General features: G+C 37.9%; 3 protein-coding genes and 1 long non-coding RNA gene across 15 annotated transcripts; 2 read left to right on the top strand and 2 right to left on the bottom strand.

The window, feature by feature from the left end:
- Window positions 1–18,285: 18,285 nt before the first annotated feature.
- DUSP12 (dual specificity phosphatase 12) lies at window positions 18,286–27,231 on the top strand. Its single transcript, XM_514446.6, has 6 exons — window positions 18,286–19,886; window positions 21,414–21,527; window positions 21,612–21,730; window positions 22,114–22,210; window positions 22,832–23,018; window positions 26,855–27,231. Exons 1-6 carry the CDS (start codon window positions 19,504–19,506, stop codon window positions 27,014–27,016), a joined length of 1,062 nt encoding a protein of 353 aa, XP_514446.3. The 5' UTR covers window positions 18,286–19,503; the 3' UTR covers window positions 27,017–27,231.
- A 6,625-nt stretch (window positions 27,232–33,856) lies between these two features.
- LOC129144576 (uncharacterized) lies at window positions 33,857–36,308 on the bottom strand. The gene is made up of 3 exons (XR_008549014.2): window positions 35,915–36,308; window positions 35,513–35,586; window positions 33,857–34,231 (listed from the first exon to the last, which is right to left on the bottom strand). It is a non-coding gene; the product is annotated as an uncharacterized LOC129144576 (long non-coding RNA).
- A 21-nt stretch (window positions 36,309–36,329) lies between these two features.
- Window positions 36,330–234,672, top strand: ATF6 (activating transcription factor 6). Of its 12 annotated transcripts, none has more exons than XM_009436665.5 (16): window positions 36,330–36,523; window positions 48,345–48,421; window positions 52,028–52,115; window positions 54,131–54,237; window positions 62,575–62,704; window positions 63,300–63,503; window positions 73,215–73,435; window positions 90,429–90,614; window positions 91,868–91,959; window positions 119,281–119,412; window positions 124,440–124,553; window positions 125,938–126,037; window positions 132,961–133,031; window positions 135,967–136,078; window positions 184,964–185,048; window positions 234,035–234,672. In XM_009436665.5, the coding sequence occupies exons 1-16, from the start codon at window positions 36,442–36,444 to the stop codon at window positions 234,241–234,243; spliced, it is 2,010 nt and encodes a 669-aa protein (XP_009434940.2). In that variant the 5' UTR covers window positions 36,330–36,441; the 3' UTR covers window positions 234,244–234,672. The 12 variants fall into 12 exon arrangements, with proteins under 12 accessions (XP_009434940.2, XP_001174215.2, XP_016786536.2 ...); XM_001174215.7 differs by having other exon boundaries at window positions 135,964–136,078; XM_016931047.4 differs by having other exon boundaries at window positions 124,383–124,553.
- LOC129144569 (zinc finger CCCH domain-containing protein 15-like) lies at window positions 96,663–101,106 on the bottom strand. Its single transcript, XM_054687588.2, has one exon. It carries the CDS (start codon window positions 98,268–98,270, stop codon window positions 96,990–96,992), a length of 1,281 nt encoding a protein of 426 aa, XP_054543563.1. The 5' UTR covers window positions 98,271–101,106; the 3' UTR covers window positions 96,663–96,989.
- Window positions 234,673–241,658: the final 6,986 nt, after the last annotated feature.

Raw genomic sequence — 241,658 nt, 5'->3', positions numbered from 1 at the left:
GCTTAGTAATCAAAGAATCTCAGGTCATTTAAAAAATCAGTTGATCATTTTTTAAGAGTACAAAAAAGAGAAATAGTTACTCAAAGGAGAGCTAGGGCAGCAGTATCTCTTTCATTCATACCTTTTTGGCAACATCAACATCCTTGTTCTTGTTTTGCCATCTACTTCCATTTAGAACTAGGATGTGGGGGGATGGGGAAGAACAAGGACTTTTTGGTGAGAGTGAAAATCATTCATGACTCAACTTTCCGGTGTAGGGGAGAGGAATTGACTCATATGGCCTGTAGACTCCACTGTCTTCTTCGTGTACCCCAGCTTTTAAGAGGAGGGCAGGATCAAGATGATCTTCTAAGATATCTGTTATTGATCTCCCAGGAAGACCTGCATTAAGGAAATATCAGCTTCATCTTCATCCCTTTTGTTTGAGGTTCCTACATGCATTTAGGGAAACCAGAAGGCTAGCTAGCCCAGGTTGTCCAAGGGGACTCTCAGAGCTCATTCCCAAACAGCAGGGATGGCAGAAAAATGCTGGAGAAACCTTGGGAGGAATCTGCTTCTCTCTGATACTTTGATCAGTTTGGTGTCTCAGACTTAGGCTGCAAACCCTAATCCTGCGGCTGTCCATAGCAGATGCCAGACAAGGAACCCCAATGTCCTCTATCAGAGAGCAGAAAAAATTCTGTCGCATTCCCTTTGGATTTCAGCCTTACTCTTTAAACTCTTCTCCCTGAGTCTCAGTTTTTACTTGACCTTACACTATGAAAGGGGGATCTCTTTGGGTTTGTAAACCAAAATTAAAATTCTAAGCCCCCCCAATAGACTGAATGGACCCCCCTCACAACCAAAAAGATTTCAAAGAACCTGAAAAACCAGTTTAGTCCACGAAGGGAAGTGGGGGATTGGACATGCCTAATTATACCCTCCCCCTTTTGGAGTTTAGCACAACTGACCAGCATAACATTAAAATAGAGATCCTAAGACTGACAGAACTGACTATGTAGCAATAAGATACCAACTCCAACCTGACTCTGAAAATCAAAGTATTTTACCCCAAACTATATTTCTTTGACATATTTTGAAATGGCCCTGCAACGTTGTCTCTTGTGGGGGAAATTTACATTCCGTAGAGAATCCTCTTCCCTCTCCAGGTCTTTTCCTGATCCAGAAGAGATGTAACTAACAGTCTGACATCTTTTAAGGTCAGATAAGAGATATTCACTATCTATTCTCTCTGAAGTCTGAAGGTTTCACCTACATGAGAATAACCTTGGCTTCCAGAACCGCTCCCTTCCCTTAACTCAAGCTGACTTCAATTCTTCAGGCATAGCTTAACTCTTTCAACGAATTGCCAGTCAGAAAATCTTTGAATCCACCTATTACCTAGAAGTCGCCCCCTCAACCCGACTTTGAGATGTCCTGCCTTTCCAGGCCAAGCCAATGTATACCTTACATGTATTGATTTATGTCTTTGTTTGTAACTTCTGTCTCCCTAAAATGTATAACACCAAGCGTAGCCCAACCACGTTAGGCACATGTTCTGAGGAATCCCTGAGGCTGTATCACGGGCTATGGTACTTAACCTTGGCAAAATAAACCTATGAACTGATTGAGACCTGTCTCAGATGTTTTTGGTTTATAGGTTTCACACTCATGGCTTTTTTCCTAAGAGATTGAATTAAATTCTCTAGGTTAAAGTCCAAACTTCCCATCACAGTATATTGAGCCCATTCATCATATATTATGGCCACACTGACCACCTGCTCTTTCCCCAACACACCACCACCTTTCATGACTTTATTTTTGTATATATTTTTGCTTCAACTGTTATAGAAGGGCTGCACAGGCCTTCTGAGCCCAAGATTCCTCATTTGCAAAGTGAGGGAAATAATAGTAACCTCACAGGGAGAGACAAACAAACAGATCTTTTCATCATTAGAGGTTTTAAAACAGTTGATGATAAGAAGCACAGAGGAGAGATACTAAGCCCAGTGTGGGGGTCCAGGAATCAACTTCCTGCCAGTCCCCACTGATAGGCTATTTGTTTCTAAACTTGTGCTGTTTTAAATTATGTTGCAATGAATATCTTTACATCTGTATCTTTACGCACATATCTGAATATGTCTGTAGGATAAACTCCTAGAAGTAGAATTGTTGCATCGAAGGATATGTGTCTTTTTAGAATTTTAATAGATGTTGCAAATTATTTCTCAAAGAGAATGTACCAATTTGTGCTTCTACTAATTATGAAGGTGAAAGCTTGTTTCTCTTACCTTGGTCAAGAGAGCATATCATTGTACTTTTATTTTTTAATTAAACCCACGAAAACCTTTTGACTCTTTATCCAGTGTTGAGTGTCCCTAGTCAGATCCTGATAGATTTACTATCCTGTGCCATACAGCAGTCCAGTGGTACAGTCCCCCAAGGGTCAGTGCACTTATTTGTAATGCTAACCCATCCAACTCCTGAATTCCTTGCTAGCTGTTCTGTAGTTAGCTCAAAGAACTGCACTTCTGACTGTAATTCCTTATTAAATACCTGTTTTCTGTCCATTAGAGCTCTTATTCCAAGCTAGATCATTGTAGTCCTTCGCGAGATTTTCAGCATGTACTATAGTTGGCCCATATTGGTTTAGTTTGTTCCCTAGTCACTCTACCTGCAAAGATAATTGGTTTCAATGTTTGACATTCTACGTATAATGAGAATCCTCATATAAATGTACACGCCTGATAGAGCTGACACTAAAAAATTGGTACAACACACTACTGTCTTTTTCAGTTCAAAGGCGTCAGTCTCACTGCAGTGTGGGAGATGACCATTCTCTCATCTCTTAACAGTAAATATACCCTAGTGCATCATGTTAAGTTGTAATAGCCAAGCTAATTAGCTTTGGACCTAGAGATGGCAGAGTTGTATAAAGTTAAGAGTCTTGGCTCAGGAGTCAATAGACTTGGGTTCGAATGTTGCTTTTACTACTTAACAGCTGTGTAGCTTTGGGCAAGATACATTGTCTCTGAAATTCTGTTTCCTCTTTTGTAAAACGGAATGATAATAGTACATGCCTATAGAATTGCTAGAAGGATTAGATGAGATTTGTAAGTAGTACATCTAATACATAAGAAGCAGTAAACTGTTATTATGACTGTAATTCATTGAATCTAAAATGATATTAATTATAGGATACACCATTAAAGAAAGCATAAGAAAAGGGAAAACATGGCCAAATAACTACACAATGTCTTTTAGACTTAATTAAAGTAGACTTATAAAATCATAAATAATGAATAAACAGGGAAACATATGTGAAATAAATTGGGTAAGATACTTCTAAAATGTTTTTACATTCAGATTCTGACTTTTCTGAATCACTTTCCAACTCATATTTATCAGTGCCCATGTTTCCTCACTCCTGTGACATCTTTTCTATGAAAATCATGGGAAGTGCTGCATTTCTTAAAAGAAGTCATAAAAAAGTAACAGTCATTGTTGCCAGACTTTTAAGCTGGTTTTATAATTATCTGGAGCTAACTTGCTTTTGACTTCTGCTCTAGGAATGTTGCTACACAAGTCTGATTCACCACCCACCCCATTTTTCCCACAACTAACAGTTGCTTCACTGTTGTCTCTAGAAATTTTCTCCAAGCTGCTTACACCATTTTGTAAATTTTGATGCTGGTATTTTAATGTTCATATAAGCAATGAAAACTATAACAAGACAGCAATTATTAGATACATCATGATTTCAGAGATGTTAAAACATTGTTTAAAAAAGTCTTAGAATATATAAAATAAAATAAAAAATCCGGAGCTCTAGGCAAACAAACTTCAAAATGTCTAGGAAAAAAAAGTTACATATAGTCCTACATGTGGCCAGAGACTAAAGGTGGACATCTTTCAGGATGAATTGGAGGTCCTCAAAACATCTGAAGGGGAAAGTAAAGACTGTTTAGTTCAACCAAGAAACCATTTATTGAGATGCTTCAGGCTGGGCATGGTGGCTTATGCCTGTAATCCCAACACTTTGGGAGGCTGAGGTGGGCAGATCACCTGAAGTCAGGAGTTTGAGACCAGCCTGACCAACATGGTGAAAACCAGTCTCTACCAAAAATACAAAATTAGTGGGGCATGGTGGCACGCACCTGTAATCCCAGCTACTTGGGAGGCTGAGGCAGGAGAATTGCTTGAACCTGGGAGGCGGAGGTTGCAGTGAAGCGAGATCTCCCCATTGCACTCCAGCCTGGGCAACAAGAATGAAACTCCGTCTCAAAAAAAAAAAAAAGAAATGCTTCTAAATTTTTCCTGCCATGTGGCCACGCAGCTGTGCTTGACTTTTTGTGAGAATGTGGCCTTCCATTACTTCCCAAGGAAAGCCCACTCTATCTTTGGACAGCTCTAGAAATTAAAAAGTTCTTCCTTACTGTAATGAGCAAAATGATTTTGTTGTAACTTCTACTCACTGTACCCCCTTGTGTTACACAGAACAAATCTAATTTCTGGTCCTCTTGACAGGCCTTCAGATAACTAAAGACACGGCTTAGCTCATGCCTATGTTTTCTTAAAGGTATACTATTTCATTCGAATTTTTTTTTCCTCAGGGTTTTTAACTTTTTCAAATTTGGAATTCCTTCTCCATCCTGGCCTTTTTATTTTTATTTTTGCTGTTAACCTGTTTTTATTTTGTTTTATTTTTATTATATTTTAAGTTCTGGGGTACATGTGCAGAACGTGCAGGTTTGTTACATAGGTATACATGTGCCATGGTGGTTTACTGCACCCATCAACCCGTCATCTGCATTACGTATTTCTCCTAATGCTATCCCTTCCCTACCTCCCTAGCCCCCAACAGGCCCCAGTGTGTGATGTTCCCCTCCCTGTGTCCATGTGTTCTCACTGTTCAACTCCCACTTATGAGTGAGAACATGCGGTGTTTGGTTTTCTGTTCTTGTGTTAGTTTGCTGGGAATGATGGTTTCTAACTTCATCCATGTCCCCCCAAACCACTCGTTTTTTAAATAGCATATCTCCAGTTTTAAAATTTGGGACCCATGACTGACTTACCATGTTCCTCAGATGGATGTGTCCAGGGAGAATAAGGCAGGAAGGCAGGGTTTTATTTTTATTTTGTACAATTAAACAATTGTACTTGTGACAGGATGTCAAAAATGATATTTCAAGATACAGTGGACATGAAATTCTGAAGCTGGATCATCATATGAAGAATTTACAAAGGAAATGGTTGAGGATCTGTTCCTTGACTTTTGGACTCCGTAATCATGTCAAGGGATAAAAAGGGGCCAGGATATGGAGAGGAGAGAGGATCTGTGAAATGATTTATTTGCCATATTTCCCCTTCATAGTGGGGAGGCATGGGAAGCTTACCTCCTCATTCTCAAGCCTAATGAGAAAGATACTCATGGAATCACCCAGGTAGGTCTGAAATGTATTCTCTGCAGTAGGGAGATACAGGGAACTGGGCCTGACTTAGGCTTGAGAAAGTTAAAGTGAGCTATGGTGGTAGGATAGAAGAGGCTATTTTAGGATTAGCCAGCCCTACAAAAGATCCAGGAGCCACATCTATATATATTTCTGTGGCCTATGAAAAACAGAGTGCTTGCTGGGCACAGTGGTGCATGCCAGTAGTCCCAGCTCCTCAGGGGGCTGCAGTAGGAGGATCGCTTGAACCCAGGAGTTCTGGGCTCTAGTGCACTATGCCCATTGGGTATTCATACTAAGTTCGGCATCAATATGGTGATCTCCTGGGAGCAGGGGATCTCTAGGTTGCCTAAGGAGAGGTAAATGGCCCGGGTGAGAAATGGAGCAGGTCAAAACTCTGTGTTAACTAATAGTGAGATAGCACCTGAGAATACCCACTGCACTCCAACCTGGGCAACACAGAAAGATACTGTGTCTTTATAAAAAGAAAGAAACAATAACAATAAAATTAAGAAGAAAGAGACCTAGTATGGGGTTGCCTTGGTTCCTGTACTATAGGGTCACCAGGAGGGGCAGACAAAGGCACCAAAAAGCTGGAGTTGCATCTATATTCCTAGGGGCAGAGGAAAGAGGTGCACTGGAACACCTGGAGGAGAGATGCATCTGCCTTGAGCACAACACCCTAAGGAAACAATTCCCAGAAATAAACATCCAAAAAGTCTACAAAAATGCTCATGGGAGAACAAGTTAGCTTTAGCCACCTGTCAAATTCAGAGAGCAGAAAGCAGCTCAGCCAAATAACTTTCTGTTCCCTTACCTATTCTCCCTTTCTTCCCTCTGCTCTCCTACTTTGGCCTACGTGAGAAGCAAACAGACGCTAATGAGAGGAGGAGGGGATGTGGAGAGAGAGAGACAGAGAGGCAGAGAGAGAGAGAGAGAGAAACACCAATCAAGTCCCTTCCCCAAGTCAACACCTTAAATGGATAAGTAAGAAGACAGACTTACCTTTGGATAAAGACTGGAGGTCTGATTAACATCTAGAATGGGCATCCTGATTTAGAAATTGAAACTATACTTGTAGCCTAAAGTCATTATAGGACTCTCCATTACCTAAAGAAGCAGAAAAATCATGGCTATTTGCAAACTTTAATGTACACATGAATCACCAGGGCGCTGGGTGATTCATGTGTACATTAAAGTTTGCCAATATCCGTGGCAAATGCAGATTGTGATTCAGTGGTCTGGGGTGGGGCCTGAGAGTCTGCATTTCTGAGAAGCTTCTAATTGATGCCAATGTTGAAGGTTCTTGGGCCACACTTTGAGTAGCAGGGTGCTGTGAGCCAGGGAAGATTACCCGCACTGAATACATTTTAAATTGATTTTGAAAGATAAAAGAGCTACATTTTGATCAGGTAATGAATTGTGCTTTTAACATACAAGTTACACTTTATTTAATTTTTCAAACATTATTATGAATATAGTCTATTTGAAAACTTCATACTGTATTAAAAAAATGTTAAGCCTATTTTTCTTGCCATCCTCCCACCCACTCCCTCAGTGGGTTATAGACGTAACCACTATTTAACAATTTGATGTGCACTCTTCCAGGCCTTTTATTTTAAAAAAGAGCTTTTTAAGTATATTATAATATTGATCAGGATTCAATTTCAGAGAACAGAATTAACTCTAGCTGGATTAAGTAGGAAGGAATTTATTACACAGTATTTAATAGCTTACAAAATGGTTGGGAGAGATGAAGAGACAGACTGTAGTTTGTGTTCTCAGCAAAGTTTCCCAATATCAGTTCAACAAGGGAGTTGCTGCTTCTGAGATCAGAAATTTGCCAGCCTTGGGTCACACAGCCATTGCTATGATTGAGAAAACAGTCCCGATAGAAGAGACACTGCTATTGCTACGGTGCCAAGACCATACCTGTCTTCTATGGTCCAAGGAATGGATGCTCAGGGCCCTGCCCCTAGCAACAAAAAGCTAGATCCTGGACACTAGGTAGGTGCTATTGCTGGTAAAGGAAAACCAAAATCTTTCTCAACCAGGTTTCCAGAAGCAACATCAGCTGCAGTAGTACAGCCTCCGCTTCACTTTTACCTTCCATGTGTTGTATAAGGGCTTCTGAGTGGCCAGACTTAAATTACACCAAGCACCTCACTGCAGGGGAGTCACGGTCCCTTTTACATTTCCAGGCTCTGCAGTTCAGAAAGGCACTTGAGATGGTAATGAGTGGATGTTGACACCACCTCTACAGACAACAAAGGGGTTAGTCCTAGAATTTTATTGCTGGAAAAGACTTAGGGATTTAGTCTAACTTGTTAATTTGAGAGAAAGGAAATTGAGACCCAGAGAGCTGAAATGACTTGATAGTGATGGAATAGAAATAGAACTCCAGCCATTTACATGGAGTTGAATGTAGCCTAACGAGATAGCTTCCTCTCCAGGACTCGTGATATTCTCCAGCCCCATTGGGCTTATTGCCTATAAATTTACCAGAGAGATTGTTTTCATCTAAAGCACACCTCTTTGCTCCCCAACTTTTGTTTATGCAGTTCATTTTGGGGACCAAAATGCAAAACCTTATACCTTATATTTATCTCTTTTAAATTATGTCTTTGTTAATGTAATAAGATAATTTTTGATCCCAGTACAGTCCCTCCCAGCTTGTAACACATGCATATTAGGTAAGCATATCTTTATGCTCTAATCAAAATTACTTTTTTAAAAAGTTGAATAAAGCAGTTGAAAGAAATTTGGGTGGAGCTCTATCTCACTAGAAATCTATTTCTTGATCGCTATCTATCTGTGTTGTACTCTTTTGGTATGATTGTTTGACCAATTACCAGCCTAGTTGACTGTTTTCTCTCTATTTTTTTTTGTATTTTTTTTTTTTGAGACAAAGTCTTAATCTGTCACTCAGGCTGGAGTGCAGTGGCACGATCTTGGCTCACTGCAACCTCTGCCTCCTCGGTTCAAGCAATCCTCCTGCCTCAGCCTCCAGAGTAGCTGGGATTACATGTGCTCGCCACCATCCCTGACTAATTTTTGTACTTTTAGTAGAGACAGGGTTTCGCCATATTGGCCAGGCTGAGTAGTTGACTGTTCTCATATTGAGCTCATAATTATCTCCCTTGTCCACAAGGAGGTCTGTCCAGAAGCCTAGGGAAGTACCCAGTATATGAACATTTCCCTAATCTGCCTGTCTACTCATCCTGTCAAAAAAAAACAAAAGAAAACCAAAAAAACAGACTATCAGGGCAAGACCATTCTTCGTAAGCTCATGCTGGCACCTAGTGGACACTGCTTCTTTTTAGGAGCATTTACAAGCCCTTCCTGCAGTCATCTGCCCTGAGAATATCATTTTGGATTGGAGGCAGCCTTAAGGTTTGATAGCCTGAAGGTATAGAAGCAGGTGGGACTTGCCCATGGAGTACCCCTGTAGCCCCAGTAAGGGGATTTGAGATCCTCTGTGAGAGGGCTGTGAACATGAAGCCTGTGAGGGACAAGGACACGAGACTGCAGGAGCCCTGGCCTATGACAGCACTGCGACTCTGTGGCCACCATAAGGGCGGATGTGGCCAGGGTGACTGAACACATGTTCCAGGACAGCTTGCAAAGTCTCAAAACTAATTCTCCTTTTTGCCTAGACATGCCAGGCACATTGAATAAAACAACTTCAAGTGTCTTATCCTTCATGTCTCTGCCACCTTTGCCTCATCGCTCTTTCTACCACCCTTTCCAGGCCCTTATCCCTCATTTCTTTCACCCGTGGGAAAGACCCAGCTTAAAGTCACCTATTCTAAGAATTTTTCCCAGCTTCCTCCAGCTAAAATGAATTATTTCTTTGTCCCAGCCGCCAAAGTATTTTGTTTGTACTGTCAATTGAACGTATGGTTTGAGACATCTGGGAGAAAGAACGGAATATATTTGGTGGTAAGGAGATATGTTTGTTGGCATGACATTTTAAAGGATTTGGAAATAATCTGTGGACTAACCTAAAGTTTATAGGACTTCTGATTTTTCTAGTTCAAAAATCCTTTAGGGAATATTAGAGAAGGCATTATTGGCCTTAACTTTTTTGGATAGGGGCACAGAAGTTCAGAGAGCTTAACCGGCTGGGCCAAAGTTATTTAACTACTACGTGACAGAACCAAAATTTAAATCTAGGGTTTGTGCATGCAAGTCCAGAGCTCTTTCCACTATAACACACTGGCCTAAGTGCAGGCAGCAAAAGCTCTCCAAGGTTGTGACGGGACCCATGGCCATTCTCTGCATTTTGTCTGTCTGGGGAAGAATGGAGGGGGAGGGTTTGTGCAAAGTGTCACTCAGCAAACCCTGATGTGGAATGGGGAACATCTGTGGTCTCCCTTGCCCCACTCATCTGACTCTCTGTTTACCAATTTCTTCTTGAATCAAAAAAGGAACTGAGAGCATGGCCCAAATGTCACGAACCGGTTCCTGCCCCAGCATTTCTCAGAAGGACAGATAAACAATGTGATGGACGTGCTAATGTTGGGTTGGGTGGGGAGGGTCGGAAGTCGGGCAGGAAGAGTTATTTGCTCAGTTGGCCAAGTTATTCCTACGCAGTGAGAGGGCTTCAACTACCAATCCATTATCGCTGGTCCTAGGGTTCTGTAGAGCTGAAGTTATTGCCTCAGAATCTTGATAATAGGTGCTACAGAAGGAGGACACATCTTTACAAAGACGAGCCTCTAAATGAATATGCAGACTTAGGGATGTGGTTGTGGCAGGGTAGATGATTAAGATCTACTTTTCTCTAAGTTCTCATGGCCATTGAATTCCTGGACTGGTTGTGTAGTGATTTATCTCTGCCCAACAGCTTTTCTCACCAGTCACCCATAGCCATTTCTCCAGGCCACTTCTTCACCATAGCTCCAGCCTCTCCTGTTCTGCATCCTCTCTGAACTGCCTCTAGTGCAGTGGTTTAACTTAGAATTTCTTTATCGCACTAATGAGATATGTTGTCCATTCTTACTACGGCTCTGCAATGTGCCTATACTTATTCCTATTTTACATATTAAGGAGCTGAGACTTGGGAAATCAAATAACTTTTTAAGAGTACACGATTACCTATTAGTAAGTAGCAGGCCCAGATGCAGCTTGGGATTCACTTCTAGGTTTTCTCTGGCCTCAGACTATGTGCCTCAAAGACAGTGCTAAATTTGAACTCATCACGTCCTAGGTACCTACCTTCTATAGAATCATGTTATTATTCTTCCATTTATATTTTTGTTCGACATTGTTATTTGGGAGCCTCAAAGTGTATTTTCACATCTGTCCTAGATCTTAAGTTGCATTAAGAACATAATTGTCAAAATTGACAAACAGTTACTGATAACTCACGGATGCAGGAGGGCACTGGTGGCAATGCTGGAAATATTAATAGAAAGAGGAACTTGTATTTGGACCATGATGAGGAGGTGATGAGACAAAAGAAGGGAAATTTCTCTGTGACTGCTCAGCAGAGATCTGCACTTATAGTAAATGTTCTATAGATGATAATTATAAATCACAACTGTGACTATGCTCTAGAAGCCCACAAGTTTTGAGAAACAACTAGAGTAAGAAGACTGGGGTCATGTGTATCCGCATGCGGTCAGCCTTGTTACATAAAATGGGTGCCTTCTCAAAAAAGCAAGCCATCGCACACTTGACGATCTCTTAGCAATTATAAGAAATTTTTGCTTACTCAATATTCATCAAAATTGCAGTTTTAATGGTGATAAAAACAAATTGTGGCTGTGTGTGTGTGTGTGTTTGTGTGTATCTACTAATCCTAAGACAGAGAGCCTCTTCTCCTTTCCTTGATGGGAAAGCAACCCAGCTCCCTCTCTAAAGATAGCATTTCCTTCCTTGGGCCTAACATCCTGATTATGCTCTTACAGGGCTTCCATATTCGTTTTTCCTTTTTTCAAGACAAGTGCAGAGAAAACGTATTTTACCAAAAGGCAAATAATGCCCCCTAGTGGCTAAAATCCTAAATACAGAAGCTGTTAAATTCACTCCCAGTTAGATATATACTGAGCCAGCCTCTGCGGGCATTCAGTAACAATCGAGATGTGTCTCCTGCCCCTATCCTTGAAGGAACTTATGCAGTAATTTTAGGGAATTGAGAAGGGAAATCTCACTTCTAAGGATACCATAATAAAATGTCAGTAAATGAACCCTTACGTTTCACCTCTTTTCCAGAATATAAATATCTATTATTCTTCATGGTGAAGAATTTTAATAATACTAGTTGAAATAGATAAATAAAAACTATATAAGAAGAAGTACATAATGCATTTCATGTAAGTCTCTCTCATAATGCCCACTCCCAGAAATAACTAGTTAATGGTTTTATATACCATCTATCTTTCAACATTTTTCATATATGTGCATACATATATGTATTTTTAAAGTAAATGTGCTCAGACATTTCTACTTGTAAACCAGCTTTTTAAAACTTTATGATATAACCATACAATCCAGCAATCCCACTGCTAGGTATATACCCCAAAGAAAGGAAATCAGTATGTCAAAGAGATATCTGCACTTCTGTGTTTGCTGCAGCACTATTCACAGTAGCCAAGATATGGAAGCGACCTATGTGTCCATCGACAGATGAATGGATAAAGAAAATGTGGTACTCACGTGATAGAGTACTACTCAGCCATAGAAAGAATTAGATTCAGTCACTAGCAACAACATAGATGGAACTGTGGATCATTATGTGAGTGAAATAAGCCAGGTAGAGAAAGACAAACATCGCACGTTCTTACTTATTTATGGGATCTAAAAATCAAAACAATTGAACTTATGGAGATAGAGAGTAGAAGGATGGTTACCAGAGGCTGGGAAGGGTAGCTGGCGGTTAGGGAGGAGGTGAGGATGATTAATTGTTACCAAAAGAAAAAGAAATAGAATAAGGTCTAGTATTTGATAGCACAACAGGATGACTATACTCAATAATAATATAATTTTACATTTAAAAATAAGTAAAAGGGTGTAATTGGATTGTAGCACAAAGGATAAATGCTTGAGGGGATGGATACCCCATTTTCTGTAATGTGATTATTACACATTGCACGCCTATATCAAAACATCTCATGTACCCCATAAATATATACACCTAGTATGTACCCACAAAATAAAAAAATATTATTTTAAAAAACTTTCTGATATAGCTACCACATCCCTCTTTGTTATATTTCTTAGTAGTTGCCTAGTATTTCACTGAATTGATAAAACAACCCATTTAACCAATCTATTACTTGTAGTCATTTAGATGTCTCCAGTTATTCAATATTATAGACAGTGGATGCTGTATCGGCAGTCACCAAGATCATCCTCAGGCTCCCTCAGGCTCCCTCAGGCTCACTGATTTACTAGGAGGATTCACAGAACTCAGAAAAGTTCTGTGATATACAAAGTTATGGTTTATTAGAGTGAAAGGATACAGATTAAAATTCAGCGAAGGGAAAAGGCCCAGGGGTGAAGTTCAAGAGAAACCAGGTGCAAGCTTCCAGGTATGGCCTCCCAGAAGAATTTGTACAGAGATGTGCTTAATTTTCCCAGCAATGATGCATGGCAACATGTGTGAAGTATTGCCGAGCAGGAAGCTCACCCAAGCCTTGGGTTTTTATTGCGGGCCAGTTGCATGGGCGTGGGTCACCTGCAAGACTGGCCTTACCTACTCAATTTCCAGCCTCCCGGAGGTCAAACTGATACCGCATGGCCCAGGGCCTCAGGCATACGTAAACAGGCTTTACCATAGTCACGCTGTTAGCACATCTAGTCAAACTGATATAGTGTGGCATGAGGAGTTGGTCAAGGGCCAGTCCTCCTGAAGACAGACCATTCCTTGAACTTGCAGGGCTTGAGCAATCAGAGCCTGCAGAGTTAACCCTTTACTACACATACGTCTTTTATATTTATGATCTGAACACTGACTAGGCCTTCAGCAGCCCGTTCCCACAGGTCTGCTTCCATGTATGCTCTCCACAGAGAGTATTCACATATTCGCCACTCTCCTCAGGCAATTTTTCCTCAAACTGGCTATTCTTCTCACAGCTCTATCCTCACAGCATATAAACTAGGTTTTTATTTCACCCAGAAAATAGAAACCATCAGAAGAGAATGCCTTTAACTTCTTGCCGCCAAAACTCCTGAGCCTCCCTTCATCCCCACCCATTATTTTCTTCTTTCCTCTGGTTACCATGGAAAAGGTTAATCATCCACTGGGCTTTGGATCCCATTCCACCCCCTAATTAATTCAAGGACTCCTTTTCTCCTGTATCTTTAACTGTTTTCCCTCTTCTGATATGTCTACAACTTTTCCTACAGAAAAAAGAAAAAGAAAAGAAACACCTCCCTCTTTCACACTTCCCTTTGGGTATGGTCTCTTCTTTCTTTCATCTTGAAAGTTGAGTCCACACCTACCACCTCCATTTTCCTGCTTTCCACTTCCTCCTTGCCTCCTGCAATCAGGTTCCATTTCTCCAACCCCACTCCCAACAATCTCACCGAAACTACTCTCACTATGGATACTAAGACCTTGTGATTGTTAAACCTGATGAAAGCTTTTAGTCCTCACTTTATTTGGCCTCTCTAGTATGACTCATCCTTGGTTTCTAAGATACCAAATTTTCTTATTATCTGTTCCACTATGACTCAGTTTCTGTTGTGGGTTCCTTTTGCTTATGTGTCCCTTAAATCTTATTTTTCCTCAGCAATTGCTCAATTCTTTTTGTATTTTATTCTCTCATCCTAGGCAATCTCATCAATCCTAGTTCACTCATAAAATGATGACTGGGGCTGGGCATGGTGGCTCACACCTGTATCCCAGCACTTTGGGAGGCCAAGGCAGGTGGATCACCTGAGGTCAGGAGTTCAAGACCAGCCTGGCCAACATAGTGAAACCCTGTCTCTACTAAAAATACAAAAAAAAAAAAAAAAAAAAAAAAAAAAATTAGCCAGGCAGGGTTGTGCGCACCTGCAATCCCAGCTACTTGGGAGGCTGAGAATATCTTGAACTGAGGAAGAAGAATAGCTGAGGCAGGAAAATAGCTTGAACCCAGGAGGTGGAGGTTGCAGTGAGCTGAGATCGCACCACTGCACTCCAGCCTGGGCGACAGAGCGAGACTCCATCTCAAAAAGAAAAAAAAAATGATGATGATGATTGGATCTCTTTTTTTCTCTTTTCTGAGGGTCATATCCCAGTCTCCAGCCAGCCCAGCCAATGATGACATTTACTTTTCTCCAAACTGTCCCTCCTCCTTTGTTCCCCATCTTGGTGAATGAAATCATCATCCACTCAATCACTCAAACTAGAAATAAAGTTATCTTTTATTCCCCCCTCTTTCCTCTCTCATATCCATTTGGTCTCAAAGCCTCCTCCCTTCTGCCTTTTTAATCGCTCTTAAACACATTCCCTTCCTCTGTGTTTCCTCTACCAGTACCCTTCATTCCTTGACTCAATTATTGCCTTAATTCTTAACCAGACTCTGCCTCTAGAATTGTCCTCCCAGCCTATTCCACACACTGTAGTCAGGGTTGTTTTCTAAAATACAAATCAAGTGGTATTATTCTGCTGCTTAAACTTCTTTAGCATTCTGCACGATCTTTAGGAAAAATTTAAAACTTCTTAGCAAGGCATACGTTGCCCTTATGATCTGGTCATGCCTATCTTTCCAGTGTCCTGAAAGCAACTGTGAACACCATCTGCATCATCCTTCTTTCTCCCTTTTCCAACAACACATTTACACTTCGATGGGGCTTTCTGGCCTTTGTGCCTTTGAAGATGTTGGTCCTTCCGGTTAGAACTTCTTTTCTCATCTCCCTCCTTTTTCCCTGACAAATTCCCACTCATCCTTCAAGATGCAGATCAAGCATCACCTCCTCTGGGAGGCCATCCCTAATTACCCCCCTTCCATTAGGATTGGATGCCTCTATGTGCTCCCTTAGTACACGGCCCTTGCCTCTACTATAACACTAATTAGCTATTTACTTACTTTCACTCCAGCATTTCACCAAGTTCCTTGAGGGCAAAGACTGTCATACATCTTTATATCCTCAGCATCTACAGTCGTGCCTTATTTTACTTAGCATAATGTCCTCAAAGTTTTTATTGTTGTTGAGATGGAGTCTTGCTCTGTCACCCAGGCTGGAGTGCAGTGATGCGATCTCGGCACGCTGCAACCTCCACCTCCGGGGTTCAAGGGATTCTCCTGCCTCAGCCTCCTGAGTAGCTGGATTACAGGCATGCACCACCATGCCCAGCTAAGGTTTTGTTTTCATTTTTGTTTTTTAGGATGGAGTCTCGCTCTGTTGCCCACGCTGGAGTGCAGTGGCATGAGTTCAAGGGGGTTCAAGCGATTCTCCCGCCTCACCCTCCCAAGTAGCTGGGATTACAGGCGCCTGCCACCATGCCTGGCTAATTTTTGTATTTTTAGTAGAGATGGGGTTTCACCATGTTGGCCAGGCTGGTCTTGAACTCCGGACCTCAGGTAATCTGCCTGCCTTGGCCTCCCAAAGTGCTGGGATTACAGGTGTGAGCCACCGGGCCCCGCCTTTTTTTTTTTTTTTTTTGTATTTTTAGTAGAGACAGGTTTTCGCCATGTTGGCAAGGCTGGTCTCAAACTCCTGACCTCAGGTCATCTGCCAGCCTCAGCCCCACAAAGTGCTGGGATTACAGGCATGAGCCACCGTGCCCGACCTCAAAGATAATCTATGTTGTAGCATGTGACAGAATTTCCCTATTTTTATATGGCTGAATAATAGTTCACCATATGCATATACCATCTTTCTTTCTTTCTTTTTCTCTTTCTTTCTCTCTCTCTTTCTTTCCTTCCTTCCTTCCTTCCTTCTCTTTCTTTTTTCCTTCCTTCCTTCCTTCTCTCTCTCTCTCTTTCTTTCTTTCTTTTTTGGAGACAGAGTCTCGCTCCATCCCTTAGGCTGGAGTGCAGTGGCATGATCTTGGCTCACTGCAACCTCCGTCTCCTGGGTTCAAGCGAGTCTCCTGCCTCAGCCTCCCGAGTACCTAGGATTACAGGCCCCCACCACCATGCCCAGCTGATTTTTGTATTTTTAGTGGAGATAGGGTTTTGCCATGTTGGCCAAGCTGGTCTTGAATTCCTGGCCTCAGGTGATCCACCTGCCTCGGCCTCCCAAAGTGCTAGGATTACAGATGTGAGCCACCGCGCCCGGCCCATACCACATTTTCTTTATCCATTAATCCATGGTGGACATTTGGGTTACTTCAACCTTTTTGCTATTGTGAATAATGTTGCCATAAATATGGGTGTGCAAATATCTTTGAGATCCCACTTTCAATTCTTTTGGCTATATAACCTAGAAGTGAGATTGCTGGATCATGTGGTAATTCTATTTTTAATCATTTGAGGAAACTCCGTACTGTTTTCCCTGGTGGGTGCACCATTTTACATTCCCTTCAGCAATGCATAAGCGTTCCAATTTTTCCACATCCTTGCTAACACTTATTTTCTGTGCTTGAAAAAAATACTAGCCATCCTAATGGGTGTAAGATGATATTATTATTGTAGTTTTGATTTGCATTTCTCTAATGATTAGCAATTTGAGCATCTTTTCCTGTGCTTTTTGGCCTCTTGTATATCTTCTTTGGAGGAATGTCTATTCTGGTCGTTTACCCAGTTTTTTGAAAATTGGGTTACTTGTTTTTCTGTTGTCGAGTTGTAGGAGTTTTTTATATGTTCTGCATATTAACGTATCAGATATATGCTTTGCAATTATTTTTTCCCATTCCATACAAATTCCTTTTCTCTCTATTGACTGTTTTGCTTGATATGCAGACACTTTAAAGTTTGATATAGTCCCATTTGTCTATTTTCGCTTTTGTTGCCTGTGCTTTTGGTATTTTATCCAAAAAATTGAGGGAGAAGAAAAGGAAAAATCAGTTAGGTAGACAGCTAAGGCTAGCCCTTGAAGAAGCAGTCTGCCTGAAAAATCACAGCTACAAACAAAATAGAGCAGCTTAGGCAAAACTCAGGCTGCACCTGCACAGATAAGCAGGTAGGGTCCAGCACAGACGCTTTTCATTCTTCGTGTAATTGGCGAGCTCCCAGGAAAAACTTTCCTCCCCTTTTCAGGTATATACACAGTGGACTCCGTGGGAACTTGCACAGGAAGGAGGGGGGCTTACCTAAAACAAACCTACAGTGATACAAACAAGAGAACCCACGCTTTGTGCTTGCCTAGAGACATACCCACATCGGCAGAAGATAAGGGAAGTTGCACAGACAGATTTATTCATAAGAGAAGTTACTCAAACAACTATAGAGATGAGAGGAGTTTCTTATAATAGGTTTTGAATTCAGCTGTAAAAATGGCACCCCACTTGGGCTCCCCTCTCTGCTGTGGAGAGCTTTCTTCTTTTGCTTATTAAACTTTTGCTTCAACCTCACTCTTTGTGCCCATGCTCCTTAATTTTCTCGGTCGTTAGACAAGTTCGGATAACACCTTAGACAATGAGACCATTAACCCTTACCTGTTTCAACATTTTTATCAAATCCAAGGCCATGAAGCTTTCCCCCTATGTTTTCTACTAAGAATGTTATATTTTTAGGTCTTTAATCTATTTGGAGTTATTTTTTGTATATGGTCCAAGGTAAAGGTCCATCTTCATTCTTTTGCATGTGGATATCTAGTTTTTCCCAACACTGTTGAGGAGATTGTCCTTTTTCCATTGTGTGGTCTTGGCACTCTTTTTGAAGATTATTCTAACATATATGCAGTGTTGCAGGTGATTAGCAGCTTTCTGGGCTGGTGACGTGGGTGGTAGGAAGAATTTACCAACACAGTTGTAGGTAAAGAAAGGCAGGTTTATTAGATAAAGTATGAAAATACATTGCAAGGGTGCAACAGGCAGGTCAGCAAGAGAGAAGCTGACAGCTAGGAAACAAAGGCTTGCTGGGGATTTTGTAGAATGGTGCTTATGTTGTGGGTGGAAGAGGGCTTTGTGCAGTACTAATAATGCCAGGGTTGCAGTGAACTAACTTCCATTTTTCTATCAGCTGAGGGTCTGGTGATGGCTGGGCACAGGCAGATTGTGAGTTATTTGCACAGCAGGGCTATGTGTCCTGGACCACGAAGAAAGGCAGACTTATGGCTTGTCTGCTTTCTCCTTTTGCTTCCCTTCGTCCAGCCAGCCTGACTCCTTTTCCCTAATTAGGACTCCACACGCAAGGGTTTGTTCTGTTCCAGAATAGAGACAGGTCGATGTATCTATCTTTATACCAGTACTATAGCTGCTACTTCTTGACCAATTACAGCTTTAGTATCTCTCTCACCTGTCCTCCCTATACAAAAGATATATAAAATATACTCACTGTACTGAGTATCTTCCTGCAGCATTCAGTCTGGAGCAAAGCCTGCTTCCTTCAACCCTTTCCAAAATCCCCAAATAAAAGCCCAAAATCTGTATAGGATCTTCCTAACATCCTCGTGCTGAGATGCCCTGAAATTCTCCATAACTCATGACTGAGTAATAAAACCAACTTGCTTAATTAAAGTTGGTTTCTTGTAGTCCTGGCTGGAGGACATTGACTTACAAAAATATAGGATTAGTATCTTCAAAATAAATAGACAGTAAACATCAACAAGGATTCACACCCCAATAATGAAATTGGGCAGAAAAAGGAAAAATAATCATGAAATGCACAGTAAAGATGGCTCCATAATATTGAAAAAAATTTTACTTCAAATGCATAAAATGATGCTTCTGATTCAGCTGGTGCGACCTTTATTTCACATTTGAGTTCAGCTGCTCCTGATGTCTCTTTCCTGAAAATTTCAATACTAAGAGCTCGAGAAACCCTGTATTTGGGGAAGCTTATCCTTTACCATCAACTTTGGGGGTAGGGGTCAGAGGGAACAAGGGTGGAAAGGCCGCGCTGAATGGGGCCGAAGCTCCGCCCCTCAGCGATAAGTCCAGATTCCTGCGGCCGACGTGGTCCTCCGAGGGAGCAGCAGAGCCGCCGAGGCTGGCGAGTCCCAGGGGAAGGATGTTCTAGCCGGAGTCTACTCGATGGTAGGGCAGGAAGCCGCCTTGTCTCTGGGCGCGGCCATGTTGGAGGCTCCGGGCCCGAGTGATGGCTGCGAGCTCAGCAACCCCAGCGCCAGCAGAGTCAGCTGCGCCGGGCAGATGCTGGAAGTGCAGCCAGGATTGTATTTCGGTGGGGCCGCGGCCGTCGCGGAGCCAGATCACCTGAGGGAAGCGGGCATCACGGCCGTGCTAACAGTGGACTCGGAGGAGCCCAGCTTCAAGGCGGGGCCTGGGGTCGAGGATCTATGGCGCCTCTTCGTGCCAGCGCTGGACAAACCCGAGACGGACCTACTCAGCCATCTGGACCGGTGCGTGGCCTTCATCGGTCAGGCCCGCGCTGAGGGCCGTGCGGTGTTGGTGCACTGGTGAGTGGCCGGGTCAGTGGGTGACGTGCCCCGTCAAGCTTCCAGCCGGCCCCCGTCGCCCTTTACCTTCCGAGGCCGTCGGGAGGACAAGAGCGCGGTCATGCCGCGTGAACCTCCTCCCGCTGCCTCCCGCAGGAGGCGTGTTTCCAAGAGAGGAGGAGGGCGGAGGCGGGCCCCTGGTGTGTGCAGGCTTTCATTCATTCATGCTTTAGTTGGTTCTTCCTGCAGCAGCAGAGGGCGGGAGAGGTGTCATCTGATAAATGACAAATTACCTACACCCTAAGGAGTTTACAGCTCTGTTGGAGAAGCTAGACACCCACCCCGATTATTGTAATGCAGATTAGGTTGCTTGGTGTCTTGTAAATGGGATTTACAAAGATTTAGGGTTAAATGTTTTTGTTTGGGATGGGTGGGGGGTGGTTGATGAAGAGATGAATTGGTTTGGATCTAAAGGATCCCTGGGCTTTGCCTAGGGAGGAGATGGTTGCAGCAAAGACAAAAAGAAAATGGGAATCCCGCAGGGCGCGGTGGCTCACGCCTGTAATCCCAGCACTTTGGGAGGCAGGAGGATCACAAGATGAGGAGTTCGAGATCAGGCTGGCTAATATGGTGAAACCAAAAATACAAAAATTAGCCGGGCGTGGTGGCTCTCGCCTGTAGTCCCAGCTACTCGGGAGGCTGAGGCAGGAGAATCACTTGAACCTGGGAGGTGGAGGTTGCAGTGAGCCGAGGTCATGCCACAGCACTCCAGCCTGGGCAACAGAGCAAGACTCCATCCCCCCCCCCCCAAAAAAAAAGAAAATGGGAATCCCTAAGCAGTTCTTGGTTGGATTGGAGTATAATAATCGTTTAAATTTATTGAGCACATAAAAGAAGATAGTGATGAAATCAAAAGAAGTCTGGGACCAGATTTTGAGGTCCCTGAATGCTAAGATGAAAGGAGATTGGATTTGTTTTTGTTTTGTTTTATTTATTTTTATTTTGATATAGGGTCTTGCTCTGTCACCCAGGCTACAGTGTAGTAGCGTAATTACGGCTCACTGCAGTCTCAACCTCCCAGGCTCAAGTGAACCTCCTGCCTCGGCCTCCAGAGTAGCTGGGACTACAGGCCCCACCACATCCGGCTAATTTTTTGTAGAGGTGGGGGTCTCACTTTGTTGCCCAGGCTGGTCTCCAACTCTTGGACTCAAGCAATCCTCTCACCTCGCCTCCCAAAGTGCTGGGATTTCAGGCGTAGGTAAGCCACTGTGTCTAGCCAGGAGTTTGGATTTGTTCTGAGCCATTATAAAAATTTTAAAAATTACTGTTATTATTTTTGAATAGGTAATAGATTCACATGGTTCAGAATTCAAAAGGAAAAAGGAATAATTATTTTGTACCTTGATAATATTTCAGAGGCAATGGGCTTATTTGAGAAGCAGAAATGAAGTGGGCCTAAACTTTACTATTAATAGGGGTTTGGGTTTTGTGTGTTTTTTTTTTTAATTGTTGCTATTTGCTGTTTTATTTTAAAGGTCTCTTTTTCAGTCATGCAGGAGTCAGTCGAAGTGTGGCCATAATAACTGCTTTTCTCATGAAGACTGACCAACTTCCCTTTGAAAAAGCCTATGAAAAGCTCCAGATTCTCAAACCAGAGGCTAAGTGGGTTCTTTTTTTATAGTAATAATTATGCTTTTGTGATATAATTTTAAGAAAATGAAACTTTATATTTCTTTATCATTACAGGATGAATGAGGGGTTTGAGTGGCAACTGAAATTATACCAGGCAATGGGATACGAAGTGGATACCTCTAGTGCAATTTATAAGCAATATCGTTTACAAAAGGTTACAGAGAAGTATCCAGGTAAGTAATAATTGCTAGTGTGTAATGGGCTTTCTAGATGTCATTTACTTTAGCATTGTATGCTTTACCTTACTTCCAGCAATCCCTGAGAAACTATTGTTTCTTTTTGAAACTGATTTAGCCAGAAATAACCTATTCAAAATCACATGGTTTATAAATGGCAGGGTCAGGATTTGAATTCAGGCAGCCCGTGCCCAGAACCTAAGCACTTAAATCACTGTCCTCTCCTACCTTAGCCTGATTTCTCAACACTGGAATTTGATTTTTTTTTTTTTTTAATTTTTGAGGTTAGCACTTGTTGCCTCAATTTGACATTAACTGAATTTATCTGAAAATGCAGAGTTGATTTTGACAAATAAATACATTTTAATTATGTCATATAGAATTGCAGAATTTACCTCAAGAACTCTTTGCTGTTGACCCAACTACCGTTTCACAAGGATTGAAAGATGAGGTTCTCTACAAGTGTAGAAAGTGCAGGTAAAATATTTTTTACCCTTTGGATATTTTATCTTGTCTCAGTAGCTGAAAAGTACTTAATGTTTTATTTTCTTAAATTTCTGTAGGAAGATTTTGTTTAATTGAAATTTTTAGTTCAGATCTGTTTTCAGAAAGAATATAAATTCTTAAAAAGAGAAATAATCAGATTGTAAGGGTTATTGAAAATTTAAGTAGTGTAATCAATGTTACATTATTTTGTTCTCTAAGCAATATTGCACATTTTACTGGGCGCAGTGGCTCACACCTGTAACCCCAGCACTTTGGGAGGCCGAGGCAGGCAGATCACCTGAGATTGGGAGTTTGAGACCAGCCTGGCCAACATGGTGAAACCCCGTCTCTATTAAAAATACAAAAATTAGTTGGGCATGGTGGCAGGTGCCTGTAATCCCAGCTACTCAGGAGGCTGAGGCAGGAGAATTGGTTGAACCCAGGAGGCGGAGGTTGCAGTGAGCCATGATCACGCCACTGCACTCTAGCATGGGCGACAGAGTGAGACTCTGTCTCAAAAAAAAAAAAAAAAAAAAAGAAATACCGCACATTTCATCCATGTTTTCATCCTTTTGGAAGTCATTAATGTTTTTGTTTGTTTGGGGGTTGCAGGCGATCATTATTTCGAAGTTCTAGTATTCTGGATCACCGTGAAGGAAGTGGACCTATAGCCTTTGCCCACAAGAGAATGACGCCATCTTCCATGCTTACCACAGGGAGGCAAGCTCAATGTACATCTTATTTCATTGAACCTGTACAGTGGATGGAATCTGCTTTGTTGGGAGTGATGGATGGACAGGTGAGAACACATTTTATTTTCTACAATTTTATTTTATGATCTATATTTTATTCCTTCTTGCATTTTAAGCTCTATTTTAACTAGTGTTTTGCTCCATTTCTTAATTTCTTTATTTCTGAAGATTATATCTTTCTAGTGTAGATAAGACTATCAAAAATAAAATATTTTTCAAAAACCAGCTGATCCAACATAGTGAACTACTTCTGGTTGAGAGCCCTGGTCTAAGTTAATAAATTTCTTTTAAGGCTATTTATATTTTTTTCAAATATAAGACTAACATTTATTTTTAAACTAATTAGAATATATTGGCTGGGCACTCATGCCTCATTAGCTCATGCCTGTAATCTGAGCACTTTGGGAGGCTGAGGCGGGAGGATCACTTGAGCCCAGGGTTTCGAGATCAGCTTGGGCAATATAGTGAGACCTCATCTCTATAAAAGAAAGTAAAAAATTTTTAATAAGAAAAAAAAGAAAAGAAAAAATGTATTTAACAAAATTTGAACTTTGTAACAAGATAGGGTAAATCAGGGATTTTAAAATTAGGTTAAAAATTCTGGGCCGGGTGCGGTGGCTCACGCCTGTAATCCCAGCACTTTGGGAGGCCGAGGCGGGCGGATCACGAGGTCAGGAGATCGAGACCATCCTGGCTAACACAGTGAAACCCCGTCTCTACTAAAAATACAAAAAATTAGCCGGGCGTGGTAGCGGGCGCCTGTAGTCCCAGCTACTCGGGAGGCTGAGGCAGGAGAATGGCGTGAACCCGGGAGGCGGAGCTTGCAGTGAGCCGAGATCGCGCCACTGCACTCCAGCCTGGGCGACAGAGCGAGACTCCGTCTCAAAAAAAAAAAAAAAAAAAAAAAAAAAAAAAATTCTGTCTTTCTTTTTCTCTGTTGGCTTCCTGTATGTGTCTTTCTCTTTTTTCTTATCTTTTAGGAGAGTGAAATTTAGTTTGTTTTGCTATGAGATTCTTTTTCATTTCCAGTTAAATAATGCAGCTCATCCTATTGCTCCTGTAACCAGTGGGTAGGGAAATAAAAAAAGAATGCAGTTCATGTGACATTTTACATAAAAAAGTGTTTAACTTGGTTGGAGTGTGCCATGACAGCCACATTTCTCCTTTAGGTTTACTTGATATTAATGTGAAGGTATTCTATAATAATCATCTTAATAATGATTTTGAAAGTTTGTATGGTTTGTATAAAAGTTTGTATAGTGGCTAGTTTATGAAACCCTTTCACTGTATTATACCATTTGAAGAATGCCATAGCTTTATAAAATAGGTAGAGCAGTTATATTCACGTGTTGTGCATGAGGAAACTGTTTAAGAGTAGTGTCTTGCCTAGAAAGTGGTACCATATAATCAAACTCACATTTTCGGATAATGCTGCTTTTTTTAAAAAAAACAGCCTTATTATAGTATAATTCACATAACATGCAATTTACCTATTTAAGGTGTATAGTTCAGTGGCTTTTAAAGTGTATTCACAGTGGTTTTTGCAACCATCGTATATTAGTCCATTTTCACACTGCCATAAAGATAGTACGTGAGACTGGGTAATTTATAAAGGAAAGAGGTTTAATTGACTCATGGTTCTGCATGGTTGGGGAGGCCTCAGGAAACTTATTATCATGGCAGAAGGGAAAGCAGGCCACTTCTTCACAAGGCGGCAGGAGAGAGAAGCATATGTGAAGGAGGAACTGTCAAACACTTATAAAACCATCAGATCTTATGAGTGCTCATTCACTATCACGAGTACAGCATGGGGGTATCTGCCTCCATGATCCAATCACCTCCCTTCTTCCACACTTGGGGATTACAATTTGAGATGAGATTTGGATGGGGACACAGAACCAAACCGTATCACATCACAATTCACATTCCCACTCTTCCCATTCTTTTTTTTTTGAGACGGAGTTTCACTCTTGTTGCCCAGGCTGGAGTACAATGGCACAATCTTGGCTCACCGCAACCTCTGCCTCCCGGATTCAAGTGATTCTCCTGCTTCAGCCTCCTGAGTAGCTGGGATTACAGGGATGCGCCACCACGCCTGGCTAATTTTGTATTTTTAGTAGAGACAGGGTTTTTCCATGTTGGTCAGGCTGGTCTCGAACTCCTGACCTCAGGTAATCCACCTGCCTCAGCCTCCCAAAGTGCTGGGATTACAGGCGTGAGCCACCATGCCCAGCCGCAATTCCCATTCTTGATGGTATTATTTGTAGCAGTTAGAGATTTTAATTTTGATGGTATCTAATTTATCAGTTTTTCTTTTCTGTGGCTTGTGATTCTGGCTTTCTAATTTTACTTAACCTGGGAAACACACACACACACACACACACACACACACTCCAGCCAAGTTAAATACATTTTTATGTAAGATTCTAAATCCTGTGCATACTTATTTGTATACATATTTGATTTTTTTCTGTAGAATATGTACCTAGAAGTGGAATTCCTGACTTGAAGAATGTATTTTAAATATTAGTGATATTCCAGGCCGATATTCAAAATGCCCATACAAATTTGGTTTTCAGTAACTGAATGCATGTACCCGTTACTCCATATCCTTGACATAATAGATACTATAAAACTGGTAACATTTTGTCAGTCTGTGGGGTAAAAAATGTTAATCCTAAAATGTTTAATTGGAATTTTATGAAAATAGTCATCACCATCTTTATATATTTACCAGCCATTTACAGTTTTCTTTTCTATAAATTGCTTTCATATTCCTAGGCCCATTTGCCTATGGGTTTTGTCTCTTTCTTACTCATTTGTAGGACCTCTATATATTCTAGATGTTAATAGTTCATCTAATATATTGCAACTATTTTCTTCAGTCTATTGCTTATCAGATTTTTTATGTTTTGTCATATTAAAATGAAGGATATTTACATAATAAAATTTGTTAGTTTTTTTATTTATGGCTTCTGAATTTCTTTTTTTTGAGACGGAGTCTTGCTCTGTTGCCCAGGCTGGAGTGCAGTGGCGTGATCTTGGCTCACTGCAACCTCCGCCTTCTGGGTTCAAATATTCTCCTGCTTCAGCCTCCCAAGTAGCTGTGATTACAGGCACCCGCCACCATGCCCAACTAATTTTTGTGTTTTTAGTAGAGATGGGGTTTCACCATGTTGACCAGGCTGGTCTCAAACTCCTGACCTCAGGTGATCTGCCCGCCTTGGCCTCCCAAAGTGCTGGGAATTACAGGTATGAGCCACCACACTCAGCCTGCTTCTGAGTTTTATGTCTAGTTTTCTATAGCTCAAGATTAAAAATAAAAACTCTTACCTTATACCATGCACAAATCAAAGAGCTAAACATAAAAATTAATGCTATAACTAACTACATTAGAAGAAAATGCAGTTGCTTTATTAGGCTTTTTTGATTTACCTATTTTCCTGGAATATCAGTTTGTCTTCAAATAGCTAAGAATCTGACTTATATGCTGTCAATACACACAGTTAGTAATACAGCATGAAAATCCTAACATGCTTTTCTATACTTTAGCTGTGATCATTTTCATTTGAAGTCCTAAATTACAAACTGATTTAAAAGCTATATATATATATATATGCCACATCCATGAAACCTTCCTTAATCAAATCTCAAGCTTCACTTTTCTCCCTTCAAGCTCCCTGAATACAACATTCTTCCTATGAGATAATTGTAGTCTACTATCTATTACAGTAAATTTCCAATGCATTTTATCTCACTGATTAGATTATAAACTCAACGTGGGGACCGTGTCTTGTTTTTATATCCTATATTGATTGCCAAAGATAATGATTTGTTTTGTATAAAAGTGAATGAATAAAGTAACACATTTGCTTTATTTCAGCTTCTTTGCCCAAAATGCAGTGCCAAGTTGGGTTCCTTCAACTGGTATGGTGAACAGTGCTCTTGTGGTAGGTGGATAACACCTGCTTTTCAAATACATAAGAATAGAGTGGATGAAATGAAAATATTGCCTGTTTTGGGATCACAAACAGGAAAAATATGAACATGATATTTTATAGCTTGGGAAGAAACTTGCACATGATATGTGCTGCCTTTGCTTCTTATCATTCATGGCAGATTGTTTGTGCTGTCAACATTTCATGTGAAATGGGAGAAGATAAAATCACTTGATGTAACCTGGAAACTATGCTTTACATGGCAATCAAAGCCTTTTGATCATGTACATTTTATTTGATATTAAAATCTTTTATAACCAGATACTGTCTGTGTTTCATATATTTTTAAAAGTTTTGATTGTTGGAATGTTATATGATCTTAAGGTCTGTATAGACACAATTATGTACAAAAATTTGAAACTATTATATTTAAATGGGTATTCTTTTATTTCCAGACACATAAAGCAGATTTGTTTGGACATATTTTGGAATTATTTCACTTTCTTTCTTTTAAGGGACATTAGTAAACCCATACATGTCTGGATTTTTTTTCTTGGAAATGGAAAGGCCATTAGTAAAACGCTGATTAAAAGGCAATTTTCCTATTAGTAATCCCAATTATCTATATTTTTAGAAAAGTGTTTGAGATCCCTTTTGAAGTGATCTACATAAAGAAATACATAAATGTTAGATGTGTTTCTAATGATGAAGAAAACAAATGTAGAGTTACTATATATCAAGTCATTTTGTAGCCCAATATGTGAGTATTGGAAAAGGTAATACGTCCAGATTAGTTTTTTAACCTGATGTATAGAAACTAGAATTATTTTACTCATTATTAATAATTACAATTGGACCTAATTAGATATTTGAACATTTACAAGAATCAGAATTAACTAATAAAGTCCAGGTGCAGTGGCTTATGCCTATGATCCCAGCACTTTGGGAGGCCAAGGCAGGCAGATCATTTAAGGTCAGGAGTTCAAGACCAGCCTGGCCAACATGGTGAAACCCTGTCTCTACTAAAAATAAAAAAATCAGCCAGGCATGGTGGCACACGCCTGTAGTCCCAGCTGCTCGGGAGGCTACTCCAAAAAAGAACAAGAATTAATAAAGAAAAATATTCTTTATTTTTGTTGTAAATTAAGTTGTAAATTCACTAGTCATGCTCCCCACCATTTGCAGGGTTCCAACAATAGTACACATTGAGGCTTATATACATAAACACCGTAGTGGGAGTAATTTTTAAATGCAAAAATATGTTGTGAATAATGATCCTCTTAATAAATGCCTAGCTCAGTTTTTTAAAGGTATAGGAGTGTTATGGAAAATTCTTGAGAAAAATCTTAACATTGGACCTGAAGACTTTGGCAGTTTCCATGTAATAATTTTTCTTTCTTTTTTTTTTTTTTTTTTTTTTGAGATGGAGTTTTGTTGTTGTTGCCCAGGCTGGAGTGCAATGGCATGATCTCGGTTCACTGCAACCTCCACTGCCCAGGTTCAAGCGATTCTCCTGCCTCAGCCTCCCAAGTAGCCACCACATCTCGCTAATTTTGCATTTTTAGTAGAGATGGGGTTTCCATATGTTAGCCAGGCTGGTCTCAAACTCCTGACCTCAAGTGATCCACCCACTTCGGCCTCCCAAAGTGCTGGGACTACAGGCGTGAGCCACCGCTCCCTGCCATAATTTTTTCTTTTGAGAAAAAATTACTCCATTTGTTTTAGCTTTCATAAAATCTACTTTTTTGCTTCATACTATTATTCTCTATTCATATATTATTCTCTAGAAAGTTTTAACAAACAGGTTGAGGAGCTCAGGTGTGGTGGCTCATGCCTGTCCCAGCACTTTGGAAGACAAAGGAGGGTGGATCATTTGAGGCCACGAGTTCAAGACCAGCCTGGCCAATATGTGAAACCCCCGTCTCTATTTAAAAAAATAATAACAGTTTGCGGCACATGAAGTTACCCCTTTTGTAGGTAAAAAGTAGTTACATAGCTGCAGTTTAATATGACTCAATGCCTATCCATCATACACTGTTGATCAGATTATAAAATCAAATAGTATGGATCAAATGCAATTTTAATTAAGTTGTAAATTCACTAGTCATGCTCCCCACCATTTGCAGGGTTCCAACAATAGTACACATCGAGGCCTATATACTATTTGTCTTAACTTTGTTTTTGTTTTTTTGAGATGGAATCTTGCTCTGTCGCCCAGGCTGGAGTGCAGTGGCGCAATCTCGACTCACTGCAAGCTCCGCCTCCCGGGTTCACGCCATTCTCCTGCCTCTGCCTCCTGAGTAGCTGGGACTACAGGCGCCTGCCACCACGCCCAGCTAATTTTTTTGTATTTTTTAGTAGAGACGGGGTTTCACCGTGGTCTCGATCTCCTGACCTCGTGATCCGCCTGCCTCGGCCTCCCAAAGTGCTGGGATTAGAGGCATGAGTGTCTTAACTTTTAAAACATAAATTGGCCGGGTGCAGTGGCTCACGCTTGTAATCCCAGCACTTTGGGAGGCCAAGGGGGGTGGATCACTGCAGGTCAGGAGTTTGAGACCAGCCTGGCCAACATAGGGAAACCCCATCTCTACTAAAAATATAAAATTAGCCAGGCATGGTGGTGGGCCCCTGTAATCCCAGCTACTTGGGAGGCGGGGAGGCAGGAGAATTGCTTGAACCTGGGAGGCGGAGTTTGCAGTGAGCCGAGATCGCGCCACTGCACTCCAGCCTGGGCGACAGAGCAAGACTCTGTCTTAAAAAAATAAAATTATAAATCAAGCTATCTGTTAAATAAAATGTTTTATTCTATTATCTTGACAAATATCCCTTCATAATGACCTGTCAGACCAGGTTTGAATTCAGAATTCTCTGATTTTATCAGATTCCATGACAAAGCATGGCAATGCAGGGAGAGGTGGCCCCCGCCCACTGGGTGCCTCCTTTATTTCCCCACCCCTTGATTTGTTCTGCATCATGAAGAGCCTGGTGCATATATATATATGTGGGTCCCCCACCTATATGTATAAGATCTGGCTACAGCCCTGGTGTATACCATTGGCCCATTTCACTCGTAAGAGGTATGAGGCCAGAGCAAGCCCTGGAAGCAGGCTTGGAGCTATTTGGGCTATTTGGGTGTTAGATGCACTTCTAGAAGGGGGCATCTGTTCTAGCTGGGCACATCACGTTGGCAGTATGGATTCTTATCCTGTGGGGACAGAGCCAGAGGTCAGAGTAAAGTCTTCTAAAGTGTCGGTCCAGGGTAGGGGCTCCTCTTACCTAGACCAAAGAGTGGTATTGTCTCTAGACATAAAGTTCTTTTTCAAATTGTATTTCTATTCCAAGGGTTTAAGTTGAAAATGAATGAGTAGATTCAAGAAAAAGAATTCCATAACATCCAACATTTAATGATTTAAAAAGAAAAGCCTGGTAACTAGAGTGGAAGGAAGCTTCCTTAATCAGAGCAGCTGTGAAAAATATATGGGAAAAAATCTTATTTAGTGGTAAAACTTTTCAAACATTCACATTAAAATTTAGAAATAAGTTAAAAGATGTCTAGCCCCTACCTTCTGTATCGTATTAGAGGGCCTAACCATTGCAGTAAAACAAGGGGCTAAACAGTTTAAGACGTAGGAAAAAAATCTGAACTCACTAATAAATCTTGACATCTCTAAAAGTGGGACAGTATGTATATGCCTTCTGCTATGATGCAAGGAAGTACCTATGAAGTATTCTTGCAAAAGCAAACAAAAACAAAACCAAAAACTAATCAAGCCTCTAGATGTCACTGGCAGTTTCTGGAACAAATTAAGCATCACCATGAAGATGTAATCAGCAGAATCATGAAGTGGGAAATTCTATAGGACCAATGACTTAGATTCTTCAACAAATGGCAGGGGGGAAGAAATGGAGAGGGAATTGTCATGTGAACTACATGCAATGTGACAATCTTGTTTGGATCCTGATTTTAACTAACTGTGGAAGGAAGGGCATTTTTGAGACAGAAAACTGAACATGGAACAGGTATCAGATGATATTAAGGAATTATTAATTTTGTTGGGTATGATAATGGGATTATCAGTATGTTTTTTAAAAATAAGAAAAGGCAGGCTAGGTGCAGTGGCTCATGCCTGTAATCCCAGCATTTTGGGAGGCTGAAACGGATGGATCACAAGGTCAAGAGATCGACACCATCCTGGCCAACATGGTGAAACCCCATCTCTACTAAAAAAATACAAAAAGTAGCTGGGCGTGGTGGCGCACGCCTGTAGTCCCAGCTACTCGGGAGGCTGAGGCAGAAGAATCGCTTGAACCCAGGAGGCAAAGGTTGCAGTGATCACGCCACTGCACTCCAGCCTGGCAACAGAGCAAGACTCCATCTCAAAAAAAAAAAAAAAAAAAAAAAAAAGCCTTGTCTCTTAGAGATATACATTGAAGTATTTATGGGTGAAATAATATATCTAGATATGCTTTAAAATACTCCAGGAAGGCTGGGCAAGGTGGCTCACGCCTGTAATCCCAGCACTTTGGGAGGCCGAGGCAGGTGGATCGCCTTAGGTCAGGAGTTCAAGACTAGCCTGGCCAGCTTGGTGAAACCCTATCTCTACTAAAAATACAAAAATTAGCTGGGCATGGTGGCAGGCACCTGTAATTCCAGCTACTTGGGAGGCTGAGGCAGGAGAATCGCTTGATCGTGGGAGGCAGAAGTTGCAGTGAGCCGAGCTCACGCCATGGCACTCCAGCCTGGGTGACAGAGAGAGACTCCGTCTCAAAAAAAAAAAAAAAATTCTGGGAAAAACACAGAACAAAATGAAAAAAGTTGTGGAGAGGAGAGGTAGGATAGATAAAACAAGAATGGCAAATTGTTTAAGCTGAAGCTGGATGATAGGAACACAGGGATTTATTATATCATCTCTTGTATTTGTTTGAAAATTTTCATACTAAGTTTATTTTACAAATTAAAACATTAAATAAAATAGAATTTAAAAGGTTGGTGTTTGCATAATGTTCTGCTAAATAAAAAATCCTAAAGAACTTTAGACAAATTTTTTTAAAGTCATTTTTATTTTATCACATACTAGTTTCCATCTACCATAATATGATTTTTTTTTTTAGAGACAGAATCTTGCTATATTGCCCAGGCTAGCCTTGAACACCTGGGTTCAAGCAATCCTCCTGCCTCAGCCTCTCAAGAAGCTGGGATTACAGGTGTGTACCACTGTTCCTGGCACAGACAAAATACTAGAATAACAGAATTCAACAAGGTTTTTGGTACAAGATATCTGTACAAAAATCCACAGTGTTGCTATACCCCAATAATAGCCAAATAGAAAAAAAAAGATGTGAAAAACAAAACTATAAAACTATGAAAATAAAAATGAAAATCTTAGTGACCTCAGGAGAGGGAAGGATTTCTTAAGAAAGCTACAAGTCAGCTATCATAACAACAGATTGATAAATTTGACTACATTGAAATTAAAATCTAGAGAACAAATCCCCGTAAACAAAGACGACAAGTGTCAACCTGGGAGAAGGTATTTATAACATATATACCAAGCGTTAACTTAAAAAAGCCCAACAATGGGCTGGGTGCGGTGGCTTATGCCTGTAATCCCAGCACTTCGGGAGGCTGAGGCAGAAGGATAGCTTGAGCCTAGGAGTTTGAGACCAGCCCGGGCAACAAAGCGAGACTCTGTCTCTCTCTCTTTTAAAAATGTATATATTAAAAAGCCCCACAATGAATAAATTTAGAAAAGAAGGGGAGACTTTATGGCCTGCAAGGTGGCCATCCTGCAGGCTGGGAAGCGTGCCTCCAGAAACAGGCGCTTTGAAGGAGGAGGGCTTGGAGTGTAGTTCAGGCTGAACAGGTTGGCTAAACCTACATTTTCACCAGGTTACAGGAAGAGCTATGAATATTCATGAAAGTGGTCCTGACACATGCGTATTGAACAAAAACTCATGTAACATATGACCCATATTCACTTTGGGATGGAGACTTAACTTTTTTGTTGTTGTTGTTCAGACGGAGTCTTGCTCTGTCACCCAGGCTGGACTGCAACGATGTGATCTCAGCTCACTGTAACCTCCACTTCCCGGTTTCAAGCGATACTCCTGCCTCAACCTCCTGAGTAGCTGGGATTACAGGAACCTGCCCCCACGCCTGGCTAATTTTCGTATTTTTAGTAGAGATGGGGTTTCCCCATGTTGGCCAGGCTGGTCTCAAGCTCCTGACCTCATGATCTTCCCACCTGGGCCTCCCAAAGTGCTGGGATTACAGGCGTGAGCCACCACACCCAGCCAAGACTTAACATTTAAATGTATTACGAGCCCTATACGTCAAAAGGTCTTTCAGGACATGAAGCCATGCAAATGTGCGACCTCTGTAGACCAGCGAGAACCAGTCCATGACCAGTGGTCTTCTTATCTGGAGAAAGTTACTGAAATCAACAAAAAGTTGTCCAATGAAAGCTGTAGCTATGGCTGGTGGAACGGGGACTGGGGGTCAGTAAGTCAGCATCTCGTGGAGCTGCACATTATTTTAATATTGTTTATCTTTAGGCCAGTACTTGTTTAGCTGCTAGAGAAGAATCTTGTGGCAGTTAGAACACAGTTTATTCTTTAAGTATAGGGGTGTGGGACTAAAACCTTGCCTGGAATGGCTTTAGGTCTTTTTTATAATTTGGCATCTTATTGCCAGAGTCTGTTCTGTCAGTCTTATCATCTCTGTTTTAACATTAATGCTGGCCAGTTGTTGTGTTAAACTACAAAAGGGAGGGAGTATAACAAGGTGTGTCTAACCTGTCCCATCGTGGTCTAAAACTCAGTTTTAAGGTTTTCTAGGATCCCCTTGGCCACAAGGGGGCCTATTCTGTTGGTGGCGGACTTAGGAGTTTAGTTTTAGTTTATACAGGTGAATGAATAGAGCAGGCTATCTAATGACGTACACATCATTTGTGAAAGAAAACTCCATAGCAAACTTTATAAAAGGTAAGAGTGGACAGTTCACAGAAGAGGAAATAAGGTTTCATAAGTATGGAAGAATGCACCACTTTGTTAGGGAAATGTAAATTGCAATTTTCACAGCGGTGAAAATGGTAAGAGTCTGACCATATCTTGTGTTGGAGAGAATGTGGAACAAAGAGAACTCATCAATGCTAGTGAGGGTGTAAACTGATAAAATAGTACATACATTATTTAAGACATTCTTGAGGCTGGGTGCGGTGGCTCACGCCTGTAATCTCAACAGTTTGGGAGGCAGAGGCGGGCGGACTGCTTGAATTCAGGAGTTTTGAGACCAGCCTGGGCAACATGGTGAAATCCTGTCTCTACAAAAAATACAAAAATTAGTCGAGTGTGGTGGTGGGTTCCCGTAGTCTCAGCTATTGTGGGGAGAAGCATGAGGATCGCTTAAACCTGGGAGGTCAAGCTGCAGTGAGCTGAGATGGCTCCACTGCAATCCAGCCTAGGGGACAAAGTGAGCCCCTGTCTCAAAAAAAAAAAAAAAAAAAAAAAAAAAAAAAAGAGGGAGAGAGAGAGAGAAATTGAGATTCATTCAAGGAAATACCATGGGTAGATCCTTAATACCCAATAAGAAAAATGATTTGGAGAACATTAAAGTTTACATACATTAAAAAAACCCAAATGACACTAAATGCATGTGTCTATAAACATGTTTAAGCACCGTAAAACTAAAAATAAAAGTGGACTAGAATTACACTTTTATTTTTATAAAATAAAATTTTATACCCATAAAATTCATGGTAGAAGTGGCCTACGCCAAGGGAGGAAAATGAAGCAGGGAGGAAAGAGGAATTCAATTCTGTAGTATTTAATTTCTTATGAAAAATCTGGGACAAAAATGAAAAATGTTAAATTTTTAAATTCTTGGTGATAGGTCACAAATGTTTGTTTCATAATTACTTGCACTTTTTGAATAAAAATAAAATCTTTTGGAAATTAAAAAAATTGGCGATTTGTCATGGTGATTTTCTTAAAAGACTAAGGTGTCTAGTGGGATACAGAAGACTCGATGATTTTATTTTATTTTAGGTTTTTTTTTTTTTTTTTTTTTTGAGACGCAGTCTCGCAATGTCGACCAGGCTGGTGTGCAGTGGTGCGATCTCCGCTCGCTGCAACCTCTGCCTCCCGCGTTCATGCGATTCTCCTGCCTCAGCCTCCCGAGTAGCTGGGATTACAGCTACTTGCCCGCCACCACGCCTGGCTAACTTTTTGTATTTTTAGTGGAGACAGGGTTTCACTATGTTGGCCAGGCTGGTCTCGAACTCCTGACCTCGTGATCCGCCCGCCTCGGCCTCCCAAAGTGCTGGGATTACAGGCGTGAGCCACCGCGCCCGGCCTTATTTTAGTTTTTTATGTCAATTTTTGAATTTGTAATTGGGTGAGAATGAAAGTGTTATAAATTTCACCTTAAGTGAAAATTTATTAGTTTTCTGATGACAAAAGTAGTTACATCTGACGTAAGGGGATTTAATTATCTTTTTCTGGGCTTGCGTCCCGGAACGCTGCTGCATTATGTAATCTGTAGTAATATACAGCCACGAGCAGTTTGGAGGGTTCTGGGAAGCACATTTGTTTTGCTTACCTACCATGGGAAAGATTCCACGTGGTCCTAGAGGCATACGTATTCGTCGGTTACAGTATTTTAAATATTCACTGGCCGCTGAAATTTAAAATGGATGAAAAAGAAATTCTCTTAAGTAGCGTTCTTGAAACTGCTTTATCAAACTCAGTTCATATTTTCAGTTGGAGTTCGTGATGTATGTGAATTTCCTTTAAATAAAACCCGAATCTTTAGTAATACAAATATTGGGAACTTCGATTACTGTAGGTCTTAGGGTAGACTCGCTTGGACTTTGACTAAATACTATGCTTTAGAAATTTATCTTTAGGAGATAAATTTGGGGGGTTTATCTTTTTATATTTGCTTTGTTTCAATTTATTTAAATAAAAGTAGTCTTTCTAGAAGTATGTTTTATAGTACCACTTACCTCGGTTACTGTCCCAGTTAAGCAGTTTTCACGAATGTGGAAAAATAGTAGTGTTTTTCTTTCATACACGCGTATATGAAAAATTTTTACATTGATAATTATTCGTAAAAATTAAAGTAAATTTACTGTTAGTCTCTAATTTTGTTCTGAGATAGCCACGCTGTGGCATTAAGAAGGATAATCAAGGAATAAGCCATAATGTTCAGAAAGGGGCTTTACTTTTTATCTTTAATATTATTGATAAATTTTGTTTAGTCGAATTGATGTCTGCGTGTCTTCCCCCGCCTCCCCCATAAAACAGCGGGACAGAAAGTCCTGAAAACTCCAAAAGGGAAATATTTACTCAGAAGTCTATTCAAATTTGCTTAGTCTCTGACGTTCTCCTGTGTCGTACAAATCCCTCGTGCGGCAGAAGTAGTTTGTCTTTACTCGGCCACCGTCTCGTCAGCGTTACGGAGTATTTTGTCCGCCTGCCGCCGCCGTCCCAGATATTAATCACGGAGTTCCAGGGACAAGGAACTTGTGAAATGGGGGAGCCGGCTGGGGTTGCCGGCACCATGGAGTCACCTTTTAGCCCGGGACTCTCTCACAGGCTGGATGAAGATTGGGGTGAGTGGGATCTGAGAATGTACCAGGGTGGCTCGGGTTCGCGTCTAAAGGTTTCTTCCTCCCTACTTCCGCCCACTCGTGGTGACAGGTGTGGACCAACCCTGCCTGGGGAGTGAGGCCCCTCGTCACTCCTGTTCGTGCCCCTGGAAGAGTCTGGGAGTATCGTTCGGCTTCTGTCCTGGCCACAGGGAGAGTAGAATATTGTCTAACTGGAGTTAACTGTCGTTTTTCACTATTCCCGCTGGGGAAGTACCGGGTGATCTTTTTGTGTGGCTAACACTGGACGTCTTTAGGAGGTTTAGAGCAAAATGGCTGGGACCGCCAAAAAGACTACAAGCTATTTCCTGAGTGTGAAATGTGGGCGGTGAGCACAATGGAGTGGGTTTTTGTGTGTTTGGTGTATATGAGAGAATGTGGTTATATACAAGAAATCCTAATCTTACAGCTTTTACTATTGGTTTAAGCCTGATGTCCGTCTTGGCAGAAAAGCAAAACACCCAAGCACCTGACCTCGGGTCCCTGCTTAGCTACACCTAATACTTATGGTGTAATCCTGACTGCTCTCCAGATACAGCTCTTAATTTTCTTGTTAATGGATATTTTGTTTGGTTTTGGTGGTCAGGAAGGGTGGAATGGGATGAAGTGGAAATGAGAATGAAGAAACTTTGTTATCTAAGTATTTAGAGGAGACTTTTATTCTCCTCTTGATTGCAAGATATAATAGTGATATTGTTCTTAGGTTCCAATATGAATTTGGGATTGTGTAGGTTCCCAAATGGGCCCGCTAGTGAGCCTACACCACTCATCAGCCTTGGAACTGGGGGGAACCCAGTTTATCTTTCTCCCTTGGATCAGCATTCTCAATAGCAGGAGTGGAAGGAATCTCAACTTTTTATTGAACAAAGTCATTTAATTTTTTCAAGGACAGATGTTCTCTAAAACTATATTCTATTGGAGATTTATTTTAATCCTTGGGTAGATTTTTTAAGAGTTGCTGGAAAACTTAAGATTTTTTATTCCCATTTTCCCAAGCCAAATGCATTAGTGACAGTAACCATTTATTTAGCTCTTTGTGTCAGGGACCCTGTTAAACTCTTGACATGAAGTATTTTGTTTAATCCTACCAACAGTCCAATGAGGTACTGTTTATTTTAGAGATGAGGAAACTGAGGCTAACAGAATTTGTGCTCAGATTCTTAGAGCTAGTTAGTGGCAGAAGAAGGATCAGACCAGGTTTTTCTACCTCCAAAGTCTGTACCCTTAGCATCTATTCTATAATGCTTTCCTAACTCATGTCTACAGACTTTATTCTTCTTAAGATCCCTGGTTATTAATAAGACTACTTGAATATATTGGGTAGTTATGATTTATTTTGTCAGCTAGTCAGCTATTATATTTTCATGACATTTCTTTTCTTTACCTCTTTTTTCGAGATGGAGTTTCGCTTTTGTTGCCCAGGCTGGAGTGTAATGGCGCAATCTCGGCTCACCGCAACCTCCGCCACTCGGGTTTGAGCGATTCTCCTGCCTCAGCCTCCCGAGTAGCTGGGATTACAGGCATGCACCACCACACCCGGCTAATTTTGTATTTTTAGTAGAGACGAGGTTTCTCCATGTTGGTTAGGCTGGTCTGGAGCTCTGGACCTCAGGTGATCCGCCCACCTCGGCCTCCCAAAGTGCTGGGATTACGGGTGTGAGCCACTGTGCCCGGCCAGTGACATTTCTTAAAGTATAACTGTGGGACACTTCCTGGTAGCATAATTTTATGTCGTCTTCTGATACCCAGGCTGCATTTTCCAGACTTATCTGATCACTTGACTTAATGTTCTCTAACAGAGCATTCAGTTCTTTGTAGTCAGTTCACCGACTCACTTCTATCGGGTATCCTGCCCTGTCCCTCCCTGAATGTGCCCATTTCCATTGTTTTCCAGGTTTTCCTTTACAAACTGTTAACAGTCTTCTCTTCTTTGAAGACTTTAATTTAATTCCTTAGGTGTTCAGTAAATAGGATAGATTTTGTTGGCAATAGAGTGAAACACTACTGTCTGATAGTGTTTCATTCTGTGACAGTTGCTGTTTTGGATGTTCAAGTACTTCACTGATTTACTTGATTTTGTTGTTGTTGTTTCTTTTAGAGACAGGGTCTCGCTCTGTCGCCCAGGCTGGAGTGCGGTGATGCAATCATAGTTCACTGTGACCTGGAACTCCTGGGCTCAAGTGATCCTTCCATCTGAGCCTCCTGAGTCGCTAGGACTACAGGTGCACACCACCACCATGCCTGGTTAATTTTTAATTTTTGAATTTTTTGTAGAGACAGGGGTCTTGCTGTGTTGCCCAGACTGGTCTCCAGCTGGCCTCAGTCATCCTGCCTCAACCTCCCAGGTGATGGGATTACAGGCTCAAGCCACTGTGTCTAGCCTTGATTTTTTTTTTTAATATTAGACACTATCTAGTTAAAATTTAAAAATCAGATTATGTAATTAGTATGTCCTGTGATTTTAACAACTCTAAATAATTTAAATAAAGTGATTAACTCAGAACAGCCTGTGAGGGATGTGCTTTCCTTTTTCTTTTTAACTTAGGTAATGAAATTTAGAGCAAGGGTCTTCAAACATTTTCTGTAAAGGTTCAGATAGTAAATATTTTAGGCTTTGTGATTACATGGTCACTGTTGCAACTACTCAAGTCTGCTGTGAGTGCAGGAGCAGCCAGAGACAGCATAAACAAGTGAGCATGGCTGTGTTTCTATAAAGCTTTATAGACACTGAAATTTGAATTTCACATAATTATTTTAAATAATAAGCCTACTTTTTTAGTATAATTATAGATTTATACAATAATTGAGCAGATAGTACAAAGAGTCCACATACTTCCCCTTCATCCCCAGCTTCCCCTACTGGTAACATCTTGCATTAGTGTGGTACATTGGTTACAATTGATGAGCCAGTATTGATACATTAGTATTAACTAAGCCCATCATTTAAAGTTCACTCTGTTGTACATTCTATGGCAGGGATCCCCAGCCTTTTGGCACCAGGGACTGGTTTCATGAAAGACAATTTTTCCACAGGAGGTGGGGACAGGGAGGCACAGGAAATGTTTTCAGGATGATTCAAGTGCATTACATTTATTGTGCACTTTGTTCGTATTGTTATTACACTGTAATATATAATGAAATAATTATATAACTCAACATAATACAGAATTAGTGGGAGCCCTGAGCTTGTTTTCCTGCAACTAGATGGTCTCATCTGGGGGTGATGGGAGACAGTGATTAGATCATCAGGCATTAGATTCTCATAAGGAGCGTGCACTCTAGATCCCTCACATGTGCAGTTCACAGTAGGGTTCACACTCCTATGAGAATCTAATGCTGCTGCTGATCTGACAGGTCGTGGAGCTCAGGCGGTAATGCAAGTGATGGGGAGTGGCTGTAAATACAGATGAAGCTTCACTCACTCACCCACCTGCTGCTCACCTCCTGCTGTGTGGCCTGGTTCCCAACAGGGTTGGGAACCACTGTTCTATGGGTTTTGACAAAGGTATAATGACATGTATCCATAATTACAATATTATATAGAATAGTTTCACTGCCCTAAAAAAGCCCTATGCTCTACCTATTTTTTCCTCCTTCCTCTTCCCTACCTCTGGTCAGGTAACCACTGATCTTTTCACTGTCTCCATGGTTTTGCCTTTTGCAGAATGTCATATAGTTGGAGTCATACAGTATGTAGCATTTTTGAATTGGCTTCTTTCACTTAGCAATATGCACTTAAGGTCCCTCCATGTCTTTTCATGGCTTGATAGCTCATTTCTTCTTAGCACTAAATAGTATTACAAAAATACTATTTACAGTGTTACAAAAAATAGTATGTATGTTCTATAGCCTATTAGTCTGCCTAGGCTGCCATAAGACAACACCACAGACTGCGTGGTTTGAACAATGGAAATTTATTTTCTCCCAGTTCTGGAGGTTAGAGTTCAAGATCAAGATGGCCGCACCTTCAGGTTCTGGTTAGGGCCCTCTTCCTGGCTTGCATGCACATGGCTGCCTTCTTCTTGTGTCCTTACATGGCACTGAGAGAGAGAATCTTCTTCTTCTTATAAGGCCACAGTCCTATCAGATTAGTGCCCCACTTTAATGACCTCATTTAACTTTAATTACCTCCTAAAGACTGTATCTCTCGATATAGTAATATTTGGGGTTAGGGCTTCAACATACGAATTTTGGAGGACACAGTTTAGTCCATAAATTCACAGTTTGCTTATCCACTTACCTATTGAAGCACATCTTGGTTGCTTCCAACTTTTGGCAATTATATATAAAACTGCTGAAAACATTTGTGTGCAGGTTTTTGTGTGGACATGCATTTTCCAATTGTTTGGGTAAATATCAAGGAGCACAATTGCTAGATTGTGTGGTAAGAACATGTTTTTTGTTTGTTTTGTAAGAAATTGCCAAACTGTCTTCCAAAGTGGCTATACCATTTTGCATTCCTGCTAGCAATGAATGAGCATTTTTGATGCTCCACATCCTTGCTAACATTTGGTGTTGCCAGTACTTTGGATTTTAGTCATTCTAATAGGTGTGTAGTGGTATGTTTTAATTTGCAGTTTCCTGATGACATATGATGTTGAGCATCTTTTCATATGCTTATTTGGCGTCTGTATGTTTTACCCTCCTCTCTCCTTCTCTCTTCTCTTTTACTCTTGAATTTGTGCAAAAGCTGCTTTATTCTGCTTTCTTCTTTCTTCCCTCCTCCTCCTCCTTTCTCCTTTCTCCTTTTTCCTTCTCTTTATTCTTCTGTCAGCTGTACTTAAGATATGTGTATCAAGATCAGAAGCTTTCGTCTGCCACTGTGGTTTCGTTTATGTCTTCAGTCTCTTCTGTGAAGGTTCTCTTGGCTTTCTAGCACTAAATCAAAATCTGGTGCTCCTGGATGACACAACTTCCCGTAATGCCCCGGTGAACGGTTGCTAATTTTATTCTCAAAACCTTTTCACCATAGGGCCTCTGTTGGTGGGATAGGTGTCTCCATTGTCCTTCACTGCTATTCTCCTTTCCTCCTCCCTAATAATATCTAAGTTGAAATCTCATTTTGTCACAATATCCCATCCTCTACCTCTCCTGATTCCTGGATCACTCTCTTTCACTTTTTTTTTTTTTTTCTTTTAGAGATGGGGTCTTGTTCTCTTGCCCAGGTTGGAGCTGGAGTATGCGGTGGAGCAATCACAGCTCACTGCATCCTCAGACCCCTGGGGTCAAAGGATCCTCCTGCCTCAGCCTCCCGAGGTCAAAGGATCCTCCTGCCTCAGCCTCCCGAGTAGCTGGGACTACAGACACATGCCACCATGCCTGGCTTCTTTTTGGCTTTTTGAAAACATTTTGCCACTAGCTTACTGTTACTTTCTTCACCATTACTTCCATCATGATTCTTGGATGATTTCAGTATCCTTAGAGAAGATCCTTCAGATACACTGACCTGTCATTTTCTGGACCTCCTCTTTATCACTGATCTTACCTTTTACCCAGTCTCAGCCATTTGCTTTCCTGATCATAAGCCTAAGTCTTGTCACTACCAATAACATCTCACTTTCAAACATCCTGCTCTGACTGCCTTCACCTGTTTTACCAGCTTACTTCCTTTAGTATTCCAGTTTCAATAGTTGTTCAGTCCTTCTGAGATTTTGCCATGTTTCCAGTGTCTCTCATTCTCTTCAGTTCATCACGTCCCTCTTACCCAGTTTAAATACCATGGACAGTCATTGTCACTATTTCCTTCCTTTCACCTTTCATATTCATGTGTGTCTCTTTTCTGGTAGGTTTCTCTTGGATAAACCTATTAGTTAAATTCAGTTTCGCCCACTTCATGCCTGTCCTAGTATAGCTGAATCAGCTGAAGAAAACACTTCAACTGTCCTGACTGGTCTCAATTTAAGTGTTGCCAGACCAATCATATTTCCCTGGTCTTCTCACTGTCCCATTCTGATGATTGCTTTATAAAGTTTCTTCTATCTTCAAACCTCCAACATCTCTCCCATCCTTTGAATCAGAAGAGAACTTCTACAGTCTCCCACTACCTCATTTACCCACCTATCAACATGTTTGCTTTCTCTTTTGTTGGTGAGAATGAGTGGCTTCTTGCTCCTAGCTAGAGCCAATCCTTCCATATGTGCTTTAGATTCTTCCTGTTTTGTTCAAGAATATTGCTCAAGCTATTCTTCCTCCTGTTTCCTGCGTCAGCATTTCCCCTCTCTACTAGATCATCTCTGTCAGTAAATGAACATGTTGTTGTTTCTCCTAGAAGTACTGTTTCTATATCTAGATAGTACTCTATCTAGAGTTAAAAAAAAACAAAACAAAACCAACAAACTCAAAACTCTCTTCAGATGTTACTTCCCCTCTTGCTGTTACTGCATTTCTCTACTGTATGTTACAGCAGAATTCCTTTTAAAAAATGTCCACGTTCACTGACTCTAGTTTTTTATTTCTCCTTGTCTCTTGAACCCAGTCCAGTCAGGTGCCACCACTCCACTGAAACTCCTGTTTTTTTTTTTTTTTTTTTTTGAGACAGAGTCTTGCTCTGTTGCCCAGGCTAGAGTGCAATGGCACGATCTTGGCTCACTGTAACCTCCACCTCCTGGATTCAAGCGATTCCCGCCTCAGCTTCCTGAGTAGCTGGGATTACAGGCGCCTGCCACCATGCCCGGCTACTTTTTGTTTTTTTTTTTTTTTTTTTTTTTGAGACGGAGTCTCTCTCTGTTACCCAGGCTGGAGTGCAGTGGCTCACTTGGCTCACTGCAAGCTCCACCTCCCAGGTTCACGCCATTCTTCTGCCTCAGCCTTCCGAGTAGCTGGGACTACAGGCACCTGCTACCACACCTGGCTAAATTTTTTTTTGTATTTTTAGTAGAGACGGGGTTTCACCGTGTTAGCCAGGATGGTCTTGATCTCCTGACCTCATGATCCGCCCACCCACCTCGGCCTCCCGAAGTGCTGATTACAGGCGTGAGCCACTAATTTTTGTATTTTTAGTAGAGACGGGGTTTCACCATGCTGGCCAGGCTGGTCTCAAACTCCCGACCTCAGGTGATCCACCCGCCTCGGCCTTCCAAAGTGCTGGGATTACAGGCGTGAGCCATCATGCCTGGCCTGAAACTGCTGTTTTTAAGGGCACTACTGATTTCCACATTGCTAAACCCAGTGACTGTGTCTCATCTTATTAAACTTATAAGGAGTAAATGAATAAATAAATGGGCAAGGTGGAGGTGAGGTGGGAAAGTTTGTTGAGTACACTAAAAATAGTAACTACCATTATTTACTACTGTTGAGGGAAATCTAATAGTGTGGGACTGGTGCAAAGGATATAGAAATAGGCAATAGGTTTTAGAGATACTTTGGGGTAACTGATGCTAACAGTTTCTTATGGATTCTTTTGGAATGTTCTATAAATATACGAGTATATTTATCAACCCATCTTCAGTTATTTTTTTAACCACAGAAAAGTCAAAAGATCAGTACACTGATAAACGTGTGTTTTCCTTATCTAGATTTACCAACTGTTAACATCCTGCCACATTCACTTTATATCTTAATATTACCCACACTTTCCTCCTTTTTCACATCTGAAAGTGGGCTGCAGATAATATGAAACTCCTAAACACTTCACCATGTATTTCCTAAGAATGAGGAAATGTTTATTTTTAAAAAGCATCAATTCATTTTAATATGCTTTATGCTTCAAAGCTAACATCACAGGGTTCTTTTTCACCTTCTTGCACCATATGCTTGTATTTCTCTTCTGCCGCTATGAGAATCCTGATTCCCAATAACATCCTTTGTTTTTATAGGCTCACTTCAGCAGCTCTGTTGGAAATAAACTGAAAGAGGGGCAAGGGCAGAAGCAGGGAGACGTTTTGGAAGCTGTTATAGCAATCCCCATGAGTTACAATAGTAGCAGTGGAGTAATGAGAAGTAGTTGGATTATGGATATGTACACACACACTCACACACACACACACGTATATATACATACATTTTAAAATTTTGAAATAGTTTGAAATCTATAGAAAAGTTTTAAGAACAGTGCAAAGAACTCTTGCATGCCTTTTACACAGACTCCTCAGTTGTTAAATTTTACTGCATTTACTCCATTTCTCTCTTTCTCCCTTTCAAGAGAGAGAGATGTGTTGAGCCATCACCTTTAAATACTGTAGTGTATACTCTCTATCCTCCTGCCTCCCAAAAGAAGGCCACTTTCCTCTATTACTACCCTATATTTCTTCCAGTCAGGAGATAAACATTGATACAACACTGTCATCCAATTCAAAGACACCATTCAAAGTTTGCCATCTGTTTCAATAATGATTTGCTTTTCTAGTCTAGGATTTTACTTGCAAACACTCATTGCTTTTACTTATCATGTCTCATCAGTGTCCTTTAATCTGGAACAGTTCTTTAGTCTTTTCCTGTCTCTAATGTCCTTGACAGTCTTAAAGAGTAGAAGTCTTTTATTCGACAAGATGATCCTAAACCACTAAGGGGTTCCTTGGAGAAATGACCAATTCCAGGGCTGGGAAAATGCAGGGAAAGTGCAAAATAAGCCTGGAAAATCTTGGGCCAGAAATTCTCAGCAAATGAACATGTTAAAAAGAACAAAGGCCCCAATATGAATGAACTCCCCGTGGTCAAATCTGGGAAAATTTGAGCATCAGAATAAAATGAGGGTATACATTATAGTGTAAATACTATGCGATGTTCCTATGCCATCATATCATCCTATGATATAGTCACATGATCACTTGGTCAAGTTGGTATCTTCTAGGTTTCACCACTGTAAAGCCACTGCTTCCCATTTTGTATTTTATTGCTATTTTGGGGGAGATAATCTGACATAACACCAATATCCTTTTCTTATTAAACCTCTAACCATGAGCCCTAGCCTCATTAATAACCCCAATCTATATCAGTTACCACTCTAATGGTTGCCAAATGGTAACTATCTAACTCTATCATTCTGTCTGTCATTCTATCATTGTTGATTGACATTGCACTATAAGAACCAACCTACCTACTTACCTTCCTTCCTTCCTTTGTTCTGTGATGAACTCATTGATTCCTTTTTTATTTGGTGGTTGGTAAACCGCTACTCTCATTTTATTCTGATGCTCAGATTTTCCCAGAGTTGACCACTGAGAATTCATTCATATTGGGGCCTTTGTTCTTTTTGACATATTCCTGTCATTTGCTGAGAATTTCTGGCACAGCAAGATTTCCAGGCTTATTTTGCACTTTCCCTGCTGCAGCCCTGGAATTGGTTATTTCTCCAAGGAACCCCTTAGTGGACTTCTGTTTGGTGGAAGATGGTATTTAGTATCCAAGATCTGGTCACCCAGTATTTTCATTGCTACTGGGATGTCATTGCTTCTAGGACCTCTTAGCAGACAGAACTAGGAAATATATATACGTGTGTATATATATATATATATGTGCATGTGTATATATGTATATATGCATAATACAAACATCTGCATATGTGTGTACATATATATATACTTCTACAGCTATCTGTATGTGTTATATTTTAAATGAGTTTATTTACTAATACTTCTAGTTCTAATCCAACATCTTAGGATTCTTTTAGTCTCCCGACTCTTTCCATGCTCTTAAATCCTTTCTCAGACTGTGAGAAATCTGACTCCAATTATTTTAGTAAAAGGCAAAAGATTCATTCGTTCTGAAGAGAAACCAGAGCATTCTAATTATTTTAGATATATTCAACCATTTGCTCAGTCACCTAACATATTTGTTCAGTATGACCACTCTCCTAACCACTCAGCCTGCGTTTTCCATCTGCTACTCCATTCCCCCTCCCACTGGGCTGGGGCATGCTGGCATCTTTGCTGGGCAATAGTCTCTCCCACACCATCCTATTTCCTTGGATATGAGGCATATTGCTGGAGATGACTGTGCACAAAACCCCATCACCTTTGTTGCCCTGCTTCTTTGGAAGCTGACATCTCTGTGTTGGGAGGGGTAGGGAAGAAAAGGAAGATTGGGAAGGGAAGGAAGAATGGGAGGAAAGGTAGGAAGCCACATTACAGATATATATTTTGAGAACAGAGCTGACAGAATTTTCTGGTAGATTGATTATGGAGAGTGAGGAAGAGAAGTAAATAATTAAGTAATAATGATCCCAAGGTTTTTGGCCTGAGCAACTGGGAAAATCCAATTGTCATTAACTGAGATGAGGACAAAGCAGTAGGAGGTTTGGTGGGGTTGATGAGGAGCTCATTTTGGATATGTTAGGTTTGACATGCCTTTTAAACATCTAAGAGGAGATGTCATACTCACTGCACATGCATCTTGAAGTGTGGGTTGGAGATGTATATTTGGAAATCCTTGGTATATAGATTTTATTTAAAGCCGTGAGCTCAGCTGAGATTACCAAGGAAGTAAGATAGATAGAAACGTTTATGCTGAGCCCAGGGACAAATTTGTGTTAGGGAGATGAGGAAGAACCAGCAAGGTAGGTCAACCACTGAGGTGGGAGGAAAACCGGGTAAGTGTGATATTCTGGAAGTCAAGTGAAGAAAATGCTTCAGTTAAAATGAAAGGATCAACTATGTTAATGCTGTTGATAGGTCAAGTAAGATGAGGACTATGAGTTTACCATTGAATTTAGCAATATGGAAGTCACTGGGGACATTAATAATTATGTGTATGTGGAGCGGGGAGCTTGATTGGAGCAGGTTTAGAACAAATGGGAGGAAAGAAATGAGAGAGCCAGATAGAGAACTCTTTAAAGGAGTTTCAGCCTATATATAAGCCGCAGTCCTCTGCTTACATGTTTCTTGGCTCTGCACCTGAGTAGTCTTTTCTGAGAGTCATGTGAGTAACCTTTTGTTATTACTACGTATACATTTTTTTTGCTAAATACTATTTTGTCTTAGGTGGTGAAATGTTACTGTAATTGGTCAGGTTAATAACAGACTGACAGTGTAGTTCCTACACTTGTGCACTGAGGAAATCATCAGAGCAGTTTCAGCAGCATAAAATAGGTAGAGAGTACAAAGGAAGACCTAGTTTTGAAAAACTCTTCAAAGTGCTTAAAGTTTTGAAAGTGTCAGAGGAAATAGGAACTTCATAGATTCTATGGTAAGGAGGCTTCTTGGGCCTTGGTCAACACCTTGACCTTTCTTTACAAAAAGTTTTCAGTATAGTGTATTGAAGAATGTTTTCTGTATCCACATATTTCTTGATTTGTAATGAAACCTCATTAGGAAATTGGAATATAGTTAGATTTGCTGAAATGAATTTGATGGTTTAGATGAATGAATCCTTTATTGTCTAGATAGAAAATTGGTTGCACCCTTAACTTAAGGCATGGATAACAAATACGCAGTGTGTATATACTTTCCACAGCCCTCTCCTATTGCTTATGAACCATGTCTACTTTCCACAGTTGTCTCCTATTACTTATGAACCACATTAACTTTTCATGCTGAACCCAGATGTAGCATCAGAATTCTTGTTAGTAATGTTCCATAAAGTCACTACCAATTAGTCTTACATGACATATGACATAAAACCTTTTTTGATCCCTGGTGTAAGAATTCAGTTCACAAGATAAAAATTATGCAGAAAACAACACATAAATTGGAAATGAGCATTGAATTGCTTATTCACATTACTGGAGTTTATCAATAATAGTAATGGCTAATGAGAAACCTTAATAGAGGTGACATAGGGACACAGTGCTTGTTTCTTTGTCAAATAATTGAATTGACAGTTCATTTCTATTCTTTTCCTTTGTCCAAAGATTCTGCTCTCTTTGCTGAACTCGGTTATTTCACAGACACTGATGAGCTGCAATTGGAAGCAGCAAATGAGACGTATGTAAGTATTTACTAAGGTTGAATAATGTGATATTTAGTCTTTAACCCTAATTATTGCAAGAAAGTTTCAGGACAACAGGTTCAGGCTAGTAATTTAAGTTACATACTTAATGGTAAATAGCTTCTACCATTAAGTATGAAAGTTAGTAGCCATTTTGTAGTCAGTAAATGTAGGACAGTAGAAATTGCATTGTATTGCAATTCTAGGCCCACCTTTGGCCCTAGGGATGGGTGACTTTGGAAAAGTCACTAATCTGCCTACCTGGTTTTTACAGATACTTTGCTACATAAGGGAATTGGCAGGTGACTTTGGAAAAGTCACTAACCTGCCTACTTCTTGGTTTTTACAGATTCTTTGCTTTTAAAAAGGAAGTTGGTAAGTTCTGCTTGACTAAGTTGGTAAGTCAAGCAGAACTTACCAACTTCCTTTTTAAAAGTTATGTATTCATGTAGAAAGCTCTGAAAAGTAGGTGTATCCTTACCTTTGATTGGTTAGAGGTCTGTGTGAAAACTATTATAACACTGAGTCCCCGAGAATATCTTAGGTTTTCTTTTCTTGATTAGTACATATAAAACTCTTTGCCCTATAGAACTTTGATTTTGTCTTATTCTTTAATGGATGAGGTGCTGTTTCACTTAAGAAGTAATTCAAGTGAGCAGAGTAATTTGTCAATCAGGTTGAATATCACATCATTTTAGGCTCTTATTAACTTGAGTACAAAATATGTAAAGATTGCTTAGTGAGTTTCAGACATTTCTTAAACAATGATTTAGCAGTTGTTTTACCATTAATCGACAGAAGAGAATGAAGGACATGATATATTTTAAAAAATCAGTACTAGGGATTTTAATGGTTTCATTTACTCCATGAGATACTTTAGAATGTGGCCCATTGATTAAACTGCCTTTTAATATTGGCTATTTGAATAAGCAACTGATACTCATATTTCATAACATCTAGAATCCTAAAAGAAAATGTTTCTTTTAAACTATGTCAAGAAACTGTGTGCTCAATTGGAAAGATTAAGGGAAATACATTCCTGATTTTACAACTAACATTCTATTATTTTATGCAAATCACTCAATCTTTCAGTTCCTTAGTTTTTCTAGTATGACATGAAGGGATTGAATCTCTGAGACCCCTCATGTCATTCTTCTTCCAAATGGCAATAGAATTTCCCATGCTAAATCACGGAAGAGTTAGAGTATATAAGTGCCAGTATGTTTCATTTTGCATGAACTGGGCCTGTTAAATTTCTGATGTGATAAAATCTTTATGCTGTAGAAGGTATTTGACTTATTTGGCTGAAGATTGAGTCAGAAGTTTCCTGAAGTAGATCATGCCCTTATTTAAAAGTGTTGCTGGCACTCAGGCAAGCAACATTGGTAACTTTACTTAGATTAAGAAAGTTTAAGGACTTTTTGGTTGCTAAAACAAGGCTGCTTAATTTTTTTTTTTAAGACAGAGTCGCACTCTGTTGCCCAGGCTGGAGTGCAGTGGTTTGACCTCGGCTCACTGCAACCTCTGCCTCCCAGGTTCAAGCGATTCTCATGTCTCAGCCTTCTGAATAGCTGGGACTACAGGTGCATGCTACCACGCCTGGCTAATTTTTGTATTTTTAGTAGAGACGGGGTTTCACTACATTGGCCAGGCTAGTCTCGAACTCCTGAGCTCAAGTGGTCCACCCACCTCGGCCTCCCAAAGTGCTGGGATTACAGGCATGAGCCACCACACCTGGCTAAGGCTGCTTAATTTTTTGATGTGAAGATCCAAATAAGAGAAAAAAGTGAAGGAGATTGATTTTTTAAAAAATGGTTTTTTTATGATTTAAATACTTTTTTTTCATGTGCACTTTCACATGTTCTCTTTATGTACCTTGTACTAATATTTACTCAGTTATGGGCATCATAAGAAAATAGTTTCCCTTCTGTGTTTCTGTTACATTCTCAATAAAAATGAACCATATAGTAGTCACTTTGAAATGATAATATTCTTCTAGAAATTGTTAACAAATGGTCGTTACCAATTACTAGATACATTTTTACTTTTTTTGCCTGAGGTGTATTTTTTTATTTTTATTTTTATTTGAGACGGAGTCTTGCTCTGTCACCCAGGCTGGAGTGCAGTGGCGCAATCTCGGCTCACTGTAAGCTCCACCTCCTGGGTTCACACCATTCTCCTGCCTCAGCCTCCTGAGTAGCTGGGACTCCAGGCACCCGCCACCACGCCCAGCTAATTTTTTGTATTTTTAGTGGAGATGGGGTTTCACCATGTTAGCCAGGATGGTCTTGATCTCCTGACCTCGTGATCCACCTGCCTCGGCTTCCCAAAGTGCTGGGATTACAGGCGTGAGCCACCGCGCCCGGCCGAGGTGTATTTTATTGTTGCTGTTTTTGTTGTTGTTGTTGTTTTGTTTTGTTTCTTTGACAGGGTCTGGCTCTGTCTCCCAGGATGGAGTGCAGTGGCATGATCTTGGCTCATTGCAGCCTCCATCTTTTGGACTCAAGCGATCTTCCCACCCCAGCCTCCAGAATAGCTGGGACCGTAGGTGCACGCCACTGTGCCCAGCTAGTGTTTGTATTTTTTTCTTAGGTAGAGATGGGTTTTGCCATGTTGCCCAGGCTGGTCTTGAACCCCTGGGCTCAAGCAATCCTATTGTTGCTGTTTTATCATTTGTGACATTAAGTTAATATTTACTGCCTTTTGACTTTATTGCATTATTTATGTATTAAGTTTACTTTTCTTTTTGTCTCTGTGACTCCAGACACTTAATTTAAAATAGTACTGTTTGGTACTAACTTGATCTCAGACTTACATGAGGACTCTGAAATTATGTGACACTTCTTCATTCATGTATATAGTATAAGGTGGTTATCTGGATGACCCAGAATATGCTTATATTTTGGTTAGAAAAACCACCTAAATGAAAAGAGCTTAATGCAGCCTTTAAGAAGTTTGCTGGACCCTGTTTTAGAAAATTAGTTTTATTTTATAGGATTAAAAAGTGGTGTTTTTTTTGATTCATAAAAGTTTTAGAAATTTAAGAAGTATAGAACTGTAGAAAAAAAGAAAATTACTCAGTGATTCATAAAAGTTTTAGAAATTTAGGAAGTATAGAACAGTAGGAAAAAAAGAAAATTACTCAGTGGTAACTATCCTCTTTATGATTCTTTCCTGTCTTTTGGATATATCTATATTCTTTCTATTGTATATAGAGATTATATTATGAATAGCATTTACTTTGTCTTGTTTTTCTTAATGGCAATGGGAAAATGTATTTTGCTGGATTTCCCTTAAGATAAAAGACACATTTTTGACTCCTGTAATGGTCATTCTCATAGAAAAGAATGAAGCCAACTAAATGTTTTAAATACTGAATCCCTTACCTCTTTCCTAGTTGTTGCTGCTGTGCTTCAAGTAACTGAATTGATTTTATCTCTAGGCTATCCAAGATGTATTCTCATACAAGACTGACTTAGAGTATTCTTTTTACTAGGTTGGCTAATAGCAGTTAAATTATTTGTGCCAAATTGTGTCTCACAGTTTGATTTTAAGATGTGTATGTTTTATTCTTTTAATATTCTTTTGCTGATTTGAAACCTACAGGAAAACAATTTTGATCATCTTGATTTTGATTTGGATTTGATGCCTTGGGAGTCAGACATTTGGGACATCAACAACCAAATCTGTACAGGTAATTATGTGTTTCACTGGTAAAAGTTTTAAAAAGATCAATTTTATTTTGTAGTTTGGTCATACTCAAAATTAGGTGGGGTTATTGGGCTATTCTGGTAGGTTAAAAGATTCCTGGTGTTATGCATTCTACTTCTGGTATGGCAATTATGTAAACAAATTTCTTGCCAAAAATGGATATGAGGAGTTTCATAGTTATGTTTCAGTAGTGTAATGAATGAACAGTTCATATCAGAAATAGAAATAGTGATTTTGAATTATGAATAATGTCTCTGTATAAGATTAACCTGAGAACCAGACAGGGCTTAGGGAATCAAAGGGAAGAGCCTGGGTTACCAGAACCTAGGAACTTGGTGGAGGAGTCCCATGCATTTAATACATGTACTTCTAAGAAGGGGCAGCACCTGGCTGATACTAATATCTTTAAGGGGGCCTGATGAGGTCGGGGTTGAGTATACTGAAAGAAGCCAGAACCTGGAGCAAATTGCCAGTGCTGGGATACAGCTGATGGTAGAATGAAGAAAAATCCCTTCTCCTCCCTTCTAGCTTCTTCTAGTATCCCCTATTGACAGGACCTAAAAGGATGCCAGCTGGGAATAATTTATATCACCGATTATAGAAAGTGGACTTAGTGCTGAGAGACAGTGAATAAATAACCAGCACATTCTCCTATCTAAATTCCTCTCTACCCCTGCACTACCTATTCCTCTTCATTTTATGTATTTACTTATACTGTTTCATGCCTGTTTGCCTTCATAGAATGTGGGATACACAAAGTCAGTGTTCTGGTTTTATCATTTGACAAACTACTCTAAATCTTAGTTGCTTAAAGCAACAACCATTTTATTAGATTGCTAGAATCTATGGGTCACGAATTTTGACTGGTTGCTTACGAATTTTGACCGGGTGCTCCAAGGATGGCTTGTCTCTGCTCCATGATGTCCAGACCACAACTGGGGAGATTTGAAGATTGTAGTAGCTTGACATTTGGGGGCTAGAATCATCTTGAGGTTTCTTCACTCATATGTGTGGCACCTGGGGTGGAATGACTTGAAGACTAGGACTACTAAATGGAGTGCCTGCATAGGGCCTCTTTGTGTGGCGTGGTGTTCTCAGTCATGGTGGTCTCAGGGTAGTCAGACTTCAAAGGCTCCAAGTATGAGTGTTCCAGCACACAAAGCAGAGGCTGCATTTCCAGCTTCAGAATTCACATAGCATTACTTCTATCTTCTCTTGATTGAAGGAGTCAAGCCCACCTAAATTCTTGGGGAGGGGAAATCGACTCTACTTCTTGGTCGGAAAGTGGCAAGATCACATTGTAGAAGATCATGAGGGAAGATCATGAAGGATGGTAGATATCGTATGGCTAATTTTGGAAAACACAGTCTGCCATCCCCACCCTATTCTATCTTTGACACCAAGGGATACTGCCTGGGCCATAGTTGCTCAGTACATTTTTATAGGATAAATTAATAGTTTAAAAGATATGAACATTTTTTATGAGTTTAAATTGTATTGTCAAAAATGCTTTCCAAAATATTTCCTGTTTCTTATTTTTTTAAATTTTTTGGGAATCTATAATATTTTGCATATGGTAAAATATTCAAAAGGTACAAAAATCTGTATAGTAGAAAAATGTCTCCTGCTTTTATTCCTCAGCCAACAAGTTCTATTTTCCAGAGACAACCACTGTTACCAGTTTCTTCTGTTTACCCTTCCAGAGAATTAGTGCAGATGCAAGTGTACACATATATATATACACACACACACAGACATACATATATATATATATATATATACAGCCCCCCTCCCCACATATATATATAATTTGTAACACAAGTGGAAACATACTAGATATATTGTTTTCTGCATCTTTCATTTTCACTCGTTATATTTTGGTGACCTTAGCTTCCATATCTGATTGAATTTTAAAAGTAGATTTTACCTTCTTTCTTGTTCATTTTATTATAAGTTTTTATTGTCCAGTGGGTAAAACCTTTCCTCCATGTTTTCCAGTTAAAGATATTAAGGCAGAACCTCAGCCACTTTCTCCAGCCTCCTCAAGTTATTCAGTCTCGTCTCCTCGGTCAGTGGACTCTTATTCTTCAACTCAGCATGTTCCTGTGAGTAGCCAGTCTTTTACAATGATTTTGGTTATAATATGCTATCTGGAAAATATGTATATGGGGGAGGCAGTTAACATTTATTGAATACTACTATGAGTTATATTGTCTCATTTAATGAGGGAACTGAGACTCAAGAAAGAGCCTTGTGGGAGCTAGAAAGTTGTTAGTGCCTTTGGTTTTGCTCTCTTTTCCCCTCTGTTCATGCCTCCATAATTTCATTGTTTCATTTGTTTCATTGCATTTTAACAGTATCCAGTATTTGTTTATTGGCTTACTGTCCTTTCTCCCACCCTTTCTTTCTCCTCCCTATTAGGATATACATTCTTTATATATGGACATAGAAGACCCTATTAGGATATACATTCTTTATATATGGACATAGAAGAATGTAAGATGGTCAGTTTTTATATCTCTTTAGTCACAGCATCTAGAATGATTGCCTTAGTTTGGGAATGCCTAGTGCTACCTTTTGAAGGGGCTCACGTTTTTATAGAAGTCTGGTAGCTCTTTTAAGAACACTTCTGCTCTGTGTCCAGACAAAAGCCCTGAGGCCAGGAAAAGGAAGTACCTGATTTAGGTACTTTTTAGAATGGGGAAAGGGAAAGTATAAGAATAAAAAAATCAAATAATATTTTAGTATATTATATGTGCTATAAATTATGGTATCTTTGTTCCTGCAGGCTCTACATTTAGTTACTAAATCCTGGTGGTTGTATGCACATATTAATTCAAGGATTTATCTTTTCTGCCCCTGCCAGGCCATCACTATCTCACCTGGATTAAGTCAATAGGATTTTAACTGGTCAGCCTTACAACTCCTCAAACCTTTCTTAGCAGTGGAATCTTCAAAGAGAAATCTTTCAGTGTCACAAGCTTTACTGTATCAGTCATTTGCTTAAAACTTTTTAGTAACTTCCCAGTCCTTACAAGGATGAAATTTAAATTCCCAGAGTACTAGGCTTTCCATGATCTGGCCCCCATTTACCTTTCCAGTCTCTTTTCTTGCTATCCCCTCCTACTTCCACATTCCCCTTAATTTGAGCCCTGTGAGAGTTCCTCTCTGAGAGCTCCTATGCACTCTACTCATTCAACCGCTGTGCCAGGCACTGTTCCAGATGCTGGCAGTGAACAACAGCAGTGAGATTGCTGCTGTTACAGTTCTAGGTTTTTGCACATCCTCTTTCTTCTGCCTAGAATAGCCCCATTTTTTTCTTGTCTTGGAAAACTCATCCTTCAAGTCCCAGTTCAAAAACTACTTCCTTTATGAAGCTTTTCTCTGATTGCTGCTATTGGTAGCTCTCTGAGGTCCCATAATTTCTCCAAATGATTTACTTTTTAAAAAAATTAATAATTACAAAAGGTAGCATACTGTATACCCTGTCCTGTACCTTGTTTTTTTAGCTTAGCAGGATAACTCTTAATTTCAGAGTATATAATTTTCCCATTATGCTACATAATGTTTCATTGCATGGCCTTATCATGCTTAATTTAGTGATTTCCTTATTGATGAGTATTTGTGTTGTTTTTAGTCTTTTCCAGACCCAATTAACCTGTACATAAGTCTTTTCCAGACTCAAATAACCTATAGTAAATAACCTGGTACATAAGTCACTTTATATTTTTGCCAGGATATTTTTGGGATATATTTCAAGAGGTGGGATTGTTGACACCAAGGTAAATACACTTGAATTTTGCTAGATACTGCCAAATTTCTCTCTATAGGGGTTGTAAAATTTTACATCCTCATCAGCAGTATGTAAGAGGGCCTGTTTTCCCATCATCACTCCACAATAGGTTTTGTTTTATATCTCTTTTATTATAAGTATGGTTAAATAATATCTGTTCATATGTTTTATATGTTTAAGGCCTATTTGCATTTCTTTTTAAAAAATGAACTGTCATTTCAAATTTTTGTTCTTTTTTTTTTTGGAGACGAACTCTCTTTCTTGTCTACCAGGCTGGAGTGCAATGGCATGATCTCGGCTCACTGCAACCTCCGCCTCCTGGCTTCAAGCAATTCTCCTGCCTCCTCAGCCTCCCGAGTACCTGGGATTACAGGCACCTGCCACCACACCCGGCTAATTTTTGTATTTTTAGTAGAGACAGGGTTTCACCATGTTGGCCAGGCTGGTCTCGAACTTCTGACCTCAGGTTATCCACCTGCCTCGGCCCCCCAAAGTGCTTGGGATTACAGGTGTGAGACACTGCGCCCGGCCGTTCATTTTTTAATTGAATTGTATTGGTCTTTTTCTCTTTAATATTTTAGGTGCTTTATTATATATTGGGATTATTAGTCCTTAGTTTGTGAAATAAGCTGCAAATATTTTTTCCCCAATTTTTCTTTTGTCTCTTTGCTTTATTTCTGGTGTTTATTTTTCCCCAGGTGTACTGTTTTCTATAGCCAAATTATTGATCTTTTCTTTAATTGCTTTTTTGGTCACTCAAAGGAAGGTTTTCACCACTGAGAGGTTATAAAATAATTCACTCATATTTTTACTCTTATTTTTTTGCTTATGTTAATTTTTTGTTTGGAACAATCTCAAATTCACAGAAGTGTTGTGAGTACGTTGCAAATAACTTGTTTTTTCCTTATGCATTTCAGAGTAAGTTACCAGTCCGATGCCCCTATCACTCCAATACTTTAGTGTCTACTTCCTACAAGCACAGATATTTCTTAGCCATAATACAAGCACAAAATCGGGAAATAAACATTAATATGTTACTATAATCTAACCTTCAGCTCTCGTTTAAATTGTGCCAGACATCCCAGAGGTGTCCTTTAGACTATCAAAAGGACCCAGTTCAGAATCAAGCATTGCATGTGGTTATCTTGTCTTTTTAATCTTGTTCAGTATGAAACAGTTCTTCATTAATCCTTGACTTTCTTCACCTTGTCACTTTTGGGGATTAGGAGTTAGTTATTTTGAAGAGCATTTCTTAGTCGGGTTTGTCTGATGTTTCTTTAGGATCATATTCAGGTTTTATATCTGTGGCAGGAATGTCACAGAAGTGCTGTCTGTGTCCAACTTTTGATGACCCAATTTTGATTTTCTCTAATACTGATTATTTTCACTTTGATCCCTTCATAGATGTTATCTGCCAACCTATTCCATTGTGAAGTTGCTTTTTCTCTCTATGCCATACATATTTTGTGAGAAAGATAATTTAAGACTATGTAAAAATATCCTGTTCATCATCACACTTTATATTTGTTCACTTACTTGTTAATATCTGTATGGATTCATCGTTTCTTATTTCATTCAACAGATTATAATCCGTTACTATAATTATTTATTCTGATTCTTACATTGTTCTGGATTTGGCCAGTGGGGGTCCCTTCACACCAGCTCTTATGTTCTTTTAACATGTCTCCTTTGGGCTCTGATGTCCTTACACTAGGCTGTCTTCCCATGTGGATGCCCTCGTCACTCTGCTGTGACTCCTCATGCCAGGCCGCCTGCCATATCAGTGCCCTCTCTACCCTTCTTGGACCCTGACATTCCACCAGGCTACTTCTCTGCATGGATGGTGGTCTTGCTTTACCCCATCTAGTGGCTTAGGATAAAATAATTCAGGAAGGAATATTTTCTAAGTGACTATGAATAAGTATTTATCATGAGATATTATTTTTAGTGTTTAGATCTCAGATCCATTTGAAATTACCCTTGTGTATTATATGAGATACAAATCCAATTTTATGTTTTTCCAAATGACTATCAAAATGATTATTCTAGTACCATTTATCAAAAAGTTCATCTGATTTCAATTATATGCATGTATTTTAAATTTATGTAAATGGTATTATAGTAGATATCTTTATATTATTTACTTTTAAAAATCAGCACAGTGTTTTTAAGATAAATTCCTATTGCTCTGTGTACATCAAATCTGTTGCATCTAACGCTGTACAACATTCAAGTATGCATTCACTACATTTTTACGTACACCATAATGAATATTTTAAAAAATGTTCCCTTGCAACCTACAACATGGGAGAAAATTTTCGCAACCTACTCATCTGACAAAGGGCTAATATCCAGAATCTACAATGAACTCAAACAAATTTACAAGAAAAAAACAACCCCATCAAAAAGTGGGCGAAGGACATGAACAGACACTTCTCAAAAGAAGACATTTATGCAGCCAAAAAACACATGAAAAAATGCTCATCATCGCTGGCCATCAGAGAAATGCAAATCAAAACCACTATGAGATATCATCTCACACCAGTTAGAATGGCAATCATTAAAAAGTCAGGAAACAACAGGTGCTGGAGAGGATGTGGAGAAATAGGAACACTTTTACACTGTTGGTGGGACTGTAAACTAGTTCAACCACTGTGGAAGTCAGTGTGGCGATTCCTCAGGGATCTAGAGCTAGAAATACCATTTGACTCAGCCATCCCATTACTGGGTATATACCCAAATGACTATAAATCATGCTGCTATAAAGACACATGCACACGTATGTTTATTGCGGCATTATTCACAATAGCAAAGACTTGGAACCAACCCAAATGTCCAACAATGATAGACTGGATTAAGAAAATGTGGCACATATACACCATGGAATACTATGCAGCCATAAAAAATGATGAGTTCATGTCCTTTGTAGGGACATGGATGAAACTGGAAACCATCATTCTCAGTAAACTATCGCAAGAACAAAAAACCAAACACCCCATATTCTCACTCATAGGTGGGAATTGAACAATGAGATCACATGGACACAGGAAGGGGAATATCACACTCTGGGGACTGTGGTGGGGAGGGGGGAGGGCGGAGGGATAGCATTGGGAGATATACCTAATGCTAGATGACGAGTTAGTGGGTGCAGCGCACCAGCATGGCACACGTATACATATGTAACTAACCTGCACAATGTGCACATGTACCCTAAAACTTAAAGTATAATAAAAAATAAAAATAAAAATTAAAAAAAAAAAAAATGTTCCCTTGCGGACCCATGTGAGAAATCCTTTAGAATATATGCCTAGAATTGCTGGGTAGTAGAATGTGCAGGTATTTAATTTGACAAGTGCTTCCATATTTCTCTCCAGGATCATCATAGTACTCTGTGGGCTGGCAGCAGTGCCTGAGGATCCCTGTGACTTCTCTCCTGATACTTGGCATTGTCTGCCTTTTTAATTTTTACTCCATGGCACAATGTGTTTTTTCGTTGTTTGCTTTTATTTTGTTTTACTTTGTATTTCTTTGGTTATTGTTTTCAACAATTATTTACATTCTTATGAGCTTTTTGGACTTTTTTTCTTTTATACATTGTTTATTCCTGTCCTTTGCCAGTTTTTCTACTCAGTTGTTGTCTTCTTGTTTATCAGCAGGAATTCCTCATATACTTGAAATAGTAAAACTCTTGTTGGATTTAGACATTCAAATTGCCTATATCTTTTCCCTTTCTATTATCTATTAACTTTGTAGTCTTTATTAAGTATAAATAGTTAATTTTCAATTACTCAGGCTTATCTTTTTTTTTCTTTTCCTTTATGGCTTATTTAAGAAGTCCTTCTATGCTTTTAGAGCACAGAGGTATTCTGCATTTTCTTTTATTAACCATATGGTTTACCTTTCACATTTAGGTTTCTTAATACTCTTAGACACCACTTTAATATGTGGTATTATGTAGGGATCTAGCACTAGGTAGGGATCTAATTTTAATTTTCTCTATAAAATGAATCAGTTTTCCTAACTGTATTGTCTTTATAATCACTTGTAATCACTCTTTTCAACAATATTGTATATCTCTCTGTTTACTCAAATCTTTTATGCCTTAGTTCAGTTGTGTAGTTTTCTTCATATGGGTCCTGCACATTCCTTAGAAAATTTCTAGGTATTTTGTAATTGTTATTGCTATTGTGAGTGAAATATTTATTTATTTGTTTTATTTAAATCTTTTTTATTTTTAACTTTTTTGGGGTACATGGTAGGCATATATATTTGTGGGGTACATGAGATGTTTTGACACAGGCATGCAATGTAAAATAATTAGATCATGGAAAATGGGGTATCCATCCCCTCGAGCATTTATCCTTTGTGTTATAAACAATCCAGTTACATATTTTTTGTTATTTTAAAATGTACAACTAAGCTCTTATTGAGTATAGTCACCCTGCTGTGCTATTAAATAATATGTCTTATTCCTTCTCCTTTTTTTTTTTTTTTTTTTTTTTTTCTTTTTTACCCATTAACAGTCCCCATCTCACTACCAGCTTCTCAGTACCCTCCCCAGCCTCTGGTAACCATCCTTCTACCCTATGTTCATGATTTCAATTGTTTTGGTTTTTTGATCCCACAAATAAGTGAGAACATGTGATGTTTGTCTTTCTGTGCCTGGCTTGAAATATTTATTTTTTATTATGTTTTCTAAGTGTGTATTAATACAATATTTTCAAGGTCAAATTTTTTTTTCAGTGGATTGTTACATGTGCTTCAAGTATATAGCATATTACCTTGCTAAAAGGCATGCTGTCTCTTTTGTTTTAATGTTTTTTAAATTTCTTCTTTTAGTGTAATTATACTAGAATTACAGAAAAAGCAGGTATCTGTTTTTTATCCTGACTTTAATTGTAATGCATTCAGCATTGGACTTGGCTGTATAATTACTGATAGCTTTTTAATGTTAAGAAAGTATTCCTCGGATCCTTGTTTTCTAGGATTTTATTGAGGAATACTTGTCGAATATTATCAAATACCTTTTAAGCATCAAAGGCCGTGAAGATAATAGTCTCCTCCCATGTTACCTTGTACTCTTTGGTTTCTTGGAAATGTATTTTAATACACTCTACATATTGCTCAGCTTACATGCTGAGTAGGTGTTAAGGATGAATGAAGATGCAATTGTCACTTGTCACTCTCACCAGTGAGACTGAGAGCATCTCTTTCTCCCATATCCTCTCAAGGTCATTTTAATTTTTTTTTATGATTAAAAAAAGTTTAAATTTGCCTTTGACTACCATTTGCATTTCCTTTTCCGTGAAATGGCTGTTCCTGCCCTTTGTCTATTTTTCGCAAATATTTTCTACCAATATGTATCTTTTAACTTTGTTTATGGTCTAGTTTTTATTGTTAAATAGTTTACTTATTATTTGTTCAAATCTATTTCTTCTTCCTTTGTGGCTTCTGTGTGTTCTGACTTAAGAGGGTCTGCAACACCCTGAGAGTAAACAAGTATTCTCTAAAATTTTATTTTTATATTATAATCTTATAGATTATTTTGAAGATGTTATGAAGTAGAGATTATGTCTATTGCGTGATCATGCATGCCATCTTTTCTGTCTGAATTGAATTGCTACTTCTATGTTGTTTCTTTATTCTAACAAAATGAGACAGATTCACTGAATATTAAAATACTTTGGGAAAATGCGAATGTTATCTTTATGTATCTCAATCATTATGAATTCACCTACTAAATTAAAGAAAATAGCACTGTTGGCTGGGTGGGGTGGTTCACGCCTGTAATCCCAGCACGTTGGGAGGCTGAGGTGGGTGGACCATATGAGGTCAGGAGTTTTAGAGCAGCCCAGCCAACATGGTGAAACCCCCTCTCTACCAAAAATACAAAAACTTAGCAAGGCGTGGTGGCACACATCTGTGGTTGTAGCTACTCGGGAGGCTAAGGCAGGAGAATTGCTTGAACTGGGGAGGCCGAGGTTGCAGTGAGCTGAGATTGCGTCACTGCACTCCAGCTTGGGCAACAGAGTGAGACTCTGTCTCAACAACAACAACAACAACAACAACAACAACAACAACAACAACGCACTGCTCCATTCATGCATCTTTCTTTTACAACATTTGGAACAAAGGCAGTATTACAAAATAGAAAATAGAAAAGAATACAAATAAAATTATTTTGCTTTTGATATTCTTTTAAGACCAAATAAGAGAGATTATGGAGAAAGGATATTGGCATTTTAACTGCAACCTTATACTGATACTGAATGTTTGTATGACTACGAACCAAGTTTTATATGTGTGTGTGTGTGTGTGTGTGTCTCTGTGTGTGTGTGTGTGTCTCTCTGTGTGTGTGTGTGTGTGTGTGTGTGTAGTTTGTAGGAAGAAATGTAGAAACAGATCAATGATTCATATCTTTAACAGGATGGCATAGACTTACTCTGCATTTTGAGTTATTTTTCCTTTGGTATAGATGGATCATGCTGATAGTCACTTATTACTTAATATATAGATACAGTTTCTAATATACCTTTCCTTTGAAGTTACCTTGAAGTGTTTTTCTGTTTATATGTGGGTCTCCTCCTTTTCTATGCAATTTGCTGCTTAAGGATTATACTTATTAATTTTTGTTTTTATTATGCTACAGGAGGAGTTGGATTTGTCTTCTAGTTCTCAGATGTCTCCCCTTTCCTTATATGGTGAAAACTCTAATAGTCCCTCTTCAGCAGAGCCACTGAAGGAAGATAAGCCTGTCACTGGTCCTAGGAACAAGACTGGTATTACTCTATCTCCTAACTTCTGTTATTTCTATTTCAGATTGAGCTTAGGTTCCATTTCTTAAAAGAAAATGCTGGATTAAATTTATGTTTATTAGGCTGGCTTGCTGTTTTTTAATTGGTGGACCTATATTGTTTGTTATGAGTGATTACCGTGGAGAGGAAAGGGGAGAAATAATCTTTGGTTGTCTCTGTCTTTACAGGTGAAAGATACTTTAAAATAGACTCAGACCCCACCATCTTCAGGAGAGATTTCAAAGTTTCAGTTAAAGATAACTGAATGGAGGGCATTCAGCTATGACATTTGTTACCTCATTAATCTCTGGGTGTTATCCCGTGATTTTAGCTATTCTCCTTTACCAGTTAGTGTGTCCCATTCCCAAAACTGCAGCTTGGTTAGAAAAGGAGATAACAGTTTAAGTACTTTTCTTCAGTTCATTCAGGTATATGTACTGTAGCTATGCTTAAACTCCAGTTAAAGATTGTTACTCGAAGTTAAGATAATGTGTAGAGAAAGGTGTGTGATAGAATCTGTTTTTTAGGGCTTGCGTAATTGCTTTCACATTGACTTGTGGTTTGTCTGGTTTTTCTCCAGAAAATGGACTGACTCCAAAGAAAAAAATTCAGGTGAATTCAAAACCTTCAATTCAGCCCAAGCCTTTATTGCTTCCAGCAGCACCCAAGACTGAAACAAACTCCAGTGTTCCAGCAAAAACCATCATTATTCAGACAGTACCAACGCTTATGCCATTGGCAAAGCAGCAACCAATTATCAGTTTACAACCTGCACCCACTAAAGGTACCTGAGCAGAATTTAAGGCTGTGTAAATTTATTTGGAGGGCAGTACGGGTTGTGTCATATGATTTGTTTTAATTCAGGTTATAATTTCTGAGCACGTGCTGTTTGTCAGGAATGTCTTTGGTTATGAGGACGTTGCAGAGATGACTAATGTGTGGTTCCTGTCATAACAAGGGATATAGCTCTCCAGACCAGTTACATCTGATGGTTATTTTGAAAATCTGGGACACTTTCTTGGTGCCATTTTATTCTGGTAGATAAAATACAGGAACACAAATTTTAAGCTAGTTGAAGGCAGAGTTCAGTTCAGCCAGATTTTTGTGGCTGTGAACTTTTTTTGTTTTGAAGGAATATTTAAAATAATAGGGTCCATTTCAGGTGTGTTATAGCAATAGAATCACGCCCTTAATCTCTGAGGAGGCTGCATGGTTTAGTAAACAGTATATTGACCTGGTCATGAGGAGACCTGAACTCTGCTTTCAACTAGCTAAGAATTTGTGTGTTTCGTATTTTATCCACCAGATGGCCTCATACACTTGTGATTCTATGAGAGGTTTATGTCATTATTGAAAGAAGTTCAAGTCTGAGGATTTGGTACTATTCAGATATGGGAGTCATTTCCGTATGGAGATCTCTTAGGTAGATTAGTCATCATTGTACTCATACTGATATCTGTATACATTGGGTACAAGAAAACTTTTGCAGCATTCTTATCTCTGGATTTAGTTTGTTGGCACCAGATATGACTAGGCGATAATGGGGTATGGGTTGTAAATAAACACCAATGTTACATTTGTACTGTATCTCCAATTGTGAATAGGTAGCTCGTTTTTTGGAGCATAGTTTTAATGAGGGTAAATTTGATAAATTTAATTTCCAGATACTCTTTTAGCTTTGTTCTATTACATGGTCATAGACAATATGACATTGATAAAAAGAAGACCTAGATGAGAGAATGGATGAATCAGTGAAAATTCATCCATCAGTCCCACCAAAAATAAACAGACAAACAAACAAACAAAAACCAGTTTGAAATGCCTGCTCTCTCAGTACAAAGTCAGAACTGCTGCCTTTTCCATCTGAAAAGTAGCATTCCTATAGAATAGGTATTCTTGTGATTTATAAATGTGTATTAAGGGTTCATGAACTCCTTGAAACAAAATGCAGGATTTAATGTATGCTCATATGTGGATTATTCTAGGGATAGTCTCCAAAACTTTCATTAGGATCTCATAAGGATCTGTGCCTTCCCAAAGGCTAAGAATTTAAACTAATGATGAACCTCATTGTAGTTCCCATAAGCTATTAAAATACGTCTATACAAAAAGTCTGACATTAATGTGACTAGCGTATAAAGCAGGGGTATTCCTAAGAATTTGCCCTTAGCAGATCATTGACTATGTTTGAGTGATGGAAGATCTTACCTATAATAAGAAGACAAACTGTTCTTTTCTGAGCAGTTTATCAGTTCCAGAAACCTGAATTACACATTATTTGAAACTTCAATACTTTCCTGTCATCTGAAGACTATAGTTATTTTTTTGTGAGCATGTGCTAATATGAGGAACTGCACCTTGTCTGTTTTTTTTCTTTTATTTGAGACAGAGTCTCGCTGTGTTGCCAGGCTGGAGTGCAGTGGTGTGATCTTGGCTCACTGCAACTTCCACCTCCTGGGTTCAAGTGATTCTCCTGCTTCAGCCTCCAGAGTAGCTGGGACTACAGGCGCATGCCACCATGCCCAGCTAATTTTTATATTTTTAGTAGAGACGGGGTTTCACCATGTCGGCTAGGATGGTCTTGATCTCTTGACCTCATGATCGCCTGCCTCGGCCTCCCAAAGTGCTGGGATTACAGGTGTGAGCCACCGCGCCTGGTGCCTTGTCTGTTTTTATAGTACAATCTAAATAGGTGGTATTATTATAATAACATACAGATTTAAAGTATGTTTTTCATTTATTTGAGAATGGGGAGGAAGAAGGGAAGTATGGGCAAGACATTATACAGTTAATCATGTTAATACTAGTAGTAAATATGTTACCATCGAAAAAGAAGAGGTAATTTCCACAGGTTTAAGACTGAGATTCTCTAGCTTGGAATGTAAAACTCTTCACAATTTGGCTCTAGTTTAGTTTTTGTTTTTTTTGTTATTGTTGTTTGTTTGTTTTTAATAGAGACAGGATCTCACTATATTGCTCAGTCTGGTCTCGAATTCTTGGGCTCAAGGGATCTACCCACCTTGATCTCCCAAAGCTCAGGGATTAAGGCGTGAGCCACCATGCCTGGCCTCCTAGTTTAGTTTTCGAACTTTATAATATTACTCTTTTCTATAAATCCCTTCTTCTAGCTCAACTAATCTGTCATTGTCCTTTGAATTCTCTTGTTTTTCCTAGTTTTTTGGCTCACCATTTTCTACCAACCAGCAACAACTTATGCCTACTTCTACTTCTCAGTCCTCCATGTCCTTTAAGACTGTTTTGAGTAGTGTAGATGAGAGATAATGAAAGCCTGGAATATCAGTGAAAGTGGAGAACCAGGATGAAGAGTAGAGATGTTAAAAGTGTAGAATTGTAGAGATTGGTAATTGGATTGTGTAGAAGGAGGCTGAACGATAGAGAGGAAGGTGTCTAGGATGACTTCCGTTTTTCTATCTTGGGGCTTTTTGGGTAGATGATGGCGAAAATTATTGAAATGGGAGACAGAGGTAAAATATGTTGCTCAGATCACTCTGCTAATAAGAAGTGGAGCCAGAACTTGAGCCCAGGTGGTCTGGCTCGGAGTCTATGTGAATAATCACTATACTGTATCGCCTTAAAAAAAAATGACAGATGTATTCCTTGCTCTCAAGAATTCTACACTTTAATTGGGGGATTAAATTCACATAAACAGTTAAATAACAGTCACTGTGATAACTAATAAATTAATAACTCATGCAGTGCCCTTATGGAAGCTATTATTATATAGAAAAGGAGATTAATAATAATAATAATTGCATTTAAGTTCTTACTATGTGCCAGACACTCTTCTAAGTGCTTAAGTGCATTATCTTATTTCAAATAATATTTACACATTATTTGAAACTTCAGTATGTTTCTATGATTTATGGTGATGGGTTGTGATATCTCCATTTTTTAGATGAGAACGCTAAGTACAGATTATTTGCCCTAAGTCACACACCGATGCTGTTTCAGACAAAGTAGGCATTCAATAAATGTTTGATACATAGTTTAAAATCTTTGAAGAAAGTTTAAAAGAAAGAACTATCAAAATCAGTGAGTTACACATAGTCAAAAAAATATATGGCATTGAATCCAGCCGTGTTCCGTTAAGGGGGATTTACATGTAATGCCAGAGAGGATTTTGAGCATGCTAAAATGGATTAACAGCCTTTGGAATGTCCTTTTTAACTGTTTCCACACTAGGAACAGTAGTTACTATGTTCAGCTGCTATTTAAGGCCCCAAACAATTCTTTGCATTGTAGTTTGTGGCCTGGTCAGCATTTACCAAGTCACCATGAGAGTTTTTTGTTCTTTCACTTGAACATATTGTCATAGAAATTTAGTTGTTTCCTCTCATTCTGTGTTGAACCCAAACATGCCTAGAATATTTAGAGTATCCCTGATTTAGCTGCTGGGTAATTTGAGGATAGTTGGGTACTCTGGGATGAAAAGGCTTGATACAATATGGGAAAAAAAGGAAGCAGCAGTGGCTTGGTAGGACTCAAGCCACATTTGGCCTTGCCTTGGTATTCTTCCATCTCCTTCTTTGTGTGATGCAGTCGTCTCAGCAAGGAGACAGTGGTAATTACACAATTGGTAGTACAGATTTGGATTATTTTTCTTAATTAGTTTAAGAAATATTATAAAGCCCTCTGTACATGTTATCTGCTAGGGCTTTAAATCTGTAACTGTAGCTAGAAATAGGATTCTTTCTTATAAGTTGCCTAATTCATTATATTTACACCTCTTCTGTTCTTTAAAGTAGTCCCAAAGTTCCCTGAACAGTGTTTAATTTTGGGGAGGGATCTTTTAATCATAATTTTAAACTCAGAGGATGTAGAACATGGCTTCCTATAATACTCTTCTCAAAGTATTGGTTTAAGTCAGTGGTTCTCAGTCTGTATATTGTGGACCCTGGGATGTGGGTGATGGGGGTAGTAGCTTTATGGCATTTTGCAAAGCATCTGCAAATCCATACTTGAAGCAAGCATTTTCTGTAGACCAAATAATTTATTTCATATATCTTTGTACAGCTCTTCAAATTTTTATAGCTATACTTCTGACTAATAAACTCCAAGTTCATTTTAAATCTTCACTAAATTCTTAGCAGCCTTTTTCCATCATGTATTTTCTCAATACACAGAAGCTGAAAGGACAACCTTGATGGTTTTGGGTGACCAGGATATTATTTTATATTAAAAGAGAGCTCTTATATTCAGGAGCCTTTGGGGAGAGACTATGGGTTTTCTAGGTGTAGAATTATATCATCTGTGTGAGAGATGGTTTGACTTCCTCTCTTCATATTTGGATGCCTTTTATTTCTTTCTTTTGCCTGATTGCTCTGGCTACGACTTGAGCACTTGGGAATTCTTGTTTTTTGGGTTTTTTTTCACATTATGATAAATATATATTTTCATAGTGCCAGATTTACTGTAATTTCTTATTGTTATTAAAACCTAACACTTGGTCATATGCTATTTACTTTATGTGTTTCTAATTTTTATTTGCGTATTTGGCCTAAGCATATTTATATCTGCTTCTGAGTAATTTCTGCATTTATATGTTTTTACTTCATAAAAGAATGGAGGCCACCTCAAAACAAATTAGGCATCAAAGGAACATACCTCAAAATAATAAGAACCATCTATAGCAAGTCCACAGCCAACATTGTAATGAGTGGGCAAGAGCTGGAAGTACATTCCCTTTGAGAACCAGAACAAGACAAGGATGTCCCTCTCACCACTCATATTCAACATAGTGCTGGAAGTTGTAGCCATAGCAGTCAGGCAAGAGAAAGAAATAAAAGGCATCCAAATAGGAAGAGAGGAAGTCAAACTACCTCTCTTCACAGACGATATGATTCTATACCTGGAAAACCCATAGTCTCAGCCCAAGACTCCTAGATCTGATAAACAACTTCAGCAAAGTTTTAGGATACAAAATCAATGTACAAAAGTCAGCAGCATTTCTATACCCCAGTAATGTCAAGCTGAGAGCCAAATCAAGAATGCAGTCTCATTCACGATAGCCAAAAAAAGAATATAAAGTACCTGGGAATACAGCAAGCTGGGGAGGTGAAAGATCTCTACAATGAGTTACAACACTGCTGAAAGAAATCAGAGATCACACAAACAAATGGAAAAACATTCCATGCTCATGGATAGGAAGAATCAATAGTGTTAAAATGGCCATACTGCTCAAAGCAATTTACAGATTTAATGCTATTCCTATCAAACTATCAATGACATTTTTCACACAATTAGAAAAAACTATTCTAAAGTTCACATGGAACTGAAAAAGAGCCTAAATAGCCAAAGCAGTCCTAAGCAAAAAGAACAAAGCCAGAGGCATCAAGCTACCTGATTTCAAACTGTACTACAAGACTACAGTAACCAAAACAGCATGATACTGGTATAAAAACAGACACATAGACCGATGGATTAGATTAGAGAACCCAGAAATAAAGCTGCACCCCTGCAACCATCTGGTCTTTAACAAAAACAAACAGTGGGGAAAGGACTGCCTATTCAATAAATGGTGGTAAGATAACTGGCTAGCCATATGCAGAAGATTGAAACTGGATCCTTTCCTTTCAGTGTATACAAAACCCAACTCAAGATGGATGAAAGACTTAAATGTACAGGCTCAAATTATAAAAACCCTAGAAGAAAACCTAGGGAATATGGTTCTGGACATAGGCCTTGTCAAAGATTTCATGATGAAGACTCCAAAAGCAATCGCAACAAAAACAAAAATTGACAAATGGGATCTAATTAAACTAAAGAGGCTGGGCGTGGTGGTTCACACCTGTAATCCCAGCACTTTGGGAGGCTGAGGGGTGCATCACTTGAGATCAGGAGTTCAAGACCAACCTGGCCAATATGGTGAAACCCCATCTCTACTAAAAATACATAAATTAGCCAGGCATGGTGGTACATGCTTGTAATCCCAGTTACTTGGGAGGCTGAGGCAGGAGAATTGCTTGAACCCAGGAGGCGGCAGGTGCAGTGAGCTGAGATTGTGCCACTGCACTCCAGCCTGGGTGACAGAGCTCAAAAATCAATAAATAAAAATCAACTAAAGAGCTTCTGCACAGCAAAAGAAACTATCAACAGAGGAATAGGACAGCCTACAGAATGGGAGAGAATATTTGCAAACAGTGTATCCAACAAAGATCTAATCTCCAGAATCTACAAGAAACTTAACAGGCAAAAAACAACCCCATTAAGAAGTGGGCAAAGGATATGAACAGACACTTTCAAAAGAAGACATAGACATGGCCAATAAGCATATGAAAAAATGCTCAACATCACTAATCATTAGAGAAATGTAAATCAAAACAACAGTGAGATACCATCTCACATCAGTCAGAATGGCTACTATCAAAAAGTCGAAAAATATCCGATGCTGGCAAGATTGCAGAGAAAAGTGAATGCATATACATTGCTGGTGGGAATGTAAATTGGTTCAGCCACTGAACGTAGTTTGTAGATTTCTCAAATAACTTGAAGTAGAACTACCGTTTGACCCAGCAGTCCCATTACTGGGTATATACCCAAGGGAATATAAAGACACACGCACACATATGTTCATCACAGAACTATTCACAATAGCAAAGACATGGAATCAACCTAGATGCCCATCAGTGGTGAACTGGATAAAGAAAATGTGGTACATATACACCATTCAATACTACACAGCCATAAAAAATAATGAAATCATGTTCTTTGCAGCAACATGGATGGAGCTGAAGGCCATTATCCTAAGATAATTAATGCAGGAACAGAAAACCAAATACTGCATGTTCTGTCTTATAAGTGGGAGTTATACATTGAGTACACATAGACATAAAAAGGGGACAATAGACAACAGGGGCTACTTTTGAGGGTGGAGGATGCAAGGAGGGTGAGAATCTAAAAATTACCTGTTGGGTACTGTGCTCATTACCTGAGTGATGAAATAATGTGTATGCCAAACACCTGTGACATGCAATTTATCCATGTAACAAACCTGCCTGTGTACCCCCTGAACCTAAAATAAAAGTTGGGGGAAAGAAAAACTGAATCCAAGGGAAAACGAGAAGGTAAAAATGTTTAATGATCATTTATGCCGAAGTATTAATACATTGTATCTACTCCAAATCCATGAAATTATTTTTAGATCTTCTTATCTGGGATAAAATGCTGTTTGTTGAAATTCTGCTACTTTCAATGTGTTTTTTGAGGCCATCTGAAACAAGGGCTTTGCTTTTATAAGTTATCTTTTTTAGCCAAGACAGATGTTCTTGACAAACAGGTGTTCTGAAGCTTTATTTTGATTTTTAGTTTTCCCCGATCCTTTGAAATATTGAGCTGAGTTTTACATGGGTCAACCTGTCTGAAAGCATAATGCTTTTTTTTTCTTAAACAAATTATAAATTTACATGAGATTTTAGTTGCCAGTTATTTTAGTACCTTCATTTTGTTAGATAGGCTCAAGCACCTGTGGATGTTAGGCAAGGCTTTCAGCACCTTATAAAAATCTGCCAGATCTGAAAGGAAACACTTAGCAGGCAAGTAAAATTTTTAATAGATTAGTGTTATGAGTTGTATAAGTCTTTAGGTTAATGGTACAGGTTTAGTACCCCTTAAATGAAATGCTTGGAACCGGAAGTGTTTCAGATTTTGGGTACTTTTGGATTTTAGAATATTTGCATATACATAATGAGATATCTTGGGGACAGAACCCAAGTCTAACATGAAATTCATTTATGTTTCATGTATATCTTATACACATAGCCTGAAGGTAATTTTTTATAATATTTTAAATAATTCTCTGCATGAAACCAAGTTTGCATACAATGAACCATCAGAAAGCACAGTTGTCACTATCTCCTGTGGACAATCTGTAGTTGTTTGGCACCACCATCATTCCTGGCTCTGAATTCATATGCTACTGACAAGCAATCATTTTCTTACACTTATTCACAAATTCACACCTAAGAACTTAACAAAAATTATGACATACCATTAATACAGTGAAAAAATAATGTGTGCAGAGTAACAAGGCAGGACAGTAGAATCACCAGAATACCAGTGTCAGCTACTACACAACAGCAACAACAAAAAATGGCAGCTTTCAGTCTCTGCCTTAGATGCTGTTTTCATTAAAAGCCTACTGTACCCTCTATTTTATGTCTTCAGGTGAGAAGAAACATCAGAAACAGTTGAGAGACTGGAAGTGGGTCCTCTAGGGATGAGGAGGCATTCTGCTGGATGACTTCTAAAAATGTTTTCTATGGAGTCATCTGCCTCGTTAACAAGTTTTTGTCTTAGAAGTCTCTTTTTGATTTTGTAAACTGACATGATTTCTTTTTCTGTTATGACTGTATGCTGCTTTAGTCCTTCACTAGGCCCATCACACATTTTTACCATGTCATCTATAGGCACTTTTTCTGCAGCGTTAACAACATCATCTTCATTGTCATTATTATAGATTGAGTATCCCTTATCCAAAATACTTAGGACCAGAAGTGTGGAGTTTTCCACTTGTGAAGTTGTGTCAGCACTCAAAAAGTTTTGGATTTTGGAGCATTTTGGATTTTGGGTTTTTGGATTAAAGATGTTCAACCTCTACTAATTCTCGTCAGATTAGCATAAATTTAAAATAATGATACCTCTGAATACTCAGAAAAGAATTGAAGGCCATTTTTGGGGGAAGAGGGAAAGGGCTGGTATCATCTACAGATTATTTTGAATCACAGATTTATGTTTACCGTGATTGTTAGCTAAGATTTAATCTCAAATGGTTTTAAGTTTTTTGGTATTTGTAGTCTTTTTTTTGTTTGTCCTTTTAAGGGATCTGCCTGCCTCAGCCTCCTGAGTAGCTAAGACTCGAGGCACATACCACCATACCTGGCTAATTTTTAAATTTTTTTTTGTAGAGACAGGCTATCACTATGTTGCCTTGGCTGGTCTCAAACTGCTGGCCTCCCAAAGCACTGGGATTACAGGTGTAAGCCACAGTGCATGGCCTGTAGCTCCTTCTTCTTCTAATATTGAGTTACTAAGTTTATGTTCAGATATTTTTGGTATTGTATGCATTTGTAAATCCTATTAATTTAGAATACATGACTCTCCATATTCAGTGTAAAAGATTTGTTATTTATAATAAGACAAATCCTTTTAGCACTAATAAATTTCAGAGGTTAATTCTTAGAAATTTAGGGATTACAGCAAATTTGATAGCTGTTTAGTTGAGAAAGATAAATAAGAAAGTATATTAAAGTATATTGTTAATGATAACTCAAAGAGATGAATTTAGTTGGTCACATTAAAAACATAACAAAGTCACCATAAGCGTGTGCTGCTATTGATCCAATGTTTTAATTGATGGTGTCCAATCCCTTGGTGTTGATCTTACCCATTATGTCTGCAGAAAAGACCTAATTATAAGCTGCTTCTCCTGCCACAGTAGTTGTGTACCCTTTGATTCCTTTTCTTTTTTCTTACGCAGGCCAGACGGTTTTGCTGTCTCAGCCTACTGTGGTACAACTTCAAGCACCTGGAGTTCTGCCCTCTGCTCAGCCAGTCCTTGCTGTTGCTGGGGGAGTCACACAGCTACCTAATCACGTGGTGAATGTGGTACCAGCCCCTTCGGCGAATAGCCCAGTGAATGGAAAACTTTCCGTGACTAAACCTGTCCTACAAAGTACCATGAGAAATGTCGGTTCAGATGTAAGTTTTGAAACTTAGTGCTTCTCTTAATGCCTGATTTAAAAACCAACAAAAAAACACCTTTTGCTTTTGTTGCCTTGTTTTTGTTTTTTTTAGAGTTTCTTATATTGCATCAAATAAAAGAGTGTGCTGAATTGCACATCTAGTCTTTGGAGGAAAATTAGGGTAAGGCTTACTACGTTAGAATCTAAGTGAAAAGGTTTTTGAAAGTCTGAAGTGGTTTGATGAAAAGCAAAGTATGCATACCTCCCTCTTCTTTACTCCTTCTTTAGAACCAACCCTCTTATTATTCTCTTCAAGCCCTTACACCCTCAACCCAGTCATCCACTAATATTTTACAGATTCAAAGTTTCCTGATTGAAATGTTTTAGCGATCTTCAGATAAGAGTCTATAGATTACTTTTTAGATAGGTTTTATATTTAGCTTTCTTCCTTGCCGTTTTGAAGTGTTTTCACCACTTCATAATGATGACTAGCTACTCTTAGGAATTCTGTCTCTTAGTGATTATTTGGTACTTTCCCATTTTTGCAAACCTTTAAATTTTCTAGCATGTTGTAGGGATTTCTTATAATTTATAAATCACATAGTTTCCTAAGACCTGTCACTCTCTAAAGCCAGTTACTGCACTTGCCAACTAACTCTTGCTTTCTTTCAAAATGATTGGAAATAACTTATGTTATATATTAAATTGAACATCTTGGTCCTAAAATTTAATGAATGTGAAAGCTATATAGTCAAACAGTGGATTCTCTAAAGTTATGATTGGGAAAGCAAAGTGTGTATGTTTTCTTTAAAATAAAAACGGATACTACTAGTTGTTAATATTACTACTTCATCCTTTCTTTAGGTAGAATGCATTTGAAAAGTAATTTTAAAGTCCTGTGGGTTATGCAAGGTTGTTTATCAGACTACTGTCTGATCTGTCTGCCAGAATTTATTAACCAGCATGTCAGTGACCCACTTAATTATAAAATTGCTCCACAGTTGCATAAACAGTAATCTTGGCCAGCAATATTGTAAAAATTCATAACAAAGGAATATTGTCTAGTGAAAGTAGAACACCCAGTTTCTAGAATAAGAGTCCCATCGTTTGTATAGGTATTGAAAACAATGCATGTCAAGACATGGAATAGGAAAGTTAGTGTTGCTATGAGACTAGAGACCATGGACAGTACAGGATTAGGCTTGACTGTTATGTTGGTTTGTTTTGAGGACTAGAAGAGGTAAGCACAATGCTTATGTCATAATAGGCTCTAATACATAGCGTGTGTTTCAGTTGAAGATGAAACAATGTTGCTGGGATGGGAAGGTGGTGAGCACAGGATAGAGGCAACTGGATTGGCAAAATGTTGATAATGATGGAAGCTGGGTGTTTATTTTTCTGTCCTTTTGGTGCATGGAAAAATTTCTACAATATGTTAAAAAAAATGACAATAACAAAAATCCAAAAGCTTTCTGTGATATTTTCAATTAAAAAGTTGTGTGACCAATAAGAAGAGAGTATGGTTTTCATGGGAGACCAACCAGGTTAAGAATGATGAAAAAGGATTTTTAAAAATAATGCTTTGAAATTTCTTTTTTTTTTTTTTATTGTACTTTAAGTTTTAGGATACATGTGCACAATGTGCAGGTTAGTTACATATGTATACATGTGACATGCTGGTGCGCTGCACTCACTAACTTGTCATCTAGCATTAGGTATGTCTCCCAATGCTATCCCTCCCCACTCCCCCCACCCCACAACAGTCCCCAGAGTGTGATGTTCCCCTTCCTGTGTCCATGTGTTCTCATTGTTCAATTCTCACCTATGAGTGAGAATATGCGGTGTTTGGTTTTTTGTTCTTGCGATAGTTTACTGAGAATGATGATTTCCTTTTAATACTCTTTTAAATTATGAACTTGAATGTTTCTTATATAATACCCCCAAATGAAACTTATAATAGAAAATATCCAAAGTTGCCTTTATGTAATATGTTAGGATATTTAAAATATTTTTATGAAATATTTTAGACATGAAAAAAAGATAAAGACTAATTAGAACTTTAAAAATACATAGGTCAACAGTATATCACTGTTGTTAAAAAAATATTAACAATATTAATCTAAGTCATCCCAAACATGGAAAAGTCCAGAAAAGCATAGCTAGGATGGGGAGAGTATCTAGAAACCATGGGGTAGAGGAGTGGGTTAAAGGTTGGAATGATTCAGTAAACTGAAGAAGAGAGGATGGAAAGTAGACCTGGGAGCCATCTTCCAGGAAAGGAAGGTTGTTATGTGGAAAATAGAATTGTTCTGCTTGTTCCAGAAGAGTTATCTGGAACAGGTGCAGGAAAAATATAGAAAGGTTTCTTCTAAACATAAGGTTTTTTGATACAATCATTGTATTTAAAAACCAGAAGAACAACCCCCCTGCCTTTTTTTTTTTTTTCTACTTTTAGGCTTACTATCTGAATAATGAGCATCTTAATGTTGACAATCATCATTGTATGCCATTGACCCATTTTATAATCTCTAAACATATTCCAATTAATTATATGTTGGTCTATTAGCCAGACATCCTTTATTAGTTCTCTGGTGTGAAAGACTGTGTCTGTTCAGCTTTTGTACTCTTAAGGGGGCTCTGTAAATTTAAAGTATTTTTAATGAAATATTTTAGACATGAAAAAAGATAAAGACTAATTAGAACTTAAAAAATATATAGGTCAACAGTATATCACTGTTAAAAATATGAGAAAATGTAGAACCAATAAATACTGCTAGAAACAAAAGCTAATACTTATTGGTTCTATGTTTTCTCATCTCACACATCCCCCAGTTCTTCAATGTTAATTGAGACTTTGTCAGCAAAGTCTCAATGTATGAATGTCTACATTTATGGTATGAATGTATATTTAGATGAGGTTAATTTTTTTAACAGTGATATACCGTTGACCTACATATTTTTAAAGTTCTAATTAGTCTTTCTCTTTTTTCATGTCTAAAATATTTCATTAAAAATACTTTAAATTTACAGAGCCCCCTTAAGAGTACAAAAGCCAAACAGACACAGTCTTTTTGAAGTTTGGAATTGACAGGATTATAAAGAAAGATTCAAACACTTTATGTTTAATGCAAAGAGACCGAAGGACAATTAGAATAATTTTCTAGTCAACCTGCATTGAGGTTTTTGTGCTTATTTTTACTTGGCCAGCACATCGAGACGTGAGCCAAGCCTTTCAATATGAGTTTTTTTGGTAGAAATTTTGACTGAATGTTTATTTCAAGTAAAGAAGCATTAGTCTGTCCTAGCAGCAGGCCAACCCACTCAGGAACCCAAAGTAAATCTGTTCCAGAAGGAGTTGCAGAGAAGAACTTTGATCAGCTTGTATAGCCTTCTGCGTTAGTAACTTGGTTGACCTCAGTATTACATGTGTCTGTTAAAACACAAGTCCTATTAAATTAGGATAAATTAATATAAATTCCTAATTTAAAATGGTCAAAAAGAAAATATTTTTATCATATACCTTTTGTGCCTTTAAACCAAAAGTATGGTGAAAGAATTGTAATCCACCAAAAAAAAAAAATCATATCAGTTTTTTGTGACTTTGTAATGCTGACATGGCTTCTTTTTCTACCTTTTTTAGTTCTTTTGTTTGGCTGGTTTCACTCTCCAGAGGCCTGCTACAGCCATAAGTAGCGTTTTTAGCATACCATATTCTGCAAACTGCATTAAATGCCACATTTTCTGTTATGAAACAGTTTGCCTGGTTCAAATTATATCTTACTCTTCCTGTCTTTTGCTGGTAAATCTGTTTTGTTTAACTCTTGGAGACCTCACCTAAGTTTTCAAGAAATATGGTTTGTTTTTGGCTGTGATCCTGATGGAAAAAATGAACATGATCTCTCATTTCAGTGTAGAAGTTCTCTGTGCAGTTTCTTAGTAAATGGCAATCTTGGAACTACAAAGTTGACTTTATAGGAGAGCATGCTTATCTTTCTTTAAAGGGCTATTTAGTGTTGCCACACATCAAACCAAGGGCTTAAAAACAAGCAGTCTGTTTAAATCTGCATTGTACTCACTACTTCCACCTACCCATCATAATCGCATAAAGTTTATGAAACATTACTGCCCTTGTTTTAAGGTTATAGGAATTACATTGTTTTAGTTATTGGAACAAAAGACCAGAAAAACAAGTGGTAAAATTCTACATCTTCCACAGTGGGCCACATTGGAGCAAATACTCTTAGTGGAAATCAGTAGGTGGGAATAATGGAAAAAAAAGTATCCAGAACTGATATAGAACTATAAATAACCTCAGATGTGAGGTTGATGAAGGGATACAAACTACTGTTAGGAGTCTCCATCCTTCCGACTCAGTCACCCCACTGAATATCTTCCAAACTCTGTATCACCTTTTACCCTGTTTCTAAATCCTATAGTTAGGAAACTTGATCCCTTCCATCCCAAAATGACTTCCCTTTGGGAGTCCCTGTCTTGGGTTCCTAGAGTCATCATGAGAAGGTAGGTGCTGGGGGGAATCCTTTCCTACTGGTTTGCAGGTATTAGAAATGGTGCGAAGGGGATTCTCCTGTCATACCAAATTAGAACTTTGTATTTCCTTTCTCTAGAATTGGTGTACAGTTAATTTAGGGATTTCAGGTATTTTTAGTATTGTTCTATGGGAGTGATGTGACATGGGCCTAGATGGATGCCCTGCACACAGTGTTCCTCTCTTGCAGTGGAGGAACATGAGCTTGGAGAATCTACCATGTGTATAGCAAGCAGAAAGCAAGCCTCCTCATTGTCCAGAGGGAGATTTTATCTCATCCTTCAAGGCTGCTTGTTGGAAACTGAACCTTGAGAATGGCCTGGGAAAAGAGTGGTCCGGGTCTTGCATTCTTTGCATACCCAATAAGACGTGTAGGAGCAAAACTCGTAAGAGACTCCCTGGAGGTGTGTTTCTCAAGAAAAATATGTCTATAATAATCTGTTTGCAATGCATAGCAACTCAGAAAAACAGAGACTGCCTATGTTCTAGTTCAGAAAAAAAGCAAAACTTCAATAGATGTTGAAGTTGCTTATCTGTAACATCCAAGAATAGGACACTGGTTAGGTCAAAATGTGAGCTGAATCTCCTTAAATTATGTGGCTGGCTTAGATCTCAGAAGATAAATAATGAATAGGCACTTCTTAATAACTTCTAACAACAAACAAGTTGAGATCATGATATTTCTTTAGGCTGCAAAGTAGAGGAATCTATCAGAACAAATCCAATAGGAAGGATTCGGAGAGCTGGAGTTATCCAGGGTTTAGTAAAAAAATTACTTCTGTGCTGACTGCATTGTGGCTTTGCTGCTACCAGGGACTCTGCAAATAAAAGAAAATATGCTTTGTTTAAATATTTGCAGTATCTCTTTAAATGTAGGTTTGGAGCTTCTAAAAATTTATCTTGAATAGCAGTTCAGTTTCATTTGAGGTTACAGTAGCTTTGGAAGGGGAAGTGAACAGGTTTTTTTTTTGTTGTTTATTTTTCCTTCCTGATGCATTGCATTAGGATAAATTTATGTTGTGGCAACCTCAGCATTCTTTATTCTGTATTTTTTGTACTTTTTAGTTTGGCATCTTTTTTTTTTTTTTTTTTTTTTTGAGACAAAGTCTCGCTCTGTTGCCCAGGCTGGAGTACAATGGCACGCTCTTGGCTCACTGCAACCTCCACCTTCCAGGTTCAAGTGATTCTCCTGCCTCAGCCTCCTGAGTAGCTGGGACTACAGCTATGCGCCACCACGCCCAGCTAATTTTTGTATTTTTAGTAGAGATGGGGTTTCACCAGGTTGGCCAGGCTGTTCTCAAACTCCTGGCCTCAAGTGATCCACCTGCCTCGGCCTCCCAGAGTGCTGGGATTATAGGCATGAGCCACTGCGCCCAGCAGTTTGGCATCTTTATAAGAATAATAAATAATTATTTTTAAGGATTCTGATTTTTATCTTAATAAACAATGAAATACTTCTCTCTCCTTTCTCTAATTTCCCTTCTCAAAACCTTGTGGGGACTCATTCTAGGGAGACAGTCCTTTTATACCCTAGAGGCTTTCTTGCAAATCAGTTTCCTTGTCTGGTAGTCATTCTTACTAGTTTTGTGTGCATTCTTCTGGAGACAGTTCTTTAATATATAAGTACTTATAGTTTTATTTATTGACCTATTTCATAGAAAAGGTAGCATACTGTACATGTCATCCTGCAACTTGCTTTTCTCACTTATACCTTAGAGATCTGTTCAAATCAGTACATAAAAACTTTTTTTATTCCTTTTTTAAATTTTTATTTATTTATTTATTTTTTTAAAGACAGTCTGTTGCTCTGTTGCCTAGGCTGGTGTGCAGTGGCATGATCATAGCTCACTATTGCCTTAAATATCTGGGCTTAAGCAATCCTCCTGCCTCAGGCTCCTGAGTAGCTAGATGTGTGCCACCTGGCTAAATTTTGATTTTTTTTTTGTTTTGTTTTTGTAGAGATGGGGGTCTTGTTGTATTGCACAGGGTGGTCTTGAACTCCTGGCCTCAAATGATCCTCCTGCAGTGGCCTCCCAAAGTGCTGAGATTACAGGCATAAGCCGCCATGCCTGGTCTTTTTCTTATTCTTTTAATAGCTGCATTTTAATAGCTACATAGTAACCTACTTCATAGGGGTGCCATAATTATTGTAAAATTTTGCAGTCCTTTTCATTATAAACATTTCTTCATTGAATAACTTGGTACTTATTTCATTTTGTTCGTATACAAATATATCTATGGGAGAAATTTTATTATACTTTAAGTTCTAGCGTACATGTGCACAACGTGCGGGTTTGTTACATATGTATACATGTGCCATGTTGGTGTGTTGCACCCATTAACTCGTGATTTACATTAGGTATATCTCCTAATGCTATCCCTCCCACCTCCCCCAACCCCACGACAGGCCCTGGTGTGTGATGTTCCCCTTCCTGTGTCCAAGTGTTCTCATTGTTCAATTCCCACCTATGAGTGAGAACATGTGTGTTCGGTTTTTTGTCCTTGTGGTAGTTTGCTGAGAATGATGGTTTCCAGCTTCATCCATGTCCCTACAAAGGACATGAACTCATCCTTTTTTATGGCTGCGTAGTATTCCATGGTGTATATGTGCCACATTTTTTTAATCCAGTCTGTCATTCATGGACATTTGTGTTGGTTCCAAGTCTTTGCTATTGTGAATAGTGCTGCAATAAACATAAGTGTGCATGTGTCTTTACAGCAGCATGATTTATAATCCTTTGGGTATATACCCAGTAATGGGATGGTTGGGTCAAATGGTATTTCTAGTTCTAGATCCTTGAGGAATTGCCACACTGTCTTCCACAATGGTTGAACTAGTTTACAGTCCTACTAACAGTGTAAAAGTGTTCCTGTTTCTCTACTTTGTAATGATTGCCTGTTTCCTGACTTTGTAATGATTGCCATTCTAACTGGTGTGAGATGGTATCTCATCGTGGTTTTGATTTGCATTTCTCTGATGGCCAGTGATGATGAGCATTTTTTCATGTGTCTGTTGGCTGCATAAATGTCTTCTTTTGAGAAGTGTCTGTTCATATCCTTCGCCCACTTTTTGATGGGGTTGTTTTTTTCTTGTAAATTTGAGTTCTTTGTAGATTCTGGATATTAGCCCTTTGTCAGATGAGTAGATTGCAAAAATTTTGTGGGAGAAATTTTTAGAATTGGATTTGGTGGGCCAGAAGGTATGTACTTGTTCAGTTTTGATAGGTTTTACCAAATGGTCCTCCATTGAGGTAGTTCTAATTGAGAAGTCAGTCACAGGGCTTAATGGAGTCCTTGGGTGGGTTTCAGTGTTTCCATAATCAGCATCCTGTATTAGTCAGTTCTCACACTTCTATAAAGAAATACCTGAAACTGAGTGATTTATAAAGAAAAGAGGTTTAATTGTCTCATGGTTCTGCAGGCTGTACAGGAAACATGGCTGGGGAAGCCTCAGGAAACTTACAATCATGGCTGTGGGTGAGGGGGAAGCTGGCACATCTTACATGGCTAGAGCAGGAGAAAGAGAGAAAAGAGGGAAGTGCTACACACTTTTAAACAACCAGATCTTATGAGAACTTACTATCATGAGAACAGCAAGATGGAAATCTGCCTCCATGATCTAATCACCTTTCACCAGGCCCCTCCCCCAACATTGGGGATTACAATTCGACATGAGATTTGGGTAGAGACACAAATCCAGATCATATCACACCCCTTTACCCCACCTCACCTCATCCCTCATGTAGTTGTTAGCAATGTGCAAGTGCATTTGTCTGGGGAGTCCATAAGCTCTTTTGTTGTCTTTTTTTTTTAACAGCTTCATTGAGATAAAATGCACATTACATAAGGATCACCCTTTTGAACTGTACAATTTAGTGGTACCATCACTGCTGTCTAATTCCAGAATATTTTTGTCACCCTAAAAAGAAAACCCCATAGTCATTAGCCATAGTCTTTCCTCATTCCTCGCTCCCTGCAGCCCCTGGTAGCCATTTAATTTGTTTTCTGTGTGGAGTTGTCCCAGACATTTCATATGAGTGGAATCATACACTACGTGCCCTTTTGTGTATGGCTTCTTTCACTTACCATATTTTTTTCAAGCTTCAGCCATGTTGAAGCATGTATCAGTGTTTATTCTTTTTTATGACTGAATAATATTCTATTATATGGATATACCACATTTTTGATAATCCATTCATCAGTTGGTAGACCTTTGGGTTGTCTCCACTTTTTGTCTGTTATGAGTAATGCCACTTTGAACACTCATGTACATTTTCACAGTCTTTTAAGAACCATTTTTTAATATATAAAGAGTATAAATCAGTGAGAAAAATGCAAATTAATTCAACCATCAATGGACAATATATATGAATAGATAATTCACAAAGAAGAGTGGTAAATTTTAAAAATGAAAGTATCAATGGCTGTGTATTCCTGAAGAGGTATTCCCTCTGAAAGATTACTATTTTATAACTATGTGAAAGAATATTAATTGTTAGCAGGAGAGATCTTGTGGCTGGTTACAGGCAGTTAGAGAATGATATTCAAGAATTTAAAGTGTTATGATTAGACTTTTCTGTGGCTCTTACCTCCCTTGAGTATGAGTTCTAAGGGAAAATGTCTTATGGCTTCTTATAACTTCCCAGTGTGTATACACTGCAGTTGTGTGTGTGTGCTCACACATGTTAAACTTTGGTTATTATATGGGTACACATGTTAAACTTTGTATTTAGTTATAATTTTAAATTTCAAAAAGTACAAAAACAAAAAATAGTACAGAGAACACCCAGGTATTCTTCAGCCAGATTCACCTGTTGTTAACATTTTACCCAATTTGCTTGCTTATTCTTTATCTACCTACCTACCCATCCATCCATCCATCCGCTATCCATCCATCCATCCATCCATCCACTATCCATCCATCCATCCATCCCCCCACCCATCCAGCCACCATCCAACCATCCATCCATCCATTCATCCATCCATATACACACACAGTTTTTTTCCTGAACTATTTTAGGGTAAGTTACATACCTCACAGTGTTTTACCCCTAATTTTTTCAGTGTGCATTTTCTAAGACTAGGTACATTCTTTTATCAACTTCAATAATTTACGTTAATAAAATAGTTCAATCACCTGTCAATATTACAATTCTGTCAGTCGACCAAATATTTACTGGATTTTCACAAAGTCTTTGTGAAGGGGACATTATTTATTCCCATTTTACTACTGAAGGAATCAACTAGCTAAGTGATTCAACAAATGTCATATTGCTAAGATGGCTAATATTAATAAAGTACTATGTGCCAGGCACTTTTCTAAGTGCATAACTTGTAAATACTCTCTTTAAATCTTATAACAGCTCTTTGAAATGAATCAGGGCCCTGAGGAATACAGAGTAAGGAACAGACAGAGTGCTCAGAGGAATGTTAAGTTTTAGGCTCTTTTTCTGCTTCTGTAGTGACTAAATAACATTTCATGCTTTGTGTGTGTGTGTGTGTGTGTGTGTGTTTTAATTTTAAAACTTAAAATCTGAAAATGGGAGCTGGAATGGGAGCAGGTATTTTCAATATTGCTTTAGTTGCATGGTATATCAGAGCAGCTGTGAGGTACATTGTTGATGGAAGTAATAATTTTGCCTCCTCTGTGTGTGTGTGTGTGTGTGTGTGTGTGTCACATAATTTTCCTGAAAGCCATATTTGTATGGTACATTATAGCTTACAGAGAACCTTCATGTCTGTTACACAGTTGATTCTCACCCCAATCATTTGACCACTTATAATTGAGTTAGGATTCAAGCCTAGCTCAATTATAACTGGTCTTCTCCTAATCCAGTGGTGTCATCATTACTCTGTGCTCCATTAATAGAGCCTTTACTTTCAAGGTAGTCCTGATGCAGCTCAGACTTTAAATTACCCAAGTCCTTTGCTTACAACTTCATGGGAAAAGAAAAAAGAAAAAAAAAGAACAAATTACCCAAGTCTCGAAACTTGCTGCTACCTTTTTTCTCCCTTTACAAATGTTTTTTCTTAATTTATAAAAATTAAGATAGTTTTAAGATTTAATTTTTAAAAATTAAGGTAGCAGATAGTTTTAAGTCATGAGGGACAAAGTTTTAGAAAGATTGACCTTATTTGAATAATTTGGTGGTATCAAATGAAACCTGTAGCAAAAATAATCAGAACCATATTTCATTATATAGTAGTCATTATTGTGCTATGTCGTTGTGCCAATTAAATTAAGTGTATCTATTTAGCATCAGCCCTAGAATTATTTTGATTTTGGATTGGATGAGACCTTTAGAGGACTAATGAAGTGGCTTTAAACTTTTTTGTACACAATCCACAGTAAGAAATGTATTTAACCTCTCTTTCTCTCTTATACACAATCTCATGAAACACCTCTTACTAAATATAATGCACCCTTTTTCTTTTATTCTGTCCTGTGCTTTTCTGTCAAATTGTTTTTGAAGGCTGTGGTGATTTACTAAATTGATGAACCTGATATTGGGTTATAATAATGTCAAAAGCACTATTCTGGTCTAACTCTCTCTTTTTACTAATATGTAAATACACCCTACAAGATGACGTGATTTATTTTTATTTTTATTTTTAGATTTTCCAATTAATTCATTGCAATGCTGGGCCAAGAATTAAGGACTCCTAACTTCCAATTTTGTATTTTCATTTAATGACTTAAATTACTATTACTTTTATTTAGTTACATCAAGTATTTCTTTTCTTTCTTTTTTTTTTTTTTTGAGATGGAGTTTCACTTTTGTTGCCCAGGCTGGAGTGCAATGGTGTGATCTCAGCTCACCGCAACCTCTGCCTCCCAGGTTCAAGCAATTCTCCTGCCTCAGCCTCCCGAGTAGCTGGGATTACAGGCATGCACCACCACTCCCAGCTAATTTTTTTGTATTTTTAGTAGAGATGGAGTTTTTCCATGTTGAGGCTGGTCTCGAACTCCTGACCTCAGGTGATCCGCCCGCCTTGGCCTCCCAAAGTGCTGGGATTACAGGCGTGAGCCACCGCGCCCGGCCTCCATCAAGTATTTCTGAAGACACGTGAAGCAGTGGAGTCATTAACTGAAATAACAGGAAACCATTTTGAGGCTCCTTTGAAGATCCCTGTGGACAGGACTTAGGTCCCTCTATTCTTCAAGAAGCTGTGCCCATGGTGTGGCTTTGCTAAGAGCATCTGGTGCATACTTCTGCTTTTACCTCTCTTTTGGTTGTTCTTTGTCTTCATTCAGAAGATGAGATTGGTAGGGTATCCCCATCCTATAACCTAGCAGGGACTTTGTCTATTATCTGTTCTCATTCTGGAAACTATACTACATATCAGAAGGCATTCTTCATTTTAAAAAATAGAAGGAAATAATTTACAGGATGAAGATTATTTCCTTGATAATCTGCCAAATAAATGGTTCAGGTTGCCAGTATGAAGCTTCTTTAATTTTTGGCAAATGGGAACTGGTTATATGCATACATACACACAAAACTTAATAGAAAGAGTAAAATAAAATTTTGACTGTCATGAGATTGAGAAGAGTAGAGATAGTGAAAGTCTAAATTTTCTTTTTTTCTGCTTTAAACAATTTAATGAGAAAAAAGAAGTGTATGTAAGATTCTTAACAAAAATCAAATTAAGTTTTTTAATGTATTTGAATATTTAAAGTAGGATTGCCACAAATTAAATTTGCCAATGATTTTAACTATATGTGTTTTTTAAGAATGTATCTATAAATATGTTTACTGCAATACATATGCAATAATGTATGTTATGTAATTTTTATTTAATTGAAAGATTGTATTTTTATTTTTGGTCAGTTACAGTGAAGAGGTTAATCAGTAACGGCTTCCACTTTATCTATCAGTTTAGAGGGCAAGATTCAGCCAAATGAGAATAAGAACTGTTAGAAAGATGTGCAGCAAGTCAGTGATTACCATGTGATTCATCCGTAGGTTATCAATACTTGATCTGACTTGAGTTTACATGAGATATTCGAATGTATTTCTTAGCATAAAAATTCCATTTTAATTTTTTTTTTTTGTTTTGAGATAGGCTCTTACTCTGTCACCCAGGCTGGAGAACAGTGATGCGATCATGGCTCACTGCAGCCTCAACCTCCTGAGCTCAAGTGATCCTCCTGCCTCAGCCTCTAGGGTAGCTAGGACTACAATTGTGCACCACGATGCCCAGCTAATTTTTTAATTTTAGCAGAGACGAGGTCTTCCTGTGTTTCCCAGGCTGTTCTCAAACTCCTGGCCTCAAGCGTTCCTCCTGCCTCAACCTACCAAAGTGTTGGGATTACAGGTGTGAGCCACCACTACTGGCTCCTATCTAATATTATATCTAATTTAATTTATGGTCATTGAGCTCATTTCTTAGCGACATCACAGAAACAAGGCTTTAGTCAATTTTGTTAATAAAAAGAGACTATAATAACTTACAGTGTTTATCAATCAATAAGGTTTTTAAAACTAAAAACCTTATTGATTGATAATTAAATTAAAACAAGCTGGGCCAGCACTTTGAGAGGCTGAAGCAGGAGGATTGTTTGAGCCCAGGAGTTCAAGACCAACCTGGGCAACATAGAGAGATCCTATCTCTACAAAAAAATAAACTAGCCAGGCACGGTAGGATGCACCTGTAGTCCTAGCTATTGGGGAGCCTGAGGCTGGAGGATCTGTTGAACCTGTGAGGTTGAGGCTGCAGTAAGCTGTAATTGTGCCACTGCACTCCAGCCTGGGTGACAGAGTGAGATTCTGTCTCAAAAAATTAAATTAAATTAAACTAAAAACAAAATGTGGACGTACTTGAAACTTTGACTCTTACACTGATTCAACTTTCAAAGGAACTTGTCCATTTGTGAAAGTTTTCCTTTTATATAAGTCTTTCTTACAGTCAAATAAGTGTTTACTAAGTGAAATACTACATTTTATAGTGCAGTGGCACTCAAAGGAAACTATTTTGTAGCTGTAGAGTTTTTTCTTTTGTCCTTTTTACTTTTTCCAAGGCAAGATGCCTGGTGGGAGAGTTGTCTGGAGGCAGGATGATCAGAAGCAGGACCTGGCCAGCTGTTCGCTTATTTCAGTCTGTATGAAATCATCTGATATGCCCATAAGAGAGATGTGTCAATTGGTTAATGGGCCAGAGTATTGATTTTATGTTTTCAGATTGCTAACAGAGATTAGGCTTCCAGATACAAGCAGTTCCACAAGTCTCTGTTTTCAGACAGGCACATAATTAAAAGTAACCACACAGTTCTCTGAGGTTGGAGTTCCATGCTGTGATGCAAGCCTCTCTATTTGGTATTTAAAAGCAGTTTGAAGCTGTTGTGTAAGTATCACTGGACTTGGAGTCAACTGACCTAAGTTCTAGCCTTGGCCCTTCTACTGTCTTAACAGTGGATTAAATGATGAGGCTTATTTTAAAGAATCTTGAAAACTATAGTAATTTCAACAAGAGGAGATTAATTGAATATATTATGAAACATCAAGATAATTGAAAATCCGTGCTGCCATTATTGCATGTCAAAGGTCATTTTGATACACTGTATGTGCAAAAGCAGTTTACCAAACAGAATTACATACAGTGTAATCCTTTTTTTCTTATATAGGAAAATACCCACTTCCCCCCACTTAAAAAAATACCAAACACCACAATGTGTATATGTTTAGCCTAAAAATCATATGTTTTTTTGCCTAGGAAGTATTGAATAATTTAAATATTTTATATTCAGATAGCTGAAGATGGCTTGCTGAGATGAAACATTGGAGCCCTGTGTTTGGTGATAGCCGTGGGTTTCATTTATTTTTACTGTCTTTACCCTCTGTATTTATTGATAGTATTGAATATTTATTTTCAGAACTATTATAATGTATCTTTTTCTATGGGAAGAAATGAATATTTGACCACAGATGGTTTTCATTTTTTTAGTATGGTGCACGTGGATTGACAGCCTTTGAAACTTGAATGCTGTGTAATATGCAGGTGCTTTTATTGTTTATAGAAATGCCTAATCCTTGTTTGAAATTTATTAAATGGTATGCCATCTGTAAGCCCCTCTAAATTCCACAGATTAATTAGCCTTTAAAGTAAGGTTGCCTTTTGTCTAACTTTTAGTATAAACTCTTCCATCTGGGAACTTTCACTTTTATGTCCCTGTTCAGTGTTCTGTGTACTTCAGCACTCTAGTATTAATTATGGACACTGGCATTCTAAGTAACAATGAAGATCACTAAAAATAAAAGTACACTGAACAAAGTGGCATTGTCCAGAGAATAGTTTGCATTTGGTGAATAATCAATCCATCATGGCTTTGCCATTGCTCTTTGTATGTGCGTGCGTGTGTGTGTGTGTGAGTGTGTGTGCATGTGTGTGTTTAGCATTACTTAAGAGTGAGATAGTTATTCTTCAGGGAAATTTTTACAGATGATGGTTTCACAAAAATCAGCCTTTTTGTAGTTTAAATAAAAAAACACCCTTTTTGACATTTCATGTAACATTTCCTTGTGGGTTCTGATTTAAAGGTTGTTGAAAATATTTGGTGTTGGGAGATCACTTGGTTGGCTTTGGCATACTTCTCTTTCTAGGAAATGTAGTATCAGGGTGGGAATTGTGTTGTTGTTTTAAAAGAAATAGATTACAGGCCGGGCGTGGTGGCTCACACCTGTAATCCCAGCACTTTGGGAGGCCGAGGCAGGCGGATCAGGAGGTCAGGAGATTGAGACCATCCTGGCTAACACGGCGAAACCCCGTCTCTACCGAAAATACACAAACAAAATTAGCCAGGCATGGTGGTGGGCACCTGTAGTCCCAGCTAGTCGGGAGGCTGAGGAGGGAGAATGGCGTGAACCTGGGAGGCGGAGCTTGCAGCGGGCCGAGATCTCCCCACCCACTCCAGCCTGGGCAACAGAGCAAGACTCCATCTCAAAAAAAAAAAAAAAAAAGGAAATAGATTACATTCTTTAACTTTATTTACTGTCTCAGTAAGAGTTATTGAACACTCTAGAGTGTTTACTTTTTAAAGTCCATTGCAAAATATATAGAAATTTCAGCCATCTGTGTACTCATACTAATCAATGTAACATAGGTTGGCGCTTTTTATGCACTTAATTTTGCCACCTCTCTCATTTCCCCAAAGAAATTAGACTAATGTATAACAATAGGCTTCATAACTTAATTTAGAAAACATAAAAATAATTTCGCTTAGTAAGTTTCTGTTGTAGTAGATATTGTTGGTATTAAACAAAAAAGTAGGATCAGATGTGGTTTGGCTTTCAAGGTATAAAATCTAGGTGGGGAAAGAGAGAGAGTTAACATTCTTGAAACAATTGAGAGCATTAGAGTGTTCCAGTATATCCTCCAAATTCTAAGGGTATAAGATGTTCAGAGAAAATAAAAAATCAGGGTGGGTTAGAATAATTGAGTTCGAATGGACCTTGGAATTAGGTTAGTGGAGGAGATAGCATTCCAAATGGAAATAAACAATGTGAATAAGGAAACATGTTAGACATTATGGAGATTATGAAGTAGCTTTAAATGATAAGATTGGAGGAGTGTGGCTTGAATAGCTGTAGATTTAGGGCAGAAGGTCTGGTTAGGCCGTGGGAGGTCACAATATGGAAGACCTTAAAAGAAAAGATGGGTAGCAGGGATACATGACTAGCTTGTTTTTGCAATTGAGTAGTAAGATAAAAATATTTTCTTGGGAGAAGTTATCTTAGAAATGGTGGACAGGATGAGATGGAACACAATTGAAATAGGAGTCTGTTGCGGTAATATAGGGATGAGTTAATGAGTGCCTGTATTAGGAGAGTGGAAGAGGGAATAGAGAGAAAGGAATAACTGAGACACATTTTCACTGGAATAAATTTGGTCATTAGTATATACTTTTTAACATATTCAATGAGTGAATGAGGGATTGAGAAGGACTGAATATAGTGAATAAAGTAAAATAATAGTTACTATTGATAGAAAATGGATAGATTTTTAAACAATCTAGTTAGAGGGAATAGTTCAGTTTGTACATAATGAATTTGAAGTGGTAATAACTGTAAGAAGTGGCCTTATAATTAATTGAATATATGGTTCTGGGGCATAGCCATTTAAGGGCCAGAGATACAGATTTAAGATGTATGTATATATGCATATATATTTAAAGATACTTTCTGAGCGAGTTTCTAAGGGGAAAATTGGAAGATTAATAATAAACGAGCCTTAGAAAACATTAGAAGAAATTATTTAACATTTGGGTTTTAGAAGGCCTTATTTAATCATTTGATTTTAACTTATTTAGTTTGAGCAGTGTGTTTTCAAACCTCTTTTGAAACAACTAGTAACCTATGCTTTGAAAAAATAGTTGGTTAAAATAATTGTAAAAATTAGTATATTCTGATCTATTTTGATCTGATTTTAAAACCAGGGTATTCTGATTCATTATAACTTTTTCTAGATTGCTGTGCTAAGGAGACAGCAACGTATGATAAAAAATCGAGAATCCGCTTGTCAGTCTCGCAAGAAGAAGAAAGAATATATGCTAGGGTTAGAGGCGAGATTAAAGGCTGCCCTTTCAGAAAACGAGCAACTGAAGAAAGAAAATGGAACACTGAAGCGGCAGCTGGATGAAGTTGTGTCAGAGGTAAGTGTTAGTAATAGGGCTGAGTTGAGATGGGCTAAAGTATCCTCTGGATTAATAAATAGAGAAACTTTTACATTTTAAATTAAATTATGTAAAATAATAGTGCTAGGAAAAGGAGGGTATAATAAGTCCTAAAACATTTGCAGTAAGGATAAAGCATTTGAAGGGGACCCTTTGAATTGTACTCCCCAATCTACATAGAAAAGTTGTCTCCTTTTCCTAGGTTTCTCCTCATTCATTGCCTTAGCACCCTCTTTTCTGGCTAAGTGAATCACACTGAGGCTTCTAAAGTGCCCTGCCATATTTTCCCTTTTAAAAAAGAAAACAATATAAAATAAAAGTGTTTTTATTTTTTCTCAGTCCACCTAACAACTAATGTGAGTTTTGCATTCTGTTACTATGCTGACTCCAAGAGGGTTTAATCTCCTCAGTTCTATTCGGGAAATTTGCTGTTTTCAGAATTTCTCACTGCAGTGCTGAACCATATAGATGCCTTCTGAATGGGGCTTCTTACACTCTTTTTCTCTTGGCCCTGAGTACATGGGAATACTCCTATATTTTACTGAAAACAATGATTTAAAAGGTTAGGGAGGCAAACTATAGAAGTGACTCAAAATTCTTTGGGGATCCGTAAAAATATAAAAAATGTTGAATTCTGGCCGGGCGTGGTGGCTCATGCCTGTAATTCCAGCACTTTGGGACGCTGAGGCAGGCGGATCACAAGGTCAGGAGATCAAGACCATCCTGGCCAACATAGTGAAACCCCATCTCTACTAAAAATACAAAAGTTAGCTGGGTGTAGCGCACACCTGTAATCCCAGCTACTCGGGAGGCTGAGGCAGCAGAATCGCTTGAACCTGGGAGGCGGAGATTGCGGTGAGCCGAGATGATGCCACTGCACTCCAGCTTGGCGACAAAGTGACACTCCGTCTCAAAAAAATATATATACATATATATATATTGAATTCTTTCCTCTTGGGTGAAGAGGCAATTGCAATGGAGTGGCTGCTGTGTTTTTTTCTCTTCTGCTTCTCTCCTTTTCTCTGCCTGCTAGAAAAGGGAACCTGGAAGTCTCTGCTCTAGTCTTGAAAAGTGTTATTTCCTCACCTTTGATTTTTTTTTTTTTTTAAATAAGACAAGGTATTTGTAAGACAAGGGATTTACGTAACCGGTAAAGAGGAAAATTCTAATCTTAAGCGTTGCTTTTTCTGAAATCGATGTTAAATTGTATTTAATGTGGTCATTTCCTTTAGAACGAGAGGCTTAAAGTCCCTAGTCCAAAGCGAAGAGTTGTCTGTGTGATGATAGTATTGGCATTTATAATACTGAACTATGGACCTATGAGGTAAGTGAATAGATATTTATTTTGGACACTAATGCTAAAAACTTAAATTCTCATTATTCTTTAGCTTTCATCATAAACTAGAGAAAAAATGATTTGTTTTTCAAGATGTGTAAAGAGAAATGAGACAGGAGCCATGCCTTCAAAGATCTCATGATCCAGCTGGGAGGAGAGACAAGTAGAAGGATGACTATGGTATAATGTGATGAACGTAATAATAACAGTGTGAATGAGTCCTAACATAATATAGAGTACGAGTTCCTTGAGGTGAAGGTTCTTGTCGTATTGATAGGTACTCAATACATTTTTTGTTGAGTGACTGAGTTATAAGGGAGATACCTACGAAGGAAGCTGAACATTGAATTGTAATATCAGTTTGCCATGTGCAAAGTATGAGAAAGTCATGCCAGGCAAAGGGAACAGCATGTTTAAAGGCACAGTTATGAAATGGCATGACATGTTCATAAAAAAGTGAAAAGTTCAGTGTATCTTGTATATGTGGGGAGTGTGCCTGAGGCTAGATATATGGTTAGAAGTATAGGTGCTGCTGTGTACAATGAGGCATCCCTAGATTTTAGGTGGAGGGTAACATAATCAGCTTTGCATATTAGGAAGAGGACTTTGTGGGTTGTATTGAGTATAGACTGCAGTGAGGAGAAACTATTGGCAGAGAAAGCATTAGAAGACTATTGAGGTGTTTCAGGTAATAAATGAGAGTCTGAACTTACACTATGGTTATAAAAAGGATGAGCAATCTTAGGGTACCTCTCTGATGTAGATTTTGTGGGATTTGTTAACTGGTATAATGTGGGACATGAGGAAGAAAAGAGGGAAGTTAAGGATAATTCAAAATTTTCTATCTTGAGGGACCGAATGGTGGTGCTGTCATCGGAGGAAGCAAACATAGACAGATGGATAGTTTTATGAAGAAAGACAATAGTTTTTATTTTAAGTATAGGAAGTTTGTGGCACTGACTAGATATTGAGAATTAACATTATAGATAGGTAGGTAGACTGACAGACAGATAATGTTAGTGGTGTAGATGAGATTATCCAAGGAGAACAAGTAGAGGAAGGAAAGTAAGAAGAATCTGGGGGACACCAGTATGAATAGTAGATAGCCTTGGGAAAAGAAACTCACAGCATATTAGGGGCAGAACTGAAAGAAAGTAGCTTTTTGAAGCCAAAGTAAAAAGAGCTTCAAGCAGGTCTTGGGCAGTGGTATCACATGCTGCTGAGAGCTTGGGAGACGCAGAAAGCTGAATTTGGCAATTATCAGGTCAGTTGTAATCTTGGAAAGCAGATTTAGTAGGGGTAGGCATGAAGTCTGTATTAAAATTGGTTGAGAAATTGAAAGGAGTTAAAATTGAATAATCTCTTTTTTAAAAAAAAACATTTTTTTATGAAGATTTTCAAACATATAGGAAATTTGAGAAAATAATATAATCAACCCCCTGTATAATCAACCCCCTGCTCTCATGAAATTTATAATCTAATATAGGTGACATATACTAATCAAAGTGATCACACAAATAAATGCAAAATTGTAACAATGTTAGGTGCCATGAAGAAAAGGTACATGATATCATGAGGCCACATAATAGGGTCACTTGACCTAGTTAGGGAAGTAAGGCAAGGTTTCTCTGAGAAAGAGGTGATTGTGTTAAGATCTAAAAGAAGATTAGGAATTATTTAGGTAAGATACAGGAAGAACATTTCATATGAATATATAAACATCTATTCCCACATTTGTGTTGTATCTTTGTGTTTATATGTATTTAGTTTAAAAATTTTGGTTTTACATGAAACAATTATATACAAATTGTGCTTTCTTTAAAATATGTGAATACGTTATTCTCTTTTAATACTACATAGTTGTTTGTAGTGTAAATGTGCCATAATTTAGCAATTCTCTTTAGGTCTTGGGAACCCCTTTGTACCCTTAAAAGTTACCAAGGATCCCAAATAATTTTTGATTTTGTGGTTTATATATACTGATACTTATTATATGAGAAATTAAAACTTTAAAAATAAAAAATTTTTAATTCATTTAAAAATAATAAACCATAAACCATTACTTTACATGTTAACATAAATAACATGTTAATGAAGAATAATTATATCTCCCAAACCTCCAAAAATTTAGTGAGATACAGAAGAGTGGTACTACTTTATAGTTTTGTAAAAATATTTTTTTTGGGGGGAAGCTCAAATACATCAGTTTTAGTTTTTCTCTATATACACATTTATTTGCTACTAAAAATTGAAATAGCATATTGAAATTTCCTTTTGTTGCAATCCAAAATTTTGAAAACCAGAAAACCAAATTAATTATTATTATGCTGTGGCCAGACTACTCAGTATTTTCTTTACATTCTTTCCTCCAAGTTACTTTCCTTCAAATTCTTAATGTTGGGTTTTATCTCACTGACTTCAGGCTTCTAAAACACATGGGGATACTTGAGACCTATTGTTGCTTCTTTAGGTCAAATCAATAGTTTCATAAAAATCTTTGATGTCCGACTTAACAGGATCTGGCAGGATTATCTGTTTTTTCATGTAATCTGTTATGATATATTGTTTGGTTTGAAATAAATGAAGAAAATTTAGACTCACGTAGGTATGCGGTTGGAAAAGGGAGAACCTTGCAGACTTTGAAAGACTTTTAGGATCCCCAGAGTTCCTTGGACTGCTTTAAACCCCAGTGCACACTTGCCCAACTGCTGCCGTAATTTATTTAACCATCTTTTGATAGGCAGCTAGGGTATTTCCAGTTACTTGTTGATATGTGTACATAAAATGTATTTCCATATATTTATGTGTCTGTATGTGTATGATAGAATCTAGACTAGAGCTAGAGGTTACGATTATCTGAAATTGTGATAGAGTTTGCCAAATTGCCTTCCAAAAAGACTGTATCCGTTTACATTCCCACTAGCAGGAGAGAGGAGTATCCATTTTCTCGCATTTCCTAACACTGGATATTGTATTTTTAAAATTCTTGCCTATCTTGTGGATCAAAAATGTTATTGTTAGCCTGTCACATTGGCCTGTGTGCTCTTCCTCAAACACTCTAAGCCTGCTAGCACTTCATGGTTTTCACTTTCATTCCCACTGCCGGCAGTGCCCTTCCCTCAGAGATTCTTTCTGTCAGGTGTTAAGCTCAAATACCATGTACCCCTGAGCTTCAAATAAAAGTTTTTAAAAAGTGATTAAAAAACATCAAGTTTTTTTGGTCAAAAAAAAAAAAAAAAAAAAAAGCTCAAATGCCACCCCTGTGAGGCTTTCCTAGACTACCTTTTCTAAATGTCTATCCCAGCTCCTGCCATTGCATTCCCTATCGTCTTTCTTTCTTCATTTTTCTACATAGCACCTCTCCCCTTCAAGTATGCTATGTAACTTATTTATTTTATTTTCTTTCTCTCCCTGCAGGTATTTTTATCTCTTTTGTTTTCCAGTGCTTAGAACAGTGGCTGGCACATAGTAGTTACTCAATAAATACTTGTAGTATGAATGAATGTCTCCCTCACCCAATTAGTAGGAATTATATATGTTCATAAACTATTTCTCAAAAAACTATGTGTTCTTTTAGTTCCTCATTTCTTATCTGGTATACGTGGTACTTATTTATTTAGTCAGACATACAGCAAATATTTATAGAGCACTTAATGTTTGCCAGGTACTGAGCAAGGAATCAAGGATGCAAATATGAATAAAAGTACAGTCTAGTAAGAGAATCAGATATGTAAACAACTGTTGTATGAGAAAGAATTATATGGATGTCATATAAACATATAGGCATTAAAAAAATGAAAACCTTTTTGTTTACACACTTCTGACACCAAATATGTGGATTTTCTACACTGAGCAATTCTCCAATTCTGTGGACACCAACTGGATGTCCTACAATTTGACTCAATTCTTTTTTAAATTTTAATTGTAAAATATTTTTTATTGAGACAGGGTCTTGCTCTGTTGCCCAGGCTGGAGTGCAGTGGTGTGATCGTAGCTCACTGCAGCCTCCATCTTCCAGGCTTAAGCAATCCCCCGATCCTCAGTCTCCTAAGTAGCTGGGACTACAGGTGCACCTCACCACACCTGGCAAAGTTGCTCAGGCTGGTCTTGAACTCCTAAGTTCAAATGATTCTCCTTCGTTGGCCTTCCGAAGTGCTGGGATTACAGGTGTGAGCCATTATATCTGGCCAATTTAAGTCATTTCTGACACTACCTGGAGCTGGCACAGTCTCCCACAGGTTAAGGGCTGAGTACCCAAAGACTGCCCCTGACTTCAGTCACCAGTTGCAAGTCCCAGGTTGTGACCTGTAACTTCTGACTAAGTGGCTATAAGTTGATGGTTCCCACAATTCCCTCTTGAGGTTTGATAATTTTCTTTTTTTTTTTTTTTTTTGGATTTTAATGTATGATGGTCTTTATTTACAACTTTATTGGCAAAAAAGAAAAGGGAAAACTTTTAAACAATTTAACACAGGGCATTGTAGCTGATCCTGTCAGATAAAAGAAGTTCCATTTTAAATGTCCATCTAATTGTCCAAAGATACACAATACTGAATCTGCATACGCAGTTTCCTTTATGAAGTACAGTGCTCATGTTTTAGGCAGTCTTCTAAACATACAAATACAGAGGAAATTAAATCACTCATTAAAAACTGTGTCAAATGAAGGGTATTTTAAATATAAGTTTGTTGTTTCTGGTAATAGCACATGCCCAAATGAAAACCAAAAGATGGAAAGGCAGATACACTTCTTACTTGGGTGGACAGTTACAACATCAATCATTTTCTGCAATGACCATTATATTGTCAATTTATCATGAACTACTCTGAACTTACTATGAGATGTAGTCAAAGTCAGAAGAGAAGACGTAGGGACAAGATGCCTTTTTTGCAGGAGGTTAACTCCTCCAGAATCAGCATAGGAAATAAACATCCTGTTGATTCTATGGAAAGAAATTAATGTAGTCAATTTCAACTCGTGCTGAGCTGACTTAATTTTTTTTAGCGATGTGTTTGGTGTCATTCTTCTAAATCAAGTGTATTTAATTCCTCTTCTAGTTCATCCAAATCCTCTCCAGTGAAAAGATTTTCATCAACAGGAACAGCATCAATGGCTCCATTTTCCGGTCCCTCCCTCTCGTTGTCCTCTTCCAAGTCACTTCTTTCACCATTTTCAGCCCTACCTCCAGAAGCTTCACTTAATTTGTTTTCATCTTTATCTGAAGTATATGTGCTGAATCTTTCAAGACTGGCTATGGTAATACCTGTTTCATCTACATCTCTTGGGATGTACAGGCTTAAATCTATGTCATTTACACTCACTGAATCATCCACCTCATCACCACCTGTTCCCTGGGTGTAGCGGGTATCATCTGCTTCCTCATCATCATCATTGACCAGTTCAGGACGAAATTCAAACACTTCACGACCACTGATCACTAGTGCTTTCCCTGCTTTGAAGTCAGCTTTCCTTCTTTCCATATCTTGTTCAAGTTTATCAATCTTTTCTTGTCTTTTCCTTTTCTTCCAGGCAAGAAAAGATTCTAGAGTGATTTTGGTAACATTTGGACCTAGGGCAGAATGCTCTCTCTCAATTAGATCTTCTAATGAAATTTCATCTTCTTTCTCTTCTTTCTTTTTATCTTTTTTCAACACAAATCCAGGAGGAAGTGCGTGACGATACATGCAAATATCACCCCCTCCAGGGCATACCCAAAACCAGCCATACTTGTTGTTTTCAATAGCTTCCAGGAAATGCTTGCACACTATTTGAGTTTTTGGTTTTTTCTTTTCCGCCTCACCGTGCTTCTTGTTCACTACTTCTTCCAGCTTTTTCTCATCCCAATTATCCATAGTATCTTTTTCAAGTTCTTCATCTCTTGCATCAATGTAAACACTTCGCTTTTCACATTTTCTCTCCAGAGTCAAGTCATGGGAGAACTTACACTTATCTCCTTTAGTACACTGTCGTTGCTTGAAGAATGCACATACTACAGACTTGGGATCTGCACCTTTACTTATTTTTTGAGCAGCAACTACAGGTTTGAACAGCTCATTTAGCTCCTGCAATTCTTTCTTCTTGTCATCCTTCTTCAATTTCTTTTCAGCTTCACTCTGTGCTACCTGACGTGGATTTTGTTGACCAAATTTAACTTGATGTGTGACAGCCTTGATAAACTTCTGTTGCTTTGCTCCTTTCTTATTCTTCAAACCGAAAGTTTTGTCTTCGATAATCTTCTCCTTCTTTTTTTGCCCCGCCTTTTTGCTGCCCCTGGCCTGAGCCTGTTTCTTGGGGGGCATTGCGGAGACAGATGACACCGGCCAGACTTATGCGCAGCTGAATACCGTCAGGGGTTCTGGCCCTGCGGCAGGACGAGGAGGAGGTTTGATAATTTTCTAGAATGGCTCACAGAACTCAGGAAAACACTCTACTTACTATTACTGGTTTTATTATAAAGGATATGTGGGGCAAGCTAAATGGGAGAGACGCATAGGGTAAGGTATAGGGGAGGAGTGCAGAGCTTTCATGCCCTCTCCAGGTGCACCACCCTCCTAGTACCTCCTTGTGTTTGCTAACCTGGAAGCTCTCCAAATTCCATTGTTAGGGGTTTTTATGGAGCTTCATTAGGTAGGTGTGATTGATTAAACCATTGGCCATTGGTGATTGCACTTAAACTCCAGCCCCCTCTCCCCTACTTGGAGGTTGAGGGATGGGACTGAAAATCCCAACCCACTAATTATGTGGTTGGTTTCTCTGGCAATCAGCCTCCATCATCCAAGAGTCACTTCATTAGCATAAACTCAGGTCCAGCTGGAAGGGGCTTATTATGGATAACAAAAGATGCTCTTCTTACCCCCTATCACTCAGGAAATTCCAAGGGTTTTAGGAGCTCTGTGACAGAAACCAGAATAAAAACCAAATATATTATTTCTTATTATATCGCAAATTCACAGGCATATTCTTGAGGGAACATAGAAGTAACCAGTAACGCTGCTAGTGGCAATCATGGGAGGCTTTATGCAGTAGTACTCGATGAAGGAATAAAGAGGATTAGATTATGCTACAGGAAGTGACGGTGGGGTTAGGGGGGACATCTCATTGTGGAAGCCCTCATGAATCAATAGAATTTTAGGAAAGAAAAGACTGGAACAAAAAAAATTTTTTGAGTGCCCCCGCCCACCAGACAAAAATTTTTTAAAAATGAATTAATGATCTTCACAGCTGCTGAAGTAAAGGTGGGGATGGATCTCATTTCCATGGTAGATTGATTGATTATGAAAGGAAGAGATGATGGTCCCTATTTTATCAAGAAGTGGTTTGTGTTCAAAAAGGAGTTAGTAGAAAGGGGATTAAAAATCGGAGAAAGCTTAAATATTTGAAAATCTTGAGGATCAATCAGTTAAGATTTGTATCTTTCTCTGTGTGATGCTTTAGGAACAGCCAGCCAAGAAGTAGTGGGAATATTAGGAACTATTCAAGTTAAAAAAACATGTTAAAAGGCTTAACTTGAAGAAAAGCATCAAGGAGAAAAGCTGGAAGGAATGAGGAAGTGTAGAAAAGTATCTTAACAAGTCAGAATATCTTTGACACCAACAAGGAAATATGGAGGAAACTGGCTGTGAAATTCATAAAAACCAAGAACTATTTCTTGTAGACAAAATTTCGCATGAACAGTGAAATATTAAAGCCCAGAGAACAACAGTGATTTGAAAGACTGAAATTTGTCCCTGAATCAAATGTTGGGAATTGAGATGTTTCATCATTTGTGTTATTCAAAAGAATTTTTTGATTGGCCCCATTGTTTTTTTTTTTTTTTGAGATGGAGTCTCAGTCTGTTCCCCAGGCTGGAGTGCAGTGGTGTGATCTTGGCTCACTGCAACCTCTGCCTCCCGGGTTCAAGCGATTCTTCTGCCTCAGCCTCCCGAGTAGCTGGGATTACAGGCACCTGCCACTATGCCCAGCTAATTTTTTGTATTTTTAGTAGAGACAGGGTTTCACCATGTTGGTCAGGCTGGTCTCGAACTCCTGACCTTGTGATCTGCCCACCTCAGCCTCCCAAAATGCTGGGATTACAGATGTGAGCCACTGCGCCCGGCCTGTTTTCAGTCTTTTTACTGCAAGGCTATGATCTTCTCTGGTCCGGGAGTCTGCCAGAGAAGCAGGAACTTCCCAGTTGAACCTTATTAGTAACCACCTGGAAGATATTTATTGAACAAGTGTCACATCTGTAGTCTTGTGTATCTAGAAACCTTAAGCATGCATTATTATGTTTTAATTGGAAAATGCATAGGCTTTAAAAAAAAAGATTGTGAGCTCTATCTGAACTTTTGTTAAGTACCACAAAATTAAGTTTGTCAGACAAATAGACATTTGAATCAGAGATTTCCAAAGTATTTTAAATTTAGGAACCTAAACTCTTTTAGAACAGATCACATTACCGAGTAAAGTGATTAATGTGGTTTCAGATGTTCAGCGTAGAACTGAATGTGTGTGCCTTATTGGTATGGGCCAAATGAAAAAAAATATAAAACACACAAGTTTGCCAAATATTGGTATGCCTTAAACATTTCCTGAAGGCATTTGGTGATGAAATATAAATATATCTAATATATAAAGTAAGAGAGTTTTGTCAAAGGTAATGTGCAGCAAAGCTGACTAGTTTGAAGAGGTTTGGGTTACTGAATAGACGTCACACAGGAAAAAAAATAAACTAAATGGACTTATGAGGGTTAATTTTTCTGACCTTATCGATATTTTGTGGACAGTAAAGAAGGCATCTGGCTATTTTCGGCATAGGATTCAAGGAGCTGGCCCCACTCTGGGTGGTCTATAAATAGTAACTCTAGGTAGCAGGGACTGGCTAAACAGGACAAATGTGAATTGGTTAAAAAGAAAATCCTCTTCTTATTACTCATTGGGGTTAATTCTATGATTATTAGTCATATTTTATTGTTGAGAACCTGAAATTTAACCCAGTTTTTTTTTTTTTTTAATTATCACTACAGACTCTGCCTTTTCTACTATGCTGTAAAGTGTTACTTTATTTTATTTTTTCTACCTTAAGGTTAAGGAACCTTAACCTTTTGTTTTTGGCAATATGGTAGGCTAAAGGTACAGGAAACTCATTGCAGTTTAGCACACTAAAAAATGATGGATTGAAAAAATAAATCAAAACTCTTATTTCCTGGCTCCACTGGAGACAAAGTAAGGGCTTCTCAGAGGCCAGAAATAATAAAAGATAAGATGAATCTATAATGATAAGCTAGCATTGGAAGTGGTGCTTGTTCTGGATATAGTTCCTGATCCTTTTGGCATAGTGTCTGGGGATGGGAAAGAAAGCTGTGGACCCAAGTGAGGTGGGAAGTCACAACTGAGGCCTCCCTTTTCCTCTACCCAAATAAAGCCAGAACTTCCAAAGAATGACACTCTTGGTTGCCAAAAGAGGGGAACAAAAGTTGCCCTACCACTCAGGGAGACTGTTATTAAGTACCTATCTTGGTTTTGGCTTTAGTTAGAGTGGAAACAAATGAAAAGTCTTTCCTGATAATTCTTTACTCAAAGCCCCTACCTAATCAGGTTAGAGCCTAAATTTATACTACTAGTGTGATCCCCCCAAAATCAAGACAAAAATGCAGTTTAGGTGGGCTTATGTTGGTGGTGCCTGTAGGCACCTGAAGGAATCGAATGCAAATTCTTCTCAGAAGAGACACTTTATAAAAGAAAGTGTTCATCCTAGAAAAATTGGAGACCCATCTCATATGCAGAGACACACATAGGCTCAAAATAAAGGGATGGAGGAAGATCTGCCAAGCAAATGGTAAACAAAAGGCCGGGGTTGCAATCCTAGTCTCTGATAAAACAGACTTTAAACCAACAGAGATCAAAAGAGACAAAGAAGGCCATTACATAATGGTAAGGGGATCAGTTCAACAAGAAGAGCTAACTATCGTAAATATATATGCACCCAATGCGGGAGCACCCAGATTCATAAAACAAGTCCTTAGAGACCTACAAAGAGACTTAGACTCCCACACAATCATAATGGAAGACTTTTTTTTTTTTTTTTTTTTTTTCTTTGGTGAGACAGAGTCTCGCTTTGTTGCTCAGGCTGGAGTGCAGTGGCGCGATCTCAGCTCACTGCAAGCTCTGCCTCCCAGGTTCATGCATAATGGGAGACTTTAACACCCCACCGTCAACATTAGACAAATCAACGAGACAGAAAGTTAACAGGGATATCCAGGAATTGAACTCAGCTCTGCACCAAGTGGACCTAATATACATCTACAGAACTCTCCACCCCAAATCAACAGAATATACATTCTTCTCAGCACCACATCGCACTTATTCCAAAATTGACCACATAGTTGGAAGTAAAGTAGACCAATATCCCTGATGAACGTTGATGAAAAAATCCTCAATAAAATACTGGCAAACTGAATCCAGCAACATATCAAAAAGCTTATCCACCATGATCAAGTGGGCTTCATCCCTGGGATGCAAGGCTGGTTCAACATACACAAATCAATAAATGTAATCCAGCATATAAACAGAACCAAAGACAAAAACCACATGGTTATCTCAATAGATGCAGAAAAGGCCTGTGACAAAATTCAACAGCCCTTCACGCTAAAAACTCTCAATAAACTAGGTATTGATGGAACATATCTCAAAATAATAAGAGCTGTTTATGACAAACCCACAGCCAATATCATACTGAATGGGCAAAAACTGGAAGCATTCCCTTTGAAAACTGGCACAAGACAGGGATGCCCTCTCTCACCACTCCTATTCAACATAGTGTTGGAAGTTCTGGCCAGGGCAATCAGGCAGGAGAAAGAAATAAAGGGTATTCAATTAGGAAAAGAGGAAGTCAAATTCTCTGTTTGCAGATGACATGATTGTATATTTAGAAAACCCCATTATCTTAGCCCAAAATCTCCTTGAGCTGATAAGCAACTTCAGCAAAGTCTCAGGATACAAAATCAATGTGCAAAAATCACAAGCATTCTTATACACCAATAGCAGACAAACAGAGAGCCAAATCATGAGTGAACTCCCATTCACAATTGCTTCAAAGAGAATAAAATACTTAGGAATCCAACTTAAAGGGATGTGAAGGACCTCTTCAAGGAGAACTACAAACCACTGCTCAGTGAAATAAAAGAGGACACAAACAAATGGAAGAACATTCCATGCTCATGGATAGGAAGAATCAATATCTTGAAAATGGCCATACTGCCCAAGGTAATTTATAGATTCAATGCCATCCCCATCAAGCTACCAATGACTTTCTTCACAGAATTGGAAAAAACTACTTTGAAGTTCATATGGAACCAGAAAAGAGCCTGCATTGCCAAGTCAATCCTAAGCCAAAAGAACAAAGCTGGAGGCATCATGCTACCTGACTTCAAAGGAGGCATCATGCTACCTGACTTCAAACTATACTACAAGGCTACAGTAACCAAAACAGCATGGTACTGGTACCAAAACAGAGATATAGACCAATGGAACAGAACAGAGCCCTCAGAAATAATACCACACATCTACAACCATCTGATCTTTGACAAACCTGACAAAAGCAAGCAATGGGGAAAGGATTCCCTAAGTAATAAATGGTGCTGGGAAAACTGGCTAGCCATATGTAGAAAGCTGAAACTGGATCTGTTCCTTACACCTTATACAAAAATTAATTCAAGATGGATCAAAGACTTAAATGTTAGACCTAAAACCATAAAAACCCTAGAAGAAAACCTAGGCAATACCATTCAGGACATAGGCATGGGCAAGGACTTCATGTCTAAAACACTAAAAGCAATGGCAACAGAAGCCAAAATTGACAAATAGAATCTAATTAAACTAAAGAGCTTCTGCACAGCAAAAGAAACTACCGTCAGAGTGAACAGGCAACCTACAGGATGGGAGAAAATTTTTGCAATCTACTCATCTGACAAAGGGCTGATATCCAGAATCTACAAAGAACTCAAACAAATTTACAAGAAAAAAACAACCCCATCAAAAAGTGGGCGAAGGATATGAACAGACACTTCTCAAAAGAGACATTTATGCAGCCAACAGACACATGAAAAAATGCTCATCATCACTGGCCATCAGAGAAATGCAAATCAAAACCACAATGAGATGCCATCTCACACCAGTTAGAATGGCAGTCATTACAAAGTCAGGAAACAGGCAATCATTACAAAGTAGAGAAACAGGAACACTTTTACACTGTTAGTAGGACTGTAAACTAGTTCAACCATTGTGGAAGACAGTGTGGCAATTCCTCAAGGATCTAGAACTAGAAATGCCATTTGACCCAGCCATCCCATTACTGGGTATATACCCAAAGGATTATAAATCATGCTGCTATAAAGACACATGCACATATATGTTTATTGTGGCACTATTCACAATAGCAAAGACTTGGAACCAACCCAAATGTCCAACAATGATAGACTAGATTAAAAAAATGTGTCACATATACACCATGGAATACTATGCAGCCATAAAAAATGATGAGTTCATGTCCTTTGTAGGGACATGGATGAATCTGGAAACCATCATTCTCAGCAAACTATCGCAAGGACAAAAAACCAAACACCGCATGTTCTCACTCATAGGTGGGAACTGAACAGTGAGAGCAGTTGGACACAGGAGGGGGAACATCACACACTGGGGCCTGTGGTGGGGTCGGGGGAGGGGGGAGGGATAGCATTCAGAGATACACCTAATGTAAATGGTGAGTTAATGGGTGCAGCACACCAATGTGGCACATATATATATATGTAACAAACCTGCATGTTGTGCACATGTACCCTAGAACTTAAAGTATAATTAAAAAAAAAGAAAAAAAAAGAAAAATTGCCAGAGATACAGAGCCAGTTGAACATGAGCACATGTCTGCTTCTTTCCCTCAAAAGTCATTAAACACACCAGGAAACCATACCACCATGAATAAGAGTTAGAAAAAATAAACTACAGAATCACACTCTGAAAGACTATAGATATTTGAATTATCAGATAGGGAATATAAAATATATTAAAAGACAGAATTAAAGTCTGGTAAAGGAACAAAAGACTACCAGAATTGGCCAGAACATTTTGAAAAAAAAATCTGGAAATAATTTAAGTTAAAATTATAAAAACAATGACCAGGTTAAGACAGCAAAATAGGTATACTTGGAATAGGAACAGCTCCAGTCTACAGCTCCCAGCGTGAGCAACGCAGAAGATGGGTGATTTCTGCATTTCCAACTGAGGTACAGGGTTCATCTCACTGGGGAGTGCCAGACAGTGGGTGCAGGACAGTGGGTGCAGCGCACCGTGCATGAGCCGAAGCAGGGTGAGGCATTGCCTCACCCAGGAAGTGCAAGGGGTCAGGGAGTTCCCTTTCCTAGTCAAAGAAAGGGGTGACAGACGGCACCTGGAAAATCGGGTCACTCCCACCCTAATACTGTGCTCTTCTAATGGGCTTAACAAACAGCACACGAGGAGATTATATCCAGCACCTGACTTGGAGGGTCCTACACCCACAGAGCCTCGCTCATTGCTAGCACAGCAGTCTGAGATCAAACTGCAAGGTGGCAGCGAGGCTGGGGGAGGGGCACCTGCCATTGCCCAGGCTTGAGCAGGTAAACAAAGCAGCTGGGAAGCTTGAACTGGGTGGAGCCCACCACAGCTCAAGGAGGCCTTCCTGCCTCTTTAGGCTCCACCTCTAGGGGCAGGGCACAGACAAACAAAAGACAGCAATAACCTCTGCAGACTTAAATGTCCCTGTCTGACAGCTTTGAAGAGAGTAGTGGTTCTCCCAGCATGCAGCTTGAGATCTGAGAACGGGCAGGCTGCCTCCTCAAGTGGGTCCCTAACCCCCGAGTAGCCTAACTGGGAGGCACCCCCAAGTAGGGGCGGACTGACACCTCACACAGCTGGGTACTCCTCTGAGACAAAACCTCCAGAGGAACGATCAGGCAGCAGCATTTGCGGTTCACCAATATCCGCTGTTCTGCAGCCACTGCTGCTGATACCCAGGCACACAGCGTCTGGAGTGGACCTCCAGTAAACTCCAACAGACCTGCAGCTGAGGGTCCTGACTGTTAGAAGGAAAACTAACAAACAGAAAGGACATCCACACCAAAAACCCATCTGTACGTCACCATCATCAAAGACCAAAGGTAGATAAAAACCACAAAGATGGGGAAAAAACATAGCAGAAAAACCAGAAACTCTAAAAATCAGAGCACCTCTCCTCCTCCAAAGGAACGCAGGTCCTCACCCGCAACAGAACAAAGCTGGACGGAGAATGACTTTGACGAGTTGAGAGAAGAAGGCTTCAGAAGATCAAACTACTCCGAGCTAAAGGAGGAAGTTCGAACCAATGGCAAAGAAGTTGAAAACTTTGAAAAAAAAAATTAGATGAATGGATAACTAGAATAACCAATGCAGAGAAGTCCTTAAAGGACCTGATGTAGCTGAAAACCATGGCACGAGAACTATGTGACGAACGCACAAGCCTCAGTAACCGATGCGATCAACTGGAAGAAAGGGTATCAGTGATGGAAGACGAAGTGAATGAAATGAAGCGTGAAGAGAAGTTTAGAGAAAAAAGAATAAAAAGAAACGAACAAAGCCTCCAAGAAATATGGGACTATGTGAAAAGACCAAATCTACATCTAATTGGTGCGCCTGAAAGTGACGGGGAGAGTGGAACCAAGTTGGAAAACACTCTGCAGGATATTATCCAGGAGAACTTCCCCAATCTAGCAAGGCAGGCCAACATTCAAATTCAGGAAATACAGAGAACGCCACAAAGATACTCCTCGAGAAGAGCAACTCCAAGCCACATAATTGTCAGATTCACCAAAGTTGAAATGAAGGAAAAAGTGTTAAGGGCAGCCAGAGAGAAAGGTCAGGTTACCCACAAAGGGAAGTCCATCAGACTAACAGCTGATCTCTAGGCAGAAGCTCTGCAAGCCAGAAGAGAGTGGGGGCCAATATTCATCATTCCTAAAGAAAAGAATTTTCAACCCAGAATTTCATATCCAGCCAAACTAAGCTTCATAAGTGAAGGAGAAATAAAATACTTCACAGACAAGCAAATGCTGAGAGATTTTGTCACCACCAGGCCTGCCCTACAAGAGCTCCTGAAGGAAGCACTAAACATGGAAAGGATTTATAATCCCAAAGGATTATAAATCATGCTGCTATAAAGACACATGCACACGTATGTTTATTGCGGCACTATTCACAATAGCAAAGATTTGGAACCAACCCAAATGTCCAACAATGATAGACTGGATTAAGAAAATGTGACACATATACACCACGGAATACTATGCAGCCATAAAAAAGGATGAATTCATGTCCTTTGTAGGGACATGGATGAAACTGGAAACTATCATTCTCAGCAAACTATTGCAAGGATAAAAAACCAAACACTGCATGTTCTCACTCATAGGTGGGAATTGAACAATGAGAACACATGGACACAGGAAGGGGAACATCACACACCAGAGACTGTTGTGGGGTGGGGGGAGGGGGGAGGGATAGCATTAGGAGATAGACCTAATGCTAAATGACGAGTTAATGGGTGCAGCACACCAACATGGCACATGTATACATATGTAACAAACCTGCACGTTGTGTACATGTACCCTAAAACTTAAAAGTATAATAATAATAAAAACAAAACAAAACAAAAAAATAGATATACTTGAAGAAAGAAATAGTGAATGGGATGATGGATCTGAAGAAATTATATAGAATGTAACACAGGGAGACAGAGAGGTAGAAAATGTGAGAGATATTGGACAAGAGGTTATGCCACCATAACTAAGTAATAAAGTAACATTCCCAGTCATGAGACATATTGACATCTGCAGCTCCTGATGGGATGCACTGAGAAGGGCACAGTATCACTTCTATGATGTTCTTGTCCCAAAAAATGTATAACGTGAATTGTCTTTAATTTTATTTTTCATTTTTTATTTTTATTTTTAGAGACAGGATCTTGCTTTGTTTTCGAGGCTGGAGTGCAGCAGCATGATCATGATTCACTGCAGTCTTGAACTCCTAGGCTCAAGCCTCCTGAGTAGTTAGTACTCTAGATACACGCCACCGTACCTGGCTCATTTTAAAAAGTTTTTTTTGAAGTGATGACATCTTATTATGTTGCTTAGGCTGGTCTCGAATTTCTGGGCTCAAGTGATGCTCCTGCCTCAGCCTCCTTAAGTGTTGGGATTGCAGATGTCAGCCAGCATGCCCAGCCTTACTCTGGAATCTTAAAAATATTGCTAACTGAGCCCTACCCAAGACCTATGAAGTCTGATAGGGTAGGTCGAAGGCATTTGTTTGTAAACCAAACATTTTTCCCAGGAGATTCTGAAGTATGTCTAGGGTTGAAAACTGTTGTGTGTAGTTTTGTATTTCTTTCTTCCTATACATTGTTGTGTATAGTTTTTTATTTCTTTCTTCCTATACATTAGCCACTATGGAAATTGTAAAAGCACTTATTCATTAGATTATAAGATAATGTACGTAAGGGAAGTTTTTATTAAAATGTCTCTAGACAGACACCTCTGTATAGATAGGTTTGTCTCATATACTTGAGGACATTTATGGACCTCTGTTTTGGACAGAGTAGGGGCCACAGCATAATCTGTGAGGGGAACTTCTTCCTGGCACATAGGATTGCAGATTATAGATTCCTTTGTTATGTTTTCCCCTTTCTATTTTAAAGGTCACTATAGTCATCTTCCTTTGCTGCAAATCATAAATGAACATACTAAGGAGGTTTTAAATATGTTTTAGTTAGGTCTTAAAAAAATTAACAAATGTTTGGAATTGACAGTGCTTTTACCCTGGTTTTGTTCTTGGTTAATGCTGTGCCCTCACTAGGTCTGGAATCTTTATAGTTTGAGACATCAGACTTGGATGAGGAAGGGTAAATCATGCTACTAGTGGGCCAGTTACTCTGTGGTTTTCTTATGAGACTGTGCTTTAAGGAAAAGGTAACCACGGAGCATATGGCATTGAGTTTGAGTCATGTGGAACTGGTTAGAAGTGAGATGTTTCTATTCCAGCATTCTCTGAGTTTGTCAGCTTTTCATTATTTTATAGGAAGAATTCTAGCTTCTTATCCTGAGATGGGCTTGTCTCCAAATCTGGTTCCAATTTTTTGTTGTTGTTGTTGAGCACATTTCGCCATATGATATCACTATTGGCTGTAGGTTAAAAGTTACTGTGTAACTTAAACCTACAGAATTCAAACCACCAAGTATACACGGTTTTGTTCAGCCAGATTTTTAAATGAAATCTAATTTGAGTTTTTGGCTAAAAGTACTTTCCACATTTATCAAAGTGACATATGAACTGAAGAAATACAATGTATCTGAGTACCAGGTGTTATTGAATCTGGAATTGAAGGAGGGTAACAGAGCCAAAGGCAGTCCTTTCCTCAAATAGTCTTAACGTATTCATGTTTGTCAAAAATGTGTCTACACAAAGTAATTGGTTCTCTTTTCTCTGTAGATTTCATCCTCTGTTGAAAAAGATGTCTTAGAACCTATCAAGCGCAGAGCTGGGTTTTGAGGGCATGGAAAATTCTGTTGATGCTTTTCTCTAGTTTTGGCTTTCATGTGAGTTGTACATAGGGAGGCTTATAAGGAGCATCCTAGTGGCTTTACCTTGTATCACTTGGCTACTTTTTCCCCACACTTCATTGTTATAATGAAGGGAAAGGCAGCTGAAACCAGAAACCTACATCCCTTGCCAACTTAAGAGATAAAAGGAAATTTATCTCTTCTGCTTTCTACCTAGTGAGAAGGGGTCGGTGAGAAACTAGGCCAGGTGAGAAAACTACTATCAGAGTTTAAGTTGAGTACTTCGATATGTTCTTCAGACCATACATCTTAGTTAACATAAAACAAGGACTAGTGGATAGTTTGTGTGAAATAGCATTTTCAACCACCATTTTCAGTACTTAGTATAGCTGGGTGGAATCATGCTGTGTTAAGTGCTGCAGAACATAAATAATAAAGGAAATAAACATCTTAATTTTGTAACAAGTGAAGGTCTAGGCTAATATTAAGGGTAGTATAGGATACTTTTGAAGCTTTTGAATGTACAGAAGTACATATGTAATTATTATATATTGCTTAGACTTCTAGGCAGTTTGCCATTCATGTCTTTTTTGTCTCCAGATTGAGCTGTTTTGTCACATTAGTAAGCATTTGAAACATAATTTTAAGGGTCATTCTACAAATGGTTCTTAATTGATTTATGACTAATGTCAGTATGAACTGCAGGCGGGTGCCGTGCCTTTGGACTTTTTGGTGTCTGTGTGTTCTGAACATAAATTGGCCTTAGTATGTTATGCACACTGTCAGTTTATCACAATCCATGGCCTCTGAGGAGCCAGAAGTACGGAATGTACAGATGATCTATGTACCTTATATTATTTTCTATCTCAGCCCTTTCCCAGAATTCCCAATAAAGCAGATTTCTCAATTACTTGCTTTTATTTTTCCTTTCTCCCATTTTTTTTTTTTTTTGTAAATTAACAATGAGAGATAAATGGAAATAAGGCAGTTGGAAGAAAAGAGGATGAAAACAGGTGAAGATTCTTAGTTGTGGAATAAGCTAGGTTGGCTATGGGTTGATACCATGTGTGCTTGGGTAGTAAAGGTAGCTAGTTTTTTCTGCATGTTGTATTAAGCCATTATTTATCAAATACTAATTACGTTTTATGCACTAAATACTAGTCCAAGTATTCTATTTGATATATGGATTAATTCATTTGTTCCTCCTAGTGCCATGAGGCAGGTATTATTATTCCTGATTTACAGATGAGGAAAGAAACTGAAGACACAGCTAATATGTGGCAGAGATCAGAATCACAATCTGCCTCTGGAGCCTTGGCTTAATCACTGACAGAGCAACAGCCACTCAGGCAGAGAAAAAGGAGTTGGCATTTACAGTTAGAGGAGTTAGGACTCTAGTAACTCTGCCCATTTCCCTAAAGCTTAGGATTGGCTGTGATAGGGGAAAGTAGCTTATGAATTGACTGGATTGATGTAAGTATAACAGAAAAGAGAGATTGTACTCAAATTTACAGCCATGTTTTTTGACATTTAGAATAATCAGAGGATACTTTTCTGTAGTGAGAAATATACAAAGAGTTGTTCACACACACACCTTTTATATTAAACACTGACTCAGTGATGCCAGCAATCTAATTACTATAGAGTATCAGTTATCTAATACTGTGGAACAAACCACCCCAAAACCTAAACGCTTAAGACAACAGCAGTTATTATTTTGGTAAAGAAATCTGCAAATTGGGCAGGGTTCAGGACAGACAGTTCTTCTTTGCCTCCGTGGAGTGTTAGCTGGGGTAGCTTAGGTTGGAGGACCCACTTTCAGATTGGCTCATTCACGTGGCCAGTAAGTTGGTGACGGCTTTCAGCTGGGACCTGAGCCTGGGATGTGGGCCAGGGTTCTTGGTTTTTCTTCATTTGGACCTCTCCACAGCTGCATGGGTTTCCTCACAGTTCAGTGGCTGGGTTCCAAGAATAAGCGTCATCTATTAGAATAGTGCTTGCTTTATAATTGCTTATTGAATGAATGAAAGAATCTCAGGTTGTTTTCTTGCTCATGTTGGCCCATTTGGCAAATAGCCACTGTAAAGTGCAGGTTTCTTCCCAGAGCACGGTAATCCCTGGCTCTGAGAACTCCTATTTAGAGGGTTCTTTTGTCTTGACTTGAAGGTCTATTTCTTCATTTAACCACATTTATGTTTCTAATAAATTACCCCCAGTTACTACTAGGCTGCAAAAATCATCTCTGAACCATTCAATAAACAGAGAAAAGAAAACCTTTTTAAAATTTGGAAACTACCTTGAAAACTCCCCATTTTTTCCTCCTTTTAGTCTCAGTTGCATTGAAAGTTAACATAATGTTCTGTTCCTGGATCTGGAAATGGTGTAATAGTGACTTCACCACCTGCCATTCTTGAGTTGTGGGTTAGTTTCCCTAAAATGTAGATCTTGACAAGAGGCAGATGGTGCATGAAGTTTATTTATTTGTTTATTTTTTGAAAAAGGAATACCTCTTATGAACCAGGAACTAGAACACCCCTTAGCTTACATTCTAGCAAGAAGAGAGACAATAAACATAAGTAAAATGAGAAAATTATAAATTCTTTGGACAAAGGGATAAAGTATAGTAGGGTAAATGGTTTTACATGTTGAAGGGTAGTTGTTGGGACTGTAGTTTTATTTACTTATTTTTAATTTTTTTGAGGCAAGGTCTTGCCCTGTTCCCCAGGCTGAAGTACAGCAATGCAATCACGGCTCACTCAGCCCTGACCTCCTGAGCTCAAGCGATTGTTCCACCTCAGCCTCCTGAGGAGCTGGGACCACAGGCACACTCCACCACACCCAGCTAATTATTGTATTATGATTATTATTATCGTAGAGATGAGGTTTCACTGTGTTGCCCAGGCTGGTCTCAAACTGCTGGGCTGAAGCAGTCTGCCCACCTTGGCTTCACAAAATTCTGGGATTACAGGTGTGAGCCACTGTTCCCTGCCAGGACTGTAGTTTGAAATGGTGATCACTGTAAGGCAGGTGTTTGAGCCAAGGCTTAAAGGAGAGGAGAGGGTTAGCCATATGGATATCTGAGGAAGAACAGCATTCTTCCTCAGATGGCAGAGGAAACAGCCATTGCAGGGATCCTGGGGTGGAAATGTGTCTTGCATGTTCAAGGAAAAGCAAGGTGGTCAGCGTGGCTTTGCTAAAGAGAGAGTAGTAGGAGATGATGTCAGAGAGGTGAGATACAGGGAGAGGTCAATTGAGGTAAGACTTCTGTCATTTTAAAGATTTGAGCTTTTACCATGATAGAAATGGGAAGCCATCAGAAGGTTTTGAGCAGAGGTGACATAATAATCTGACCTAGATTTTAAAAGGATCACTTTAGTTACTATGTTGCCACTAGCCTGAACCTGGTAGGCAGGAAGACAAGTGTCCTGCTCTGTGTCATCTTTGGGCTTTATAAACCATGTTCCATCTGTTGTCTCATTTGAATCTCAGGAAAACCTTGTGAAATATTTGTTATTTTTCGTGTTTTACATGTGAGGAATTGGAGGCTTAGAGAAGTTGACCAAGTATCCCAGACATACTCAAGTGAGCAGTCTCAGAGTAACATCTTGAACCCAGATCTCCTGTCTCCAAATTTTGTGCTCATTCCACTATTTCACATTAAAACCTGAAGATCTCCCTGCTCTTTTCATCTTAACGTAATTTCAGCTTTTTGTGTGTGGCTCTCCAAGCCACAGAGCAGCAGCAGCTTTTGAGGATAAGAAGCAGTTTCTTTTAAGGATAAGAAGCAGTATGGTTCTTACCTGGTAAGATGGCTTGAATTCAAAATTGACCTACTTGTACCATAAGAAAGCAGGTTTGCAAGGAGTAGAATAGACTTGGAGATATGCCATTTTTTGTTCAGCTACTTGGTATGAAGACTGAGTATCTGAAACCACACTGTAAGGATTAAGTGGCTTCATAAATAATCTAAAACAGTTGTTGGCTTTTAGAATTTAATAAATGAAAAAGTAAGGTAACAATTCTTATAATACTTTTTCCAGACTTTCGGGGAAATTGAAATCATTTGTGTTTTATTAATCCATGCTTTTCAGGACCAATGGCCCATAATATGAGCAAGGTTTATTGGTGTAATGATTATTTTGTGGCCTAAAACTACTGTGACTCTTTGGACTAGCATGTTTCTGATCATAGAGACATAGAGACTTCTTCTTTTTTCTTAATATTTGTAGCTTGTTTTAAACGTACTGAGTAGAACCTGATTTAAGCAATTATACAAAGTTTGGTTAGATTGCTTTATTAATATTATGAACTAGAAACAGTCACCAAATGCGCATTCATTATACTAATCCTTACTATGATTGAGTCATTTCTTTGAGTTCTTGGAAATTTAATTTTTCTAAAATTAACAAAAGGGGACATTTGAATGATGCAAAAGCACTCATGGCAAGAATCTAAAAGTTCATATAAATAATAATTTTCTCATACTCTTTTATACATTTGACCATTACAAGATCTGTCAAATTCCTTTCAATATTTGTGATGTCACAGTCGTACTAAAAGAATCTTGAATTCTGGCAGCGAAATGAAGTTCTTACCTTTCAGATGTTAATAAAAATAAGGGAAATACAAACCTGTAGTTATTCAGATGGTTAAAATTAGTTTCTGTGGGTCATTTCATAGAGTTCAAGTATTTAAATGTTTTTTTAGCTGAATTGGACAATCAACTTGTCTGTAATTTAGCTTAAGAGAAATTCCATTTTAAGACAAAAAAACTACAGGGAATGGAGGCCAAAAAATAATAACAACCAAAAACAAACAAGTGAAAAACATTAAAAGATTCTTAGCAGAATTCATTAATATATTACCTCTTCAAAATATATTCTAGCCAATGGATAGATAATAAAATTGAGACCCACAGACTATTTGGATCCTAAATTTTGCTTCATCATGACTCCCTTGTTGGAAATACTTTATTGACTCTGTGTGATGTAAATAAGATAATTTTTGTGAAGCTCATTGAATGCGTCTGAGCTCCTTAACTCAAAAAAGGCTAAAAGTTACTGAAATAGCTATGGTTAAGGGTATATTGTCATTACAATGTGATAATCATTACCAAAGTGGGCACTGGGAAAAATAGTGACCACTTATGAGCCAAACCAATCAACATTAAAACTGATTTCCAGTAAGTACAGCTGCCAAGTGATTATTAGAGCAGCCTGGATACAGATGGGATAGACTACAAGGATAGTTAAGCTCAAAGCATTTGCCTGTTAACAGCCATGAATTGTGAGGTGAAATGCCAGTTTACATAGTGTTAGTAAAATCATTAAAAGAACAATGATTAGTAGAAGAATTCTTTACAAACTTTAAAGTATCAATAGTTCTGAATTAATTCAATTTATAAATTATCCATAAGTCATACAAATAGCCACTTTGTACTTTTTCATGTCCCTCCAAACTCCCCCAGTCCCTATTTCCAAACTGTCCACTTCTGTTGAATCTATTGTAAAAATGTGTACCTTTTAGGGAACTGAGATAGGAAAGATGTGAAAAACAGTGTGGAGATTCCTTAAAGAACTAAAAGTAGAACTACCATTTGATCCAGCAATTCCACTACTGGGTTTCTACCCAGAGGAAAAGAGGTCATTAAACAAAAAAGATATTTGCTCATGCATATTTATAGCAGCAAAATTTGCAATTGCAAAAATGTGGAACCAACCCAAATGCCCATCAATCAACAAGTGGATAAAGAAACTGTGGTATATATATATGATGGAATACTACTCAGTCATAAAAAGGAATGAATTAATAGCATTCGCAGCAACCTGGATGGGATTGGAGACTATTCTAAGTGAAGTAACTCAGGAATGGAAAACCAAACAGCGTTACCTCACTCATAAGTGGGAGCTAAGCTTGGGATATAGGTGCACCAAAATATCACAGATCACCACTAAACAACTTACTCATCTCACCAAATGCCACCTGTTCCCCAAAAACCTATGGGAAATAAAAAATTTAAAAAAAAGATAATTATTAATCCAGTTTTTGGTGAATCAGTGAGTGACAGTGGTTATAGTAGTGGTGGTTTAAATCAAGGAATAAATGTTTTCAAAGTGAAAGGAGCACATCCTACCACACAGTTCAAAAACAATCACAAATATGGCAGGCTTGCTGAGAGCTTTCATACATCATTTATTGTCATGCACTTGTATGATTATTGTATACTGTACACATTTTTATTTTACAATGATTTGTATTTTCCAATGCGTTTATTGCAGTTCAGTGTGGTAGATGGCTGGAGCCTATCCTGGTAGCTCGGTGCACAAGTCAAGAATTAACCCTGGACAGGGTGCCATCCCTTTGAAGGGTGCACTCACGCATGTTCCGCACACTCATTCAGACTGGAGCCATTTAGACGTGCCAGTTAACTTAACATGCACATCTTTGAGATGTGGGAGGAAACTGGAGTACCCACAGGAAACTCATGCAGACTTGGGGAGAGTATGCAAACTCCACACAGACAGTGACCTTGGCTGGGAATTGACTTTTTTTTGTCATCAGTGTTATCACAAAATGACATTGCATGAACCAGCATTGTTTGAAGACTTGCTGTATTCTGATTTTTTTTATCTTTCATCTTTGAGTCATTAGCACCAAATATAGTTCTTGGAACATAATAGGTATTTACTACATGAATAAATTAATGGATGAATCATTCATTCTGGGAAATGTGGTCAACATAGTGCAGTGATGGAATTCCAATCCTGAATCCAAATCCTGACTTTCTTAGTTATTTAGAGCATAAACTTGGGCAAACTGTTTAAACTCGTTGAGCTTCAACTTCCTTTGAGCCTTCATTTCCTTAGTACATAGTAGGTACTCAAAAGTGGTAGCTACTGTTAAAATATACTGTATTTGCATCTTAGAAGAGCATTTAACATTCTTGTGATATCTTTATGGTCAAGATGGGAAATTTTGATCTAGGTGGTATTTCAGTTAATTCATAAGTAGATAAACCTACGTTTTTACAGATTTAGAAGGAGCTTTTTATTTTAATAACAACTCAGTACAGGATATTGATGGCACGCTGATACTTTCTTGGAAGAATTTCTTTTGCTAATGAGGAGCCTAAAAGTTCTTGATTGATTAGTAGGTAAGTGTTTTTAAAGGAATTGATATAAATTATTCAGCTGGATCCTAAAACTCAGTTACACAAATTCAGAGTTGAGGTGGGACAGGAAGAGAAGCAAAAGTAATAGTTCAAAATCAATTTGTGTGAAAGGACTTAGGGTTTTAATTACACTGGGCTCAATATAAATAGAGTGTAATATAACTGCCAGGAAAGCCTATGCGATATTAGACTGCATCAGTAGAACAACAGTGTCTAGAACAAATGGAGGAATTATCCTTTTCCATTCTGTAGTGGTCATACTACCTAAGAAGTACTGTGGCCAATTCTGGACATTACCTCTGAGAAGCATGTTGATAGGACAGTGACCACATATGCTAAAGGAACTTCAGACTATGCTGTAAAGAGGAGCATGTGAAAGAATCAAGAAACTATAATCTTGAAAAAGAAAGCCTGGGGTAAGGGGGATGTTAGATGTCTTTGGACATTAGAAGAAGGCTTACTTAGACTTGTTCTGGATAGCCACAGAATCCAGAACTAGTATCAAAAGGTGGAAGTTTTTTTGTTTTTTGTTTTTTAAAAAGGAAGCACCTTTCTAGTTAAAACAAGGGGAAACTCTTAATAATTAGGGTGGTAGAGATACTGGAGGTATCAGGGAGTGAGTACTTCCACCAAACAGGAACATTAGTATATGGATATTTCACTAATAACAATAGCGGGGTCAGTAGGGGTTGAATTAATTGAGATTCTCTAAACTTAGGGGAAAGTTCTTAACTTTGATTTTATTCATAGCTTACTTTCATAATTACAATTTTTGGCACCATGCTTGAAAGAAAAAGTAAACACTTTTTTTTTAAAGTTAGTTTCCTAAAGAAGAAATAAAATTTCTTAGTTATCATCACATTCTTCATTTGACTTCCCTCCCAAATTGCTATTGTTTTCTGCTTCTCTCATGCTTTCTTAAATACTCATCAGGGTGACTTTTCTTAAGTTTAGACAGACATTCCACTAGGTCTCTTACCTCATTTGTGGCAAGGTTTATATTGATGTGTGACTGCTCAGGTAAACCTTTAGTCTGAAAGATACAGCTGTGACAAAATATAGCCTCAGTTGTAGCAAAATTAAATGTTACACAATGGCTTTAATTGGTGGTACACCTTTGAAGAGTTTGCAGTATGCCCAAGTGCTAAAGCATACCATGTGAGAATCACTGGGTAGCAATGATTTCTGGGGGTGAAGAATTGAGGAGAATGGAAAATATATTAAGGGATCAGAAAAATATTCTAGAGAGGTGTGTCTGCTCCCCGTTTTCCCCCAACACTGATTTCCCCAAATTTGGAGACAAACTACTATTATCTCAAAGAACCGCTTTTCCTTTAGAACCACAGGCTCCTTAACTATCCTTTTTCATTAGCCTTACTTTCCTCTTGCATTTTATCCCTCCAAATAGAATCTTTTGTGCTTCTCGAGAGGGAGATTCCCTTTGTGTTGAATTTTATGAGTAGTGTAAATTGTGTGGGTTGCATCATAAAACAAAATGCGAACACACACACACAAAGTCTTATTGATGAGCCAAGTTCCTAAGCACTATTAATGAGTTAAAAGTGTTAGTTAAGGCTGGGCGCAGTGGCTTACATCTGTAATCCCAGCACTTTGGGAGGCCAAGGCGGGAGGATAGCTTTAGCTCAGGAGTTTGAGACTAGCCTGGGCAACATAGTGAGACCTCATTTCTACTAAAATTAAAAAAAATAAAAATTAGCCAGATGTGGTGGCACATGCCTATAGTCTCAGCTACTCAGAGGGGCTGAGGTGGGAGGATTGCTTGAGTCCAGGAGGTCAAGGCTTCAGTGAGCTGTGATTGCACCACTGCACTCCAGCCTGGGTGACAGAGTGAGACCCTGTCTCAAAAAAAAAAAAAAAAAAAAAAAAAGTTAAGTAGGCAGTATTTGCTTATATGTATATATTTTTTTGTTTTCTCCAAATGCTTATGCCTCTGAAGAGGATATACATTGATGAGTGAAGATATTAGGGAGGGTAGGGAGAAAGAATAGAAGTTTTTACATATAAATACAAATAGAAGTATTTAAAAAAATTTTTTTTCTTAGCTTTATCTGATAGCCTGCCTTCTGGAATTGTGAAAGGCTAACAATGAATTTGACTTTTATTCCTACTTCATTTGAAGTATTCTCTCATTGAAAACACCAGTTTGCACCATCCAGGAGGCCTTCTTATTTCAGTTATTATTGGAGTTTAAAATTTGTTTTTAGGTGTGTCGTATTTATTTCTACTTCATATATACATGTAATTATCAAGTTTTTAAAGCATATAGAACACTACTATTGTTTAAACAGTTTATAAATAAGGTACTTTTATACTTAGAAAAATTGTTTTTGATATGTGCAGGTTACCATGCTAAGGATTTGAACACCTTCAGTACCCTATTTGTACTTGCTTCTATGCCTAGCATTTTTGTTACATGCATGGATCTACAAAGGAATTGTGGTTTGTTTCACAGCTGCATGTAGCAGGCATATGTGTGACATATTTTTATTTCAGCTATTATTTCCTGTTTTTTATTTTCAGCATGTTGGAACAGGATTCCAGGAGAATGAACCCTAGTGTGAGCCCTGCAAATCAAAGGAGGCACCTTCTAGGATTTTCTGCTAAAGAGGCACAGGACACATCAGATGGTATCATCCAGAAAAACAGCTACAGGTAAGATGGCATGCATCTATCTTTTGGCCTAAGTGATTTAATGAAGCTGAAACAAGAGAATTATCTGTAGTATAACATTGCATCTAAATTGTTCATGTATATTTTGAGTAGTAGAACACATAAATTACTGAAACCATTAATACATTTTACTTTTAATATTCTAAAATTAAATTTACTTTGAAACCTTTTGTAGTTTTAAAATTCCTATAGAGATGTAATCTTAAAATCTCAGTTTGTGTGCATTAATATACATATTGAAATATATACATATTATATATAATGTCTTTAATAATTATTTTATCTATCATGTGTTTATACATATAATACATCTAATATTTGTTACTGTCTCACCTGTGGATGGATATGATATGGTGGAATAACATGATTGAACCTATTTGCAATCATTAGGTAAAATCATTTATACTCATTTATTGTGATCTTTGTTGAATCCCTCCCTTGTTGCAATTTAATAATAACTTGATAAATTTCCATATTGCTTGTCAATAGCAAAAGGCTTTAATTGTATAAAAATGCAATTTCTATATTATGTTAACTAGAAGAAGGTATAGTGGACATTTTTATAGTTGTATACTTTTTGATAAACATTTCCCTGTGTTATTTAGAATTTGTATTAGAGCCAAATGGAGCCAGGTCCTTGACTAACAAGGCAAAGGGAGGTCACAGTATGGTAACTATTGCACAGTATAATGCTTGAAAATTATTACAGATTTGTTTACTTTTATCTCTTTAAGAATTTGTAGGTTGAGGGCAATCTTTCTTCCTGATTTTTACTGTGTTACATCCACACTGTTGAAAGATGATCACCACAATCCTGCAGGCTTGTCTCCACTTAGCCTTCCTGAAAAAACTGTTATTTTTGTGGAGTACAGTATGCCAAGTCAGTGGAGGACCCAAAGGATTTTATGGCAGTAGCTGCAACGCAACATAGCAGTGATAGATATCATAATGTTGGAAAACATAGCATTTCCTGCTTTTTTACATGCCAAAATTCATCATACTTCTTAAATATTCACCTTGATGATCTCTTAACAGTGCCCCTGAATATTGGTAGAGTTTAATAGTATCTTTAATTTTACTAAGTAATTTGTCCAGGTTTGCCCTACGTGTTCTATAATTTTGAATTCTGTTAGTGTCCACATAAGATCCATCAAAAATTAAATTTAAATCTAATAGCCTTTGGATTAACGAGAGTTGAGATGGCGTCTTGCTAAAGAATAGAACAAGTTATGGATTGAATTCTTGAAATTGCAGTTCAGTTAAGCTTTACAAGAATATTATTTATTCTGCACTAACTGCAGCAAGTAGAAGCCTTCCACATTAGCATAAGATAACATGGTGGCTCCCAGAAAGCATAGTAGTTCAACCTAAAAGTCTGAATGACTTTCTGGCTGAAATTTATCAGCTTTCAGAGTAGTACATGGGATGCAAACTATTTTTTCTCTCCCTCCTCCAAAGTCACCATTGAGTGAATAATCTGGGTTACTGGTCTTGGGGAAAAAAAAAAACAAAAAACAACCCAGGAAAGATTATGGATTCTTGATTACATGCAAGTCCTTTGAAATATTTTTCAGCAACTTGAGAGATTTAAATAAATGTCAGTCCATTAATTTGATGTTCTTGCTTTTATCAGTATAAATACTGAATAAAAGATACCAAAAAAATGTTTGTGAAACATTTGAAAGCACCTAATATTACTTTGTTCTGTGTTCTGAACTGAATTTTAGATGTTTTATCTATTTTCAGCCATGATACCTATACATTTTTTTTAATGCAGCTTACTTTATGTTTCTTTTTCTAAGGAGAGCTATGAGACATGGTTCAAATAAAAAAGGAGTAGATTCTAATCCCATAGTTTATAATATTGTATTAGCCTATCATTTAGTAATTAACTGCATATATTTTTTCAGTCATAGAAATGTGTGGCATATAAATAGTATGACCATATAATGTTCTATCAAACTGGGACACTCTTAAGAAGGAATGGTAGTGCTAGTAATAATTACATCAGAATACCCGTACTGCTGTCTTGGATAAATGAGAAAGGATGGTCACCCTATATAAGATGTCACCCAGAACTGATCTTTACTCCAAGAATTCTCATTAACTCTAGCTCCCTAGCACTGTCCTTTACTTTATTTACTTTAATGATTTATTTGTTGAATTTTTTTCTCTTGGCATAAAATGTTTGCAAGCAGACTCGAACTCTGACTGTTCCTGGGCTAATGTTGGTCTAATTGTCTCCAGATTGTATGTTGGCTGATTTTCTCTCTCCTTTAACTCCACCCAATCCTTGTCCTGGTATTTCTCCTATCAGACTTTTTTTTTTTTTTTTCCAAAGAATATTTTTGGCTGATAGAACAAAGCCAGTTAGCACAGATGTGCAGAAATCATTACTAGAGTTCAGATCACAAATATATTTTCAAAAGCAGTTTTGGACTTTTCTCATCGACTACAGTGTTTGTATTTTTCTAAGTATGCAGGCATGATTTTTAAAATAATGCGTATGTCATAGATTTATAAGAAGAGGTGTTAAGCAGCCTCCTCTTAGAGGCATTCAGATTTATCAAACACAAGACAGATACTTTTTTTCCTTCTCACTCAATGCTTCATTTTAGGCTGATCCTTTTGTGTTTGCATTCATTACCTGTGCACCAACATGTCTGTTATTCCAAACAACTTAAACCTACTTAACCCTTACAGCCACAAGAGAGGACATTGAGAATATTCCTGGTGCAAGTTGCAGGGAAGAATGTTCTGTATATCCTCTGCTATTGTTTCTTTTCTCTCGTGTGTGGCATAAATAGATATCTCTAACTTTTAACTTGAAGTTAGGCTTCCACTCTGCCAAAGTTATTTCTGTTAAGGGGCCAGTGCTTTCTGCCATCTTACTTGCCCTTTCCTCAGCATTTGGCTGTGTGGGTCATTTGCTCCTTGAAAGACTTTCCTTTTGTGTTACTATGGTTTTTTAGTTTCCTTTTTTTATTGGCTGCTGCTTCACAGTAATCTTTGTGGGCTCTTTTTTTACCCAACTCTCAAAGTTTGGAACTGTAAACTTTTTTTATTTTCTTTCTGCCTAGGTGACTCATCCGTAATTTCATGCACAGTTCATATCTATATGTCCTGATGACTCTCAAATTTATGTTTTCAGTCCAGACTTCTCTTCTGAGTCTCCAGAGTCACATATCCAATAGTCTCTTTGACATCTCTGTTTTAACATTTCAAACTTAACATGTGCACTGTGGAACTCAGTTCCTCTCCCTGTTTTACTTCCAACCAATTTTCTACAACTGTGTTTTTTCCTTTCCATTGCTTAAGCCAGAAATCCTGATTCCTGTCTTTCAACAAGTGTTGTTGATACTCTTCCCCAAAATTGTCTTGAATTGGTCCACTCCTCTCCGTCTCTGCTGCCACAAACCTAGTCCATGCCATCATCAGTTCTTGCCAGGATTGCCATAGCTCTTTCCTAATCAGTGTCTCAGCTTCCCCTTTTGCCTCCATTGAGTCCATTTTTGGTACCATGGCAAGGTATGAATGTAAATTGAAATATATCACTTCTTTATTTGAAACACTTTTATGACTTTTTATTACATTTAGTAATTCCTTATTATGACCTGGTCTTTTATTATGACCTTATTATGATTCCTTTCCAGCCTCATCCTGTTCCCTCTCTACCTCCCCACTTGCTTGCAACTCTTCAGCCAGTGGTCTTTTTAAAGTTCTTTGAGCCCACCTTTCCCCCACCTGCCTCTTTTATGCCTAGAACGCTCTTACCCCAGTTTCTATAGAGGCGGCGTCTTCTCATCATTTAGGCCTTGATGTAACTACCATCTCTTCTCGGACCATTTTATCTAAAGTATATACTACCATTGCTTTTCCATTTCAACCATTTGTTTGTTTCTTTCATAGCGCTTACCAGAGTTTGGATTATTTTATGCATTTATTTTCTTCTATTTGGTCCATCTTCCCCATTAAGGTCTTTGGGACAGAAACTTTGATTTTCTCATTCCCTACTGGATTCTCAGCACCTAGCACAATACCTGGTGCACAGTTGGTATGCGGCAAGTATTTGTTGAATGAATAAATGAAAAGTGTGAGTCTCACTATGTTCAGTTTTAGATGTTTACATGTTTTCTTTTGAGATATTAGCATATCTAGTTTTCTAAATCCAGATCATCCTATATAAAGAAATTCAAGAGAGATGCAAGTTTTGTTAGTGAGAGAGATTAAGATTGCAGACTGAAGAGCATAAATAGCAGTAATATCCCCATCTCAAATTCTAACTTTCAACTCCAGTTTTGCTCCCTACGTCACACCTTGGATATGAATTCACATGATCTACATCAGTGCGATGGCTAGGAAAGTATATATTTTTGAAGCAAATGGAGTAACTAGTTAATGTCAGTCACTCTGTTGTTTTATTAATTAGTGATTCACATTCTTCCATGATCCCATAGTTTATATTCGGCTTTTCAACTCTTTCACTTTTCTCCTGCCAAGCATTTTATGTCTCACCCTATCCTTAACACACACACACACACACACACACACACACACACACCTACCTACCTGTTTTACAGATACTATCCAGTTTTATTATCATAGAATTGTGAATGACCCCTAAACTTTAGTCTGGTCACATAATACCAGTTGATTTTCCCCTCAATTACCCCGTTATTGTGTTACTACCTCTGTACCAGCAGCATTGTGCATGTCTTAAGCTCATTGAAGACATGATGAGCCATGTGTTATTGTATTGCTTATTCCAAATTAATTGCTCAATAAATGGTGACTAGACAAATGTGAATTACCATCCTGTCTCTGTAGAAAATCAGAAAATGACATTTCATGTAAAATAAGGTTTTGTATTTTATACTTTATCTTGCAGTATATTCTGTTTACTATATTTTCGTTCCCGTGAAAAGTTAACACTAATGATGATTTTCTTATAGCAAACTTCTTAGGAATTTAAGATACAAGGAAACAAATTTTGTGCATCCATGTTTCAGATATGATCATTCTGTTTCAAATGACAAAGCCCTGATGGTGCTAACTGAAGAACCATTGCTTTACATTCCTCCACCTCCTTGTCAGCCCCTAATTAACACAACAGAGTCTCTCAGGTGAGTGTTGTAGATTATTGCAGAAACATCTGAGTTGGTTCCCATGTTTAGTTTTGGAACCTAGACAAGTAATTGGTCAGGTTCACTAAGTGACTGAGAGAATCTCTGAATTATTTGTGGATAACTGTAGGCATATTAGTTGTCCAGTTTCTCCACCAACCTCATGGAGATAGTGATGGGTCTATTTTATGTGATAGTTGCTTACTTAAATATGTCTTCTTTAAAAACTACAGAATGAAATTAATATTAAAATTTCAGGGTGTTAGGCTTACAGTTGGTAACATTCATAGCAGAAAGTACCTTTTTCTTCCAATTAGAAAGATAATAATTTGTGGGTATGTGATTCTGGAGATACTTTACCATTAGTACACACTTCTTTATCAATTTTTCCCTTGAATTTTTTTTTCCTGTGATTTTGGACCTTATCCTTAAAACCTCAAAAACTACCTCAGGTTTTTTGTGATATGTAGTAATCAACTACAGTTAAACATAGTTTAACATCTTCACAGCTGCTGTAAAAAGTAAGCAAAGTAAGGGAAGTTATATATGAGCTATGCTTTTATTTCGTGTGTTGAAAAATTTGAATTTTTTTTTTACCCCAGGCAATTGAGTTCATTCTTTTTCTTCTCCCAAAAGAACTTGATTTTCAAGAGGTTTTAATGCATCTATTTGTTGTTAGGGGTCCTATGACTTGTTAAGTTCTCTACAATGTGTCTCAAATGTTTGTGTTTATATAGCCCAAGAACAGAAATAGGAAATACTTTTTATTTTGTTTTACTTTATTTTATTTTTAGACAGGGTCTTGCTCTGTTGCTCAGGCTGGTGTGCAGTGGCTGGATCATAGCACACCGCTTCCCCAAACTCCCAGGCTCAACTGATCCTCTTGCCTTCGCCTCCTGAGTAGCTGGGACTACAGGCACATGCCACCATGCCCAGTTAATTTTTAAAAAAAATTTTCTGTAGAGACAGGGTCTCACTGTGTTGCCCAGGCTGATCTCAAACTCCTGGGCTCAAGCAATCTTCCCACCCCAGCCTCCCAAAGTGCTAGGATTACAGGTGTAAGCCACTGTGCCTGGCAAGGAAATACTTTTTTTGGTGGAAAAACCTTAGCATCCAGTGTTTATATTTGGGAGGTATTTAGCTGTAGTTTTCTTTGAATTTTGAATGCATGGTTGACAGGTTTACCATGTAAAAATGCATGTCTTATTAAAAACAACGTTAAGTGTCAACTTTTTCAAATCAAAAAGCAATATTGAGTCATCAGGCACTTGGAATGCTCTTTGGAACCTACAAATGATTAGATTCATTTCTACCCACAGGGTGAAACATTCATTTCTATGTTTAATTAATTTCTATGTTTAATTAATTAAACTATATTTTATAGGTTAAATCATGAACTTCGAGGATGGGTTCATAGACATGAAGTAGAAAGGACCAAGTCAAGAAGAATGACAAATAATCAACAGAAAACCCGTATTCTTCAGGTATGTTTCTGCTTGTCTTTGAACAATAGTTGGCGTATTTGTTGAAAGGCTTCTCCCAGCTGGGTTGCTGTCTTCCCTAGAAGGTTTGGTAAACTTGAGCTTTAGCCTCTTCCCACTGTCTCCTGCTGCTTCTGATGCAGCTATCATTGCCACTGAAGTCCTCCTCCCAGGTTTTATAGCACTAGTTTAGGTTTTATAGTATTAGTAGTTCCCTGATCAGGCATCGTGCTATTTCTTGCTCTCACCTTCAAATTTGCTTTCAAGCCAGGAGTTCCTATGCATGGATAGCTATATCAAATGTCTTTGTCACAATGGTATAATAAATAATACTGCTTATCTCCTCTTTTCTTAGAGCTTTTCAAAAAGAGAATGTTAAGACATGGGGCAGTTTGGAAATGAAGACATATCCATTTCTGAACTTAGACATTTACTACTATGGTTTAATGACAGGTCTTACTTAGAATCTGTTAAGTGGGGGTTCCATCTCAATGTTGTTTGCCACAAAACACCATTAAGTCATTCCATCATTCATCAAATATTTGTTGTTAGAATTTAGACTAGCAACTGGCATCTGCAAGTTCCCAATAATGAGCCAAGGACTGTTCTTGATCCTGAAATAAAGTAATGGGTATGATAAAGTCCCTACCTTAATAGAGCTTACACTCTAGTGCAGAGCTGAACAATAAGCAAATAAATAAATACACAAATACACTCAAAATTAGAGTTAAGTTCTCTAAAGAAACACAAAGCAGCATAGGAGGTTAGAATTTGAATTGAGAAATGAGTGACTAGACTGAGTGGTCAGGGAAGGCTTCTCTGAAGAAGTTCCACTTTAAGACACCATTGTTAAGGTAATTAATGCTAGCTGTTATAACAGCCCCAAAATCTCAGTAGCTTAATGGAATAAAATTTTTTCACTTGCACAAAATTTGACTTCACTTTCTAGGATTGCTTTTCTCCAAGCAGGGAGTAAGAGATCCAGGTTCCTTCTATTGTGTAGCCCCAACAACTTGAAATTCTTTGCTTCTTGCTTGAGATGTTAGGGAAGAAAGAGTTTGGTGGATTGTGCAAAACATTTTAAGAATCAGGCCTGGCTTTTAGCCAATGTTTAGTTGGCTAAAACTCTGTCACTTTGCCCAAACTACTGTTAGAAAGACTGGGATCATGTATCTTCCTGTGTGCTCGAGAAGAAGACAAGGGTTTGGTGAGAACATTGCTTTTGCCATAGGCAGAAAAGTCACTGAAATAACAATGTAAATATTTAGGGGAGGCCGGGCGCGGTGGCTCACGCCTGTAATCCCAGCACTTTGGGAGGCTGAGGCGGGTGGATCACGAGGTCAGGAGATCGAGACCATCCTGGCTAACACAGTGAAACCCCGTCTCTACTAAAAAATACAAAAAGTTAGCCAGGCGTGGTGGCGGGTGCCTGTAGTCCCAGCTACTTGGGAGGCTGAGGCAGGAGAAAGGCATGAACTTGGGAGACGGAGCTTGGAGTGAGCCGAGATCGCGCAGTCCAGCCTGGGTGACGAAGCGAGACTCCGTCTAAAACAGAAAAAAAAAAAGATTTAGGGGAAAATCTGGAGAAAGAGCTTCCAGGCAGAGGGAACAGCAAATGTAAAGACCCTCAGGAAGGAACATGAAGAAGCTGAGTACGACTGGAATGCAGGGGCTGAGGGGAGAGTGGTAGATGAGATTGGAGAGGCAGCAGATGTAGGCTCATAGCAAACTTCATAGGCTTTGGTGAGAACTTTGGGTTTCATCATGGGTTTGAGGGGATGCCATTGAAAGGTTTGAGTAGGGGAGTGACTTGATATGATTTATATTTTAAAAAATTAGTAGTTGCTACATAAAGTGGACCATGGTGGGGCGTATGACTGGAAGTAGGGAGACAAGTTAAGAAGCCATTTTAGTGGGCTAGGTGAGAGAAATTGTTGTGGTCCATACAGGTGTGGTAGTCGTGAAGGTGGCAGAAAGTACCTGGATGCCAAATATATTTTGAAAGTAAAGCTGATGGAAATTGTTGATATAATGATAAATCCTATGCTTAGGTACTGGATGATTGGTGATACCATTTACTGAGACCAGTACTGGGGAAGGAGCAGTTAGAGGTGGAAGTCAAGAATTTTAAGTACGTTAAGTTTGATATGGCTATTAGGCATTCAAGTGGAGAAGTCAAGTGGACAATCAAATATCTGGGTCTGGAGTTTAGGAGAGAGGTTGAAACTGGAAGTTTGTGGTGCTACTAGCTAGAGAGAAATAAAGAGGAAAGAAAACAGAGTGAGGTACCAAGTTCTGGGCCATCTCCAACATTACAGGCTGAAAGAGAAAGAGGAACCAGTACTTGAAAAGGAAGAAGAGTAGCTGGCCAGTAAAATAGGAGAAATTGTAGGGATAGTGGTGTCCCAAAATTCAAGCAAAGAAAGTTTTTAAAGAAGGGGATGTAACAGTTAATTACAGGGGCTAAGAGAGCCAAGAGATGCTGATTCAGATAAAGAGTGAGAAATTACTTTTGGAATTGACCATCAGAACTTGTTAGTGACCTTTGTGAAAGTTCTTTCATTGGAGTGGTGATGGCAAAAGCCAACTGAAGTGGATTCAGGAAAGTAATAATAGAGGAGGAAGTGAAGAAAATTATTTCAGGGTGATCCCTATACATGGGAATAGAGAAATGGAGTAGCTACAGGAGTCAAGAAAGAGTTTTATTTTTGGATGGGAAATATTTCACCAGGTTTACATGTTTACATGCTAATGGAAACATCTTAAACTATTTAATTATTTCCTGACTAATTGGAAGCAGTATGTGTTATGTTCTAAAGTACATTAAAAGGATAACAAGAAACATGGGTTTTTAACCATTATGGAACTGTTTTCATACATAAAATTAGGGCTAGTCTAGGTGAGCTCAAACTCTGACATTCTGAAATTCTGTAATTATCTACTGTGTGCTTCTCTTGGCCTCTCCAACTTTTTTCACCTACTATAGTAGGCAACTTTATTGGCTGTTAATACTAATAGAGGCTGCAGACAGTCATTAACAATGTCACATGTACCCCGAAGTCCCAAAGCTGCTTATTGGCATTGGAATGTGGAGCCTAGTACTTCAAAAATTCATGTCTGCCAAAGCCTACACATCAGCTGCTACCATGGTCAGAGGAAAAATGGACCCTGTCTCCCTTCTGCTTTCCACATCTGAAGCAAGTGCATCTTATTGGCAGAATCTAAATTATATCCAGAGCTCTGGTGGCAAAACAGTTTGAGCGATATAGGTTTCAGGCTTCCATCCTTTGCTACACAGAGGAAGAGCACAGGAGTCAGGAATAGATCATTGCCAGTAGGTAATCCCACACAGCTAGTATAATTAACTTAATGAAAAATTAGATTAAAATTCTTGCCCTAAATGCTTTTTTTTTTTGGCCTTATCATTAGATGGAACTTGTCATGTTTTTCTTTCCTAGTCATTAAATGAATAGAGCATTTACTGTGGAAGGGGTGCTTGGTATTCTTTAATCTTAAAGGAATTCCAATGCAAGAAAAAGAATTTTGTTTTAATTTTACTGTCTTTGTTCATTTGGAGATGTGTAGTTTAAAGTCTTATTTCATTCTGTGCTATTTTGGGTACACTTCTTTCTGTAGGGAGCTTAGATATGCTCAGAAATGTGAGAATCTTAGCTACTATAGAAGGGAATGATGGGGAAGAATCTGTATTTGTCAGTAGTAAAGAAGTTCCTGGTTAGAGGAAGGAGAAGAATTATTCTGCTTTTATGCTATTGTCAATGCCAAAGCATATCAATATTTTTAAAAAATTCTGTTTCTTAGTGTAAAGAGCCTGTAACTGCTCTCCTTTTTCTTTTCTCATTTCAACCTTTTTTTCTTCCAGTTACCTCTTTCAGTTGCTAAGAGTATCCCAAACTCTTATAAAATATTCTGTAATTTTAGTGAACTGACATTTCTTTGAAATATCTGTTGTATTTAAGCATTATGTCTTATAAAATATTCTGTAATTTTAGTGAACTGACATTGTCTTATAAAATATTCCGTAATTTTAATGAACTGATTTCTTTGAAATATCTGTTGTATCTAAGCATTATGTCTTTGATTTGACTTGTCCTGTTTCATAGTTCTACCCTCTTCCTAGGCTTTGAGTTTTTAGAAAAGGTAAAGGGGAAAATTAATGAAATATCTTTCAAAATGAAGGCAAAATAAGGACATTTTCACATAGAGAAAACCAAGGGAATTTGTCTCCAGAAGACCTGTGCTATAAGAAATGCTAAAGATATTTTTTAAAAGACTTGGGTAAATGATACCAGATAGAACCCCAGATTAGCAGGAAGGAAGAGCATCAGAATGGGCAAATATTTGGGTAAAAAGAACAGGACTTTTTAAAAAGAAACTATATTTATCTTGTGTGTGTGTATTTAAATGTCTTTAAAAGACTATTGTCTTTTTAAAGCAATAATAATAGCAATTTATTATGGGGTTTACAGCTTATATAGAAGTAAAATATAAGACAATAAGAACACAAAGTGGGGGAGGGATAAATGGAATTATACTCTTAATAAAATTTTTATGTTGTTCGAATAATATTTCAAGATTGACTGCAGTAACTGATATCAAAGTATAATCTCTAGAGCAACTACTAAAAGCTAACATAAAGAAGTACAGCTAGAGCCAGGCACGGTGGCTTGTGCCTGTAATCTCTGCTACTAGGGAGGCTGTGGCAGGAAGATTGCTTGAGTCCAGGAGTTTGAGAAGCTGCGGTGAGCTATGATCACATCATTGCTCTCCTGCCTGGGCAACAAAGCAAGACCCTGTGTCTTAAAAAGAAAAGAAAAAATATAGCTAAAAAGACAATGTAAGAAATAAAAATGGAATACTAAAAAATATGCAGTTCAATGAAAAGAAGACAGGAAAAGAGAAACACATAAAGAACAAGTAGAATAAATTAAAAATGCATACCAAGATGGTAGACTTAAATCCAACCATATTAGTAGTTAAATTCAGTGGGCTAAACACATCAATTAAAAGGAAGAAATTTTCAAACTAGATTTTTTTAAAAAGGAAAGATCCAACTGTATATTGTTTATAAGAAATAGCACTTTAAATATGAAGACACTGACAGATGGAAAATAAAGGTGAAAAAAGATGTATGCCATGCAAACATGAAGCATTAAAAAGCTGACATGGCTATATTAATCAGGAAAAGTAGACTTCCAAACAAAGGTTATTCTAAGAGACAACAAAAGAAATTTTTTATTGATAAAAGGAGCATACAAGGAAGATAAAACAATTCTAAACGTGTAGGCCCCTAATAACAAAGCTTCAGCGTACACAAAGCAAAAAGTGACAGAACTTGAGAAAAAGATCTACAGCATAACTGGAGATTTTAACATCCTCTCATTTCTGTGTAAATGCCTCTCACATTTTTGTCAATTATGATCTTTTGCTAAACCCATACAGCTGAAAATGCAAAAGCTCATGACTAGTTTTTCAGGGGTTCCTTAGTTAATTGGTATAAATCTTGGATAGGTAAACGGAATATCTGTTTTCTGTTTGCCTGATATCTCTGTAACTTGGCTTTTCCTAAGGCCTACCCATTCCTTTCTGAGACTAGGGAAATAAGTCTGGCTTCTTTCAAACTTCTTTGCTCATTTCATATGGGCCAAAGTAGCACTAATCATTTAAAATTCACCAGCTAATCTGTTCATTTTCAACCTTATATTTATCAACTAGCTATAATTTAGTTTTGGTTTCATTTACTGCTTACTGGATAACTATGCCAGTAAGTATAGTATTTTATTATTTAACTGTGTTCTTATTTTCATTTTATTGGTGATTTTTTTCATTTGTTGTTAAACAGAACATTTATTGAACACCTACAATATGCAAGACCCACATTAGATTTTTATAAAATGAGATCCTTGACTTGTTACAGAGCCAGAAGTGGGAACCCCTATATTCATCTCTGCATATTGGTTCCATCCACCAAACAAAATTGTTTCCTTTTCTTTTCTCCCTTAAACTTCTGTACATGCTTCTGTTTTAGCACTTATCGCATTGAATTGTTTTCCTATATCTGTCTTCCCAGTTAAACTGCGAGCTTCTTAAAGGCAGAAGTCAAATATTTAATTTTGTAGCTTGGGCACATGTAGGTGCTTTGATTACTGAAAGATGGATATATGGACACAGTAATGAACAAATGATTAAAAAATTATTTAAACCATTGTTTGACAGGGTAAGATTACTTTCTAATGTAATAGAACTTGGTAATATGCCCTTGAAGTCTGATACCCTGACAAACCGCTTCTGAAAATCAGCTTACATAACTACCAGGGAGAATAAAAAGGCATAGTGCAAAGCAAATGCTGTGTGAAAGACAGGTTTCCAGTGTAGCATATGTGGGCCACTAATGGGTGTAGATTGAACTGTTCTCTTGCCAAGAGTCATCAATAAGAACTCTTTAATGATGGCTTAGTTCATAGATGTATTTTGGCATGAAGATCTCTGTGTTTAACTCAGTAAACAATAAGATCTAGTTTCATTATGGACTTTTCATACTTCTTAGGAACTTGTCATTGGGAAGATAATTATTTTAGACAAGCATACATTGTTATATGTTCAGTAACACTAATATAGCTTGGTCATAAAATTTGTGGTGCTTGGACTAAGCTTTTGGGCTCTTTCTTTAAACTTAATGGAAAGTGCCTTAAATGCCTTAATCTCCATAAGACACTTCTCCCAGACTAGAATGGACCTAAAGAGTTCTAATATCTGTCAGTGTTTAATTATTTGAACTGAATATGTCAGAAATCTTAGCAATGGAAGTTTAACAAATTTAAGTATAGAATGAACCAGTATAGGAAGATTTCATATAATTTCATGACACAGTATTAAACTTTTTTTTTTTTTTTTTTTTAATATTCCAGGGTGCTCTGGAACAGGGCTCAAATTCTCAGCTGATGGCTGTTCAATACACAGAAACCACTAGCAGTATCAGGTAAGACAGTGCAGAAGCTCTTGGCCAAGGAATTTAAAATAGCTGGTATTTTAAGAAAGTTGAAATTCACACTTCCCTTTCACCTTAAATTTGTTCTCATCTATGAGTTTTATATTAGTCATATACTCTGAGATATATATATATGTATATATATATATAACATACTACTGAGCAGTTGGAATAAAGCCAGATAATTTCAAAAGTTCAACTCTCCCAAATCCCTTAAATACAATTTTAGTCAGAATGCTGTTCCATCATAATTTTGATGAAAATCTTGAATACCCATAGCTTTCTTGCCCTTGATTTGCATCTGTTTCATGAACCTAGGGAAGGGAATGTTATTTTTTGAGTGCTCTGTACCAGGTGTCCTGCTGAGTGTTTTACATGTATTTTATCTTTAAATCCATGTAATAACTAAAAGTTTATTTTATATATAGAAAAACTGGTCAAATCATTTATTTTTTTTTTGTAATTTTCAGAGTCATAAGACCTAGTGGTAGACTCAGAATTCAGATCCTAGCTGTTTTACTTACAATGCATTTTTCACTACACAATAATACTTAAGATTTTGAAAGATTTCAAAGAGAATGCTGTATCTACAGGTTTAAATGTCTTCAAAGGGAAATATAATATGGGAAGCAATATGGTGTCATGGTTAAGATGCTAGCTTTATTTGCCCTGTTGGGCAGAGTTCAAATTATAACGCTACCTCTTACTTTGCGGGCTCAAGCAGATTACATGCAATTGAAGTTTTCTCATCTACAAAATGCTGGCTGCACAGAGTTGATATAATGGTTAAATTAGATAATATATTTAGAGCACTTAGCATGGTACATAAGTGCCCCCCAAAATGGTAAATGATAATGTTGTGATGTCATTGACAACAGTATCACTGAAGTGAAATTTGAGGATCTCAGCTTCTATCTGTAGCTCTACCACACATTTGCAGTTCACTTATACGAATTTAACATTTACTTAGAATATACTGTGTGCCAGTGTTCTAGGCACTGAGAAAAAAATATAGATAGATAGATAGTAAAAATGTAAGTCAAAAGCTATTTTATTCATTATACTAATAACTGAGAATTCCTATTAAATGACAATTCCTATTAAATGACAAATTCAGCAATCATGAATGTTTAAAATCCTGAGATTGTATTATCCTGTTGAAATTGATAATTCAAATATATTTAAATAATAACTAATAATTCTCTGCTAACCAGAATATATCATTCAATTACATTTATTTTAAAAATATATCAATTTTTGGATGCATGGTTATAATGGCATGGTATTTCTTCATTAGTTAAAATGTTTTAGTGAATTACAGCCAATTTTCATTATTTGTGGATTCCATATTTGCTAATTCACCTACTAAAATCTGCTAAAATGTATTTGTAACCCCTAATATTAGCAGTGCTTTTGTCATCATTTGCAAACATACGTAGATGCTCCCTGGTGAGGTTGAACAAGGCAGTGTTCTATCTTTTAGTCTCAGCTATGTAAACAAGGTCCTTTTCACAGTCCACATTTTTCATATTTTTGTGCTTTTTGTTGGTAATTTTGCTGTTTGAAATGGCCCCGAGGCATATTGCTGAATTGCTGTCTAGTGTTGCTAAGCCAAAGCGGGCTGTGATGTGCTGTGTGGAGAAACTACGTATGTTAGATAAGTTTCATTCAGGTATGATTTATAGTGCAGTTGGCTGTGAGTTCAAGTTAGTGAATGAATAATATATGTTAAAGAAGGTGTCTCTAAACAGAAACACATAAATAAGGTTATATATTTATCACTTAACAGAAATATTGTAACCAGAGGCTTGCAGGAACCTAACCCTGTATTTCCCCCAGGAGAATGGTTTAGGATTCACTAATTCATTGCTGGCAGTGACTTTTTAGAACATAACTATCACAAAATAGCAAGAAGCGACTATATATTCAAAATATTGTAATCAGAAATGCCCTAGTGAACAAATGGAATTATTTCAAAGAAAATTCTTATGACTCATTTATTACTTCCATTTAGGTCAGTCTTTTTCTCCTCTTAAGTTAATAATATTTGATTGATACATACAAGTTTTCTCTTTGAGGAAAAATGAGGCATTTTTACAGGATCCCTTTAACTCTTCCAGATATTGGTCCTAAACACTAGAAAATCCTGAACACATTAAGAACTCTATTAGAATCATTTGACTGTATCTTTTGGGGCATGATGTGGTTTGAGGTATTATCATTTTAGTTTTTAATTTTAGTAAGGCACATACATGGTACTTTTAATATCAATGACTAACAATTGTTGAGTGACTCCTATGGGACAGGATCCATGCTTGGCACTTGACATATATAACATCTCCAATAACAGTCCTACAAGGGTTGTGTGGTTATCTTCTTTTTATTGAGGAGGAAACAGTTTGTTCATGGAGGGCAATTTCCCCAGGAGTGCCCACTTGAGAAGTGAAGCAGGAATTCTAAACCAAGTCTGTTTGTTTTCAAATCCTAAGCTTTTTCCACCTTTTTGCACAGCCTCGTAGGCAAGCATACCTTCATATATTCGACAGGGTGGTGAAAAATGACTTTTCCTCAGATTTAATTTGTATTACTAAAAAAATTAAAAATCGTTCAAACCTATGCAGAAATCTCTCTATTTTCTGATACTTTCATTATTTTTACATGCTTTGCAATGTACTTGACCATCTAGTACATTTTAGAGCCTTGATTCAGAAATCAGAATTTTAGCATAAGTGAATGGGTTCTTATAAAATATCCTGATCCTTGGGCTTTACAAAATATTGTTATAAAAATTACTGCCAAAGTGCAACTAATATTTTGGTTGAGAGAGATTCTTAGAATTCAGACATAGCCTTAGAATGGGAAGTATTTTGGGAAAACAGGAAACTTTTTATTTTAGTAGTACCTTATATTTTTCTTACTTTAGCAGGAACTCAGGGAGTGAGCTACAAGTGTATTATGCTTCACCCAGAAGTTATCAAGACTTTTTTGAAGCCATCCGCAGAAGGGGAGACACATTTTATGTTGTGTCATTTCGAAGGGTAAGTTCATCTTCAAAGAATAGAGCAAATATTTTTGAGTGCTTGCTGTACACAAGACATTGGGCTGAATATTGTGGAAAATACAAAGATGTGAGAAATAGGAAGCAATATAAAATAAATTATGTGAGTGGAACAGTCTAAGTACTGTAATATATGCTTTACTTTGAGCTGTTGAGTATTATAAAGATGAACATGGAATTGGTGTCAGACTATGAGTTTGTATTTAGGAAATATAAACTACTTGTTGATTTTTATTGTTTGTAATCCTGATAGCCATGCTGTTTATAACAAAAGGAAAAGTAAAAACATAAAAATATTCTATTTAGGCTTTTCCTATTTAGGCTTTTAAACCAATTCCCATTTGGTTATTGAGAAACAGACTTCTGAAATGTAGGTTTGAGATGGATCATGGGCTGATTATTAGTTGTGGAATGTTTGGATCTATGTTCCTAAGAATCTCTATTCCTCTTTTATCTCTTCTTAATTAAACATTTGGTTGGTGAAGAATGTGTTAGATAATCAGCTAGCTTATGTAAAAGTAAATGTTTATACTAGCACTTTTGAATGTTATGAATGTTAGGCTAAATGGAAAAAATGCATAGCTATTTATATTTCATCTACTTTTTCTATAAAATCAAAATATTTTCTTCATAGAATTGCCATGTGAATATCTCTGTTAGAGTGCTGTAGTTAACCCGGGAGCACATGAATGAATTAGAATTCCTCAGTGGTGGTTTCTATCCCAAGCTGTTTTTTCTTTCTTTCTCTCTGTTTTTAAACAAGAGAAGGGACCTCACTGTGTTGCCCAGGCTGGACTCAAACCCCTGGGCTCAAGTGATACTGAGTAGCTGGCTTTGTTTTTTTTTTTTTAAGAATACACTGGGTATGGTTAGAAGTAAGTACAGTTGACCCTTGAACAACACAAGTTTGAATGAAGCAGGTCCATTTATATGTGGATTTTTCTCAACCTTAGCAGGATGCCAAACCCACTTATATGCAGGGCCAACTTTTCACACATGTAGATTCCACAGAGCTAACTGTGGGACTTGAGTATGTACAGATTTGGAGTTATACAGGCGGCTCTGTAACCAGTCCTCCACATATACAGAGGGACGAGTGTCTATACTAACAATAGAATGAGCAGATTCATTCTCTGATTATTACCACTCACTGTCACTGAAATTCTCAGTTAACTAGTTAATTCTTTTCCTAAGGTATAAATATCTAGCAGCTCAGGTTTTTAGGACCAGAGAACTTTGATACTTGAAAACTAGGGAGATCAAACATCTTATATATTTTCAGTTATTAATCAAACATGCTAAGAGATTTGGAACACTTTAGCCATAGCGTCTCATGATCACTGCCTTTTCACAAAATTCCCTGTGTTCACCTTACTCTGTCAGACATAACTGGTATGTTTCTGTACAGGACCAGCCTCAAAGTTTCTTTTCAGCAGCAAGGGGGCAGCTGAGAACAATGTTTCCTGCAAGGCTCCAACTGTACTGGTCTATGAAAACAAAGTATTTCCCTTACTATTGACACAATTATGTTAAAAGTAGGAGAAAAAAAGTAAACTTTTAAGAAGATTCAGTACTATGAAGAAGAAACCTGCTGGGTGTTAAAATGATTGTGTTGAAGTATATTTTATGGAAGTTACTGGTGGAGAATGTTTTTAACACTCAAATAGACAGTTTTTCTGAGGTTCAGGATAATTACTGTATCATTTGATCAAAACAGTGTAACAGATATTAGAAGTAACACTTTGTCAAGCCATGGATTGAAGTCATGGTTAGTAATGTTTTTCTAAGGGAAGAGAACAAGTATTTTTTATAGAGAAAACAATCCTAGCTTTTTTTTTTTTTTCTTTTGAGATGGATTCTCTCTCTGTTGCCCAGGCTGGAGTGCAGTGGTGCCATCTTGGCTTACTACAACCTCCACCTCCCAGGTTCAAGTGATTCTCTTGCCTCAGCCTCCTGAATAGCTGGGACTATAGCCGCATGCCACCATGCCTGGCTAATTTTTGTGTTTTTAGTAGAGATGGGGTTTCACCATGTTGGCCGGGATGGTCTCGATCTCCTGACCTCGTGATCCACCCGCCTCGGCCTCCCAGAGTGCTGGAATTACAGGCATGAGCCACCGCGCCCAACCAATCCTAGCTTTAAACGGACTGTATTTTTATAAAAGACAGTGAATGGCGGTTTAAAAAATATATATGCATTGCATTTTTTTGCATTTGTAAAAAGTAATTTCTCATTAGTTTGCTATAAAAGTGCTGTTAGAAAATTATTGATTTCCACTCCCCCCTAGTCCCTTGATGTTCATTCAGGAAGACTGTTAGGACTGTCTCACACACAATTACTATTAGGAGTATGTCTAACATTCTGTTTGGATTTTTCATTTTCAAATTACTGATTTATCACATTTTGGTGTTTTATATCAAGGAAGAGTAAAGACAAACCTGAACTGAATTAGATAATAGTAATTAAGATAACATCCTTTTTATTTTTTTTGTTTTGTTTCAATAGTAGGGAAAAGGAAGTTAATTTTATCTTGATGACTGTAAACTATGTTATGGGACAGGAATTTCGTTCTTAAATACCTGGATTGTTCTTTTTGCTCTTGCTGAAATGAAAATGAAATAATAAATTACCTCATGCTTGGTCTTCTCTTTCATCTTTCAATATAAAATATTCTAACAGTTTCATTAAAAAGGTGAGTGGCATCATTTCTTGTGCAGAAGGATGTAGACTTTTTCTCCCACTTAGGTTCTTAATTTTATTGGCAGAAATTATTATAATTGATACTACATTGGAAATTCAGAAGAAGATTCCAGAGCCCCAGGTTTCGGCTTAGCATGAACCAGACATTTATAACGAACCCAATAAGCAAGCTATGTTATTTTATTTTATAAATGGACATGTATTTAACAAAATATTTTAATATCTAAAGATGTAGAAGTAGCCATTGACTGTCTAGTACTGTTATTTAAGCCACTCTCTCCCAAACTTACACTCCCTCACACCCTGCATTCCTGTACCTTTTAATCTCTTTACAGTTGAGCGGTTGAAATTATTTTCTCTAAAGCAGACACACTCTTGGATAACTACTGAGTTCCTGTTATAGCTCAGCAAGAAAAAATGCTTATGATCCCAGTACTCCAGACAAAGGTCCAAAGTGCTTCTGTTCTTTTGACTCTCCTTAAAGAGTTTTTACCACCAACATAGTAATCTATTCAGCTTTCTTTGCTTAGTTCCAGTTATTTGTAGCTTATTTTCCTGTAAATACTTTGCCTTTTTCTCCTCTCTTTGATTTGTTTGTTTTAGTATGATTTGGAGAGGGAGGTTGGGGAATAACTTTTTCTCAAACTTCCAAGTCACTTTGAGTGTAGAATAACTGATACATTAATAAGAAAAAAATCCAATTAAGTTTAATGCTTTTTTTGTTTGTTTGTTTAAGAGACAAGGTCTCTGTTGCCCAGGATGGAGTGCAGTGGTACAATTATAGTTCACTTCAGCCTCCAACTCCTGAGCTCAAACAGTTCTCCTGTGTCAGTCTCCAGAGTATCTGGGACTACAGGAGAGTGCCACCACACCCAGCTAATTTTTATTTATTTTTTGTAGAGATGGGGTCTCACTTTGTTGCCCAGGCTGGTCTTGAACTCCTGGGCTCAATAATGCTTATTTTAAAAATATTTGTAGCCAGGCGCGGTGACTCAACGCCTGTAATCCCAGCACTTTGGGAGGCCGAGGCGGGCGGATCACGAGGTCAGGAGATTGAGACCATCCTGGCTAACACGGTGAAACCCCGTCTCTACTAAAAATACAAAAAAATTAGCCGGGCGTGGTGGTGGGCACCTGTAGTCCCAGCTACTCAGGAGCCTGAGGCAGGAGAATGGCGTGAACCCAGGAGGCGGAGCTTGCAGTGAGCCGAGATCGCGCCACTGCACTCCAGCCTGGGTGACAGAGTGAGACTTCATCTCAAAAAAAAAAAAAATGCTTTTGTATGATAGTCTATTTAGGGAGGGAGGGAGGAGGTTGATTAAATAATATAACAAAATTAATTCAAGAGCTAAGACAGAAACAAATACTCAGGAAAGCTCAAATAAAGTTAAGAAGAAGATGATTTTAAAAGGGCAGAAAAGAAACATTGAGAAGAAAGATTGGGAAATGATATTAATTTATTATTTCAATACACATTTAAATACCATCCTTACATGTAGCTGTCTCATCCACTAATATATAAGGAAAGAATTTCTTCCTGGGGCAGTTTTTCATTAAAAACAGGTTCTCTTTGAATCAGATGGCTATGAATGTCACTTTGCCGTATTATCTCTACTTGTTTAATATTTTTCTTTTGCAAATGAGATGGATGCCTACTTTGGGAACATTTTTTATTTCTATTACATTTTCTGTTTTCAGTACCTGTCTCAAATTGTAAGTAAACACGTAAAGTGTCTTTTCATCAGTTTCAAATACATACACAATATTACAGAAGAATCTGAGCTATAGCCATATGACTGTCTGAGAGATGTCTCTTTCTCCTCTCTTTCCAAGTATTTTATATATTCTAGCAATAGTACCATATTTGGGTATGCACCCCTTACTGGTCCCTTATAAAAATTATTAACACTGTCATATATATGGCATGGATTATAAGGGTAACCTTAAGTAATAGGGACTTATAAGTTATGTGAGATTAAAGAAGCACAGGAAACTGGCTCAGAATCCAAATAATCCCTCTGTGCTTGTGCTTCATCGGGTGGAATGTATACTAGTCTTCATGGAGAATTGGAGTAGTGGTTTATTGTCATTTCTGATTTGACAGTAGTTCCAGTGATTCCACTTTAGTCTTTTTTTTTTACACATTACTGATTCATACTCCTCAAACACAAAGATCTGATTGGGTAGTTCTGGTCACCATCTCTTATGCAGAGAATTACTATGGCAGCTTTGGCTTATGATCCACAGTTATTCATTTGTGACAAGAGAAAAACCTGGGGCCACTCTTCTGAGAAAATGACTTTGGTAGGCACTGGGAGCTTCATAAACTACTATACCACACAACCTGTTTTTTTTTTATTATTATTCTTTTTTCCCCGTTGTTAGTAAGTGTGCATTAAATTCTTTCTTGTATTGGTTCCTAATTGTTTGATCTAAAAGGCCCATCTTCTCATCTATATGATAAGCCTTTTGAAGGCAGGAAATATCGTATGCTTTTGTGACTACCCCTGACACTCAGCAATGCCTACCACTGAGTGCTTACTGAACAGAATGGTTTTAGACATGAGCCATTGAGAGAAGTCACAGTGATGGAAGTTTGTTGTTTTTCATAATCATTTAAAAGGTTTTTTTTACATTGTTTTGCTTAAAGAAATTGGAATCTATTTTACTGATCTAAGAAGTAATATAAGCTGTGCTGAATGCCAGTAGAAAGTTTAGTTAAAGATGATCTCTGTTTTGTCCATTTATGATTTGCACTAGCCAGATATCATCAGCTTATTCTTGTCTCTGAATCTAAGCTGTAGAGCTAAATAATTCACCTGAGTGTAGTGTTTAACAGCTTTCTATGTCAGTAAGTAGAACTTTGAGATACTTGCATCTTCATTTAAAATTATTTGTTGGCAGCATTTTGGAGTAGATTGTTGTTAGACCTCACTGATTTCTTTTTTGGAGAAGGGATGGGTTCTACTATTTGTACAGATTCAAGCAGTAGGAGCCAGAAACTTGAAACTTTGGAAACACTGTAGGAAATACTGTGATTATTCCAAAAAAAAGGTTGACTAGTGATGTTATTTGTTCAAAATGTTTGCCAGAGGTTTAGTACCACGGATGGGCATAAAAACGAATTTCAAAAATAGCAATGATATTTTCTAACTTAATACCTAGATTGATACCTAACACATGAAGAATGGCATATTTTCTTAATGCCTGTTATTTATTTCTTAGAAATTTATGTTTAGTTTATATGCATATATAAAAATTCAACATACAATTGTATGTATATATATAAAATCTCCAGAGGCAGGAGGAATTTCTTTAGTATCAAAGGAAATTCGTTTATAAAGTCTACTTCAAAAGGGTACAGCTCCTTCTTTTGTTTCTGAGACCTCAAAACTTGAGTGTACACATAGATCTTGGAGTTTGGCCATTTTCTTATCTCCACTTTCATGGCCTTTCAGCCAAATTCTAGCTGGAAAAAAATGTGAATAGATGAGTTTGGAAAGATACTTGCATTTTAGAAAAGGGTCTTATCTCAGAAGAGAGATGTTTTAAAAAACCTTCTTTTAGAAGGCTTTTTAAAATTAATTTTTAGCCTTAAAATATATTCTCATTCAGGTCTAAAGCACATTATAAAAAAATAGAGCAGAGTTGACTGAGTACCCTAGGTTAATAAACTTAACCTAGATTTATTTAATCATTATGCCAATAATGTTCTTTTTATATGTCCATTTTCTATTTCACTTTATTATATACAAATATTAACACTTCAATGTATACTACCTTTGTAGTTTACAAACCTCTTTCACATACATAATCTTAGCAATTCCTTACATATAATCACAAGTATTCTTAGTCCTATTTTATGGCTGAAAAGCTGAAGCAAAGAGAGATTAAGTAGCTTATCTAAGGACACAAAAATGGTAAGCATTAGAACTAGGGCAATAATTGATGGATTCTAATTTAATACAGTGATTTTTTTTTTCTTTACATTGTGGTGCTTTTTTTCTTTATATCTGGCACTTTTAGATGTATTACAGCATATTTAAATAAAAAATTAATCTAACCCTCCAAAATCAAGGTATTTCATTGAAAAATCTGCTGGACAGTTTTGGCAGATTCATTACACAACTTCAAAAATTGTTTGTTTGTTAATTACCTGATTATGTTTGTTTGTTAATTACCTGTTAATTATAATTATAGATTAAGTACTTTAATAGACTATGCTTTCATAATGCTGTAGAATAACTTAATGGTTTGAAATACTATAGTATAGCTTCAGATTTCAAGTCAGGGAATAGAATAAATAGGCCTTGAAAGTTTCTGGTTTCTTTTTAAAACAGTGTCTGAAATTTCCAACATGGTGGAAAAGAAATGTCTTTGCTTTGTCTTAAAAAGGAAGTAGTTTAGCAAAAACATAAGCTGTTTTAATTATTGGTATTCTAGAGCTTCTCATTGAAAAGAGTGGGGTTTTTTTGTGTGTAAATACATTTTATTATGGATTCTGTATATGGCATGCTAGATCTTTGAGATCAGAAGCATTTGATCTCAAACTCCTTGTTAAATGTGAGTTACTGTTGTGTGGTTTTAGAGGATTTAACTATTTGTTCTTTCTCTCTATAACATTGCTAGCTAACATAAAAACATAGTTTTTACTTACACTTTTCAATCACAAAGTCTAAAATAACTTGCTTTATGTTTGAGAAACGATTGTTCAGTAGTCTGTAAGTAGACTTGTATATAGCCACAAACAGAGAACTTATAACTCAAGAATAATACGAAGTCTTCAAAATTCTCAGAATGGTGGGCAGATCCATCTGAGTCATGATAATTTTTCAATGGTTCTTATTTGTTTGCTCTATTTGGTAGTCTTATTATTATGAAATGTGTTTTTCATATGCATTTGTTTAATCTCCCCTTTTCAGGTTGTATGCTTTCTCTGGGCAGGGATAAGGTCTATTCATTCTGTTTTGTCTTTTACAAGATCTATTGCAATGCATTGAAGGCTGGGCAGAGTAAGTCCTAAATAAATGTTGACTACTCAGACCACTAGCTGTTTATTTGTGTTGTTTACCCTTATTTTTTATGTCCTGCTCTTCAAAAGATTACTAGAGGTGGGGTTCGCAGAAACAAAGGAGGACATTTTTCTCAGTGAATGTTTAAAATTACTTCGGTGACTTGGATAGCAATGAAAATTTTAAGAATATATAGTCAGCTTTGGTGTGGGTGGACTTTTTGCTGTGGAATAGAATAATTCCTGAAAGACTTCTAAAGTTACGTTGAAAAAAGGCAGGAATTAGGGTGGGAAGTGGGAGAGGAGCAGAAAAAATAACTATTGAGTAACTAGGCTTACTATCTGGGTGACCAAATAATCCGTACAACAAACCCCCGTGACATGAGTTTACCTATAAAACAAACATGCACATGTACCCCTGAACTTAAAATAAAAGTTAAAAAAGAAGAAAGGTAGGATTTAATGATTGATAGCTTAAAGTTCTCATCAAATTTTTTGTAATGAGGGAAGAAAATATTTCCCCAAAGCAGAACTGCGTTCCCAGAAAGAACATTTCTTCACATCATGAATATGTGAGGAAAAAATGTATTTTAAACAACTGATAGGTACAGACCCTAGGGACCTGCATTCTAGCCCCAATGTTGCCACTCAGTGACATCTGCTATGTGACTTTAGACAAATCACTTAGTCCCTCTCTCTTCAGTTTCCTTATATGTTAAGTGATAAAGTTAATGTAGATTTGCTTTTTTCCTTCTGGCTCCAGAAATCTATAGTTTTTATCTGTGTGTTTGTGTGTGCGTGCGCTTTCCTCTTAGAAAGCTGTAGTATTGCTTTAAACTCTTTGAAGTTACTAAGTGATTCAATCTAGTGGAGTCAGTGTATTTTAAGAGTTTTGAAAAACAGCCATAACAAAAACAACAAAATGTGAAGTTACAAGGTGGGGCTATAAATTAATGAGTTTGTTTTTTGAATAGCTGGCAGTTTTGTAATTTATTTAATAACACTTATACAGAACACAATACAATAATCTTTAATCTTTATAATTGAGATAGGTGCAGTTATCATCATTTTACAGATGAAGAACCTGAGGCAGTCGTGTCCATTGTGAACTCCAATGAGAAGGATTAAAAAGAAGGAAGAAAAAGTCAGCTGTAGAAATGAAAAAACAAATTTATCCATTGTGACATCTTTTAGAAATGGCAGAGTCAGAATTTAACCAAGAAAGTCTGGCTCTATGTTCTTGATCATTTCCCTCTATTGCCTGTTTAAGATATCCAAATATCATATCTTTGAAGGTAGTCAACTTGGAGTTTAATTCCGTTGATCTCTCTTTTCAAAACATATTTTGAGTTGTTTCAGGATCATTTTCCAGAGACTAAGACAAAGCCCTGTGGAAAACCAAGCCACATGTTACTCAAAGTAATAGTGTGGGAGGAACAAGAGCCAGCAGGGAAACACAGAGGAAATTATTAGAAATATAGGAGAATTGGAAGAGTACAGATGAAGGAAAATAAATCAACTTGTTTATGTTATTTTAAAACCTAGAGGTCAAGGAAGAGTTCAGAAAAGGAGGCTGTCAGTGGTATCAGATGTTATAGAGCTCCCTAAGAATGAGAAATGAAAGAAACTCATTTGTCTTGTGTAAACATAAAAATTATTGGTAACTTGAGATTACATTTATTGTAGAGTAATCAGAACAGAATCCAGAAAAGAGATAGAAGAGAATGGGAAAGAAAAACAGTGGTTTGGTAAATCTGACACTGGAAGGAAATGGAGATAGCCTAGATACAGATAAAGAGAAGAGAACTAAGAGTGTGTATGTATGTGTTTGTGTTAAGGACAGGAGAGATATAGGGATAGGGTATAAGGTAAATAAGGACTATTGTAGTTAGTTTATATACATATAAGAATAGAGTTTATGTTTTATGCTTGACAGATGTTCTAAAGGAAAATAAGTCATCGTTCCTCCTCTGTATTGTTTTCTGTTTAAAGTAAAAGCATGGAGAAAGTTGAACAGTTTTTGTTTATTTGCAGTAGGACTACAGAAAAGAAAAATAAAAGAGTGTATGGAATTAAAACCAGATTTTTGAAAAATCAAATCATATTTAAAGTACTGCTTGAGATATCAGAAGTCTTTTAAATCTTAAATACAGAGCTGGTTTTTAATAATGGTAAAGAGTTTTCAAATGTTAAAGTTGATAGAACTATTTCACATTAATTATATGTAAATGGTTTTATAATTTTTTCTCATATTAAGTTAGAAAACTAGCAAAGTAACCTACATAAAATTTGGTATAACCTTTCTTATGATGTCACAAAACTTAATTATGGAGGAAGCAATTATTATAATTAGGAAAAATTGATGACTTATGATCTGACTCAGGATCAAGGTCTGAAACACTCATGTCATTTCCTCCCCTCTCCTGTATAGTGTACAGTGATTTGTTCATTTTGGACTCTTAATATTTTAACTTTTGACACCATCAGCAAATCTAAACACTGACAGTTGGTGTTTTCCTGAAAAATGTTAAGGCTAATAATTGTGTGATATTTATTTCAACACATTGCTGCTAGTCTTCTATAAAGATCTCATTATGGGTAGGCTTTGAAGAGATATCCAATTCATAATATGGGCGTCACACTGGAAGCCTGCAAGATGGATGATTGGCTGAGAGTAGGAGTGTAGTTTCTAAAAATAAGTGTTTCCCCTGCTACGAAGTACCCTGAGGGCAAGAACCCTCTATCTTAGTCATGACTTTGTTCCCAATACATGGTATATCAGGCATGTAGCAGGTATTCAATAAACATTGAATGAATAAACGAACAAATTAATTAGATACCAAATCCATCAGTTTGACACTATATTCTAAATTAGTTTATATAGTCACCATAATGTGATAAAGAAATTGTGATAGTCTAGTTTACTGAGCATTGTTATCAGGACCATCTGTGTCTCATGTTTAAGTCTAGAAATCAGTCTTTGAAAATGAGTGAATTCAAATGCATTTTTAAAAGTCTAAGTGCCATTTTGCATGAGGGAAATTATATACCTAGTAAGAATTTCTCTGGGTTTCAAAGTCAGAACACTGATCTTGGTAATACATGGACAGAAAGGATTATTTTTCAGTTAGGGTGCTAAACAGATTGTGCTATCATTTTAACCTCTGGAATGAATAAGCCCCAGACTTAATAAGCTCCTTATGTATAAGATGCCTGTTATAATGTGTCTGTAATGTCCTAGAAAGATGAGACTATCCCCTGCATAGTGCTTATTTCTTGCATGGAATGAATTTAAGATAAGCTTGTCAAATTTTAAATCTGACATAGACTATCTTTTGAATAATTTATTTGGAGTCATCTCTGTCTGATTATAATATGCCCAAAAATAAATCTTGAAAAATTAAAATATATCATACAGAATAAACAGTTTACATGTAACAGTTAACAGTTACATGTAAACTGTTATTCAGATTACATTTTACAACTATTTCTTTTCTGATTCCATTTTTTATTGAATAGAAGTTCAATAACTTTTATTCTGTTAAGAATGAGTCTGTCTTGGAGAGGGTCAGTGTCACATATTTACTTTGAAGTTCCTTAAAGAGGTTAGTTGAATTCTCCCCCCAAAATGTGCTTTGAATTAGCAGCTTTTGAATATCTATTCTAGTAGAGGTAGGAGCAATATGAACTAGAGAGAATGATATGCAATAAAAATAATAATTTTTCTTTGACTTTCGAATGAGGATAATCTAAACCACAGCCATGTAGGCAGACATTTTCTGATGTACGTAGGTATGTTTGCATGTCTGTCTATCTATCCATCCCCTTGTTTTCTATATATTTGACCCTAACCTTTCAGGATCCTATTTTGCCATCAGGTCCAAAACCAAACTGAGCGATAAGAGAGTGGAGATCCTTAAATCAGTGGTTCTCAAACTTTTTGGTTTCCAAATTCCTTTATATTTTCAAAGAAACATTAATGAGAAGAGTAGCATTTTGTTAACATTAAGAAAAACCTCTTTAATAACTGGCTTAATAGAAACCAGCTAGATTCTTATATCTGTTCTTTTTGGTCAAAATATATGAAGAAAATCCAGCCTCACACAGAGATGTAATTGGAAAGGAAGGACTATTTTAAAAGCCTTTCAGATAATTGTGGGTATTCTTTGATGCTACACCAAAATGCAACAAGAGGTAGTTTCTTAAAGGTTAGTTGCAACTTGGAAGCCAAACCTGTGAACTTTTAGTACTCTGAAATTAAAATCCATTGGTTGATCTTGCACTTTGAATGGATCTTTTACCTCTGCAAGGTTTTGTTACATCATACATTGGTCATTTGAAAATACTGGTTCACTGAGTTATGCAGATCTTCCAAATGTTGACACATTTTATTATGTATTAAAATGTCACATTCTTTAATACTATCACAAATCTTACCAGAAAAGTCTTTAAGTATTGTGAGCAGTTCATGGTAGCAGATAGAAGTTTTCCAAAATTCTGGTTTTCACTTGAGGGTTCAAATTTTATCATTGTCAAAAATATGTCAGTTTTCCTTGAAGTGGTAGATTCACTTAATTTATTTTCAAGAACATATCTGTCAGATACCCAAGGCTAAACAACTATAATTTATCAGTCTTTCAAGTAAAAGTGGTGTTCCATGAAGAAAGTAGCTAGTGCAGCTCACAACTCAGTTACACAAGTGGTTTTCCTCTAGACAACAATTGTACTTTGATATGCAGCAGAAATGCTTTATGTGTATTTCCCATTTTGTCATACAGAATATTAAAAAGACTTCTACTCAAGGGTCAAGATTTCATAAAATTAATAACTTTTATTGCTTCATCAAAGACTTCCTTCAATTACATTGACTGTGTGTGGTATGTGCATGTATATGAACATAGGGCAGTAATATGATGAACTATATAATACGGTTTGGTGTTGCTGTCTTAATTCATGCTAGGGCACCATCATTGCTTTTGCATCATCAGTGTAAATATCAACACAGTTGTTTCAAGATAAATGATGAGATTTAGGAAAGTTATTCAACACTGAATATTTCAGTACTGTTAGTGTTTGTTGCCAAGCATTCCTATAAGAGGTCTTTGTTGTTGATTACTTGGGGCTCATACTGAATAAATCTAAGCAAAACATAAAGTTTATAGATTCTTCCACTTGTAAAACAAAAGCACAATTCTGTAGTTGAGATATTAACTCAGCCTTCGTATTTGCAACGAAGTGTAATTTGATGAATTAACATATGGTTGGAAAGAGTCATGATTTCTTATACTGACTTTTCAGCAGGCATTGAGCAAGGTCGATTATCCACAATTTTATTAGTCTCTCAGCTATTATATGCACTTTTTCAGTCATTGCATTATATTAATAACTTACAATGTAGAATACTTCCGTGGTCTTTTCATTTCCAGTATGATAAGCTGTAATAGAATTTTTTTTAGAGGATTCTTCACACCTATGTTTAAAATATCCAGTTCCATTTTCTTTGAACTCTACATGATTGGTTTCAGAATGACATCACAACTTAATTGGCACCATTATAGTATTTGAAAGATTTTGTTGCATAAGGGACAAGAAGATAGATTATTCATACCTCTGAAACAAGAGAAAGATGACTTTCAATGTATGGTCATTTTTTATTAACAATTTTGACTAGTTTCTTTGCTAGATTCCACCTTTCCATGAGTCATAAAATTCTCAAATATATCAGTTTTATCTTTTCTGTATCTTATATGTAGACAGTATAGTTGTGCGTTAAGGAGGCAAGTTTTCTAATCTCCTGTATTTTAAGCCAACAATTCATTCTTAAATATAAGAAAAGTATGTAATAGGTTTTTATATGAAATATTAAAATTTAAGAAGTTTTAGATAGATTTAGAAAACTTTTCCAAAAAGATTTAAAAATAATATTATGAAACAAAACAAAGTATACATTCTTCTTTGTTGTATTTAGATAGAAGTTTCAGTAGTGGAGTCCATATAACTGAGCTCCATAATAATGTGTTTCATAACTTTCTCCATTATTCTACTACTAGATCATAGAAGGCTTGTTTCTCTTAAGGTTTAGTTTTTTCATGCACTCAGAAAATAGTTTTTCAGGAAGTATGTACTGAGTATTCTGAGGATATGCAAGGAGCATGGGTTCCAGTGATAAATAATACATAGTCTCTGTGCTCAGGGAACTTATAGTTTAGTTGGTGCTAACCAGATAAATTAGCAAAATAATTGACAGATATAGTAAGCATGATGAAAACACACAATGGACTCAGAGGATAACAAGGATGCTCTCCTGAGACAGCGACATTTAGCTGATATCTGAAACATGGGGGGAATTCAAGGATTCCAGGCAGAGGAAAGAGCATATGAAGGCAGTTAAGTAAGGCAGGAAAGAGCTTTATTTGAGGCACTGAAAGAAAACCAATGTGACAGGAGACTAGTGAATGGGAAGGGGGATGAGTAACGAAAATGAGGTTTGGGAGATTGGAAGGGGCTAGATCTACAAAGCCTTATTAGCTATAGTAAGTAGTTTGGGTTTTATTCTGAGGGCTAGCAAAGGGATTTAAGCAGCAGAATAACACGAATGATTTAGTTCGTAGAAGATGTTCACTGCTACATGGACAATGCATTAGAGAGAGACCTATTAACAGTAGGAGCAGAGACAGCAGAGATACCAATTAGAAGGCTTTTTCAGTAGCTCCGGCAAAATGATGATGGCAGCAAAGTGATGAATGGATTCTAAATACATTTTGTGGATAGATTTAGTGAGGATTGGAGATATATTAGATGTGTTCAGATTTCTGTCTTGAATTACTAGGTAGAAAGGATTATCATTTTTACCAAGATGAAAATATTTGGGGGGCACGGTAATATGTTTGGTATAAATGTGGAGAGTTATTTTTGGATACATTTAAATTTGAAATGTCTGTGAGACATTCAAGAGAATGTGTGCAATTGGCTCTATGAATCTGGGACTTAAGAGAGGATAGATCTGAGCTAAGAAGAGTAATTAAGAATTGTCAGCTCATACACATTTATTTATTTATTTAGAGACGAGTCTTATTCCATCTCCCAGGCTGGAGTGCAGTGGTGTGATCTCAGCCCCCTGCAACCTCTGCCTCCTGGGTTCAAATGATCCTCCTGCCTCAGCCTCCTGAGAAGCTGGGATTACAAGTGTGTGCCACCACACTTGACTCATTATTGTATGTTTTAGTAGAGATAGGCTTTCACCATGTTGGCCAAGCTGGTCTTGAACTCCCAACCTCAAGTGATCCACCCACCTCAGCCTCCCAAAGTGTTGTGATTATAGGCATGAGCCATCATACCCGGTCAGCTTACACACATTATCTCATGGATTTACATGGGAATAATGGAGTCATCAAGAAGAGAGTATGTAGAGAGAGGAGGGTTCAGGACCAAATTAGATTTTGAATTGGAGAAGGACGAGAGCAGCAAAGGACGGTTCAGGACCAAATTAGATTTTGAATTGGAGAAGGATGAGAGCAGCAAAGGAGGAGGGTTCAGGACCAAATTAGATTTTGAATTGGAGAAGGATGAGAGCAGCAAAGGAGACTAAATAGGAGCGGTCAGCAAATAGGGAGAAAACCAAGAGAAGAGACTTTTGAAGGGGGAAGGAGTGGTTTATTCTTGAATACTGTTGAGACGTTAGATAAGATGAAGGATTGGTTTTCACTGGATATGTCAGCATGAAAGTCACTGATATACTTGACAAGAGCCTTTTAGTGATGACATGAAAAGTAAAAGTTAAAGATGGATTAAGTAGTAAGGAAGTGAGAACAGCATAACTATTTAAAAATGTTTGCCTATAAAAGAAAATAGAGAAAAGGTAGGGTTTTGTCTTATTTTCAAACTCTAGATATCAATTATATATTTTAAAGGAATGAACCTATAGATAGGAAGAAAGCAATGTTAAAAGAGAAGTCAAGTCCTTGAGAAGGGGCAAAAAGGTGGAATTCAGATAACAGGTGGAAGGATGGCCCTTTGCTAGTAAGGCAGGACATTATGGTAGAAGCAAGATGAGTTCATAGATAGGACCTTAGGTTCCGGGAAGATAAAGAGAAGACACTTCTAACAGTTTCTGTTTTCCCAGTGAAGGACATCTCAACTGATGTCATCAGCTGAAAGTAAGGATATTAGAGGAGGTATAGAAGATTTAAGCAGAGAGGCACAAGTATGAAGTAGTTGTCTTGGCCAGTGGGATGGTGAGCCTACTAGAGACATTTGGATTGTGAGGGCTTGGTGGGGTGTCAGTATGCAGTATGCTTTAAAGTCAAATCTCTGCAACAAAATGCCAGGTGTAGAGTTACAGTTGATTAATAAGACACAGCCCCTGTACTCAGGGAGTTTGTAATCTAGAGAATGAAAGACATATAATTACAATATGGTGTGATGGTTGTGATGAACAAGGTAAATGTAGGGTGTCGTAAGAGCACACATTAACCAGTCTTGGAGGGGCTGTCCTATGCAAGGAGGTCTTCATGGAGACCTAACAGCTAAGCTAAGACCTGCCTGTTCTGCAAGTACCTTACTTAAAGCTATTACATAATAGCTGCTGGGGATGAAAATATTCTAGAAGGTATGATAGTCACACTGTATTATTATATCTTTATGCAGTAGCTTTTATTTCTGCTGACATCATCAGGCATCTTTGAAATTTCTTTTTTTTTTTTAACACTTTGAAATGCTGTGAAGCAAAGTATCATCCCTCTCTTTCCTCACCCTCTTCTCTTCCCTAACACCTTTCTTCAGTTCTAGCTGTTGGCAGCTAGATGCAACTTAATAATACCATTTTGTTTTCATTTGGCATGTCATTCATCATTTTCAAAATAAATGAACTTTAATTTTGTGCTGCCACAATCAGGAATATTTGAACATTTAGTGCTTATCTTGGGTATCTGCCCTTACTACTTTCTGAGGAGCTGCCCTTTATAGCAATCAGGGAACTATACCACTTGGAAGACTAATTGTCTTTATACAGAAATAAAATCCTTGTGTTCAGATTTCTGTCTTGAGTGGCTGGTTTGAATCTAATTTTCTGTTATATGAAGCAAAGATTTATTATTTAACATAGTTTCAAAATTAAAATTGATAGTGAAATTTTATGTGCCATGCAATGTCATGTGTGTTCTTTTAAGGTGAAGATTCATTTTTTAATAGCTTTATTGAGGTATAATTGACATAAACTGCACATATTTAACACCACATTTTATGTGTGATATGTATGTGTGTGTGTGTGTGTGTATATGTATATACTTATATAGGTGAAATCATCACCATAGTCAAAATAATCAGCATCCCCATCAGTCCCAAAAGTTTTGTTTCTCATGCCCCTTTGTAATTTTTCCCTGCCCTCTCACCAGTCAACTGATCTTTCTGTTACTACAAATTAGTTTATAGTTTTAAAAATTGTATATAAAGGGATCTTAATTATATATATTTTCCTTCCAGCAGAATTATTTTGAGATTAATCCATGGTGTTGCTTGTATCAGTAGTTCTTCTTTACTGCTAATATTCTGGTGTAGGGATATAGCACAATTTACTAATATATTCACCTTCTACTGTTAGCTACTACAAACAAAGCAACTGTGACTATTTGTGTACAAGTCTTTGTAGGGACATATGCACTCACTTCTCTTGTGTAAATACCTAGGAGTGGGATGGCTGGGTTATATAGTAGGCATATGTTTAGCTTTTTAAGAAACTACCAAACTACTTTGGTACAAGTGGTTGTACCATTTTACATTCCCACCAGTGGGAATAAGAGTTGCAGTGCCTCCACATCCTTGGCAACACTTGATACAGCCTACCTTTTTATTTTTAGCCATTCTAATAGAGGTATGTAGTGGTATCTCATTGTGGTTTTAATTTGCATTTCCCTAATGACTATATTAATTTTGACCATCTTTTTATGTGCTTATTTGCCATCCATAAATCTTCTTTGGTGAAGGGTCTGTTCAAATCTTTCCCGATTTTTTATTGAGTTATTTTCTAATGATTGAGATTTCATTTTGAGGATTTTGTGTGTGTGTTGTTTTGTTTAGCAGCTTAGAACACACACATTTATTATCTCACAGTTACTATGGGTCAGGAGTCCAGGCATAGATTTGCTGGGTCTTCTACTCCAGGGTTTCATCTGAAAGTAACAATCACAGTCTTGGCCAGGTTTGCAGTTGCATCTCAAGGTTTTACTGGGGAAGGTTCCACTCATAAGTTCACATGATTGTTGGTAGAATTCAGCTCCTCGTGGGATGCCGAACTAAGGGTCTCAGTTATTTGCTCAGTTGGAGATTCCCCTCAGTTCCTGCCACATGGGCCTCTTGATATGGCAGCTCACAACATGACAACTTGCTTCATGAAAGCCAGCAAGGAAGTGTTTATGTTTACTGGTTTATTATGATTAACAAAGGATACAGATGAATAGCCCGATGGAAGAGATGCATAGGGCAAGCTATGTGGAAGGGGTATGGAGCTTCCATACCCTCTCCAAATAGGCTACCTTCCAGGCACCTCCTCATGTTCAGCAATCTGGAAGCTTTGCGAGTTCTTTATGTATTCTATATACAAGTCCTTTATCAAATACATGACTTGTAAATATTTTCTCCCAGTTTTTTGCTTGTATTTAAATTTCCTTTTTAGTGTTTTTCAAAGGGCAGAAATTCTTAATTTTGATGAAGTCCGATATGTCAGCTTTTTATTTTATGGACTGTGTTTTTGTGGTTTTAAGAAATATTTGCCTAACTAAAGGTCACAAATATTTTCTCATATTTTTTTTCTTAAAGTCTTACAATTTTAGGTTTTACATTTAGGTGTATGATCCATTTTGAATTAATTTCTGTGTATGTGCAAGGTATATATCAAAGTTCATTTTGTGTGTGTGGATATCCAGTATTGTATGATATTCAATGCTGTGTTTTCACCTAATAGCTTTTAAAGGAAGAATTAAAGCAAAGCCAAGTTAAATAGGTTATACCAGACTGTTAGTTTTCTTTGTGTTATCCTTGACTTTGTTAGGTTGCACATTTTGCTGGAACTTCTTAAAACAGTATGCTATGATTGAACTTCTTCAACCTCAAATTTCCAGTCTTTATACTTAACCAATGAAATGTTATTTATATACTCTTTGGAAACATAACATATACTGTAGATAATTATAGCAAAAGTGTAATGGGTAGCAGAAGATATTGCCAAACCAAAATTCTGGAGAACAGATGAGACAAACACATAATATGTGCCTGTATGGGTCACAGTGCTAGGAAATACACTGAAAAGTGAACGAAGAAATAAAAATAAGCCTCTTATAAGAAAAGCTGCTACTTCTGGGCTAATCTATTAGTAGTTTGTTTTGCTTAATTTGAAAAAGAGCTTCAGAATCAGACTCTAGAGTGAATCTTTTAAAACTATATATATTATGCATGTATACACATATACATACTCTATGCATTGGCTTAAATAATATAAAAACAGCACAGGAATAGTTTATGCTGTAGTATTGTGCAGTCTTATTCAGAAATAAGAAAAATAGTTTTTCCATTTAGCTGTGAGTCATTACTTTTTAGTTTCGTGGAGAAATTAAGTTTTAGTGGGGGTCGATACAGCTTTTTTTTTTGTAGAAAATCAGGTAGCATGGGCTTTGGAGTCAGACAAATCTCGGTTTTAATTTTCAGTGTCCTTATCTCTAATATAGTAATATTAATAGTTACCTCTTCCTGGGTTGTTGAGAGGTTTAAATGAAATAATAAGTTAAGGACTGGCACAGTGCTTAACACATAATAGGTATTCAAGATATGTATACTTCTTTATCATCAGGGGATTGACCTTGGAAGCATATGGGTACATAGAAAGAACCCATAAAAGGATATGACAAGGGGAGAGGAGTTTGTTTTCATTAGATTTAGCAAATTCATTCTTTCCCCCAACTCCCCAGAAAAATTCATTTTAATGCTATTATTTTCCTTATCACCCATAAACAGACAGAAAATTGGCATGTTTTGAAAGAGTGTTAAAACTGCAAGAGTATTACACGGTATCATTACACTACCATCCATTATCTAACTGGGTTTATTTATGAAGGTTAGATTTAGATAATTTAGACTTACCCTTTTTCCATTTTGTGGGGAAAGAGAATCAGAAACTTGAAAGGAAGAGCTCTTCCAAACAGAAAGATAGCTAGAATCTCTCTCAATAGTCTATATAATCTCTTCTAATAATCTTTAGCAAAAGTGACTTTTGAGTTCTTTTAAGTATTTCCTGTATTGATTCTAATTCAGTGCTCATTTCATGTGATGTCTATAGAACTACAGACTTAGATTACAGTCAGAAAACTGAGTAACAGCAGACACCAGGTTTTCAGCTGTTTTTAGGGTTTATTCAGACTGACTACATCACATTCATTTGGATGGATTTAGTGACATCAGTTGATAATTGTAAAGAAACTAGCCTTTAATCTGACATTTTCATATTGATATTAGATAGGAGCCACATGACTATGTCATGGGTTCATTCACAAGAATAATAAACATTATTTTCACTTGTAGCATAAAAGCAGTCTTTAGTGTTATCTTAGAAGCATTAAAACACACACACATATATATAAAATCATATAGATTAAAAAATTCTATCAGCATAGGTTCTGTAATTGTTAATAGATGTAATTGCATAAGGTCGCTATGCATTGTTTCTCATTTTCAGATGAAGCCTGTCACCTTGACATTTTTATATATAATAGGAATCCACAGGTTGTTAAAAACATAAGGAAATTAAGATAATTTGAATTCAGATTATAAAATAGTTCAGGTCTGTTCTGATGAAGCAACTTCACTTAGGTCTGAGGCTTTTGGGTCAGCTTTTAAAAGTTTATCTTATTTTTCATTAAAATATGTATGTATAATACTGTATGATGCAAAGAGAAATGGTCAACAGAATTTCTGTGCATATATGGTTGCTGGTTATTTGAAAGCCATTCTCCTCCTAGGATTATTTGACCAATTTTGTATTCAGCTTAGATTAGGGAGAATATAGTGTCTCCTTAGGTAAAATACTTACTAGAACCAAAAAGTCCAGATTAAATTGTTTTTATTTTTATTTTACTGCAGTTTTGTGCAGTTGACCTGCTTTTAAAATATAAAACTAGGAAGGCATATTTTCCATCTACCAAAATGTGAATCTTACTTTCATTTTGAAACAAACACCTCTGCTTTAAGAAGATGAACGGTAGTGATAAATACAAAAACGTTAAAATTTTTTAAATGAATAGCGTTTGTTGATCTTTAAAGAAAACATAAATGTGAAATAACTTTAGAGCTTAAAAGTTTTCTTCCTCAAACCTTTTAGGAATTGATTTTATTATCCAAAACAACTTTATTCATACTAAGTGTGACTATCTGAATAATTACCTTACTTTTATAGTTTTTTTTTTAAAAAAAGCTCTTCTAACTGTAATTATCCTCAAAGAATTGGATTAAGAAATTTAATAATTTTCTGTCATTAGTCCAGCGAGATATTTACTGAATAGCCATTACGTTCCTGGCTGTTAACACTACAAGGACTCCAGCAATGAGCAAAGCAAACAAGCCCTTGCTTTTCCAGAGCCCACATTCTAGAGTCAGATGCTAAACAAATATACAGATAAATATATAATAAAATATTGGTTTAAGTGTTGAAAAGCAAAATCAGAGTAAGAAGGCAGTTAGTCATTTTAAATTAACATTGAGAAATGTTTCCATTTTAAGCATATAAATTCTTTGGCTTCTCTTTTTAAATTTGCTTTTGACTGTTTGCTGCTGGCGAAAATTATTTAAAGTAATTAGGAACTCATCGTAAATATTTTGTACACTACTCTAAAAATCTAACTCCAACTAGTGAATTTAGCATTTATAAATGGAGGTGTCTATAGAGGAATAAAATCTTTGGTTAACCACTACTTTACTTTTAGCAGTAAAGTCTGCAGCTCATGAAATTTGTAATTCTGGAGTGGTTTCAGTTTGCACCATCCCCTGGGGAGCCTGTTGATACAGCACTGAGCTACAGATTATTATTCAGCTGTAGAAGTTTTATGTTTAGGCATTTTCTTACATCTTCCTCTCTCAGTCAGTTGAAATCTTGTATTTTTGCCAAATAAAACAAATCCTATATTAATAAGAAGCTATAAATAAACAGTAGGAGCATGAGTCAGAGCCAGCATCACCCCATTCCTTGTGTGTACCTCTCTAGTACTCCCCAGTATGTTCCTTTTGCACAAACATGTAGTACTGCGTAACTACTGTTCTACAGATGAACTCCAGTTATTTAAGTGAGGCCTGTTTTTTAGAACTAAGTAATACTGTAACTAGTAGAATTCTGGCATGTTACCACAGTCAAAAGCAGAATGTGAAGCTGTATGCTATTGATGGGAGGAAAAAAGAAATATATTTCCTACCTTTCCTGTATAAAGCCCAGAAGATTCCTGTTAGATTTCCAAAGTGGGTTTTTATATAATATAATATAATTCAACATTTTTTTCAGAGGAAAAAAGAAAAAGATAAGTTGCTTGAAAGTCCCATCTCTTTTGCTAGTCGGCTTCTGTCTGATAAAATTTTATTCTGTTTTGCTTCATTGTTTATTCATTCAGTAGATGTTCATTGAACACTTACTGTTACCAGGCACTGTGCTACCATAGACTGTATAAAGACAAATAAGCTAAAATCCTTGTTCTCAAGGAATTTATTATTGTAGAGAAAAGTGACTTGTAAATCCAAAATTTCATACTGGGATAGGAACTATAAAAGAGACATCCTGCAGAATACTGAGATTATAAATAAAACTACTATGTTTGAAGCATTTAGTGTCCTAGCTGTTTTATAGAAGTCATTTCATTTAATCCTTTCAACAGCTTTATGAGGTAGATATCATTACACTATTTTACTTGTGCCAAGAGCACTACATTCGTCAAGGAAGGAGGAGGTAGTATCAAATTTTTCAGAAAGCAATAGAGTTGGTTATAGAAGGATGAGTAGGGTAGAGAGTGGGAGGAAGATGAGGCAGTGTGGCATTTCAGACAGAGAGGTGAATATGTAAGCACACAGGATGAGTGAGAGAATTGTTGGAATGTAGTCAGTTCTAGGAAATAAAAGATGGCAGGGTCCAGATCATGAAGTTTGGTTCTTAACCTGTAGAAGACAGAAATATGATCAGACTTGCATTTCAGGAAGATAACTCTGTAATTGTTTGCAATTCCTGTTAAACGAAGAAATTTTCTCCAGCATTGACTTATGTTTATTAAATACATATAAAAACTAAATTCTAGAAACATCTTATACAGTTATACGTCACTTAGCAATGGGATACATTCTAGGAAATGCATTGTCAGGCAATTTCTTCATTGTACAAATGTCATAGAGTATACTTGCACAAACCTAGATGTATATCTTTGTTTATATTTATTTTTTCATATGGAAAACCAAATTTCTTAGCCATGTTACTGAATGTCAGTCATTTCCCCTACTTGATCTGCATCACCAACATTAAGTGCCATGTGTCAGATTTCTATATATGTTCCATTATAATCTCATGGGACCACCATAGTACATGCGGTCCATTGTTGACAGACACATCATTATGTGGTGCGTAAGTGTACTTATAGTTTTACAACTACAAAGTGAAGCACAGAGAGGTTACATAACTTAGCCAGTGTCACACAGCTAATAAGTAGCAAAGTCAGGATTCGACGTGTTAAGCCAACTTCATGGACTTAACCACAGTCCTGTATTGCCACTCCTCTTCATTTAAAGGCATGCATGCACATATTAGATTTGGAGACAGTTCTAGAGACACTGAATTGGCAACTACAGTCGACAAAGAGACATTGCAGCAAGTACCTCTACGTTGTTTGTTTCTGTACCCTTAACTTGCAGTGGTCTAGAAGAAAGAATGAAGGAAGGGAAGTGATATATTTGTCAACCTTAACTACATTGTAAAATGAAGCTTTTTTTTTTTTTTTTTTTTTTTGAGAGGGAGTCTCGCTCTGTCACCCATACTGGAGTGCAGTGGTGCAATCTCAGCTCACTGCAACCTCCACCTCCTGGGTTCAATCTGTTCTCCTGCCTAAGCCTCCCGAGTGGCTGGAATTACAGGCATATGCCACCACACCTGGCTAATTTTTGTGCTTTTTTTTAGTAGAGACGGGGTTTCACCATGTTGGCCAGTCTGGTCTCGAGCTCGTGACCTCAACTGATCTGCCTGCCTTGGCCTCCTAAAGTGCTGGGATTACAGGCTTGAGCCACTGCACTCGGCCTGAAGCATTTTATGATGCTCACTACCAAGTGTTCGTAAGAGGTAAATAAAGCCCTTGGGCTAGGTAATGTAAGATCCACTGCAACCTGGAGATGAAGAACTTTGTAAAGGGGATAATTGTTATCACCCATCAGAGTTTTAAGATGATCTAGATTTAGTCCCACTAATTATATTTCTCCTAACTTTTATAGACAGAGAAATCAGTGAAAAATATGTATTTCTAAGGATTAAATCCCAATCCATAGCTCAAGGCTACCTTTATGTCTAATAGTTGTGATATAATATGTTGCTTAGAATAGGTTCTATAAATGGAATTCACACATAGGACCCCAGAATCGCTTCTTCACAGGGTTTCAGAGTTGGAGGACATATAAAAGGATAAATCAATCCATAAATCTCTAAGTATTCCTAAAAGAAGAGTGGTGTGTCAGTTATTGGCACCAGTACATGATGAATCCTGCTGGGCTGTGGAGAAAGGAGAAACTGACCTGAACAAGACTATACTCTACACAGCTGTCCCTGACGTTCTACAACCTGTTAGCATTCAGTATTAATTTCATGGATCAAATCAAGGCATGCAAGTGCATTAAATAACTTTTTAAAAAACAACTGCTGATTGCTGACAGTCTATGAGGGAAGAAAAATTAGGGGCTGTTATTTTCCTATCAACCATTACTCTCATTAACAAGAACAGGAAACATTATGAATAAATAAAACTCTTACATCATACCAGAAAAAAGAACAGCTGAATCCCCTAAAGGATTTCATATTCTATCATCAGACAACTAAAGAAAATAATTCCATATAAATGGCTGCATGAATCATTGAAAGAAACTTCCCTGCTTTTTTAAAAGAGCAACTAGAAGTATTTACTTTTTGAAAATAGAGTAACCATTTGTTAAACCGTATATACCATTGAAGATGTTTTGGGTATAAAAGGGAATTTCCATAATAATTACATAGTAATCTTTTATAGCCAAAGTTATGAAGAAGATCAGGATTTGGGAAAATTGTGGTCAATATTTGATTTTCCTTTTCTGTTTGATAGCCTTATCTAGATTCCCCTAGCTTGAATGTAGTAAATATGAGTGTGTAAAAATGTGTATCTAATTCACCTCTTGGGGGAGGTTTAATGTAACTATAAATAAAAATTCTTTCCCCAGGTTAAAAAAAAAGTTACATAGTGTTTAATTCTACCTTTTCTCATTTCTCTATATCCAAAACTATCACCAAGTACTGTTAATTTTACTTTATAAAGCTCTCTTGATATGTCTCTTCAACCTCATCACCACTGCTTTAAATGAGGCATACTTCCTCATTTGGATTATGGCAGCAGTCTCTCTTCCTTTAGTCTCTCCTTCAAATCCACCTCCATCCTTCATATCATCCATCATGTATTTTTCCCTGCCTAAATTCCTTGGTTGGCTTCTATTAAATCCAAGTTCCTTAAGCATGGCAAACAGGGGCCAGCTTCCACGAGCTGGTCCATACCTCTCCTGCCTTATTTCCTGACACTTTTCCTTATACCTTGAGATCCAGCTTGCCAGTAGTTCCCCAATACCTCCACCGCATATACAACCACATACATATACACCCTTATCCCCTCCCTCATGTACCACCCATATATAATTCTCTTTACTGCATCCTTTATCACACTCCTACAAGCCTTGAAGCAATCTGAACACAGAAACCATCTTTGATTTTCAACTCCTAATTGGGACTGAACATACTTGTCTTGAACATAGATTGCTGCCTTGTTAGTATAGGTATCCTAATATGGCACATGTGTATAGTTGAAGCTATAATGCATTCCCTAAGTTCCCTTTCAGGACTAAAGGGTTATTTCCCAACAGCTGGAAGTCCTGCTGCCAGACAGCCTTCTTCAGGAATTGCCTTGTCCCCAACTCAAGACAACCCTGAAGGACCTTTCCCAGTTTTCCATGGGGTCCGCTGAGGCCTTGAGATTGTACTGAAGTCAACTTCTCCCTCTGCTGTTGCTTCCCTTCCACAGGTGTTTATCACAAGAACAATCCCTAATAAACTTCCTGTAAGCACACTCTCAGAGTCAGCTTGCTGGGGAACCCAAGCTATAACAACATGTTTATCCTGTTGACACTTTCTTCTGAGTTCTAAATCATGGGAAGTTACGGTTATCCAAAATCTTACTAATTGGAAGATCATTTCATCAGACGTGTATTGAGCACCTGCTCCATGTCAGGCATTGTGCCAGATACAATGGAAACAAATCAAGACTTGGCCCCTGTCCTGGAGTTTACAGTCTGAGGTGACAGTTACATATGAACCTAACTGTACTAAAGCATCTTGAGAATCTTTTTGATTCAAATGTCAATAATTTTAGTATAAAATTCAAAAGCATGGATTTTGTGGTGTTACAAAGAACAAAAGGAAAATATTTCAGGGGAAGGAAAATGAATATAAATAAGTAGAATGAAATTTTAGAAGAGCACAGAATTTGTCTTTATAATTCTGAAAGCCTTTAGGGAAAAGGTAATTTTTTCACTTTTTATTTTGAAATAATTTCAAACTTACAGAAAATTCACATGAATACTGAACTCCCATACACCCTTTATGCAGATATATCAGTTTTTAACATTTTCCCTCATTCTGTTTCTTTACACACATACAATTTATTTTTGTGAACTCTCTGAGAACAGGTTAAATACTACATTATATCACTTCATACCTTAAAAATGTAGTATCTCCTAGAAACAAGGGTATTCACCTCCATAACCACAATGCAGTTGTCAAATTCAGGTAATTTGACCTTGATCTTTAATCTACAGTCCAGATTCAGATTTTGTTAATTGTCCCCAAAAAGATGAGTTTAGGAAGAGTCATATAACTTAACATTTGTAATGTAAATTAAAGATCTCGGAAGTTTGCTAACCTGATTTAAATACCACAGTGAAATGAACCACTTCTGATTTTCTACAGAGAAAGCAAGGATTAGGTCCAGGTTACCTGTAAAGGTGTGACTTAGGGCTCCCCAGAAGTGAACCTTGCTCTGGAGACCCCATTTGGTGAGGTTCTTTTCAAAAGAGATTGTATATTTTTGACCCAGGGATTGTCGATTTGTTGAGCTCCCATGTAAGTATGCCGCCTTGCCATTAACAGGTCTTCACAATGCTTACTTAAACGACATTCTTTGGAACTGTCTTTCATAGTCAGGCGACCCGCCAGCCAGGCCGCCAGGTAGGTGGAAGGGCGGCTTCGGGAACTAGATCCGGCTGGTTCTCTGCTAACATGTGGTCCTCGATGCTCTAGCGGATTGGCCCCAAACCTCAGCACACAGAGCCCAGTAGGGCTGGGGATGCAGGTCAGCCTGCTGAAGGCGTCTAGAGGACTTGGGCGGGGGCGTGACTTCCTGCTGCACCACTTCCTTTCCAGCCATGTTGGCTTCTGGGACCCTATGACATAATTTCTGGAGTGGTCTGTTGGGAGTTGTGGCGGCGGCGAGGCCCAAGCACAGATGGCCAAGGCGGGTGTAAAACCCGGGTCGTGTCCACCCCAAAGCTCGACGCCTCTAGAAGCCATGGCTTTTCTGCTGAAGCTAGAGCCGGACATGCAGGGGAAAGTAGATTTGTTTCGAGCCCGTATCGCCCAGGAGGCCGAGGATCTCGTGCCCACCTTCTTTCCTCAGAAGGTCTTGGAGCTGAATAGCCGAGTTCAGGAGCTCCGGCTGCAAGACCTGTCCAGAATCCATTCGGTGCCAACCTCGGAGCCCCTGGCCACCCCAGGCAACGTGGGAGATGGGCCCAACCAAAATCTGCCAGTTCTGCTGACTCAGTTCTCCATCAAGGTCCCAGCACTGCTTGGCAGCGAGGGACAGCTTCTGCGGAGCAACCAGCATCTGGTGGAGCTGACTGAGTGGGTGAAACCTGAGATCAAGCTGCTGAGAGAAAAATGCAACACAGTGCAGATGTAGGTGCACCCGCTTATCCTGAAGGTGGAGGACGGCAACAACTTCAGGGTGTCTATCCAGGAAGACACTGTGGACCAGCCGTGGACCGTGGAGAGCACAGCGGCCTCCTCTCTATGCGGCTTCTCCACCTACTACAACACCTAGGCCAAGTTGGTATCCAAGATAGTGAAGTACCCCCAAGTGGAAGATTATCGCTGCACTGTAGCAGAGGTCGACGAAAACGAGTACCTGAGTGTGCGCCAGATCCTGCTGTACCTACGGAACGAGTATGCCACCTTGCGTGATGTAATCCTTAAAAACATCGAGAAGATCAAGATCCCTCGGAGCACCAACCGTGATAACCTATACTGATAGCCTTTCTCCACCCCACTTGCCTTCAGGAGTTGGCGGAGCTGTTTAGGCACCTAGAAGGCTGGTTATTAATGACTCTACAGGTCATGAAATTACTGGAAATGTGTGTTACCATTTAGAATTTCATACAGCTTATCCTCATACTGAATCATCTTTTGGTGTAATTTTTATATGATTTTCCTTTTGTGAGGAGAATGGGGACAAACCATCAAAAAGAAAAGACTGCCATTTTAAAAAGCAGCTTTGTAGATAAATGTTGGCCAAAGTTTCTTTATTATGGCCTTAGCGACATTGAATGGTTTTAGGGGCTACTTAAAAACTAAATCTTAAAGTTAAATGAAGTTTTTCCTAAAGTTCTGCTATCCATTGAACTTTGTTCAAACTTACAGAAATGCTCCTTTTACACCATCATTTTTCTGTTTTTGCAAGGAACGGAGTTTAAAGGGATATGCTTAGGTCATTGTATGCCTCCAGTTTAACAGATTGAAATAAAACTTGGTTATAAAATTTTGTGATGGCCTGAGTGTGCTTATCTGAGCTTTAATTTTCAGATGTGGACAATTCAGATGATAATTTCCTACATCAAGTGGACTCATACACTTGATATTTTTCAACTCTGATGGGTAAGAAAAGTAAGCAAAGAGTAATATATTTTAATTATTCTAAACAAATGGACATCTACTTCCCTTAGAATGAAAAGAGGAATCTGTGGAAAATGACTTCCTTCCATAACCTTCTATCATCTCAGGATCTTCATTTCTTTTTACACAATTTAGAATTTCTTCTGTATATCCATTTGTCTCTTTAAGTCTCTGCTAAATCCATCAAGCTTTGTATCCCATAATACTTTTTCCCCCAGTTGATTTTCATTGCCCTTTCTTTTTGTCTCTTAGATATTTCTTAAAGTCCCTCATTAGCATTTCCCTCTCAGGTTATACAGGTCATTCTTTTTTTTTTTTTTTTTTTTTTTTTTTGAGATGGAGTCGCGCTCTGTCATCCAGGCTGGAGTGTGGAGTGCAGTGGCGCGATCTCAGCTCACTGCAGCCTCTGCCTCCCAGGTTCAAGAGATTCTCCTGCCTCAGCCTCCCTTAGTACCTGGGACTACAGGCGCATGCCACCACACCCAGCTAATTTTTGTATTTTTAGTAGAGACGGGGTTTTGCCATGTTGGCCAGGCTGGTCTCGAACTCCTGACCTCAGGTGATCCACCCGCCTTGGCCTCCCAAAGTGCTGGGATTACAGGCGTGAGCCACCGCGCCTGGCGGGTCATTCTTTAAAGACTCTAAAATGTGGCTTTGTGTTCTTTTGCTACGTCGTTGAGGGGAAGCCATTGTCTTCTCAACAGTAAGCTACGTGGTTGGTATTTTTAAAGTTCAGCATTTCCAGATTTCATTTGCAGGTAAGATAAATTACTGCACTGTGAGTCTATTCTAACCTATGTAGATTAGAAAAATCATACACTGGTTTAGTGGAAACTTTATTTTCTTTCTTTCTTTCTTTCTTTTTTTTGAGATGGAGTTTCGCTCTTGTTGCCCAGGCTGGAGTGCAGTGGCGCGATCTCGACTCACTGCAGCCTCCACCTCCCAGGTTCAAGGGATTCTCCTGCCTCAGCCTCCCAAGTAGCTGGGATTACAGGCATGTGACACCATGCCCAACTAATTTTGTATTTTTAGTAGAGACGGGGTTTCTCCATGTTGGTCAGGCTGGTCTCAAACTCCTGACCTCAGGTGATCTGCCAGCCTCAGCCTCCTAAAGTGCTGGGATTACAGGCGTGAGCCACTGCGCCCCGCCACGGAAACTTTATTTTCAAAGTAAACTCCTGAAAGATGATAACAAGTGAAACTATTCTTTTGTCGACCTTCTGAAAAGCGTGCGTCTTTCAAATCTGTGCTTAAAAAGCAACAACAGCAAAAGGTATTGCCTAATAGAAAGACGTCTTACTTCCTTCCCCTTCAAGTAAAAAGAGTTCTTTTTATTTTCCCTGTAAGGTGTTCTATCTGAGTCAGAAAAGTGCCGGGAACCCTAAATCAGTTCATACCATTTGACAGGTTTTAATTGCACACAAGTGTATAATGGACAATGTAAGGGAAGAACAAATGTTGCTTAATTTTTCAACTAATGTTAATCATCTAAGACTTAACATATCTGTTCCTCACATAATATAATCATCTTTTGCTTGTTTCTTTTACTCAAACTGTCAAGCTTTATGACAGATTGAAATAAATTTTCTCCAATCCCTGGCATGCCTTTTACTGAGAAAATATGTCCTTTGTAGTTAAAGATTTCTGGTATATGCATTTTTCACCTTTTTCCAACTCTGTATCAAATTAAGTTGGCTCTGGAATACTTTATAAAGTCCCTACTTCTGCAAAAATTAATCTCTTTGTGATTTTCCCCTTTCTTGCAAATGATTGGAAAAACTTTTATAATAATAAACTTAGGAACTGGTGTTACAATATGGTATCCAATGTGAATCATTTGCCTGTTATTAGTACTTGATACTTGAAGCCACGTTTTTGTTCCTTTTAAGATGGCAGCTGAATTGAGCAGGTGTTTTTTTTTTTTTTTTAAGAAATGGTTTTAAAAACTTATTTTGGAATTAATTTTAGTTTTAAATTCTAAAACTAAAACATGAAGGCCACTAAAATTTGATTGGAAGTTGAAATTAGTAGATCTAATTGTTATGATTGAGTGAAATGTCTTTCTTAAACCACATAAATGATGGAGAAGAGTCTTAAAGTTCTTAAACTTCAAACTTCTTAAATGTTTGGGCTTAGTTTTAAAAAATTACTGAATCGTTTATAAATTTTTCTTTGGTTATTAGAGGCAACATTTGTTTTGTAGTCTTTTTTTTTTTTTTTTTTTTGAGACAGAGTTTCACTCTGTCACCCAGGCTGGAGTGTAGTGGCGTGATCTTGGCTCACTGCATCCTCCACCTACCAGGTTTAAGCAATTCTCTGCCTCAGCCTCCCGAGTAGCTGGGATTACAGGCGCCCACCACTAAGCCCAGCTAATTTTTTTTTGTATTTTTAGCAGAGACGGGGTTTCACCATCTCGGCCAGGCTGACCTGGAACTCTTGACCTCGTGAGCCACCCGCCTTGGCCTCCCAAAGTGCTGGGATTACAGGCGTGAGCTGCTGTGCCTGTCCTATTTTGTAGTCTTTATGAGGTTTACATATTTATATAGAATTCTTACCAAGTAGTCTCAACCATTAATAGATAACTGTGTGATCAATTTAAGTGATTTTTAATTTCAGGCCAGATGCAGTGGCTCATGCCTGTAATCCCAGCACTTTGGGCGGCCAAGGTGGGCAGAACACTTGAAGTCAGTTCAAGAACAGCCTGGCCAACATAGTGAAACCCTGTCTCAAGCAAAAATTACCAAAGTTAGCTGGGCATGGTGGTGTGTACCTGTAGTCCCAGCTACTCTGGAGGCTGAGGTGGGAGAATTGCTTGAACCCAGGAGGCAGAAGTTGTAGTAAGCTGAGATCATGCCACTGCACTCCAGCTTGGCTGACAGAGTGAGAACCTGTGTCAAAAAAATAAATAAATAAAAAGCTTTTTAATTTCAAAAGTACCATCTCAATGGTCAGAAATTTGAAAAGTATAAAAGGAGAAATCACCTATGGTTTATTAGCCTAACAAAATCATTACTATTTGTGTGTGTTTTACTTATTTTAAAGGATGCATATATGTTTTTACATCATTGCAATATAGTATATGCCTACTTTTATAGAGGATAAACATCTGCATTTAAATCCAATCTAATATTATAACTTCGTTTGATAGATATCCCCTGATTCAGATAACAGATACATCCATCCCCCCAAATATTTTTAAGGCTCTGTTTCCTAATTGTGAAAATGATGCTTGTCTGAGGCAGGAATTGTGATTAGAGTATGGAACATAGAGATCAAGTAGCTGGGAGGAAATGTGCCTATATGACTGTGAGAATGTCTAGATATTTAGAATAGGATTTTACTCTGCTTTTAGGTTGGGGCTTCATAATAGCTTTAGCAACATATCTGATCATTTTATTACTCAGTGCTTTTTCCCTCCCCCTAGAGCATTTAATTACCTCTAAAAATATGTACAAGAAAGCATTCATGCCTTATACTGATTAGATGAACTGTTTCAGCTTTCATGATTTGGTATGAGTAGGAGGGAATTCTACTTCCTCTGTCAGCACTTAAACATTTCTGGAAAATGCTGTAGTGCATTGACATCAGGCATTTTAAAAAATTACTGATCTTTGAGAAAAAATAAAGGACCCAGTGAGTTACAGAAATAGATGCTGGACCATCCCTGTTCTCTGCATTAGAAAACTATACTGCTAACACATAGAAATAACTGCTCACCTTGAACTGAAATTATCCATGGGAAGCCAAATACATCCCTCTATCTATCGATCAATCGATAGATAGATGTATTTGTCTCATTCTGTCGCCCAGGCTGGAGTGCAGTGGCACGATCTTGGCTCACTGCAACCTCTACCTCCCGGTTTCAAGTGATTCTCCCACCTCAGCCTGCCAAGTAGCTGGGACTACAGGTGTGTGCCACAACTTTTGTAATTTTGATAGAAACAGGGTTTCTTCACATTGGCCAGGCTGGTCTTGAACTCCTGACCTCAAGTGATCTGCCTGCCTCGGCCTCCCAAAGTGCTGAAATTACAGGCATGAGCCACCATGCCCAGCCTCCATATTGGATGATTATACATTTGTATATATTTTTCTTTGCTTGCTTTATTTTGATGAGTCTTCAAGTCAGTAGCAGAATTTTATTAGTGAAGTGTAGTAATCCCAGTTACTCAAATTTAAAATGTTTCACTAATTCGTAAACTGAATTTAACGAATTCTCTTTCATAGAGAATGTTGTGTTATTTTTACTTATTGGTGAAAACCTAGCTGGTGCAGATGAACAGGAGTTGAACCTATTATCAGTAAAGTTAGATTCCTTTTACAATTTGGCCATTTATTTTAGCTTTATTATTTAATCTCATTTTTACAAAGTTATGCAATAGTATATTGGAAAAATAATATTGCTTTGAAAGTGTGAAGTATTTAGAATTTCTTAAATAAATACATAGTTTCCAGTTTAGATGTTTGAGATTTAGAGGTGTACTTTTAGCCCCTTGTTTTATAGATGAAGAAATTTAGAACCAGAGATATATATGGCAGCACACAACTCATCTGTGACAAAACAAGGTCTAGAAGTCAAATCATCTTCCATTTCAGGCTAGTGCACTTTTCACTGCACTTTACTATGTTCTAATCAGTAAATAAAATTACATTAGAAGAGAGTTCTTTCAGAAATACGCAAACCAGTAAAATTTCAACAAATTAACATCCCTTTCAAGTTGTGTGTTATTTTTTTCTGCAAAATGTAAGAGAAGTTGAAATGTTTCCAACTCAGAATGGACTATAATATTTTTACTGAATTAAATATTATGTAAAGAGCTGGGCTCGGTGGCACACGCCTGTAATCCTAGCACTTTGGGAGGCTGAAGCGGGCGGCTTGCCTGAGCTCAGGAGTTTGAGACCAGCCTGGGCAACACGATGAAACTCTGTCTCTACTAAAATACAAAAAATTAGCCGGGCATGGTGGCATGCACCTGTAGTCCCAGCTACTCACAGGCTGAGGCGGGGGTGGGTGGATCACTTGAGCCTGGGGAAACAGCGATTTCAGTGAGTCAAGGTGCCATTGCACTCCAGCCTGGGAAACAGAGCGAGACCCTGTCTCAAAAAATAAAATAAATAAAAATATTCTACTGGCCAACTCCTCCCCCACCTTCTAACCTTCAGCACCAAAGAACTGCTACATAGATTTGTCATGGCTGCTCCTCCTAAAAAACCTACAGAATAAAAGGGGAAAGAAGAGCTGTAGTTTTCTGTTCGGGAGGAAGCCTGAAAGGGTCATTTCCCAAAAGAAGTTTATCTTTTAGAGCTGGACTGGTCAGTACAGTAGTCACTAGTCTTGAAATGTAGCTAGTCCTAACTGAGATGTGCTGTAAGTGTAAAATACACACTAGATTTTGAAGACTTAGGGTGAAGAAAAAGTAAAATATTTTAATAACGCTTATGTTGCTTACATGTTGAGTGATAATATTTTGGATACATTAAATAAAGTAGATTATTAAAATTAAATTTATATGTTTCCTTTTACTTTTTTATTTTGTGTGCCCGAAATTTTAAGGTTATATATGTGGCTTGCTTATATGCCTCACAGTATATTTCTATTAAACAACACTGCTCTGGAACTAAGATTTCTAAGGTAACTGAGATGATCCTTGGAGTTGAGCCTAAACCTGCTATTGTGGTATATTTTGGAGATGTGGGTTTCCATTAAGTATAGATTTTTTTGACTCCTAGTAAATTTTTATTGATTCGTCATCTGGTTCATAATGTACAGTTCAGTAAAAGCCATTCAGAGAGAGGCTAAACATTGTAAGCCAAACCTTCTTACAGTGCAACTTGGTCTTGGAACTTAGAATGCTTACAGGAATGGATGGCTAGCATGTGCTTTATGCAAGCCTTTTAAATATCATATCCAGGCTTTTGGTGAGAGACTAGAGTACTAATATTCTGTATTGCTAATTCAGGGCTGCTCCATATGCTTTATAAACCAAATAGAGGGTAGATTTAGCATGAATATTGAGACGTTTACCCAGTGTTTTTATCTGGATGAAAGAATAACGTACCTCTGGTGCCTCGAGAGTACCTATAGGCAGTTAGGCTTTTTCTCAAGGAGCAATATTTGAACACTCAATTAAATCCCCATGATTTCATTGAATTCCCATAATATAGTTATATAGTACTCATTGTATTCTGTGTGTGTGTGTGTGTGTGTGTTTTTGAGACAGAGTCTCACTCTGTCACCCAGGCTGGAGTGCAGTGGTGTGATCTCAGCTCACTGCAACCTGCACCTCCTGGGTTCAAGCAATTCTCCTGCCTTAGCCTCCCAAGTAGCTGGGACTATAGGCGCACGCCACCACGCCCAGCTAATTTTTGTATTTTTAGTAGAGACAGGGTTTCACCACGTTGGCCAGGCCGGTCTTGAACTCCTGACCTCAGGTGATCCTCCCACCTCGGCCTCCCAAGGTGCTGGGATTACAGGTGTGAGCCACCATGCCAGGCCTGTATTCTGTATTTTTATGTATATCCTCACTAAATAAGTTTCTTGAGAATAGTGTAGGGTTTTTTATTCACCCTTTTTCCATTATGGTGTTTTGCATATGGTAAAATTCTAAAGTATTCTAAATTAAATTGAGCTAAACCAAACCTGGATGAAACTAAAGAAAATCGTTTCTCCCCTTTCTTATTAGAGGAGGCACTTTGTTACAACAGAGGATATATGTGGATAAGTGTACCCAGGAATATCTAAGAATATTGAGACATCTACAAATCTGATTCAGAATTAAACAAAGGCCAATGAAGTTTCTACACTGTTTTCTGGCTTCTAATTAAACATTTTTTTCATATCACAATAATATAAATATTTTAAAGTACTCCAGGCAGTTCTCCTTCAGTATTCCCAGGATGTCATTAAGCCTATTCACCCTGCAACAGCTGCAAGTTATTCCAAACATCTGTACTGAATCTTTACACTCTACAAGCCCATTTGAAATCAACTGTGTCACCCTATTAACAGCTTCAGTAATTCTGTATTACTTTTCTAACCAAGAGTTAGGGAGAAATAAGTCTAGTATATCAGAATGAAGAATCCTGAAAATTGCTTTTCAAAACCGATTCTCTGTGGTCACGAACATAATGTTTTTATTTACCCTTCCAGATTTTGGTACTTAAAAAGTTAGTTTCTTAAATGTGTAAAATTTAGATCATTTGATAAATGATTAAAAAGAATTTCCCTTAAGTTTATTAAGTCTTATTTGGTAGTAAATATAAAAGACAAAACATTCCATGTAAAAATTATTTCATACATTTTAAACAGTTTAAATAAAGTAAGTGTAGTCAACTCAAAACTCCACTGCCTTATTCCTCTGGGTCTTGCATATTTATTGGTGGAAATTTTTCTCTGCTATTTTTTTTACATTTTACGTTGTGGGATAGGCACAGAATTATTGAACCTATGACCTATATATTCCACAGCTTACTTCAATGCTTCTATTAGGCACCCGTCCAGAGTTGAAGAAACGTCTCAGATCACAGCAGGTTCTCAAAAAATGTCATTTTGTTTAGCTTCATTTCAATATAACATTGATGAGAAAAAAAATCCGTTCCCAGCTGGGACCACTGTCTGTGTGGAATTTTCACGTTTTCTCCATGTGTCTGCACAGGTTTTCTCCAGTTTCCTCCCACATCCTTATAACTTTTGCTTCACAAACATTTATTGACTTAACTTACCATCACTACGACCGCCATCACTTACTGATTCACCAAAAATTGCATAAATTATCTTACTTGTTTTTATTAGTTTTTATTAAATGTATAGCTCACATTTATTTCAATATTTAATATTAGAAGTGCTTGGGGTCTTTATTTAGAAGTTTGGTGATGTTTTTATAGCCAGAAATATGCTGTAGGAACGTAACTCTCGTTTATATCAATTAGGCTATCGTAAAACTGGTTTCCTTTATGTCATTTCACTTAAAGAATTTATGGACGACGTGAGGAATAGTACTCAACTTTTGCTTATAAATAATTAACAGATGACATGAAAAGAGACCTCTTAGGAAGCAATTTTTACGAGCCTGCTGAACTGGGAGTTAACATTTTCAATAAGAAGCCATTAAGTCAAATATAATCTTTTGCATTTAAACTCTACATCATTATATTATATTACTAGAAGTCTAAAAACCAAACAGTATGGTAGGAAGAATAAAATGTTACTTATGAATATAATTTCTGATTATACTTTTAGAAAGAGGATTAAAAGTATTGACAACAAATGAAGTCAGAATAGCTTGATTAAAGTAGTTTATTTAAAGTATCTCCTTAATGTTATAGTATATGCTAATTATTTGCTTTGCATATGTACACATCATGACATACATTTATGCATTAGCTGAGACATGTTCATTCTGTAAGTTTTGTACAAAACTAATGATCTTCAGTTACACAAGAACATTTAAAAGTTTTACATTTGAAATAGATAATTAAGCAATGCTGTGTGAAACTGAAAAATGAAAACTTTGATTAAAAAAAGTATTTTCAAATATAGGATAGTACATGTATATGAGAATACTTTTTTGGGTATAATCTTAGTAACATCATTATGGTGTTATGTAAACATATGACATATGACATATAAAATTATAGTAGATAGATCACTGTGTTACCCACTTACACATTCTTCTGTCGTATTAAGCAACAAACATTATTCTTATCTATAATAAAGCAGATATTTCTGTCTGTCATACATATGAAATATTTGTATTTATTGGAAGTAATTTTTAAGGCTAGTCTTTTTTTATAATTTCAACTTTTATTTTAGATTTGGGGTAGATGTGCAGATTTGTTACATTGGCATATTGGGTGATGCTGAGGTTTAGGGTATGAATGATCCCATCACCCAATAATGAGTATAGTACCCAACCAGTTAGTTTTTCAACCCTTGAGTAGACATTGCTCCAAAGGAAGATATACAAATGGCCAATAGCACATAAAAATGTGCTCAATATCATTAGCCATTAGTAGAAATAAAAATTAAGAAATGTTTAAAATATTTAATGTTTTATTTGAAAAAATAAACCAATTAATTTTAAATAACACTTTTAATGGAAAATAATTATATCTCCCAAAGCAAAAAAAAAAAAAAATAGTGAGAAGAGTAGCACTGTTTTACAGTTTTGCAGATTTTTAATATGTGATTTAATGGAAGATAACAAGATTCTTATATATTTCTGTATTCAGTCTGTTGCAATATATTGTTTTTAGTTGAAATATATGAAGAAAATCTACCCTCATGCAGGTAAGTAGTTGCAAAGGGAAGGAGTACTTTAATAGCCTTTTCAAATAATTGTGAATTATTGTTTTGATACTACATAAAAACTCAGCAAGTGGTAATTTCTTTAAAGATTAGTTGCACTATAGAATCTAAAGCCATATCAGTGATACTTTTACCCTCTGTAACATTAAAAATCCATTGATCTATCTTGCAGTTTGAATGGAACTTGTACCCATGCATGATTTTGTAACATCATTCACTGCTCATTTGGAAGATACTGGTTCACTAAGAGTTAGGCAGATCTTCTAAATATGAACATATTTCATTATACAATGTCAAAAAATCACATTCATTAATATCACCACGAATCACATCAAGAAAGTCATACTCATGGTGGTAGATACATGGTTTCCGAAATTCGGATTTTCACTCAAAATCCCAAATTTTATAATTTGCAAATACTGTCAAGTATTTTCTTTGAAATATCAGGCTTACTGCATTTTTTAAAAGTGCTTAATGGGTTACCCATGCCTGAATAACAATAATTCGCCATTATTTCAAGTAAAAGTGGTATTGAAAAAAGTGGGTTGTTCAGCTTGTAAATCATTCACCCAAGTGCTTTTTCTTGAGATAGCCATTACGCTTCAGTAGGCAGCAAAACAGTTTTTTATGTTCTTGCCCTTTCATCACAGAGAATGTTAGTAATTTTTACTGCTTCAACAAGGATATTCTAAACTGAAATTGGCTTTAAAATATTTTATTCATTTATTCATTTGTTGGCTGATTCATTGTTACTGTATGTGGCGGTGAAGAATACAGTGACTACTAGACTAGCTTGGTGCCACTACATAGATTTATACTAAGGCCTAGCAGTTTGGCTTTGCTTTTTCACCAACAGAGTAAATTTCAACAAAGTGCAAAAAGGCTTGAAAATAGTTTGACCTGAAAGGGTCTTAGAGATTCTTGCCTCCTTAGGGAAAAAACTAGTTAAAAAGCTATTATAATAGCCCTCTTTAGCTAGTTTACATTATAAATCGTTTGTGGTTACCTACTATATGAAAGGTTGTAGTAGATCCTGGGGATTCACCAATGAACAAAACAGATGAAAATGTCTGCTGTTATGGAGCTCATGGAGCTCATTTATAAAGGTAACGATATATAATAGGTGTTAGAGAGAAAAGTAAAGCAGAGAAAGGAAAGGAGGTGTGTTTGGTGGTAATGTGTGTGTACAATTTAACTAAGGTGGCTAGGAAAGACCTCACTGAGAAATTGACATTTGAATGAAGATCTGAAGTGGGGGCAGGTAAAGGTGTGTGCCTCTACAAAGGCCACAGCTGAGGCCGCCCTTCTTTATCTACCTCTTTCATCTTTCCAACTTCCAGACCTTTTTTTTCTGCTGATAACTCATACCTTTTAATTAAACTTTAATTTAATTTAATTTAATTTCTTCCAACTCTGCTCTCCACTACTTCCTTGCCCCTAGTACACACACAATTAATCAGCACTTACAAAAACAAAAATTTACCTCTTTACAAAAGGTACAGGGATAGAGTAGAGGCTTTGAATACTTGCGCTTCAATTATTTTTCTCCTGTCATCTTTTATATTAAAGGAAATAAAATATAGGGGTGTCTTCTTTTCCTGGTTGAATTGGTAGAGAATATCTATGGCAGTTAGTGCTAATGTTTATAAAAAGGAATAAACACAAGTGAGATCATGATGGAGAGAGACCAAATCAGTAGGGACCAAATTATAAAGAGATTTCATTTCTAGGCTGAAGAGTTTGGATTGGTCATGTGTGCCTGTCATCCTTTATTTCATTCAGTAGTGGAACAATGGCTCTCAACTATGTGGTTGAGGGAATAAACTTAAACAACAAATCTAAATTTCCTATATCAGTTGCATTTAACTGTTGCATTTCCTCAGGGACTTCACTCTCCTCAAACTTTTTGGTCCCTTTTTTTAAAAAAAAAATTATTGAACACTTATAAGTGTTGAAATACTAACTTGTCTAATCTTTATAAACAATCGGTGCAATAGGTGTTGTTACTGTCCCTATTTTACTAAAGAGAAAATGAGGACACAGATTAAGGAACTTGCTCTATATCCTACAGCTAGAAATTAAGTGATGGAAGCAGAATTCAAACCCAGGCAGTCTAGCTCCAGAGTCCATCCTTTTAATCTCTGTCTGTGCCACTCTGGCCAGTGTTTGTGAATGCAGAGTCCTGGAACTATCTGCATCAGAATCACCAGGGATACTTGTTAATAGTGAAAAATTCTGGCCCACCTCAGACTTACCATGTAAGAAATTGTTTTTCAAGAGTTGAGGAATGTGGGTATTTATATTATAAAATCCTGCAGGTGATTCTGATATGTATCTTTTGTTAAGAACTTCTGTTTTAGAAGGACCTACTATTGGCACTGTTTTTGCTTCTGATCCCAGCTTCCTATGATTAAATGCTTTCTGAAAGATACATAGTTAGTACAGAACTTAATACAATTATACTATTCTATACTATTATACCCCAGTTTGACTTTTAAGCTGTTACCACCTGAAATTTAAATGAAATCCTTTTTAGAACAATACTTGACCAAACAATTTAAAAATTGTATTTCCTACAAATGCATCATACCTTAAAAATGCACTTCAAAACTGAATGGAAGCCAGGCATGGTGACTCACGCCTGTAATCCCAGCACTTTGGGAGGCTGAGGTGGGTGGATCACCTGAGGTCAGGAGTTCGAGACCAGCCTGGCCAACATAGCGAAGCACTGTCTCTACTAAAAATACAAAAATTTGCTGGGCATGGTGGCGGGTGCATGTAATCCTAGCTACTCAGGAGGCTGAGGCAGAAGAATCACTTGAACCCAGGAGGCAGAGGTTGCAGTGAGCTGAGATTGCGCTACTGTACTCCAGCCTGGGTGACAGAATGAGACTGTATAAAACAAAACAAAACAAAAAAACAAAAAACAAAAACACACACACACACACACACAAAACTGAATGGAAACTGAGAACTTACTGTTCTATTTATGATGAAAGAAAACTGGTAGGCTTTAGAAAGTACACCCTATGTGATATGAAAAGTGAATTCTTCTAGATTGTGGAACAGCTTTATATAGTATCGTACCTCCATCTTTAACTAGGATTGCAGCTGGCAATAAAGCTCAGCTTCTAATGCGAGCAAATGTTGAGTTTGGCTATTTTGTTAACCCAAGATCCTGAGAGAAAATTTGTTCACTGATGTACATAAAGCATATTATGGTTAAAATTTCTTATTCCACTTTGTAGTTTGCCTTGTTAAGACTAGTCTTTCCTAAAATGTGCTTTAGGGGCATTTTATAGTCCTCCATATTTCTTTATGTGACGCCAACATCAAAATTGCTTTGAAAAGGATCAAGATCTGGAGTGAAGGCTGGAGGAATAGCTAGACACTGAGGCTCATGCAAGGAGAGATAACTTTAGAAATATAAATTACATGAAACCCCTTTTTTTCTCCCCTTCCAGAAATTTGTAGACTCATTGATATGAAAGAGTTGGCTAGTATATCTCCCTGTGTTCCCTTCCCACCCTGCTGTGCTGTCCACACAGACACAAGTGGCATTTGAGGTAACTTTTGAGATTCTGCTGGGTTAAAAAAATATATATTTTTTGTCTCAACCCAACATGTTCCCTCTTTTTTTCAACAAAAAGTATAATGATTCTCCTATATATCTATGTTTAGCTTTTTGCTAGAAGTGTTTCCTAATAACTTTTCTCAGGAAACTTGTTGACTCAATTTACTGTAGCCATAGAGCCTCCTACCTGACCCCCTGTGGTCTGCTTTGGTAGCACACCTGTAGGAGGCAATGTAATCTTCAGGAAATTCACTTCCTACCAGTAGTCCTGAGTAAAGTGAATTTTCTAAAATGAAACATCTTGTAAACATTATATATGACAAACTCCCAAGTGGTTAAACTCTTTATGCATTTAGTGTTTGATCTTTTTCCTTAAGAAGACTTTTTTTTGGATTGCTGTCCTGTTGGCACTCAACAAATTACAATTGCTAATAAGTTTCAGAGGCCCTAACTTATTTTCCTAAATCATATACTTCCCAGTTTTTGAAAAGGCTCTCTATTATAGCTAACTAAGTTTTGAACTTTGATTAACTCAAGTGTTTTTGTTGTTGTTGTTTTGTTTTTTGTTTTTTGTTTTTTTTTTGAGACGGAGTTTCGCCCTGTCGCCCAGGCTGGAGTGCAGTGGCAGCGATCTCGGCTCACTGCAAGCTCAGCCTCCCAGGTTCACGCCATTCTCCTGCCTCAGCCTCCTGAGTAGCTGGGACCACAGGCGCCTGCCACCACGCCTGGCTAATTTTTTTGTATTTTTATTAGAGACGGAGTTTCACCATGTTAGCCAGGATGGTCTTGATCTCCTGACCTCATGATCCATCTGCCTCGGCCTCCGAAAGTGCTGGGATTATAGGCGTGAGCCACTGCGCCTGGCCAACTCAAGTTATTGAATGAAGTAATATGAAGCACATGGGCAGAGACTTCCTGGTCCTATACCTGTCCAAGGCATGTAACCAACATTTTGTTTAAGAGCTTTCCCTAGGGAGATCAATCCTGACCTGGTTTAGAAACATTTTTTCCTGAAACTCTCATGAAAAGAGAAGAATGATTTTGGATGCTACTGTCTTATCAGAAAGTATTTACAAGAAACCATTTTGACCAAAAAACTCAAAATTAATTCTGGTTTTTAAAAAGAGAGGCATATATCACTCTTAGATTGAACCTTATGAAATTACTGATATTTGACTCACAAAAGTGACAGTTTTTTATGGTCCAACCTAATACTTTTTGGTGTTAATAAAAGGGAGGCAGGGTTAGTTGGGCAGTTTGTGGGGGACATCCTACAGAGTTTGACATGAAAAGTATATCTTAAATCAAAACTTGAATTTGTACTTATTAGGATTTCAAGCTCATTTTTCCTCTGGTGACCTTGCCAGCATTATCAGATTTGTATTAAGTGTCAAAAGTTTCCTCTTGTCAAAGCGTAAACCTTGGCTCATTCTTGGGCCATCTGTTGTACACTAATAGTTTTGATTTATTCTTCTGGCTGACATGCATATTAATGGTACAGATGCAAGCTTTATATTTCCTTTTATGGGTCTGTAGTTTTATTGCATATATTAGTGGCACAAATACAGCATTCATATTAGCTATTTATATGAACTATTTCTAGTTTTGGGGTGACTAATATACTTTGCTTATGTTTTTACTATGCTGAGAAGCCCTGTATCATAGACATTTTAATAGACTTTAAATGATTACATTCTACTTAATTTTACCACCCCTAATTTTGTTTTTTGTAATTTTTATTTTCAGGATATGTCATGATGTATGTCTGTATATTTTTATGATTTCAAATTCCCAAATTGCCATTGCTTTAATGAATGAGCATATTTGGTTTTTGATCAGGAATTACTATAACTACTAGAAAACAACACTAGTGCAAAATGTGAATTTAGATAAATAACTCTGAAAGGCCTACTTCTAGTTGATGCTTTGGCTCTGATTTTTGAGGGTTAACATGTTCTTCAACTTCTTTGACAGCTTGAAAGATATGAAATAGAGTGATAGAAAACAAAAGCTCTCTAGGACAGGGACATAGGTTAGAGAAAATTTAATACAAAGCTGTTTTTGAAATAAGGCTAGGTGCTATTTTTATTTTTGATCTGCTTTTAACAGTTTCCTATATTGGAAAACCAAACCCATCTCTGGAATCCAGTGGATATGGGCCAAATATAAAATGTTAAGAGGCTGGTGTTACTATTGGTCTGCTATGCAAAACTTTTTCCCTAATAGAGGTCTGTGTTGATCTGTGTGAAAGCTGCTCAGTGTCACAAGTGCAGCCTGAGTTTCATTCATTTCTAGGGGAAATTATGATAGAAATAACATTCCTTTCTATTAAAGATAAAGGGCTCCAACCTTGAGCCAGAGTTTTCTAATACAGTAGAAGCCATCTTATCTATATAGTGGGTACTAGTAGATAGTCTGTTAATAAACAATACTGGCTAAAATAATTTTTTAAAAAGATATGTATGTTTATTTCATTTGATTATATTAATGTGCACTCATTGGCTAGTTTTGTATGTAGGGCCAATTTCTTTTCTTTGAGTCCAAATCCACTCTTCAGAGTTCCATGTTGCCATTCTTGCATAAACTATACTCACAATTCAGTAACCGTAATTTCCAGTCTTGGTTACAGTTACTGTAAATTGGAATAAGAACTTAAAGGTACTTGTTAAGCAATCTGAGGGCAGACTATTATGATTTTTATGGTTGCTTTACAAGGAGAGAACATTTTAAAACTTATCTTTATCTTTTTGCTCTCTTTTCACACTATTAGTTTATGTAATATTTTATTACACAATTATACTAATACAATTAATGAAAGTAGTCTTGAAAAAAGACACAATTCAACTAGTCGTGAATGTTCCCTGTGCTATGGGCACCAGTCAGTGAGTTTTATAGGGGGAATGGGAAGGACCATTTAATCAGTCTGTACTCTACATAGATATGTAGAATCAACATTTGATAACTCTCAGTAGGGCCTGAATTTTATTGTGAGTTACCATAATTAATTTCAGTGGAGCAAAATGTGGTCCTTTTCTTTTGATAAGCCAGTCTCCAATGCTTTTGTTTTCTTAAAAAGACAAGAAACGTAACTTTGAAGGCTGTGTTATACACTAATATTCTGTTGGTTTCTAACAAATTGCTTGGAAGAGGGGATTGGGAGAACTATATGAAAGTAGCATATTTTCTCATGCACAATATTGCACAACATTAGAAAACTGATGCTTTGTTTTCATGGTGAAATGTTTTGGTGTTTCTCCCCGCCCCCTCCCCTCCATGTTTCTCTAACTTTTTCTGGGAATAAGAGTAACAATACATTGATTATAATATTTGTCCACATGATTTCATTCCAGAGGAAATCCTATGGTATCTAAGCCCTACGGAAAGCCTGATAAAGACATTTCAGGAGTCCATTCGAAGATGTCTTAAAATTAATGACATTGTTTTGAGTGACAGTGCCGAAATATATTTCTTTCTAAGGCAACATTCTTATTCTACTATCCTTTTTATTTTTAAGTAGTTTCATTTTTGTCACAGTTGGGTTATTTTAAACGATTTAATTGGAGGGAAAGAAATACAAATTCATCAAATTTTACCTCCAGAATTGAATTTCCTTCACTAGTTCCTTAATAAGTATTTAAGTAAAAGGGGGTGCAATATCAAGAAGACTAAATTATAAATATGGTTTCTATGCTGTTAAAAAATAACAGTCCTGTCCTTGATTAACCATTATGGAGATTCCTCTTGACCAAATACCTTTAGAGCTGTTTCACAGATTTATAATTTAACTAGTAATTTGGTTTAGGTTTAGGTTTAAGTGACAGAAAATCCAAAATAATAGTGGCTTAGATAAATTATAAGTTTATTTCTGTCTCATGTATAAGTTTCAGAGATCTAATGATAGCTACTTAATCATCGGGATCCCTGTCTCCTTCTGTCTTCTTGCTCCATAATCCTCAACTTGCAGCTTCTGTCTCATGGAACAAAGACGGCTACTCCAGCTCTAGCAGTCATATCTGCCTTCTAGCTAGCAAGAAGGAGAAAGGGAAGGAGGAGGGAAGCCTTCCACCATTACCACCTTGAAGAAGTTGCCATTTCTTCTTACAGTCCGTTGACCAGACCGTGTAGCCTTATTTGGTTGCAAAGGAGGCTAGGAAATATAGTCTTTATTCTGGGTGGCCTTGTGCCCAACTAAATATCACAAGTCCTGTTGCTATTTTAATGTTATAGAGGAAGGAGAGCATATATTGGGTAAGAAAAAAAAAAAAAAGGCTGTTTCTGCCACAATTCAGTTTCCCCAACAAAATAAAAACTTGGATTTATATTCTTTAAAAGAAAATATCCTCTGTAGCACAGTGCTGAATACATGACAGGACACTGTGCTCAGTAAATTTTTTTTAAATGAACAGTAAGGGCCGGTCGCAGTGGCTCACACCTGTAATCCCAGCACTTTGGGAGGCCGAGGCGGACAGATCACGAGGTCAGGAGATCAAGACCATCCTGGCTAACATGGTGAAACCCCGTCTCTACTAAAAATACAAAAAATTAGCCGGGCGTGGTGGCGGGCGCCTGTAGTCCCAGCTACTCTGCAGGCTGAGGCAGGAGAATGGCATGAACCCGGGAGGCGGAGCTTGCAGTGAATGGAGATCGTGCCACTGCACTCCAGCTTGGGTGACAGAGCAAGACTCCATCTCAAAAAAAAGAAAAGACAGTAAGAGGCCAGTAAATATTTATTGAGTGATTACAGCTCCTTTGTTTCTGAAAATGTGACTCACAGTATTAATGATCTGAAAAAGAGTAAGATGAACACAGAGAGAAAGTAATGATTCAGGATTCATTGTTGTGAGGTTCAAGAAACATTTATTTTGAGGAAGTGGAGGTAAATATTCAATGAAGTTAACTACATTGTCCCAGATATATAGATAAGATAGATAAAATGTATATATTATATATTATATAGACACTTATTTTTATTATAAGATATGTACTGTTAGAGTTGGTAGTATACCAGCTTTGGTTCCCTGCAGTCTGATTTTTGGGCCTCTTGGTAAACAAGTACTTAAAAACTGTTACCCCAGTTTGCAAACCTTTAATAATTAGAGACAAGGCAGGTTAACGTAATAATTTGTATGCATGCAAGATATGATTCTTCTTTTTCATAAATCATACCTAGTTTTTAGCTTTCTGCTGCAAAAGTAACTAGTTTGTTAGAAATTTAGTGAAAAGAAAAAGTAGGAGACATTGTGTTCAGAAGATCATGTTTAAAAACAACAATTAGTATGGCATCTGTATCTTAGCAGGAAACTCAGAATTAAGTCTGAGCCTGACCTTAACCCATGACCAGTGGAATCTAAGTTTGTTTATTTTTACAATAGCCTTAATCTGGGGCTTGCAAGTTTTTTGGTTTGTTTTCACATTCAATTTAGAGACCCTGAAGCAGTATTTTAATGATAGGAATTAAGCTATGTATAACTTTCATGGCTTGAAGATCAGCAAATTCTGTTTTTTCTTGGTTATAATGTTATCTTACTCAGAAATGTGTGATCTTTGTGTCTAACAATGCACTTAAAAAAACAAAACAAAAAATTCCCTTGCTGCAATGCTGGAATTCTAACAGAATTTACTCATCTTCTCTCTCCTCCCCAATTTTTAAAAGCATGTTCTCATGGAAATGTTGCCTTGAATTACACAAAATACAAGCAGTTACTGGAAATGTTTTCTACACAGTTCTGTTCATGTATATCAATTTCAATCTGTTTTTCACTTTTTAGATTTTTTTCTTAGTTTTGCTGATAATCACACTTCATAATCATATCAACTTTGAACTTTGAAGTTGTGTTGAATTTTTATTGCTCTCAGCTGTATCAGATCCTACTTTTTGATGAGTTATTTCATATAGTAAGTTTGTTGAATGAATGGTGAAACAATGAACACAGGAACAAGAAAAGAAAGCAAAATGCGTCAAACTTAGGTTTAGTTTTATCTCCAGTTTAACCATGCTCCCTTAAATGGAAATGCTAATATACTTCTTTTTTTCTTTTTTCTGTAACAGTTCATATGTTTTTGCTAGGAAGAAGAGGAGTTATTGAAAACAGTAGTTAATATCAAAGTCATAAGTCATTTATAATCAGCCTTAGAATGCCTACAGATGTATATACATTTTTCAAAACACTTATACTCTGCCTTTTCTGAAGCCAAGCTTCTCTTGGCTTATTCTTACTTTTAGTACTTGTGTGCTGGAAATTAGAAACCTCAGATGCCCTGCACAGTGTAGGACTATACAATTGTGCTAGGCATGTATTTATAATTCTTTAACTCTTCTACCAAACTGTGTGCTTTTTAAGAGCAAAAACTGTACAACTTCTTTAGCATGCACCTGTCACTTGCAAATAAATGTCTAATTCTGTGGTCCCTTCAAAGGGAGAAGAGGAGGCTAAGCAGGCAAGGCTCTAGGCCTTGGCCCTGCTTCAGTCAGAATCTTTCTTCTACATGTTGATAATTTCTTTCTTCTACAGATAGAAAATTCCTGGGATAAGAATTTTGATGGGAAAAAGAGTTTATTGCCTTTAAAAAAAAAAAGTTTGAGAATGACTGTTTAGGGGATAGATACTCTCAGTATCTTGTGACATTATCTAGTCTAGCCCCCATCATTTTACAGGACTGGAAACTGAAACACAGAAAGGATACGTAGTCTTGTCCAGATTATACAGCTATTTAGTGGCAGAATTAGAATTAAAATCCCTTGTCTTGACTGCTTGACCAGTGTTCTTTATAGTGGTGCTACGGCATATGTGTTGTAAAAACCTAGGAGTTTTCCAAGATCACTGCATAGTGCCTGACAACGGTAGACACTCTGTAAATGTGTATTACATTAATGAATGAATGATTCTAAGCTGGTTTGTAGTTAATTAAGCCAACTTCAAATAAAAACTATAATTTTTCATCATCCCAACGAAATATTGACCTCTTAGAAGCCCTGAATTTGGCCTGTTCTAGGACTAAGCCAATTGTTATATATAACAGATTGTTCTTTGTTAATTTTAGGATCACCTGCTGTTACCAGCTACCACCCATAACAAGACCACAAGACCAAAAATGTCAATTGTGTTACCAGCAATAAACATAAATGGTAAGTTGAAATTCTGATGTATGAACAATATGAGATTTCATTGTTTAACCAAGATTCTCTTCATTAGTTCAAAGACATTTAAAATGTTCAGTTAAATGAGTATATATCCGTACATTATTTCTGAAACATTTTTCCACTGTTTTATTATTTTTAAAATCCATTATTCTTCTTAAAAAAATTACTACATCCCTAAAAGAAAAAGTAGCTTTCTTTTACTTACAAAATTGGAAAAGCTAGCATCTTGACTGCTCTACAGACTTGCATCTGCAACCCTTCTAGTCATAAATGTAGTGTAAGAAGCCCCTGCTGTGTTCTGACAGTGAATTTGTAAATTAGATTTTTGGAACTCAAAGCAGTTTCCTGTGTTACCTAAATGTTGATATCATCCTAGACCATGCCACAGAAGCCTATTTATGTTTAATTGATAATACTGATGAGTTTGACACTGATAGTATTACTATTGCGTTTTGTTATATTACTAGCCCTGGACATTAAGCAAAATACAAATAATAATATAATGCACAGATGTTAAGGCATAATATACCTGCTTATAGTTTAGAAGAAAAAAAAAAGACAAGCACAAAAATCACTGTACTCCAAAGAGAAAGTCACATAAGTAATATGTGAGGTACTAAGAAATCTAGTGAAAAGAGATTACTTTCAGCTTGATTCTTCATGGAGAAGAGAAATAACTCACTCCCATTACCGGTTGTGGATTATAAATGAGCACAGTGTATGTTATTGACTAATTGCTTTCTCTGACACATTATATTGAAAATCGGAGAGTTGGCCATCTTTTTCAAGTTTGTGTATCTCACATAATGTAGGTACTAGTAAATTTTCTGTCTGGTAGCAAAAACCTCAGTATATGAAGAAGATGAAAACGAAAAGCCCTTTGAACTAACCTGCAGTCGAACCAGTTCACATTTTGATTGATAAATATAATTAAACCTTCAAATACAATTATAAAACAAAACACTAGAATTTTGGGGGGATTCCAGATAAGTTTCAATAAAATTTAGTCTTCAGGGGAAAAGTGGTATTCATCATACATTTTAAGACCATAGAGGACCTTAGAATTTCATGATCTGTATATAGACAGCTTATTAGAAATGCTTAGGAAGTAACTTCATAGACATAAATGGGCTTTTTGTTAAAGCATAAAAATTACAATATTTACTTAGCCTTACAAAGACATTCAGAATAAGTTTAAGAAAAACAGTAACATTGAGAAGAACATCTCTTTCTTCAGTAAAGACATACCTTTGAAGTTACTCATGGAATAATCATTTACTACCTGAAGAAGAATATATTGCAAAGTGCATTTTATTACATTCCAAAGAATGTATTTAGGAAGTCTCACTTATACTCAATCTATAGGTACCTAAGTTTCTCTGCCTAAACTAGAATAGACCAAAGGGTCAGCTTATGCTCAGAAAGGCTATTTTCTAAGCTTTATCAAGGCAGAATTCACTTAATTTTGTTCTCTGATACTGGGTTCTTATGCAAGAGAATGCCTGGTCTTATTTTGTAACAGTGAGCTATCTATTTATATTAAGCCAAAACCAACAAGATGCTGTTTGACTATGTTTATCTTGGCCAGGTGACTGATTTTTGAAGAGGAGCCTTTCATGGATTTGGAAAAATCCAGTCATTAGAGGATCATTGTCTTTTTAATCTGTTTCATACTCTTTGTAAATAGTCTTTTTAAGAACTTCCCTTTTTAGGATAAGTCCTATTAAAAAATCAAAATTCAAATTCAAGAAATATTGATTGAATATATACCGTGTTTCAAGTACCATGCTACATCCTCAGCCTTTTCTCTTAACAGTCTTGCTCTGAGGATACTTCTTAAATTAGAGCCTGATTTTTCCCCTTCCTCATGTACCTCAAAGTCTGCAGCAGGGCAGGTGGTATCCTTGCTTCCCACTACAACTTTCAAATTATTTCTCCTTCAGTCCCCTTAACATCTTGCAAATCTGTCACATCACACTTTACTCCTCTAACCCTTATTTGTTGCTGCCGTCTACTCCACCTTCACTGACGACTCCTCTACTGCCTCTGTCATCCTGCTGTCTAACTTCAGCATCCCCATAGAGGAGTCATTAGTACTCTAGCCTTTTTTGATCCAGTCATCTTTTATTCCGCGCCACCTCAGCCTCCCATCCATATGGTCATAATCTAGACCTTATCATCATCAACAGCAGCACTCTCTTTCAGATCTCCTTTTCAGGCATCCCACTCTCTGACTGTTACTTACTGTCTTACTTTAAAACTCACACTCCAACTACTCTCTTAACTTACAAATCTACAGTCCTTTGACCCTGCCACTTCTTTTCTGTGTCCATCACATCCTTAATGGCCATACATTCCTCCTTACCCAGCTTAAATTCCACGGTCCCTGTCACCACTCTCTTGTGAACACCCCTTACTTCCTGGCTCCTTTCTTAGGTCCCACTTTCTTGGAAAAACTGCTCTCTAGGTAAACCCAGCTCTTCTCTCTATGCCTGCTCTCAAGCAGCTGAAAATTGCTAGAAAGTATCGTTCAGTGAGAACAAGTAGATTCACTTCAAATTTATGACCATTAATTTCAAGGGGATATTTAATATGCCAGTCATTACTAGTAAATTCACTTTCCCTCTCTCTGAAAGAAAGAATTTCTCACCTTCTCTTGTCAAAACTCCAACATCCTCTCTCCCCACTCCCTCAGCTGATGAACTCACCAAATACTACACTGAGAAAATAGATGTCATCATGCAAGAGCTACATCATGTTTCCACTACCACCGGCCCAGCTGCATCTACACCCACAAACTCTGCCTTCCCTCTTGTTGCACTGAAAGAAAAGTCTCTTCCATTGGGTTCTAAATCCCAGCTTTGCTACTTGCTGGATATGTATCATTGGACAAGTTAATTAACTTTTCTGTACCTCAGCTTCCTCATCTGTAAAAGAAGATATTAGTAATACCTTCCTCTAAGAGTTGATGTGAGAATGAAATAAGTAAAAAAGCTTTAAATAGTGCCTGACTATTTTGGGGTTAGCTGCTGTTTTACTGCAATAATCATCATTGCCATTGTCCTTGAGACATCATTGCCAACTTCTAAGGTAATTTCTTCCTTTTGGACCCTGACTCCTAGCACTTCTCACAGTGCTCAAAGACTTTACTCTGCATTTATACCATTCCTCTTTTATACAGTTTCTTCTTCTCTACTGGGTCATTCCCATCAGCATATAAATGTCTTTTTTTTTTTTTCCTCGAGGGAGGGACTCATTCTGTTGCCCAGGCTGGGGTACAATGGCGTGACCCATGGCTCACTCCCACCTCCACCTCCTGGGCTCAAGCAGTTCTCCCACTTCAGCCTCCCGAGCAGCTCCTGAACACAGGCACATTCCACTCCCAGCTAATTTTTAAATTATTTGTAGAGACAGAGTCTCCCTATGTTGCCCAGGCTGGTCTTGAACTCCTAGGCTCAAGTGATCCTCCTGCCTCAGCCTCCCAAAGTGCTAGGATTACAGACATGAGCCACTGCACCCAGCCCAAAATGTCTTAATATTACTGTTACCTCTGGTGTAGGGAGACTTCTTTGACTTCACATCCTATTTCTCTGTTACCCTTTAGAGCAGAACTCTCAAAAGACTTACACTCACTGCTTCTACTTCCTTACCTCTGATTCTGTCTTCTTTTCACGCTTACCAAGCTTTTGCCATTTCACTTCATGAAATGCTCTTGCCCTTCCACTCCACTGAAATGCTCTTGCAAAACGGAAGTCAATGACAAATATCTCGCCAAGTCAAAGGTCATGTCTCCATGGTCATCTTACTTGACCTCTCAACAGTATTTGACACAGCTAACTATTTCCTCTTTTTTTTAGTCCACCCAATTCTTACTTTAAAAAATTTCAAATCTATAGAAAAGTTGACAGATGAGTGCAGTAAATATCTAGAGACCCTTAACTAGATACCACCAATTGTTAACATTTTTCTATATTTGTTTTATATCTATCTATGTACACTCACCAGATTTTAAAACCTATTTGAGAGTGAATTGCAGATAACATGGTGCTTTACCCCTAAATATTTGAAAATACATCTGCTATAGAAAGGACTTTCTCTTACATAACCACAATAAAATGATGATACTAAAAAAAGTTTAACATTGATACAGTAGAGTTCAATGTATAGCATATATTCACATCTCTCCATTTTCCCCCAAAATATTCTTTATAACTTTTTGAATATATGTTCCAAAGATTATACATTACACCCACTCATCATACCTCTTTGGTTTCCTTTAATCTAGAAAAGCTCCTATCCTTTTTACTGTCTTTCATGACATTTACGTTTTTAAAAATTAGACTTATTTAGGTATAATGTACATACAATAAAATTCACCAATTTTTTGTATACAATGTAATGAATTTTGACAAAAGTAAACCATTGTGAAGCCACCATTTCAACCAAGATATGAATGTTGTCACTACTTCAAAAAATTCCCTCATGCTCCTTTCCAGTCATTCCCCTCCTGTACATTTTTGACATCCCTTCTTTCTTGAAATATGTTATTTTCTAGGCTTTCATGATACCATGACTTGTCTAGGTTTCCTCCTGTATCTCCTCAGTCAGCTTATCCAGCTTCTCCTCTTCTGTGAGGTTGGAATCTTGTTTGTTATGTTCGCCGCTTACCACCATATCCCCAGCCCCTGGAATAGTACCTGGTGTAGGAAACCTTGAAAGATGAGGCACTTTCATTTACATTAACTCATGTCATGCTGAGCTGCCAGTTACGTGCAGGTTAACTGTTCTTTATTCAAATGCTGGGATCATGTGGTGTGAATCCATTGGTCAAAAAGGAAAGATAAGAAGGACAAAATGCATGGGACCAGAATTATTTCAGATTTTGGATTGTTTCAGATTGTGGAATATTTGCATATACATAAGGAGATATCCTGGGGATGGGACCCAAGTCTAGATATGAAATTTATCATTTATGTTTCAGATACACCTTATATACACAGTCTGAAGGTAATTTTATACACAATTTTTTTTTTTTTTTGAGACAGAGTCGTGCTCTGTCGCCTGGGTTGGAATGCAGTGGTGCGATCTCAGCTCACTGCAAGCTCCATCTCCCGGGTTCACACCATTCTCCTGCCTCAGCCTCCCGAGTAGCTGGGACTACAGGCGCCTGCCACCACGCCCGGCTAATTTTTTGTATTTTTAGTAGAGTTAGAGTTTCACCATGTTAGCCAGGATGGTTTCGATGTCCTGACCTCATGATCCGCCCACCTCGGCCTCCCAAAGTGCTGGGATTACAGGCGTGAGCCACCGCGCCCGGCCTTTATACACAATTTTTCACAATTTTGCTCATGAAACAAAGTTAATATACATTGAACCATCAGAAAATAAAGGGTCAGGTGTGGATTTTCCACTTGTGGCATTATGTCAATACTCAAAAGGTTTTAGATTTTGGAGCAATTTGGATTTCAGATTTTTGGATTAGGGATACTCAACTTTTATTCTCTTTTTTTTAATAGATAATGCCTCAAGAAAGTAATTCATACCATTTGCACAACCACTATATAGCAGAGCCAAGATTTACATACATTGTATAAAATATCTTCTAATTAATTATATTGTGTTAATTCAGTATTAAAGACAGATGTGCAAGGATTGAAAATATTTGGGACTCCAAAATTTAAGATAGATTTTATACCATTTTATTCCTACACTATAAGGTGGGAAAGATTCATTGGGAGCAGTATAACATAATACAGTCATTTGAATTTGGTAGGTATATGTTTGTTGAATAAAAGAATAAGTAAGGTAAATGTTATTTGGTGATTACTTTGTGACCACTTGAAAATATTTTACTAGTTTAATAATATTTTATATAATTAATAATAGTTAGCAAGCACAGATTAGTCTAATCTTTTCAAGTGTAAAGTAATTAAAACATATACTAGGCTACCTTTCTACCACATTGAGATTTGGACTTCAGAGTGAATTGAAATTATTAGCCTCCTTTTCAGCAATTGTTCTATAAATAAAACCATGCAAAAAGTTGTCCTATGGGAAACTATAATTCTATAGGATTCTTCAAGACCCAGAGATAAATTTCTTTGGCTTATTAGACTTATGGATTTGACAAATTATATTATAATTACATAATGTATAATCTGAAGAGTTTAAGTTATGTAGGCACAAAAAGTTTGAGTACCTATTTATTGAAAGAGCAGAGACATTGTGAGGATATCCCTAATATCAGAGTTGTTCATTCTGAGCATATAAGGGTTTGAGAAAGTTGAATAAAATACATTTTCTGTCATTTCTGCGTTTAAAAGTTACATACAACTTGGAAACAAAAATGAGTTGTGGAGATGATCCCTCTCTGTGACTCAAGTGGAGCTTGTAAAATTTTGGAGAGGGTGGCAAAGGATAGAAAGTGAAGACAGAAATTCAGATTTTATTGAGCAACTGGTTTATGTAATATGCTGGATGGGGATATTTGTAAGATGAATTTGATTTTCCAATTTAAGCACAGTAAATTACATTTCCAGGTCAATGTCTGGTCTTAAACTGTAACGTATTATGATTATACTTTGTGGTTTTAAGCCATGGAAGAAAGTTTCAGAAATCGCTAAAGAGAGTAGGATATGGGTGTGAAATTAATGCCATTTAGAAATCACGTCATATCGTCTGTGTTCTCCATGCCAGTTTTATTTTTGTAATTTATTGTTTTTTACTTTGCATTCTGTTTATTATTTAAATTCCTTTGTTTCATAAGAGAGTTGAAAACAGGTTAGTGAAGCTGCAAGAAAGTAAGTCTTTCTTTGTCTGAGGAAGTTGTCACACAAGATCATTGAAATAAAAATAGAATGCTAGGTATGCTTTGAAAAGGCTTTTTTAAAAAAGGATTGCATGGTTGGTGGAACAGTGGATGATGGACTAAAAGCTACTGATTTCTTTTTTTTTAAAGGATTTTGGAAGTTCTACTAGTAGTTACTGTAAGCTAACATTTCCTGCTTTTAAATTATTTCTACTTATGTTGTGGCAAAGCTGTTCATTTCCTTTCTTTCACTCTTGGTAAATAATTGAACAAGATAGAGCATAGAAAAGGGGGTTTTTAATTTGATTTTTTAGTGATATGTTTGTTTTTTTAATGGTAGATAGCTAAACTTTGTAGATATCTTTCATAGGGGAATGAATTCTATGAACAAGCCATCAGCAGATATGTTTCATAATTTGGCCAACATGTTCATTGATTTGTTTTTACTGTTTCCCTTCCCTTCTGTGTGCCATGTACCTGTTTGTGTGGTACATGTGTAATAAAAATAAACAACTGTTTATAACTGTTACTTGAATTAAGGGCCCACGTAGATGAACAAATGACTACCAGGCTAAACTGTAATTATATTTAATCTCAAAGTAATTTCCATCCATATAAAGAAAATCTAGAAGAGCTTAATAGCAATGGTTGCAAATACTAGTGCCAGCACATGCAACACATTTTTAGTTGGAGAGGTCGTAACAGAAGGGTAGGAAGCAAACCAACCAAATAAATGTGTTGGTTTTAAAAATAAAAGAATATTCATATAACTGCTTTTGATGATCACAGTTTTTTGGACTATCCCAAGGCAAATATATTTGGAAACTGTCCTATTCATTCTGCTCAAGCAGCCTGGTTTCCTAAGCAGGTCGAGAGTTTTTCCTTTTATTCTTCTCAATATATTTCTCCTTAAAGGTCTGCAGGTTGTCTATTTTTTTTTAAAAAGTATTATCTACCTTGCATTTTCATTGTAATTCATTTCATTTCAGTTTCATATCATTGTATCCACACAGTTGAATGGAGTCTTCACTTAAAACTATGTTTTAATTTTTAAAAAATACATAATCATAGTTCTCTTTCTCTCTCTCTTTTTTTTTTTTTTTTTTTGAGACAGAGTCTCGCTCTGTCGCCCAGGCTGGAGTGCAGTGGCGTGATCTTGGCTCACTGCAACCTCCACCTCCTGGGTTCACGCCATTCTCCTGCCTCAGCCTCCCAAATAGCTGGGACTACAGGTGCCTGCCACCATGCCCGGCTAATTTTTTATATTTTTAGTAGAGACGGGGTTTCACGATGTTAGCCAGGGTGGTCTCGATCTCCTGACCTCATGATCTGCCCGCCTCGGCCTCCCAAAGTGCTGGGATTACAGGCATGAGCCACCGCACCCAGCCCTTTTTTTTTTTTTTTTCTTTTTTTGGAGACAGGATCTTGTTATATTGCCCAGGCTGAACCTGAGCTCCTGGGCTCAAATGATCCTCCCACGTCAGCCCTCTAATAAGTAGCTGGGAGTATAGGCATGTGCCACTGCACCCAGCTTTAGTTCTCTAACTTTTGACTCATTATTAAAACTAGTAATAAAATTCCCATACTCAGAATTTCTACTGAGGAAAGGAGAAAAATCACACTATTCACCTGAAAAAATAATTTTTTTCTCAAAACATATATACAGATCCACTAATTATGTGCAACTGGCAAGTAAAAGATGAGAGTTCACATTTACTCTACTAACTTCAATAGGTACTACCTTTGTAGAGACCTGAGGCCTGAACTGATTTGGCAGTTTTCTACAGAGAAGGCAATCACCTACAGAGACAGAGTATGTATGAATCAAATTATCTTTAGAATTTGGTGGAATTTGGCTGAATTCCTTAGATCCGTTTTTAGCTCACTGCCCCACATTGATGCTAAGATACCAGTTAGGCCTAGACCAACAATGATGATTTAGATCAATTCTAAACCAGAAACAATATGCTGATTAATTTTTAAGACATCAGTTAGGTACCAGGTAATATAAATTCCCAATGTCTATGGTATAGAATCAAAAATTAGAAGAATATGATATGTAATAGAATATTGATAACTAGTATCAGTTGGTACCTTGGGAGATAAAAATTGAACTAGGCTATCAAGGATATTTAGAATATAAGGATAAAGAGAGTATAAGGTGTTTGTGTACGGCATCTAGCTACAAGTTGCAAAAACCTAAGATTTGGCTTAAATAAGTTGGTTTCATTTCATTTCATTTCATTTCATTTTCTTTTTCCTTTCCTTTTCCTTTTCCTTTCCTTTCCTTGCCTTGCCTTTCCCTTCCCTTCCCTTTCCCTTCCCTTTCCTTTCCTTTCCTTTTTCAGAGTCTCAATCTGTCACCCAGGTTGGAGTGCAGTGGTGTGATCTTGGCTCACTACAACCTCTGCCTCCTGGGTTCAAGTGAGTCTCCTGAGTAGCTGGGACTACAGGAACACATCAGCATGCCCAGCTAATTTTTGTATTTTTAGCAGAGACTGGGTTTTGCCATGTTGGCCAGGCTGCTCTCAAACTCCTGGCCTTAAGAGATCCACCCTCGGCCTCCCAAAGTGCTGGGATTACAGGTGTGAGCCACTGTGCCTGGCCATCAGTTGTTTTTTGTTTGTTTTATTATATTGAGAAGTCCACAGCAAAGAATCACAGTGAATGAGCCAGTTGCTGTGTTGAGTCAACGGCTTAAGAGCGGCTAAGGCCGAGATTGCAGAAATTCTTTTGGCCTTTCCCAGATGATCACAAAGTGACTGTTGCAGTTCAAGCCATCATATCTGTATTACAAGCAGAAAAAAGGAGGTGTCTATCAAGAAAGCAGACATTTTCCAGAAATTTCTAGAAAGCTCTGCTTATGTCTTATTGAACATAAACTGTGTCAACTATTTAGGCCTGGCTTCAAAGGAGGCTCAGAAAGATAATATTTTAACTAGGCACACTATGATTTGAAAAAAAATTTGGAGTCTTTTTAGTAAGGATCCACCCTCGGCCTCCCAAGGTGCTGGGATTACAGGTATGAGCCACCGTGCCTGGCCATCAGTTGTTTTTTGTTTGTTTGTTTTATTATATTGAGAAGTACACAGCAAAAAATCACAGTGATGAACCAGTTGCTGTGTTGAGTCAACAACTTAAGAGCAGCTAAGGCCAAGCAGCAGCTGCTTGCTGCAGCACTCCATCATATGCTAAATTGGAATTGAGCAAAGTGTCTGGGAAGAGACAGTAAAGAGAGGATTTATGTTGAAAAGAGAAATAAATATTTATTTATTGCATGGGATGCAGCCAGAAGATTTAGGTCATTAATGAGTTGAGGAAGTAACTTTAAACTATCAAACATAAGAATAACACAATGAAGACTCTATTAAGATTATTAATCTGGCTAAGAATTGTATATAGAAAAAAATGAAGAGCGAAGATGAGCTAGGATAGATACTTTGGAACAATCTCAAGATGAGGTGATTCAAAGCTTGGAATGGGAAGAAAGGAAAAATTTCCAAAGAAATTCCAAAGGAAAAATCTATAGCATTTGGCAGCTGATGATTTATAAAGGAGAGAGAAGGAAAAGCTGATTCCATGATTTTGAGACCAGACCACTGAGAGACTAGTACTGCCATTCAAAGAAATGGATAAAATGGGAGGGACAGTGTGAGATTTATGCATCTTGAATTAGAGATGTCATTGGTGGGTATTTTTGTGTATCTCTTATAACAGATTGGTGTGTATTTCTGTGTATCTCTTGTAACGGAATACCAAGTAATTCTTGACTGATGAATTTCATTTTCTTTCCTTTTTGTTAGATACTACCAGCCCCCTCACAAGTTAGTGTCCCTTTCCATCTGTTGTATTGTCTTAGACTTCTCCTCATTCACCACCTTGATGCTTTTACAAGATAACAAAGCTTATGGAGATAGGCATGGGGCAGCAAGAAATATAGAGTGGGAATCTGCAGAGAAAAGAAAGATGAGCCCTCTTTCTTTGCTTGTTTTCCGTGTTTGTTTGTTTTTTTTTCTCTGCTTTGCCTTGGGCATGATTGGGATTACTGAGATTATTCCTCTTGTCTATATTGTTGCATTAGTATTTTAACTGGTGTCCCTAATTTATTATTTTTCCATCTTAATTCCTACAATTCACCCTGCATACTGCTGCCAAGATGAGTCATCCTTACATACTGCTTTTGTTATATCATTATCCTTCTTGAGAACCAGCAGTGGATTTTCAGTGTCTATCAGATGAAATCCAAATGCTTTAGCCTGGCATCAAAGGCCCAGGACAGTCTGTCCCCACATTACCTTTTCAACTCAGTTCTAACCAAACTGTTCTACTAACAGTTCCTTGAATCTGTATTCATTAGTTCATTTAAAAATACTCATTCGCTGATTCTCCTTTATGCCTAATGCTGGAGATACCAACATAGAATAAGGTACCCATGATTTGTACTTTACTGTAGGCTCTAAGTGGAAGAGACAGAAGAAAACAAAACAAAAAAATTAACAACCCAAACAAAACAATTGCAGCTTATGACAGTTTGGGAGAAAGAAAGAAATATGGTCCCTTCATGAAATATGGTGGGAGTCAGGGGTAGAGAAGACCTTTTTGATTGGGTAGTGAGGGGATAACAGTTAAACCAAGATCTGAAGGATGAGAAGAATCAACTGTGAAGAGTCAAGGGGCAGAAGATTCCAAGCAGAGGGAGCAACAAGAGAGCAGAGGCCCTGAGGCTGGAAAGAATGTGTTCGTTTTAGGATTTGTCAGACGACCAGTAAGGCTAGAGTAGGACCCAGTAGGGAGAGGTAGGAATGATATGAGATCAGATCGGGAAGGTAAACAGGGGCCACATTAGACAGGGAATTGTAGGCCGCAGTGAAGAGCTGTGATTTATCAATATAGTGGGAAGGTGCTGAGGAGTTTGAGGTGGGAAGTGACTTGATCTGATGTACATGTAAAGAGATCACTCTATTTTTGCACATGTGGTGTCCATGTCTTGGATTACCTGTCCTCTTCCCTCCAGGCTATCTCCTACCCATCCTTCAAAATCCAGCTGAAATCCTACCACCTCTGCAAAACTTTTGCTTTACTTCTGTGGACCACTAGAATACTTCTGTAGGTCCTAGAATAAATAGTCTTTCCTCCACTGAACGTCCTTAATGTAACCACCTCTCATTTATGGCTTTATCTAACACTACTCAAAGATAATTACCTTGAAGGTGTTGTTTTTTTTTTTATTTAACTGTGTCTCTTCCTCCTCTTCATCCCATGCCTAAAGAAATGCTCTGATACTTAATTTTTAATTTATACTTAGAGTTGGGAAATTTTTGCCTTTTTATGATTCACAAAAAATAGCTGTTCTGTAGCTGTATCTTACCTCCCTCACTTCCTCTGGTTGGCCTTACTTCCCTCTTATTTCTTAAAGTCATTAGTGTATCCATTTTTAACTCTTCCCAAACCATTTGATTTTCTCCCACTTAGCAGAGCCTCTTCTGAACTCTCTACTATAAGGTAAACCTGGAAATAAATAGATTTCTTAAGTGGAAAAAATAGGGTTAATGGTAGAGCTGCCTTTATGTACTTGGAATGTTATTACTTTGCCAAGAATGATTATTGTGTTGATGATTTATTGGCAGTTGCATGGGTAATTTTTCCATGAATAGTTTGTATTCATTGTATTTGATTTACTAATTAATTATTTAGTTTATAGGAACCTTCACAAGACCCCAGAGGTTTAGATTCAATCAGCTTGCATTGAACCTTCTAGGATATTAGTTACTTCTTTGACCCAAAGGAGCCAGTTGCTGAGCCCCCTGTACCTAAGTGACCTTCAGAGTCCTGTTAGCTTTCAGTGAGATCACATTCACTCTTTCTGCCTTGTGACAAAAATCTGTTTCTACTCAAACAGATGGTTTAGCTTTCAACAAATAAAAACTAGAGATCAGCATCTACTTAAGCCAACAGAGTTGGTTTGAGCCTCCCACTAACTCTCCAAAGTCTGTGTTATTTTTTATTTTTTAATGTTAAGCTCCTCCTAATGGATTTATCTTTGTACGGGGAAATCAAGAACCTTGCACTTTGTCAGAAGATGAGCCACTTCATATAATCTCAAGTTTCTATGTTTTAGAAGAATTGCTTAGTAAGCACAGGTTCAACTGCTCTGCGTTCTCTCTTTTGCAGTTACACCAACTGGAAACATTGGGGATCATAACTTTCTGTGGAATGTTACATAGGTGTGTCAGCACTTACATGATACTTTCTTTGTTATTTAAGACATCTGCAAGCTGAGGATGGCCAGTGTCATTTCACAGATGTACATGCCAAAGACATGGTAGTTTTCATTGACATTGGGAAATACTCCTTCTCTTGAGCTTTTACAAATAAAAGTTAGAGAGTGCTAAGAAATCCATATTTTTTAAAAAATCTAGAATCTTGACATTGAAAATATAAATGCAGATTGTTAATTATATGTTCCTGTGTTAAGAAAGCATTCTTGCTTTCGGGATCTTGAGTACATCAGACAAAAGTTGCCTTTGAACTCAACCAAGTATCCATAGAGATATTTGCCTCTATATGTATTATTAATTTTACAGAAACAAATGCCTAGCTTAAATATATTTAGATTAAATAGTGAGACAAATGTAACCTGCACAATAGTTTGTTGCTACAAAAGGAATTGTTAGGAAGGCCATATAAGCAGTTTCTTTGAAGATACCTAGGACCTGTCTCTTTCTTTTCACTCTATTATGTAGGACAGAACCTTGTGGGAAATGTGATCTACTTGGCATCATTATGGTATGGATTAGGACAAAGAAAGATGCATTAATATTCCTGTACTCATGCCATAAAATATCATGGTTAAAAAGGCTTTAGTACAAAGTTATCCATGGTAACTCCCTTCAAGGGATTGGATTCCTTTCTGCAACATGTTGCTCTGTGGCCAACCAGTTTAGATATAATCACCGCCATGTATAGAGACTGCCTGCTTTAAATAGCTCTGGCAATTTGTAAATTGTTCCTTTTCTGTCTCTTAAATCCACAGGATTATATATAAATATAATATTTCTTCCACATGACAAACCTTCAGCTGTGTGTATACTATATACCCTCTGAGTCTTCGCATCCCAAGACCTTCCAGTTTTTGGAAGCTATTCTTGTGACCTGGGTTCATGGTGCCTCGATTCTGGTCATTCTCTTCTGATATGGGCTCTGGTTTTTCCACATCTGTTAAAGAGGGCCGATGAATGCTGAGCATAGTGGAGTATCTCCTAATTCTATATAGTGTATTTCTATTGGTGAAACCAAGGTGTTTTTTTCTAGTTACATCATACATTGTACCTTCTGTCAAATATAGTCTTTAGCTTTTTCATATATGTTACTACCAAGCTTTTTAATTTTATTTGCCGATTTGGATTTTTGGCCTGAATTTAGAGCTGTGTTTTTATCCTGATTAGATACAGTTTTTCATTAAGTTCCTTACTCAATAAACATTCAGAGAAGGCTTCCCTAAGTCCATGGAATAGGTTAGGATCCCTTCCCCACTTTATGTACCCAGAATACTCCAAACTTTCTTATTTTTGTAACATTCATCTTACTTGTAATCAGTAGTTATCATCAACTTCCCTGCTAAATTGGAGGCTCCTTAAGGTTAGGACCTTATTTATTCAGTATTCTTTGTTATACCTACTGCCTAACAAGAGTAAGTGCTTAATACATAGTAGCTGCTCAAAAATGTTTGTTGAATTGAATTAAATATATGAAGTATCTATATAAGCCAGGCACTGTCCATTGTATCTAAGAAAAAAATGTAATTAATTAAATGAACACACAGTGAAATTTGAACTGAATCTTCAATACTGGCCAAGTGAATGAGGCATTCTGAGCATAGGGAACAGTATAAGTAGGGATATCAGAGAAAGAAAAGTACTTAGTCCATTTGGGGAATTAAAGTTGGACTAAAGTGCACATGGATCAAGGTACAGATGAAGCTGCAGAGGCAAGCAGAAGCCAGTTCATCATGGCCTTGTGTAGGACATGATACAGAGTTTGACTTAAGCCTCTGAGTAATGGGGAACTATTAAAATATTTTGAGCAGGGAAGAGGCACAGAGTTACATTTCAAAAGATTTCCCTAGCAGCAACATAAAAGATAGATTAGAGGGGATTATGCTTTTATAGGGACAACAGTTAGAAAGTTATCATCTAGGCAATAGATGATGGGTAGTTCATATTTTAAAAAGGATTCTTTCTGTATACTATCTATTGTGTGTAACAAGTTACTCCAAAACCTAGCAGCTGAAAGAAAACAAACATTATCTCAGACAGTTTCTGAGGGTCAGGAGTCTAGGGCCAGCTTAGCAGGGTGATTCTGTTTCCGGATCTCTCTTGAGATTGAAGTCAAGCTGTTGACTGGGGTTGAAGACTTGATTGGGTCTCAGGGATGTGCCTCCACATTCACTCACACAGCAAGTGGCCTCTTTCTGGGGCTGCTCACAACATGGCTTCCCCAAAGCAACTGCTCCATAAGAGTGAGAAAGAAACTGAGTAAGAGCACTCCCAAGATGGAAGCCACTGTCTTTTAAACTTAATCTTGGAAGTCTCATACCATCACTTCTGCTGCGTGCTGTTGGTTACTTAGACCAACCCTGGTACATTGTGGGAGGGGACTGTACAAGGGTATGAATACCAGAAAGTGGGGATCATTTGGGGGCATCCTAGAGGCTGCCTTCCATGCTGCTTGTCAAAGAATGTAAAGAGTAAGTCTACAAGTCCATAATATTTTGATGGCTTATGGAGATAAGAGGGCAGAACACTCCACCTAGAAACTATCCTATTACCTAGAGCAGGTAAATAAAGTCATTTGCTTGACTGAAAGGTAAGAGGGTTAAGACCCACCATTCTGAATGTCAAGTAATAGTTACGTTGCAGTCATTGCTTAGTTTTATACTATAAATTGTGATAATTTGGTTCCATTTTTTTTTTTTTAGTATAAATGTGATTGCTGTTCAGCTTTATATTCAGCGCATAGCACTATGCCAAGTAATGTACAGGTTTCAAAAGAAGACTAAAATGTGATTCATGCCTTCAGAGAGTTAATAATTTTACTGGAAAACAAGGCATACATAGATCATAGAAAATCTTAGACCCCAGAGAAAACTTAGGGGAGTTTAACACAACAGCCTCATGAAACAGCTAAGAAAACAGGTTGAGGGAGGTGAATGGCTGATCCAACTCAGCTACTGACAGAGCTGAGACCAGATCTCAGACCTTTAGGTCTGTAGGCAAGCATTTTATTTAAATATAAAATGTAATTTGTTTACGATACCAAGAACATTCTTTTTTAAATATAATGTAAAAAACATTTATAGAGACAGGGTCTCACTGTGTTGCCCAGGCTGGTCTCAAACTCTTGGGCTCAAGCAATCCTCCTGCCTCAGCCTGTTAAAGTGCTGGGATTACAAGCGTGAGCCACCACACCAGGCCAAGAACATTGTCTGAGGACTTAAATCATTTTTCTATTTGAAATCAGAATGACTTAGTATTTGATGTGGGGAAAGGCAAGACATAAATGTGTTAGAAGACATTTCTGTCTTCTCTTGAAAGACCAACTCATCCTGTCACTGATTACTGTGTGACTTTGAGCTAAATTACAACACATTAGTAAATACAGGAGAAAATAATGAGCAATGCCACATCCCTTGCATTTTTTAAAGCAAGGACCACCCTAATTGACAGTGAGATCTTTATATTAATTTTCCCATTTAAAATAGATAATATTCAGTGTTCGATAAAGAAAGAATTATGGGGTAGATTATGAAATAATAATTGGAGTACTATTACTGTTAATAGTAAAAAATGTCTGAACTATACTGTTGGAATAATAAGAGTAGAAATAAGTAAAATTAAGTATTTACAAGGTTTAAAGTATTTTGGAGTTTTGTTTCCTTTTTTAAAAACAAAATGCTTTTTAACTGTTCATTGCCTATATTACCAAATAGTTTTAAGTTGTACATTCAGGTTCAGCTCCCCTTTTTTGAGTACCCACCATTTATGTTAAGTATATTACTGGGTTCTTTAACAGATATAATTGCATTTGGTCCTCATAAATCCTATGTGAGATAAACATTTTCCCCATTTTACAGCTGAGATGACTGAGAAATTAAGAGAACCACAACTGAACTTTCTGCATGGTCCTTTGAGGTCATTTTTCTGAAAAGCAAGTGCTACCTTTTAATAGTGTCTTTAGCCTTTCCCTCAGGCAACAGCGTATGACTAAGTCAAGACAGCAGAACTAAATACGAGTTTATGTTACCATAATTTCAGAGTAATGGCTACTGTTTTATGTTCTGGTCATCTATTACATAAATATTTAATACTGAGCACATAATTTGGCATGATGGCAGCAAAAAGATGTCTATCCTGGAGTTTCCATGATAAACCAAAAAGGCTTTTTTTCCCCACCAGTATGTTAAAATATGGAGAAATAAATTAGGAGATGGTAAGCTACAGCTTTCTTATCATCTTAAGTTTACCTAATTAAAGCACTTTAAAATAAATTCATTCCATCCAAATTTAGCAGCCATCTATTGCAAAGTTTGCTTACTTTTTCCATGGCATTTAAATATACAAAAGCCTTTTTTTTAAAAAAAAAAAAAAAAAGCATTTTTTAGTAGGTAAATGTCAGTCACTTTCTTGCCTGTCCTAGACCAACAGACCAGTTCTACTTTCAAAACAAAACATAGCATTTAATAGTAAAAATAAACTGTCTTCTCACTAATGAATTTACTGTCTACATTTCCATAGATGTGGCCATGTGTTTTCCCAGGAAAACTGGCTTGAACTCAAACTAAGATAGCTACTAAGATCCATTTAGACAAAGTGGGCTATAAACATGAGAAATCTTCCGCCCCCTATTCTGTGTTTGGTTAATTTTGCTGCTCTCATACATTCTAGCAATGTACCATTCTGTTCTCCCTTTTACTCCAGGGAGCCTCATTTGGCATATAGTTAGTCATATGCATACACCTTTGAAAACAGTCAATGTAACTCCCAGTTATTAAGAACCTGATGGGTGCTAGGCATTGCCTTATGAACTGAGAGGTACAAATATGAAAACTATATAAAAGCTCCTGCCCCAGATAAACTATGATACAGAAGAACATTTGTTAGCTACTTTTTAGGTGCTGTATATCAATCAGTTTTCTTAGTTTCAGGTGACAGAAGCTAACTCTGGATAACTTAAGTAGAATTTCTAGGAGGGCCAAAGAATCTGACTTGGAGGTACGGTAAACAAAAACAAAGTCCTAAATTACACCACAGAGCTGGACATAGACCATAGCTTACATCAGTGATAGTGCTGATCCTGAACTGTACTTCCAGAACCAAAGCCATGGCTGGCCCTTCCAACTAGATACCACTCCTTCTAGGCCTTCTAGGGCCACCCTTCTTTCCAGAAGAGTCTCCTTTGCAGTCTGGAGCTGGTGCATCTGTGTGGCAGAGCCTAGGCCATATGCCTGTACCCTAGTTGCAAGGAAGTCTGGGAAATAAATTATCTGGTACTTTATACACTTAACTAGTAGGAGGTCAGCTCTATCTCACAAGATAGGAGGTTCTGTAAACCTAGGTATGCAGTCAGGCACTAAGTGGCCAAAAACTTCTATCAGCAGCATTTTGAATAATCAGAGAAGATTCAACACAGGAGATGAGAACCAGGAAACAACAACCAAAAAAGAAATATGGTGAGTTTGGCCTTAATATCACAAAAAGATGAAAAAACAATGTGTTCCTAAACCAGTTTACAAACCCACAGTTAGTGAAAGGCTAGGTGATAGCTTATATTCTCCAAAGTTATAAAGTCCTAAAGAATGTAGCCTCTACTTGAGACCCATTTGGTCTGTGCAGGTACAGGCACTATCATCTCTCTCTGTAAAGGGTCAGTATGATGTTTAAGAAAGCAACTCACATTTGGAGTCAAAGCCTTTTGTTCTTACCCTGCGCAGCCCTTAACCAGATGTGTGACCTGTAAGCAAGGAGTTCAGTTAGTATCCTCATCTATAAAATGAGAAGGTTGAGGTAGGTGATCTTTAAAGTTCCCCCTTGGCTCTAAAGTTCTATACTTTGTACATGATAGGCCAGTGACAACTAATGTTTTTACTCAAGCCGATTGTATGTTTTAGAAGGCAAATAAATTATGAGCTTATTTTTTGATGACAGTACATTTTCATAAACCCAAAATAATTAAATCTCCACCTCCCACTTAGTTCAGTTGTTTTGGGTTTTTTAAAACAATTTTATTTTCCCACACAGTACAGTTTAAGCATTCAAGTTGCAGCAGGGGAAATACTCATTGAATTTGTCATCATTATTTTTGGCTTCTATCTTTATGAGAGCCATTTTAGTTTTCTAGTTTCAGTGATCTATTTTTTAGATTTTAAGCTACAATATATTTTAACATTTGAGTATTAAATTGCATTTGTCATAATGAATTAGAATCTTATGTTTCTTTCAAAAATAGCTTTATCTCAATATGAAATGCAAGATTCTTCACATTTATTGTAAAGAGGAGAATTTTTGAGACATTCTGTATCCACTGGTCAGTTACTGTTTTGATTTGGTGATGGAAAATCGTAGCAAATTGTACATTTAAAGTAAACCAAAGAAATAACTTTATGCAGAGATAGAGATTGAAGTAGCCATTTGGAGATGAGAATTTTATCTCCATGCCTTCAAGAATGACCATATGTAAACCAGGTCAGAAAAATAAAAATTACACCATATTTATTTTAATAGGACCATCTTAGAATACAAGACATAACACAAGAGAATTTATTTCTGGAATGACGTGAAGGAATTTATTATACAAACTGCTCCATCTAAAACATGTTCCTATAATGTAGGTTCGTAGAATTTTTTTTTTTTCCCCTGGGGACATAGTTTCACTCTGTCACCCAGGCTGGAGTGCAGTGGTGTGGTCTTGGCTCACTGCAACCTTCGCCTCCCAGGTTCAGTCTCTCCTGAGTAGCTGGGATTACAGGTGCACACCACCATGCCTGGCTAATTTTTGTATTAGTAGAGACGGGAATTTCACCGTGTTGGCCAGGCTGGTCTCAAACTCCTGACCTCAAGTGATCCACTCGCCTCAGCCTCCCAAAGTGTTGGGATTACAGGCGTGAGCCACCGCACCTGGCTGGTTCCAAGAAATTCTAATGTTTGTTCTGTTTTTAAGGAGAAAAATTATTGAACAACTTACCTCTAAACTATAGTCCTTTAATGATAAACACTACTGTTAAAAAATTCTTATAATTAACATAATCTGATATTGTTACTTAAGTCTTTGAGGAAATAGAGAAAAACTGGCTAACATCCCTTATGACTGCATGTTTTTATATATTAAATAGCAGTATTGAATTGCCTTCCACTGTCTTTTTCAGACTAAATAATATATAGTTAAACCTTGCAAGCCTTATCCTTTTTTATACTTCTTTTTTCTAGAACAGCTTTATTGAGTTATAATTCACATACCATACATTTCACCCATTTAAAATCTATAACTCAGTGGTTTTTAGTGCAATTTTAGAACATATCACCCCAAAAGAAACCCATCCCCATTAGCAGTGACTCCTCATTCATCCCTTTCCCCACTCCAGTAATGCTGAGCATCTTTTTATGTGTTACTGGCCATTTGTATATCTTCTTTGGAGAACTGTCTATTCAAAACATTTGCCCATTTTTTATTGGATAATTTATCTTTTTATTGAATTATAAAAATTATATCTTCTAGGTACAAGTCACTTATGAGATATATGACTTGCAAATATTTTTACTCATTCTGTGAGTTTGTCTTTTCACTTTCTTGAGCAAGCCTTATTCTTAACTCTGGTTAAATTTTGGTTTTCTGAACATTTTGCTAAATTTTCTAAAGGTCTCCAGTTGTGGAGTAACCTGAAATGAATACTTTATTTTTTGAAAGTGGAACTAAACTCTAATTTAAGTCTATGATAGAAAAGAGTAATTGCTATAGGAACCAACATTTTTTTTGGTTCTTTACCCTGTGCCAAGCATTATGCCGAGTGCTTTGCAACCCTAAAATATAGGGTTATTATTCCTGTTATATAGATGAAGAAACAAAGGCTTGAAGAAGTTAAGTAAGTTGCACAAAATCAAAAAGTGCTAATAAATGGTCAATTGGAATGACAATGCAGGTTATTTTTTTGACCAACTTTCACATTTTATGTGGGGTGTTTGTATTCCACTATTGTACTTTTTAAGACAATATTATTTTACAGCCTCATTTTCCATCCACTACAATCCCTAGATTTTTTCAGGCATATTGGAACTGAATCATTCACTTCTGTCTCTTTAAAACTGGAATTTCTTGGTTTCTGAACCAAGAAATTTGATTTGATTTCTATAACCTTTTGATTTTTTGACTGTCCCTTCCAAATTGGCCCTTTTTAAACAAATTATAACAATTTTCAAAGCTAAAAAAATTCTAAAGGTAAACTTGCTATTAAAATGATTAAATGTAAATTGCAGACCATTTTTAAATGTCTTTTTGATTAGCTACTATTAAGAATTTAGCTGATCTACTTCATTAAAATGTTATATTAGCTCAATGAATAATTATACATTTCTATGTAACAAATTACCCCAAAACTTTAATGGCTTAAAGCAGCATTTGTTATTTCACAGTTTCTTTGGTTTAGGAATCCAAGTAGAGTTTAGCAGTGTGGTTCTGCTCTAGGTCTCTCATGAGGTTTAAGTCAGGCTGCTGGCTGGTGCTGCAGTCTCATTTTTGGGGAGGATCTATGTGCAAGCTCACTCGTATGGTTGTTGGGAGGATTCAGTTCCTTGTGAGCTTTTGTACTGAGACCTGCAATTCCTCACTGGCTGTTGGCCAGAGTTCTCCCTCAGTTCCTTGCCATATGCACCTCTCTATGAGACAGCACATGACATGGCCTCTGGCTCTGTCACAATAGCAACACAAGAGAGTGTCCAAGATGGAAGCCATAGTATCTTTGTAACCTAATCTCAGAGTTGATATATCATCACTTTTCCCATATTCTACTCATTAGAAGCAAACTATTATGTTCAGCCCACTCTCTATAGAAGGGAAATACCAAGGGTATGAACACCAAAATATGGGGCTTACTGAGGGCCACCTTAGAGGCTGCCTGTCACACTCAGTGAATCTATTGTTTAATCATGGAGAATCCAAAAGTCATGGTGTTTTTATATAGAACATTGATATATACAATTCCATCCTGCAAACAAGTGATAATTTTATCTGAAAATATATAAGGAAGTCTCTCCATCCTAAAATATGCATATGTGTATATGTATTATTTTTAAAGCATCTTTAGTCTGCATATACATTTGCTACTTATTAATCTATTTTATCAAGAGACAACATTAAAGTTGTAAGACACAATTAGAATAGAAAATTTTATGTGTAACTTTATGTTCTCCCCTTGACTTATAAAGATTGCTATTGAATTTTAGTATTGCAAAACTTTGGCCAATGTAAAGATGATTTTAATTTAAACATGTACAACATGCAAAAGAATATTTTTTCTCCTTAAATCATAGTTTAGAAGTCAACCCTAATTTAACAAAATAGGTGATCCTGAATGGACTTTAATTCATTTATTCAGCAAGGCTTATTGAATTACTCTTCTAACTCATCATGAGTTACACTCATAATAAAAGTCTGCACTCCTAATTTTGGCCTCCCATAGCTCAATCAATCTCTATCTATGTTTCCAGTTTCATTTCCTATTGCCATCTCCCTTAACCTTCCACCCCAGCACAGTTTTTCTTGCTCTTCCCCATGTTGACGTTCATGCATGCCTCAGGGCTTTTCCATCTTCCTGAAAACCTCTTACCCAGATCGTTACATGGCTCGCTTCACTTCATTTACTTCTCTGCTCCAGCATCACTACCATAAAGAAGCATCCCACCAGCACTCTTCACAATACAGCAAGGACCATCAAAAAGCAAGAGACACAATAAAAATGATAGTTGAAAAGATTAATCTCATGACAGTGTACAAGATAACTTGTATGTAAACAGAGGCTGGATTAGACATGGATGAGTAGGGGCCACAATTAGGAACTTTCACATTCATTCAGGTGTGAATTGATAATGATCCGGTTATGACCACCTTGGGCATGAGTAAAGGTACACAAACATTCTCCCAAAACCAGGTCTTCCCTCGGATTTGTAATGCCGGTAAATTGTTGCCACCTTCCTCCATCCTCCTCTAACAGAGCCATTTCAGAACCAAAACTTTTTAAAGAAAAGTTTGAAAAAATAAGAAGCACCAAAGAATTAGCAGGAAATGCTTGGGTTTTAGGACTGGAAACCACAATGCAGTAGGGGCTCTGCAAGAGGAAGGAGTGAGTGCTTCAAAGTGACATAGCAGCTGTGTGCTGTTGTGCCTGAGACTCCTTCCAATCCTAGATGTTTCCTAGTGGTGCTGGCAAAGCTTCTGTTGGCTGTACCACATTCTTTCCCAATCCAACTCCCTCTATGTAAAGTCTCATAATTCTAAGGATCCTGGGTTCAAATGCAAGTTTCTTCCGTAGTAGTTACCATTTGGGTGTTTCTGCTTCTTCTAAACTCCCTTCTAATTGTTTTTCCTCTTGTTTTTAAGCTAGTGATTTTTTCCCCTGTATTTTACATATGCTTATGGAAAGAACAGGTATGTTTTCATGGCACTTAGCATGTTATAAATGCATTGTTTTCCATGGAGTAAGATCATTCTACCACTGAGAGCATTAAATCCATGTTCCTAAGGTAACCCATGTTTTCCTAGAAACGGGAAGAGTCATGACCAACTTTCACATTGTCTGCTTTGTTCTTGGGGTATCATCCATTGTGATAACCATTCCCAAGAAGTTTCCTCCCCAAAACAGAATTACTTCTCTGCCTACCCTTGATTCAAGTGACCTTTCATTACAGATAATCTGGTTTTATAGGGAAATCTAGTAGGTTCTGCACTCAGTTGTAAAGAAAGACAGATGCAAATGGGTTTCAGTAATTGGTACAACATTGTCACAAAGCTCTTTAGATTAGCAAGTACTTATAAACTAGGTGGAATATTTTTTATTCCATGTTGTTAATAAGAATGCCCTAATCCTCTTTACACACTTGAAAATATCCAGGGAATGCAGAGAGAGACAGACAGAGAGATAGACTCGTATGTAATCATGGACTTTTGAGATAGGTAGGTATAGATGTTCCTGTAAACTAAGTGTTTGTAGCCTCCCAAAATTTATATGTTGAAATCCCTACCATACTGTGATATGGAGCCTTTGGTAGGTGATTAGGTCATGAGGACAGAGGCTTCATGCATGGGATTAGTGCTCTCATAAGATAGGCCCTGGAGAGCTTCCTCACCCCTTCTGCCATTTGAAGACACAGTGAGAAGATGAATATCTGTGAACCAGGAAGCAAACCCTCACCAGACATTAAATCGGCCAGTGCTTTGATCTAGTTCTTCTCAGCCTCCAGACTGTGAGGAATAAATTTCTGGTTTTTATAAGCCATCCTGTCTATACAGTTTGTCACAGCAGCCTGAACAGACAGAGACAAGTGTAATCCCATCCTTTCCTTATCTGTATTATTAGGTTAGTGCAAATGTAATTGCTGTTTTCGCCATTTTAATGGCAAAAATCACAACTACTTTTGCACCAACATAATATTTGCTCACTTTTCTCTGTTGTAATTTTCTCATATGAGACTGTAGGAAAAAATGATTTAATATATTCTATAAAGTGCCTAGTAATATAATAGGTCCAGCATATGAAAGCATTCATAATAGGTTCTCAGTAAAGAGTGGCAATGCTCGAACATTTCTAAAGAAACGGAATTGATTATATTCCATTCCTTTTTCAGACAGTTATAAATGTTAGAAATTTCTTTCTGTTACTGCTCCAGAATCTGTGTTTTTCAATTATTGGTTCTAATTCAGTATTTTTAGGCCTCAGAGAAAAAGCCTTAATGCCGTCCTCACGTGGTAGGCTACCAGGTCTTTGAAGGTGGCCATTTTGTATCCCACATCTTCTCCACATCTGCTCATAGAAATACAGTTTCTTCATCTGCTCCCTTATGGTCTAGGTTCGAAGCAACTCAGAATGGAACATAACGCTACTGGTGTGTTAATTAGCAGGTGAGAATGGAACTATCGCCTTTTTTGTTGTGTTCTTAACACAACCTTAGTTGGCATGAATTTGAGGAGCAGTTATATTTCACCTTTGACTTGTCAAACTTACACTTGACTAAAACCTACAGATGTTTTTCTTTTTAATTTTTTTTAATTTTTAATTTTTGTGGGTACATAGTAGGTGTATATATTTATGGGATATGTGACATGTTTTGATATGGGTGTGCAACATGAAATAATTACATCATGAAGAATGCAGTATCCATCCCCTCAAGGATTTATCCATTGAGTTGCAAACAATCCAATTATTACACTCTTTAAGTTATTTTAAAATGTTACAGATGTTTTTCAAACATGTCTCTGTCCTACCCTATCTCTCTCATATATTTGTATGGGATTTTACATTTTGACATATTAAATTTCATCTTTTTGGAGTTTGCTCATTTTCTTCTTACCTATCAAGCTGTTTTGGGACCCTAACTATGACAGTAAGTCACTTGGCTATGCACTTAATCAGCATGTGTTTAATATCCACACTCACATTTTTATAAATATTTAACAGGAAGGGAAATTTATACCTCCAAACCCACTCTAATCCCTGAACTCCAAATGCATGTAACCAACTGCCTGTTAAATATCTTCACTTAGATGATTCCTGTCAGTTCACACTTAACCAAACTGATTTCCACTCTCAACCTTCTCCTGTAGTCTTCTCATCCTAGTCACAGTGAAGCATATTCGTCACATTGCACAGCCAAAAACCTTCCTTGCAGTCATCCTTGACCCATTTTGTTTCCTCCCACATCCCATATCTAATCCCTCAGCAAACTCTACTTCACAATGCATCCTGAGTCATACCTTTCTTACTTCTTACCTTCTTGCACTACCACTTTGGACCAAATCATCAGAAATAGATTCCTAACATTTTCTGTATTTACCCTTGCGTTCTTTAGTCTTTTTAAAATATTGACACTAGCATGAACCTGTTAAGACTTAAATCATGTCACTCCTACTAAAAATACAAAAATTGGCCAGGTGTGGTGAGGCATGCCTGTAGTCAGTCCCTGCTACTCGGGAGGCTGAGTTGGGAGAATCACGTGAACCCAGGCAGCGGAGGTTGCAGTAAGCAGAGATTGTGCCACTGCACTCCAGCCTGGGCGACAGAGTGAGACTCCCTCTCAGTTAAAAAAATAAAAATAAAAATCACCTTAATGCCTTTTATCTCTGGTTACTTCAACACCATAATTACCATAAATAATTCATCTCTGTTGGAATATTTGTGTCCCGTTAAAATTCGTATGTTGATATCTCTTCACTAATGTAATGATATGAAAATCAGCCTTTAGGGGGGTGATTAGGTCATGAAGGCAGAGCCCTCATGAATGGAATTACTGCTCTTATAAAAAGACAAAGGACTTTGCAGGGACATGGATGAAGCTGGAAACCATCATTCTCAGCAAACTAACCCAGGAACAGAAAACCGAACACTGCATGTTCTCACTCATAAGTGGGAGTTGAACAATGAGAACACACGGACACAGGGAGGGGAACATCACACATCGGGGCCTGTCAGGGGGTGGGGGACAAGGTGAGGGATAGCATTAGGAGAAATACCTAATGTAGATGACAGGTTGATGGGTGCAGCAAACCACCATGGCACATGTATACCTATGTAACAAACCTGCACGTTGTGCACATGTATCCCAGAACTGAAAAGATAACAACAACAAAAAAAATCATGCCACTCCTCTGTTCAGAACTTACCGGTAGCTTTCCATCTCATTCAGAGTCAAAGCTAAAGCCCTGACAATTGCCTGCACAACTCTACATGGTTCTGCCTCCCCTTCCCACACATGTACACAAACACATTTGCTTTTCTGACCTCATTTTCTAGCCTTCTACCCTTGCTTCCTCCTCTGCATGCACAGAGTCCTCTTTGCTGTCCCCTGAACATGCCAGGCATACTCCCACCTTAGGGCCTTTGCATCTACTGTTCGCCTGCCTGGAGTGCACTTTCTTCATCCCATGCACTATGAATCTTCCTTCTGCGCTCATTTTTGTTTAAGGTATTATATGAGACTGTGCTACTAATAGAAATTATAGGGCTCTTTTGGCTAGTGTCAAGTATAGATTTGCCTTTTGGACTCACATAACTGAATATGTTAGAATTACATCTAAAGAAATAATTGCCTATAAATGGAGTATTGTGTGTGAAGAGTTAGAGTCCTGCCCCATCTCCTTTCCTATTAAATGATAGTGATTTTCACAGTATCTGAGATAGCCCTTTGAATATCAGAGAAACATAAGAGTGTAAAGATTTTCAAGGAAATGGTCATATTTTTCAGATGAGAAATTCACCAAAGATTTTACCCATTGGTGCCAAAAATGTAAGGCAGGCAAGAAGTTAGTAGAAGAAAGTCATCACACTGTAACAAATATTTTTTTTAAGTTGTAGGCACTGATTTCCAAATGAGTTCTGTAAACCACTGCTATTTCCATTTGTAGTGTAGCAATAGGTTGATACTAACCTTAAAGGTCTCAAGTTCAACAGCTTATTATGAGGAAAGCTGCCATTCCTTTAAGAAGGTGAGTTTCTATTATCTTTTTAAAGAGAGAATTACTCCTTTATAAAAATGTAACTTCTTCATACTGTATTTCAGATCTCTTGCTTTTTAGTAAAACTTTTCATTGCAGTGGGTTTGATAATAATAGTGCTCACTTTTAAAAAATTCCCTAAATTTTAGTTTCCCCTCCAGTCACCAGCTCACTTTTCTGTGATCCTCTTTAGCAGAACTCCTTGAAAGACTCATCTATACTTGCTGTTTCCTCCTTCTCTCCTGCTGTTCTCTCTTTAACCCACTCCAAATAGGCTTTCATCTCGTCGCTCCACTGAAACTACTTATCAAAGTTTCCATCACCGTCATGCTACCATATTATCTTCTCCATCCTCATCTTATTCCCAGCAACATTTGACATCACCTTTGAACACTTTATTTACTTGATTTCACTGAGACCTCCTGTCTGGTTTTGTTTTTCATCTTATTTCATTAGATGCTAGTTCTCAGTCTCATTTGACTCTTTCTCTTCTCCCAAACCCTATACATTTAAATATCCCAAGGCCTAGACCCTCTAGTCTTTTGCCTAGGTGATCTTTTTTTATATATATATTTTAAGTTCTAGGGTACATGTGCACAACATGCAGGTTTGTTACATATGTATACATGTGCCATGTGCCGTGTTGGTTTGCTGCACCCATTAACTCGTCATTTATATTAGGTGATCTTATTCAATCACATGGTATATAAATTACAATATAGACTACTATGACAGAGGCCCCAGAATGAAGGTGCCTAAACAAGATGAAAGTTGATTTCTTTTTCCTGTAAAAGTGTGGGAGCTTGTCCAAGACTGATAGGATAGCTTGTTGGTACTGGAGACCCACGCTCTTTCTTTCCTGCAGTCTGCTGTTCTCAACATGCTGTCTCCATCTTCTGGTCCCAGATGGCTGCTCCAGCCCCTGCCTCCTGTCAGTATTCTAACCAGCAGGAAGAAGAAGATAGGAAGTGAGAACGTATCCCTTCCCTTTAGGACTCAGAAGTTAAACATGTTTCATCTGCTCTCATTTCATTGGCCAGAACTGAGTCACATGATGATAACTTGTTGAAGAGAATTTAGGAAATGTAGTCTTTAGGTAGGTAGCTATGGCTTCCAGCTAAAATGGAGCAGTTCTTTTACTAGAGGAAAAAGAGCGTGATGGATTTTGGAGGACAGGGAGCAGTTTCTGCTGCACATGGCTTTAAATACTATCTATGAGCTAATGTCTCCCAGATTTGTAGCTATTTCCTGAGTTCAGGACTCTTTCCTCAGCTGCCTCCCTAACATTCTCGAACACTTGCCTGTTCAAAATTGAACTCTTCACTTTTCTCCCCAAACTCCTACCCATCTTAGGTCTCCCAGGTGCTCATGCCAGAAACTTAGAACAGTCTTGATTCCTTGCCTTCTCTTTCATCCACTTTTGATCCATCTGCCAATCCTATTAACTTTAGCTTCAAAATGGACTCCAAATCCAACCACTTCTCATCAGATCTATCTTCCACATTACCACCAATGACTTATTTTAATAAAGTACATATCCCCATCCTGTTTCTTACTTCCTTAAAACCTTCCTCTGTCTCCTTATTGCCTTTGGGATAAATTCTAAACCCTGTGTGAACCAACTCTTTCTATCTCTCTGGCCTCATTTTCCCACTTTCCACTTATATTTTGTATTTCAGTACTACCTAGCACAACACACCTCATGACTTGATGTATTTACTAATGCTTATCCCTCTGTAGAATTTCCCCCACTTCAGACCTGGCTAAAGAATCCCTTAGTCTCAAGTGTCACCTCCTTCAGATCTTTTTTTGTTTTGTTTTTTGAGACAGAGTCTTGCTCTGTTGCCCAGGCTGAAGTGGAGTGGCACAATCTTGGCTCACTGCAACCTCTGCCTCCCGGGTTCAAGCGATTCTTCTGCCTCAGCCTCCTGAGTAGCTGGGACTACAGGCATGTGCCACCACACCCAGCTAATTTTTTTTGTTTTTTTTAGTAGAGACAGGGTTTCACCATGTTGGCCAGGATGGCCTCGATCTCTTGACCTTGTGATCCGCCCACCTCGGCCTCCCAAAGTGCTGGGATTACAGGCGTGAGCCACCGTGCCTGGCCAGAAAATGTTCTTTGTCATCTCTCCACCTCCCCAGGCTAGGTAGGCACCTTCCTCTTTATTCTTGTTGCACCATATGCATACCCGTATCACACCTATCCTGGATGATACCAGTTTACATAGCTGCCTCTTTTCCTAGATGCAAGTGCCTTGGTCAGGGGCAAGGTCTTACTCATCTCTCAGTGCCCAACACATAATAGCTGCTAAGTAAATATTTATGTAATTGAATCATATTGATCATGGGAACAAACTCCCATTGGGAGAGCATCACCTCTGCCTTACATATCTGAGAAAAGCCCTTGTTTATTGTACCCTATCAACTGAATCTGCTGGGCTGTATATTAAAGTGGGTATTTTAGGCCCTGCTTAAAAAATAAAGGTTAAATTGAGCATATTCATTGCTCTGTTAGGATTACATAATGCCTGATAGTGCAAAAACATGGGTGTTGACTGAACTTTACAGTTGTCTGGGGTTTGTGAGGCCCAGCTGTAGTCTAGGTAGCTTTGTGTGTTTGAAGGTATTCTGACTAGATGAGTCAGTAGTTTAAAAGTAACAAGTCACTGTTGGTCTGTGGAAGAAGTTGTGTGGACTTAGACTTGCCTTCACTGCTTTAAAATCTTGCTTTTTAAAAAATCCCAAGAAAGGTAGGTTCTCTTAAAAAAGTTTATGGCCTGGCCGGGCGCGGTGGCTCACGCCTGTAATCCCAGCACTTTGGGAGGCCGAGGCGGGCGGATCACGAGGTCAGGAGATCGAGACCATCCTGGCTAACATGGTGAAACCCCGTCTCTACTAAAAATACAAAAAATTAGCCGGGCGTGGTAGCGGGCGCCTGTAGTCCCAGCTACTCGGGAGGCTGAGGCAGGAGAATGGCGTGAACCCGGGAGGCGGAGCTTGCAGTGAGCCGAGATCGCGCCACTGCACTCCAGCCTGGGCGACAGAGCGAGACTCCGTCTCAAAAAAAAAAAAAAAAAAAAAAGTTTATGGCCTATATTTGCTGTCATAAACCAACCCAGTTTTCAGCCTTTAGCCGGGCTCCCTTAGAGATGAATGGTAACCCATATAAACTACATGGCGATTCTAGTTGTTTTTAGTCAGGAAAAGCCCCAAGGTTTTTATTAAGAAGCCCAGAAAGAAGAGATGTCAAGGATTCCGGTGAGAAGTACTATGTTATAAGAAGCAGATTAGGATAACTTGTCTTAAAAATGAAAAAGGGATGAGAAACTTGACAAGTTTTTAGTGCTTTCTTAGCACTAAATGATGACTTAAAGAAAGTTTAGTCCTTGCCAAATTTTCCCCTTTGGAACTGTTTCCACTGTGTGATAGAGATCTGCCGCTACGAGCTTGTCATCATTCTCATCCACTGTCTTCTTTGTCTTCTTCGAAGTCACGTCCTACTCCTCTTCCTCTTATCTTTTTTTTTTGGCGGGGTCGGGGGGGTTTTGTTTGTTTGTTTTTTGCACTAAGTCATAGAACTGAAAAGACTCTGGGTAATGTTTTCAAAATAAAGCCACATTGTTTCCAATACAACAGCTTTCTCTGGGTTCTTTCACTGCCTCCTTAATGTAAGTCTTAATCACACTTGTATTAACAGTAGAAACACTCTGCAGTATCTCGTTTCATACAGTGGTGTTAGAAGCATTAACTCCTCAGCCCTCATACCACCACAGGAAAACAGCAATCATTGTTAACCCCCATCCATTGGGGAGATGAAGAAAATGAGCAAACTATGAAGAATGCAGTTTATTTCGTCTCCATAAGACTGTGAGGCAGTGGAAGGTAAGGGCTAGACCCCAGGATGGCTGATTCCTAGGGCTCTTTTCCTGTGCTGCAGAATGCAGTGACACCTTTCAGTTGTTGCTGTATTCAGAGGTGTGTGTTGCATGTGATAGGTACAGTACTTGACATTATTAACTCTTGCAACCACCCTATGGGTTAGGTATTAATATCTCCATGTTATAGATGAAGTCTGTGATTCCAAAGCCTGATGTCTCTCCACTGTGCCACACACACTGACTCCACACAATAACAATTACTCCCATTTTATATCACTTGACATCCTGAAAGTCCTCCACAAACATCATCATATTTAATCCTTAAGAACTTTGGAAATATCAGTGATTATCACACACTTTGAAATAAGCAAGTCACTAATCAATGTGATCTTATTAAAATTTAAGTCAGTTCATGATGCTACTACTCCGACCTTCCAATCATGTCGCATCTGTCTAGAATCAAGGCCCAAATCTGTGTGACCTGTGATATGGTTTGGCTATGTCCTCACCCACAGCCTCATCTTTTTTTGTTTGTTTGTTTGTTTTGAGACAGAGCCTCACTCTGTCACCCAGGCTGGAGTGCAGTGGCGCAATCTTGGTTCACTGCAACCTCCACCTCCAGGGTTCAAGTGATTATCCTGCCTCAGCCTCCCAAGTAGCTGGGATTACAGGCATGTGCCATGACACCCGGCTAATTTTTGTATTTTTAGTAGAGACGTGGTTTCACCATGTTGGCCATGCTGGTCACGATTTCCTGACCTCATGATCCGCCCACCTTGGCCTCCCAAAATGTGGGAATTACAGGCATGAGCTACCACGCCCAGCCCCAAAACCTCATCTTGAATTATAATTCCCACATGTCAAGGTTGAGACCAGATGGAGGTAATTCGATCATGGGGGCTGTTTCCCCCATGCGGTTCTCATGATAGTGAGTCTCACGAGATCTGATGGTTTTTTTTTTTTTTATTATTATACTTTAAGTTTTAGGGTACATGTGCACATGTGCAGGTTAGTTACATATGTATACATGTGCCATGCTGGTGCGCTGCACCCACTAACTCGTCATCTAGCATTAGGTATTTCTCCCAATGCTATCCCTCCTCCCTCTCCCCTCCCCCCACCCCACCACAGTCCCCAGAGTGTGATATTCCCCTTCCTGTGTCCATGTGATCTCATTGTTCAATTACCACCTATGAGTGAGAATATGCGGTGTTTGGTTTTTTGTTCTTGCTATAGTTTACTGAGAATGATGATTTCCAATTTCATCCATGTCCCTACAAAGGACATGAACTCATCATTTTTTATGGCTGCATAGTATTCCATGGTGTATATGTGCCACATTTTCTTAATCCAGTCTATCATTATACTACAAGCCTACAGTAACCAAAACAGCATGGTACTGGTACCAAAACAGAGATATAGATCAATGGAACAGAACAGAGCCCTCAGAAATAATGCCGCATATCTACAACTATCTGATCTTTGACAAACCTGAGAAAAACAAGCAATGGGGAAAGGATTCCCTATTTAATAAATGGTGCTGGGAAAACTGGCTAGCCATATGTAGAAAGCCGAAACTGGATCCCTTCCTTACACCTTATACAAAAATCAATCCAAGATGGATTAAAGATTTAAACGTTAGACCTAAAACCATAAAAACCCTAGAAGAAAACCTAGGCATTACCATTCAGGACATAGGCATGGGCAAGGACTTCATGTCCAAAACACCAAAAGCAATGGCAACAAAAGACAAAATTGACAAATGGGATCTAATTAAACTAAAGAGCTTCTGCACAGCAAAAGAAACTACCATCAGAGTGAACAGGCAACCTACAAAATGGGAGAAAATTTTCGCAACCTACTCATCTGACAAAGGGCTAATATCCAGAATCTACAATGAACTCAAACAAATTTACAAGAAAAAAACAACCCCATCAAAAAGTGGGCGAAGGACATGAACAGACACTTCTCAAAAGAAGACATTTATGCAGCCAAAAAACACATGAAAAAATGCTCATCATCACTGGCCATCAGAGAAATGCAAATCAAAACCACAATGAGATACCATCTCACACCAGTTAGAATGGCAATCATTAAAAAGTCAGGAAACAACAGGTGCTGGAGAGGATGTGGAGAAATAGGAACAGTTTTACACTGTTGGGACTGTAAACTAGTTCAACCATTGTGGAAGTCAGTGTGGCGATTCCTCAGGGATCTAGAACTAGAAATACCATTTGACCCAGCCATCCCATTACTGGGTATATACCCAAAGGACTATAAATCATGCTGCTATAAAGACACCTGCACACGTATGTTTACTGTGGCATTATTCACAATAGCAAAGACTTGGAACCAACCCAAATGATCTGATGGTTTTATAAGCATCTGGCATTTCCCCTGCTTGTACTAACTCAGTCCTGCCCCCTTGTGAAAAGGGTGCCTGCTTCCACTTTGCCTTCTGCCATGATTGTAAGTTTCCTGAGGCCTCCCCAGCAATGTGGAACTGTGAGTCAATTAAACCTCTTTCCTTTATAAATTACCCAGTCTCAGGTATTTCTTCATAGCAGTGTGAGAACGGACTAATACAACCTGTAAGGAGAGTGGTCCGCTGGTTTCCTCTCCAGCCTCATCGCCTCCTACTCTTCCCTTGATTCTCTCTGCTTCAGTCACACTGGTCACCTTACTATTCCTCAGATACTCAGGGCACGCTCCTGCCTCAGGGCCTCTATACCTGCTCTTCCCTCTATATGTAATGCCCTCTCCCCAGACACCTGCTTGACTAGCTCCCCCAGTTCTGCCAGGTCTCGAACAAAAAATCACCTTTTCACATGCACACAAAAAGCCATCTTGCTGGTCAGGACTTCCCAGACCACTCTTTGCAAAATTCCAGTCTAGCCCCTAACATGTCATATAAAGCATGTCCACCTTCCATGCTTTAGTTTTATCCTTAGTCTTTATCATTTTCAAACATACTGTGTATTTACTTACTTCTCTCGCTTACCGTCTGCTCACTAGAATGTGAATGCTGTGAGGGTAGGGCTTTCATCTGTTTTGTTGTTCACTTCTCCACTCCAGCACCTGTAACATACTGGGCACATAGCAGGCACTCAATAAATATTTGATGAATGAAAACAGATTAGAAAATAGAAAGTCAAAGAAGGTAAGTGAGTTTCCCCAAAATGATATGGTATAGCAGCATCAAAGCTAAAACCAAGACTGGTCTTCTGATCCACATGCAGTTTGGTGCCCAGTTAGGCCAGAATCCGAAAAAGTTGTAAGTTAAGTTCTGAAATAAAACTCAGCCAAATAAGGTAGTTTGGTGTAATTTGCACTTTTAAAATAATTTTTCATCAGTTACTATATCATAGAGGATGAAGAGCAGTCCTTCCCTTGGACTGTCTCCAAGCAACAGGAATAATGAGAATAAGTTACAGAACTTAAAATAAACCCAGGTGTTTCTGGGCCTCAGATTCTTAATGTCCACAATGAAGGGACCATGTCAGTTCAGAGCTCTTCACAGCTCTAATCTTGAATCCATCTCATGGATGAATGAAATGCCTGGTTTTCTTTGTAATTTGTTCAGTTCTATGCATACAAGGTATGCAGTTTGTTCTGTAGATAAACTACACATGGGTATTTCTGTAACTCTCCTTTTATCATCATTACCGTCTGTTTGATTCTTTCCCCTACATTTGTGCAAAATGTAGGCTTGTCATCTCACTGTGTTGTATTGCAGGATCAGCAAGCATGTCAAGGATCTCGTGTCTTCTAATCTCATGCAGCCTCTGCTGCAAGGAAGCTCTCACCACTGCCTCCTCAGAGTTATCCAATGGGCAAAGAAACCAGAAGGCAGGATGACTTAAGGCCAGGGAACTAAATATGCAGTAATGGTGTCTGGGGGTCAGGAAAGCAAGTATTTGTACAACATGGCCTGGCAATCTTTGTCACTCTGAATTAAATCTGCACATGGTAATCAGACCTAAAAGAAGTGCACCAATAAGTCAGGCCATTGGTTATCCAGCTCTGTACAAATTTTGGCAAAGAAGGTTAAATGCAGTGTTTGGCATTGTATCTCAGCCTGGTTCATTTCTTCATTAAAAATTCCCTCTGTAGAGAGTAAAATACAGTTATTTTGAGGTGGTGTCCCTATCCTTAGGAACAGGAGGCACCGTCCTAAGCTCCTTTACACATACCAGCTCTTAAATACACAACTTGAGTAAGGTTTATAATTCTCATTTCTATTATATGCTGCACATGGCTTATGATAAAGTGAACCTGCAAATGATGGCAAGATAGAACAAGTCTGCAAAAGTAAGAATGGCAAGTTAATTACAGAAGTTGGATCCTATCAGTAATTTAAACCAAAGCATTTATTTGAAAACAAAATGAAACAAAACACCAATGCCCTCAGTCACCTTCTTATTCCATTCCCATTTGCTCCAGTAGGAATTAATCTCTTTATTTCTCCTTACCCTGGAGCACTTTTATATATCTGCGCTTGGGTTAAAGGCAGTTCTATTAATTTCTTTGTTTGGACAGAAGTTTCCTTAATTTACCATAATCATCACTGTTGTCACTATGCCAGTCCAGTATGTTTGGACTTCACAGATAAGTCTTGCAGTTTCCAAAACACCATCCCATCCTTACTGCGTTTATTCTTGAATGACTTTTCACTGGGAGATAGTATAATTATCTTTTACAACAAAACTACAAATGGGATCCTAATAACAAGTTTACTGTTTGTTCATTTGTGTTAGATATAGGCATACTGTCATATTTTCCTGTAATTTTTCATATCTGGTCTTGTGAACTGTTACTAGTATTTTTCTTCCATATGTATTTTACCTACCAACTTGATTGTAAACTGCTTAAAGATAGAAGCTATGTTATATAAGCATTTCACGCATGCTGGCTCAATGAATCACAAATAATTGGGAATTTGTTAGACATCTCATCTGAACAGTCCCTGCCCTGATACCACCCTGGGACATTCAGCCCTTGGCCACCTGCTTTGATGAGCACATTTCTATGTCTCCTGCTTAAGTACTTACGTAAGATTCTACTGAGTACCTGACTTCAGACCTACAGAGTCTGTTTTTGTTTTGTTTTCTTTTCTTTTCTTTTGAGACAGGGTGTCAGTCTGTCACCCAGGCTGGAGTGCGGTGGCTAGATCTCAGCTTTCTGCAGCCTCAACCTCCCAAGCTCAGGTGTTAGCCTCCTGAGTAGGTGGGACTACAGACACAAACCATCATGCCCAGCTACTTTTTGTATTTTTCATAGAGACAGGAGTACTCCATGTTGCCCCAGCTGCTCTCGAACTCCTGGGCTCAAGCAGTCTGCCTGCTTTGGCCTCCCGAAGTGCTGGGATTACAGGCGTCAGCCACTACACCTGGCCCCTGCAGAGTCTTTATCAAACAGAAGTGAATATTAGGAGGAGCCTGGGGAAGAATTCTCTTTGATTTACCTTGGTGTTAACACTCCAGCGATACAACTATGGATCCTCCAGAAAGACTATGTTTTTGCTGTATCAGTGCCACCTATTAGGAATTGTTCCATAAAAGAGCATGAGAAACTCTCTGGAGTTCAAAAAGTCAAAATGACATCCTTGCTAAAAAATCTCTTTATGGTTTGAGTTCCATAGTTACAACCAGGAATCTCTGGGAATTTGGTCTCCAAGCTCTTCTCAGAGCATGTGTTGCATACATTCTGCAAAGCCCTTGGGGGATGGAGCAGGCCTAGTTTTTGGTTTTCAGCAGTGTTTGTTATCTTCACAGTTAAATGGAACACTGGAATGTGATATTTACTCAATTTTGCCCATTTTTCATTCAGTATTTATAATTTTTAATGTGGCAGGTCTTCTAAAAAACCAACAAAAAATTGCTGATTTTGTGATTTTAGTTTCTAAAACAAATGAAAGCAAAAAACTTCTCGCCCCTGAACTCCATCCCTGGCTGTTATCCTTCACTCTCTGTTCTTATTCTTTCCTAAGCAAGTAAGATATGACATTTATTCATAAGAGCATTTTATGGTTAATTCACTGTTCAATTTTCTAAAATACCATTTGGCTTCTTACCTACAGAGCTATAGCACCAGAATTCACTCGGTATATGTGTAAGAATGACTGCTTCCATTTTCCGAGAGAAATAGAAATAGGACTAAGAGCAGTGATTTCCTTGTGTTAAAGAAAAATTATTCATGACACTTGTTGAAAACAATAGAGAAGACTTTATTCAAGGGAGGCTATGGGGACGATAGAAGGATTACGGCAGTGGAGTCTTGCAGTGTGGGAGAGAGATTGGGCTGGAGTCTGACTCTGACAAGGACAAGTAGGGATTTGTAGCCAAGGAGCAAGGTGTGGGGGTCAGTAGATGGAAAATTACTAAGTGGAAACACCAACGTAAGGGAGATTCTTGCTAGACGGACTCAACAGAATTCTGCTGAAGGCGGGCCAGGGTGATTAGATGTCGAGGGTAATCAGATAACAAGGGTGGAGGATTTTTGTTAAACTTTAGCCAGATTCTTGCTCAAACTGGATTCTGTAAGGACAGAGAGGGAAGCCCAGGGTCAGGCCCATTTGAGCAGGGGGCTTAGGGAGATCTGATTAGAGTTAGTTTAAGGAGAGTCTTTGTCACCTGCTGAAAAGAATTTGTTTTTATGGCTCAGAATAATAGTGTAATCATAGCAAGAGATGACTTGTCTATGTCCATTTTATAATAATTCAAAAATCTCAATAATTTCTAAAAAAAAGAAGCATTTGTTATCAGAGTCATAAATGTTGCTATTTATATGCTTAAGTAGTAGTATATCAGAATTCACAGAAAGGAACAATTATTTAATGTGCAAGATAGTATATTCCAAATTATTTCATATTATAGAAATAAAAAATATTCCATAGTCCTTAAGCCACGCCTTTTTTTTTTTTTTTTTTTGAGATGGAGTGTTGCTCTTCTTGCCGAGGCTGGAGTGCAATGGCATGATCTCAGCTCACTACTACCTCTGCCTCCCAAGTTCAAGTGATTCTCCTGTCTCAGCCTCCCGAGTAGCTGGGATTATAGGTGTGTGCCACCACATCTGGCTAATTTTGTATTTTTAGTAGAGACAGGGCTTCGCCACATTGGTCAGGCTGGTCTCGAACTCCTGACCTCAAGTGATCCACCCCCCCCCCCCCCATCAACCTCCCAAAGTACCTTAAGCCATTCCTTTTGAGACTCTGAAGAAAGGGTACGTTCCTAATGTTTTTGGTTTGGATTATCAGTTCATGGCAGAGCAGTGCCTTAATTGTACTTGGTAGTGACCCCTACTAGCTGTTCAATCATGAATCCTCCAGTACTTTTTATCTGAATAATATGGAGATCCTTTCTTAGTACTTTGTTAGACAGCTTTTCTAGATTGGTTTCCAATAGTAGCGAAAGAGAAAATCCTTTATCCCATCTTTTCCAGAATTAATATTTTCTGATCACTTCATTTGCAAGAGTAAAGTAAATATTGAAAATACCAAAGTGAGCTTCAGTCATTTATAAGAATTGCTTAAAGAAGGCAGTCATCAGTTACTTTTTTCGCATGATTGTATTGCTGAGAGTAGTATCTGCATTAGTCTCTTAAGCAAGACTTTAAAAAATCCTACTGTTGTCCCCACCTTTATTTTCGAAAGATAAACTTAAAATTTACATTTTTAAAAATTTTTAAAAAGTAAAATTTTAAATGACTCAACAGGTGATTAGATTCCATCTAAGGATGGGATTGAATTCATGATCTCAGATTCTCAACATACATTTGGCCTTACCTATTGTTAATGAAACTTGCCTGCCAAGTAGGGCTGCATGTTGCAGAACTTAAACGGAGCAATAAAACTATTTATAAATCCAGACACCTTTATGAGGATGTTTCCCTGGTTTCACTTATGTAAGCCGACAAAATGATCAGTTGTAAGGAACTGAAGGAAGTAAATACTTGAATGTACTCAAATGTCTAGGCTTTGCTGAACATTATATGATTAAAAAGCAGCCAAGTTCAGCGTGGACTGAGAACTGCTGACAGTGGAGAACATGAGACCCAGAATGGCAAATAATGTTTCAGACATTGACTTGTCAGACTGGTCTCCACCCTGTACTTAACCCCATTCTCACCCTTTTTTGGAGGGGAAAGGAATTATCTAGTTAAAAACTGAATCTGTAGGACAACCTGTCTCTCCTGAGGCAGCTGACTTATGCTAATTCTTGCTTAGCTCAGTTTCTTGAGTTTAGCAGAGGAGATCACTGTCACCCACACCCTCTTTAAATCAGCCTCCTGTGGGGCCATGTCTACACAACCAAGGCCTCATTCATTCGTTTATTCCAAAATATATTTATTGAGTGCCTTCTGTGTGCCAAGGACTGGGGATTCAGTGGTGAATAAACAGATAAAAACACCTGTCCATAGGGAACTGATATTCTAGTGTGATTACTGCTAGGAGTGTGTCTGAGTTGAATTGAGGCTCAGAAGTAGATGTGTCTGAGAGGCCTCAGGAGTTTGGAAATGGGGGTGTCCAGCCTGTTTCTTTGTCCTCCAACAGGCTTTATTACCTGTGCAGGTATGGTAGTAAGTCTGTTTTGCGTTTCTTTAAGGAATACCTGAGGCTGGGTAATATATAAAGAAAAGAGGTTTATTTAGCTCATGGTTCTGCAGGCTGTACAAGAAGCATAGTGCCATCTGCTTCTGGTGAGGGCCTCAGGCTGCCTCTACTCACAGCAGAAGGTGAAGGGGAGCCTGTGTGTGCAGAAATCACATGATGAGAGAAGCAGCAAGAGAAAGAGGGAAGATGCCAGACTCTTTTTAACAACCAGCTCCCATGGGAACTAATAAATCAAGAACTCGCTCACCCCTGAGGGAGAACATTAATCTCTTCATGAGAGATCTGCCCCATGACCCAAATACCTCCCATTAAGCCCCACCTCCAACATTAGAGATCAGATTCCAACATGAGATTTGGAGGGGACAAATATCCAAATCATAGCAGGAAGAGACACTCCCTCCTATGAAAACACAAATTTGAAGAACAGTTGTCTTCAGTGTTATACAAACTGCTTTCTGACTGCATATAAGATAATTCCGTTTATGGGGTTTTGGTCTAAAATTATAATGTCATGTCAGATCTCAATCATTTTAACTTAAGGCAGTTATTCTAGCCTTTGAATACATTTTTCCCCTGAATATTCGTGGTGTTGTGTGACAACTATCCAAAATATTTTAAGATTCCATTTTATCAGTAAAACGTATGCCAGGCTTTTTAATAGGCAGAGAGTAATTTGGTAGTATCATTCCTCTTATCCTTTAAAGTTCCTTCATGCTCTAGAATTTAATTCAGTGATTCCTTGTAGAAGCTAGCCTGCCCAACACCATGGGCAGAGATATTGCAGAGGATGCCATTTTGATACTCTGAGAAGAACATGTAATTCCCATGCCTTGATTTTAAATGCAATTAAAGAGCCATAGTTTTTCAGAAGAAAGAGTACTCTTTGGCCTAACAGTAGTCGTTGCAGAGGTTTGGTCCTTAATCTGTGTTCAGGGTAGTTATTTCATGGTTACTGGATGTTATAGGGACGTGCTTCTGAACATTGGTTTAGTTTTTATGGGTCTTGAATTTCAGATTGTGACATAAAACAGTTTTCTAGTACGTGGTGCCAGTGTTTTAATCATTAGAAGCCAGAAAGTAATAGGCCATTCCTCATGTTGGCTGACGACCCCAGGCTAAACCTCCAAGCTGTGTTTAGGACAGTGAATCAGGTTCCAGGGCTAGTTCACTCAGCCTTCAAAATGATTTTTTACCCCAACCCAGTCTTCTCATGGGCCCCTTTGTACACACACCTGAAGTTCACTTGTTTTCTGTTTTTGAGGCACTAATTGTAACTACATAATCAGATGTCAGTTTGGTAGTCTAGAAACTCAATTTGAAGAAAATATGTAATAATTTTGTTAGTCATTTTCTTTTTAATGGTGTTTCAAGAAGTGTTTGAGATCGATGAAATGATATTCTTTTCTATGATCTAATGAAGAAACCTCCCACAGTTGTGGGCAGCATTTTTGGAAAAGAGTAGCCAGGTCCAGTGAAAAGCAAATCTAATACCATTAGTCTTTGAACTTTAATGGAATTAGCCAGATTTCCTGAAATAGTCCTAGAAGACTATCAAAAGCCCTAGGGGAGCTAAACTTGATTGAAAATATTATAGGAACTTGACCATATATAGCTTAGACCTCTGTGGCATAGGCTGCTAAATTTCCCAAGGGAGAAATGTCATTGGGTCACCTTTCAAAGAGTCATTGTTGATGGTTATGAATTCAACAGATAAGCTTGAGGTTGAAGAGAAGTGACTTTGATTGTGTTTTAGGGACAAGGTCTTAACAAAGTATTGTCTAAATTTGTATTTGAGGATATTAGAAATCCAGAAACCACCATTTCTGGAACTATTCTGCGATGGCACTTTCTCAAGTTGGAGCCAAGAATGGTTGAATTTTCAGAAAGCAAAGGATTTCTTGATGACTTAACCAGCAAGTATTAGAGGACAGCCTTCTCATTGCTGAAGGTTGTGTTCTATATTTTCATCATCTGCTGGGTGTCAGGCACTGTGCTAGCTTTGGGCATGTAGTGGTGAACAAAACAGATGTTCTCTCTGAATGTATGGAGTGGATAGTCTAGTAGGGGTGACATACATTATTAAATAAGCTAATAAGCCAAAGTTTAATTACACTTTGTAACAGATACTATGAAGGAAAAGAACAGATATGATTTGGGAGTGCTATTAGAGTTTTGGTCATAGGAGAAGACCTGAGGAAATGCATTTGTTTGATGATTTACCAGTATTTTAAATGTAATTTCTGGTTTCACAGAACTTGAGTAAGCTGCACAAGGGAAAAAACTCATCTTCTGTAATTCCTCCCAGTTTCTTAAGCCACTCAGTAAATGTTGACTGCGGTTTTGTGGATCCATTTTGTGGTGTCTGTTTTCCTTTAGGCAATCCGCCCTCTGTCTAATTTGGATACAGAATCTAAATCTTTGTGAGTCTGTAATAGTACCTGGCCATTACTGGTCTATAATCAGTGCTCATATAATTGTTGAATGAATTAGTGAAGGTTACAAATTGAGTGTGGTTTATCAGTTAAAAGGGCTCTCCCAATTATCTGATGGAACCACAAACCTTCTCTTTTCCCATTATGCCCCTCCTTCTTAACACAGGTGTTCCCAGCATTCTCTCCCCAAGAGTAATACCCTATGGCCCCAGGGCTCCATCTATCTCTTTTCTACATATAAGTCCCAAGCCTACAGGTTCTAGCCTTGTTTTCTCCTGCAGAATATCAGTCCTCACCCCAGTTTCTTACTGCTTGCCAGTCCTCTCCACTAAAATGTCCTCCTGGAAACTCAGACGTGTGTGCAACTCTTCCCCCTTTGCCTCCTTAAGTCTTTAGAGGTCACCTTCTCAGAGAGTCCTCCTCTGGGCCCTGCACTTAAAACTGCAAGCTACTCTCCCATCCCACCTCACCCCACACTCAATCCCTAATCAACTTCCATGCTTTTTCCCCCCATAGCACTTATTCATCATTCTCTATAACTTATTTTCTTTATTTTCTGTATCCACCCTCTCACTCTCTTTTTTTATAAGAATTAAGCTCCATGAGGACAGGATTTTTTTTTTCTGTTTTGTTTACTACTGTGTCCCCCTGTGCCTGTCATGTGGTAGGAATTCACTAAATGTTTGTTGAATTAATGAATATTTAATGTTCAGGCATTATATGTATATAATATATCATAATGCTTCTATTGCATTAGGAGACAGTGAACAAGTCAGACACTTGCACTGATCTGTACTGTCACTGTGAATGTAACAAATACAGACTGATCCAAGTGTTCCTGGTGGTGACTCAGATATCAGGAGTGTCTTTGACCATAGATGATGTGATTTTCTGAAATGATAGACAATTCTTGATTGAATTCAGACAAAAACAATGCTCCCAGCAAAGTGGAATGGTGGTGAGAAAGGATTCTGAAGCCATACTGCTTAGGTTTGAATCTCTCCTGCCATTTGCCAGCTGAGTGGCTAGTCACGTGATGTCTCCATGTTTCATTTCCTCATCTACAACATAGGAATAATAATAATTCTTCCTCATTTAGGAGCTTGTTACAAGAATTAGATGAGCAGTGTTTAGCACACAGAAACACTAAGTGTTTCTTAAGTAAATTATTATTCAGTAGTTTCGTTCCTGGAAATTTAGGGTATATTAAACTCATGTAAAAGTACTTTATATTTAAATTTAAAACAGTGAGCTTCTAGACTAATTTAGTAATAATCAAGTTTCTTTTTAACTTACATGAATTATATGAGATATAAGACAGTTGTCATATGGGACTGTCCTGTGTGTCACAGAACGGCCAGCAGCCCTGACCCCTGCTCACTAAATTTTAGTAATACCCTTCAATCATCATGACCACTTAGAGTGCCTGGAAGGTTGGTGGTTTTTACATACACTGTTCTAGCGAGGCCCATACATTTGTTTTGTGACATCATTATAGATCATCTAACTAGACAAGCTCTCCTTATCTGAATCCTCATTGCCCAGTGTCCACAATACCCTTATCACAGTGAACAAATTCTGCTGTGTCACAGCTGAATGTGTGCTGTCTCTTTTTTTCCCTCCCTGCCTTTGGACACTTCCCATCCTGAATCTCTCCTGTCAGAGGAACTGTTTTTAATTTATTTCAGCAAAAGGAATACGTGGTGGTGGCCAGAAGCTCTTTGCCCCATGCATGTGTTCTCCCTTAAGCCTCCAGAAAGATTCTTCAGTTTGGAAGCACTTACCCCATCTGCAGTTTGACCGTTACTCACTCAGCGTTCTTCCCACTTATAACTGAGGGGCTCTAGTTTTACCACCCTCCCTGACCAGCTTCAATTTCACCCCACCTCAATTTTTGCCAGGCACTTCTTAAGGGAGCCAAACCTCATTTCTAAAAGTATTTTAACATTATTCAATTAAATGGAACATTTATAAATTGGTTATAAGGGAAAAGATCAATATTGGAGTTCCCATGGAAGGTTTATAAGAAGAAGTGGGCCTCAAAGAACTAATAGAATTGGACTAAGTAGAAAATTAGACTGGGCAGAAAAGAGCAGGAAAGGAGGGGGTTTGTTTGTTTGCCAAGCAGAGGGAAAAAATACTAACAGAAATGCAGTGCATGGTGTGTAGGGATGGTCAAAACCAGGACTCAGATTGAAAATTATAAGTAAGAATGGCACGGTAGAGTTAACTTAGGGAAGTTCTTGGAAACCACAGTAAAAACATGACATTCTACCACTTCCTTGTTCATTGTGTTCCCGCCTCCCTTGTTTTTCTGTTTGTTTTTGTTGAAGAGGTCTCTCATGGTCCATGAGTGAGTGGATATTTATTTACCTTCCATGCCTCCACACTTGTGTACCCCACACCCCAGGGGATTCAGGCACATATACAGCAGCACTACCTGTCACCAGCCTAGTTTACACAGAGAAAGCTACCTCTTTTTAGGGTTAGTGTTTGATTCTGAATAGAAATCTCATTATTTATGCTTCTTTGCAAAGTACTGGTGAAGTCATCACTTTTTAATATTAAACTTCATGTAAATGTTTTGGATATTTAATTGTTTATGGTCAAGGTTCTGGCTTGTGTGTTAGTCATCTCCCAGCTAACAGTCTCTTGGCAGGCCATGCTTAATTCAGTTATTGCATGTTAACAGGCTGTTCGAAATTCCACATTGCCTAGAGTTTTTCCACCTCCAATGTCCAGACACTTTTTCTGGCTTCTCCAACCCTCTGGGCATTCAGAATCATAGTTTAGTGCTCATATTTGAAGCCATTTAGCTCTTTCCTTTTTATTTGCCTGATTAATTTTGAATTTGAATTAATCATACTTTATACCCTTTTCCTGACTCAGTTCAGTGTTCATCTCATTCTGTTTACTCAGAAAGCCCAGAACATAAGATTTGAACCATTTGTGCAGTGCCCAAATGTGTGCTGATGGAAGAGTGAACCTTTAATGTTTTGACTCCCGTACTATTTGGTTCTATTTTTCCTAAGTAAGTCATGGTCTTTTTTCATTAAGTATACATTTACAAAAATGGTTCAGTCTTTGCACATAACTCAGCTCTCACAATTCCCTAATCTAATGTTGACCATGTTCTATTTTGTCATAAAACCCATGATTTTACTGCTTTCTCTTTACTAGAGCCCTGCATATTAGCAGTGAAGACCTGGTCCTTAATGAAAGTGTGGGGTCCATCCTCAGTGTCTCATATCCCTGCCTGTGTTTTCCTTCAGGAGACCTTCCTTTCCTTCCTATCTAAGCCAGAGTCTTCTCTGTTTCCCCAGTTAAAACTTGATCTGATAGTTTTTATTCACACTGACAGGCAAGTTGTAGGCAACGATTGAAGGTGCCTTTCTTCCCAGGGGTGGCCAGAACTCAAAGTCTTAAAGTAAAGGGTAGCAGGAGCTTCATCTGCCATGATTAAGAGGAGTTCTGGGGGCTCTCTGCTGCTCCTGGGTGCGTACTATATAAACAGATGCCCAGCCACCCAGGGGAGGGACCTACAAAGATCATGAGTTACCACGAGCTGTTTCCAGTTTGTCCTCCTTTAATTAAAATAATTAGAGCCTCGTCAGTAATGATGAGATTGCCTCACTAACTGTCCAAGGGTGTTAGTACTAAGCCACCCAAAGAACCTTTTTATAATGTCTCATAGAGTAGACCAGAGAATGTTGCTGTGACTCCTTTATCATTTATAGAGATGTGGCTATGTTGGGACTCCTAATGGCATGCTACTCCAAATGCTGAACTATCCAGCTTGTCACTCAGAAGGAGCTTCCTGACTTCAGCTTCAGGCATTCACATGCTATCTGGTAGAGTCGTCTTCTAGCAATGCTGATAGTTTCCTTGGTCCAGAATTTGTTACCTTCAGAAGAAGAGTGTGAGGAAGAGATCCCATTCTAAAGCCACCTAGACCAAACCTAGCCTGAGTCTCCTTCTGGTTGGGCTTAAGATGACAATGCCATTCCAACCATGGCTAGGAACTCCTGAGTCTTGGAATCAGATCATAGCTTTACATTTCCCTCAAAGCATCTGAGCTTATATTCCCAGGTTTTCCATCTCTTCTTGATATTTAAAGCTTTGAAAAACCGCAGTTATCAGTTTAAACCATAACAGGCACATGGGCTCTAATGACTTCTGCAGGTGGTTTGGGCTGTATTAGAGAACCTAGTCTTGATCTTAAACTGTCATCTGGATTCTGAGTTAATCCAGGAAACCAGTAAGAATTAGTAATGTGTATTGCATGTCTCTGATACATGTGTTTTCCATTATTTGGTCTTCCACAGTGCATGCGCATACACACACACACACGCACACACAGCCCTTCAGTTTTTCTAAAATGGGGAGAGAGGGACTATGGTTCCAAAAGGAAATGACTGGTGTGGTGCCTTGAAATCTGAACTTAGTCACGTGTTGTAAATGAAATGACTCCAGGCACGTTAACAAGATTTCTTTCTTTCATCTCCTACTTTTTGGAAAACCCTTTGATGAGAAACATTGGCTAACTTATAGACTTTCAGATTTATTTCTGTAAAGATAAGTAATAGCCATTGCAAAGCAGCCGTACTTGTGAAATTGGAGTTAAGCTTCCATAACAGCGGTCTTAAAGAATAGGTAGGGTTAGTTAATACACAGCAGCAACCAGCTGTTCTTCATCCCTGCTGAGACTGGGAAAGAAGGAAATTAACTTCAACTATAATGGAAGAGATTTTCAAGACTGGTAATGGGAAATTTATCATCAATGAAGACTATTTTAAACATTGGAACAAATGAGTGACCAACAGAAGTGGAGGAATTATGTATTCTATTGGATTTAAAATAGAATATATCATCTGCTCAAGACACTTAGAATTGGTAGATTAGATCTGTCTAATAATTTTTAACTCTTGGGGGTCACAGACCCCATTCAGAATCTGATGGCCCCTCTCTCCAAAAACATGCACACACAAAACTTTGCGTACGATTTCAGGGAACTTACAGACTCCCTGAAGTCTATAAATTAGACCTGAATTTAGGACACCCTGGACTAGATGATCTCCAAAAGCCTGTTTTAGCTCTCTAAGTGACAAGCTCCACAGCGTAGTTGTCCCATACATAACAATGGAATCTGAAGATCAAATGTCAGACTTTGCATTTTCTTCCTCCAGATTTGTAATGCTTGGCATGCTCAGTGTCAAAGTTAAAAAGAAAAAAGTAGAATAGAAAGAATTCTACATTTAAATTCAATTCTTTGTCTTGGAAAAGCCAAACATTTAATTTTAAAAATCACTGGTTGGCTCTGTGTCATCTTTGTAGAAAGGCAGTACAGAACTAGGTTGTCACCGGCTGTTCTTCCCCAGCCCCACACCCTGCTCTGGATTCACGGATGAAAATGCAAACTCAGATGCCGTATTAACTACTCAGAATTCTCCCATGTTCACACATCTTTTTACTGTATTGCTGTGATTGTTCAGCTGGGCTTGAAAAATATTATTTATTTTCTCATCAGTTTTATGTCTAAGTTTCACTGACTACGAGTTGGAAGATGACCACCCAGAATTACAAATCAGGGAGTAATTTGGTCCTCTCCCTAAAATAAAGAGCTTTTATCCTCTTAAGAAGTAGGAATGGAGTATAGTCTGTGTCTGTGTATTTTAAACTCATGATAATGAGTTGCCCCATATGTAGAAAGCATGACTCTATATGGTTTTCCCATTCCCTTCTGCAAATATTCTCTAGCTTACCTGCAAGTTCTGTAGACTCCCTTTAATTCCATGTTGGAATTGTACTTGACACTTTGTGCCTGGAATCAGGAACTCTGGAAATAAAGATCGCCTCAATATGGAAGGGAAGTGATCTCTGGAAAAGAGCATAATTGTCAGATGTCTATAACTTGTCAGTTTTCACTGTACCTCACACTCCTAATGGCAAACCTTTAAATTCATAGTTGGAAGTGTCTTAATGAAGTCAGAAATATTACTGATGAATAGGAGCTAAGCGTACTTGGCCAGGGTCTCCTTACCATTCACATGGAATGCTGGTCCTTTTGACAGTTGTTTCTTCCCATTGTTGAAGGCAGGGAGGAGGACTTAGGGATTCTTCTCTGTATTCCCCACTAAAAACCCCTTCTGTTCCAGTTGCTCCAATCAGAGTAATACACTGCACAGAAAGCATACAAGATATACGATGTCTGTGGACAGATACTCTGTGGCATTATTAACCCTGGCAGTTGCTTTAGCCCTTGTTTAGTCAATGGAGGTTGTTTGGGAGCTAGAATTGGGAGAGAACAGGCGATCCTGGCACCCAGCCCACTTGTAGCTCTGCTTACTGACTGAGAGTCCCTCTGCACCCCTTGAAAGTTTACTGACAGTTCACACCCTTAAAGCACATTTCTGTATTTCTGGGGCTGAAGCTTATGGCAGAGATGCACATTCTGTTGAATATTTATTCTTTGTGTATATTCCTGTCTGCAGAGAATGTGATCAATGGGCAGGACTACGAAGTGATGATGCAGATTGACTGTCAGGTGATGGACACCAGGATCCTCCATATCAAAAGCTCATCAGTTCCTCCTTACCTCCGAGATCAGCAGAGGAATCAAACCAACACCTTCTTTGGCTCCCCTCCCGCAGCCACAGAGGCAACCCACGTTGTCAGCACCATCCCCGAGTCATTACAATAGCACCCTGCAGCTATGCTGGAAAACTGAGCGTGGGACCCTGCCAGACTGAAGAGCAGGTGAGCAAAATGCTGCTTTCTGCCTTGGTGGCAGGCAGAGAACTGTCTCGTACTAGAATTCAAGGAGGAAAGAAGAAGAAATAAAAGAAGCTGCTCCATTTTTCATCATCTACCCATCTATTTGGAAAGCACTGGAATTCAGACGCAAGAGAACAATGTTTCTTCAGTGGCAAATGTAGCCCTGCATCCTCCAGTGTTACCTGGTGTAGATTTTTTTTTCTGTACCTTTCTAAACCTCTCTTCCCTCTGTGATGGTTTTGTGTTTAAACAGTCATCTTCTTTTAAATAATATCCACCTCTCCTTTTTGCCATTTCACTTATTGATTTATAAAGTGAATTTTATTTAAAGCTATGCCACACATGCATGTTCAAATGGTTTCCACTGATTCGATTTTTCATTCATTTAATGCAAACCCATTCTGGATATTGTGCTTATTTGAGAAAACACATTTCAAAACCAGAAAAGCCAAAAACACTCCAAAAACAAGCAAAACAATTTGGAGCTTTAGATAAAAGGAAAAACTCCCAGTTGGTAAAGTTTATCTTTACTTAGGATTTGTGGCTCACACCTAAACAAAGGGGGTCAGGGAGTGGGTACAAATTTGAGAAAATAGAAGGGTAAGGGAAGGGCCAGTGGTGGGGTTTGGAGAGAGGAGATAGCTCCATTAATACACATGTTTAAAAGATGGAAAGTTCGATGTGATTGCAGTATGAGATTAAAGCCACAACTATTGTTTATTTGGGGGACTCTAGGCCACCAAGTATTAGCACACATACTTATGTTTTCTCTACTAATCTGGTCCAGGTCCTCATGGACCACAGGACAAAGCTTTCATTTTCATTCATTCTTCTATTGAAATTATACCAAATTCAGCTGAGGAATATGGAATTAACTTTAGACTTAAACAAGACAAAAGTTTTTTCACTGAAGAATTGACAAATATTTGCTCCTTAAAACAATGCAGATTAGTGAACGTGGATTCCTGCTGAGGGACTGCATCCCATAATATGGCAATAATTTTCAGTTTCTCCAATGAAAAGATAGTGAAGGAATTAAATCTTGTCCTCCCATGGTTAAAAAAAAAAAAAAAAAAAAAAAGCTGTGTTCATTTTTACTGTACTATGCCTCTTTTTTCACCATAGTAGACAATTATGTTTCATTTGATGAATTCATAGAACTGGATCTCAGACAGCGATGTCCTCTCTAATGTTCTACCTTTCAGTTTCTAAAGTGAGTCTTCCTCCCTCTCCTACAAAACTTTTCAATTTTTTAATGTAACTCATCTACAAACACTGTTTCTTACCCCAGTTGACTTGCCTTTGTCAGATTTCTTCTTGTTCCACACTATAGCAATCAATTTCTCTTCTTCCTTACAAGAAAGGGAAAGAGAAATTGTAGCAACCTCTCAAGGATTATATGCAGCTAGTTAGTTTTCTGCCTGTGAAATTAGGTCTGGCTCCTAAATAATTTTAAAGAACCATCAGCACTTCTAACTCTCTGGACAGGTGCCTCTTTGTCCAAGCTAGTTAAATGCTTTCCAAGGAAATCAGTTCAACTTTTGTGAGCGGGGAAAAGCAGGGCTTTATTGTTGTGTTACCTGGGAGTCTGGAGTTTGAAAAGTGCTAATTAACCTTCCTCTTTTTCCACATTACAAACCTTTTTAAGCAGCGCAGCACTCCCCTTAGATTTGGCTATCCTGGGTGATTTTCAGACAAGAACCATTTTCTCTGGGGACCATTCTTCTGCTGGGTGCCAAGGAATATAAGGCAAATGCCCAGAAGACCTTCAGGTGACTGGGCAGTCTTATCATGGGATATTTCTTCTGGCCCTGCCCCTTCCCATTCTGTAATGTGAATTAGCCACACCAGAGGCTGTGACCATGGCTAGTAGACAGTGGCAACATAGTCATCCCCAAGATGCTAATCTTCTGCTGGAACTGTCATACGTTATCATGGTCAATGTAAACCTGGTTTGTGTGGGGTGATTATAAATAGAGTTTCCCTCCTCTCTGTGACAGAATCACAGGAGAAGGACCCATCCCGTGGCCTTCTTGTTCTTAGCGCTTCACTTTTACTTCATCCCTCGATTCCCAGCTTTTTCTATCATCATTTTACCAACTCCTCAGATGCAAGACTTTGGTTATGTCATACTCACCAACGTTAGTCCCTCTCTTCCAGGTGAAAAGGTGGGTAGCGGTTGGGAGGGAGTCTCCACTGAAGAGCAGGAAGGTGGTAGCAGAGCCGGCAGCTCTGCCACAGAGCTAGGGATGCCTGTGAGGTGCCGCCCAGAGCAGCCTGGGAGCTTTGCCTTCTTTTGTCTCTCACTAGCCCTTCTACTCTTTGTCATTGCCTGTTCTTGAATGGATCTTTGAGATGAGGGGACAGGATTCTCCTAAGGGTAGAGTTTCAGGAAATGAGTGAAAGGCAATTGACAAATGCAAAGAAGTAGTCACTTTTTAAATTGCTGGCAAAGCTATAATTAATCCCTAGGCACAATTGTAGTTTTTATTTTAATGTTTGTATGCACAAGGCCCTTTAGGAAATGAGAAGTTGCCATGCCAGCTTATTATTATTATGTTTTTTTTTTTGGTGGGATTGCCTTTTGGGGGTTGCAGCCAGAAATTGTGGGTAATGTGTGTATTTTTTTATTTATTAAATTTTAAACAGGATTGTGCAAGCTTATGAGACAATTAGATAAACTCATGGAGGAGGCAGGTCCTCCTGTTATTAGATGATTTTGTGCTCTTTGGGCTGACAATAATACACTCTTGGGAAGTGATGGTAGAGACTGATGGGAATAGTCTTTCTGCCTGGTTGCAAGTCTCAAATTTTTAAGGCTTAATGGAAGTAAGTGGATGTTTCCTCATGTTAACTACTGAATCAGATGTTAGGAGCTTGTCCCTTTGGGGCTGACTTATGCCCAGCAGTACAGGGACACAGCTTCATTAAAGTGTTAGTGTAAACTAACTCCAAAGTTAGGAGTTAATGTGAAAGGATCAACCTTGAAACAAATCTGCTGTTTGCCATGCTTGTAGTACAGAAACTTCACATTGAGTTTTGGGTGGGATTTGTGTTTTCACAAGTAAAAAATCCCTCACGATTATAAAACTCAGAGCATCATCTAATTTTTTTTTTTAATGACTACAAGTTCCAGCACAAAACTGGCATTTCTTTGCCATTTCTTGCCAGTAAGAAGTTGACACGGAGGTATTTGAAAGCAATGTTATGTGAGTCATTCTTAAGTGTTCCAAGTAAGTTTAGAAACAGAAAAGGAACTTGGGATTCAAATTGATTTTTCAAATCATTTTTAAAGAGACATCATCCTGATTAAATCTTAGCCTGAACCTTCCTCCCCGGTGTGTATTCCCCGGTAGTCACCGCAGCGAGATGCTGGTGAGACTGCCGTGGTGGCATTTAGCATCGTTAAAACTGGAAAACTCTCAAGCTCTTTGCCACTTTCCTACTATTTTTTGATTCTTGCCATTTTACCAAGCTTAGGTTGTGAAACTTGACAGAAATGTATTACAGGAAAAACTTGTGATTGTATTTGACTTTCTAACACATTGCAAAGTTTCAAAGTGACTTTCACTTTCAACAACATATTAGAAGTAACCACTTTTGCTTTCACAGCCTGAAGAGTTAGAGCCTGATCTGATGCCCCCTTTCACTCTGAAGTCATGGGAAATTTTCCAGCCATGAAAGCCCTCTTTCCACTACATACTGATGGGCTGACTCAGCTTCCTTCAGCCGACTGAGATCTTTTCATACTATTGGCTATTTCATACCAATTAACCTCTTAAATAAGATTGTGAATTGCCAAAATTGATAGACACTTATTACCACCTGTGGACTCCATATTCCTTACCACAAATGTTATTTTCATCAGTCCTGAGTCATTTTAACTTACAGAAATTAGGATTGTTGCTGCTAATATGAATACCAATTATAACTTTTAGAAACAAGAATAAAGCCTAAAAGAGAATGAAATATAAGAAATGTTCGTTCCCACCCCTAGTAACATTTGGAAGTGAATATTCCCGTTTTCTTCAACCCACAGGGATTGGGATTGATTTTTAATTTCCTACGAAACAATACTAGACTACCCAAAAAGATGTTGCCAGAATCCAAAAGGAACTATGCTCGTAAAAGAAATGCAGTTTTCTCCTACCTAAAAAGAAGGAAGTAAAGTGTGTTCTGTTCTTATCTTTTTAATGACTAAGCTTTAAACAGTTTATTTTGGGTAAGACTAGAACTTTCGGCCGTTTGTTCTAATATCTGTGTTATTAGATGCAATAGAATTTATGAAAAGAAGAATGACAAAGGTATCTGATTAGAAAATTTGATCTTACGCATGAATCCATGTCATGGCCAGCCACTGTCACATAGTGGGTGCCATTCTCAACATACTGGTTTGCTAACTTTAAGCATTAGGGATTTAGCACACTAAAATACTTTTAATTATATTAGGTTTGGTAACTAAGGAGTAAATAAATCATAATTTATCATTTGCCAAGGCCAACAAACAACACTATTGTGCTGTTTGCTCTCAATGATGTTGAGTAAACCAGGAGGCTTGGCATATCCCCTTTATGTTAATCCCAGATAGAGATTAGCAGGTTGACTTTCACAGCAATTGCATATTGATCCATTTTAACTCATACTTGCCATAATTTCCAGGCCAGTCACCAGGACAGAGGAGATGATGGGGAAACAGAGCTTTAGATGAAAACTACTATGCACTACTAGCCTTAGAGGCACTGGTTTCCTGTTACCACTTTGGCAAGTATGGATGGTCTAAGTCCAGTAGGGCTTCATCCATGGAGCCATTAGAACTGAGGGGGGAGTGTTAGAGATGCCATTTCACCAGGATCTTTTTGCTCAGGTTGTACCCATGCCAATTGAAGAACGTGTTAAAGATGAGGAGGAGAGATGTACCATTCTCTCCCTTAATAATGATGTTGGTTTGCAAAACCTAAAGAAATAATAACAACAGACTATTTCATACTTTCAAGCAAGTCTTTATACTACCTGTTATTTCTCTAAAATTCAAATAAAGAATTTTTAAACTTACCTTGTTTATTCTGTATGTAGAAAGAGAGAAAAAAGCCCCCAAATGAATCTTCAGTGTTGGGGGGTTAGTAATGGGAAAGGAAGCCTGAAAAGGCTTTGTGGCTTGTGTTACTGTTAAGAAGAAACTGTTGAACTATTTTCCACTCTTCTCCCAAGCCTAATTAAGTAAAAATTTCCTTTATTTAAGTGTCCAGATATTTAAAGTACAATCTTATCAAGGAAAAAAAATCTAAAAACCCATATTTTATCTATGTCTTCAGGAAAGTGGGTTACTCGGTCACGCATCTTGTCCTCACCAAAGGCCTCTTCCCAGCTTGCAATGGCAAATGCCACCACACCTGAAGCTAGTCACTGCAGACTGACAGCAAGGGATCCATCCAGGAGTAATTAATGCAGGCATTTACTGAGCACCCAATGAATACCTCTGACACTGGTTTATTAACTATATTATCTTATTTCAATCGTCTCTACATCCTATTTTGTAAGATGGTTATTAATAAGTAGTGGAGCTGGCCGGGTGCAGTGGCTCACGCCTGTAATCCTAGCACTCTGGGAGGCCAAGGCAGGTGGATCACCTGAGCTCAGGAGTTGAGACCAGCCTAAGCAAAATGGTGAAACCCTGTCTCTACAAAAAATACAAAAATTAGCCAGGCATGGTGGCAGGTGCCTGTAATCCCAGCTACAAGCTACGTGGGGAGCTGAAGTGGGAGGATCACTTGAACCCAGGAGGCGGAGGTTGCAATGAGCCAAGATCACATCACTGCACTCCTGCCTGAGTGACAGAGTGAGACCCTGTCTCAAAAATAAAAATTAAAAAATAGTGGCCCAATATTTGGGCCCAGGCAATTATGTGAATTATTCACCATTATATTATTCCACCTGCTGATACATAGATCTGGCATAAGTTCATGCCCTAAAAGAGCTCACAGTCAGCCCATGGAGCCATATACATAAATTACAAAATTACAATAACATCAGGGTTCTCTGAGAGGCAAAACTACATTTGTTTCAGAAGATACTTTAATGGACTTATTTAGAAAATGAGACCCCCCGCCCCCTCATCTAGGAGACCAACCTCAAATCACCTCTACTGCAGACAAAGTTAGCAGAGATTGGAGGGTAGAGGGTTGAACAGCAGAAAAGAGAAATGGGACCAAGGAATAGGGCTGGAGACTAAAGCCCCCTAGGGGAGTGTCATGAAAAGACCCCCTGGTGGCAGGAGGGCAAAGGACTTTTACAAACTGTGATGCTGAAATGCAAATCCTCTTCATTGCCCCAACTCCAGTAAAAGCAGATACACAGTTTTGTATCAATGTTGCCTTGGGAGTGAGAGACTGAAGGTAGGACTCAACATGATATTACTAGTGAAGAAGAAGACAGCACAGCAAGATAATTCATACACTGAAGTGTCAGTGGACGTCAGGTGAAACAGGGAAATAAAAACTTCCAACCCCCCACCCCGTCCCCACAATCTTTATGGCATTGTCCCCTGGGACTTCTCACTCTATGTGGGATATGGTTCAAGCCAATTTTTGAATCTCAAAGGGTAACCACGAATGACATTTGGGTTATATAATACATGGTATCATAGATAGAGGGCCTCTTTAGCATTTACCCTGTAATTTACCTAACTGGTCCAATTTTGGTAGAGATTTAAATCACTTCCAATGTTTTGCTCACCATAGGAAACCTATCGCATATTTCACTCCGTCGTATTCATTTGGCATGATCTGTACAAATGCCTGAAGTTCTCTTAGTTCAGTTCAGAGTAGGAGCTGATGCTTATTGAGGACTTAACCTTCCAGACATCATGCTAAGCATTTACAAGCATTAGCTCATTTGAACTTTGCAGCAAGCCTTCATCATCGACATAATAATACCTATGTCTGTGAATTACAGATGAAGAAATAGTCACAAGAGATTAAGTAACTTGCCCAGGATCTCACAACTAGTACATAGCAGAGTTGAGATTTGAAATTAAGTCTGTCATGATTTTAAAGCCACATTCCTTCTACTATGCTACATTGTCGTTCATCCTTTGAAGTCATAAAGAGACAAATGAGTGAGGAAGAAACCAAGCCACACAACACAGGCAACCAGGGTCTTGAGGCATGTTCAGGAAAGAGGGAGAGTCGCTAAGAGGCAAGGTCCAGCAGTACTCGAGGGTTTTCTGTGAGTGACTCAGAAGGCATACACTCGATGCTGGCTGCATGCAGAGCCCATGCTGGGCTGCTGCACCAATTCTTCTAGACCTCAGTCCTTGTAGTCCCCATCTTGGACGAGTTACCC

This window comes from Pan troglodytes, chromosome 1 (assembly GCF_028858775.2).
Source record: "Pan troglodytes isolate AG18354 chromosome 1, NHGRI_mPanTro3-v2.0_pri, whole genome shotgun sequence".
Lineage (NCBI taxonomy): Eukaryota > Metazoa > Chordata > Mammalia > Primates > Hominidae > Pan > Pan troglodytes.
Note: the sequence above shows the minus strand (reverse complement) of the source record. Positions and strands in the feature narration are given on the sequence as shown.

Excerpts from the sequence above, each read along its gene's own strand:
- LOC129144569 (XM_054687588.2), bottom strand. The coding sequence starts at position 98,270 with ATGCCCCCCAAGAAACAGGCTCAGGCCAGGGGCAGCAAAAAGGCGGGG.
- ATF6 (XM_016931043.4), top strand. The coding sequence starts at position 36,442 with ATGGGGGAGCCGGCTGGGGTTGCCGGCACCATGGAGTCACCTTTTAGC. Across the intron at positions 91,960-119,280 it reads CTGAACTATGGACCTATGAG|CATGTTGGAACAGGATTCCA; the intron begins GTAAGTGAATAG and ends TTTTATTTTCAG. Across the intron at positions 133,032-135,963 it reads GAAACCACTAGCAGTATCAG|CAGGAACTCAGGGAGTGAGC; the intron begins GTAAGACAGTGC and ends TTCTTACTTTAG.
- DUSP12 (XM_514446.6), top strand. The coding sequence starts at position 19,504 with ATGGTAGGGCAGGAAGCCGCCTTGTCTCTGGGCGCGGCCATGTTGGAG. Across the intron at positions 21,731-22,113 it reads GGTTACAGAGAAGTATCCAG|AATTGCAGAATTTACCTCAA; the intron begins GTAAGTAATAAT and ends TATGTCATATAG. Across the intron at positions 22,211-22,831 it reads TACAAGTGTAGAAAGTGCAG|GCGATCATTATTTCGAAGTT; the intron begins GTAAAATATTTT and ends TGGGGGTTGCAG.